The sequence below is a fragment of the Tyto alba genome, unplaced genomic scaffold (assembly GCF_018691265.1).
Source record: "Tyto alba isolate M040663 unplaced genomic scaffold, T.alba_DEE_v4.0 Super-Scaffold_2, whole genome shotgun sequence".
NCBI lineage: Eukaryota > Metazoa > Chordata > Aves > Strigiformes > Tytonidae > Tyto > Tyto alba.
The window spans coordinates 53,121,277-53,390,038 of NW_024881282.1; the positions used below are offsets into that span (position 1 = coordinate 53,121,277).

At 41.3% G+C, this 268,762-nt stretch overlaps 4 protein-coding genes across 16 annotated transcripts; 1 reads left to right on the forward strand and 3 right to left on the reverse strand.

Annotated features, from left to right (window-relative positions):
- Positions 1–23,902: 23,902 nt before the first annotated feature.
- On the reverse strand, positions 23,903–81,451 carry TBC1D30 (TBC1 domain family member 30). Of its 10 annotated transcripts, XM_042792011.1 has the most exons (15): positions 80,185–80,293; positions 79,971–80,042; positions 77,875–78,039; positions 49,421–49,482; positions 48,957–49,022; positions 45,692–45,817; positions 44,344–44,529; positions 40,701–40,869; positions 39,106–39,274; positions 36,026–36,131; positions 30,287–30,399; positions 29,974–30,113; positions 28,134–28,340; positions 27,882–27,938; positions 23,903–26,584 (listed from the first exon to the last, which is right to left on the reverse strand). In XM_042792011.1, exons 2-15 carry the CDS (start codon positions 80,023–80,025, stop codon positions 25,803–25,805), a joined length of 2,403 nt encoding a protein of 800 aa, XP_042647945.1. In that variant the 5' UTR covers positions 80,026–80,042; positions 80,185–80,293; the 3' UTR covers positions 23,903–25,802. The 10 variants fall into 10 exon arrangements, with proteins under 10 accessions (XP_042647945.1, XP_032855716.2, XP_032855712.2 ...); XM_032999825.2 differs by lacking the exons at positions 79,971–80,042; positions 80,185–80,293 and adding an exon at positions 80,333–81,451; XM_032999821.2 differs by having other exon boundaries at positions 79,971–80,293.
- Positions 81,452–81,489: 38 nt separating this feature from the next.
- On the forward strand, positions 81,490–102,836 carry GNS (glucosamine (N-acetyl)-6-sulfatase). The gene is made up of 14 exons (XM_032999839.2): positions 81,490–81,778; positions 82,290–82,349; positions 83,006–83,212; positions 84,805–84,870; positions 85,276–85,374; positions 87,799–87,966; positions 91,534–91,616; positions 93,046–93,164; positions 93,705–93,808; positions 94,198–94,299; positions 95,523–95,630; positions 96,321–96,431; positions 98,160–98,320; positions 99,173–102,836. The coding sequence occupies exons 1-14, from the start codon at positions 81,518–81,520 to the stop codon at positions 99,246–99,248; spliced, it is 1,725 nt and encodes a 574-aa protein (XP_032855730.2). The 5' UTR covers positions 81,490–81,517; the 3' UTR covers positions 99,249–102,836.
- A 13,020-nt stretch (positions 102,837–115,856) lies between these two features.
- Positions 115,857–204,457, reverse strand: RASSF3 (Ras association domain family member 3). 3 transcript variants are annotated; one of them, XM_032999911.2, is made up of 6 exons: positions 204,412–204,457; positions 195,997–196,121; positions 122,497–122,604; positions 120,885–121,152; positions 119,128–119,243; positions 115,857–118,759 (listed from the first exon to the last, which is right to left on the reverse strand). In XM_032999911.2, exons 1-6 carry the CDS (start codon positions 204,440–204,442, stop codon positions 118,610–118,612), a joined length of 798 nt encoding a protein of 265 aa, XP_032855802.1. In that variant the 5' UTR covers positions 204,443–204,457; the 3' UTR covers positions 115,857–118,609. The 3 variants fall into 3 exon arrangements, with proteins under 3 accessions (XP_032855802.1, XP_032855803.1, XP_032855804.2); XM_032999912.2 differs by lacking the exon at positions 204,412–204,457 and adding an exon at positions 196,896–196,913; XM_032999913.2 differs by lacking the exons at positions 195,997–196,121; positions 204,412–204,457 and adding an exon at positions 170,469–170,782.
- A 27,332-nt stretch (positions 204,458–231,789) lies between these two features.
- TBK1 (TANK binding kinase 1) lies at positions 231,790–262,905 on the reverse strand. 2 transcript variants are annotated; one of them, XM_032999866.2, is made up of 21 exons: positions 261,824–262,905; positions 257,445–257,565; positions 255,529–255,669; positions 254,614–254,743; positions 253,823–254,004; positions 252,848–253,008; positions 251,084–251,194; positions 248,522–248,701; positions 246,815–247,011; positions 245,575–245,633; positions 244,299–244,390; positions 243,763–243,864; positions 240,978–241,056; positions 239,987–240,108; positions 239,782–239,858; positions 239,381–239,420; positions 236,979–237,080; positions 236,792–236,888; positions 235,615–235,721; positions 235,112–235,183; positions 231,790–234,317 (listed from the first exon to the last, which is right to left on the reverse strand). In XM_032999866.2, exons 2-21 carry the CDS (start codon positions 257,529–257,531, stop codon positions 234,266–234,268), a joined length of 2,190 nt encoding a protein of 729 aa, XP_032855757.2. In that variant the 5' UTR covers positions 257,532–257,565; positions 261,824–262,905; the 3' UTR covers positions 231,790–234,265. The 2 variants fall into 2 exon arrangements, with proteins under 2 accessions (XP_032855757.2, XP_032855758.2); XM_032999867.2 differs by lacking the exon at positions 261,824–262,905 and adding an exon at positions 258,427–258,553.
- Between the last annotated feature and the right edge of the window lie 5,857 nt (positions 262,906–268,762).

Genomic DNA, 268,762 nt, shown 5'->3' on the forward strand with positions numbered 1-268,762 from the left:
CATGGGGGCGTTTTTTGTTTTGGGGAAGGAATAGGGCAGTTCACAGAAGTCTTAAGTAGAAGGGGAGTTGGCTGTTTCTGACAGACTGCCAAAGGATGGCAAGGAGATTTTCAAGCATGTTTGTCTTTTTATCTAGCTGCTGAGACACCCAAACCTAAGATAGATCTTCTTGGGTACTTCTATGCTGAATTTCAACTATATCTGAATTGACCTGTGTTTGCCCTAAAGTTTACCCCTCTTTTATGCTTCCTGGAAGAGAGATACACCCCCTGACCCTCCATGTGCATCTCATAGAGACAGCCCAAGCTGGTATATCCCTGGACTATGGCTGGGAGAGGCACAACTGGGTCTGTATCTGTTCAGCCAGTGCCTACAGGACCTACCACGGTGCTCGGTGATGGCGGTACATGGCTAAAACAGAATCCAACACTGTGCTCCAAAAAGCAATACAGAACACACAGGCATCATAATGGTGTGGGCATGAAGAACATGGTCCCAAAATACAGGCCTCCAGCCTGCTCCTGAGGAGAGTGTAGATGTAGCCTTTTGTCTGTATTTATTTTGGACTCATTATATAAAGGCTGATATTTGCATGGGATATTAGAAAATATTTCATTATAACAGTGCTTCTGAAGTGGAGACCACATTTTGGAAGAGCTCATAAAGCAAAGCAAAATAAAAAAATCCTTTCATGTCTCCAGGAGAGACTTAAGTACAAACATTTCTATCATAACTGAAGCCCACAATAACCTGTATGTGCTGAGTAGTGTTTCATAACCTAGGAAGTAATAATTTAAGTTTTAGAAACCCAGGAAGACTGTATCAACCACACACATTCCTAGAAAACAGATACCTTCCTCTTCAGAATGCATGTTATAAATCCAGATAGACTTTCACTGGAGGACACAAACATATCCTTCAGTAGCAGACTGAATTTTTAAAACAACCTTGCTGGTTTAAAATGCCTCCTATTCTGCAGGGCTCTTTTTTGGTTTTAAATAGAAAAGCTGTATGCACTAGTAGTGTTCAGCTGGCAGCTAGAAATTGTCTTGCTGAAAATGAAGAACTTGCTAGAAAAACAAGTCCTTCAGCAAGTTCTCTAGTTCCTACTACTAAAAACATGGATATGTAAAAGTAATTGTAGAAAGAATGGACTACATCCTCTGATGTTCTGTAAAAGATAAAATAGTAAAAAATCAGAATTAAAGGAGGAATAAACAATGTTTGGGTTAATAAGCAAGGAGCATGTGAATTAGGGGAGTGCTTGTGGCAGGAGCAATCAGCCATAGCTGAGTAGAAAGTGTAACAGGTAAAATGCATTTGGGCAAGGCCAAGGCTAAGTGCTGTAAGTGGAACCCAAACACTGGTATCAGTTGTGCATCAATTCTTTAGTGCTCTCTTGCTCACTGAGACACAGCAGTCCTTTCTTTTCCAGGACTTTAGTATCTTTAATTTCAGTGTTTAATGTTAAGAAGGCTATTCATTTTTTGTTCTATACTTTTTGCCATGAGAGGAGGAGGTGGTCCGTTGGTTGCAGTTCAGATTTCACTGCCACATGAGAGACTTGTCCTTCATCCAGTTTGAGGTGGGCAGGACGGGAACAAAAGAATGAGGTCAGGGAAGTAGAGGAGATACAAGCCTGAGAAGCACTAGATAGTCTTAAGATCCCATCTGAGTGAAAGGTGCTCTTAAGATCTTTAGGGGGTGTGGACTCTATGGAAAACACCTAACAGAAAAGCCAGAGAGCCAGATGCTAGCTCAAGGGAGACAACAAATTATTTTGTGATTGTTTGGACACCTTGGACAGGGCAGGTTTCACGCTGGATGTACGACTACTCCCCACCCTTTTCTGAAGTGGATATATAGAAAACTTGGTTTCTGAAAACCCAAGAAAGAAAATTAACTCAGACACACTGCCAAAGATCACTTAGACTGGCTTTCTCCACCCCACAGGCCCACAGCCAAACAGCTCAGTGTTTCAGAAAAAGAAGCAGCTCTTCCCCACTTTTCCCCCGCTCTTCTGTCCCCAGACAGATGCTGTACTTCCCAATTCTCACTAGATTTGGCGCTTGTTGCAGTGATCTGTGATCTTAGTTAACTTACTAATGCAGCTAAAACCCAGTGTGTTATCTGGGTAAGTGAGTTGTTGCAATTCACAGATGTGTGTATCAGATTTCAGGGGGGGTGTTAGAGAGGGGTAAACAGATGGGTATGGAAAGAATGAGACAGACTTACAGAATTACAGAAGGCCTGAGGTTGGAAGGGACCTCTGGATGTCATCTGGTCCAATGTCCCTGCTCAAGCAGGGCTATCTACAGCTGATTGCCCAGAACCATGTCCAGATAGCTTCTGATTATCAATAAGGATGGAGACTCCACAACCTCCCTGGGCAACCTGTACCGGTGCTGTCACCCTTGCAGTAAATAAGTGTTTCCTGATGTTCAGATGGAGCCTCCAGTGTTTTAGTTTGCACCCATTACCTTTTGTCCTGTCACTGGGCACCACTGAAAAGAGACTGGCTCTGTCCCCTATGCACCCTCCCTTAGGCTTATTATATACACTGACATGATCCCCCGTGAGCCTTCTCTTCTCTAGGCTAAAGTGTTGGGTTGACTCTAACCAGCAGCCAGGCACCCACACAGCCACTTGCTCACTCCCCTTTCCCAAGGGATGGGGAGAAAGTAGAAGGAAGACAAAAAGACTCATGGATCAAGATAAAGACAGTTTCCGACGTGAAGCACAAGCTGCATGCCCAAGGAAAGCAAAACGAGTTTATTTGCTACATCCTGTCAGCCTCCCCCTGGTAAGCAGGGCCTTAGCATGCACGATGGTTACTTGAGAAGACAAACACCATAACCATGAAGGGCCCTGCTTCCTCCTCCTTTCCTTGACCTCTTATTTCTGAGCATGACATTGCATGGTAGGGAATATCCCTGTGGCCAGTTTGGGGACCCGACCCTGCTGTCCCGTCCCATGTGTGTTCTCTCCCAGTGTCTTGCCCACCCCCAGCCTACTGGTTGGGGGGCAGAGTGGGAAAAAAAAAGAAAGCCTTGACACTGCCCAAGCACTGCTCAGCAGTAGCCAAAACACTGCTGTGTTATCAACACTGATATAGTCACAAATTTAAAACACCATAGCAGCACCATACAGGCTGCTATGAAGAAAATTAACTCTATCCCAGACAGACCCAGTACAGCTAAACAGTCTCAGCTCCTTCAGCCTTTCCTCATAGGAGAGATGCTCCAAACACTTTTGTGGCCTTTCCCTGCACTCACTCCAGTAAGTCCATGTCTCTCTTGCACTGGGGAGCCCGGGACTGGCCCCAGCACTCCAGGTGTGTCTCACCAGGGCTGAGCAGAGGGGAAGGATCACCTCCCTCGACCTGCTGGCAACGCTCTGCCTGATGCAGCCCAGGAGGCTGCTGGCTGCTTTTGGCACAAGGGCACATTGCTGCCTTGTGGGCATCTTGGTGTCCATCAGGACCCCCAGGCACTTTTCTATCAAGTTGCTTGGTCCCCAGAATATAATGGTACATGGGGTTTGTAAAGCTGCCACCCAAGGTGGCCCAACGAGGGACACGGTACTGCAGTTATTTCTCTAGTAGGAGTGGGACGGTTCATAATTTTCAAACAAAATTTGAAAAGTAACTGTCCCAGATACCTTGCTGGATATTTTGCATCTGAGGAGATGGTGACTGTGTGTAAAAATGGAAACTTATTCACAGTTTTTGTTAAGGATGTAGAGAGCAAACTTACAGCTCCTGGCTAGACACAATCCACAGAGGATTCAACTTACCAGTAGCACTAAGGTTCTCTCTCTTTCACTAACTTCAAAGGATTTCTGCCAATTAGAGATCCTGAAAGTCAATCTCTTTGTATCTAGTATGTTTTGTTTTGTACAAACTAATCAAGAGACCTACAAAAGTATATCAGGCTTTGTTGGCTATTGAAAAAATTCATGACTGATTTTCATGAGGTGTGGCTGGTTAGAAAATGGTTTATATTGTGCCTCATTGATACTATGTCCATGGCAAAAGAACTCGAGTTTTGCTGAGGTCAGAGGTTTGAATGATGATTGACTCCTACAGGACATATCTACAACTTTCAGGAAGGAGAAAATAAAGGTTTCAAGGATCTCATGCTGCAAATATGAGGTTTTCCTTCATTTCTGAGAATCAGGGGCAACATCTGAGTGCAAGTATTACATCCAACATGGGAAGGATTTATATTTAACCCTCCTGTTAACACAGAGGCCACTCACAGAAGTAGGAGGTAGTGGTAGTTTAGGAGACAGCGATCATGATTTCATTACCTTTGTTCTGTGTAACTAGAACAGAATCCAGACCAGTAAACTATATACATCCTTGGGGCTTGAAAAGAGCCAACTTTCTACCAAGCTGAAAACAATTGACTGAAGTCAGTTGGGAGATGACTCTAAAAAGAAAAATGTTAATTAGGAGATATTTAAGAATATTTCACTAGATGCTAAGAAAGCCACAATACCACTATTGGGAAAGAAGGCTGTGGTTGTTACAGAATAATCTGACTTAGAAGGAGAGTAAAATAAGCTAAAAACATTTTTTTTCAAAAAAAGAAGAAATTAATGAAAGGACAAATTGATAACAAAGAATACAGATTAGGAGCTATGAACTGTAAAAATCTAATAAGAGAAACAAAGATACACAGGTAGAATTTTATGGCTGGCATATCTAAGAACAAAAAATGACTTTGCTTAATAGATCAAAACAAAGAAGAAGCTTAACCATGGTGCTGGTTTATTACTGAAGAGAAGTGGTGGCATTGCTTCTGTAGAGGATGGTGATTTATTCTGTATTTGGGAAGAGAGCCCATGAAGAGCAACTGTTTCCCAATCCCTTCACAAACACATTTGACCTTGAAGATTTAAATCCTCCCATATCTAGACTTTAGTACTACTTTATCTTTTCTTGTCTCTGTTTTCCTTTTTTACACTTAACCAGTTATGCTCAGTTCTTTTCCACTTTCTACCTCAGTCTCATGTCATAGTCTGCTAACCAGAAAGCAAAACACAAGACTAACTCCGTGCCTTATGCATTCAGCCTTCATATAACTTTAATGTCTTCAGAAGACTCATCTGTTTAGCCAGCACCCTTTTGAAAGAAAGCTAAGCACCCGGCATGTGTCTGTTGACACCATTTCTTGCCCAGCTTCAAGTGATGCCAGGAGAATCACTAGAGCTCCCCAGATCCATTTGTCCTTTCCCTGACTGTGTGAGATGTTTATACACCTTTGGAGAAGTTCCTGTAATTAATAGCGATCCAGATAGGCTAGCAGAAAACAGATCCTGCTACAATTTTTTAGATCTTGAGACTGCTTTTATATTACTAATGACTAACTGGTTAACAATTGACCAAGGGAATATGGCAGTGCATAAGTGAATTAGAAACAGAATAAATTAGGTATAAATGAAGGTGGAAGGATCGCTCTCTAATGACTCTCCAGAACTGCAAGGTCCTCTACTCAACCCCTCTCTAGTTAATGTTTTTTCATCAATGACTAAAAGAAAGAAAATGGGAGACAGAGTGTCTCAGAAACCACACAGACATCAAGAGGCATTATCTGAGTCCTGTAGGCAGTAGCTAGATTTTATCTCCTCTGCCAGTAGGCGTTGTAGGTACCATTCCTTCCCACAAAATCCTGTAGGAATCTGGGTTTCCAAATCTCCTGAACACTGAGTTCCTAATTTCTGTGACACAGCACAATTCACAAGACAGATGAAGGAAGAAAAGCCTGTTCGGCTGATGGGACAGGACCTCCCCAGGACGCATCTGCAGGGCTGGACCTCACACAGAGCCCAGACACAGGGCTTCTCATGCTCCCTTGGCAGAGAGTATGGGTTTGAACCCAGTTTTTTGCACCTTATAAGATTGCACACTACAGATGGGGCACAGGTTGCTCTGAAGTGAGCTTTTCTCAGACTCTCCTGTTGAAACAGTTTCTATTTGCTTAGATTAATTGTGCATTTGTTTGGACAGGACTATAAGCATGGACATTCAGGGGTGACCTGTGAGAATATCTAAAGGCTATCTGCAGTTAGATTAAGGCAGGGAAAGCTGAAACTGTATGTACATATCTACATAGGTACATCTGCTATTGGAAGGTGCTTCTCCTCTGAGACAATGTTAGGGATCTCCATTTAAATAAATTCAGAAAATAAGGCCTAGTATCCTATTAGCATGACTACCACCATCTAAAGATACTGTCCACCTGTGGAAATCAGGCTTTGCAGAAGAACAAGGCTGGTTGGATTTCCCCCTGTGGTTTGCTGTAGTTCAAAGCAGGAGGCCTTATGTCTGTCTTAGAGAGGGAATCAGACAAGATTATCACAGTGGTCTATTCTAGTCTTACCTCATATGGTGGAAGATAACAAACAATTCACCTAGTGTTACCTCTCACTGAAGTAACTCCCCACATCTTTTTTTTTTTTTTAACATTTTGTAGACTTGTAGATTTGCAGGCTCCTACATAGTTTACACTCAGAAATATTCCCAGCTATTCTCAGCTTCCCCAAGCAACCTCCCTTCCCTTCTCTCTCTGGCTTCCCCACTTGTTCTTCCAGGGAAAGTGTACTTCATCCATTTCTTTGTTAAATCTTTGAAATTTGGAAAGAGCAGATAAAAGAAAAATATCCTTGAGTTTGGAATAAACTGACCAGAAGACTAGGCAGATCTTTGCCAGGAATAGTGGACAGTTTAAATACCTGACATAGCTGGGGGCTCAGGATACCAGGAAAGGTAAATAACATGTCTGTCTTTCTCCTTTTCAGATCTCTAAGTTGGATTTGTAATTCACCAAATGATAAATAAAAACATTTCTGATATTTTGGAGGGAAGAAGGGAAGGAGAACTATCAAGACAAACTAATTATTTACACTTTCACAATAGCGAAGGGGTTCAAAGGAGTTAACGTGGACTAAACACACAAAATCATCATTGCTTTAAACTCACGAAACAACAGCCCACAGACAAAAGCCAAATCAGCCGTGCTATGAACAGGATGTCAAAATCTCAGAGAATGGTAAGCACCATTCCAGAAGTACACGGACTGTACAAACTCTGCTGACACATAGCAGGGACCCAGCAAAGACTCTTCTTTGAAATGGGTCTTCTTGGGCTGACAGTCACTACTCTTTTTTTTTTTTTTGGTGGGGGAGAAAGAATTTTAATGGCATCCTACACTTCTGGCACCTTTACAACTCTTGTTGGCTACAGCAGAAGTTCTCTCTCGAGAATGAAAAATTTGGCTGTTTTTTAAAACCTTAGGGATAGAGTGTAACAGTTGGTCAATAAGCCACATGACTAAGCCTGACTTCTCCCTTTTTAGTTACAGATGGACTTACTGATGTGGAAATGCCATGACTACATAACAGCCACGTTGCTCATTAACGTTTAACAAAGAGTAAAGAATATTTCGTTTATGCTATTGGCATCATTTCCGTAGTCTCAAGGACATTGAAAGCATGAAGCAAAATTCTCTTATTAATTTCATATGATGATCCCTTACTCAAGTACTCTCCTTTTCTACCGTTCCTGAAATTCCCCATGAAAGCAGCCTCATAAGAGACATAATCAACTTCTCAAGCCAAAATGTGCATCCTCTGGTGGATAATTCACCAGAGACAATTTTGCCCAGAAGTCCTCAAATATCCTGATCTTCCTATGACTACAACAGTTTTATGACAAAGAAGGATCTTCATTTGTTCCAGTGAAGATCTTTCAGCTGAATTTTAAAGAAAAAGCAGACACATTACCAAAATAAAGCACTGTGGGGATGAGAAACTGTCTAAACTGAGGAAAATGAGTTAAAGCTAGAAAAGAAATGAACCTGAAATGTTCAATTTTTAGAAAATCACATACAATGTACATGTCAAAGGGCAAGGATTAGAACAACAGGTTTGTGCTGACACATGCTCAGAAGTAATTTTAGTCACATAAGATACAGGACTATCCAGATACTGTGAAATGGCAAAAGATTATAACTAACATGCCAGAAGCATGACTGAATGCAGAACTCTCAGAGATAGGGCACATCTTACCATAAACTAAATTATGTGTTTTTCAAAAGTAAATAAACATATATAAAATTGATGGTTCCAGCTTTAGTACCCAAACAACAAAATGTATAATTAATCAGACACTAGAAGGAACAAAATCCCACAGTCATTACAAAACTGTAAAAGTCTCTAAAAGACAGTGCCACTTATGGACACTAGAGGTTACCAGCTTGTACCCAAGAGGAATCTTTTTTGTTCTGAATTGGTTGTTTTTGAATAAAATAAACAACTTTTATGGTTGTATGTGAGCCTGGAGATGACGGTGGCTGGTTTAGCTTCTTGTTGGCTTTGGCTTACTGTGCCGTGCTGAGAAAGTCAGTTCACCATGCCTGTGTGTCTCAAATAATAAAACATCAGTAACTTCTAGCTGTGCAACCTTCAGACTGTACTGCAAATTTTTTAATTGTCATTTCCTATCAGTATCAGGCTTGCCATAGTGAAATGCCAATTTTGTTGATCCCTCTTGATGCCATAGTATGCAACAGCTAGAGCAGTAACAGTAAGGATAGCAATCATGCTATACAGAGATCTATACACTCTTCAGCTGTACAATTCATTCCTTAACAAAACAAACCAAAAAATGACTGTTCAATGTTATTAGTATTTTTTTACCTTTAGAGTAGCTGAGGTGATACTAATAGCTATGAGTAACCCACTCGGTGATGACTGCTGGTGATTAAAAAGACCCTAAAACAACCCTTCTAGCAGATAGCCCTCCAGGAATATCTGTCTCTACAAGATCCATGGACTAAAATACAACAGCCCATGAAACATTCTGGTAAAGAATAGTTATAGCAGCTGATTAATGAGATGACTGAATAAGCAATAGTGTTAACAGGGTGGGTCACCTTCCTCCATCTGTCAGAAGCTATTTCTTTCAGTGTTCTTATACTATCTGTTGTTCTGTTACATACTTGTTATGCAATATTTAATTAAATATTTAATTGTAGGTTTCTACCCACAGATACCATTAATGATAATGTCAATGAATGACACGAGATGGTGGAGGATCTGAGAGAGACACAGAAGAGCTAGAAACAGAGAACTGAGAGACAAGCTCATGAATAGAAAACATGAAAGGGCTCCAGAGAAAGTGGAGTTTGCTGCAAACACAGCAGACACCCTTAGGTGTTCAACCAAGAACAAGAGCTCCACCCGTGCCAGGGGGCAACAGGAGAAGCAGGAAGAGAAAGATGTGGAAAAATAGCTATTTTTTTAATGACTCGGGGTCAAAGGGAAGAGATTTAATGACAGAACATAAATTCATTAGAACACCCCTATTGGGTTAACCCAGGGGTTCCCCTGGCCCCAGTCTATGACACTGGACAGAGATGCTGAGGAAAGAGTTTAAGAACAGGATAAACAAAGTGATATTTTCCCAGTGTATTCTCCAAGTGACCAGTATCAAGAGACAAGAGACCTATGTCTCCAAGAGACAAAGGCGACATCTTCCAGCTAAGTTAGCTGGAGAAACTGACCCTACCTACAGGCTCTGCTATAATGATTTTAATAGCACCCCTAGAAAGAATAAAACTTTCAGGAAATACCTGTTTTGTAAGGGATAGAAACATTAAGTTTTTATCTGAGTCTGAGCTTTTGAATCAAATATGCATGATGGGAAAAATATATCCCATACATGTGAATCAAAGATCAACACTCTACCGCCCCAGAAAAAGGATTTTCTCAGAGTCTGACTTGCCCTTTGGAAAATGCATTTGCAATTGCTGTGCTTGGAGGTTAAGACCAGCTTGAAAGTTTTGGAGAGGAAACTAGAGACTGTTGCAGTGCACTGAACCAGCAAACCACAGATTCATAGAAACACAAAGAAGAAAAATAAAATTAAAAAAAAAATGTGAGGATTAGTTTGCAAGAAACAAATTGCACAGGGAGGGGAGTAAACATGCTCCTAAGCAATATCTAGCCTTTGGATATTGCCATTTTTCCAAGAAACAAAGCCTGTTTTCATATATACATAGACCTTAAAAGTGCAATACCATTCTCTGCACAGAGCATTACCTGTAGAAATGGTTCAGGAGATGATTGTTTCCATTAACTAGCCAGCCTTCTGGAATCACAGTGAGGCCTGATCTGGGGGAAAACAGCACTTTAGCCTTAGAAGCAGGAGGAGGGCAGTCAGTCACCCCATGCCCCCTGTCACCACAACATGTCTCGATTACTTTTGGGGGTGGACAGGCAATCCCATGAACCTAGAAGTAGGACAGCCGCTCTCTGGCTCTGCACATTCAAGGCAGGTTGGAGGAAGAGTAAAGCTCCTTTATGTCTGAAGTAAGGATCTAGATGTCCACAGATGGTAGCAGTAAGCTAGCAAGAGTATCTGAACTATGAAACGAAGTAAGCCCAGTCTTCTTCAACAGAGAAAACCTACAGGGGTGCTCAAATCTATCAGCAGGCAGGTGTGAGTACCTATCAGTTAGGTACATCATACAGATTGGAAAGTGCCTTTGTATTTAATCCAAGCGGTAATCAGATGTGCATGGCTTTCTCTTAATTTTCCCCTGTCTGTGCTGTTTGTATTTGGTACTTCTGTTTCTTCTCCACTTCTCTTATCCTGGCTGGGGCCCGTGTGACTTTGGAGTATGGTAAACACCAAGACTACTCTATCCATAGACGTGGGGTGGTGAGGCACTTCCACAGTCCCCAGCACAATCACTTGTTGTTTACAGAAACACATGCTTCTCCACTTCTTCACATCAGTATTTGTGCTTTAGTAACTCTGAGGAAGAGAACGGTAGAGGTGTCTTTCAGGGACAAATATTGTAGAGGTAAGCATCCCGGAAAAGTGATAGCAAAGAGAGAACGTGAATTCAGGAGCTGCTATGAGAACATGCAGCACTGAAATTCTGTAGGAAATTTTCCAGTCAGAATGGTATTTTCCCACTCTTGTAACTGGATCAAATTTATGTAAAGCTGATCCTCAAAGGATGTTCCTTGAGCTTACAAGTCTGTTACATCTGTCCAGCCAGTGTGGCTCCCATGTGCAGCAACAGCAGCACGTGAATGATGCAGAACACATCAGGAACTCCTTTTCTGAGCACTGAGAAAAATCAACTACTCAATCCATTGCTCTGTATCAGTTTCTTCACTATATGAAACATGATCCCCTTGGATGTAAAGTTAAGGGAGCCTTTGGTGTATTTTAAAAGATTAATCTAACAGAAAGCATATGAATATTATGCTTGTTGGTTAGAGTGTTGATCCTTCTCTCCTAAAAGATGAAGAAATCTTTCCTGATACTCAATAGACACAAGTGCAAATCTCACACTTATAAGAAAGGACCCAACGAAATGTAGTTAATAAAAAAAACACCTCCTTGATGCATTGTCCTACAGTCTTTTTGCTCATAGTTACGGCAGTTTTCTATGAAGTTCAAAAATCATAATGCCTTTCTAGGAGATAGGACACCATCTATAAATACCTCCAAAAAAAAAAAAAAAAAAAGCCTTCACTTTCACTCCTGTGTGACCAGGTCACTGTAACTGCACAGTAGAAGATACTTAAAGAAAATCCAAGATCTTTCAAACTTATGTGGACTAGTGCTCAAAAAGAGGAGGGCGGAAAGGAGAGCTGTGCAGGTGTCTCTTCCAGCTGTGGCTTGACACCTGGAGATGTACATGATGTGATGCAATGCAAAGGCTCTTTTGGAGGCAGCTCAAAGCAGCCTAAGACAAGCCGTGCTGTCATTGTGTGATCTGCCAGCTTTTCATGGACCACAGGATGGGAACTTCTGGTCTAGTGTCTTACAGAGGCTCCTTGCAGTTCATTTCCCAGAGCATATTATCTGAAACAAGTGGGGATCTGAGTCTGCTTTCTGGAGTCGGTCTCATCATTTGTTCTTTTGGGGTGCTTAGGAGCAAGGCACCCATTCTAGAGAGGGGAGAAAGACAGAAGCTTTGCAGAGGTTCCAAGTTCGCATGTAGCAGGGAGCTACAAGTGCCCTGAAAAAGTCAACAGGGGATATTTGTCCTCAGAGCATCCTCAGATACGTGCCCCTGCCAAAGAACCCCAAGCAAAAAAAAGGAAGACACATTTAGATAATAAAGACAGTCTGGTTTAGCCAGCTATGAGTCAAGGTGTCTGACAGGGTTCAACAGTCAAACAAAACAAAGGAATGTAAAGAAAAATGAAACAATTTGGGTTTGGCTTTGCTTTATTCTTTATTCTTTAGATTTATCTTCTTTCCTTTTCATTTATTCTACTGCCATGTTGCAGGACAACTCCTCCCATGGCATAATCTTTCCTCACCTCCCCTACTCAAATTCCAGCCATGCCCTGAGATGGCCTTTCTCCTCTCCTGTCCCAGGGGTGTTCCTGGCAGCTTGCTAATTAAGTAGAATCCCTGTGCTGATAAATATCTTGTCAGTTCCATTGTGAAATACTGAATAACATCAGAAACTTCCACTAAACTGAGCAAATAGTTGGATCCAAGTCAGAAAGCTTTCTGTTGAACCCAAGATGCCTTTGAGCAACAAAAAGAAGGAAAAATGGGAGAGATTGTTTTCTGCTGAAGTCAAGGCCAACAGTTGACTGACTTTCAGTTTATTGCAGAAAGGAAGGGTAAAATTTGATGCAAAAGGAGAGCTTATATACCTAGTCTTCCTCAAACTAAAAGCCACTCCATCCCTTCAGGGATTCTCTATCCCTTCATGACTTCCTTATTTACTTAATATGTGTATTGTAGTCTCATCTTGCACATCTCTGAGCATCCTAACTTGGCAGATCAGTTAAATTCTGTCTTTGTTAGAAACAACAACAAACACCAGAAAAACACTAGTATTTTCTAAGAAGAACCAAAATCTCCCTTAGATTTCAGGTGAATCCCAGTAGCTATCCTGTGGGCAACTCAAGTTTTTGTTGTGCTGAGCCCCCAGGCTCCAGTTAGCAAAAGCCAGGAGCCCGCCCGCTCTGTGGGTAGCTTAATGCTCAGATGAACCTGCTCTTTACAGAAAGACACTTGTATATTGTGTGCCAAACAGGAGGAAGGACAAACTCCTCCTCCTCCCTTCTCTAACAGTCAAGTTTAGGCAGGAAAAAAACCCATGCTTCTCCCAAAAGTAAAATGCCAGAGGATGGGTGTGTTCCAAGTCAATTGAGAATGTTTGTTATTTTATGATATAGGATGTATTATTTGAGTTAGATCACATAACATAAACACTGTAAAAGTAGAAACTGAAAATCACAATATTTCATTAAAAATGTGAGTTGTCAATACTGCTAGATATTTTTTTTCTTTATTTCATTTTCACTAATTCTAGCAAAATCCACCCAGATTCTTTCAGCCTCCTTCCTTACAAAATATTAGTCCAGTTTTCCTGTCAGTTCTATACTCCAGTCTTTGGGACCAAATCAGCCTCATTCCATTCAGTGCTATACTGTTATACATGTATAATCTGCTAGTGATTAATGTACCAGTAGGTGGTGCTCAGAATCAAGCTGCTAGCTCCCTTTTTTTTTATTCATTTTAACAAGTATTAGAGCTCTGTGCAGCCCTGCAGTGACCTTCCCCCGTGTGGCTCTTCAGTTTTCCTACACTGAGCATTGTGACTGCCAGATAAAGAGATTTTGCTCATCAGCTTGGTTATGTTTTTCCAGTCAGCTCTCAACAGCAGCAAATGATGGTCTAATTTCTTCTAAACTTTCTGCTGTTTAGCACTCTGGTCACAGGCAAAAGCCTGATGTGGTAAATCAGGGTGGCCCAGCGGCAGCTGCCACCGGGGCTGGATGCCAGTTTTGGGACACCCGCTCCCCACAGGCTATGTTATTGACGGTGGCGGTTCCTGGCTGGCTGGCTGGCTGCCGATGGGATGCCTCTTCCCCACAAATCTTTTTCCTTTCCTTGTTGTCCTGTTCAGCCTCCCGCAGCCACTGGTGTGCTCTTCTGGGTCACAAGCCTAAACCACTACAGGATGTTGTGAGGATAAAGCCAGGGAGGCTGATTTCCTGTACTTCAGCCTTAAAATGATGCCCTTTGGTGAGAACATACGGAAAATGCAGAGAAAGGAAGCGTTTGCCTGCTAGGGCAGCGTTCCCAGCCTCAAGAGCAGCTCTCCATCTCCTCCAAATTAAACAGCAACAGCACAGATGGAGGCATCTGACAGACCAGTTGTCATAGCTGAAGGGCTGGGCAGAACCCACAGCCCAGGCTGGAAATGGCCTGTTGTAGAGGTACGGTGTGCCCAGGGAGGATGGGCAAGGGGGGCACCTTGCTTTCACCTCTCAGCTCCCTTCCATAGGCCCAAGGATCTCCCAAATACTACGGGAAGAAGGAGTCCATCCTTCCTCAGCTGAGACCATTGTTTGAAGGCAGCTAAGGACCTAAGCTGACATCCTCATCTCATCCTGAGGTGGCCTTAACTTAAAAAAAGAAACCTGTGGTGCAAACAAACTAAAAATCTGCATCGTGGCAACATAGGATTTCAAAAGCCAAAATGAGAGCCTGGCAATACGTCCCAGACAACATATTCATATTGCAACGCTTACTCTGAGAGGGTTAGAGCATACAAGGCATTCTCCATCCCAGTCCATTCTTTGCATGGGAGTAGAGAGAAAAACAACATGAAGAATACATTTCATCTGTAATGATCTGCATATGTGAATGGTAGAGCTTGAAAAATCATGTGGGCACATGTTCTGTCTGACAGAAAAACAAGCAGGACTTACTCTCTGTTCTGTGATCCTGGATGGAGTTTAAAAGCTGGTGAATAATCAAGATGCAATTTAGCAATCCTACTTCCAATTAGTCAGTCCACTGTGTGAGAAAAGGAGAAGATAAAAGAAGGAATTCTTTTTTAATTCTATACATATGTGATGGCTCTTTTCATCACTATCAAAGTACCTTCATCAAAGCTTTCCATACTCTCCAACAGGACCTCAGAGCAGAATACGCCTCTGGAAGAAAAATAACTGTATTTCATTTGCTCACTAATCACATAGACAGTTTTGACTGCACCAAAGTCTACAGCAGCGTTAGCTGTGTAGTAATTCCCTTCTACAACTTGTATTTTACTGGAGTGATTCCAGCAAGCGCCAAAATATTGTCTCAGATATGTACTTCATCTGTTTTCTAAGAAAGGGAGAAAGAGCACAAGTAGCTGTACAGGAAAGGAAGAGAAGAGCCATGCCCACTTTGAGCCTCCCCAGGCTGGAGCCTTGCTCCCACCTTCCTTCTACCTTCTGCAGTATCTGGCTCATCTTACTCTGAGAAAAGTTGCTTTCATGAGGCAGGTCATTTATTTGCTGCTGTGAATTTGAATAACCACTTGTCACTCTATTCTGAAGGACAGCACAATTTTTTACGTCAAAAGAAATCACACATTGAGTCTCCAAAAGCAACCAGATTCAAAATAGGGATAACAACTTTGGTAGAACATTTTCCTTTCTGATGTCCAAAGTTTTGACAAAAACCTTCTCAAACCTAGGAGAGCTGGAAATAAAATGTTTTCCATTTAGTTTTGTAAAGAAAACCAAGGGAGAGGTTTGGGGATTTTTTCAGTATAGCCTGATATTAGCAGCTAAGTCCCACAAAAAAAAAAAAAAAAATCAGAGAAATCCCCCACTGACTCAATATCTAACTGGGAGAATGACCCCCAAAAAATTTGGTCAGGAGAAAAATAGTCATGAAGAAAAAAAAAAAGTTGTGGCTGGTTCATAACAGGAGTGTAGGTGTCAAAAATGGCCTTGTTCATCACCAGATGATGCACTCGGGTCCCTGAAGCATATTCGAACAGAGATAAATCATCCAGCTCTTTCCATAATTTCCCCTGGAAGCCTGGAGACACATCACAGATCTTGTGCAAGAGTACGAAATGGAAAGCTGGACAGATGAAACATCACATCCAGGTCAGGTACCGCTGTGCAGGTTTAGGGTTTTTTACCAGCTCTAGAACATGCTCTTGATCTATTTGGGGATGAAAGAAGGAGCGAAAACAGCAGGCAGGTAGGTAGGGAGACAAGATGAGGCAAGCAGGTAGACAAGAGGGAAGGACAGAAGGAAGGAAAGAAGGAATAGAAAATTTTTGGTCTGCCAGCTTTAACAGTGGTGGCACCAACCTATTTGCCATGGAGACATTGTGGGAGGGTATAAGCCAACCCCAGAACATTTGGTTATGAGGTAACTCCTTTCCTGGAGACCAACAACAGCTTATGGAATCAATCGTCAGTATTAGCACCAGCAACACTGCATGGTATTCTGCTAGCAGGTGAACATAGTAAAAAAAAAAAAAAAAAAAAATCACCTGCCCATACAAACTATGTAGTTACAGCTTTATCATGGTAAAGATGCTTCCAATTCACTTTTTTACTAATACTGAACTTCAGCAAATACTAATTTTGCAGGTGTTTGTTGTGTTCTGGCCCCTCTAACATATCATCGAGGGCTGCACATGGCTTCATAGACCAGAGGCCATCACCTTCTCTGCAGGCTGCTGCTTGAGGAGTCATCACTTCATACACAGCGAGGGGAATGGTTAGAGCAAGCTTATTGTTACTTTAATTCAAATAGCAGTCAATGCTCACCATACATATTGGTAATACCTGTAAGATAACAAATAGGTACACCTGATGCACTGTGTGTCCTTGAAGGAAAAAGGTACACAGCAATCCGTATATTCAAAATATAGACTAGAAAAGAATAATCTCTTTTTGTACTCCCTCTCTTATCTATCGGTGCTATCCTTCCCCAGCCCCACCTTGTACTTAAGCTCAAAGTACAGTCAGTGTTTCCCTCAGCCGAAGGTGCCCAGGTCTCATTTCTGTACTCACTGGCAAATAGAAACAGAGAAGCAAGTTGGGAAATGACACAGGAGATTTATTAAGGGTTATTCTTAATATAGAATGCATATTTAAATTATGTCATTGGTATCTTTCAACCTTTTTTTCATTAATCTAAAGAAATAAGCCCCAGGTTGAGATTATTCCCTGTACAGGACTCCATCCTCTTTTTACATAATTACTGCATAATGTAAAATCTAACCAAACACGGGTGATGGGGTCCATGTCTGCCTCGTCCATATGAGTGGCCAGATCTCTAGGACAGAGTTTTTACACTCTTCATGACTTGCAGCCTTTCCAGTGGATGCACAAAACCATCTATAGCTATTTTTTAAAGAAGACTATCACCTGTAGCTCTAGAAAAGGTCGGTGCCTTCCTCCTCTTTCACCCTCATGAAGCCACAGCCCACAGGATGAAACCCATCCATCCTATACAGAAGGCACAGAGCCATGTCCCTGCATCCTGGAACTTGACTTTGCACCTGCAGTGTTGCCACCTCAACAGGAGGCACAGAAAACACCCCCATGAACCCTGAAATAAACAACATTCAACAGTGAAGTGTTCATCAGAAGGAGAACTGTTGTTTGAAACTGTTCAGGCTCAAGGACTCTGGTCATGGACATCACTGGCCATACAAGGAAAAATGAAATTCTGAGGATAAAAGTAATGCCTTTTTTTGAAGCATATCTTGAAATGGAGATTAGAAGCAACCAACTGCTGAATTTCCCCAGGCATTGTTGGACTACTCACACTTGGTCAGAGCTAGAAATGACCACACTCTCTTTAGGCACATCATGATTTAATGACCAAAACCAGTCAATTTCTGGCTCTGCCCAGACACATCAAGATTTGTCCTGTGCTGAAATTCATTATCGAATGGCAAGTAGCAGCTCTAGATGTGCCAGCCAAATCTCAGCGTTAATTAGAGTCAGCTTTCCAGCTTGATTTGACTACATTTTTGCTCACATGTGGATTAGCCAAGGTACATACAGATGACATAAGCAAAGGCAGAGTTCTAGGTGCTCTGGGAGTGCTGAAACTAAACAGGGAATTTTGACAGAGCACCGAGGGCCTCTGTTGCTGTGCAGTAGCTGAGCTGTTTCTTTTTAAGCATCATAATAACATCTTGGTCCTGTTTTAAGAGCCTAAGTCCCTAAATGGATCTAAGATCTTTGTTTTTGAAGTGACCTGCATTAAACTGGTGCTTTTTTCCTGGCAGTAAACTGGTGTGCATTCAGACAGGCTGGGTCAAGCCTGTGCATTGCTGCATGTGTCTGGTCACGAAGATTTGCAGGGCACAGTCCTGAAAAATTGAAGTGTAAATCGAAGGGTCATCTCATTTTGCTAAGATGCTGGCAATGGCTGTGTCTGGGGCACGTGTGGACCTGACAATTCAGTACTGCTTGCTGAGGACAGGCAGGTGGACTGCAAATTCCAGCTCTCGATGGAGGCAAGTAGTTCTTTAAGGCACAGGATCCCCATGTGAGAGACCTGAATATGGTTTTTCTTCAAACTCCAGAAGCTTGAAATACTCATGAGTTCAATAGTAAGGTCTCCAGGGGAGAGCAGCAAGCTGGAAAGTACCTGAGAGGAGGTACTGATTAGTTTAGCTATGTTTCGTTTTTACAGAAGTTTGACATTTTTTTTTTCTTTCAACCTTCAGCATGGAACAGCTTAGCTCCAGTATTTATGATAAAAATAACTCAGCTGATTCATGACTGATAGTATCTGGTTGTCATTGCTGAGCCACTCTTAAGATAAAATAAGTCTCTACAAGGCACCCGGTGAATCTAGCAAGCTTCCTTCCTCTGCCTGCCACCTGAATTGTGTTTGCTAGCTCGTCCTCCAGAGAGATCTATTATGCCACTAAGAAACAGCTTTTAGAGTGTTTTAGTGTACTGCTGTGGGCACTGTTTCCAAACATACACCACTAGGCTGGCTCTGCACTTTGGGATCACTGCTCAAGGTTAGCAAGCTTCCTAAGAGGAGTCAGATAGATCAGAGAGACTGCAATGTGAAATCAAAGGTGATTGGCCTGGAAACTGCTCCACATCAGATCGAAAATGGAAAAAAAACCTGTTGGAAACACTGAGCTACGCCTCTATTTCCTTTCACAGGAATTGCAGCATAGTTGTGTTTGCATGGAGCACCAGTGGCATCTAGTGACCACACCTCGAAGATCACCAGGAATTGAGATGAAGGCAGAAAGACACTGGTGCAGACTGAGGCCAGGGGCTACATCACTGACTTGCTGGTGGTGATGGCCGCAGACCTGGTCTCACCTCCAGCAGTTAGCAATATTGCATCTCCGTGGTCAGATATTTTAGCACTTTTACAGCAGACGCTATCATGTCTTGCAAACTGCAGTAGTGAAATCCACTCCCCAACCCTCTGTCTGTCACACCAGCCTGGAGGTTCAGCAGCGGTGTGGGACAGCTTGCCGCTCACACCATGGCAGAAGAAGTGTCTCTTCAGCATGAGTGGAAGAAACACTTTCCAGTCTGGATGGAAACCAGTGGCTCAGTGCTGGCTAGCAAGGATGGATAACGTGTCGGGCCACACAAAGTCATCTGTCCCTCTGCCAAGCGGACAATAGTCCTTCTGTTCCCTCTGGAGAAAGGCCTCTTCTCTAAGAGCGCTGTGGGCCAGACAGTGAGCAGTATTGTTGCATCTGGGTGAAAAGTTTACTAGTGCAGGGACAACAATATAAAAAAATTATCATACGCAGTAATCTGGAGTTCAAAAAGGCATGGTGTCTAATGCAACTGACTGGTAGTGTGAGAACAAGCAGAAGATGATCAGTATCTTGGTGCAGATAAAACAGAGTAATATACCTACATTTATTAGGAAAACAAAAAAAACCAACCAAGTTTCATGAAAAGATGTCATTAGGAGAGTAAGGAAAGCTGCAGTTTTAAGTCATACTTGTGAAAATAGTTGTGAAAATAGGAAGATTTCTGACACCACTTTTGGTGTCTGGAACTACAAGTTCGCACCTCGTAAGGCTTTGCTCAGCTCTCCTCCCCCTGAGCGCATGTGATTGACTGCAGGTAAGCTGTAAATCATTGGCCTTTCAAAGTTTTAACACTGGACTCCTATATCAATGATGGATGGTCTCTAGAGACCTCACCTACTTTTCCTAAGAATAAACTTGTTTCCTTCTTGCTGGCCAAACCCCCTCCCTCCAGAGGTGTCCTTGTGGTGTATCTGCAGTGAGTGGCTCCTGCCCTGGACTCTGGGCTGATGTTGGTTCCCGGGTGTCATTTGGAGGAGCCACTGGAGCTGTTAGGAAGGGAAAGCAAGGTACGTGCACGCATGCAGCGGAGGAGCCATTATGGCCAGCGAGCAGCAGGAGCGGAGCAGCACCACGGAGTGCGTCCAAATAGGCCTGAAAAACTGGTGGGGAACTGCTGCCTGAGCACCTTTCATCACTGCATGTGCTGTGTGAGGCACTGGGCCCGGGTTTTCAGCCGTGTCTGACTCTCTGAGGGCCTGTGAGGTTTTCCAGCCTGTCCCCACCTCCTTCCCCTTCGGAGGATCCCTCCAGGCCAGTCCTGCGGCATCTTCCCAAGGGGAGGCCGGTCAGCCGGAGGGGGGGAACCACCATGCAGCTCGAAGTGCAAGCGGAGCCCGCGGAGGCAAACCAGCACGCAGCAGGAATCGCGGCGATGGCTACTGTTTCAGGCTCACATTTTCTGGTGTTTATTATTCTTTGCATTCCTGATCATGTCTCCGTTATTGTTATTCTTTTCATGTGAAGGAGAAAATTTTGCTACTGAACCGCTGTTTGTGGTCCCTGCTGTGCATGCAGCTGCCCAGATCAGCACACTGCTGGTTTGCTGTGGATGAGCCGCTGGCCTGGCCATCCCCCTCACCTCTGTGTGATGTGCATAACCCAGACAAAATGGGATGACTGCCCCAAGGGAAGGCTGTCTCTGGATGCATCGTGTTCCTACAGGTCTCCTTTCTCAGGTGTTTCCAACCATTAGTGGTCAGAGAAAAGATGCTGGGCTAATCCGAGCAGCATGGCTATCCTTATCTTCCTGAAAACTCTCATCAAACATGCAGTCAATGAACACAAGCAAGGGTTGGGAGTTCACAAAAGGGAAAGCACAAGCCAAATGTAGAAACAGTTGCAAAAACTATTGAGTGCTGCTGTGCAGAGAGCACCCCTGTCCCTCCTGCTCCAGTATTCAAAGAATTAGGTGCTCCTCAAAAAACTTCCCCATGTCACCAGCAATTAAAAAATATCAGAAAATCAGCATGTGATAATGGAAAACCGTACACACTCTCGAGAGAAGGACAGGGCAAACGTTTCATGTAGCAGTCCTTCCTATCAGACCAACCGGGCTGCTGCTGACAAACCAGATGTGGAGGACTAAAGCCCAAGCACTGCTGTGGTTTGAGTGGTGTGTACATCCACCAGATCCCCTACTAACTGGTGCAAGCCATGAGCTGAGCACATACAGGCTTGCAAAGCCTTTGGGCTGAGCCAACAAGCGGCTCCACACTGTGGAGCTGCAGATAATGCGCCGAGCTTCGGCCGGGGTTGCACAGCTGCATCCATCCTGCCCGTTAGCATCACTTACTAGCCTAATTTTGGGGCCGTGTCATCACAACTACACCCTCCCCGTGGAGCTGGCTCAGAGTACAGGCCCAGAGAAGTCAGGTCTGCCAGCAATGACAGCACATGTTTTACCCCGGCTGGGATTTGAGCGTTCGCCCCCTTTTTGACAGCTCACTGTGCCAGCCGAGCCGCGGTGAAGCACACTGGAGGGCTCTTTGCTGGCGTCTCCCTCCTGCCGAGCCAGGCGGGGAGCAACCCCCGGGCTACCAAGTGAGTGGACAACATCACCACGGGTTGTGGCTTCCCGCTGGCACCAGGCAAGTCCATGAGCACTTTGAACACACAAAGGATGGGCAGAGAGCGGCACATCACGAAGCCTTTGATTTGCTGTTTAAAAACAACCTAAAAAGCAGCACAGACACCAAGGAGTTTGCTTTCCCTCAAAACTTTTTGCACCTTTTGCTTGCATAGGTTGCTCCTTCCCTCCTCCCATCCTCTCCATCCACATGCATCAGCTCCCACGCCACCACCACAGCTGCCTGCTTGTTTGTGGTAAGCCAGCATGGTTTGATACGGTTTTATCAGACAAAGACTTGGAAACACTTATGGTTCTTTTTAAACCTGTGGTGAGCCAGTAAGTGCTGTAAGCTGCTTGCAGGGTGAAGCACAGCTGAAATGGCATCCTGGAGGCTGGGGAAGTCTGGGCCTGAACATCAGCTAGCCTGACATGATCGCACACCACAAACCACTTCAGTGTCTTAAATCTCGTTAAATACCTCGTGTCGGACAAAGTCAGCCTGAACAAGCCACCGAGGCTTGGCTCTTCAGTGGGGAAGGGTGTGCAGAAGACAGAAGTACCCTTCACACGTGGACTTCCCACACGTGACCCTCCCCGAGGAGTACACCTTCCCAAGGATGCTGTCACCCGCGCACGGCAGTTTCTGGCTGCTTGAGAAACCAGTCGGCCAGCCGGTCCCTGCCGGCTGATGAGACACGGGCTGAGGGTGCTCACCTGGGACAACTGCACATCTCAAATCACTCGCAGGGCTCCATGACACCCCCCTGCCTCGAATGAATCTCCCGCCAACAAAAAGCGAATAGAACCGGAGCAAAGAAGTGACAAGGATAGGGATCCATTAGGATGAATTTTTGTCTCTTCGTACCTCAGTGGAGCTGGTGTCCGATGAAGGCACTGGCTCCCGGCCACTCAGCCAGGTGTGACTGCTGCCGGTGGACAGGCGCCAGGTGCCTCATTGCAAGAAGGTCAAGGAAAGCTACAGAACAGTGACACCACTCACCTTATTTCTGTATGAGCAATTTCACTTGGTTTAAAATATACGTTGTGGAGGTTTGAAGCATTTTAAGTCTCTCTTGGATTTTGAACATGAACTTTTACCTGAAGTGGAAGCATAAAGGGCTGCATTTTATTTTTGCTTGAAATAACGTTTTGTTGCCTTTCTAGCAACCACCTATGTTCTCTTGAATGGATTCTGGTAGGATTTTTGTTAAGTATACAAAATCATATTATCCCTAGCTGTAGCTGTGGATGAAACCAACTGTTTGCTGCCTGCCAACTCTGAAAAATTGATTTCTACCATCTACGATTTCCACCCCCAAAGTGTAGGCAATTTTGAATAATTTCAGAATAGCTTTGGATCCGTTTCCACTTGCAGGACTGTGAGTGTCCTCAAATCAGAATCAAATGCCCATCCCTTAGGAGCTCCCACTTGAAGATGGTGAAACACATTGTCAGAAATAAAAGTCAATCTGACCATAATAAAATACTTTCTCAAAAAAAAACCCTCTACGAATTTGAAAAAAACAAACAAACAAACAAAAAAAACAACAGAAAGGCCATTTAGCTGCACAGACGGGAGCATTAGTACAAGGAAGCCTCAAGGAGAACAACATGCAGGTTTATGAAGCAGAGACTCCCATCAACATGCTTCCCAACGTCCTCAGTGCTGCAGTGCCACTCTTGGAAGCACAGATGCATCACCGGACCTCATCCGCTGAGGAAATTCTTCAGGGAAGAAGAATTGGAAACTTCTCTGGAGTTTCCTGGTTCCCTGGCCCTCACCTTGATGTTCCACCTCAGTACCAAGTGATGAAGCTGCCACTGCGGTACGCTCAACGGGCAGAACATCCTTTGAGGCACTGAACAGCTAAAATGACGTTCCATTTTCTCACCTAGCGGTACTTAAAGAAAATTTCCTGCAGCAAACATCTAACTAACACACCGAGTTGCCGTGGTTCCTTCACCTCAATCCTAAGTGTCCAAGTAGAGTACAAGACCTTCAGAGCATGCTCATCAGTTATTGATTAGGTCTGAATTGCTAGAATTAGTATTCTATTGGCATTTCTTTTCCCAGATCAATATCCGTGCAGAGCTTGCTAATTTTACATTACTTAATCACATCTTAATGTGTTGAAAATTCATGCACATACTTGCAACATTTTAGCAGTTTTTGCAGAATGACAGTCCTTTTATTTTTACTGGTTCAGTATACAGCTTCAGTGTAACACATGGCTAAGAAAAAACGGGGAGAATGATTCACAGTAATATTTTGATAAGTCCATTTCTTCTAAATCAAGGCAGAAACAATTCTCATACAGTCTGTGATCAGTGACTAAATTCTACATTATTTTAAATTTACTTAGCACTATAATCAATCATTAGTGACAATACTACTATAACCTGAAAATAAGTCAGGGGCGAGATCTGCTCTACATCTGGTTTATATTTGTAGTGTTCATACTTTCATATTATTTTTATACACATACATTGGTATAAAGCAACAAAATAAAACTGTCCCCACAACAATAAACAGGGTATATTGTACAGCTTATAAATTATGGTATACCGTAAAATTGATATCACATAAGATATCACAGGTTATGGGATACATTAATAAACAGACAATGATATATTAATTTGAAAATTTAACAAAGAATTTTAAAAGAGGAAGTAAAATATTACATACCATGGGGCTGATTCGCTTTACTGCTGTTACTCCAGTTTAAAATAATGACACTCATGTTGTGGGAAACTTGGAAGCAATAAGGTCACGAATCACAGTTAATACATACAGTTAGGCAGAGATGTAACATTTTAAGAGCAAATCAAGTTTCTTGGAGTGCTTGATTTTGCAACCCTGAAGTTGAAATATCCAACATTTAGTTTCTCTGTCTGCCTGTTTAATATATAGAGAAAAAAATGTACTTGTCTTATGGTTCTCACCAGCTTTTGTTTTTGATTGAGAAGTAAATACTCAGCTTGTTGCTTTGCCCTTGCTCTTCCACACCAAACCAGAAGGAAGCCCTGGAAGCCCAGGATAGTTCCATGGGTCCATCCCACTTACAAGTGGCTGATGCGTTGGCTTCTAATGGTAAGTGGCACCCTAAGTAGCTAATCACTCTATTTATAGAATTTAAAACCCTAAACTATTTTGGAACGTTCATATATTTTACCTACTGCTAAACTGGCAAATATGATTTAATTACAAGTCTATAATCTAGATAATAGGTTTTAAAACCACTGATGCCAAGATGTGCCATATATTCATACAACTACACCTATAGTTGTACCCAATTCCTGATTTTGCAGTGCTGCAACTTTCCAGCAGTAACAGAAATATGTGTTATGTACATAAGTAACAGGAAAGGAGCAAACCAGTGTTGCGGATGGACTTTTGTCTGCTATTCTCACACTCACTGATTACATTTATATTAAAAACAGTAGCAGCAGAGAACTGCTGTGGAAAGAGAAGCACAAAATGCTGCTCAGGAACGTCTGAAGCCGGGTGGCCTCAGGAGGTAAGTGGTAATGTCAGACACAAAGTGGTATTTTTGATTGCTGGGGCTGCTTGTGCTTCTGTTAGTCATGGCTTCTCCAGCTCCTCATAGAGCATGACGAGGTCTAATGGGGAAGCTACCTAATAGTCAGAAAAACTGTTACACGTATCTGCTGCAGCAGATAATTTGTCCTTCAAGTTTTGGAGACAAGAGGCAGCCGTGGGGGGGGCTGAGGGGTTAAAGGCAGCCAGTGACTTTATGTCTGAGTTACATTTAAAGAAACAATATGCTTCACAGTGAAAATCAATGTTTATTTTACCACAGAACCATCAGAATCGAAAACAGGGTGCCAGAGTGCATCTTCACTAATCTATCCCATAAGAACACGGGAGCACAATTTTCAAAACCACGTATTTATACATCCGGTAACCACTTTTGTCCCTGTTACTTAATTAAAGATCATAAATGCTTTGGGACACACACACACATTAAAAAAAAAAAAAAAAAGGTAATACAACTTTTTTGTTACTGTCAGAAATAGAAAGTGCCAGGCAGTGCACATCATCGTTTCCTGGTCCCAGTGTTGCCACTGGCAGATTTATTGAAACTTCTACTCATTTGTGGGAAGTGTACAGTTGGCGTTCTTTCGGTGGGGCCATACAGCCCTAAATTCCTGGCTGTAGCTGACTTTCGAAGGGGCTTGACACTGGGAAAAGGATTGAAGACTTGCAGCTTTGGGTTCGCAGGCTGGGGAGATTTCGCCCCGTTTCCACTGTCACTGGAGGAACTGGAGGACTCTGATAAACGTGGCTGGCTGGACTGATGGGATGTTGACTCAGCATCGGTTTTGTTGTCTGAAGTGAGTTCCAGTGCTTCCAGTTTTAGCTGAACCACTGCCATGTTTGTACTGCTGTCTGTGGAGACTGGCTCAGACGACTGCTGGTCAGCTTTCCGAGCAGTCCTGTCATCCAAACCACCTCCTCCTCCTTCTCCAAATGCAGAATGTTTGGAACTCTCCTCCTTAGCACCAGGACTATTTGTTTTACAGCTCTCGCTCTGCTCATCTATTAGTCCTATGGTGTCCCCATAGCCCAGCTGGCCTTTGGCCCTAGCAATATTCTTTCGATGAACTCGTATGTGAGTGCGCCACGGAGAGTTCAGTTTTGTTTTAAGATCTTCTTGGGGAATGGGAGACATCTTCCCTGTAGCATGACTTGGGATGTGAATAACAGCATTTTTGAGAGACCTGTTATTCAATTTCATCTTCTTTCCTAAAAGGAGGTGGTTTATCACTGGGGAATGGTTTACCTGAGAAGGGAGGAGGCTGGTAACTGGCCCTTTGTCTGAAAGAAAGTGTTTAAAAAGAAACACAGTATTGTTAGAGAACAAAACAAATTAATGTTTTAAGGATTCACCACCAAATTTGACGCCTTTCTTGAGGTAAAGCAAAGGTTTGTAGAACTGACTGCTATTAAAAAAAAAAAAACAAAAACAACAAACAACCACCCCCACTGACTTTCTCTTACATCTTGGGAGTCAAACACAAAGCTGTAAACTTTTCAGTAAAGATTTCATGTTTCTTACTTATGGGTAATTCCTGAGCCAGGAGTACAATGAAAATAAATCATAACAAAAATAGCTTCTCAGTTTTTAGAATTGCACTCTAACTGATAGTTTAACATTAATATTGGCTTCTGATCTTTCCCCTCTTCTTCATTTCTCTTCCAACCATGAGAGGCAATTCAGCTCCTGTATGAGGTCAGTCAAATAAGCCTCTCCATGAGGCTTGTGTGACTAGAGAATGAACCAATGTATTTTTAATGGATGAACTACACCAACTCTTTTCTACTAGGTCCTCTTATTAAACCAGAGCAGTAGACTCAGAATTAGGTAATTAGATGACAGTTTGATTAAACCATAAACCCAGTCCCGCATCACGATTAGTAAGGTTAGATAGGTTTGTATTTGGGGTTAGAGGTTGGCAGTCCTTGGGAATCAACATTTTACTGTTTGCACTGTTTCTGCTGGCTATAGCCTTTGTTCAAAGAAAATATCTTGCCAATATTAAAAATACTAATCATAATCATAATAATACATTTCCTTATGAATGATGTTAATGACAAATTGCAGCTCTACGTATTAAAATGCTCCTGCTAGGACAAGTTTAGACAATCTAGAAGAGGAATAAAAGTTCACCCCAGTGACCCATCTGCATCCTTCAGTTCTGACTCAGAAAGACGACACCTAAGTGGGGAGGAACGAGTGGGTGGGCTGCGTTCAGCTGGGCTGTACATGCTAACCCCCACACTGTTTAGTTTGCCCACTGGGGAAACAGACTCTGTAACGTGGATTCCTAAGTAACAGACTGATGTGCAGCTCAATCCTCACAGCAGTATCATGGCTAGGTAAACTGTCAGACACAATGGAACGTCTAAGCCTGTTCATCTGTGTAATTTGCCATGCCCAGATAATGTGGAGCAGCTATGAATCTACCTGCCACTTGGTCTGAAGCGTACTCAACTCCTCGTTTCACTTTTTCCAGTGCATCAGCATGTCAAGTCCAAGAATGCCAAAGATTTAAAGGTTTTAATCAGAGAGATCAACACAATCCACCCAGAGAACAAAGACACTTTTAAATACCATTGTTCAGCTGGTCCCTGGGACCTAAAAAAATCCCAGGGTCATCATCTTCAGATCCTGACAAAAGAAGAAAAAACATCACCTTCTCATTTACAATCAGGTACCCACTTTACTACTAACGTGTGATATATTCCATCAGTCTCTCTTGTTTCGTTTATTTCATTAAATGTTAAAGAATATTATTTGCCTTGTCCCCGGTGATGAAGTTAGCTTGTACTGTACCGGTAAAAGAAGTGTGTTTTGATATGTTACCTGCTCTTATATACACATGGTGAACCTGCTGTTGCTGCTTCTTCTTTATCCTGGAGTATTGCTTTTTCAGTGCATTAATATCAGTGGTCATACGCTCCATCATCATGCTGTTAAAAGCGGCATGATACTCGCTTCGGCAAGAGTCTATTGCTCCTGGACTTAATTCTGCAATGTTACTGGAACCCAGACTTTGCTCTTCGTTCTGATCTGCATGGAGTGGGAATAAAGTGGAGATGAGGAGTAAATTGGCATGCTCAAGAGTTCTGTAAATTATCTACAGGGGAAATCTACGTCTGATTTCTATTGCCTTATTTAACTGTAGTCTTCAATTGAAAATTTATTACAATATGCATATTTAACAAGGCTGCACTATTTATAATAAGTAGTATTACATTTCTAGAACTCCTGATTAAGAATAGCAAGGGTTGAGGGGAGTTTAAAGAGTACGAAAGCCAATTAACATCACAATGCAAAGTTATAAGCACAGTTTTTCAATTATGCAAAAGTACACCAAACCATAACTAAAGTAATTCAGAAACTGATTATTAAAGACACTCAGTTGGACAAAGAGGAGGCTAACAATGCAAGTTATAAAACACATTACAGTCAAGCAGGCATGAGATTAAACAACCCACCTAGTGAGAGCAGCGAGAAGCATCAAGAAACAATTACAGCACCACAGGGAGGAAACTGCTAGTAGCAACAAAAGGTTTAGGCACAGAGCAGCTGAGGATCAGGCAGCTTGAGAGGGTCTCTGATCAACTGCCATGCAATTTATTTTCACAGCTGCTCCTGATGCACCACCAAACTGGCACTCCAGGGTCAAGGGGCTAATTCTTTTTCAAGTGATGTCTGTTTGTCTTTGGCTTAGTTTGCAACAGCAGTTTGATGTTCTGACTATGTGCTAGCTTGAAGCAACTGTTAGAGACTTACAGTCCCTCGGGAAGGGAAAAGCAAAACACCATGGTGATCAAGAGGAAAACTGCAGCTTACAGGTCTCAGCAAAACCAAGCCACAAGAATGCTGATGTGTAATCAGCTAACAGCAACTGCGACATCAATCCGGGTTTTTTTTTGTGGGGAAGGTGGGGATGGGTTGGGGATAAATAACTACAGCCTCTCCCGGGATATGACAAAATCCCTGTTGATCCAATACCATTTCGTAAAGGCGGCTGCAAGTTAACAAATAATCTGCTTTTCCTGTATGAATCAGGATTTTGTTCTGCTTGTAGAGGTTGCACAGGTAAACATGCAACTCTATCAGAAATTTTATTTCAACATGAAGGGATTGGAAAAATAGTGACATTTTTTCAGAATACCCTAACACATACCCAGTTTTTTTAAAAAATGTGAATATACCCAAAACATACAACAGTCTGAAAGCTTGGCCAAAAGGGCCTGCAGAATTCACTCACTGCTGATGGCATATGCATGGCTAATACTGGAAGCTAATAAAGGTCAAGATTATTTATTACACGTGCACTCTTCAGAAAATGCTGACTACCTAACAACTGTCTTGGAAATAAGCATGGATTTAGGGGGGGCTTTTTTCCACACACGTGCTTCTTTTTTTGGGGGTGGGCAACACCATAGGGTTGTTTTTTTAACTGTAGTCAAATCCTTAACTCACACAGTCATTTACTGCATACATACAGCTTTCAAACTTGATTTTGAAGACATCTTCATGGACCGTAGAGCAAGTCATTTAGCACCTGCTGTAATCTCTACGTGAATACAAAATACAATTTTCATAGCAGCTTTCACAGAGGAAGCTGCAGATGACTTCTGCAAGGTCGTGCAGATTTAACTATGTTTTCCAGAATGAACAGAAGCACTATTACCTTTCATCTGTTTTTGGTATTTTTGTAGCTCTGGTGCCAAAAACCCACTTAGCGGTCCAAGACAGCCAATTGCATTGGCAATTGAGTCTTCATCATCTAGGTCATTCTCCTCGTCACTGTCTCTGGTTCTGCCCAACCTTCTGTCAAATGAGAACATAAGAGAAAGAAGAGACAGACGTTCTTAAGTATGACCGTTACCAAACATCTTTATTTTCTTTAGGAGCATACAAGGGAGGATGTCACCTGTCTTTTCACTATCTGCGTAGGGTAACCAATAACTCTATATGCCATAAGCAGTGCATTTCAAACTTACCCTGAAAGTGAAGTTGATTTTACTGCTGCAGGGAAAGGAGTAATGTTGTATGTGTATTTCTCTCTTAATTCTGCCAGTTGTGGGAAGGGAAACTGAGCCATGGTATAAACAGTCTAGGGGGAAAGAAAAAAAAAATATACAGCTTTTAAAAAGTTTTACTTTAACTAACAGTCCCACGGAAGATTTCTCCATGAACAGACTTTCACAGTCTTGCAGGATTAAATGCTGCACATTCTCATGTGCTGTAAGAAAAATGGAAATGGTTTAGTTTTATGATTCAGTTGGTATTTCCTGTAAGAAAAATAAAGACTGACTCACTAGACAAACATATGGTTCAGAGTAAAAAAAAAGAAAAAAAAAATGGAACTGATAACGTGAGATGTAGGGTCTTTTTCAACTCCTATAATTATTTAATAATCACTGTCAATCCTCTCTTTGTCAGTACACTGGAAATCCTCCTCTTTCTCCAAATATGATTTCACTTAGATGAATGCATTACTGAGGTTTTGGGGATCTTCCAGAAGACCTACATTTAGGCTCAAGTATTCAACAAGGTATTGACACTAGCATAAACAGGAAGGAGCAGATCTTCACTGGATGTGGACTGTTAACAGATCCTTTACTTCACCTGAGCAGCCTCAAGAGCTTGTGTGAAGGAAATCAATCAAAAGTTATGGTGACAGGGGAAGGACCCAACATCCAGCTAACTCTTCTCCTCTGGGTTTCTAGTTTTGACTGTTGTTTTGTGGTGGGGATTTTTGTTTCTTTTTTTGTTTGTTTGTGTTTTTTGTTTTTTTTTTTTTTGTTTGTTATTTTGGAGGGGGGGTGGCGGGAGGAGGGAGGGTAGTGGTGGTTGGATTTTTTTAAAAGAAATTTGTTCTATGGTGAACAAAGAAACCTCTCTGCAACTCTACATGTAGTCCCTAGAATTTAAAACAAGGTCAGTTAAAGAAGATAAATAGTTGCAGATGCATTTGCTTTCAGCATTATTTTTATTCTGTAATAACGGAACATGTGTCACCAGTCAACCTGGCACAAAGACACATCATATGCCTTGCAATATCACTGCTGACTTGTTCCTACCTATTTTAGCTGCCTTTTTTTTTTTTCCCCTGCTTTTATACACTTACAGGCATTCAGAACTTCAAATAACTGACACACAATTCATTGAGAGTCTCAATGTCAAAAGTAAAATGAAGCAAATAGCCAAAATATAATTTCCCATAGTTTCTCTGAAATATTATAGCTTTTCCCTACCTTGAAAATTAAATATTTTCCTGAAAGATAGCAACGTAAAAATGTTTCATTACCTATGACAGGAAATCTTTACTTTTTCTTTTTCTTCCTGTGCTATTAAGTCAGTGACATTATCATCTGAAGGCAAGTGGCCTCAATTAAATTAAAGGAAATTTTGAACAATTTCTACATAATGCATTCTTGAACTGTGCCCTGTCTGTGCTAAATACACTAAGGAGAATTGCAAACATTAATTCAGTACTAGACCTTTCCTGACAGAAGAAGGAACAAAAAAAAAAAAAGTTTCACTAAGAGCAATGATGTGAGCAGTGAGGAGCAGGAAGGACACTCCTGGCTAGATCAGGCACAGGGCAACAGTGCAGCTCAATAGGCTTCTGTGTGAAAATGCTTTTACAGCTCGAGCCATGCACAGACTCTAAGGCAAAGAGAATGCCTACAAAAACCCAGAGCATGAACTGAAGCTTTGCCACTCCATGAAACTACAATGCTACTGTGAAAGACAAATATCCTCTAGGGCCTGAACTGCCATATTCCGGCAGTTTACCAGACGAAGGAATTTTATGATCTGGAGAAACACCTACCTCCGGCCCAATGTGTCTGCTGGTTTGTTTGATCTCCACCACACTTTCCTGGGTTTTTTTCCCCATGTGTCTCAACCCTCTCCCTTCATAGGGAAGGAGGTGTGTCTGGAATTTATTTCTACTCTTTATGTCAACAGCCTTTTCAGGTAACCTGTTCCATATGCTAGTTACCCTTTAAGTGAAACAGTTGACTGAGTCCTCCATTTACTCCTTGCACCTACTGGTTTAGATTACTCTTTTAGCTTTTGCCTGTCTCCAATCTGTGCCTCTTCCAGATCCTGTGCAATTTCTTTCATTTAGCATACACGGTTTTAGCTTAATTACTTGTTATCAGATTATAACTGGAGATCTCTCTTGCCACCTGGGTAAGAGATCCACAAACAAATTTTATGCTGATTCAAGGTCCATTGGAAATTTAAAAAATATTGTCAGTCAGCATCTGTGATCTCCTCGCAACAAAGCTTCAGAGTCAAAGCATCCTGTTCCTAGTTTGTACACAGCCTTGGATGCCATTTGGTTAATTCTGGTGAAACTGTGCCAGGGGGAAACAGCCTACACATACAAAGCACAATGCAGCCAAACTTGTTACCTTATTTATGGCCATAAGGGGCAGATTCTGGGAACAAGAAAAGAGACAAGGAAAAAACCCTCTCTTCTCACCTTAAATCAGTAGCATTTGTCAATCCTTTGCCTTACCCTAAAAATGCAAAGCCATCTACACCCTCAGCAGAACACCATACAAAAGATGATGGGCTGTGACTTCCAAAACAGGGTAAGCAGTTTTGCCTTTGCAGACAGCTCAAATACACTTATTTCAAGAGCCACCTCACACTGGGATAAGGTTCTTCTCTCTTTTCATTTTCACTAAGAAAACAAAACAAAAAGCAAAAGCAGAAACAAACCCAACAGAAAAGACAAAATAATACTCAAGTAGGAAGTTAACAGTGAACACCATCAAATCAGGGTAACTGTCTATGGGAGATAGTCTAAAATGCTAGGGTACTAGAGAGGGATTAATCCCTGTTGCCATCCACCACAGTAAACATACAGGGATGCCTCTCCTTTTCCTGTTTGCTTCTTATCTACTCTACGCTGCAAGGTTTCTAGGCATACAAACTGAATTAGTTTAGCTGCTTATGAAAATGCTCGCTTTCTAAGAAGGCATGAAAGCATGTACTCAATCTAGCACGTGCTGTTTAGAATATCTGCAGACACCTGGCATACAGCCTTCTGTCTCCATGTTAGAACCAAAGTTTATTAATAGGCCAATAAAATCACATTACTGAATTGTGTTATTTATTTAACTTCTAGTCCTGAATACACATGTGGTATAGTATCTGATGTGTACAGCACTTACCCTTTAATTACCTAAACTGTTCAATCTGAAAAAGGAGGAAGGTGTAGGTTTGCTTGCTCCTCCAATCCCTCTATGTCCTCCTCAGCACAACACTGTAAGAACTCCTACCATGAAAGGGCCAAATCTGCAAAAGCTTTAAACCCTCAATTCTTAGGTATAGGCACTGCCTGCATGGGAGGGAGGGAGGCATTTTTAATGATAAATTTGCATCAACTATACCTGCTAGTGGAGAGAACGAGTCCTCTGATCTACTTTAGACATCTGCTATATCAACACTTGCCCCTGAAGGATCAGCTGTACCTCCCTCCTCCAACTGTCAAAGGAAACAGGCCTTTTAGAGCACAATTTGTTTCCTAGTGTCAGAGAAGTGCCTGTTACTCTTCACCAGCTTAAGTGAGCCTGGACAGGTAGTGCAGATGCAAATGTAAGTGTCACACAAGTCTAAAGAACAGCGAGACGACTGCCACCAACAACGTGTATTGAAATGTGCAGGGAAGGCAGAGTAGGCTATTAATACTTTTCCATAGTAGGATACTAATCCTTGAGCCACCTTGTAAAAAGTATCAGATGTAAATTCACTGTTCTGATTTTGATTAGAGGAAAAAAGAAAAAAAAAGAAAAAAAGATTTGGAAAAAAAAGCAGTCTAAATATTCATCTCTGACTGACTCCTCTGAAAAAGCCTAAAGCAATTTAAAAAGCAGCATCTTCAAGCAGCCTGGATCCTTTCATTAATGCAAGGGTTCATATTTCTTTCTTCTCCAACAGAGAAAACTGTTCAAATGCAGCAGCCAGACACATGGTGGCATTCATATCACCTAATGCTAAACTCCTGCAGCGCCTAATTCTCTCCACTTACAGTAAAGAGAGCCTAGAGTGAACACCTCAGATGGAGACAGCCACATTGCCAGTGCCTGCCTTTGACTTGAAGAATGCTATCTATAGTGTGGTTTCTTCCGCTGAGAGGACACACATAAACCAGACACACTGCTCCTCTATGTAGAAAACTTAAACCTACCACATTCTCCGTATCAATGGCAATGCTATCCTACCTTAATGCCCCTGTCAGTGTCACAAAATACACATGTACACTACGAATACACATATGTGTATTCATGCACTTTGCACCAAGTGCTTTTTTGCTGAAACACAAAGACTGCTAATTTAGTATACTTGTAATTGCAACAGTCAAACCAAAAAGATCCTTCCATCCCTCCAACCAGTGGGTTACCTATGCCTTATCTTCTATTACACACAACAGTGAAGAAATCCACACTAAGTCACTAAAGCTCACTTCAGCTTTCTCAACATTATTCTTTGTCACAAATGCCACATCTTGATTTTGTACTACACTTGAGACCAGGAACTGGAACGCAACGAATATGAGAAGGCGTCAGCTTGTGCCACTCTCCTCATGCATCCTCGATATCTGAACTGTCTTGTGAGAAACCTTAACACTTATTTAAAAAGCATGCGAGTACCTCCAACCAGCAGCATTTCCATTTTTGAAGCATAACAAAGCCACAGTGCTCACTTTTCCCACTCCTAGAGCTCCCTCATCAGACAAAACAACAACAATAACAAAAAAATCAAAATCTGAAGGTAATCCTTTACTTCAGGGCAGTACTTTACCACATTAAGTGTATTATCCCAGACAGTGAGTTTTGCTTCCAATAATGGGTGACAGAAGGCACCTGCTAACTACTGTTAATAAACTCATGCAGCTTTGTAGATGGACACTTTTCTGCCTTCCCTTAGGTAAAAAATTTCAGGTGAATTACATGCTCCGTATTTGCACCCATTTAATCACCATGCTGTAACTCATCAAAAGCAAAGCTCCAGAACTGTACCATGTAGTCTTTATAACACATCTAAGTAGACAACACCTCAAGGATGTGACAAAAAGACATGGAAGTGCATATCAGTAAAATGGTATCTGCAGTACTAAAGGTCCTTTCCCAGAACAGTGTGGACCTTTTTTCTCATACAATGACATGCTTTAAGAATTCAGGGACTACATTTATCTACAACTGTCTTTGTTTACAGTTCACTGATGACTGCTCATGGCTTTTTTTTTTTTTTTTTAAATCATGAAGGATATTTTTTTCCCCTTTATCACATAATAAACTCGTCTCCCACAGTGTCTGCAGAACGAAAAGGACACAGTGCAATAAATGACCAAAACATAACAATAAAACAAAAGAACACACTAAAAATTATGACTACGAAAAGATTCTACATCTTACTTGTGTAAATCCAATTAGGTATTATATCACAACAAACTTTCAGCTGGCAATACACAACCTACTTTTCTGAAATGGAGCCTAGTGGTTTTCTATACTTCATGTATAGGATAAAATTTCAGTTTGAACTGCAGGTTATCTATTTGTTTCACTGACGTGCTAGCTCAGCTCAGTTATCTTAAACTTTTATTCTTGGGAGAGTTTATGTTTCTGCAGTATCTGAGCAAAAATGTAATTTGTTAGAAATCAGCACCTGAAGGATGCACCGAAAACACAAACAATAATTATATCACAATTACTCACCTGCATGAGTTCATTGCTGTCAATCAGACTGTCTTCCAGCATCTCCTGGGTCAACTTGCCCATGGTACTGTAAAACTCATCTGCAGTTTCACAACGTTCTATTTGCCTACATCAAAATACATGTTTTTTTATTTTACTTTTACATATGATTACACACCTCCAAACCGAACCCGAACTTTCTGTCATCATAAAATATGTGCTTCCATTAGCCACCTTAATTCTTAAGTTTATTGCAATCCTCCCTACACTTCCAAATAATAAAACTGTGCACATCACCTTGGAAATGCTGGTGCAGGAAAAGGATGTACTGAGCACAGCTTACTGTCCTGACTCCTCATGATAAAGGATCCATGCATGTCCAGACAGGTTACTCCCTCCGCCCCTTTCACTTCTACAACATGAGAATCAATAAATCCTGCCTTCTACTAGCACAAGGAAGCTCTCCCATCAGCTCAAAAAGGAAGCATAAAGATTTCTTGACTGCCTCACCACCGATTCTTCACTATGCACTGAAAGGATGAATGCACTGGTCAAACTGTCTTTTTGTCAGATGGGAACATATTTGCTGGCCAGAAAACATTCCAGTGGAGTGCATTAGCTATAGGTGTATTTATATATGTCATTGTATTCAAAAGACCTGAGCTCACATAATGCTGAATGAGGGAAAATTCACTCTATCCCGAATATCTGTGAACACTACTTCTAAATTAGAGATGCCGATTTTTTGGTTGGTTTGGGGGTTTTATTTTGGTGGTGTGAGTTTTTTTTGCTTGGGGTTTTGGGATGGAGGTGGGGAAGGAAGAAATCGGTTGGGTTTTTTGGTGTTTTTTTTCACACTTTGTATTTCTAAAAGCACAGAATCACCTACAGTGTCAGCTAGAGGAAGAGAAATATGAGCAATATTCCTTTTGTGAGTTGCTATTCTACACGCATTAGGGCCAGCAACTAAACCACCTCTCCTCTCTCAGGTGAAAAACCTGGTTTACTTCTATCTCAAGTGCATTGCTGGCTACATATTGTAGCCTCCCCTGTAAAATACAGCTTCTGGAGTGATGAGAAAAGTACACTGCCTTTTTTCTTAAGGAGTAGAAGAGGAAGCTTCCTTTAATCTTCAGCCTCTATAGGAAACACCCACTGAACTATGAGACTCCTACTGAAATTTTAACATAGTTTAGCTAAAAGAATGATGAAGTAGGGGAAAAAAAAAGTAGAAACAATGGGTATGTAGCCAATTATCACAAACCTACTGCTTACCTTCCCTGATACCCTCAGTCTCTCAACACCTCCACATACTGCTTTCTCTAATGCACCTAGTTTTAAATGCCCCTTCCTTCTGTCTCCCTCAAAACAGAAGTATGATTGAACCACCCACATTTTAAGATAAGCACTTCTCACCCCATTTTCATGTCTAGAAAGATAAGTCCTGAGAAGTATGAAGATCACGAGACTATGATCAGTGTTTCAGGCCCCACTTCCTTAAATCCCCCCGTTACGTATCTAGTGGAGAAGAAAGAGGAACAAAATTGCAACCTTCTCCCAGAAAAAAAACATAGTGCCCAATCTTTTACTTCGTCATCTCATTTGATAGGATTAATCACAAACTTACTGTATATTAATTCTTGCTCAGTTTTAGTGATTCATCATCTTCTGGATCTCTGGTCACCCCATCAGTGTCCCTTTCTGTTAATTGCCCCCAAATCTGCCAGACTTCTCCCATTCCCCACAAACAACAGTTACAAGGTGTGCAGTGTGATCAGCTTATTCTTTTAGACATACTCTTACAGATTTCTTCATTCTTTTCCTTTCAATTTTTATAAAACACATTTCATTTTTGCTTTAAGTTTTATGGTAAAATCTTCAAAGCAATGACCTACTTTTTAATCATGAGTTGGAACATTCACAATTACAGCTTTTAAGTGCACAGAGACCCACTGCAACAGGACCTTTTATCTGAAGGTATGGTTCAAAGTAATAAAGCACAATGGGACTACATATAGCTTAATCCTAATGCAAATGGTTCATGCAAGTTTCAGTCATGAACTGAACAAATAAAGTTCTTAGGAAATTATTATTCTAATTATTATTCTTCAGATTAAAAATTAAATATACTAAACAAAGTCTCTTACAATGCTACTGGCCTGCAGTGCTGATTTATTCAGAAAGAAAAAAAAAATTAAACCTCCAAGGACAGAGCTGAACATAAATCCCAGTGGTTTGGTCTCAGGGAAAAAAGGAAGGTAAGTGTTGATGGGCACCACAAGAAAAAATTGATGCAGCTGCTGACGCCAGCTGAAAAAAGTTTCCAGCTGAACTAACATCTGCTTGACCTGTCAGAGCTCACACCTCCCACTGAAGTCAGTGACAAAACTGGTTTCTCCAGGAGCACTGCATGCTCTTTAGAATGTAAATATTTGCTGTGACAAGGGATGACTTTAGACGAACTAACCATCTCTTGTGTTTTGTCCTATGTGATGAGTTTCCAAGGCCATAAAGGACTAGAATATAAACTTGGCTAGAATGTGCTTAAAAACACAGAATTTCAGGAAAATTTGTTTTCAAGTCTTAACAGAAAAGAACCATGTAACACTAAATCATTCTCTTAGTAACACTGAACTCCTTCCTCAGCTATAGCCAATGGGCTCAAATTCTTGAGTGTCCTTCAGTGAAAATAAGGGAATTAACATCCCCCCAGCTTCAGATACCCAACTAAATCAGCTAGTCACCCTCAAGTCTCTCTGTATGTCTTTCCACAGAGTATTTATCAGCTCCCTCACAGGTCTACATTCTGGAGTTCAACCAACCTTTTAGCATAGCATGAAGACATTATACACAGACAACGGAAACAACTGAAGACATTTCCTGCAGAAAGGATCAATTAATTATCATGCCCATTCTGACATGATGTCAGAAGCACGTGTTTTTCAGGAAGCCATAGAGGCACTCTGTGCAGCTTTTTCAAAGCAGAATCATTCTCCTGAAAGATTGCATATTGTTTAGAATTGAGAACACGCTCTTCAGAACAACATAAATTACATATTGCTCACACTGAAAAGAAAGATCATATAAAAATAATCACTTACTCTCCTAACTTTGCCCAGATAGCCAAAGCTACTCTCAGTATAATTTCAGAGCCTTCAAAGAATACTGAATCCCAGATCTTCAAAACTGTATGGTTAGGCAGACAAGTGGCAAAGAGGGTCAGAAACCACTGCATTGTGAAGACATTTGTAAGTGGTGGTTCGTAGCCTCCTGAAATTAAAATAAATAAATATATAAATAATGTTTAAAGTAATTGTAATTTACTATTATTTTACAGTGACTATTAACAGCATACTGAAATTCACCAGACATTCTAGTACCTCTGTTACTGCTCAGAACTTACTTAGACTGCAGCTGTCCAAATATAAGCTGAGAAAAAGAGTGATGGAAAAATGACACGCTTAGTCACCTCTCATTCTGCTGCACTGTAAAAAACTCTAAGCAGCAGCATTGGCTTGGGACTGTAAACCCTGGAAAATACCATCATACTTTTTTTTTTCTTTATATCAGAAAGATTGCTTTTCCTTCCCCAAAGCCATATGAGCTAAAAGCTTTTATTAAAAAACCCTAAACCCACCGGATTTCTTCAGAAACTAATGGCATAGGTCTTTATCTACATGAAGGTGAAGGTGACTGTGACTGTAAAGTCCTATCTATTGTTTTAGTACCCTGATGCACTGCCAGCTTAGCAAAAGCAATTGTAACACATTCAGTTTTCCTTTTGGCTTGTTAAGTTTCAAACAAGATTTAGTATTTTAGCCCAACACTCTTAAGTTTTACTTTCTTGTTATGCTCAGAGAACACTTTGTGCATCCTTGTATCAACTGATGCACTGAAGGTCATTACCAAATAGGCTGTTGACTGCGAAAACACTTTCAAACAACAAATACTTCCTTGATATCCTTTCTTTGTTTTTGTACAGCTTGGGCACAGTCACAGTTTATTGACATGGAACATGATAGTAGGTCTTTTCTAAAATGGAACTTGGGGTGCACTTAGCTTCCAGTCTGAAAAAAATCCCAACCAACCAACAACAACAAACCCACCCTACCCAAAACACTCTCAAATAAAAGACCTGTATCTTGCTTAAAAAAAAAAGAAGTCTGGAGGGAATGCTATACCAGAAAAAGATCACAGTATAAAGCCAGTTTTTAGGTAGCAACCCAAGAAGTACTTCTGAGTTTTGTACCTGTGTATTACCAAGCATCCAGGTGAAGAAATATTAACCAGCCACCACTGGCTGTCACACTGTAACTCTTCCCAGAACAGCTATGTAAGCTAGCAACTACAAGGAGAAACGCTAGGACAGGTATCTTCCGCTAAGGCAAGAAACAACATTTTCAAGGTAGCCCTTGTACTAAACTGTGTGTAACAGTGGTTGTCACTCCATGTGTTTTATATCCTTGTCAACAAGAATCACAACCAAATTATTTCCCCTTTATTTTTTTCCTGAGAGCACCACCGGTTCATGTCAAGGTTATCAATACAGGGAAGTGTCATTTTTCACCTTAACAATTTAAAATATATATTCTAAGCAATAAAATCATGTAAACGCTTCAAAGACTGTATTTTTAGATCAGTGCTCAGATGAAACAGTAACAAAAAGGAATTTAGTAGCATTTTCTGTTGAACCTACCTCCACTTTCTCTGTTAGCAGCTCTTTGCAGAGTGTCTAAGTGCTGGGACAGTTCAGGAAGTTTCATTCGTAAAAGATCTCGGAAAACAGCCATATCCACAGAGAGAGCACGGAGATTATTGACAAAATAGCTATCAGGAAGCACCTTATCAATTAGGTAAATCATGATCTGTGGGTAAATGAAATACCATGTAGAACTTACAGCACCAGTTATTTTCTAAGAATAACAGAAAAAAAAAATCTTAGAAGTTCTCTGTTCACTAAAGAGTGTCTTGGAGAGAGTGGCAACACATGCCTCTGGTATCTCCATTTACACAGGGAGAAAACATTTTCATTTTACGCATCCACAGGTATGCTAAGTATTCACAAGCAATCAAGGTGCAAAGGCCTCTTGAAGCTGTCCAGAATTTAGGAACCATTAATGACCAAAAATCAATGTCCCAGTAAGCTGTGCCCGAATTGGAAGCATTACTCAAACCGAAGGCAATTTTTGGCAATTCTGATGCTGTACATGTTCATAAGATTCTCCACTGCTGGAAAGTTCCACTGTCCCTTCTGTGGTTGTTAACCGCCACAACTAGAAGACTGATCTTCCAAATCATCTTTTTCCCCTCTCCAAAATGCAAGATAGTGCTCCTTAAAGAAGGAACATGCTTTACTGGGATGTGTTACCGTGTGCTGCACTTCATCTTGTCACTGTAAAAGGTGCTAAATTAAGCAGCATGAGACATTTTTAACAGACATCTGTTTCAAGTGAGACAGCTGAACTACATGGGTGGCAATGTATTAACTGGATACTGTCCGGTGACATCCTGAACAAATGCAACAAAGAAATATGCAGAAGTTAGTGCATATCATCAGCCCAAAGATGCTGACCTTCACTCCAGGATCTTTTACAATCTCTATGGCCACCCTACAAACTGTATCCAGAGAGCCTGCACGCAGTCATCCCGTCTGCTTCAACTCTCCATTGCTCCTTTGTTAAGATTTCAAACGAGCACCCTTATCATCTGTTTTCTACAGCCTCTAATGCTTGAGGAGCGCGGCACCTTTACACACAGGAGACAATCCTCCTTCCAATTCCCTTCTTTTCGTAAGATGTCCACAAAATAGCTTGGCAGACAACTGACTTCCAAGAGCACCACCTTACATAGTCTTACTGTTTCATTTTCTCTCCCAGCAGCTTCTGACCGCATACTACCATTTGTCCTTGCAAGATTTTTTCGGTCAGTAACAGCCTTCTGTTCCATGTTTTAAAGCATGTAGATTAGTAGTCAATACAGGCAAATAAGTAGCTTTTACACGTTTTTGATGGTGGTTTTTGGTTTTGTTAAATTTTAAGGATTGAAAGAAAATAGGAGATCAGTAAATAAGCTGGAATTTCGTATTTTGACAATGCATTCCCTAACCTTTGCTGAATACTGAGACAACTCATTGCCTTTTAAAATATGCTTTATTTTCTTCAGATATATTTCAACCAATGGAAGAGTAATTTAATACAGCAACATTAACTTACAACTACACTACCTGTGTTTTTATTAATTTCTTATGACATAAGCCATACATCCCTATGTCAAAGAAACCATTTTATAATTGCTTTTGCTCGCTTCCTACTATTACTTCAAAAATGTCAGATGTATGAGAGCACAGGAAAGAACAGAAATCTTTTTGCAACACTGAAGTCCATTCTATTTCACTGACATGTGGATAGTTTTGAGAATTTTTTTTAAAAAGCAGCTTCACATATTTACCAGATTGCAATAGACACTTTCTTCATGACACATCTCTACGTATTTATTTTTATTGTTTGACTTTGTAGTGTTTCTCCACAATAATGTGCAGGAAAAAAATGTTTTTTAAGTTTCAGTATCTATGAGACTTTTATGTGTACTTTGATAGCTTCTACACATGCAAGCTCTGATCTTCTTATCATAATTTCAGTGGGCTAACTTTGAGGTGTCTTCAGGGAATTAAACATGCTTACCTTAACTAGTGAAGACTCAAGCATCCCTGGCTTGGCATTCACTGAAGCTACCACATTGGATCCTGTGCCATTAAAGCCCCATGGTGTCAGTAGTACCAGCTGTTTCCCAGCCTCTGGGAGACACTTCCCAGCCACAGAGCCTTTGTCCTTCTCAGAAAGGGGACCTGACTGGCAAGCCATGAGAATCCCCTTGCTCCCTTAACTCCTAGACTTACAATAATCCAAACATAGTTTCCCCGCAGCTCCAATCCTGAGAGCAGTTTTACAGGCAACAGCCTCTGCAGCTGTTCCAAAGTCGCTCCTCACTTGCTTTAGACGGCACAGTGACTACAAGAAGGAAACAGCCACATGCTAACCCCCAATTCCTTTCTTTCTTTTCCCCCATTCCTTTTTTTTTTCCCCTTCCCTTTTCCCTCTCTCTTCTGGGGAAATTCCAACCCTGCAGAGCCTATGCACTAAGCTTAGAAAATAAATTACTTTATTTTCCATTCTTACTTTTGCCAGGTAAGGCCCATTTTGATGCTAACAGCTGTCAGTGCTTTACCTCCCCAGGCAGTCGGGCACCATTGCATTGTCTCCTTAGCACAAGGAGCCTGACGCTGCTCACAGTACAAGACAATCCAATAACATAAGAAGGCACACAGTTCTTATAATCAATTTGGACTTCACAAATCTTGGACAATTGTATTTCCTATATTATCATAATGTGTTTTAGGAGCTTCTGGACAGTATAAGATCACAATAAAATGTGACAAATTATAGTTAAAACACCGAGGAAATTTTTAGCAAGAATTATGGAAAGGAAATTTTACTCTCTGATACAAAGTAGGTATATTATGGTATTTTCTTCCTATTACAGGCAGCTCTCTATAATGAAGTATTAAGTACCAGCTAGCTGGACTCTGCTACCACAAGCTTTATATTTTAGGAGCTCTGAGTGAATCTAAATATTTACCATATTTAAAACATTATTTAAGGCAAACCAAACAGTATCTCAAGAGTCACAGTCATTTTTACTAATTTGACCCCAACTCATACATATGAGCAAGTTTACTTAAGGGAATTTGCACATGATCTTGGCAAACTTTAAACCACATCCTGTAGTAAACTGTACTTCCATTTTCTGATGTACTATAAATTTCATGAAGCTTTAATTAGAAAAGGTCTAAAAAACCAGAACACTGCATGACTAACGTAGCCCAGAAAGTAGCTTCAAAGTGATTTACTTTAATTTTAAATATTTATTTTGTGTTTTGCTAGAATTCGCTTTGAAACGCAACAAATTTATTAACTGCCTTGCATGCTACTGACACATAAGAGGTTGATTATGGAATCTGAAGGTTTCAGCTACCTATGGTGTTTGGAAGTGGATTTGGGATCATGGGATAAGATATTCTAAAATCAGCAGCAGTGTTCCCATTTATTTTCTTTTTATGGACAAGCCCTCATTTGTTGTTTGAAAAAAAAAAAAAAAAACAACAGTGATAACATTCGAACAGTTCATTTTAGCTCAGAGAGGACAACAAACGATTCACAGATATAAACTGCTTAACTCTTTTGAGTTCTGCTCTTCTAGGCTGCCTACAAAATTCACACACCAGTTTACTATAAAGTTCACTAACTAAAAGCAATCTGAAAAAAAAAAAAAATTTTACTCACTTTCAGGGCATCCCCTTCATTGCCCTCCATTACTTCCAGAATAAGTGCAGCCAGTATGTTAAATCCTTGACAATAGCCAACAGATTTATTCCATCTGGCATATGCCAGCAAAACACGTTTTAATACCACTCGGTCTTGCTCTGCCTCCTGGCCACAGTAAGAACTGCAACCAGTTCGGTGAAGGTCCTTTAAAGGGAGGAGGGGGAACAGAAAAAGAGGGGGGGAGGGAAAAAAAAAAAAAAGAAAAAAAGAAGAGACAAGGACAGAAAAGATGTACATTTTCCCATTTTCCTTCCTCCTTTAGCTCTCCCGTCTGTCCCAGTTTTCCTTCCACCTCCACCCTCCCAATACATACTCCCAAAGTTGATGACAATGTTTATTTTTTAATCTGTAAACCTTTAGCTGAGTGAAGAGAAATAGGTTTAGCAAGCTCTTAAGTAAACAAGTTACCTAAAAGATGTTCACATGAAGTTGTCACAGAAGATATTAACAAATAGTTATGTTTCAGAGGCAAGACATAACAGCTGCTTAACTGAACAAAAAAGAGCAACGGTTTTTATTGAAGTATAAAAGTACTACTAAGCAATTAAGTTTTCAAAACATAAAAAACCAGAAACAGCATCCTTGAGATTTAACCAATTTATAAGTGAAAGTCAAAACATGTACTACAATGTTTAATATTTCATATCTATAAACTTAAATTACCAAATACAGGTGACAACTGTAATAATCACAAGCACAAGGTATTTTGCTCCTCATAATCTAATAAAGGTTACTGTAGAACACAATCTCTCCTAAATAGAGCAATACTTCCTAAATAGGTAAACAGAAAAATATTTAAGTCACCACAGCAATACAGATCTATCAAGCTCTTCCCTAAAACTGCCCACTGTTTAAATACTAAATGTTAATTAGTTGAGAAATATACATAGACAAAGGCATTTCATACCTGTAAAATAACCGAAAATGCTCAGTTGGTATATTATAAAACACATTTTTTAATCCCAGCAAACTTTTGTGTTTATTTATAGGTAAGAGGAAAAAAACCTCACTTATGTTCCTTTGTCTCTATTAAACTCCAGTATTTCTTTTAAAATAAAAAAGTAGAAATTGAACAACAACAAAAAAAAAAGAGTGATAGCAATTTCTTTCCCAGCTAATACTAACCAGACTGGTGCAGAAGGACCAAAGATGCTGAAGAAATAATTTTTGGTGAGCCAAAGAGAATTAAGACGTGATTTTTGCCAAAACAGTTGGAGAGAACAAAATAAATCCAAATTCCATCTACTAAAGAAAAATTAAACTTTTCATTCAAAAATTAAAATAAAATAACAAATTAGCTGGCTACCTTCACTATCTGGATGCCCATAGAGTCATCATCAGGATTACTTCTTTCATTGAATGTGAAACGCATGGTTTTATCCCAGTCAATGGCTATACTGTGTAAGTACTGATCAGCTAGGGTCAGCCAAACCTAGAAATACACAAAGCAAATAAATAAAATTAATTATTTCTCAGACAAAATATGAACAGTTTTGATATACACTGTTAGATGAACCTCATCAGCTTCACCCACATGTGATCTGCTACTAGACTTGAAATATGCAAAAGAGGACTATATCTAATACAGTTTTTGCACAATTAAAGTAATACTTTGCTCCCTAAAAAGGAAGGAAACAGCGTAAGTGTCCAGATTTGTGAACTGTTTACGAAGATGCAAATCCACTGTTAGAAACTGAATCCACAGGGGTCCTCCAAGATGGAAGCACGTTCTCCTGCAAGGGCCTTCCTTGTCAGATCAGCTCCTCTAACTTCATAACCAGCAAGGAGTTCTATAAACAGGTAACACTGCTGCAGGCTTTCCTCAAATTCAACCATGGATCCATCCCTTGGAAACCCCCATAAAAGAAATCTAGTGGTGCTTCTCTTTACCAGAGGTCTCTTCTGATCAACTCTGCAGAAGAAATAGCATCTAGGATGAAGTATTTGGGATTGATCTGAAAGTATCATCTGGATCAGAGTAACTTACTCTTTACAAGAGGGCTTCCTAAACTGTTCGTGCTACAGGGAGTTCTGAAAACAAACATTTTGACTATTTTTAAAGCCTAATATTTACCAGAACAGATTTATGCATGTGTAGCTAAGAAAAAGGCTGGACTTTTATTAAACATTTGAAAGGTTCCTGAACCATGAAAAACACATGACAGATCATACAAAGACAGCAAGTAACAACAAACGATCTTTCTCTTCAGGAAACTGAAAGAAATCATGAAAGCAAACTGGTCGAGTTTTATGTCAGTCGTTAACTCACTCAAGTGAGAAAAGCAATTCAGACACTTCCCACAGATTTAAACACTTAGATAGTTGCATGATGAAGGAATTTATAGACAGCTCCCAGAATCTCATGTTTTCTGTATTTAAATGTCCCTTCCCACACTTCTGCGAAACCACCCATGCGGAGGAATGCCGCAGTTCTGCCTCCCAGCTGCCTTTGGCACTGCTGACATCCTACTGATGTTGCTTGACTGGATTCTTTATCTCTGTCAGCCCCAGAAAACCAATGTCACATGCCATGGCAATAATGCAGATGTCACCCTGCTCCTTCTGCTGCCAGCAAAGGAGGCAATCAGCATGCTGCCAACACAAAATGCTTCCTTTATTTTGGTATCCATCTTAAAATCATTGGGACGCCAGTGAATGGCAATGAAAAAAAAACCACATCCCTTTTCTTAATGCTACTTCTTTGGTTAGCATCATGCAGTCACGTGTGAGCAAACACAGAGACGGGCAGAATGAAAAGACTGAGATCTGAGTTGGATGATGTGGCAGAGCATACCCTCAGCAAGTCTGCTGATGACAAAACTGGGAGGAGAGGCTGATAAGCCCAAGGGCACCTTGACAGGCTGGAGAAGTGGGCTGACAAGAACTTCACGAAGTTCAGCAAGGAGAAGTGCAAAGTCCTGCACCTGGAGAGGAAAAACCCCAGCAACCAGTATATGCTGAGGACCATCGAGTCCAAAAGCAGCTCTGCAGAGAAGGAACTGGGGGCCCTCAAAGTTGACTATGAGGCAACAGAGGTTGAAGGAGGTGATCCTTCACCTCTGCTCAGCCCTGGTGAGACACACCTGGAGTGCTGGGGCCAGTCCCGGGCTCCCCAGTGCAAGAGATACAGAGAGCTACTGAAGAGAGTCCAGCAAGAGGACACTAAGAGGATTAAGGGACTGGATCATCTCTCCTATGAGGAAAGGCTGGGACAGCCAGCCCTGTTCAGCCTGGAAAAGAGAAGGATCAGGGAGTATCTTGTCAATTTATACAAATACCTGAAGGGAGGGTACAAAGAGGATGGAGCCAGGCTCTTCTCAGTGCCCAGTGAGAGGACCAGAGACAATAGGCACAACCTGAAACACAGGAGGTTCTGTCCAAACATCAGGAAACAGTTTGGTTTGGGTTTGTTTGAGGCTGACAAAGCACTGACACTGATTGCCCAGAGAGGTTGAGGAGTCTCCTTCCTTGGAGGTATTAAAAAGCCATCTGGACACAGTCCTGGGCAACCTGTAGGTGACTCTGCTTGGGCAGGCGGGGTGGACCAGATGTCCCTTACAACCTCAACCATTCTGTGGTTCTGTGATCTCTGCCACTCATGTACCACAGAAACATGTCTGAGAGACTTATTGGAGTGTGGGAAAAGAACATTTCACAAAAGAAAAAAGACTGCTAGGTGGATATAATGATTCACTGGAATTACAGATGAAAAATAAAATCATAGCAGTGTGAAGAAAACAATGGCGCTATAAGTCTTCCATTTCCTTCCCCCCAATTTGTAAAGAGGAACAGTTTGGTTTAGAAAGACAGCAAAAAGAAAACAGGAAAAGGACATGAATCTGATGTACCAAAAATATATGGAACTACATATACTTTATAAAGCTTTAAAAATAGTCTTTCTATTAAAATTGTATTTTTAAAGCTGAGATTGTGTGACTCAGAGTTTTATAGAAAAGATGAATACACATGCCTTTTTTTAGTCTGGGGAACTTCAAGTGTTGAAGAAAGCAACAAAGTAAGTTTAGCAAAATCCCACTGGACCCTTTCCTACAACACTAACTCAGTGCAATTTCCCATTAATGGTGCACCCTATCATTCCACATTACTCCCGACTCTGAACTTCCCTAATTTAGGCAATTTGTTCCTTCCCCCATCAAATGTTGCTATGAGCATTCTTGTCAGCACTATCAACTTCATCTTCATAAGTATGACAGCCTACACTGGAGATTTGCTCTCCTTTCAGCTGATCTTCAGCTGTGGAGGCAGCTTCACCAATGCAATTCCTTGCAGCTGACAGAATGAAGCAATAACATCTGCACCACAATAAGTTACCTAAGCCTCAGGCACAAAGAGCACAACTATTGAAAACATCATCTTTACCCACCTTCTCAGTCTCTCCAGCTCACCTATGAGGCTATCACTGACGAACGTAAACTATGAAAAATCCCCAGCACAACTGAAACTTAAAACTTCCAAATATTTGCTAAAACCCACTGATAATATTGATGTCATTCATCTCTCCTGAGAAACCCACAGGCAATATGTCCCACAAAGTGTACAGGTCTACCTACCTTTCTCCGCCATTCTTTCGGTATGCCTGTCGGCAATCTGGCCACTGCTTTGAGTGCATCATGCCACTAAAAGCAAAAGCATCCAAAAATGTGTAAAATCCACCATCAGTTTAATGAAACAGTATAGCAACATTTACAACACTTGCAGCCACACATATTCATTTCATTTTACTGCACACATCTCAGAGTTTAACTGCTTAATCCACTCACAGGGAAAATATAGATTAATTACTTAATGAGATAACAAAATTTTAATATTCTAAAGAGTTATGAGATATCTGAGCAAACAATGAAAGCCTATTGCGTTTTCCAAATACTAACGGAACAGCTCTTGATGCAATATTGCAAATTGAAAATAACATGCTGACACGATGACGATAGATGCACTTGTGAACAAGGGCAAGTACCTTGATTGAAGAGAACCCAGTCCTTCATAAACTCAAGAGAAAAATTAATAAAATTACCTGCTGAAAACCATTTTGACCTAAAGATGGTTCAAGAGTGAATTTCAATTTTGTATCAACCCCTAGAAACAAAAAGGAAAAAAATAATCACAGTCATTATTTTAATTTAGCTCAGAAGGAAAACAAAAACAAAACACGATTGAAATAAGAACACAAGATTTCAGCTACATGTTTCAACAACTACATTTCAACCTGTTTCTGCGAATTCCTGTTTTCACAGTGTATTCAAGGCACATGGCAAGTAGTACATGGACAAAATGTTTTTAAAATGCAGTAATACCCTCTTTATTCTAATGATGTAGTTTGACACAACTCATTTCACTAAAAAATCATGTAGTTCACTATTCTACAAACTGTATTTATACACTGCAAACTATGATATGTATCCACACACACACACAAATATACAAACTGCTTCTTTCCACCTATTTCAACTTCTTGACATTTAATCACTCAAAACTCATTTCTAAGTTTGGGGTGCTAAAATTATTTTGTTGCTCCGAATATCAAGTTTTTTATAATTCCTCAGAACATAAAGTACATTTGGTCAGTATTCTCATTTAAGCTTAGATTTTATCTTGGCCGTATGAGCAAATCATTTTAATTGTTATAAAACATGCCTGCTAATAGTCTATAAAATACATTATTACATAAAATACTAGGATCTCAAGTTTAGCCTACACTAGACTAGATCCTGATTGTAACACTGGAGCATGCCACAACACGAAGAACGGTAACACCTTTACTTTGCTTTCGACCCCACGTTTTGAATGTACACGAGTCTTTGGTCCTTCAAATGCCGCTGTCCAGAGCTCAGGTGCTGAACACGGTGCCGCATCGCATCCCCCCGTCCCCCCTCAAGTCTTCTGGCATAAAGGATAAATCCTTTATTTTTCCTCAGTAATTTAATACGATGTATTGCTCCATATTTAAAATCATGTCAGGCATAGTTTCTTGTCTTTCTAGAATATCAAGCCAAACATTTTTACTATATATTTTAAAAGCCATATATATTAAAAAAAAAAAAAAAAAAAAAAAAAAAGAAAAAAAACACAAACCCAAACCACCAGATCTTAATCCTGCAGGGTTTTAAGTACATAAAATCCATGCTAATCAACTCACCAGTAATACTCTGTGCTTTGGAAGACTAAGACTGTGAGTATGACAGAAACCCAAAATGTAGCAGCATTTGCTAGTTATGAAATGTAAAATGCCTTTCAGCATTTGCATACTGAAGTGGTAATAAGTAATTTAAAAGCCTTACTGCATGATAAATATATATTTAGAGACAAAGCCTCCTCCTTCAAGGCTTTTTTTTTTTTTGGTGGAGGAAAAGGAAGAGAAAGAAAACTCACACAAAACCCAGTATTGTTTAGAGTTTTAGCATTTTAGACTTGTATCACTGAGACCTGGGGATGCTTGTCAGATGTAGAAAAATAAAAGCCTCAAACCATAACAGAAATGTCTTGAAAAACATTATAGGATTAACAGTTATTCATGGAAGCAACTGTTTATTAGTATTCTTCCCCATAACTCCATTGCACTCAGCAGGGACTCCTAACAGATAAATCTCTTCATAATAATTCAAAGCAATGTAACAATGCCAGTAACCTACTAAGATAATTGTATCACGCTTGCTGTAAATTTGAAAACGTGAGTCTCATTCTCAGGCAATCTAGTGGTAAGTACTGAAAACCCCTAATACATACAAGAAGATAGCATGACCAAGAACTTCTTTTGATAGAGTGACAGATGTTGACATGTTATCTAACACTGCCTTGTAGCAAAGAAGCAATATCCTTCCAAAATATTTGTGTATTCATTTCTAGCTCAGCAGTCAAATATTAATCACTTCACAGTTTTCTAAGACTTAAAGATCCCTGTAATAACATCTCTCTTTGTCTTATGAGCTTCCTAAGAAAGATGCAAGCAAAGACAGCCAAGTCTGCAAAAGATCAACTACAATAAGATACAACCTCAGAGTAAGGCAAAATTTACATGAACATCATGACCAAAGAGGTCACACAGGGGCCCAGAGACCCGTCTCTCTTGATTAAATGAGGACGAAACAAAACCTTTGAACCTCCATCTACAGAAGTTTATTAGATCATGGCAGACAATTAAGACAGGTGTGAAAATTACTAGAAATGAGAATAACGTGGTAACACCAGACTACACAACATGCTCTCTTCAGTATGGAAAGGAACATCTCAGTCAGGCCATACACTGTAACCTCTTATAGAAGCCACGGAGTTTGTGTCCCCTTATTTATTTCCAGTTAGAAATATTACCAAGATCAAATTATGTGATGGTTTTGTGACAGGGGAGAGGAAGAACCATGGTGAGTGAGCTACAGATCATATGGTTCCTCATTCCTATCCATTTTAAAGGATTTACATTTTCTGAAAACAAAAAAAATTATAATCTTGTTCAATATAAAAATAAAGCAAGCAAGCAAGTAAAAAAAAGCTGCAATACAAACAATACAGGCAGAACAAGGAAGGCTATACCCACCCAGGAACTTCCCAGGGCATCTACAGGATGGCAATCAGCAAGATGGGAGTAGCATCTCATTGCCTGTTACTTATTTCTTGCACAAGAACCACCTTATTATGTGCATTTCTGCACTCTTCACTGAATTTGCCTTTGGATTTTAGAGCTTCAAGGAAATGAATGCCTATCCTGATTCCAACCTCTCCTGGTTTCCCAAACCCTCCTAACTCCACTGTTCCCCTAACAAATCTCCCACCCCTGTGCATGGTACTTTTTTTTTCCTGCACTCAGTCCTGTTGTTTTAATCCTGTCCACTTTGCCTGGATCATCAACAGCCTTTTCCCAGAGCCTTCTTCCACACACAGTCTCTTCTCCCTTACAGTTCCATTGTCTGCTACATCTTACTAGCAAATTCCTTAAATTGTGCATTCAGTTGCCTTTTCCCCACAAACTTAGATTCCCCGTCAGCTTCTTCCCCACTCAGTACCCCACACCCATCCAACCCTACCAAACCTTCTGCATCCATTTTCACTGGATTTTCTCCTTTTTGTCAATCCTCCATCTCTGGGTCACATTTTTCTCCATTATGTAAACACATGCTCTTTGCAGAGATGACCCCTTGGGGCCTTACAGGAACTTTTCCTCCCAGCTTCTCTGCATGGACAGCCTGGCAGAAATGTACCGTATGCACAGCAACAGTTCCTACTCTCAGGGCTGTAGGCGTTGTCAACACAACTCCGTCCTTTTACATCAAGACAGGCTACAGTGTCATTTAAGTATCACCTCCAGTTTATACACTTTCACCTGATGCTTCATACCTAAAAAGCATATTAACTCATGTAACTAGGAATGTGTCCGGAACACATATGAATGACGAGCTTCACAAATAGAAGCACACAAGAAGGTATGCATGTTTGGCACCAGACAAACTTCTGAAGGGTAGGGGAATGCCAAAATAGGGCATTGTTCAATGTCCTTGCAATCAGATCACCAGAAACCACTGCAGAGAAGCCATTTAAAAAAAAAAAAAAAGAAAGAAAGAAAACCCCACAAAACCCAGTCCTGTTAGCTTTTCCATGTAAAATACACAATGACACCTGACAACAAAAGGCAGCAAGAGGTAAGATTATACCCCTAGGATTCCCAAACCCTAGCAGTCTTCCACTGCGTGACCAAAATGTATCACAGAACCACATAAAGAGCCAGGAGAGGGGAGTAAAATATTGTGGCCAGACAAGTACCTGGGTGAAGGAATCAAATCCCTATTCCTCAGCAACATTAAACCAAAGTATGGGGCAAAGTCTGGGATTTTTTCAGAAATACTAAACCAGAAAAAGCACAGGAAGATGATCTGTTCTGATGCACATATGTAAGCTATAAAGCCATAGCTTCAAGCTTACAAAGCACATCACTGTAGGTTCTTGGCTGTACTTAAAAGCAGCTGTTGAAACTTCTGCCATAGAAGGCCAATAAATATTTTATTGAAAATAAATGAGGAAGAAGGCCTAAAGCAGCTTTATGTGCAATAGGAGTCCAAGCTTGGGGAGAAAGTGGCAACATAAACTACCGCCTTATTGTTGCTTGTTGTTTCAGGAAGGTTCTTAGCCTTGCCTTGTAATTTATCTCTAACTGTAGGTTTTCATCTGCAAAATGAGAAATAAAAGTAATACTCTGAGTAACTCTGCATGAAATCACTTTTGTCAGGAGTCAGAGTCCACTACGATAAATCAAAGCACATCTAAAACCTGAAGTCTACATAAACTTCTCACTACAGACATCTGACACACAGTAAGAAAATTTCAGTCAGCTCACTTTTTAAGAGCTCGTTTGGTGCCCTGTCTCCATCACTCTTTGAAAGCATGCATCCTGAATGACGCTATTGTATTTACTTACATATGAACAATATGGGAACCCAAATCCAGTGGGATTTCCTAGTTTTAGGACTATGGCATTCATAGTTACAGTTCCGATCATCTCCCCATGTCTTTGTGGGAGTGCAAGTAAAAGAACGTCGTTATCTGGGATAGTAGAAGACTACTGTAGGAGCACGTGTCTGTGGGAATTACGAGTCAGGAAATCTCCTTGATAACAGCTGCCCCATAAACCTCTACCAGAATATATCTGAGACTTTATGAATAATAGCATCTGAAACTCAACTGAAACACAGAAGCAGCCACCATTGTGTGCTTGACACACACACAGCTCATAGATTGGGAAACCAAATCTTACATATTTCTGTGCATTGCTCTACATTTCAGTAGACCTCAGGCTTGCATGTTTTGTAAATGGCTACGATTAGGCTACAGATCAACAACATTTTAGCTACAAGTGTCAGTTCTAACATTGTAAATTGACTTTAAATTTGTAATACTTCATAAGGAAGCAACGGATCCAAAATTTTGATGGCAGGCAATTAGAATCTAGCGTTCAGTAATGATCACCCATCAGTGCTTCTGCTGAGAGCCCACCTCCCCAAAGCAAACACACTTTGTTGGCTGACCACCTGCTCCTTGAAAGATCTTGGTGCTGAAGCAGGATCCAGGAAAAAAAAAAAAAAAAAACAAAAAAAAAAAAACCCAAAACAGCCGCAGAGTCGATGCCTTCCTCCTCAGGAAAGGCCTGGTTGCGAATTTAGACAACACCCTACCGCAGACAAAGGCTGGGCGGGAGGAGGGGTCTCCGGCAAGCCGCGAGTTGGCAGGTTTAGCGGGAACGGTGCGGTGATGCCGAGGAGAGACCGCAGGGCCGCGGCGGCTCGGCCATGCCGGGGGCGGGGAGCGGGGGACGGGGAGCGGCTGGCGGAAAGCAGCGACGCCGCGGCCCGGGGCGGGGGGGTGAGGAGAGGGGAAGGGGGACAGCAGGAACCGGGCACAGCCACACGCTACAAAAGCGCTGCGAGGCGGCGACGCCGGACGGGAGGAGCGGGGAACGGAGATGGGAGCGGGGAGAGCAGGAGCCGCGCCCCGGGGAAGGCGGTAGCGCGCTGCCTCCCCTCAGGGCCCGCGGCCGCCTCCCGCCTCGGGCCGGGCCCGGCTCCCTCGCCCCCGCCCGCTCCCCGGCCCGTGGCTCTCGCAGGCCCCGCTCCCCGCCCCCGAAGCCGGCGCGGCCCGGGCAAAGACCCCCGCCGCGCCTCAGCCAGGCCGGCCCCCTCGCCGAGGCGCGGCCATTTGCCTCAGAGGCCGCCGCTCCCGGGGCGCAGACCCCGCCGCGCCTACCCGCGGCCCTCATCGCCCTCCGGCCGCGTCCTCCTCACCGAGGCGGCGGCCCCGGCCGCTCCCCGTCCCCGTTAAGCCGCTTAAGGGGATTGCAGCCGCCGCCTCGCCGCCCAGCCTGGGGCGAGGCGGGGGGGGGGGGGGGGAAGCGGGTTACCTGGCTCCAAGGTGCAGAGCAAGCGCGGCGCCGTCCGGGAGATGCAGCTGCGCTTCTTGAGGACGTTGCTGAGGATGGTGCCCACGCCGCCGCCCGAGCTCTGCCGCTTCAGGCATCGCCCCCCGCGCCGCAGAGAGCCCGTCAGCCTGTCCTGCCGCATGGCGGCCCCCTCCCGCCGGGCGCCGGCTGCCAGCGCGACCCCGAAAGCTTCGCCCTAAGGCGGCGGGGCGGGGGGCATGGCGGGGCGGGGGGGCGCCCGGCCCGGCTGCGCGGCTCTCCCGGCTAGCGGGGATCTGCAGTGCAGAGACAGCAAAGTGGAAGTGCGGGAGAGAAGGGAGAGGACAAGGAGAGGGGAAAGAATATAAAAAAAAAAAAAAAAAAAAAGGGGAGGAAATTAAAAAAAAAAAAAAAAAGGTGGGGGGGGGGGGAGTGGGAGAAAAGGGAAAAAAAAAAAAGGGAGTTGCTCCCGCCCACAATCCTAGCATCACTGCCTGAATAAACCAGCAGCCTCTCCTCCTCCAGCACCACCTGGGATGCTGCAGGCGAAGGGAAGCAGCAGCTCCGGTTAGAAATAAAGGGAGCCCAGGCGGCAGTGGTGGGGCTGAGGGGTGGCCAAGGGCTCCAGGACCGCTGCACAGCCCCCCCCGGCTGCACACACAGATCACCCAACACGTGCAATACTGGCACGGCTCACTTGATCCCTGTTAACGGGGCAATACTGGAATTTCTGCTGAGAATAAAATGAGCTAAACATCTGAAGAGGGAAAATTCTCGGCTTTGCGTCCAGCAAAGAGACTTCTCACAAGAGATTCTGGCCCACATGTGTACATAGTCCTGCTGCCCCTTTCAAAAAGGTGTCCTGGGAAGGAGTCCAACAAGCGCTACCAGACCATGGAGCAAGGAGAGGCTGGCAGTTGGAACAGCATCTCGATGCCAGGGCAGGCTGGGGTCAGGTCCTGCAGCCAGAGGTGCTCAGGGACAGCCCCAGCAGCAGCAAGAGCAAGCAGGCTGCAGGGTTTCCCTGTTTCTGACTCCCCAGCACAGGGACTTTGAACATTCTCAACTAGAATAACAGCCTTTTCTATGAATCTAAACTGCAGCTTCACTTATTACTAATGACATGCCATGCACTAAACAATTAAACTATTCAACAGCATTTCATCAGATGCATTTTTCCAGTGGTATTTGACCTAACAGCATCTTGAAAGGGTTTGATAAAGAATTTCAAACTAGTGGTTTGATTGACAAGAAGGAAGAGTATCTGAAATAATTATAGCTTTTACAATCTAAACCACTCAGCATTTCTTTGGAAGGAGAGCAGATTTATCACACCACGTTAGTTGGGCTCAAAGACCAAAAGTCTGAGTCTACCTGCCAACATCTGTAGTTTTGAAACAACAATTTGCTCCTTTATGGAAAAGATGTTTTTCACAGCCACATTACAAAGATAGGAGAAAACTGCCAATAGATAAGCAGCAAAGCCAATTATATAAAATATTCAAAATATAAAACTCAGAAACAAGCCTTTTTTTTAAAGATCAGTTATAGCTATCTTTAGAAGTTACTGTTAAGTTTTCAGAGAAGCGTGATTTTTGATCATGCCTCTCTAAATATCGTTCAGTTTTGGAGAAAAGTCACTACATTTGAGCTGCTAGCTTGCAGCCTGAATAGATCATTAAGTCTGTGTGTCGGTGGTTCTTTTTTTAACAAAGGTGACACTTCCCTGCTGATATAGATGATGCAAATCACTTTAGTGCCAACTGAAGATGATGATTTAGTGGTTAAAGCATCAAATTTGGAATGAGTATCTCCCTAGGTGTACAGATTGTACCAACGGGACTGTAACAGAAACATTTAAATACCGAAATAACCATGTAATCTACTATTATTCTCTTCTTCCTTGAGCACCATACGCAAATAGCACCATATTGTTCTTGGATCATTTCAAGACTGGCTAACCCAACACTACATGCCAATGCCCAAAGTGTCAGGAGCCATAGCCAAAATGTCAGGAACCACTCATTATCCATACAGTGAGAATCAGTCATCCCACTAAACTGAACATAATCACATTACCTTCAATTTTTAAACAATTACAAATTGGCTCTAAGACAGACATCAGTATTTAACTGATGAGGATAATCAGCTCTCAAAGTGAGAATCCAGCGTCCTCATTACTGCTATTTCTCCTACTTGTCACCTTGTCGCTCTGTAAGAAAACTAGAAACAATCAAGACAATCATTCTGTGACTTCTTGGGACATGGCTACGTCCAAGGACCAGCATACCACTAAGAAGCTTTCCCGCATGCCAGCCAATTAATACAACATTACTCGTAAGGAAAAAATCCAAAAATGAACTTCAGGAGATAAAATTAAGAAGCCAAGCCATACTAATGGGTTTGATGACTCACTGGATCATTAGCACAAATGGATTTTAGAGGCACAGGTAAGCCTCCCATTAAGCATACATACATATACATATCTTAAGGGCAGGAGCCTAGCTTCTAGAAAAGTGGATGGCATTGGGTTTTAACCACTGATCAGGCAAAACCTCTAATTTGCCTGTGGCAAGATGTGTTCTGCACCACACCCTGGACTTGCAGACATCTAAGCATGATGCTGCATGTCAGCAGCTTGTATATATTTGCCATATTCACCACTGTTAAGCTGTACATAGTCTTCAAGGGAAATTTCAGATAAATCACCATAGTTCCCAGTTGGTGAAAACGTAACAAATTTGAACTCAAAGATGTCACCAGTCATCATGAATCTAGTTTGATTCATCAATGCAGAGAGGTCTGGCCATGTCCACAAGCCCTCACCTGCAATTACTGACAAGACAGATGATGTTCAGATACATTTGGGGGGGGAAAGGAGGGGAATATCAAAGCATTTTGGCTAGCCCAGATATTTCAGCTCAAATCTGAGACTCCTTTTTCCCCCCCTGTAGTTTATTTATTTCCTCCCATATAACAGAGTCACTTTCTGCAAAACATTACCTCCTCACATTTGGTATCTCTGCAGCCACCACCACCTGCTAACCATGACTTTTTAAGGCCAGAATATTCTTCATAAGAAATACTAGTTCACATATATCACTTGCTCAATTGTTATCATCAGCCTTACGGTGATCAGTCCTATCACTGTCAGGTTTGGACAAAAAGAAACCAACTCCATTTACCTTAAACCTCCCCATTTATTAGCCCACTTCTCTGTTGTCTGCACTGGGACAATAAGGCAAAAGACAGGCAGCTGGAAGGCAAGAACGAGCACTAGCAGATAGGGCTGTGACAGGAACAGCAGCAGAAACGGGGTCACAGACCAACTGCACTTTTAAAGAAAAGGACAAGTTTGTTTGCATGGAGCTTTAACTACCTAAACCCAGGATTACTGGAAGGCACGGTTCACTGGTTGTCTTCTGATGTGTGCAAGGAAGACTGAACATAATCAAAAGACTAAAAATGGCACAACATCTTGAGCTGGGTCACTGTATTTCATGAACTCCACATCCTTCCCTTTATTTCAGAAAAGTGTAGTGACCTCCTGTAATTCAGATTCATATCACAACATCCCAGCAAAACAGTGAAAGTTTGAGAAGAAAGCTTGTTTGCCACTCTTCTGGACACCTGAGCTAGCAAAAATACTTAAAGCAACATGTACTCATGAAAAAAAATACATTGTAATAAATATATTGTGTGATAATACTGTAATATGTTCCATCCCAAAGCATTTTAGAAATTACGTTTAGGCAGCATCATTATACCAGCTGCTGATACAGCAAATATCAGAAAGAAATAGGTATCAATAGGATGAGGGGAAATGTATTCTAACCACAAGGGAAAACCTGTTGTACTGACCACATCGTAGGGCCATTGTCTGCTAAGCCCCAGAATTACATATACTATCTTTAAGAGCCCACAAAAACCAGAAAATGTAACCCCATTACTACTTGGCTTCAATAGCTCTACAGAGGTTAGCAGATCAAGAAATTTTAAGTCTGTACCAACACATGTTTGATGTGCATTCTAGTTCATCATGAGCTTCAAATGGAAGTATTTGACTTTCAAATTGCAGTGTATAAGAGAAAACGCATGGAATGAAATATGTCCACTTTGGAAGGAAGAAAGGATAAGGCAGTTTGAGATTCTCCCAGGAGACAAAACTATTTAAAATACATTTAGCCCATTAAACCATCTTTACCACTGGAGCACAAAATTCCTATCCTACCCAGTTCTGTATGTGTTCTTTATTAAACACCCCGCTCTGCCAAAACCAGCCCCACCTTCTTCTGCTTGATCCTAAAATCCTAAAAACAAGCATGACCCACCTGGAGTTTCACACTCCTCCAACGCACCAAATGAAGTCACCTCCCTCTGGCAGCTTGAAGACAGTCTTCTGGCTTGTTGGGTCTTTGACACTGAAGGGGCACGAATGCTACAACAACGCTACAGTGCGTGTCCTTGAACACGAAAACCTGCAAGGTGGCACAGCCCAGCACTCCTCCCACCTCGGCCTGGGGTAGAGCATCCCCCTCCCTGCGCTGCCAGGATTGCTCTCCAGCCTCTGTTACTGGCTCGCTACTGCAGAGGGGCAGATGCTCTGATCTACCAGTTAGCTGTAACTATGGTGTGGACCGCCAAGCAGAGAGCCTGCAGCACTGTTTTGCATATCCACAGCTGTATGAGCACGAGGAGGGAGTCTATGGGTAAGAGTGGATAGATCTTTGTTATACAGAAGGAGAAAGGCGATTTTGGAATAACAGATTCAGTCCTGCCACCAAGCTGGTCTCTATACTCAGAGAGGTAATCCAGGGTTGCCTTTACTGGACAAGGGATGGTTCCAGAACCAATATAAAAATGAAGTTTTGCTAATCTGTTTGTGCCTAGAGAAGCTTATTTTACACACTTCCAACAAGCAGGGCTCAGGAAAACGGTGCAGTGTGTTGACACACCACAGTCTCATCAACACAGCATTAATATTTTAAACTTTTCCATTGCACTAGTCATCATTTGTATTACATTGTACATAAATGTCAGAAAAGAGCTCAGGACCTCACTGTATCCTATAATAGATATCACAAACAAAAAGAACAGAGACAATTCTTGCCTATAAAGGTATTCAGCACAAATATAAACTACACAATGGACAGGAAATAACATCTATTATTTTCAGAAACAGAACCAAGATTTAAATGATTAGTCTCAGGAAGCATGCAGCAGAGCTGAGAAACAAATCCAAACAAGCTCAAATCTAGTCCAATGCTTCCTCTTCCTTTAGACTTCAGGCACATAGCCTTCTTACTTACTTCTCCCTTCAAAAACTGACAACACAGTAAGTACTCTTTAATAGAACCTTCTCTTGAAGGAAGTCCCATAACAGTTCCCTTGTTCTTGGAGGGTTTAAGACAAACAGAGGATCTGGGAAATTCGCTTACTAGAGAGCACTCTCTGGCCAAGGGGCTTTGTTTACAGCTAAGATGTCTCAAAGAGAATATTGCCTGCACTTTGTTTAGCCATATATATTGAGGACTGACCTAGAGAACATCGTTAAAATAGCACTCCTTACTGTAGTGTATATCTTTCAACGGGAGAGTAATCTACAAGATTATTACTCCTGCAAGAAGCTCACGACTGTACATGCACTACATGATCCTTCAGCTTATCACAATCAGGATTCGGCCAAGAGAGAACTTCATACTCAAGACTCTTTGTTATGATCTTCAGGTGTGGTTGGCTGGTGGTTGTTCTTTTTTTTTCATTCTCCCCCTTCCCTCCCATACGCACTATCCACTGCTGCCTTCTGTACTACACATGTGCATACACTAGGACATGACTGATAAGAGAAAAGGGAAGGTCCCTTCAATAGTCAGGTCTCCTAGACCCCAACATCACCTGCCCACAAATGTGTGTTGTAACTTCTCTTTTGGGAGCAACGGACAGCTACGCCTAGTAAGTGTATTTACAAGTTGAATAATATCCATAATCATATTGCTTCTTGAAATTATTGGCAGATACGATACACCCTGAGAAGTATGCCAAATGTTTCCAGCATCAGTGAAAATACTTGACATGCCATATATCTGTAATGAAGGCATCTGTAAATCACTTGTGAAAGCAGTTTCTAGCAGTTTACAGCACAATGGGGTGGAGTTTTGATGACCAGTTTCCCAGCTAGGGAGGCACCACATTTGTAGGCAGTGAATCAGTCCCTCAACTCATAGGTTCTTAGAGTGGCACAAGATGCTTATGCAATTGGATCACGTAGGCGAGAATATGAAAGCCCTCAAAAGCATCACAGGTTGCTAAAACAGAAGTACAGACGTGCCCATAACCCTCTTGAACCTGCCTACGACCTCCCTCCTTCTGTAAATACGGAGCTATTTCCATGAATGAGGGAGGTGCAGAAAGACTTGACATCTGTACAGTACCAGGGATAAGGCAACAGCAGAACAGCACGTACCTCTCTCCCACACCTACGTTCAATCCAGTAGAGTGTGAAGCCCCTATTTTCCCGGGTTCTTTAGGAAACCACTCAGTAGCAAGCTACAAGCTGTTCTTAAACCTGTCTCTACAACACAATCACATTGCAAGCTAGGAATATGTTAATATTCAAATGCCTTACATCACAGATTAACTCTCCTATGTCACCAACTCTCACCATCATACCATTAAAAAGCTAGCATCCTGCAGCATCTAGAGTTTCTAGGTCAAACTGTTTAGAGGATAGAAGAACTAAATTTGCTGATAATTCAGCAACCCTGAGCACACAAGTGACAGCAACCGGTGACAATGGACTGGGTACAAAGGGTGGCTTATTTCACCCCAGGCCCATTACTGGGAATTGACTGTTCCCAGAGGTTAACAGGAGAGAATTGAAAGAATTCCTGAAAAGTAGAAACCAACTCATGATTTTTAAACGTTATGCACCACAGAGGAGAGGCACTTCAAATATTTCAGAAGGAGAAAAAAAAAAAAAAAATACTGGAACATTACAAAATAGATGCACTGTGGAAACCTTTATCTTAACATAAGGTTCGATGGCTACACTGAAATAACAAAGCAGTGGTTTAACTCAGAACTACCAATGGGGGAAACAAAAAGGGGCTTAAATATAATACTGCTTGATCACAAGACAGAATTTAGTTCTCCTTATTACACCAGTTATAAAGGACAACAAACTTGCACAACTGAATATGCCTGATATTCTATTAAAGCTATTTGTATTCAGTGCAGTACTCATAAATCCTAGCTCTGGGCTGCAGCATTATTGCAGTAGGTGCTGTACAAGCACAGCAAAAAACAGACTGCCTGCTTTAAATAAGAGAAAACTCATTAGCATATGGAGAAGCATAGGGAGACAGATGATATTGGAAAGCATGGTGGACAGTAGTTTTAATATAAGAGCTGTTATTGTGTTTCTGTAGACTTTGTGGCAAAGATGAGTACCAAGGGACACATACAAAGGCATAAACTCAGTAAGAGAGCTGAGGGATTAGGTTTTAATCATCAACACAAGTTCAACATAGCTAAACATCTACAAGGAAATACCAACATGGGGGGAAATTGAGAAGGTGCTTGTTTTAAAGTAAGTGTGGGATGGAGGTAGGAGGCATGAGCTAACCTTGAATACTGAGTAAGAAATGACAAGGATGTAACAACAGAAAAGAGTAGGTTGTGGAGAGCTTTGGATATTAAAGAAATGAGAGCAAGACATTGACTAGATCTACAATGACCATAAGGGAAGCATAGGCACCTAGCACTCATATGAACACCTATGTACGGACATGAAATGCAGGTGTGTTAATAGCAAGCTGAAGTCCACTGCTATATTTAATTCGTTGTACGTATGTATGTTGTCGTCCAAAAGGACAAAAGTATACCCAGCAAAAAAAGAATTTGCAGAAGCTTTCTATGTTCCAAATGTTTCCAACAAACTTAATCAGAGAAGAATGATAGGTAAGTAAGTGGATGGATCTTATCATGTTGTGAAATTGCAGGGGGTGTGGGGGGGACAACAGGATACGGATGGGATGGGAACGAACAGATGGAATTCAACAACAACATCCAGGTTTCTTTTTTTTTTTTTTTTTTTTTTTTTCTAATTTGGTTCGACTGTATAAATAAACTCCAAAGTTATAATTGCCATTTGAAGAGCACGATGATCTATGTTGTCCTGATGAAGGAAATAAAAGAAATGGGGGAGAGAGGGTGGAGGGCAGGGTATAAATTTATTTTACTCATTGCTTTCATGTGCCAGCAATAACAGTAAAGCAGATCATATTCAGGTACATTAAGCAGATATTAGCATCTCACGAGCAAGGTAAAAGACATGTCATGCAAGGACTGCTGAAGTAACAATATATTTTAACTGCTGTAGTAACCAGTAGCAAAGTCTAGAGTTAACAACTGGAATAAAAGTCATAGCAATGCTTACATGCTCAATAAAATATATAGAGAACCTTTTAAATGAAATACAAAGTAATGAATTGAAGTGAGGTCTCAGAGAGCAAATGCCCATTTTTTTTGGTCAGAAATATTAACTGTCTCTACTGAGGCACAGAATTAAAAATATTATTTTGGTAAGGAACATACTAAGAAGAAAAATCTTTGAAGAGGCCTACATAAAAATATTGTTGAAAAGAATGATTATAAAAATCAAGAATGTTCTCTGACCATGCTAAACAACATGAAGTAAATGCGTATCTTGGCCAGTATTCAAACCCCAGAATCCAGCTTAAATGTTACACGGTCATTTTAAAAAACAAATCACCAGATCAGCAGAAACACTAATGCAATATATGAAAAAATAATTCTGACAGGTATGATTTGTAGGCATGCTTAAGATATTTGCAGAAGAATGGAGGTCATAGCAGACTGCAGCCTCCCAGCTCTAAAACTGAGCTGCTCTTCCTTTATTAGAATCTGATTATTTGCTTAGCACCTAGCACAGAAATTGAATTTTATAGTGTGGATCAGCAGCTCTGAACTGCTATTTCAGAAACAGCAAGACTTTAATCCCCCCAACATAATCAAAGAAAGCAAAACCACCCTATGTTCCTCAAGGCGAGATTTATCCACAGACAGAAGACTTTAAAAGATCTTAGATTAAAAAGTAATTGCCAAAGTTTGAAAATGACTAACCACAAAACACCTTTGCTTTGGGCCAGGAAGCACTACAGGAATGGGACCATGTTTATACACAGAAGTTTTTGTACGTTGTTTAGTTCTTATATGAGTAAAGCTAAGGACATCCATCAAAGACTAAACTCAGGCTGTGCAAGGTTTTCATTAGGCACGTAGCAAAGAGACAGGTTGTTCCTGCACTGCCCAGGGATAAGAGACTCCTGCTTCCAGCACAGATCCTCCCTCTCCCAGCACTCATGGCCTCTGCAGACAGAGCTCTGTTACACAGGAACAGAAACAAAACCCTTTCTGGGGTTGGGGAGGGGAATGGGCTTCACTCCAAGAGAATCTCATATAAGCCCCATAGAGCTCCCTGAACCACAAATCTTGATCAGTCTGTACGGACGTCCTCCACCATCACTCCAGTTCTTTGAGCACATGTACATTGGTTCCTATTTGCAGATGCCACTAATTCTGTAAAGAAATGGAAACCCCCTGAAGTTTTGCATGTACGTCAAGCTATTGCAGCCCAAAGTCCTCCAGACCACACAATTACTTTCATCTCCCATGTGGGCCATAGCTTCACAGAGTGCGTTCTGCAAGTGTTGGAAAAGGAAGCAGCTAACAAAGCAAACAGACCTCAAACTACCACCTCCCCTTCCTGAAAAAAAAGTACGTACAGTAGTCACCTAAGCAAGTTTGATACAGACAGTTCTTTTGCTGAAGCTTGTAAGATGAAGAGGAAAAAATAGTTATCAGTTACAACAACATTACTACTCCAAGCTTTTTTAATCAACAGTTAAGTAACAAAATTTCAGTTCATAAACCCACTCTTACAGGACAAGTTTATTGAACTGAATGTGTTTAGGATTAATCAAAGGCTCATTTAGTACTCAAGCCTTGAGCCATTAAAATTGATTTTGAATATGTACAACCATGCAAGCAGGAGTTTTGGTAACACCAAAGCTCTGACTGTTTATTTACTACTGCGTACTTTAGGAGAACTCACTTCACTCCTCTGAACATGTCCTGCTTCTACCAGCCTTCAAGTAGTCTCGTCTCATTAAAAGCTTGTTTTTCAGAGAGCCTAGTACCATGTATTTGCCCAGTGGCCAGCTCATTAGGTTCCTGACTTCACTGGGCCTCTCTAGGCTTTACTATAAATATTAGTAATATTTAATTCCTCAGATTAGTATTCTTTTTTTAAAAAAAAAAAGATCAGCTATGTACATTGATTACCTCCCCATTCTGACTTCCTTTAGTCTCACTGGATAATTATTTTTCCTTCAGGATCTAAGTCACAGTAGCTATTGCTGCCAGTAACCATTGGATGACATAAGAAATTAGCAGTAACATATTGAAAAAAACAACACCACAAAACCCCACATTAAACTGTCAGCTATCAATTATGCATAATCCAACCAAAGAACCAAAACCTGTTCATGGTCTGTATTTTGGCCCTATGTATTATATGGATGGCAGGGAAAACATTGATCAGTACAGGTTGCTGTGACTACAGGGAGGTAACTATAATTTATAAGGAAATAAATGTAGAAACTGTTTCACTGCTGGACAAACATAGCAAGAGGTTTCCAATTTTTATTAAGAAAAAGATATAAACGATAGGTTTGTGTCACTTTCTTTTTAGAAAGTTCTAGTAAAATGATTGAACATAGAGATGGAACATGGACTTGACTTCCTTGGCAAATTTCAAGGGTATGTGAGAAGCACTCATTTACTGCTCGGTAAGTCAAATTCAGGTTATTAACAAACTCAAAGAGAAAAGCATTTTAAAATCTGAGGTTCTCATTTAACTCTTCCTCCAGAGCTGCTCAAGCACAGAGTGATAAGGAGGACTATTATTCCAAACAGACTAAGTTCACAGCCCACTTTTCTGGCATCTTGTTTTTAAATGTCAAGCTTATCTCACAAAGCTGCAGAAACATAGCTGCTAGCTCTGCCTGATGCTCCATAAATCAGTCTATTCCTAGCACTAATTATCCCAAGCAGCTGTTACCCTCCATTTGATCTTCAGTATCCAGAAAATCTTTTCTTCAAAGACTAACTCAACCAAAGAATGTTTAGTGTCTGTAATATTCAGAGATAAAAATGCATCTGTGTTACTTAAAGGCCACATACCCTGTCAGGCATTTTCAGTGAAGCCCCATTAACCCGCCTCCAAGTTCACAATGGTAAAAATAAAAAAAAAATAAAATTAAGGCATTTAATTACAAAAAAGAACAGCACAATTACTCGTACCGAAGTGTAATCCCCAGAAGAATAAAAGAGGAGGTAATGCTAAACTAGGCAAGTATGAAAGACTATGCATACAATCTAATTGCACAACTTTTTCTCTCAGGCTGTTTCCACATCCAAAAGCTTGTCAGAGAAAGATTAAAGACTGCGTTGACACAGTATTATAGTTATGCAGCTCACACCACCACCCCTGCTGTGAGCTTGTACACACAAATAAACCCTTACATCCTGATTGTCCAACCCTTGCCATAGATGCTATGGCTTTTCCCTACCTGCAGGAATCAGAGCAGGATCTGCCACCAGTTCAGAAGCATCTAAAGGATTTGTGAAATATGAATGCACTCGGGTGCACTTCTCGCACACCGCTCCTTCACACGTGGCCTTTGGCAGCACCAGCTGTAGAGCCAGCTTCCTCACAAATTCCCAGTTAATGCAATGAACTCCTAGGTTATACCCGGGGCGCTGACAACGCCTCGCAACAAAGCGCATGACTACTTTTGCACAAAGACCTGCGGGCTGAGCCATTTGCTCAGCTGGGCCAGGCACCCCCCACTCCTCCCACCCTGGCCAACCCTCGCCCTGCCCCAGGCAGACACGCTGGGCTGCAGTGGGATGAGCTCAGTGCCACACTCCTGCTGAACCCATCTGGAAATCGGCACCTTGCCTCATTTAACCACAACAATCCCAGCGTGACTAAATTAAAGCCTCCCTTTTCCAGTTTTTCAGGGAACTATTAGACTAAACAGACTTTACCACTGATCAGGTATCCACCTGACTAGCTGCAAATGAGCAGAGGGAACAGTGGTGTCTGACAGTTATTTCTGAGGACATGACTGACTGACAGGGACTGTAGATGGAGAACAGGCTGTTCCGACTAGTGTCAGCAAACAGCAGCATCCTTCCTTCAGGTGACTGCATGCCTCCTCAGTTTGAGCTCATCAAATCCCACCTTCCAAAGTTACTGCAGTACTAGAGAACTAAGATATCACTGGTTTGAGAACCACTCTGTTCAGGCAAATTAGTATGTAAGTACTACAAGTATTACTTGGTAAGTAATCCAGAAAACTCTATCTCAGCTGAAACCAGGATACCCACGCACAATAATCTGTCACATTAATCCCAATTCCTAATACTCGGGAAGTATTTTACATAACGAGTACTATCCAATACCTCAACCTTTCATGGCACATCTGTTGTGAAAAGTGTAATTCAGTGGACTCAAAACTTTACATGAATCACAAATCTAATCCTGCGAGGTCAGCTACCACTTTGCAACAGTAACAGGATTAAAGTTACACTCTGAGTTGTATGCATAATCAAAATAAACACAATCTCAGGTGTAGCACTAACTCAATCATTTCACTATTACCACAGCTGCTAGCATGCTGACAAAGAATATTTACAACATCCTATACCAAATGTTGCAGGACAAGAATTTGGTGGCGATTCTGCAATCTATACATTCCTATACTAAACAATCTGCATTTTCTGTTGCAAACTGGGCCTAGATTCAACAGCCAGAATATTGCTTACAGAAGGATTTACTGAATTTACTGTTCAGTTCCATAATAAGCAATGAAGTATTTATTCTGCAAGAATAATTGTTTATATTGGAACTACATTCAACTGTTAATATCCCATCAAGTTTCTACAAAATAAAAAAAAAAAAACAACTGTAGAACTATTTCTTTGGGAGAGAGGGGAAGAAAGAGAACTAACTGTGGTTAGATAAGCAGTGGCCAATGCTCTCACCACCTCAGGTGATCCTTACAGGGTGCCCCTTTTCCGTCAGCAGCCAAGGCCAAGTACAGAACACGACTAAGTGACATACTTTATAGACAGGTCAATTTAGCCACACTTCGTCCTCACGCCAGATGTCTGCCATTTCCCAGGACAAGTATTCGAAGTGGAGGGAGAAGGATGCAGGGGTACGACTCTGAATTTCGCAGGGCCCACAGCTTATACAGACATGGGACACAACAGCTGGGTGTCCAGGGTCTCCCAGGTCTCACCACACTGGGGGTGAAGGTCTGGTATCTCCCAAGCAGCAAGTTGCTGTCCTCAGCAGCCACTTGCTGCGGTCTGAGGTACATTTGGGGTTAAGTTTGAGGCTCAACAGGCAGAAGAGCACAGGCAGCTGAAGTCTCTCTTCCCTCAGAGGCAAGTGCCTGAGGTCAGCTGCTCATTTTGCTCACCTTCCACCTAGCTCTGATCCCCTGGCACATCCCCTTCCAAGGAAAATCCCACCCCTCCAGAGACAGCAGCTTACTGAACTGGAAAATGAGCAGCAGCGGGGAGCTGGGAGGTAGCAACGCCATCAAGGAGGTAAGTGTCTCTTAGTCAGCAGGCTCAGCACTGTCCCCAGGAATTTACCAGCAGCAGTGACCCCAACTGTGAATGCAGCCAATTTCCTATTAAAAGCAGCAGTGGAATGATACTTAGAAGAAAAAATTGTCAGGTATATTCTTATACCCGCTGTTGATGTGGAGCACTGCCCAGTGTCACTTGAAACTGGAAGTACCTAGATCCTGAACAGACTCCCAGGGTCTGTAACAAAAGCAATCCTACCTCTGGATCCTGCCACCAGTCGAAGCAGCCGCCAAGAGAGTTTGCTTAGTTAAATCCTGAAGAATGCAGCTGAAGGAGCCCATGATAAAAGCCATCTTTGAGAACTGTGCAAGTGTTAGCCAATGATGGAATATGAGATGGCATTTGTTCAGAAGGGGCAGGGAGGTATTTTTGGTGGAGATAAGACAATTCAGCAGTGAGAAAGCAGCGTAGTGTGAAATATGTGACACGGAAAAGTAAGGATTCATATAATCCCTAAAGACGCAGAAGGAAAATACATACCTTAGGAATTTATGTTGGCTCCTGAGCTCCCTAAACCAGCCTGGCAATCCCAGCACTGAGCAGCCAGGGAGTGAGCTGCAGAGATGGCTGGCTGCAGGTTCCCAGGAAGATCTCAGTAACAAAGCTGGTTGGAACCACTTTAATGGAAAGCTCTGCCATAAAATACCAACTTATGGAGAGTAAAGTCCTTCACAGCAGAATGTTATCTTTGATGGAAACATATTTCTGAACACTAAAAGCATAAGTTTGACTCTTTTTAGGATTAAACATTTTAACATCTTGCTTGAAAAATCACTTCATTACATAACATGAAATTAAAAAGGGTAAAGTGTCAAAATCTGAACAACATATTTTAGTTCAAAATGTAAGCTTTCAGAATTTTGCTTCATAAGCAAGTGACTTTTGTGAGTGGGTGTTTTATTTCATGCTGGAACAAGATTATTTTAGTTGCTGTATTCTTAAAGCAGAATTTCCCTCAAAGTGAGGATTCCAGGTTCTGTACTGCTTTAATCACTAGTTCTTTCCATTTTTCGAATCTGATATTCTGCAGTGGCACAGACCACAAGAACTTCTCAGTCGAGATATGACCAAATCAGAGAGCAAATCCAGACTCTTTCTTTCTAGGAAAAAAAAAAAAAAAAATCTCCTTTTTAACACCAGAAAATAAATTTTGTTTCGTCTTGGGAGCTAAGAAACAAATTAGCCCCAAAGTGGTCTCGGGATACCAAATCTGCATAATTACACCATCTGCCACGTTTGTAAGGAAACTGATTGGATGGTTTGCCAATTTAGAATTTATATTACAGCTTTGTTTTTACAGTGGAGAATATAGGAGTCAGTTTAAGTATTTTGAATTAGCTAGCCAAGGGCTTCTACTGACTCACACACCAGTCAGCTTGCTGGGGCTAGCACAGATCATCCTGAAGAGCTGGCTGGAGACAATGAAGTGGGGTGGTCTCTCCCCGTAAGGCTCACCAATGCTACTGCTCATCAAGTGATCGAAGTTGTCAGAATTCATTACCTACTAGATCCATGCTCTATGCTCATATCCCATCAACAGCACAATTACACTTCAAGTCTGGGAACTTAGTTGATAGTTCCCATGAGAGGCAATGGAGCAGCACAGTGCTGTACCAGAATTTTACTGACTTGCTGCTCCGTTAAACTACTTCCCCTCACACTGCCTTCCCAGCTCTCAGCATCCTGCTGTACCGCTCTGAGACCACTTCCAAGAATGTATTCTCACCAAAAGAAAGTAACCATGGAATTCACTACTACCTAAAATCTCTCCAGAATTACTCAGTTAGTAATTAGTTGTCAGCCTTTAACACAGAGATGGCACTTCTCATGTGGATAACTTCCAAAACTGTATAAAATACTATAACAGTAAACTCATAATGGCATTTAAAAACAAAAATTGTTGCCCTTGCAAAGCACCAACATCTTGTTCAGTGTTCCACACTGCTGGTATTCTGTTTGATAACACTCACTTTTTCTTTTCGTTCTCACAGACTCACTAGTAGACAGCCAGAATACACAATCTAATTTACATTTGCAAATATTAAACATAACACACACCTACTCATTGAAACATTTCTTCATGACCTGGCGCACAGTAATGAATGATGCTGTTTGGAGTCCTTCTCCTCCAAGTCTAGTGATTACTTTCCTTTTAACCTTCTCAGTCCAGCTCCCATTGCAATGCAATAAGCTTTCAGATTTCCCAGAATCTTGGCTGGCTGAAGCTGAATGAAATATAATCAAAAGGCATTTAATTTTATATTCACCACTATAGGTGGCTCTTTTGAAGGATTCTCCAGTAGTCATTTTAAGCATCACACAATTTATTAATAATGTGAGGTAACAATGAACAAGTTAGTTAAGATCACACTTACATCTACAGTCATTTTCCCCCCATGCACAGCCCATACCCAAGGGATTGGCAGGTGAACTTCACCATCCAGATCAAAAGGACTGCTGCCCAGTGGCCCAACACAGCTTACGGACCGAGCACACAGCTACCGTCCCCACTGAGTCAAGCTCCACCGTCCCTAAATACAGGTGCTCTCCTTTTCTAACTGTCCCATTACTTTACCCCTTGTAAACCAGCACAGGACACAGAATGGATTACAAAATCCTTGCTAAACAATTCTCAGCCCACCTCCACATCTTGAGTCATAAATTACAGAGAAAGCCTTCACTCTATGAAGCTTAACTAGCAATTTGATGAAAATAGAAATAATTAAAAATCAATAGCAATATTCTATTTATTTACACATACATTGCTACAAATAGGCAACTGACTGTAAAAAAACCTCAGCCTACCTTTGACAACAGTTTAAACAAACAACTTAAGATGACTATGACAGTTTCAAGCTCATGATTCTGTTTTGTTCCATTACCCTTTAAGCACCAAAAGGCTTCAAAGGACAAAAAAAACCCAGGTAGAACTAAATTAAGAACTATTCAGTAAGAAAGACAAGAAGTAGCCACAAGCAACGTCTCTTAAGTATGCATTTCAAAAAGCAACAGCATCAATTTAAAGGATCAAATTCATTAGCACCCACAAAGGGTAGAGACTAGCAATGTAACCAGGCATACAAATACAGATGAGGTAATGGGAAAGCTACTGAACTGAAACATGCAGCCAGTTGAGTCATTTGAGGATGAGTCACATGAAATCAGACTCCATAAGAAGTAAACCTCCTATTTTAACCGCATCAAAGGACAAATGCACTTTTGATAGATCAATTAAATAGTTATTGCTATAAGAAGTTACTGAAGAAGATTCATCTGGCTTCAAACATCAGAGCTACTGAGTTAAATTTAAAACATACTAGATCAGCACCTTAAAAATGAGACATTGTTTTCTAAATGAATGACCTGTTTCACATCCATTTGGAAATCAGAACAGGAGATGAACACAGAAAATATACAATAATCTCTCTTCTAATTGCAAATGAAAAAATTGAATTTGAAGACATATTTTTAATTTTTAATACAGACCATCTTCCTCTTTAACATATATTTCAGATGTTGAAGTGAGAAACATGAAAAGAAAATACAAGATTAAAATTTGGCCCCTAATTTGTAACAATGGAGATGGGGGGCGGGGGGAAACGAGGGATGGGGGAGGGCAAAATTGCCACAGTAGCAGCCTTCACTGAGTAACTTAATTCTTCATAAAGAAATAAAAAAAATATTAAAACAGAGCAATTGAGGTGTTACAGGGTATCATGGTTTGAGCCCAGAGGGCAACTGAGCACCACGCAGTCACTCACTCACCCCTTCCCACTCAGGAATGGGAAGGAGAAAATAAAGTAAAAGGCTCCTGAATCGAGATAAGGACAGGGAGGGCTGGCTTGCCCATTATGGTCATGGTCCTGGACAAAAGAGGGCAAAAGACAATCTTGTTAGGGGAAAAAAAACAACCAACCAAACATCACTAATTCAAACAGTAACAAAACCAACACTTAACAGGCAAGATGGGGCAGTGAGAAGCACCATCACATCAAAAACCACCTCCCCCCACCCCTCCCTTCTTCCCGGGCTCAGCTCTGCTCTTCATCTCTCTCCCTCCTCCCCCAGCAGCACAGGGGGCAGGGGATGGGGGTTGCAGTCAGCTCTCTGCTTCTTCCTTCTCAGGAGATGGAGTGAACACCGCACATTCCTCCCCTGCTTCACATGGTTCCCCTCTTACTGGAGACAGTCCTCCATGAACCTTCTCCATATCATCGCCTTCTGCATGTCTAAGTTGCACTTATCCAGAGACACCTGCTGATGGTGATCTTGCTCAGTCCTCTCCTAACAAACTCATACAACTACAACATCAGGCAATGCTTTCCCAGTTTTCTCTGAGTGAGTTCTATACCCTGTGAGGAGAGTTGATGCTACAGAGACAGTAACATTTTCTGAAAAGTTGAAGAGACTTCATAGCTCAGTCTTCTACCAGGAAACTCTGTCCATCTCATGGGAACATACAGAATAGCAATCTGTGCCCAGATGATGCCAATTTGTGCTGGTTTTCTATCCAGTGAAGATGTACTCAAAGAGATCACAAGTATTACTAATTACTGTATACATAAACCTCTGAATTTCTGTAGTTGGACTCCAAAACATTCAGCTCGCTCAATCGGGAGCTTCTAAATAACCTCCACAACCATGTGAGAATTAATGATCTCAGTTATAATTAAGAAGCCATTTGTCACCACTTTTTAACTATTTCACATATGGAACTTAATACTTCCTTTGTGAACAACATTTATTTGACAGCCTGACTTTAAGCCTTTTCATCCAATTATTGCCTGACCACATTTAAGGCACTTCCCTTCACGTGTAATGAAAGGATATGAAAACCACCAACCTACGAGAACCAGAGATACACCTCTATTTCCGCATGAAATAACATATTCTGTCTCCCTCTGCCGGTTCTGCATTAAATCAAACCAGGAGGAGAAAAAGAAAAAGTAGAAAGCTAATGTTTATTGTTATCTTAGAGAATTCTATACAAGAGCCAATGCTGAAATAGCAGAAGAATAATACTTCAATTGTAGTTTCTTAAACAAGAAATACAACAGAGAATACTAAGAGTCTTTCTGAACACATCATGAGATCCAGTTATTATAGACACATAGCACCATATCTACATAGGACCAAATTAATGATCGCTTCGTGAAATTTTCTACTAAAATTATTTCTCCATTAAAAGCACAAGAGAATATTAATTAACTTTCTGCTAATATAACTTAATCTTATTTTATACTGAAACAGATTTAAGCATTCCTGCTTGCTTCCAGCCAGACTGAGTTACAACTGAGCTGGATAATTTTACTTATAAATCATTTACAGGTAATATATGCATTTGATTTTTTTTTTATTAAAATTACAGGCAATCAAAATTTGTGACTCAAAGAACTTCTGGTTTGCAATTTAAGCAGTCAAAATATATTTAGTAATACCAGCAAGCTGTCACTGTATAAAATACAGGAAGAGATAAAAGAATGAGATATATTTTGCATATTCTTTAGATGATAGCCACAAAACCTCGATTTATTTTTTACTGAATTCTGCTTTTCTCAAATTATATCATTAAGCGCATAAAGCAGTCTGCTTTCTAAAATGGATTTGAAATAGTTCACAATGCTACAGAACAAACTTGTATCTTGTTACTCCAAATCAAAATCACAAGAGTAAGAGAAATGTGTGCCTAGAGCCATGTTTGCCATCAGGCCATCCCTGATTTCTTTCTTTCTGCTTTTCTTTACTGGAGTATTTTATTTAAATTTGGGTTAAAAAGTGTTATTAAAATGAAACCGGTCAGTCATATATCTTACAAACTAGAAGTACAGCACCATGTACTGCTTTTAGCACGTATCCAACAGAACAATTCATCCTCCCTCAACAGTGCCACAGTCATTCATACTTCTGACCAAAATGCATTTCACTCTGCAGTGAATTTTGTTTTCTACAGTAACATCCCTTACCTACCAGTGAGAAGGGTCAACAGCATAATGAGAAACACAGTAAGCTATGAGGTCATCCCTGGTGACTGTTTTGTTTTATTCCTCCACGTTTACCCTCTCCACCCCGGAGTTCAAACGCAGCAGGCGCTGTGCTGGGCACTGGTGGTCCTGAAGCACAGGCAAGCCAGGCACAGGCTTCCAAAACTGCCAGAGGGTCCAGCCTCTTTGCTCTGAGCAGAGACCAGGGGCCAGCACAGGCCAAAAATCAGAGGATGGCTCCCTCTGTGGTCTGCAAAACTGGCACACACTGAGCTTTCAGATACTGAACATACATGGTTTCAAGCATACAGTTTCTTAAAGAGAACCTGTTTTTTCCTCCACAGAAGCATACTAAAGCACAATAGACATTTAATCAGAAAACAAAGGATCAAATTTATTGGCCCTGTAATTTGCTAACGAACTCCAAGAAATTTTAATTTACCACTAAAAAACATACTTGAAAAGTACTTGAACATTTTTTCCATACTTACTTTCTAAAGATTTTATTACTACAGGGCATCATAATGTTCATGCTGTACATGAAAGAACAGTATAAAGCTTTATGGCACATAACATTATATTACAAGTATATACTTTAATCAGAAAAAAAGTGGAACAAGAAAAACACAAATTAATAATAATTTTTTGAATATTTTAAAATGAGAGGGTAGTCTACAGAAAATCTAGTTATCAAGGGCTTTAGTGAGCAGAAAAATTCTCTTACATTTTGGGGTTGAAGGGAATGTGTCCATTTTTTAATGTTCCATCACATTAACTGTGCGGTTTTTTAAAGTTAAGAGGAGAAAACAGATCTTTCCAGTGTTAGCATAACAGTTTTGTTGAGACTTTTAGAACTAAATACTCTGCAGCTGCACTTCTCATGCTACTCTAAGCAATCACCTTCTCCTGTGCACCCACTTCTACCACCCTCTGCAGAAACTGGAAATAGGGAACTGTTATAGAAAGGAAAAAAATAATTATCTTACCAGATGACCTCTCCAATTTGATTCGTTATATCCCACACAGGGGTTCCTACTACTACAAAGGAAACAGTAGAAAGGCAAGAATAAATGGTTGGAGGGAAGAAGACCCATTGCGCTTGCCTTCGGACAGCTGGTGATCAAATAGTGCTTCAAAGGCACGATTACCAGGAAATTGAAAGTTGCACATTCTACAACAAAAGTTTATTCCTGCATTCTCTCTGTAGTGCTAGTACATTTATACCGAGCAATAAAAACACTGTCTCAATTTATTCCAAAGCAATCGAAATTATCAGGAGCCACTCAACAAATCCCAGTGGCCTTGGATTAGATCTTAAAGAAAGAACTAACTAAGTTTTTGGCACTCGAATACATAACTCTGGATTTTCAGAATATAAGCTGAAAATTAACACTAGGTATACATGCTATATTAATAATAAAAAAATCTCACTTAAAGGGATGTAATATACAAACCTACACATAATCTTCAAAAACCTGCATGCACATGCATGGATATTAGCTTAAGTTTCAAAGTAATGCAGTTTATTGCCTATCTCAGTTGTTACTAGCACTTTCTAAACATAATGCCCCATTAATTTAATTGTAAAATGGCACCTGAAATTTGTAAAAACATATGCACATTTAGGATGAAATCCCATATCCCTTTCAGTCAATAGGTTTTTACCTAACAGATTGAAGTCAGGACACTCAGACCTTCAGAATTTATAGTCAAATCCTTTAAATACCTGAACACATGCAAGATTCAAGTAGTCTCATTTAAAAGGAGACTACAGTATATGCTTAAGTGTTAATGGCACTGAGGACTCAGTTATCAAGCGGGTGTTGAGAAAGAGTAGGTGAGAAGAAATATGCCTATGCAGCCAAGAACTTTCCTGCTAGTTTTAAGTAAAACAAAGGAACACTTTTAAATACTTAAAGTTTCACAGTCGTAGACAAACCCTTAACTAGGCTACATTAGCATACATGCCACTACAGTAAGATTCTTTTAATAAAATTTTTACATGCACCTCAAAGCTCCTACAGGCATTTTTGTGAAAAGACCATGCTTTATTTACTGTACCTGAACATTTCTGTACCTGTCACGCTGCATGTTAATGAAAAAATAAGACAGGGAACATTAGGTTATTTTCACATGTCCTTCCTAAAGGTATAATTTCTATTAATTTTTACATATGACATTACATAAAGTTTCACTTTAGCAGAACTAACAAAACACTTAAGCCTATCTTTAAATGACAACTTTGCCAAGTTAAATAAAAAGGTTTCACTGTGCTGGAAGAAGAGGCTAAACAATTCAAGAGCAACATTTCTCCTCTTTCCCACACACCCTCTCTGAAACACCAAAAACACAGGTGCTGATAAAGAGGTTTGAGGGGAGTAGGTTTGTTTTTACTAATACTCCTCATCTTGAATCAACTCCATACAAAGGAGTTATGCACTGCTAATGATGCTCTGGGAAGACAACTGCATATGCTGTCTACAGCTTCCAGTGAGAAGAATTTCCACTTCTAGCATCTCCCTTACAACCATATGAAAGCACAGAGTTAAACACAGCAGGCACACCAAAAAATTCAACTTGGGCTTTCTGTGAATTAAAGCTGAAAAAGCCTGGCAGACAACCTACCATAAGGGTGCCACACCAGCACACAAAGCTGAGGCTACGGCAGCATACCTCCCTGAGCTAGCTGAACTTTCCCTGTTCCCAGGTGCCACTAACATCACTGGAAGATGGTCATATCTAAGGAATAGCATAGCCTGGCCACTTGACTTTAAATCAGGTGCGAGGGCTTAACTGAAATACTGCCCACATTAATGAAATAAACTACTTGCAGTAGTACACACGTACACAGAAAGTACTTACGTCGTTTCTGGGAAACTGCCTGTAAACAAGCGGTGACAATATCGCAGTTCTTCTGGACTTTATGTACAAGTCTGTCTTTCTGCTTCAAGAGTCGAAGCAACTTTGCTGACTGAACAGAAATTCTGTAATTCAGTTCTCGTTTTATAGCTGTTAATTCATCGACATCTGCCAATAAGCGGACAAAAATAACTTCAGTACAGGCCAAAAGATTCACAAACAGCTTACTGTAGTTGACATCCAAAGGAACTTGCCCCGTGGACATTTCCATACACAAATGTTCTATAAATTACAAGTTCTACTGACTGGGATAATTCGCAATTATAAACATTTTCAGGATCTGAACGAAAGTCTTTAATTTTCTTTTAAACTAAAGTACTTCAACTTACTGCACAGTGTATAATTTTACTGTTATAAATTGGAAACATTGTGACAGATGTAGCCAGAATATACCTATAGGAGTACAACCAGGGGGTAGATTTTAAATACAGTACCATCCAGAAGCTGCCTGTGGAAAACGTGCATGGGGAATAAGCAAATGGTAACAGGCAAAAGAACATGTTCAAGAAGCTGCCTGCTAAGTTAGAAATGCAACTCCAGAATGAGCTTTAAGTGGGAAACTCTTTCCACTAAGATGCAAACTAGGTGGCTTCAGTCAATGGCCTCAGCTATTTCCACTGGCCAGTCACAGTGCCACCAGACCCCCTTAGTTCACCAAAATGTCTCAGCTTATTTCTAATATTTCTGTTGTCCCCTATGTGGTGAGCTTCAGGACCAGGAGAAAAGGGAGTTGTTGGAGAGATGACTTAAGTCAATTAAATGTTTTAAGTCCTCTGCTCTGTTGTTAGAGGCACACCCCACCAGCGAAAGCTTGAGTCTTGCCTATCACATGCTGCCCTCATCAGCTCTTCCCTGCAATAGCCGGGTATGGCTGGCCACCAGCATCTAAACAGCTGTCTGTTCCCTGTGGCTGTTTTCAAATCCTATCACTTTCTATCCAACCACCCCTCCCACCCCCTCCCGATGCTGGAAAACAAGTCAATTCAAAAAAACCCCATACTTTGGTAAGCTGATCCAATGAGAAAAACATTTCTCTATCCAGGAAAAGCTACTATTAGTGGGATGGTAAACAGCTCAGCTCAGACAGCAAAAATTTTTCAGTAATTCTGGAGAGGTTAAAGAAAAGGACAAATCAGGCTGAAATGACAATCAATCATGGGAGAGTAAAGAACAAGGTATAACTGCATGGGAGGGGAGCCACTGGTAAAACAGTCCTGTATTTTATAGGCACTACCCTGTTTCAGCACCTGCTGCTCAGCTGGAACTCCCAATCACTTGTACCAGGTAAGGTGATTTAAAACCACATCTATGGATTCTGAGAGGAAAAAAAAAAAAAAAAAAGTTCTATTCTTTCTGACTTGTACAGTCACTACAAAAGTAGTGAATGGAATTTTATTTTTTCCCACTCGTGCCAGTTATCTGCTCCTGTAAAAACAATTAGCTTTGTATTGAAATCAATGACTTTAAATTCTACAAAACATATTCCCAAACAAGCAAATTTCTTGTTGAGTCCCAGATCGCCACAGGATACACAGAAGTTGAGCTACAGCCTGTAACATCAGATGGCATATAGTCTCATTAAGAAGCCAAACACGGAAGCAGAAGGCTGTTTGCACAGGTCTGAAAAACAGGCACGTTTATTCACCTCTTGTTTTTCCCTTGTCAAAAACAAGAATGATTTAATATCGGGAGACAAGAGGCCTTTGTACAGCCCTCCTCAGCAGGTCAACTTCAAATGGCAAGTCTCAATCTATCACAGACACGCAGCAACAGGGCTGCTTGGCCTCCATTAGAATTCTTCGATAGTTTCATTTGGATTTTAATTATTTGACTATTGCATTTACATTTTTTTATTACACCATTTTTTTTTTCCTGGAAGACAAGTTCACCTGCAAATAAACTTTACAACTACCTCTTATGACACAGTGTGTGTAGCATGTCTTCTAGCTTAAGAAAGGACTTAGCTTAAAAACAAGGAAAGAAAATAGAAAACTAGTCATTGATTCATTACTGTAAGTGAACAAAAGCACTGAACTTACAGCAGTGCAGAAGCTTGTGCAATTTCACTGAAACACTAGTAGCAGGTGACCCCATTTTTGTTCCTATGGCACCTAAAACGAGGGAAGGAGGGAGGGAACAGCACATGATGCCTTGGTTTGGAGGAGATACCAGCTAACTGCGCACGGGAAGCTTCTGGGAGAGATGGCCGTACATAACGGCTACTGTAACAAAGGAAGGAGGACATATACGCACATATAGATGTGGGTGCAGGCGTGCACAGGCAGGGAGGCAGGAGAGAGGGGACTATAACTTTCAAGCAGGACTCTCTGGGAGGCACAGAGGAGGAAAGCGAGGCGACAGCGGCAGCTCGCAGGAGGCGCAGGGCCGGGCCGGGCCATACCTTTCAGCCGCAGGTACTTGACCTGGCTCGGCCGCTGCCGCAGCTCCCGGAGGACGGGGGAGCGGGCGCTGCCCGAGGGGGCGGCCGCCTCGGCAGCGGCGCTGTAGAGCTCGGTGAGCAGCCCGCTCACCAGCGACGAGGTGCGGCTGGACCGGCCGCCGCCAGGCCCTTCCTCGTCGTCGTCCTCCTCCTCGGCCAGGCTGTCGGCGCTGCTGCCCGCCCGGCCGCCCGCCCCGAGCTCCGCCACCTCCATCTTCCCCGGCCGCCTGGCAGCGCCGCCGAGTTCCGGGCTCGGCCCGTTCCACAGCGATACATCGCGGGGGGGGGGGGGTGTGGAGGCGGTCAGGGGAAGAGGGCGGGAGAGCCCAAGCCGGCAGGACGCTCCCCGCCAAGCAGGAGCAGCGCGCCCGGCTCGGCTCCCTCCCCACGCACCGCGCTGCGTGGTAGAGGCCGGCGGCGGCGGCGGGCGGGGCTGCACCTGCTGAGGGGCGGCCGCGCCTCAGGGCGGTAACCGCGGGGCCGGCCCCCGGGCCTGTGGGGGTCCCCGAAGACCGAGGCAAGGGCGTGAGGGTGTACAGGGCGTAGCTTCCGTGATGTGACGGCCGAGGCTGCGGTTGGGCTGCTGGAAGTCACCGCGGAAAACAACGTGAAAATCGGAGCCGCTGATTGGGGCTTGCGCGGCCACCGGAGCCGGGCGCGCCTGGGGTCTGGCTGGCGGCCCCGCGCACCCGCGCTGCGGTCGTCGCGGGTGCCTGAAGAGCCCCGCCGCGCCCGCGCTGCGCTCCTCATCTCTTTCCGTCTTTCCCCGAGATCGGTGAAATGTTTTCCTTCCAGCCGAGAGTGAATTGGCTGGGGCGCGCGACGGCGATGGCGCTGCAAAGCGGGCCAGACGTGGCAGCCCCGGCTGACCAACGTCAGGAATCCGACAGCGAAACGCAGCATTTTGCCACCGAAAAAAAAAAAAAAAACAAAACAAAACCAAACCAAACCACCCATCTCCCGAACAAAACCGCTGCGCCGCCCGCCCTCACAGGCACCGGCGAGAGGCGGCCCCCACGGCAACGGCTCGGGGAAGTGGGCGGGGACACGCCGGGGGGGGGGGCGGGGCTTCCCGCCGCGGCGGCCGCCCGGGCCACGTGACGCCGCCCCCCCCCCCCCCCCCCCCCCGCCGCTTTCCCGGGTCATATGCCGGGGGCGGGGCGGGCCCGCGCGCTGCTCCCCGCAGCTCCGCTGTCGGCCGCGCCGTCTCTCGGGGCCGAGCGGCACCGGCAATCCTCCGTGCCCCCCGTCCGTCCCCGCTGCCGCGCCATGGCCGCCGCCGGGGTCTGGGGGCTGGCGCTGGCCGCTCTGCTGGTGCTGAGCCCGGCGGGGGCAGTCCGGCAGGCGCGGAGGCCCAACGTGGTGCTCATCCTCACCGACGACCAGGACGTCTGCCTGGGCGGCATGGTAACCCCGCGGGGCCCCCGGCCCGGGGGGACGGGCGGGCCGGGTGGGTCAGGGGAGCGCTGCGAGAGGCTGGGGTCAGGCTGCGGGGTGGTGGGCCCGGGAGAGGGCACGGCGGGAGGCGCGGGTCGGTCCGCCTCTGTCTGGGGCGGCAAGCGGCGCGGCCGGGGCCCGGGTCTCGCTCCGCGGCCTCGGGGAGCGTCACCGTGGGCTTCCTCGGGTGGGCGAAGCTTCTCTGGGGAGCCGCCGAGGCTGGAGGGGGTCGAGGCTGGGGCTTCTCCAGTGCAGCCTCTGGTAGCCCCGGGGAGCTCCCTGGACTTCGGCTGTCGTGGGCTGGCCTGTGCAAGCGCCGCGGCGGCCGGAGGCCCTGGCAAAAAGGCACTCTGAGTGGCTTGCGTGGGCAAGCCGTGGTGGTGGCCCTTCTTTCAGGTAGTCATACGCCTGCTTCAACTCCCTTACTTTACCTAGCATCCTTGTGTTTTTAGCTGTTTTCTTTTTTGTACCTTTCTTACAGACCCCCCTAAAGAAGACTAATGCTCTTATTGCTCAAAAGGGAATAACCTTCCTAAACTCAGTAAGTGCTTACACTAACTCTTTGAACTTTTCAGGTGTGTGCGTCTGTGTGGTTTGTGTCTTGGGTCATCTGAGCTCTCAAAACTGGTAATAGTTTTATGAAATCTGTGCAAATGCATGTGGGTCTTTTCAGTTCACTCTCTAACTACTTTTAGGTCTCAAAACGAGTATAGCTCAAGGTTCAGAATCTGGGAGGGAAAATTTCACTTCCTAAAAGTACTTGTGCTAACTTCCTTAAACAGTAAAGTAAATCTGAATGTTTTTATTAAACTGAGAAGCATTAGAAGAAGCTACTTAAAACTTTCAGCTTCCTGCATGCTGAAAACCCACCTCACTCTTTTTCGTATTATAATGTATTGCCACAACTGAAATTATGGAGTGAATCAACTGGCAAACAGTATTTTAATGGATATTTGCCTCTGTAAGAACTGTGTCTGATCTGGGGCAGATTGAAGGGCATATGCTGCAGGAACCTACAACGGGCTTCATGTGCACCTTCTAACTAGTGAAAATACTTGGGATATAATTCTGTGTGTCCAGAAAGAAGCGTGCTTTAATGTTGAACATTTTAGTCAACCTATTAGCTGATATTTCAAAACAATTAATTCTGGGGAAAAATTGTTTTACAATGTCAGTCTCTTCATCCTGTCTTTCCAGTACGTTCCCAGTGCACTTTGCTGTCCCAGTCGAGCTAGCATTCTAACAGGAAAATATCCACATAATCATCATGTTGTCAATAACACTCTGGAAGGAAACTGTAGCAGCAAGTTATGGCAGAAGATTCAAGAACCATACACTTTCCCAGCGCTGCTCAAAACTATGTGTGGTTATCAAACATTCTTTGCTGGAAAGTATTTGAATGAGGTATTTTGTTCTTTTTTTTTTTTTTTTTTACTGTGATGCAGTTCATTTGCATTTCTCCAACTTTCTAAAACATTCAGTGATTTTTAGACTTGTAGCTGATGGTGGGACCCCAGAATGTTTAAAATGGTGTTACATGGATGAACAGTTCTCTTTGAGATGGGATAAATATGATGCAAAATTCAAATCTTTAACTTGATTAAAATCAGTTTTTTTAGGTGCCTGAATGTTTTTAAAAGTTAACTTTGAATGGATGATTGAATCCAAAGGCTTTTTTAGTGTGTTTAGATGTGTTAATTTTTAGACATGATGATTTTAATGACTGGGGAAAATAGGTAGTTGATTGGCACGTGGTATCAAAGAACACTGTAACGCCAGTGCTGACCGGGTGTGATGTTAGAATAGCGTTAAAGAAAAAACTATTTGTCTCAATATTCCTGACTGATACATCCCCTTGAATCAGAGGACTGTTTTCTTTTAGCAGTTAATATGGTATTTTAACTATTAAATGTCCACTGAGGCAAATTCATTGGGAGAATGGATATTATTGGAGCTCTTTAGAGGTTACCCAACATTTTTTTTATTGAATCACTTGTATTTGTGTGCTTTTTGTTATTTTTTTTTTTTGTTTTTAACTAAGCTGTGGTTTATAGTAGTTTATGGTGAGATGTAAAATTCGGTGCTGCAAGCTCTAAGATCAGGTGTTCCTCTTGATGGAATTGTATTTGGAGCTAGGTGAGTTTCAGGGTCCTTAACAGCATTATTTTCTTCGTATCTCTTGGTGGAAAGTGGTAGTGATATAATAAAATAATGGAACGTGAATTTTAATAGCCAGGCACAGATTTGTTTCTGTGTCTGATGTTACTGGGGCAGCTGGGTGAAGGAAGGGAAACTTACCTGGCTTCCTCTGAGCATCCCTTCACTCGGCAGCCTCCTGTCCCTGCAGATAGGCAAGCTGTGTAAATGGGGGAAGGCAGCCCTGAGAAAACCCAGCCCTGAGAAAACCCGTTGTGTTGCTCTGAGGACACCCTCTGTTTTGAGTTTGGCACTGATTCAGCAGCTACTTTCCTTTTTTTGCTGGGTTAAAGGCTAGTTGTTGTAGATTATTTGGCACTGAGGTGACAAGAAGCTAGCTTTGCTTAAAGTTCATACCCCCTTTTGGGGGAGGAGGATGGAAGCTGTTGGTCTGTGAAATTTGGTATCTTTAGTGTCTTGTGAACTGTTATCACAAAGCCTAAGAGTGTCTTGTCGCATCTTTTTTGATGTTTTTTGATCACCTCTCATTGCCTGATGATGTTCTCCGGGTTTTCTGCGTGTTTTCATGTTCAGAGTAGAATAGGGAATAAAATTTAAGTTTTACTGGTGAATGTCATGTTTTCAGTTACTGTCTTTCTAGTTATTTAACCCCGGTTTCTTTAACAGTCTATAAATGTGTTTTTATATGCATATGTATTTGGGTTTTTCCGTTCTGAAACTGAATTTGGCTTGATGCAGTTTCTGACTGGTGTTGGATAAAGCACGCAAATACGAAAGATAATTTCTAGCTTTTATTCATCATAATTGAAACTGAGTCATGGTCTGTCTTTTTTTTTCAGTACGGAGCAGAGGATGCAGGGGGAGTAGGTCATGTCCCTCCTGGATGGAGTTTTTGGTATGCTTTGGTATGTGACTATTCTTTTTTTTTAAATAGTTGATTTCAGTTGCTTTATAATCCAACTCATGTTTTAAATTTGCTGGTCATGAAGGAGCAGGCAAAGAGCATCTAACAACTTAATAATTTTCTTCCTTTTTTTCTCTGTTGTATGTCAGATCCTTGGCTTTCCCAGTGGCTACTCCTGCTAAGGTGCCTGGGGAAAAACCCCGACTTGTAAAGCCAAGGCAGTGTGCGATAGGACAGTGTGTGATAGTTTTCATGTTGGAGACGAGTTCTGAGAAGTCTTGCGGTGTCTTTATGATAAATCCTTATAACCTATTTGACAAATGCTTGTTGGTAGCTCATTCTGGTTATTTCAAGTAATCAGTGTACATGTTACTTTGTATAAATACACGTGACTTCTTTTTCACAGGAGAAGAATTCAAAGTACTACAACTACACCCTTTCAGTAAATGGCAAAGCACGAAGGCATGGTGAGAACTACAGTGTAGATTATCTGACAGATGTACTGGTAAGAAATTTTGTAACACCTGTGTCACAGAAATTGCTTCTGACCAGATAATGCCCCACGCTGGGGGCTTGGAGAGGAGTGGGGATGGTAGTTTGTTAGGCTGTATTAGTACATAAATACATGATTGTGCTGTTGTGGTGGTGGGTGGGCATTAATCAGCAGAGCAAGGTTCTGGGTATATTTAGAACAGCCAAGCTTGTGTGTACAAGCTGTGGAAAAAGGAGAGGGATTCCAGCTGCCCATTTGCTAGCCAGTAGCCTCGCTGAGAGATTAATACTGACTGCTGTGGTGCATGAGGAACATGATGCATGTAGGCAATGACTCACATTACTTCAGAGAAGGATGTGTTTCATTACAATACACAACTCCTGTAACAGATTAACTGGACCAAGATTTCACTGGGAAGTTAAGCATGTGAAAATAACTTTCCACCATGTTTTGTTTGTTAAATATTATGATGTGTTAGTATCTTGTAATCTCCAGTTTTGATACTTGGAAGTATCAAAGTGTGATTAATCTTCCATAGTGTGAAAGAGCAAATAAGGACTGTGCAAAATGTGTAGCTGGCCAGGGGAGCTTTTAGCCTCTTTACCCTCTTAAAGTAAAGAAAGGTAACAGATATCAGATTCTTAAAGGAAAGCTGGAAGAGTTACTTCAGCTCTCTTGAGTCCCTGCTTAGCAACTAGTATTAGCATGGAGGTTGGGGAGTGGGGGGAGTGTTCCTCCTGCCCACCAAGCTGGAGTCTTAATTTCACATAGTGTTACAGCATTTGGGGTGGTAGTGCTGGGAGCTCCCATGCAGCACTTGAGAAAAATCTTTGCTGAGAAGTCTTCGCATGCAGTCAATTTGCAGTCTTGCATTGAGACCCTAATAGTTCCATTCCAGTGGGTTCTTGAGCACAGACAGCTGCTTACTAGGAACAGAACTGACTGATGTTTCTTTGGGTACTGAAGATCTGTCCAATTAAATTTAGATTTACACTCTGTAAAGCTAGATTGGAATTAATAAGACAGAAGTGAGACTAGCCTGTTACTGGCATTGTACTGGTGTTTCTTGATCCTTCAGCAGCTTGTAAGCATTTTGACCAATAGGTCATTGCCACATAAACCTTCTACTTGTGGAGTGTTACCTACTGATACAGCAGTGTATTATGATTTTCAGTGTGTTGCATTCTACCTCCTTCCCATGGTTACCAAATATGTATTTCAGAGCTACTGCTTGAGTTTAATTCACTCGATGGACAGTGCACAGGAGTAAACTGCTTATGCAAAGTTCCTGTGTTGCTTGATGTGATGCACAAGCTTTCTTGTCCTGACTAAGGACATCTATGTGCTTAAGTCTGGTATTAAGAATCTGAATACCTGGATCTGTTTACTGCAGTCCTGACATGTTGCAGTTTAAGCTTCTAACAAAACCCAAGCTGACTACCCCTATGAGTTCACCTCCATCAAATTTTTTTCTGGACCAGGTTTTTGAACTTCCCACAGTTCTTATCCTCCTTTAACTCTGTAGCCATATAACTGAAGTCCAGCCCTAACTGCTTAGATGTACAAGTTATGAGGATGGACAAGTTAAGAGGATGGAATTTCTAGTGTGTTGTTTTTTGTAGAGAAAGAAAGGATATCCAAGATGGAATATACTAATAAGACAGGAAAGAAAAATATTGCAAGATTTGGATAGCAAAGAATTCATCTTCAACTAATACCTTTGAAGCTTTAATTTCACAGGCTGACGGAGGGAAGGCCAAAGTGGAACTCAGTCTCTTCTGACTTTCTACTTGAAACTGCATGTAGGCTGAAACAAAAATGAAAGTGCAGTGGTGTGGTTGAATGGAGTGTGGCACTGTCCTTCTCTAGTGCTTCTGGCTTCACCAGCAGAAATGTGGTGCCCCTTATAAACTAGGAGCTTGCTACCGAACGAGCATATGCTGTAAACAGTGGGGCTGAAAAACTTTTTCAGAACTCTTACTATTTCTGAAGACAATTGAAACTGCTAAACTGGGATCTGTCAGGCAGGAGATGGCATCTGAGAGCCTCAGAAAGACTCAGGCTATGTAAAAAAAGCTCCAATTTTACTTGATGAAAATTGAGTTTAGGTGGATTTTATTGATACTTGGAATAGGCACAAACTTTTGATGAGCTTTCCAGGTCTAAATAACACAAAGGCCTGAAGTAGAAAGCTGTTCAGAGATATGTGGGACAAATGACTTGTGTAATATGGACACTTGGGATTATTTTTTTTTTATCATGAGCTGCTGTTCTGGACATTTGTAGATCAGCAAGCAATAAGTTTCTGAAATACTTTAAATGTTCTCGGTACTACCGAGCTCTAAATAAGTTATGAATGTCTAGTCTGGATTTCTCAGATACTTGCTGTTTTCCTTTGGAGTTATGACTTTTCTTCTCCAACCAAACTGTTCACAGGCCAACATGTCATTGGACTTCTTGGAGTACAAATCTAACTTTGAACCTTTCTTTATGATGATCTCAACCCCGGCACCGCACTCCCCCTGGACAGCTGCTCCACAGTATACAAAAAGCTTTCAGAATGTCAGTGCTCCAAGAAACAGCAATTTTAATATTCATGGAAAGGTAAGCTAACTAGCAGTAATCTGCATAGGTTATCCTGCTAGCTTGGGAGAGCAGTGGGGAATGACCCTGATTTGCACGGTAAGTTTAAACAGTGAGAGGAATAGGCTAATACCATGGCTCCTGGTTGTTCAGTTATGTTAATCAGCTTTTCAGGGTAAGATATGTTTATTGTGACTTTGAGATATTTGCATACCAATATCTTGTAAATAAAAAAAGTGTAGTGTCAAGAATAAGGCAGTACAGTGGAATTATGATTGCTAAATGGGAAAAAGTTAATTCCTTGTCCAGTTTCCAGACTTTCTGAAGCTCTTGATGGTCTTTCACTGCTCTCAGTATGTTCAGGAGAACACACAGGCAGTAGTGTGCTACTCAAAGGCTCAGATAAATAATGGAGAGCCCTCTCTTCCTACGTACATCTGCTCATGTGGATGGGTGGTCTATTACTTGAGCTTGTGGCAAAGCTGCCCCTGGGTGACAAGCATGATCAGGCTAACCAGAGGACTTAGTGAAGTCATGAACCACAGGGCCCAGGATCACTAAGGACTTCAAGAACTTGCCTTTCATTTGTTGAAATAACCTGTAACCACAATTGCTGAGCCTAATGTTACAAACTCAGACATCCTTGTGACGGGGCAGTACCTTCCACTGCCAGTAAACCTGACCAAATATGGTCTAGCTCAGGCTAATCTGCTGCGACTTAGTTGGCTAATAAGTGAAAGTGAAAGTCACAATTAGTGACTGAGATATTTAACTTACAGAAGTTTCGTATTTTTGATTCAATTATCTTAAAACATAGAACTCGCTACTGTTCATTGTTCAACCTATTCACTTACAGGATTTTTCTGATCTTAAGACTAATGCCTAAATGCCTATCTGGAGCCCAGTGATAGCTCTTCTAAGGTCACTGTGACTCATGTAGTACAGGGTGAAACTTGTTTTTAGCTGAGGATTGCAGCTTCCAAAATGACCGTGTGCTTATCAGCACAATATAAAAACATGAATGAAAGGGGAGAAAAGGGCTGTGGGCAGTAACAAATACTTTAGCCCAACCTGTTCAAGTTTTGAACTAGGGAGTGGACATCAGACTGTTTTTTATTCCTCCATAAAAGAATCCCTAACTTTGTCTTAGACTTCATTACTGTAATAACTGAATGCTTTTAACATAGTGAGCCAGAAATAACTTGACCAGAGAAGTCAGCAGCTAGCCGAAAAATATGGTGTGGGAGTTCCCTTGTGTGGAGCAAAAGGTCTGCATGTGCCTGTATAACTCAAAGCAAAACGACAGACTGACTTAATGTTTGGTAGTTAATATCTGTGGATACAGCAGTTTTACTGGGTTTCACAATAGGAACAGACTAGCATTACCCTTCTTCCTAGACACAATAGTTACGGTCATTAGCAGTGTGCATTTCTGTAATTGGCGGTGTTGTGGTCTTGAAACCTAACTCTTTGAGCTTTGCTGTTTTCTAGGGCAAACACAGTTCCTGCAACAGCAATAAACATGTACGTAGACTCAGACCCTCAAGTCATTGATGTTGTAATGCTTGCTAGACAGTCTTGCATTGTACAGTCTTGATTCCTAAAGGAATGTTGCCTAGCTTCCTTATACGGTATGAGGGCAAGGTGGACTAAAAGGAGCCATCTAGGCAGAACCTCTGCATGAAAGATAGGAGTTCAGCTGTTGTCAGACCCTGGCTGGTGATGTGCACTTTAATTTCTGCTTAAGTTCCTCAGCTGTGAACTATATCAAATGATGGGGAGCTGCCTGGTTTCCCGTGCAGGACTGTTGATAGCCCAGACGGGTGGTTTATCTAAGCTGTTCTGAGGGAGAAGCTGATTAAGACACGTGTTGGGTATTTCTTGCATGCATTGTTTTTCCTGCAAAATCGGAGCACAGCTGTGTTCAGATTCTGCTGGTAAAACATGGTATGCTGTCTCAAGGTCTCTTAAAATTTCTTTGGGACTGGGACATAGGGAGGCAGCAGGAGTGGTGGACACCTTTGTATGTAACTGATGAGAGAGTCCTGACAGGGAAGCAGACTTGAGGACTCAAGTCAGTATGAAGCTTATTTGAAATCCACAAAGGTGTTTAGGTGCTGTGTGACATTTCAAAAAACTTCAGAGAAAGGTAGGAAGAATAAAGTGCTTGAGAAAAGAGAAGAGTTGTACTGCACTAGATGACTGATCCGCCTGAGTTACCCAGCAAGGTTGTGCCTTGTGCAGGCCCTCTCATAAGCCACCTCTTATAAGAGGTGGCTGGTGCACAGGTAACACTGCCAGTTCCTTTGTTCTTTGAAGAACTTCTGCAGAGCTGGGAATGGGATTTGTGATGTCTTTCCTTACTTTTTCCTCTCTCAGCCAGCACACAAGCCCTAGATGTTTGGTCTTGGCTATGCAGCATCTTCTTGCTGAGATAGACTTGGTGTCTCTCCAGAGACTTGTTTTACAACTACTGCAAAAGAGGGATCTGAATACAGCTTAATTAAAATAAACTGGACATGGTATTGTGTCTCCATGCAAAAAAATCTCCTTCAGTCGGCAAGAACAGAAAAAGGGGAACTGGATAATTGCAGGAGTTATGAGTCACTTCATTGTGAGTCCCTAAAGCCTGAGCTTGTTTGGAGTCACTCGCTTGTGACGGGAGGGAAGTTGCTTAGGGAGAAGAGTGACCAACTAAATACAGGCTCAAGCTGAGGGTGATGAGTGGGTCATCTCTGACCTACTAAACAAAAAAGTCTAAAGCTGCATTGACATGACTTTCTCCTTTATTCTGCTCCCCACTAATGCTAACCTTCCTGTGTACTTGTACAGCAGCTGACCCACCTCTGTTACTTTGGGGGGACGGGTGAGGGGAGAAAAGGAAGGACTGTTTCTGAAAGTTGGGGATGCAGCTAGAAGAATCAATAACTCTTCAGCTAAAGAAATGCTTTTGTACTGGAGTAAAAAAAAATCCAAATAAAATGGCAGTGTTTCCTCTCCCCTCAGTAGTCTCCAGCCCTGAGTTCATAGGCTACCAAGAATCTGGTAGTGGCACCATTACAGATCTTTGTCCTCACCTGTCCATAAATTAGGTAATCCTAATTGCTTTTGATGCAGGAATTTCTCCCCACCTTTCTACCTGTGTTAGGAAGCTCACCAATCTTAGTCCCAAAAGAACCTCACTTGGACAACCAAGTCCAATCTTACAATGCTGCTCAGTCCTTCTGATTTTTTTTTTTTTTTTTAATCAGTCCTGTCTCAGGCTACCGCACTTTTATCTCTGGGAAAGCCTTCCCCAGCTCCTTTCACAGATTTCTTCCCTGAACTGCTTTGAAAAGATCCACAGCTATTTTCTTCTCATCAAGGGCTGAGCATAATGGAGCTGTAATATATTCTACTCTTGCAATTTAGCTTTTATATGAACCAGGAGGGAAAATAGGAGTCAGGTCAGTTTGATAGCACTGCCTGGCTATTTCACAGGAGTCAGATGTTTTATCCTAAACAACATTTTTGTTGTACTTGGTCTAGGAAAGGTTTAAAAGCTGGTACTTCTTTCCTACGCTTATCTTTTTGTCTTTTTTTCTTTAGAACAAGCACTGGTTAATTCGGCAAGCAAAGACCCCAATGACTAATTCTTCAATACAGTTTCTTGATGATGCTTATAGAAAGCGGTAAGAATTTTTTTGTTGCTTAAGATTTCTGCTCAGAACTTGTATTGTTTATTAAAAAAAAAAAGATTATTGTGGGTTTTTTTTAAAGGGTTATAAGAAGTCTGACAGTAGATGTCAGATGACCTGTAATAGTTCTCTGGCATCTGTTTCAATACCTGACCCTGTTTACTTTTTGCCAAGAAATTTGTCATTAACTTCAGAAATATTTTGCTGCCAAATGCTGACATCATTTACCATAAAAAAACCCCAATCACACTCGGTGCCTCTACTGCTTCTCTTTCAGTGCACAACAGGTTGTCATAAAAAATGGCCTTACCTTCTACTTCACTTGAATTCCAGATTCTTACATTATGCACATCAAATGTGAATGATTTATCTGGCAGCTAATCTGATTTATTAACTTTGGCTTTCAGTCTGTGGTCTTTTTACACAGGAATACCTGGCTGGCCAAGGCAGGTACCTGATTCCTTTTTATAAAAGGGGATGTGGGAGGTAATGTGAAGAGACAGCTTGCTCCCCCTTTTTAAAAGAAAAGAAGGGTATTTGTTTACATGGTATGTGTATTTTCTTTAGGCTAAAGTTTGTTTCAGAGCTTTTAACTTGAAGTGTTAAACTCAGATTTGAGCTGTTATCAGGAATTACCTTGTCACTTTGGAGATGCGAAACCAAGGTTTTTTTCAGGCTCTTGCTCTATAAGGCATGAAGAGAAAATTCTGCAACAAAATCTTAAATTAAGCCTGGAGACAGCAGGATCCAAGAGTTGACTAACTCTAGTTAATTCAGCATAATACTAGTCTGTGGAGGCTTGATATTGGCTTAGCAGAAGCAGTCGCTTATCTCGGAATCACAGAATGTTTTGGGTTGGAAGGGACCTTAAAGATCAACTTGTCTCAACGGCAAACCCCACGACAAAGGAGAGAATAACTTGTAGCTGTTCAAGGCTATAGATAGACTGCAATAATGGACCCTGATATATGAGTAATACAAAATAGCTGATGTAGTTTTCAAGAGAAAGAATCCCATATAGATAATTAAATTCGTGGCAGTCTTGTATATTAATATAAAAACTACATATAAACAACTACTAAGTGACCTTGCAGGAGCTAACTCGGACTCTTTGCCACCGTGTTGCTTCAAAGTTGGTCTTGACTGTCTCCAGATAAGAAATAATTGTCATTTCGAAGTCCTTCTCAGACACTACAGGCTGAAATCAACAAGAAATGAAGACAAACAGTCTATTTCTATCTTAAACTGCATTCTCAAAAAGTACACTGTAGTCATCTGTGAAGTTTGTTTTCAGAATTTGAAAACAAAACAATCCACTTACAGTGCATACACTGATTTGAAGCAGAACATGAAGGTCCTACCTGCAGTAAGAATTATTCTAAATTTTTCATACTCTAATACGACTTAATTTGTTTCTATATAGGTGGCAAACACTCCTTTCAGTAGATGACCTGATAGAAAAACTAGTGAAGAAGCTGGAACTGAATGGAGAATTGGACAACACATACATCTTTTACACATCGGACAATGGCTTCCACACTGGTAAAATTTTCACTGCTTACTGAACATTTGTAGAAGATCCAGGAATTGCATAACATTTCACCGTCATGACCACTCCAGAAAATGGGAGCAGCAGCTGTGGAAAACTGTAGACATAAGTACTGATTTGAGTTGCAGAACAAGCTGGAGTTGCAGTGTGTGGGGTGTTTGGGGATTTTATTGTTTGGTTGCAGTTTCTAGCATTAATCTCTACCACTGTATCTTGGTATGCATGAAATCGGGACAGAAATGGAGGAAGGGTCTCTGTGTTCTGTAGGAAGTTGCCATGAAAGAGTTAACCAGTAAAAATCTGTCAGAGGCCTGTCTGTATCATGTTACTGCATTTTTAGTTGTACATCTAAAGTTTGTAAGGTACAGCTTACACTTTGAAGTTGTCTGTTCCCGGTCCTTCACTATGTTCATGTAGTTCAGGTTGAGAACCTCTTCTGACTTCTTAAAAAATCGGCTGCTGGAAATTATGTAACACAAGGCTCTTAAAATGTCAAAGAAGCCGTTTAACTTTTTCCATTTTCTGTTGTATAGGCCAGTTTTCTTTGCCAATAGACAAACGACAGCTGTATGAGTTTGATATCAAAGTTCCATTGCTAGTTCGAGGACCAGGGATAAAACCAAATCAGACGAACAAGGTAAGGAAGAAGTGAAATCTGAGAATGGAGGTACTTTTGATATTGCTTCACAGTTACCCACTTTACGTAATAATTTATCCTCCTGCATATACATGTATCAATGAAATGAAGTATATGGAGTGGTAGGAAGTGCAAAGACATTCTAAAAAGCTGTGTGCTGTTGCTTGGATCAGTAAGTTTAATTAATGGCAGGCTACAAAAGCAAACCAAGTGTGAAGCTCACTCTCCAAAGAGATTCCTTTTAAATGTTACAGGGTCCATTAGCCTATAAGGATGAGATTAAATAGAATTTAGGCGTACCTAAAGTTACAAGTACTTAAAATACAGAAGTCTCATCATTACATCTGTGAGGTTCTGTTCTTCTGAAGTAAGTTTTCCTCACCTTGCAGATGCTTGTTGCAAATATTGATTTGGGTCCCACTATTCTGGATATCGCAGGGTATGACTTGAATAAGACCCAGATGGATGGGATGTCGCTATTGCCGCTGTTGGTGAGTAGACAGACGGGGGTAGTAACCAGTAATTCTTGCAGGGGTTATTCTTCAAAGTGAATACTACTTCCTTCGATAGACTGGGTCAACTCATATCCCAGATTCTTCCCTTGATGTCACTTTCATGTGGGATGTTCACAGCTTAGTAAAAACAGTAGGTATCTTTAAATGCAGATGTATTTTCATCAGCCCTCCAACTTTCGTTGTTTTTTAATAGAAAGTTGTATCATCCTTTGGCTAATCCTCCCATTTGTAATAATTCCTGTCTTGAAGGCTGTATGTTGGTTACACCTTGCATCCTTCTTCCTCCTTTCCTTAGGATTTCTTAACATTGAGATAGGAGAAGACTGTTCTTACTGTTCTTACTTAAATCTTTGGTGTGCCTCAATTTTCAGTAGAATTAGTGTTTCCCCCTAAACTCTGGAAAAATGCATGTGGTTTTATAAAGTAAACCTGACCTTTCCAGTAAGTGAGCAGAAGCCTATTTAAATGAAGCTGCTTGCAGTTGATCCATTTAGCTTTAATTAAGTTTAGTCTACAAATAGAAGGCAGCTTACTTGGAAACAAAGGAGATCATCCAGATTTAAACAGTGCTTTGCTTTTAAAAGCTTGTATCCAAACCTTAAGCTGTACTTGAGATGGAAACAGGTAAAAGGCATCTGGTTTAAACTCTGATGGAATCAAACTGTGAAACTCATTGTTTTGCTGTATATGCGCCTGTGATGGTTCTGTGTATTAACTTCAAAATTCCCTCTCCCTCTGTCATTTAAAATGCAGCTACAAATAGAGCAACTTAAAACTTAGTTGTTTCTTAAAGCTGTTTATCTTTTCATATGCCAAGGGTATCTTTTTTCCCATCTGTTGTGGTAGTCTGATATAAATCCAAGAGAAACAGTTTTGTTATGGGGATCTTGTCTGTAACGTAGCAATATCTGGTGATGTGGCTCCTATTTGGTATGACTACATGATTATTTATAAATTGAAGGTAGTACTTTAAAGCTTCGCAAGAAGGTGTACTAATATTTTTGGAGTTGGATTCTTGTCTTCCAGTTACACAAGACATTCTAACCTAAGGCTCAGTATTATTTTAAGACTGACTCAAACTAGAGATGATGACTCAAACTGCCTCGTAAGCAGCAGGCAGTGTTAGTGTTACACCAGACATGGAGTAGTTCTGTTTCATAGTGCAGTGGATAGTAAGTGATGTTAACCTCTTGTCCTAGAGAGGAGACAAAAATGTGACGTGGAGATCAGACTTCTTGGTGGAGTACCAAGGAGAAGGATACAACGGCAGTGATCCGACCTGTCCCGGCCTTGGACCTGGAGTCACAGTAAGCAAGACAAGATCTGTTTAATATTAGAAAATAGCCGCTGAATTCAGCCTGTTTGCCATGTGGACTAACTTGGTTCTATAAGTAAGCTCCCAGTGTCTTGGTAAGTAGGAGCTAGCTCTGTAGGTCCTGTGCAGCATTTAAGAATCAGAGGGAGACATCCAGCCGTGCGGAACCAATGTGGCCTTATGACCACACAGAGCAGTCACCCTTTCAGTGGGAATCTATAGAGCCTCAGGGCTGGAGGAATATGCAGGAAGGTGTGGGCTTGGCACAGTGGGTGACAGCGACATCATGTTCTTTCTAAACTTCCAGCGTCCTCGTCGCACAATTCTGATCTGTGACTGCTAGGTCACTAGCTACATCCTGAATCAAAGTAGGTTTGCTTAAAGTAAAGCATCCCACTGGTGTTGTCTCCAGTAGCATGTGTTGTGCTGTCCTTCAGTGCATGTACATCAGCTTCCCAGAAAAAAATGTGCTTAATCACGGTGAATTTCATAACAACATCTTCTCAAATTTAGAAGAGCTGAGTTTTTACTTAAAATCCCCAGTGGAGACTTGCACATGTTAGACTAAGGTCCTGGCGTTCATCAGTTCAGTACAGTTGGCTTGAGCTGGTATAGGCTTTAGGAGAAGGATTGCTAGTTCATCTTTTTTTCCTGAAGTTTTTGTTTGCTGCTCACTTCACAGCACTGCTTCCCAGACTGTGTCTGTGAAGATTCCTACAACAACACATACGCTTGTGTAAGGACACTGTCAACTTCCTGGGATCTGCAGTACTGTGAATTTGATGACCGGGAGGTAAGTCTCTGTCTGACTAGCAGATACCAACTGTGTGAGCCGCTGTCTGCGCTCTTATCTGCTCTCAAGGTTTTCCTAAAATACTCTGAGAAGTAGACTAGCATTGCTTGCAGGATAAACAGTGAAGTATTTATCTACTGGTGAGAATGTTTGACCAGAACTCTGGTGGGGTTCTGGGAAGAAGAAAACAAACCAAAAAAGGGATGTGAGGCGAGTGAGAAAGGGACACTAGCCTAAACTATGCTTATCGCCTTCTGGTATCACCCAAAAGCCCCATGGGGAGCCGTGCCAGGGCCATCGCTCACTGGTTTGTCTGGCAAAACAAGTAAAGTTATAACTGTGGGAAAGGTCTCTAACCTTATTGTAAGTTGTTTGGGCATAAGGCACGTGATGTCCCCCCCTCAGAAACTGTTCAAATCTCACTAGTGGAGCACCCACAATACGCGTGAAACTTGGTGTGTTGCAGGGCTGATCTTTACTTGTGCCTGTTTGCACACAGTTGCTCCAGGGAGCATGTTGGGTTTGAGGCACCCAGGCCACAAATCTTATAAACTGCATTGTCAGCAGATGTGCAGTGAAAGCATAAACAGCATAGACAGCAGGTACCCCCAGTTTTCATGCCACCACGGAACATTTTCTGGTAGTCTACAATGAACAACTTAAACCAGGGGAGTAAATACCACAAGATGGTTTTTGCAGTAAGATAGCAAGAAAGACTATAGGAGACCAAGATGCTCATTAGCAAACCCTGTCCTTCGTTTGTGCACCCAGACAATTTATGATGAAGTTAAATGAATGTTACAGCTTCCCCCATAAAAGCAGACTCTGAAGTTGATCTGACACTTCATGTCACTTTTATTTCCAGTAAGAAGCTATGGCTGTGACATTTTTGGATCACTCAGCTTACCTGGGTCAACTAAATTAAGACTAACAGTACTGGGGAGATGCAGCAATGTGGCTTTGAAAACCTGACAGTGAACCTTACAAGAAAGCTTGCAACCAAAGACTGTCAGGATGCATCTTTAAGTTAGACACAACCCAGCCAGTTTTAATCAACATCCAGCTACAATCAGGCCTTCTGCTCTAGTGCAGACAAAACTCGGCTGAATTCCTGAGATATGCTTGACTGGTGTTTGTCCCACAGAAGGGTTTAGAGATTTAATGTACCAAATCCAAACCTGCCCTAAAATCCTCCAGACAAACCTTGTCAAAGTGGCATGCACAAAAAAAAGCTTTCTCATATTGGAGTTATAGCATACTTGAGTTCAGTGCATTTTGTACATGTGGTCAAGACACCTGTCTGGGTCTGACATCTGGCAGTACCTGATGAGTGTATTGTGGTGATGTGATGGTCATGAAATTGCGTGTTTTGAGATCTGTTAATGAAAAGACAGCCAGCTTAGCCATGGCCTCTTGCTGTGGTCTTAGTCATAAGACAGGTTCCCTTTATGTGTTAGGAAAAAAATCTGCAGTGTAGCAAGTGAGTACTTCAGGTGGAAGTGAAAACTCTTCCGACAATACTGTACTATCACAAAACTTTAGCTTTACGCTGTCCTGCCTTTGGCCCCTTAGCTGCCTGGCTATACAGCTTATGTGTGGGGATGCTGCACTGGAGTTGGAAATAACATTTGAGACCATATGCTCCCATAAAGTGTTCTTCCCAAATAATATGGTTAAATGTTGATCAGCATTTAGGACTTAATACAGTGCAGGAACTTTCTTCTGCAGGTGTTTGTGGAAGTGTACAACTTGACTGCAGATCCACACCAGATCAATAACATTGCTAAAACAATTGATCAAGAAATTCTAGAAAAGATGAACTATCGATTAATGATGCTGCAGTCCTGTTCAGGAGCAACTTGCCGTACACCAGGTGTCTTCGATCCAGGGTAAACACTGATTCAATTAATCATTATAGTACTTTTAAATATAACTATATTCTTTAAACTATGCTTTTATAGAGGTTATTTATGATGGAATAGAATATTACTGACATAGCATGTCTATTGAAAACCAGCATCTTTCTTGATGCTTCTGTTTCTTAATGTTGAATCTCTATTTTAATCTAACCTACCAAATATAACTTGATAGTATTAATACTACTACTCCAATCTTGTCGGCCACTGCTGACTTGGAATAGCTGAAGCTTACAGCTGTGCTGACTACTCAGAGACAAGTGACTTCAGGTTTGTCTGCAAACAAGGGGAAGCTTTGCAGGGCTCTGTAGGCTGGCATTTTCCAAACACTTGCTCTGATTGCTCCTGTAGATGCTGTTAGCAAAGAATGTTTTCTGTGGGACCTAAGCTGTACGTATTTGTCAGCTGTTGCAAGGAAATAGCACTTACTGCAGTAACTTCTTACTGCAAAATTCAGTCTGTAATCATTGGGACCAAACCTTTTTGAAGCACTGTTTAAAACGTCCTTGCAGTTGTGCTGCGTAAGTTTTTGTAATTTGAGGCAGCAAAGCTTTCTGTTAGAATGCATCTCCTGCACGCTTCATGTTACACGTGCCAATCTGCTGTTGGTATGTGGTAGCTAGTATTTAGTTGGAGACTGGCAACTCCTCAGTTGCACATCATTAGTCTTGTAATACGTAGAGAGGTTGTGCTGGCTGCTTCCTGGTAAGAAAGCAACTACTCACATAGCCTTGTGCCAGAGCTACTCTAGAAGTAAGCTGTTTTTAGGAGTGTCAGTCACTGTGAGCTAACTGTAGCTCACGCAGACTCTGTTCCTTTCCACAGGTACAGGTTTGACCCGCGGCTCATGTTCAGCAATCACGGGGTTCGGGCTCGGAGGTTTTCTGCACAGTCCCTATAAGGCACGTAAGAGCCTCTTGCAATCCGCTCCCGCTGACCAGATTCTCCAGTGGCTGCAGCAGGTCTGTCTCTGTAACTGCCCTTGATCGCAGCTGGAAGACTTTCAATGGGCTATTCAAACCCTGTTTGGAAGAAACTCCTTGTCTTTAGCTGGTTGCCTTGTGCAATATGTATATTACAGCTGAACTGTAACTCTAAAGCATTAGACACAGCTAATCTGTCTTGCTCAGATAGTTGATTACCACCTTTGTCTTTCAAGTACCTTTTCATATCACAGGCACAGAGGTGAACCTATGCCTATGGATCTCAACAGTTTATTTTGTTCTAAAAAAATCAATAAATGCACATGTGAGTTGGGTTAGATAGGCAGGTGCTATTGCACAGTAATGCTCACCCATATTCAGTGTCATAGACTTTCTTAAAAGCTATGTTTAATTATAGGTTTCCTGTGTGCTGCTAACAACAATAGCAAACTGGCCCCAAATAGCGTAGGAGGGCGATAGTCAAAACCGTAGGATCTGTCTAGCAAGTGTCTTGTGCAGAATTAAAATCCGTGTGCTAAATACTCTCTTTCAAAGAGACCACTTCAAATGAGACCAATGAATTTTGTAGGACAGCTTTGGTAGCTTGCAAACAGGAATGTAATTTCAACCTCCTTCTAGTTTGAAATGCTGGAATGGGTTACTATGTACTACTGAAAAAACTCTGAGGGTTTAATATAGGCTTCCTAGTGAGTTAAACAAAAGAGTATTGAGACTAACAAGTGTTCAAATAAGCGTGCCTGTGATTTGAGCTAACTCTTAAGTCTATTTTAATACACGAACAGAAGTTCTACTAAAAAAAAAAATCCATTAAAAAAAAAAAAAACCAGGGCACCACAGTAGAATTGATCTGTCTAACCTCCAAACATCTTGAATTGTGTCTAACATCTTATGTTGATTAGATTCTTGGAAGTAAATTATTTGGAAAGCAGACTAGCTAATAAGTAAATCATTGCTCACTAGAAGATAGGCTAAGGGGGCTATTCCAGGCAGTTTAAGTGCTTCATGGCGTGTTGCTTTTTGGTTGAGACCTAACTACTCGGAACCTGCAGGGAGTGGCCTTCACACCCGGGGACGGCGTGGCAGATGTCTGGCTGCAGTACGTTGTCACTCGGTGTCCCCGTGGAAGGGCGATGTTGTCTTTTCAACCCGCTGATTAGGCTTCTCTGAAATGCAGCCACCGCTTGCACCCAGACTTGAGTATCTTTCTAAATCTCGAAAACCACCCGAATTTGCGTCAGCATGTAACTTTTGTATAGATTCTTGGCAAAACAGCTTCCAGAAACACCGAATTGTGTGTCTTTTGCAAGACAAGCTCGTGTTGCTTGTGGGCAAATCAGCTGCGTTATCAGGCAAGATAACCGTTCCCTTGTCAAACTGTGGCACAATTGTTTAGTTTTCAGTTATTTCAGATCTTTTACTCAAATAGAGAGCATGATGATTTCAACTTTTGTCACATAAAACTTTCTACTAAGCAATCATTCAGTAGGCAACAAAGTACAACTCTCAAAACTGTGAAGGTGCATACTGCAGTGCATAGAGCCACAGACTGGATAAAAGCAATGCTACAAAAGATAAGTTGAATTTTCTTTGCTTTTAACTCTGAAGCACAGAAGTTGTCCTTCATGTAGCTTAGAGTTGCTAACTTCTGTGGTGGTCTGCAGGTTAGATTTCATAGAGCTTTTGCCTCACATCTAATTCATTGTTTCAAATCTCAAGTGACCAAATATTTTCAGGAAAAAAACAAAACTCCTCTTGAAAACTAACTTCTCAGTTGGAGCATCTGTATAAGCGCAGAGGTGTTTGGGTATTCAAACTACTTACACACTTCCAAATACTCAGGATTTTTTTCCTCCACTGCAGCTGTAGCTTTATCCTGGTTTTTGTTTCTCAAGCCTTAGTATTGCCCATCAATAACCTTCAGACTCCATTTTGTCTTTAAAAACAAAACCAAAGTTGTTTTCATGCTCTCAAGCATTTTCTTGCACACTGAGCTAAATGTAAAGTTCATTTACGTAGTGTTTTGCTCAGATAATCCTAGCCACTTAGACTTGTTCTTTGTTTAAAGTTTATTTTGGTAGCTGTGTGAAGGGTAGTGTGAAATACATTGATTGCTGCACATTAAACTCTCAACAGTTCTACCAAATCTAGGTCATATGTCAAGTTTCTACTTGAGCTAAGTTTCAGTGCAAGAAATGTGCATTATGTTGCTGCTTAATAGAAAAACAAAACAAAACTTTGCTATGGGTACACATATGTAACTCACACTGTCTTTTCTTAAAGTGATCTTAAGTCATAACAAGGAAATAATCTTTTGATGATTTCCTTTTTGCCTAATAACTAATATGAAAGTTGACAGAAGGGATACAGATTATTCCGTGTGTGTGACCAGACGTTTTACCCAAATTAACACTCTTGCTGTCTGCAACACCTGTAAAGCATTTTGTAACTAGGCTCCATAACTTACAAACTCTCTGTTGGAGAACCACCCTGTATCTGAAGTCTGTCACAGGTAGTAAATGTTGTATTAGATTGGAATTCAGAATGAAATTAGTCAGTCCTTACTTAACCAGAACGGTGGGTCAGGAAGGTGCCTGCTTCACACCTGCTTTTGCTAAAGACTGAGGAACGGTGGAGCAGGAGCCTGTAGTTGAAGGGAGAACAGGAACCAACAGCTGCCTGCCTTCCACTGCTGTTAGAGGAGCTGGTCGCTCGTCTGGTGCCTGTTAACATGAAGCAGTTAATTCTGAGTGCTCTTACAGCCTTGAATGATCAGTGTTAATTCTTATCCTCGATGATTAAAAAAATACTATGAAGGAACTTTGACTCTTACCCAGATCTAATTCCCAACTAAGTAATTTTAGAACTAAATGGTCTTCCTGGATATTCCATTTGATACACTATCTGGCCATGACTGTACCTGTACCTTGTTACTGGAGGCATTTGTGTTAAATGAAAGGGCCTTACTGGTACAGAGTTGGGTTTAGGTAAAAATGTGATCTTTTTTAAGTTTATTTTTAAAAAAATCATTATCGAAAGCAGAGCTGTGAATTTTAATGATCTGATCTGGTAAAATAAATACTCTACAGGTAGAAGTACAGTTAATAACTTTATTACAATATTCTAAACCAAAACCCATTCATTGTCATCACCTGAGCTCAAGTGAATACAGCTAGTAGATGCTTACATGGCACAGGCCCAGTAAATTGGGCTTCTTCATTTTGAGGAATAAAGCTGTTACAGGGACACGTACATGCAAACACACACCCAAAGCAGGTATACTACCTTTTCATTCAAGTTAAATTTAAGACTGATTCTACAAGCTAAATACAATATTTCATCATAATGAAACTGCTGTCATTTACTGTGATTCAATTAATTTTATTTGTATTACTCTCTCTGTACGTGAGCATACTTTGCTGTAGCATGTTGTGAGCATCCTTAACTTCTGCTGTTTTGAACATTTGTTTGGAAAGTGCCCTTCCAGAGGACCCTGTTCACTGCTGCACTTTTGGGGAAAGAAAAAATAAACTGCCTATCAAACTTTCTACCTTTTGTTACTGAACTTCAGTTAAAACTTTCCACAGGATCAAGGTCTGTCATGCTTCTAAAGCCTGAATTCCTAATTTGTAAGCCTGTTCTCTGCTTACTGCCCTGCTACCTAACAGTGGCCACTACTGAACTTTTATATGGTGCAGGGAACCTTATGCACAGCATCTAGCAAGACAAGATGTGACCACTTTGCACCAGGAAGAAACACTGAGGTGAGAGAACAAACTTAAATGCCATCTGTGCTTGCTCATATTTCCTTGGAAACTGATGTAGTTGAGTATATGGAAAGCTTTTATCAAAAGCGACAACGGAGAAATTGCTGTTTATAATTAAAAGCAGTATGTTCTGCCTCTGGGAAGGAAGAAGAGTAAAATCCTACGTAAAGCTTTTTCCAACTTACCTCAATCCCTGGTAGAGTTGAATTCCTTGGGTGATTCTGTGCAACTGTTTAAAAATACATACATCATGATTTTCTGAACTATAGAGCAAGGTGATTTGGTACCTTTAACCTATTTAAGTCTGAGGCTTTCACAAGCTCCTAAAACAAGTATTTCTGCATTGTATTTTCATTTCTGCTTAACCATGTGGTATCAGTTTCATTTCTCCTTCAGTGATGCAGCAGTCTTCCATTAGAGAAAAATATTTAATGGCTGCTTGAAACAATGCTGCTGTCTTCTGATGCTTCAGCTTATGAAAACTATGAAGTTTACTGTAGCACCCTAAGAAAAAGCAGCTCTGTATTACCTAGATACACCTTCCTGTTGTGCTCAAAGACATCACTGACAGTGTGACACTACCCTCAGGGTTGTAGAAGCTTGCCACGATGTCTCCTTTGTTGTTAATTTCTAAGAATAAGCCATATAGGTGAAGAATGATGCTGTAGAATGATAAAGGAGTCACCTGTTTTACAAAAAGAAATACAGTGTTAACGCTTCATTCAAGGGGTGGGTGGGGGAAACACCAGGCCTAGAAAGAAATGGCAGTGCTAATATATTGCTTTCCAGATGTTGTTCTAGTCAGATCCAGCTGTCACTAAACCTTTTGATAATAGCCCCTGGACTGTCTCTAAAGCTGGCAATCCAGTAATTGCTCAATAATCTTAAAGTACAGCCAGTGCCTGCTTGCTCAAGGAGGTGTTGAAGTTGTTTGAACTTATTCCAGCTGGCAAAAGGCACCAGTTTTCTAAAAACAGGAATAAGAGGGACTTGATGGAACACAACTGAATCACCTACTTCCGTGTTTTTCCTGTGCAAGTTCTAGGGAAAAAGTAGCATGGTTATTCATAACCAGCTCTGTGATTCTTGCTTGGCAAGAATGACTTTGCAGACTTTGATTCCTATAGCAAAATTCTCATATTTTCTATAAGGGGTCCTTCACCTGCCTTGACAATATCATGTTGCTATAAACAAGGGGCTGAGAGCTTGCAACTATAGACCACTTTTGTCAATACTGATTTTTCTACTTTATAAATAGGTTCTCAGTATTACTACAACAGTAAAACTGCTGTCGTTTTAATAAATATGTAAAAAAGAAAGCAATCCTCAAATCGACAGTCTGAGAAAGTTGTGGTTGTTCAGCCTGGAGAAGAGAAACTTCTGGAGAGACCTTCTAGTGGCCTTCCACTACTTAAAGGGGGCTACAGGAAAGGGGGGGAGGGACTCTCTATCAGGGAGTGTAGGGATAGGACAAAGGGTAATGGTTTTAAAATGTAAGAGGGCAGATTTAGATTAGATATAAGGCAGAAATTCTTTCCTGTGAGGGTGGTGAGGCCCTGGCACAGGTTGCCCAGAGCAGCTGTGGCTGCCCCCTCCCTGGGAGGGTTCCAGGCCAGGCTGGACGGGGCTGGGAGCACCCTGGGCTGGGGGAAGGGGTCCCTGCCCAGGGCAGGGGGGCTGGACTAGTTAGTCTTTAAGGTGCCTTCCAACCCAAACCATTCTGTGATGATGTTAAATGTTCTGGAAAAATCAGTAATGTGGATCAGTGTGCTGGCTGGTAAAAATGAAGCAGTCTCTTTAATTTCCTAATGAAGAATAACAAGTTCTCTCATACTTCAAAAATTAACATTTTTGCAACACTGATAGTTAATACTACACAGTCTCAAAGTTACCTTTGCAGTAAATCTCTGCAGGAATGGATACGATCCTAAAGCATCCAGAAAAGGAGAAAATAAATTAGGAAAGCAAGTAAGTAGATATTCCAACTCTGTATAAGCCTGTGTGTGATAATCTGACGTCATCTGGATACTCAGGCAGGTTGTCCACAAAAACTTCTTCTTTTCCTGCATTAGCTCCACTTACCCAATAGCTGCAGAAATGGAATTCTGTGTATGAGTTTTAGTAGCTGCTGCAAAATACAGCAAGCTTAACAGCATGGAAGATCCATCATTTTGATATGCATAAGGAATTTTTTTCAAAACACAGAAAAGGATTCCACAAGAAGTAGTAAATGCAAAGAGGGACTAAACATGAGTAACTAGGATTAGTCAAAAACCTCATCCTTCTACAAGTAACATAAAGAGCACCCCACCCCGGTTCTATTCAAAAAATCTATTCATAGACAATGTGCTGGTTAAATGAAAACTAAAATTAAATTTGGCTTTAAAACTTCCATGACATAGAAAACTGTTAAAACACTGATTCCCTCTAAAATGGGAAAAATGGGGTGTTAATGCTAAGCCTTATAATCATGCAGTGCCACTTGTCCTCTAAGGTCTGTGGTAACTGTAATAATAGAGTCATCAGGATAATTGTAATTGAGTCTGAGGGAATTAGGGCCCCTATATCAATAAATCGGTACAGAAAACATTTGACAGTGGGAACAGCAACTGTTAAACTCTACCTAGAATTAACTAAAACCTGTGACTCTTGCAATAGAAAAAGTAATTTGGACCAAGTTTCTAATAGCAACCCTGTTAACTGCACATCTTCAGTTTACATCTTTAGAAAACAGAACATGAAAATCATGTCTACAGATTGATTAAAAGTATATATTATAAACTAATGTAGTATTTTATATCTAGAAGGAGAATTATGTTCAACATACTATATGATTCCACATATGCTAATTTCTGCTACTAATATGTATTCTTCATAGGGAGACAGAGCAATCCCCTTTGCCATGTACAAGCCCCTGAGCACCGTTCTTCCTGTTCCTGTTACAGGGTCACAGGCCAAGAGGTGACCCAGGTGGTTTGTCTCAGTTACCTTAATCAATATATCTAATGAAAAACGAGGCTATCAGAATACCTGGCTCCAATTAGAATAGAAAATACTCAGAAGCTGTATTAACGTAAATTAGAGAAAAGCAGATTTTGCCATCAGCCATTCTGTATCTTTTTTAAAACGGTAAGCTCACACCACTAAAGGAGCAGAGGATGCTGCTCATGTCGTTTCCCGGGCTGATCACAACATTCTTGCAAAGCCAGAGGAACGTGGGGGTTGCAAAGCCCAGCATTCAAAACGTTATTCTGCAGTTCCTGCTTTAGCAAAGTATGGAGGCCTATCAGGCTTCTGTGAACAATTACAACTTCTACAAATCAAAGCAGAAAGCATTTGCGAGTGTTTTGCTAAAGCAAATAAACAGCCAACATTTTACTTCTGGTATGAAATAAGAAGTTTCTTCTGCTAAAAATCTATAGGGCAGCTTTGAATTATATACTCATAAGCCCTGTGAAGAGGAAACTCTCTTCATGTTTGACATATGTCCTGGCAACCCCTTGGCAAGTCTGGAATACTAAATGGCAAAGATGATGTACTACCTAACAAAAATTCCGATAGTTTTAACAAACAGCAAGTGACACATACGAGATTTCAACTATTCTGGGGTTTTTTGGTTTGTTTTTTTTTTTTACCTTTATTAACTTGGATCTCAATTCTCACCCCTTAAATTAAATGTCTTTTCTTCACATGGTTTTTCTCCTTGCTTAATTTTAGCCAGAATTCTGGTAGTAAAGATGACGCTCGGTGTGAACTTTGTGTCTGTGCCCTTGCTGAATTTCAGCTTTACAGTTTGTTCTAGTTAAAGTTTTACTCAAAGGCTATGACCACACAGAAAAGATACCTTCAAGTACAGAAGCAATTTGCTACTTTGCATTTACTGCAGTGTAAGAGCCTGCTTGTAGGCAGATACCAGAGAGGAACTAACATACAGTAAAAATCCAGACTGCTGTATCACATGACAGTTTCTTTGGGCAGTCATACCCAGAGGTTTGTTTTTTTCAGAAAAGCAGCTACAGAATAGCACAGCCCATCCTCTGCCTGAGGGCTCAGCAGGCTGCATTCACAGCGTGCTTGGCTAAAACTGCACAAGGGCAATTGAAAAGCTTGTCTCTCCTGCAGCCTAGTACGTGTTGCTGCCAGCACAAACTGAACAAATGGCTACAGCAGTTGCCTCATCTCATCTTATATTTGTGATGTTGTCTTTCCCACTTGCTACTTGAATCTGTAAAATAAATCAAATTTTTCTTTGATATTTCTAATCCATTTACGAATGTGAAAGGCAGCCCATCCACACCTGGCTAATAAAAATTAGTATGGATTAAGATAAGTACAAAACCACCACGTGTTCAAAATTATTCAGATCCACACTTGCTTATGATTTCAGACAGTACAATTTCAAATCTCAGAGTTAATGCTATCCTTAATTTGTCCGCAGCTATAGTCCGAGCTCCAAAATACTTTCATTTACATGGAAATATGTTCAGGTTGCAGCTCAACATACCACATACCAATCCAAAAGCCTATGACAAATACAAATGCTTTTGTTTTCTTCTATTTTTTAAAACAAATCTTAAAAACATGAAGCCAACAGGCTTTCAATCAGTCCCAGTCCCCACACTCACTAGTACTGGTCTCAACTGATTAAAGTGCCTTGATCTTCCAATTTATATGTAAGCATGAGGACCAAACTCAAGATCAGTCTTCTTCCCCACTAACTGTAGCATCACCTTTTTCACTCATTAGCAGTGTTGGAAAATGGGTGAAGAAAAAAAAAACTGTTTAGGGTAACATAAGCAATCAGCTGAACACCTGCAACGTGTTGTCCATTGCACAGAGGTCCTTGAGCTGGGCAAGTGTGATAAACCCCCGGGGAATGCATAACTGGAGAGGGTCTGTGCGTAGATTGGGAGACTCCTAATCAGAAGCCCTTGTCTTTGAAGATTAAGGCCCTCTGAAAAATAATGAACTAGCTGATTCTAGGCAGGAGATAAAGTGCAGACATAAACCACAGAGAGTCCAGTTCCAAAGTAGAGACCAAGTTCAAGAAGGGCTCCTCTCCAGAGACCACCAGAGACTCCCATGGAAGCCCCTCAGAGACTTAAACCGCATGTGTAGTAACTATGTAAATATGATAATGAGGGTTTGGAAATTTGATGAATATGTATGTAACAGAGACATATAAGCTTTGGCTATTATGTCCAGTGGACATGTTAGGTGGAATGACTCCCTCCTGTCCCCGACCGAACAAAGTATTGCCAGCTCGTTAACGCTAAACCCAGCGCTAGGGAGTTTTCATTCCTGATTTCAGTGACAGCAGGAGGGTTTTCTCTCCTGTCCTTGGATTGACTTTGTACAGGCCTCAATAAGAACCCACCACAATCCCATTACCATCTCCATCCATTCAGACTCCACGGGGCCAGCCACGTGCTGGTCCATAGTCTGGAGTTCCTGAGGTACAAACAGGAGGATGTATAAGACCAGGAGGTTGACAAAATGAAGATCCTGAAATGCAAAGGCTGAAAAGCACTAAACTGTCATCCTTGAGTAAAACAGATCCTTAAAAGCTTCCTCAAACTGTCTCTAAAAGTAACTCACAAAGGAAGCAACAGTATAATGTCAGATCTAGTAATCTCTGTTCCTTACTACTTAAGAAAAAATTTGCTCCCAACCTTCAAAGCAATTCAGCTCTACTCTGTTTTCACGGACAACTGTAAAGATTAGTGAAGGACTGGTCACACTACTAAATCAGTAAACCAGGATGGATTGTCTGTTTATTTAATATCCTCAAGAAAAAGATGGGAGAAAACTGCTTTGAGGAAAGATTTAATGAACTACTTCCCTTCAGCTAAAGAGCCCAAGCTCCACAGGTCACACAAGAGTCCTATAAGTAATCCTCAGGTAAAACTGCAAAAACCACATCTATCATGTTTATTATTTTTATAGGGAGTAATTTTCCTGAGAGCAGAGAAATCAGTAAAGCTTGACACCTTACAGCTTTGTGACCTAATGCCCTCTACTCTGAAATATGTATTTTCCCCCAGTACCCCAGGAAGCAAGGGACAACACCCACTGTTGCTCACTAGAGTTGTAACACATTAGTAACACAAGCTGACTGACTGACAGCTGCCAAAAAGTTAACAGCTGAGATCTGATCTCACTCTGAATGGATTGATCATTTTGGTCTCATTTTGGGTTTCTTAATGCCCACATAGTCAATTATTTACATTACACTAAAAAAAAGTTCAGCAATTTTCAAAAATTCTTTCAAATTCCGTCAAGACTAGCCCAAAGCACAGGAACATTGGGGGCAGGGAAAGCGCCTACATGACTGACCTGTGTTTAGGAGACCAGGCTAAAGCAAATCAGCTATTTTAACAGCCTGTCAGGCCTCCTTGATTCACCAAAAAAGAACAGGATAAAAATGTAAACATTTCAGAGTTTGTCTTCCTCATTTACAAGGAAAGAAAATGCAACCTTGCAGTCCAGTGCCTGGTGATGGTACCAGAACACACTATTCTGAGTCTCTGATTCCTTTGTAAGATCTGAACTGTCTTTAAAACACATTTTGATCTTAAGGCAGGAAAATAATTGGATAAGTCACATCTTTAGACCACCCTCAAAACACTTTGTATAGAAGGACTTCTACAAAACATTATTCTTTAGTTAAATGGCAATCCATGGCAGGTCAGTCTCAAGGGCTAGAGAAGCGTGCCATCACGCCTCAGTCCTGCCTGCATCAGGAAAAATTACATGACAGCACTAGGCCTCTCTTACAGATTTGCATAAAAGAATCAGAAAACATTAACAGTAGCTAAAACAGTGCTTCAGTTTATCATTCAGTGACATTTATGTGAACAAGTTTGTTGTCATTTCCACATCAAAACTGTCGCTCACCACATTCAGGCATATCCTGCCCCATTTGGGTAATGAAATCCAGCTGGTCACCACTGATCATCCGGTTTCCCATGCGCAGTACCACTGCAGGTATTACCTTAAATCGAGTATATTACAAGACTGTTTTAAAAGGGAACAAGGCAAATAAAACTTACTATGAAAGGACATTCCACATTATTGTGAGCCCTTCCTTCTTGCTCCTAATTTATATGTTCTATGCACACACAAAGCAACAAGATAGGCAGGAAATCATACAGCTAACTTTAGATGTATTTTTAGAAGCCAGAAAGAGCAATAAGAAATTGCAGATTAGAAAAAATATGAATTGTTGATATATTTATTTTAAATAAATGTAATACATTAAAAGCTATCTTAAGACCCCCCTGGATTAGCAGCAAAGGCATCAAGGATGGGACTAAAGATTCATAGGGATATTCTCATACTGTCAATGAAAACCAGTGAAAGCATTAGCAGAGCTCACACGATCTATATTTTTGTCCTGAGGGTTCTGCCATGTTAGCAGCTAGCTAAAATGTTCAGTTACAGAAAACATTACAATGACTGATCCAAACCAAAAAGGTATCCCTTCTCCTAGGACATTAAAATCCTAAGCAAAAAAAAAAAAAAAAAAAAAACCAAACAAAAAACCCTGTGGGTTGTTTTTGTGTTTTTGTTTTGTTTTGGTTTTTTTTTTTGTTTTTAAAGCTGTGATGTTTTCCTTTGGTTTTAAACCACCAGAATAATACCAAAAATGTGTATGTTTGCATTAAAGGACTAAGCACTTTACTCGCTTAGCAGTTGCTTTCTCAACTGCTTTTCAAGTATTTAAATTAACAAGGCAAAAACTTCATAAGAATTCTTCAAATCTTTTGACATTGTATTGTAACTCCAAAAACTTCCCTGTAGAGTATCAAAGGGAAAACACAAGCAGTGATTAAGCCCCACCTTTGAAAAATAGCATCCTCTGACCTTTTGACTGACGCAGGCTCTGAAATAGTACAATGTACATGACCAAACCTAGATCTACTGTTCAACAAAATACAGCTTTAGTGTAAACTCTGCTAGCTGTCTGCAAACATTCCTCCGATTCGTCTTTTATTTACACAGATCGAACTAAAGTAGACATTACCTTCTTTACATGACCTGCATTTTCACCCTAGCCTTGTTTACATTTAAAAATGTGAACTGTCACTTGCAACAGATGTTAAAAGACACTCTATAAAAGTTATGCTACCTTTCTGTGCCAGTAGTACTAAAAAAACACAGATTCTGACTTTGTCTAATGAGCACTTACACCAGAGCAGATAAACATATAAAAATGTCTAGCATCCGCTCACTCACATCTATGGAAAAATGTTATGAGCAAATAGGACAGATTCTCGAGGTATCATCTGCCAGAACTAGATTAAAAGAATTGTCTAGGATTACTGGCATACAGAAAGCACCTGTTTATCTGAAGGGACAACTTCAGAGCTGCTGTTCGCTACAACAACCTCGCCTGGGAAAAAAACAGAGGCTGAACTTTGCTGTCATAAAACATACTGGCATTCTAATGCCTCCTGAAGCATGTTGGAAACAGCTGAAATGTCTGATCACATACCAGATTCTGTATTTAAAGAGAGAAATCTTAGACTTCTAATGCTATTTTCTATCATGCTATGCACAAGGCTATGATGTTATATTTAGATTTATATAGCTGGTACAAGTGGGCTTTGCACTAGACTTCTCTTGTAGGCATTTGTAGTAAAGCAAAGGCAAAACAGAACTGCTTCAATTACTCATAATATCCTGTCTTACTCATGTGGAAAATAGCATTTACCTAAATCAGGCAACATCATCACAACACTTACTACAATCTTGGTCATACTGTATGATTTCAGCTGACTGAACCCAGTCTCCTGAAATATCCTTAAATTCAGGGAAGAACTCAAGAAAAATAGAACCAAACCAGTACTTTATACAGCATCATGGAAGAGGTTAGATTTGCCAACACAAAGCATTTGCAGGCTTAGTTCTCATATTTAAAATATACTCTTCAAAACTCCAGTTGTGAACGCTACCCTTTCTGAAAGTTGTAGAGGAAGAGGTGGGGAACAAAAAGTGCAATAAAAAGACAATATAAAATAGGAGTCTGAGGAAAGCAGGGAGGAAACAGCTTTGAGAAGACATTTGCTAGGAATGGGTGCAAGGTGTTGAGCTAGGTCCCTCCCAGGCCTATGCTGCTACGACCGAAAACACTTCTAACTTCAGCTTGCGCAACGGTGAACAAGAATGTTCCACACGATTCCCTCTCACCTCTGTAGCACACAAGACAAGACAGTATCTTTCAGGCAAACAAGTCCTGGGCTGATCAATATTTCCTTGAAAAATACCATAAAACTAGCAGCAGCAGTAAAGGAGGGTGTCTGAACTGCCTGGCTCAGACTGCTCTGGACTGGGAGTTGCCTACTTCTTGGTACTGGCTACTGCAGGAACCTCTTTTACCCACTTACACATCAAGAGGAAAGTAATTCCCCCAACACAGGTAAGTTCCAAGGTCACAGCCCTGAAGCTGTGTTCTAAACAGAAGACCACGGCGTCTCTCTCCTACTTGGCTTGAACTCGCATCGCAGACCCTACTTTGGTCACACTCTGGGTAAGAGAGTTGTTGGAAAGATACAACATGTGCTACTCTACACCACTGCAGCCCTCTGCTTCCCACCCCCTGCAAGGGTCCTGTACCTACCATTTTGCCATCTCACAGCTGCCAGACAACCGAGATGAACTATGTGGATAGGCAAGGGGAGGTTTTATATTACAGTCAAAGTTCTTTTATATTCCAAGGTGCTCTAAAAATGCATTTTTGAGAACTATGCAGATTTTAAAACAACTCCATTTGCCTTCCCTCTTTGGCTCTGTGTTCAATAACAGCTTTTGAAATAAGAGTGTGCTGAACTCAGTGACTGAACTCAAGCAGCAAATCAACGTGGCTTTTGGAGATCTGAAACAGGAAAAAAAAAAAAAAAAAAACAAAAACAAAACCAACAAGCCAAGCTTATCAATAATAGTTCTATGTTGAAAGCCCAAGCTTAGGCTCACATTTGGAAGGACTCCCACAGAAACCTTTAGCTGTTTTTGGATGTTACTTTTAAAGAATAACCCATTTTATACCTTTTTAAAATTATAGTTTAATAAGACTTCTATACGTCACCAATTTGTGGGTCTATGGGTTTTTTAACATAGCAGTAGCAGATAACAAAATGTTCTGGAATCTTTACAAATGTGAAGATATGGAAGAACATACAATTATCTTACTATTTTTTGAGCAATCATTTAGCAAACATTCTTATTTTTCTCTTTCAATTTAACTCTTAAGTCTTGGATTTAACTTAAGTCTTCCAATAACTTGACCAAGCAGATGTATCAGGTGCGTAACATGTAGCAGATTTATAACTTTACCCATTTGGAAGTTAGCTACTTGCCTTCATCATCAACAGTAGGACTCAGGACCTTTCAGTTGTCCTGTGAAGAGTCTTTGTCCATTCTGAAGCTTTTTATTCACTTGCAATGATCGAACTAATGCAGGAGGTGGCTTTTCGAAACCGTACCAAATTACTTACAAGTAAGATGTAAGAAACAATACAACATTGGACTATAAAATTATTTGAAGGGAAAGTAATAGGACTTTATTCCAGAGATACTAGTAACAAGGTATTTTCTTTTTTTTTTTTTAAAGAATTTGTTAAAACTATTAGTATTTGTTAAAACTATTACTTTAAACTAAATTAACAATTCTGTGGAGCTTGCAGACCCAGGCTAAAAAAAAATACAGACTTTTTAGGAGCTTTTTTTTTTTTCTGAAATCAATACAAACACAAAATTGCCATCATCCTACAGTTTTATTCCCTATCATTAGTCTGAAATCTACTAACAATCTCTCTGCACGTATGTATGAATACTGCACTGGTCAGCATTGTTTTGCTTGAAATTTACCTGTTTAGAAAAGAAGTGTTTCTATTTTCCAGTTTCACATAAGATACATGATTTCTCCTGCATATGAATTTAAGTAGCATGCTTTATATGCTCTTGCAGGATTAAAAATATAGGAGAAGTTTTGAAAGCACAGGTATTTTCTGACAAACACAAGCATGCTGTTGAACTTTACAATTAAGCAGGGTAACGTATATGAACGGCTCTGGATCAATGGGTGATGGTAAAAAGTAAATGCTAGCAAAAGTCACAAGGACTGCAGCTGGAAACCCCCATGCTGGGAACCTGGGAAGTAAAGAAAACAATTGTATACTCATGCGCATACAGGAGGAAGGCAGGAGGGGAGTAAGAAGAGTCAGTTTTTTTCAAAAGTTAAGAAATTTCAGTGCTAAAAATTAAGACTGAAGGAAAAGCAGACTGCAACACCTGGCGCTGATCCCCGCCACGGAGAGGAGCGGCCCAGCGGCTCCACGGGCAGCACCGCTGACCTGCACTGTCTCCACGCTGCAGCCCCTCTGTTCCCTGTTCAGGTGATCCAGCCCCTAAACCAGGCACAACGCACAAGGTTTCTTTTGCCGAGTTGTATTTCTAGTAGCGCGTAAGTGCTGTAGACAGAGACACAAAGCCCCGTTACTTGTGTGGTGAGCACCTTTGAGGGCTCTAGTATCTTCAAGGCCCTTTACCAACCTTACGCTGGCTGAGTATTGGACAGGTTCTACCAAGTGCATACATCGTCGTAATGTGGTTGTTGCACATACGAAGCTGTGGGATCTCACATAAATTAACCTTCAGGTCAAACCGTTATCATCTCTGCTGCAGGACTGCAGTGCCCAGGGAAGGGCAACAGAGACCAAATCAAACAGCAAAGTAGCTCCGTTCTACCAATTCAATTAGGGAGGATTAAAGTGTTTTTAAGAAACAGAAAGTAAGTAACCAGAAAATTAAACATACGTGTTTCCACAGAAAAACGCTAAGAAGTCCTTAAAGATTAAAAGGGGCAAAAGTAGTTTCCTGAAGAGGGAGGACATGGGCATGGCCTCCAGCCCAGGACACTTGCTTGCTGGTTTTGCCTCGTGTTTCTACAAGAGTTTTTTTTTATTGGAAGAAACTGCTCGCCCGTGGGTTTTCCCACCCAGCTACGGTAGGGCAGCACCCACTGCGAGCCGACGGCTGCGCTCCCTCTACGGCGGAACCGGCTCCGCGAGGAGAAAGGAAAGCCCTGCTCCCCGCCTTCCTGAGGGCAAAACACGGCGGGGCCGCTGCCCTCGGCTCTCTCCGCACCCCCCACGGCCGCCCGCCCGCGGGAGACCTCCACACGCACGGCCGCCGGCCCTCGGGGGGGCCGAGGAGGCACCACCCGCCCTCCTACCGGCCCCAGCGCTCCCACCGCGCCGCGGCGGGCAGCCCCAGCCGCGGAGAACGGCTCGGCGGCGGGCGTCCGTCCGTCCGTCCGTCCATCGCCCTGCCGTCCTCGGGGAAGGAGGCGGCCCCGGCGGCGGGAATCGCTCCCCTCAGCGCCGCCCGGGCGGGAAACGTGAGGCGGGGGCGGCTCCTCCTCCGCCCCCCCGGCGGGGCCGAGCGTGAGGGAAAGGTGGGAAAGAAAAGGTAAATTTCAACGTATGTGTGTGCAAATTTCAAAGTTGAGGCGGGGTGTGTGTGTGTGTGTGTTTTGGTTTTGGGTTTTGTTGTGTCCGTGTTGTATTTGAGAAAAGCGACTGGTTTGGTTTTTCTGTATTATTCTTTACCAAAATCAGGAGACAAAATTAAAACATGCATACAACTACAACAAGGAGACACTGAAATGTATCTGTTGTTCCAGGCAAATCTTAATTTATACTCAAGCTGCATCTTCCCCCCAAGATTTATTGCTACGAGGAAGGTGTCAACACAAGCTTCAGGTAACGGGAAAAAATAACCACACATCACATAACTAAGTATTGCCAACTTCAACTTTAATAATGGAACCATCACTTTTTTGCCATTTCAGTAATAACATTAAGGGGAATAAAAACTTCCCTACAAAAATAAAACTGAGCTGGTCAAAATCATAAATAGTTTAAATGTTTGTTTTTAAAGACATTTTAATGTTTCCCTGCATTCCCCTTCTCTCCTCCCCCCTCCCTCCCCATATCATTTAATCATTCTGGTACCATCATAAAATGAAATGAAAACAGTTTTGCAACAAAAGCTTGGACAGTTCAATTTGATGCTAAAATTAAAAAAATAAACACTGACTAGGCATGGCCATTTCTTTTATATTAAAGCTGTTGTAATTGCCAGTGTGTTAAGAAAAAAAAAATACCACCCCCCCCCCCCATGACATCTTACAATAATTAACTGTGGACTAAGACAGAATTAAAATATAAGTTTATTTTGGTCCCCCACCCCCACCCTCTTCACCCCAAATCAAGACTTATAGTGCATACAACACTGATTGAGGTTTTTGGCTAAAGTAAATGCAGATGCCCCTACTTAAAAGACTGATAGTTTAGTTCAAGTAAAAACAAAATTCACATATTTTTATACTCCACTTTTCAACTCAAACAGTGTTTAAATCTGAGCAACAAATGGTTCAATATTGACAGCGATTATGTAATGATTACATAGTTATGGGCAGTTACATAAATTAAGTAGATGTTAACAGAATACCCACTGACATGCTGATGCATTCACAGAAAAACAAATTGTAACAAAACATAAAAGCATTCCCTGAACCATTATAAAGTGTCTCACTTGAGGATAATGTTACTAACTCACACATGCACTACAATGTTACATGTGAAATTAAAAAAACAAACAAACAAGATATGCCTTATATATACTTTATAGTTAGTCCTACTCTTAAGTTCTCTTAATACTTTAAATCATTATGATTGTCTCATTAAGCCTGTAAATTCTTTTTACCAAAAAAACCTGTGAAGAGTTTAAGAAAAAGTCTTAATAAGGAAAGGAAACAAAGGCACAACTACATCAAATTAAAGGGGAGAACAGAAGCATCTTGGAGTTTCACACAGTATCCATTAGATGTCACCAAAGTTTTAACAATTCCTTGGGAATTTAAAACGAACAGGCTAAGAGTGGAGGGAAAAAAAGCCCCACCAATTTCTGCTGCTCTTAAATTGTTAGCACTCCTCCACCTCCCCCCTCCCCCAATAGATAGCTCATTTCCTCTCTGGCATGATAATGACTGAAGTATCAGTTACTCAAATCTGCCTCATGCTTCTATTGCACACCCACTTCTTTGGTTTCTTTTGAACATGCTTTTTTAGATAAATAACTCTGAAAGAACAACAATTATATTTACAGTAAAAAGTTTTCTTGCTACATTTTTCCTTAAAGGAAATTTACTCGATTCCTTAAATCAAGTAAATCAGCAGTCTGCAGAATTTGGTAATCAGTTTTTCAATTAAGAATTTTAAAACCATAAGGAAAAAACCTTTCTGAATTACTAAAACCAAGAGTTACTAAGCTCAGTCACCAGCACAGCCAATAAATGTTAATTTTCTGCTAAGTTGGAAACATGAATAAGAAATTCTACTTTCTTTGCCTGACTGAGCCTTTAACAAACAAAGAAGCTGAGGAAGATATTTTTGCTTTAGAGATATGATAATTCAAAATTATCCAGCATAAAAATGGATCGCTGAGCCAGAGGAAAGATCTGACTTATAACAAAGACCAAATGTATCTGTAGTTATAGCTTATGTCTAAACACTCGCTAGCTGGGTATTTCTCACAGAATTATCTGAGACATTGACCACTTTTCAGAATTCAAGTAAGCAGCTTTTTAGCTTTGCTGCACTTCTCAAACCCTCACTGTGCATTTATGGAACCAACTTCTCCAATAATGACTTGCATGTGCAGCTCCATTTCCATTCTTACTTAGCTTTTGCCTCTCATTCCTTCCCCATTATTTCTATTATCTTTATTTCTTTTCCAGTGTGGATTTATGCAGTTAAAAAAACATAAAACTTATTCACAATATTATAACATCCTAAAACTTTAATCTTGTAGAAATTGTATTTTAACTTTCCTCTGTATAAATACTATTTCCATATAAAACCAATCCTCCTCTGTCAGCTGTTGAGTTCTCCTCCCTCAACTCTTACCTTCTTCTCAACTTTCTCTTTACCTTCTCCAGAAAGGCCACTTTAAAGCCTTCCACGAATTTCACAGAACAAACCACAAGATCTCATATGCTTTCCATCTATAACAGTTCTCCCACAAATTATACAGTAACTATTTGAAAACAGAAAGGTAGTGCAAATCAATTTAATCTCAAAGATAGTGCTCCAACTAACTCTTGTCCAGACAGTTTAATTCATTTTTTTAACTCATCAATTTGCACATCCTTACTTGTAAAGCTACCATTAAAGCAAAGAAGATAAAAATAAAATCTTATTTCATAGCATCCTAGAAAATTGATTATAGTTTCACAGCTTGCACCAAGATAACTTGGAAAACTCTCTAGGCACACAGAGGGCTGCAAACTGATGTACGAACATGCAGAATCCCTTACTTGTGGGTGCAAGATGCTAAGTGACCTGGCTTATGGAACTAAGTCTATAGCATCACAAAACAGTCTTCTGAATAAAGAAAACTACTCTCTGCTGCTCTTTGTACGTTGGGTTTGGCATGCTATATAGACATTTGGTAGCGTGCATTTTTCCTGAGTGTCCTTTGGCCCCCTTTTAACCAGGTTTCCACACCCCACCAAGGGCTTCTTCAAGTTTGTCTCTGTAAGCTGCGTAACGCTTCTTTAAGATTTGCAGTTGCTCATTTTCCTCTTTGTCCAGTATACGCAAGAAGTTTTGCAGTTCAGGAATACTAAAAGCTTCCCACTGGAAAGAGGAGAAAAGGATGGACAAGATGAACAGAAAATACACAAATAATTTCTATATACTGTATTTTTAAACAAAACCTCAGACACTCAAAACAATTTCAAACTGAAACAGTACCGGACATCCTCCTTGCAGATCTTAGGGATCTGAGAACATCATACTCTTTTTAAACTGTTTTTTTGTTCTGCAAGTAACAGCGGGTCAGTCTAACCGCAAATGAAATGTTTATAAAAGGCACAAAGTAAATGTAACATGAAAAAAAAAATCTGCTTCCATAAAATGAATCGTCTTGTCAGCACAGATCAAACAGAAGCCCACTCATCCATGAAGTTAAACAAACACACAAAAACAGCACGAGTGTAACATACCATGACTTCTCCAGTTTCATGTTCACGTAGAACAAAACTGAGCATTTCTGTTCTGGGGCCTGCCACCAAACGCAGGTAGAGGGGATGTTCTCGGTCTGACAGCTTGCATGTATAAACTGCAAAAGAAAATCACAGTAATTACTGTCTTTACTAATGATGTTTCAAATGCTTTGAACTATTAACGCTAGCTAATGTTAGAAAATTTCAGAGATATGCATATATAGCCACAAAATTCATGTATTCTACACACTGTCTACGTACAGGTCTTGAGCAAATGAGTTTTAGGGAGAAGCTGAGCAGATGACTGATGTTAACAGTGCAACACGACATTCACATAGGGATGACATGGCTTCTAGTCAGCACAGTACACCATCTGAATACATGCGGGGGAAATGCACAAGAAAAAATACAACACATGTCTGTTGCTATATGTAAGACATATTTAAGACATCAGAGCTGGGGTATCACCATTCTGATACCTTTTTCCAGTTAAAAATCTCACACACAAAGTCTAAAAGACAACTCCGCCTGCCTGACATGGTTGGTGTGACTGACAGCCAGAAACATCTGAACTCCTGAAACTGCTCTCAGTGTCCACAGAAGAAGGCAGATTCTACGTGTAAGAACACAACATCAGCAAAATGCACTTTTCACTAAAAATACCTTTTGGATCTTCTGGTATTTCCAGACACAATATACAACAAACTTCTTGCAGCAGTCAGTGCACTGGGAGGGCGGTGTGCACTAATTAACACACGTGAACACAGCGCACAAGTCCAGGATGCTCATCACCTCAAGAGCTGTCTGCCAATGCAAGGACCAGCTATCACAGACAGAAAGGCTTCTCTTTTAAAAAATCTGTCCTGTAATTTAATCTCTGCAGTGTATCAGGCTACCCAAAATTTAGAGCCTGATGAGGTAGCATATTAAATAAAATGGAACAGTGTTTCTGGTTTCTGCTGGGATAGAGTTAATTTTCTTCCTAGTAGCTACTACAGCGCTGTGTTTTGGATTTAGTGGAGAATAATGTTGATAACACTGATGTTTTAGTTGTTGCTAAGTAGTGCTTATCCTGTGTCAAGGACTTTTCAGTTTCCCATGCTCTGCCAGCAGGGAGGTGCACAAGACCCTGGGAGGGAGCATGGCCAGGACAGCTGACCTGAACTAGCCGAAGGCATACCATAGAATGTCATGCTCAGTATATAAATTGGGGGGAGTTGGCCAGGGGGGGCAGGTAGCTGCTCAGGCATCAGTCAGCAGGTGGTGAGCAATTGCCTTGCACATCCCTTGTCTTTTCTGGGGTTTTATTTCTCTCTCTTTTATGATATTTTATTATTATGATAAAATTCTATATTATTTAGTTATTAAACTGTTCTTTTCTCAACCCATGAGTTTTAACCTTTTTTCCAACTCTCCTCCCCATCCCACTGGGAGAGTGGGGGAGTGAGTGAGTGAGTGGCTGCGTGGTGCTTAGCTACTGGCTGGACTTCAACCACAACAGATGGACTGCAAGGCACAGGACACCTGCGTAGATTGTTTAGTAGGTTACTTGTCTTTTGTGAATTATCCCGAAACATCCCCAAGTCATTTAGTCTCTTATACACGCTACTTCTCATAAGGAAAAAAGACAAGAGAGAGCAAGACTGTCACCTCCATTTATCTGAGTTCTTCCACCCTGCTTATTTCAAGTACTCCTACAGCACAACTCCCTCCCCTAAACCCCTTCACTACCAGAGTGCTGAAAGCCTAACTTATACCTTGGTCTTCCTTGTGACAGCGTTTATAAAGTGCAAACTTTGCAGGGTTGTCAGCCACAAGAAACTTTTTGAGCAAGGCCTCAATAACTTCACGAACAGTATTGGTGCTGCTGATGTGAAGGGTGTTCACGCAGCCATCCGGCAAGTAAAAAGCAGTTTCATTATTGCTGTGAGCACACCTCCCCTGGCTCTGGGAAGACTGCACAGTGATCGGTCTGCATAGTTCCATCTGAACTTTGATGAAGCCAGTGTAAATCCCATTCGCGTTCTGCAACAGGAGCAAAGCATCGAACTGTTAAAATTAGTAATGACCAGTTGTGACGTATTGGTGGAGTAGGCAGATGAAAATGGTCACAGCGAACACAATTTAAACGCAACTGTAATAAGTGATATTTTGTAGGAAAAATGCTGTTTCAATAATTCAGGGATTTAGTCTTTCTGGTATATCTGCTGATACTACTTTTTTTCTTAATAACAACTACTGAATTCCAAGAGTACTCGAATCTCATCAAGCAAAAAGTACTATAAACTAGTGGTAAGTTTTCACATTAGGAGAGAACTATGAAGTGAAGGAGACCACTAACACACATCTTTAAGAACATATTTTATGCAGAAACACAGTAATTATCTCCCACACTTTAGCTGTGCTTGTCAAATTAGTCTAAAGCATTTAGATGCTCAATTCCTGTTGCAATTTAAAAAGTACCAGAATAAATGCCAATCTAATCAACAAATTATTTATGCCAGTTGCTTCTGAAAGACAAACCAGCAGAATTCATCAGACCATACTAAGCTAGAAAATTTCAGGCAATCTGATTTTAGGCACAGTAAGTCCTGACTCACATGCAGCCATGTAACCAAAAATCTTTTTAGTACACAGTCGTACTTATATGGTTTAGGATACAATGGAATTTCAAAATTTCCACATACTATACACCCACAGGAATACGTTAATGTATTGGAAAATCTGGCCAGTGCAATGACTGAGTAACAGCTTGCTAGGCAGATAGATGTGAATTTTATTAGTACGGTCTGCAATAGGCTGGACTGAGTCTTAGACCTGGTCCACAGTCCTTGGAAATAAAAAGTCTGTGTGCATTCCATTGTTGTCTCTCTTATGTGGGTGGGGGGAAGAAAGTCTCCTCATGCTGAAAACCTGAATGATTACTCTGAAAATTAAGTCTCCTATAATAAATATGGCATGTTTTAACTTTTCTCATTGGTTAAGCATCTTCATCTGAGAGATACCTGACAAAAACTTATCTACACAAACAAGATAAATATATCTTCATGTTTACCAGCTGAGGGTTTTCATCTGTCAAATTTACATCTTAGTGTCAACTGAGAGTTTCTCTTAAACATGTTTCAAATGACACATACGTTTTTTTTTCTACGGCAGTTTATTTCAACCAATATAAAAGAGCTATGTGGATAAAAACATTTTGGACATGAGATTTTACTTCCAGATGTAAGAAAGAGCCTCTTACAAAGCCATTAAAACAGAGACAGTTTCTTATGTAAGATGCTGAGAATAAAATGATTCACAATGCACTGCAAAGTTACAGTTCACTTGCTCCTAATAAAAATTACAAGAATCTTATGCAAAACTTACCAAGGTCATCTTTAATTTATCAGTGACAGATGAATTATAGCTTTGTATCTTCTCTTTAACTTCTTCTTTACTGAGATAAACATGAGGTTCTCTCTCCTTCTGAACATCCTTCAACAACAACAGAGACAGCAGTTTTAGAAAACAAAATACAAACCAATTCTTTTAGGACTTTGGATATGAGCACTCTCAGTACAAGTGGTAATTATTCTACCGAGGCTCAATGTACAGTAATTAGCTATAGAGCAACAGAAGGGATTAACATGTTAGGCAGATCAAACAGAACACTTGGACTGAACACAGACAGTTAAGTCAACACACCCAAAGACACTTGTGTCCTTTTTTTGCCAACTGTTTTCATTCAAATATTTACCAGCAATATGTAAAACAGCTCAGCTCATTTTATGGCTTGATTTGCTCAAGTCAATGCTACGCAATATTGTTAAGAATACAGTTGCAATTTTCATGAACTATTACTTGGGGCACAAATGGGTATTTCTAAACAAATGAAGAATATATATGAGAATAGCAGCACATACTAACAAGCATCACCAACAATCCCTGTGTGTGCCAACAACACAAGAGCATCCCTGCATTCCAGTGTGACAGACAGCATGTTACGCTCGGGGTCACCGACTACGGCATGAACCACCACAAGTAACTCCTTACCTATATAATTTTACACCCAATTCATGTTTTTTTCCATGGGGAAGGCCCTATTAGATTTTTCAACTGCTGCTTTTATGAACTTGCTACGGATTTTACATGCAGCAGTAAAACCAATCCTTGGAGATGGATTTTATCCAAACAAACATTTGTTACCAATCCGTACTCCTGCAGCAAACTAGCATTATAAATACACTCCAGTTTCCACCACCAGCACAAATGCCATATATAGTATGAAAGAGTTTTAGCTCTCAGCTTTAGTGATTTAAGACTTCACTTAGAAAGGGAGAAGCTTTGAAGAAGCTTGAAGCTTTCAGGGTACATCTGAACACAGGAATATACATTCACCGTATGGACAAACCGTCAAGTCACAGTGTTCCAATCTGTCCTCGCAAGCACATCCCAGCAGAGCTTATCCTAAGAAAGGATTTCCCTGACTTCAGTGGCCGGTCCCATATCACAGTCTCTTGGACACCACTCAGCACACAGACACCACCTTTGCTGGCATTTCAGTTTGCCAGAAACTACCCCAAAGATGAGCACATCTGGTGCGAAACTTTTAAGTTTTCATTTGCCAGACATTATCTTCAGAACTTTTCTGTCTCCTAATTTTAAACCAGCTAGTTTTAGCTCTTTGGGGCTTAGTTTTGCTTTCCTATATGGTATTTTACTAAATAACATGCCAGAGAGAACTTTTTTCCCATGGCTATAAAAAGAAAGGTGTGGTCTGAATGGAGACCTGGAAGCCAGAAACTGTGAATTCTGATCTGGGCTCAGATACTGATTTCCTTCATAACACAGAGAACATACACAGATCAGGAAACTGAGGCAAAAAGGAACCCAGTAAAATACAACTCTCCTATTAGTTCCCTAAGCACAACTCTATGATTATGTAGCATCTTTCACATTTGCCAGGCTCCACCTAGTCTATTACAAAATAATAAATTACTAAATGTTTTCAGAATTCAAGTCCCTATTCTCACTAGAGAAATTAAGCTTTCTCGCCCTTCTATATTTTTTATCTTTCTCCTCCCCCAAAGTGCCCTAATAATGACAGATACAGCTTCATCTCCCCAGAGGCTCTTACAGCTTTGTCGTGTTCTGTTTGGGGGCAAATGAATAGTTATAAAACAAACCAGGAACAGGGGAAAAAGAAAAAAATCCATGTAGTAATTTTTTTCTCTGAAATCAAAGTAGAAGTTATGCTGCTGTTTTCATGCTTAAAATAAATATCAAAAGCAATGACCCACAGGCAGAGCCTGGAAATATGGGCACTCTAAATGTTGACTTCAAATAATGTTGTGGGAGTGGGCTGAGACCACCTTAGCAGTGGATACTGAAGGGAGAGGGAACGGTCTGTGGGCCTCTGGCTGTAAAGGTCTGACAGAGTATTTGCCACCTGTATGACCGATTTCAAGAACCCAAACTTTAACTTGGCACATTCCCACTCTATAGCTGCAGACAAGCCCCTTCACATGGATACGAGCCAAGATTCATCTCAGAGATAAGCATGTTCATACATCTCCAGTCTGTTAACACTATTGATCCTGAATTTTCAATAATGGACACCTCAGTTTTAATATTTATCACTATTCCACTGCTAATTGTTCAAACAGGTACCTCTTATCTACCTCGCTGGAGCCAACTGTCACCACAATTACTGAAGTCATCCACAACATCATAATCAAGAGAAAACACTAACCAGAAAAGAGGAAAACACTCACTGCCCTTCCTATGTTCAAACCTCAACTTACATTAAAAACCGAAACAAAAAAAATACTTCACATCAACTTCTGTGCAACTCAAGAGGTTTAATTTCACAAAAAGGACTTTTAATAACTATAGATGGCAAAAAGAACCTATTGCCTTTAATGGCATAGGGTAAGTTCACAAAACTGACAGATATAAAACAATCTATATGCATTAATAAAAAAAGAGAGAGAAAAAAATGGCAAACAAATTAGTAAGTATGAACATACGGTAAGTAACTTTCTCCTGTTTCCATATGGGAGACTTTTCATACACATTTCTATTCTCCAAAGAAGACACAATTTTCTATCAAAGTGCTAGAAATTTGGCCAGGTTAGAAAAGACACAGCCCCATGAGATTGTTGCAGTTACCCTAATAAAATAGCTTGAATTCTAGATTATTATTTTAATTTTAGTTTAGAATATGATTTTGATTTTAAAATGGAGTTATAGCAGCTATGAGAATATAAGGTATGTTAAGGCCCTTAGGAATAGGTAACTAGTATGGTGTGTGCCTTGATCACTATAAGAATTGTTATGCACTCTGAATTAAAACAATGGGTACTGGTTATGGATCTTGAGTCAAAACAATAGGTACCAGAAGATACTCGTTTGGAAGATCAGCCACAGAAGAAATGAGCATGCACAAGAATGGAGTTCAATCAGTGGACAGAATGATGAAGGCTATCGATTACCACCAGAGGACCCCCGTCCAACATAACCACGCATACGTTAGAGACATCTGCATATGATAATGATTTCCAGGAAATAACATGAATATGCTGATCATTACCCTCCCCTCTTTCTATTCAAATCAATCAGTAAAGATGACCAATGATATCTGTAGAATAGGAATATAGGTAAGGTGAGGTAACTGAAAGCCAATCGTTATTAAGGTCAAATTAAACTTTATGAATTTTGTTGATCTTACGTAACCACGACTCTGCTGAGAAACTGTATAAATATGTTGTGCTTTGTACCTGTTGGTGAACACGTCTTTGGTGGAGCTATCCCCTGTGTTCCCCAGTGCTGGAATAAAGGAGTGCCTGCTTATCTGCTTTGTGTAGATAAATTCTATTCACGATTGTAACCGCTAACAAGATCACTCTAGTCCTGAGGACTGCCACGGACCCAGGCGTGACGAGTGAAACCCAAGCAAGCTGATTTCTGACGGACTCGCTCTGTGATGCCTTGGAGTCAGGGCTGTACCATATGTTGGACAATACAGTACCGAACGCTAAAAAGGTCCCTGAGAGAGCCAAATGCATTTGCAAGAATGGGCTTGAGGGTGCTGGAACTGATGGGAACAGTGAGAGAAAAAGGGGTGGTTGCACGTGTTGGTGACGAGCTAGAGGTAGCTGCTCCACCAAGTTGGTGGTGAGGGGGTGAGGGGACTGGGGAACAACTGAAGTTCAGAGTAATGCCAGTCTCCTCAGGTGTGGCTCTGCTACAGAGCTGTGGGTCACTGGGGGAGCTGTCATTTCCTCAGTTATGTTAGACATGGTTCTTTACTTGAACATACCACTGGAATTTTCACCTTCTTGCACTGGCATTAAAGGCCAGGCAATTCTGGCAAAATTTAATTAAGCACACAGAAAATAGAGCCCTGTTTACGCAAAAGCTGAGATAACCGCCTTCTGTAGCATACTGCCAACAAATGTAACTAACTCATTTTCTAAACAACCAAAGCCTGCACCTCAACTGATTTTAACAGCATGCAGACCATGCAAAACTATGAACCGAATACAAAAAAGGTCTACTGGGATTAAGACATTAAAGAATAGACTCAAATCCGTTCAAGAAATGCTATACACAAGAGACAGAAACACTATTTACTTCAATCACCATTTTCACTCCAGTCTACCATCCTTGACCCTCAAGACCACAGAGAGTGAACCAGTAAAAGTTATCAGTCACAGGAAAGGAAACATAACTACCCCATTGGAAACCTAAGCCCAAAATCTTAATGAATTAATCTGGAGATACCCTCCTGCTCCCAAACAAAAGCTCGAAACACTCCAACTGCACACACAGCAGGACACAATACTTCAACCAAGCAACAAAAGCTCCTCACTAGCTAGACACCAGCACCTATAAAAAAAGCATATTGCTGCCACAAAGATTGCAAAAAGTAAACCCCATGACTGCTGTCAGGAGAAAGCCAACAAAGGAATACCTCACTGTGTTATTATGAACAAGGAAGCCTGAGCCCACTATGATTCACTAGGTCAGTTGCTCTCAGTGAGTATCAGTAAGTTGCACACACAGATTTGAGGCACTTGTGTATTTTAATTTTCCTAATTAGACTTAACCAACGTGTAAAGAGAAGCTGATAACATGGTATACAGTTTTTTCCCTCCAACTTCCCTGGAGCTGAATTGCTCTCAGTATACAGTGGCACTTAACTTTTGCCACACAGCTTTGTTTAGCCATCCTTTAAGTTAATCATCTTTGACCGGAGTACTTAGGCGGGTGGAGGAAGACTTGGCAAGCTCTTTTCCCACAGTTCTCTTATTTAGTTCTGTACTTGTCACCTCGTAACAGGACCCACTAAATGAAACTCCTCTGCTAACTCTGCTTAGGTCCAGCAGATCAAATTCCACTTTGTTACCGCAGCAGGTAAATTTATTACCTGTAGAAGATCTTGAGTCATCCAATACAACAGCAGAGTAACGGCAGTAATTAACTCATCTCTACCATGCTTTACAATACGCTTGTATCACTTTGCTCTGAAATGGCCACCAAGTGGCCGAAGCCACACCTGCTCAGGGTGGGACTTCTGGCAAAGCAATTACTCCAACCTCAGCTCTTGTAAAAAAAGGAGCAAGGGCATTTCAGAGGTGAGATTTAGATAGACAAGGATGTCTGTCATTGATTCTGGTATCAATTCTGCCTGGTCTGGTGAAAGAAGAGGCCACTCTCTGTCACCTGGTGGCTCACTCAGCCCAGGACAAAAGCTGCTTTTTCCACTGTGGCCCTTCTGTGCCTCCCAGTTGTGCTCTGCCACCCCTGGCACAGCTCCCTGGAGCCAGCGCACTGCTGAGGCGCGAGGGGCGGCACACCCCAGCCAGCCAATTCATCTCTAGGCCGATTCAGATGCGGCTGATTCATCTCCAGCTCCCTAGAAAACGCCCAGCACGCACCCCTCGCAAAACGTGTATGCTGGGAATTGTGAAACTGCCTTTCTTCAAAAGTCAGGCCAGGTGATGAGTTTCCTAACCACAGATCCTTGCATATGTCGCAGCAGCAGAGTGAAGTATAAGCACAGTCAGCAGAGCAGTTCACACTGTGTCTTCTTCTGTCAGCCAAGACCTAGATGTTGCTGGGCTTAACAGTGGCACTTCCAGGCACTAGCATCCAAAAAATAATTTTCTCTATAAAACAGCGCACAAACATGTCAATGTTATTTTCATTAAGGAAAGAAAAAAAAAAAAATCAAACCTGAGCTAGGTGTGATTCCTGCATCACTTAGCTAAATTACATTCTCAGTAAAGGATGCCATGTCAACACCCCTTCCTCCTCCCAGCCCAATTAAGTGTTTTTTCCTCATCAGAGCTCTTGTTCTCCTTCCATTCCCTGCTTCTCATGTTATCTGCTACTTCCTCAGACCAGATGTGAAAGATAAAAATTAATCTCAAGGAGATAGTTGAATACGTCTCAATCCACGTAGATGATACATCTGGGTCCAAACCACCACTTCTAGTCTGAGCTATTAACTTCTACGAAAATCATGCTGTCCTTCCCAATGCTGACAGCCCACACCATTGGCAGCCATTTGTATTAAAGCCATTCCTCAGGTCAACCAAAGCAGCATTTTGTTCTCAGATGAAATTCCTAAGCAACAGCTGCCAGTGAGAGGGAAATGAGGCAAGTGGTTTCATTTTCCCACAGGGAATAGCTGGTCTTTCATTAGAGCTCATGATGCAATGCCTCTTCACAGTTGAGCTTCCTCTCAACAAAAAGGGCAGAAAATGTTTTTTCTTTATCACCTCCACCCCCCATGTACATCTCATTTATTGTATCGCAGATGTTTAGAGAAGCAGCACTCTCTTTTTAACATTTATGCTTAGTATAAAGCCCCCCAGAGACTAACTGCATCGATCCTCAAGGAACACAACTAAAACTGCACTGGTTACAATTAAAATGAACTGCAAATCAAGTTGTGGTCCCCAAAAAGAAGAATCACATCACATCTGGGACTTACATAAAGTCCAAGTCTCACAGTTACTGCCAAACCCTAGCCACACATGCAGTAAGAGCGCACTAAACTCAACAGCTAGCAAGCTGCTATGGGATGAGGCTGAGAAAAAAATTCCACAAATAAATCCCCAAAACTGTGAAGAAGCCCATTTCCTCAGGATCCTTGTCTTGAGACAGATGCATGGCTTCCCCAAACTGCTACTAGAGCCTTCTATTTATGGAGGGATACAAGAAACTCACTCTCTTCTATCTAATCTCCTATTTTCACAGAACTTCTAGAAATTAGCATCTCATGAGGAATGGGGAAACAAGCTCCTCTTAATATTTCAGCTTGACAGACCAAGGAAAATAAAATGGACGAAAACTTAACCTATCCCAGGACCATATCAAAGTGTTTTCTTAAGAAATCTAAGGAACCAAAGACCTGTGGGGAGCTACAGCCAACTTTTAAACCATGTCAGTCCCTATCCCCTGCCCCCACATTTCTTATTAATCCCATACATACAGTGAACCTTGGTTCAGTCAAATGAATGAAGATGCCCTGATCTTGCTGTAAATTGTGGCCAGAAATCATTTCGAAGTAAAGCACTGAGACTTTGACAAATGAGAAATGCAGCCTAATCTACATCAAAAAAAAAAAAAAAGAAAAAAACATGCAAGTCTTTTTTAGTCATAAAAATTGCAGCTAATGCACCCTACTTGCATCATGTTTGCATCAAAGAAAGGATTTAACTAACAGTGCTACTACACAGCAAAAAAGCTCAGCAGAGAATACAGGAAGGAAAACAGAGAAAGGGACTTCTGATTTCAGTTGCTGCTACTTCTATAAGCAATAACACTCTTTCCTACAGCCTGCCAGCACTCCCACAGGAAAGAAAAAAACCGAAACCTTGCAATTAAATTATTTTGAAACAAACATCTTGCTTCTTCCTCATCTTAACTCTCTTGAGAGCAGAGCAGCTTTGCCTGCAACAGCAATTGCTCCTTCCATCCTGAGGCAAGCCCTCACTCAGAAGATGTGCTCTTCCTTCATCTGAAAGCCTGAGAATCACCAGGTAGAGCTGCTACTGGTCACGTCCATCCACAAGTGGCCAGAAACACCAGTAGCCAGAAAGGTACCAGAGAAAACCAAGTTGGGGCAGGGTGGCCAGGGAGAAGTATCAGCATCCAAGTAGCTCCAAGTGTGGCACCTTCTCACATAGCTGTGTCTTGAAAAGTTTGTGTCCTCCTGGATGGGGTGAGGTTGCTCTCTGGGTCAGGGAAAGGGGGATTTTTCTGACAGGAGGGATGTGGGCAGAATAACATCTGTATCCTCTTTAGTACCTTTTGCTTTCTGCACTCAATGTGATTCAGTTCCCACCCCTGTCAGTGGCACACGGGACAAAGAAGCAGTCTCTTTTTTAGAACAAGATTTTGTTGCTCTAAGCAGATTTGGCTGACCCGAGTCAAATAATTATCCTGACAGCCAGAGTGAGTTCAAGAACAGCCTGCACCATGTCCTCCCGAGGTAGTAAGAGAAGCAACAGCCTCCCAGGTCAGGTGTACTGTGCATCCAGCCTGGCAGTCTGCCTCTGACAGGAGCAAAAATAAAGGCTATTTCGAGCAAGCACGTGAGCCTTTTCCGCAGCCTCTCTGCTGGCATCCACAAGTGTTGTAGCAGGAATTCAGAGGGCACCTCCCTTCCGAGTCTGTTTAGTGTCCATTTATGGACCTGGTGTCTATGCATGCACATAAACCCTTTTTGAACCTGCCGATACTGCCTGTCTCTCTACACCTCCTGTGGAAGCAAGTTCCAGAAATTCATGACTGCAAGTGTCAAGAAGTACTGCCGTCTGCTTTAAGCTGAGCTTCCATTAGGCCAGTAGATAACTGCTGTTAAATACTGAGTGCCCCTTATTCCTAATATGGCAGGACCTGTTGAACCCAAGTTTCACATTCAGCTTATACACCACCTTTGTGATTCTGTAAACCATGATCACATGCCTCCTTTTTTCTTCTCCAAAGTCAGGAGCCCTGGACTCCTCAGTCTCTCCTAATGTAGCTGCTCAATCCTCACAATCATTTTAGAGAAGGGTGACTAACTTCAGTAAGTCCTTCCTGAGATGTGGCAACCAGAGCTGCATGCAGAACTCATGACACAGGTGCACCAAAACTCAGGTGCTCTTTGTTTATTAATTTGTACACTACAGGTTTCTGAAAAATCTTTACCTAAGACAGCTGTGATGCAATGTGGTCTCTCTTCCAGGGCAATTCCATAGTGGTTAAAGAAATCCCCGTGCAGCCATCACAGCTTGTAATCTTAGCATAATTTTACAAGGTACAGGCATTCCAGTTAGTAACTGCTACTTTCAGACTATTTTCAGTTTTTCCCAAGTACCACCACACATGTGGCTTAGCATGCTAAGGAAAGCACTGAATGACAAAGGGTAAAGTGAAGCATTATGGCTCCTGTCTGACTTATCTGATGTAAACACTGATGTTTACATGGTAAATATTTTTAAGCAGCAGAGAAACAAAACAAGAACTCCAATATCCCTTTATTCCTTTTAACAATTTATTTTCCTTCAAACAGAGGCAATATAAACACAGTTAACGTTCAGGCATTGTGAAAGAAAGACTGGAAAAAAGGAATCTATTTGTTAGTGACATTAACATTGCTGCTTAAGTTTAGTTTAAGTTTATCATGACCTCACCTCTGAAAACCCCTAGTTACAAACCCTGTCATACCCTATATGGCTGTACTTTAACTACTGGCATGCAACCCGGTTTTAAAAAGTCATCTGTTTAAAGTGAAAACCAACTGTATAAAGAATAGTATCTGAAGCTTGGCATTAGCTTCTGTCCCCAAAGACACAGCAGGTTTTATGCAGATTTGTAATTCTTTTTCCCCATGTTATGACATATTTTTAAAGCAACACATTACATGATTTAAGTAACGTTTCACAGCTGTTTCAATTTTGCAAATTTCCATAAAACTAAATGTAAGAAACTTCACAAACAGTAAATAACCTTCAGGCCTCCTCTTCAGGTGTGTGAGTTTTGACTGCTCACTACTTAAGCAGCTCAGAGGCTTAATGAAATAAAATGATTACCAACCTCTTTATGGCCTGTACAACAAAATCTAGCTTTTAGCAGACAGCTAGGAAACAAGCTTATACAAGATATCATATAGAATACTAATTAGTATATCCTGAAAAAACAGTTAAGTATGGTCTGGAACCTGAGCTATTAATATAGTTAGCAATCAGACAGTTAAGTAATATTAGGATCCCAGGTCATCACACCACAGTATTTGCATGTGACCCTGCAATTCAAGAATCCAACACGCCCCATCAAACAGAAGGCATACGAGGTTGTGACAACACCCGGGGTCTTCAAATGCAGCTATCTACATTTTACATTAGAATTGTTATTGGAAACCAACCAGCCATTCCTGGGGAAGCACAGTGTGGGAAGAGCAAGCCCCATGCCAGGCCAAGGTGTTGCAGTCTTCTCCCTGTCGTTACTGCCGGCACTTCTCAAGTCTGAGGCAAGCTCCACCATGGGCCTTGTCTCAGCAGATGCTGGGTGATGTTCTGGCTTTCGCCATGCGTGTCAAACACTGTTTCATCTTCAGAGCAACATTGCCTTCCTGAGTTTGGCTGGGTAGTTCAAGGATTGTAGCATCAAATTATTTTTTAAGCATTCTGACGAGACCTGTCTATATTCAGAAAAGGCGACGACTTCCTAACCAGGCCCAGCTTCAGGGCTGGTGTTAGAAATAGTGAGACTGCACAGGGTTATGGTCCCAGCAAATCATTTCTGTTTGGATTTGTTCTACTTGAAAGAAAAAGAAAATTGTACAGTAACAATTCTCATCTAGGAAAAAATATGTAACACATTGGCTCTCTGGATATAGCACAACCCATATCACAGACACTGCAATGAAAACAATGTCGTTCAAAAAGATGCACAGTCTTCTCAAGCAAATACTCATCCGGGGGGGGGAGGGAAGTTCCTTGTTTGAGGAACATCTAGTTCCCTAAAAAATTCAAGAAGTTACTGTTCCTCTCTCTCTCGGTTAACGTGGTGCTGATCTCATATTTGAAATTTTTCTGAAGGGAAAAAGCCCCCTACCACACATGCATCTCAAACCCCCACAAAATTTAGGAAGTACAACTATTTTTCACATAAAATCTGCATTTTAAAGGCCTCAAAAGCCCATAACAATACCCTCGAGGGGAGATAGGAGGGATGTTAAAAGTTTTAAGCAATGACTGGTATCTTTCCTAAAGTATACATCCTTTAAGCCAAAGAAGCCAAAGTATCATCTTAATAAGTTGAATATGATCACAATAAAACCATCAGTGGCATTTACAGTCAACTTACATAATTGTTGTTTTATATACATACACATCAAGTGTTATGGGCTAAAAAACTAACTCCATCTAAAACCTAATAAAGTTCTCAGTGACTCCAGCTCTCCTTCAACAGTGCAAGCTAGTTTTTAATGAAATAAGCCCATAGGAAACATTTTTACACTAACACTACCTCTCTCACTGCACTTGGTGTAAGTAGCACTCTACACCACTTCCACAGAAATATTTAAAAAGGAACCAGTCTCTTCAAAGAAGCATCCAAATTATATATTTCTCTTAGTGTGGACAAAAGCAGGCACCCCTGCAGTCTAGCCTGCGTGAAGGATTTCTTCTTTTACACTCCAGAAAATTTATATCACCTAGCACATTTCATTAACAGCTAATAACGTAATGACCACACCCTCCCGTACAGCCTTTGTATTAGCATGTTTTATAAAAATAGGGTAGTAGTCAAAAGGCGTTTCTGAAGCACCACACTACAATCACTAGCTTTACCTACTACTGCCAGATCTGATCTGGCAAAAATTCAGTTCAGTATTCCAGGAAAGAAAAAAAGGAGGGGGGGCGAACTAGGCGACCCTCTCCGCACCACCACCATGTACTACTGTAGCATAAGCTTACACTGACCTTAATGATAGGATTTTACCTTTCTCTTCTATTCCCAGCCTTAAGAGGTCAGATGATAAAAAATAAATCCCAGAACCCTTTAGTCAATTATCTGTTTCAAGGCTGCAGCGAACAGGAATTCTTTATTTCTTTCCCCATTCTTGTTCAATTTTACCAGCGTTCCAGTTTGATTTAATAAAGCTTCAGAGCTCAGACTTGACTGCTGGTCCAGTAAGAAGGAAAATAAAGAGAGAAAAGGCTTGAACCAGTCTTGGATCCAACTCTGCTGCAACTCCCTGGTTTAAGTTATTCTTCTCATCTTGCAGGTGACGAATGCAGCTGAGCAGCTTAGATGAGAAGAAACCAGCAAAGGCAGTGGGCCACTAAACCTTAGCCATCCAGCCCCATGCCACCACCCACAAAAGTCCATGTCCTAGTGACATCAGGCTCACACTGGTAATGGTGGTAACTCCATCCTCAGATCTCTGCATTGTCAGGAAATCAATCGACCACTCGATTCAGCAAGATTATGCCCTAAATAAACTCATCAGCATGGTAATGATAACCCGCTTTCTGAGGCGTTTTAATCCCTTGTTTTTCAACACCCTGTTTTTAATTACTCACATATACAGTTAAAGAGTCTACCAAGCACTTCATCTGCGAGCAGAGCGGGACTGACAAACAGGTAAGTTTTGAAGAAACTCTAAAAAAGTTCTCTAAAAAAACAGACAAAACACACTACTACCATTATGAAAACTGAAAACTGCCACCAACTTACTTGACTCAACTCTTTTTGCAAAAATACATTTGCTGCCTAGTTTCAATATGAATTTGTTTTCCAGAATACACACACATGCATTTACTTCTCACAAATGAATCCAGATGCCTCAAGCTGTAGACATCCATGCTGGGACAATTTAAAAGATTACTGCTTTTAGCTGTATGCCTGCTTCTCTGCTAGATGCTACTGCTGCCTCAGAAACCAGTGTCAGCTCACAGTCCTTGTCCAGTAACAGATCCACCACCAGGTTGCAGATGACAAATCCAGGAGGCTCATTTCTTAATTAGGATTAACATAGTATTTTTTCCTTTTACAGGTGAAAAGGAACAGGATAAACAAAATGAAAACAAAAGAACTAGGAAAGGAAACTGTGGGTTTTGTTTTATTTTTGTACAAGTAAAAAGGGCCACAGATTATATAAACATCCATTAAACAAGTGTGCAGCATAAGAGAACTACAGTGCAATAAACAGTTTACCACACAGGTCCCAGCTTACCCAAACACTGTGCTAGGCTGGTGCCATATATCAGCAGACAGTTTACACCACTAACATCTCCAGTGGTGACATGAACGTGTCGCTCCCTCTTGACCAACTCACAATTTCTGTCTCAGGGCAGACAATTCTGTAGTAGTGAGTCACTTCATAATTGCAGGGCAATTGTTACAATCAGACATATTCATTTTTTTTATTGACATCAATAAAGAAGTGGGATGATACCAGTGCTATTTAGATTAACACTGGCAAGACCCACTGAAGAGAAAATGGAGTAGGAGGTCACAACAGGTAGGCTTTCAAGGGAGGTGTGAGGAGAAGGCCTCAAAACAGGTTAATGAATATCCCACTGGAAAAGCCGGATAAACAAACTTTTCTTCTAAGGAAAGGTCAGGAGAACAGCAATTAGGCTGCACTGGAGAACAGGGCTTGCTTGCTTACAACCTGATGCTATGGCGCAACTCCAAACACAAGTTATTTTGCCATGCTGGAGAACAGCCACCAGGAAACCAGAGAAGGGGGAAAAAGATTACATGCTTTGTTCTTAAGCAGCAAATGAGAGAATGTGTTGATTTTACAACAAAAAGTCCAGAAGTTGTACTTTTTTTCTTTCCAAACAGCTATTTCCCTGCTTTTATGGGCAGGATGTTACAGGCACAAGGAAATGCTGCTGCTACTCCACCTTTCCTTACACCCAACTTCTGCTTCAGGAAATGTAATTATGAAGCTCATGAAGGCATGAGATCTGTTAGAGCTGATATGCATTTCAGGTGGAGGAAGAGAGTCTACGAGAATTTTTCATAAAAAGCCCAACTCTTGTTAATATTAAAGAGAATAGGAAGAACTGGTACCCACCACGCCCTCTGAAGAAACACCCTCAGAAGACAGGACACATTAAAAAGGATGGGTCACCTTATGGACAAGCATGGGATAAGCTGAGAACAGTAGAATCAAAGTCTCCTCAAATAAACAACAAATTCTGCAAAGCAAAACCACAAATTAATTGCCTTTTACTAAAAGTCCCTGAAATACTCTAATTAATATGTTTCCTGTACTTTAACAGAAAACACTAAGAACCTTGATGTTTAATTCATGTTTTTAGGGGGCAGAATAAAAGCAAGAAACCCAGTATCAATTCTATTTTGACAGAGGATTAAAATGAAAGGCAAAAAACCAAACCAAAACAAAACTAACCATCACCTGGAAACACAGCATTTACCTATGCCTATAAACTTAAACTTGTTAAGTTACTACATTATACCACTAACTTATCTTATTATAAGTTTATCAATATCAGGAACCATTCTTAGCTTACAAATACACCCATGCATACCTAAAACTATATAATCAAAGGGAATCTCTTCCAGAGCTGGAAAAAATAAGAACATACCTGGAACTTCAGACAAAGACAAAAGTATTAGTCCTAGAAATAGACCAGTCAGTTCACCTCCACTCTTCCATTGAGCATATACAGATCCAATAACAAGACATCTCTAACTGCAGACTTGCCATTTGTGAAGGACCTCAACTTTACACACCTCAACCAAATATGTAATGAATTAATGGGTTTTTTTTCTTCTGTTCCAAACCTGTACAGGCAATTTAGCCAGAACAGTGAAATTCAGCTGCATTTCTATCAGTAACTCCTCCGTGTAACCTGACTACAAAAACTCTTCAAATTAACAAACATCATAGAGTTGTGTAAAAAACTGTTCTGTAACGCCTAGTTGCATGAGGTGGGGAAGGGGTAGAGGAACATATTGTTGTTTCCAATGCAGTGTCCTGGCCAAGCAATTCCGTATTCTAAAGCAAGACACAAGGAGCAGACCTGCGAACAGCAGACAGTAGAATACTGCAGACAAGGTAGTCAGTTTTCTATTTTTTAAAAGGCATTCACTTTGCATCCAAACAACCATTTCCGTCTCACCAACTTGTATTATTAATGCCAAAAGGTCCACTGGCATAGTAAAAAGTGTCACCTTTGCACATAAACTACAAGGCAACCCTGAGCCTAAGAAAGTTCTCTCAAGATGGCAGAGCCTGGTCCTTGATTATTAGGACCATTCATCAGTAAGTCCTAATGAGATCAGAAGAATTATTAATGCAGTCACTTTTTGGAGTAATTAGCAAATCTTAATGAAAATCAGTGTAGATACTTATGTGGTAGTAGTGTAGTTACTTACGTACTTATGTCTCTATAAACTTATCAAGGTGACACACTGATGCCCATGTGTGCACAGGTGCAGGAAAGACATTTCCAAAAAAAAAAATAACATGGCAACATCAAAGTGTAGAAACACAGGGACTTCAAGGGAGCTTACTACATGCTTTTTATCAAATAGCTTTTATGATGCAAAGACGGAAGAAGCCAGTCACAGCTGGCTGTAGTATTATAAAATCAGCATTTCAGAAAAAGAGCAGAGGCAATCTAAACAAGCAAACTACAAAGGATGCAAGTGATCCTAAGAAAAGATAATGATGTGGGGTGTACAACTTGAGATGCCACCACACCTCCCAGTGCGGGAGCTTCAGTAAGCTGCATTTTGTTTGTAATTTCTCAATCTAGTACATCTGATTTACATTATTAGAAAATTAACATGAGCCTCAAACATCTTAGGGGCTTAACCAGACTAGGAAATACCACATTTCTAATAAGTCATAAGAAGCCTGGTCCTATCCTAAGGAAAGACACTGATCAAAACCAGAAATATCTTGATGTTACTGGTAACATCAGGAGCGTGTGCTCTCTTCTGTTTGTACTCCTAAACAGTTCTACACAGCCACATAATTATACTAGAAATGAAGCACACCTGTTTCCAGCCACCCTCCCACACAGACATGCAATGCTTTGGGCTGTACAGCCCATGTGCAGGACAGCCAAAGAGACGTGGTTTCCCAAAACACCCTCTGCACCCAACGGGGGGCAGTCCTCTCCTACCACCGGAGTGCCAGCTCCGCGCCCCAAGCCGCGAAGGATGAAGTGCTGTAAGAAATACTTACATTTTCCAACAGAATTAACCCAACTGAGTGCCATTTATGGAGCTGCACTCCTTTCTGGCTCAGCACACCTCACGAGTCCATCAGCCACCACTATTTGTTCTCCTGCCTACACAGGACACCTGCACCCAACCCAAGTTCAGAACGCTTTGAAGGGAATTTGTACACGTGTAAAGAGGCAGGTGCAATGCCATCAAAGATCCACACTCTTGTTTTAGTTCAGACGTTGCCAAGAAAATGGGTAACAATAATTTTCACCAGAGAAATAGATTCTTTTATATATTAGTAATACATGATAGGTAGATGACTGGCTGCCTGCTGGAACTGGTGATACCTTGGAGTCGGTGGGTGGAGGAAAGCTCCCCGACGACAGGCACTGCACTACCAGCCCTTTGCAGAGTCTTACCCATGAGCTGGGGGCAAACACACTCCTGTGCATTAGGACTGCTCATAACCTGCGCTCCTACTCCCTCTGGGATCTCTTTACAAACTACTACTGGGTAAGAGAGTAATTTGCCAGCACAACTAGAGATTCCTGGGAATATTTTGCAAATCAGCTGTGAACAGTAGGCTTAGCAAACCCTTTCTAACCATTACATGTAACAAGGAAACATTATCTCTGCACCCATAACCTCAGCATTCTTGTGCTTCAGTTTACAGTAAGTCCTATATATCTGTTTAACAGGACATTTTGAAATACCAAGTTATCAGGAATGCTGGCAATAGGGTATTAGATTTTCACATTAACTTTTCTAACGTTACAAGATCTTCCAGATCTGACTGCTTCGGTGCAGAAAGAGCACTCCCACTGAAAGGGCTACCGCTGCCCTCCACCACAACAGCTGTTTGCAAAACGTGATCTCTCTCTGCGTCCAAAACCTCACTGATAGTTGCTGTCTTGATCCAAGATGTTTAAATGACTGCGTGTTGCTGGTAGCTCTGGAGTAGAGAAAGCACTGAACAAACCCAGTATAGTAAGATTAAAAACTAAGAATTGACGTAAGAAAAAGGAGCCAAAAGAGCACAGCAATCCTCATGTAGATTTATAAATAACAGACCACAACTCTCCCCACACCCAGACAGACTTAGAAACTCCCAACATCCCAGCTTGCTTATTAGAAACAAGAGCCATCAAAATGCTGCCAAGGGACACCTGGCCCCTTAAGAGGCCTCTCATTTACTTTCTCTGCAGCTGGATAATGGGGAAAGTCAGTATTTTTTACTCCTGCACTCAAACCAAGAACGAAGAGCCAGTTCAGATTTTGCCATGAATAGACATGTAGTTTTAAGGAGATGATGTTTAATCTAGGAGCCTTTAATTACGTGCCTTGGAAGTGAAGTGCTGAGCAAGCATAGGTTATAAGCTTTACTATGAACTTGAACACGAGTAATGGTTTAAGTACACTTCATTGAAAATAAGGCTATGGAAAGGTATCAAAAATGCTTTTAGGAGGCAAATATAGCACACATCCAAGTGTCAAATTTGCAACAATCATTTGCAAACAGATTATTTAAAGAGAACAAAACCCATTATGTCTATGACACACAAGTACATATTGACTGAAATTGTGGCAGACAGCAACAGCTATTTTTCAGTTGATCACTATTGACAAACGTTAAAACAGCCTGAGCCAAGATTCACAATATTACATATCAGGAAGACATTTTTCCCCTCTCAGAACTCCAGCCAAAACTGCTCCATTGCAGCAGAGGGAGAAGCTGCAGGGAAACAGTGGGTTTGTCCATGATATAAATTCATCCGAGTGTCTCTAGAACAGCTGCGACTGCAAAGGGAGAGCTGTGGAGTCCAGGAGGATGACAAGGAACCAGCGGGGAAAGGTAGCACACGCACAGCATGTCAGGACCACGTGCTGAAGGAGATGCATTTAGCTGTGTTTCAGAACTGCTGCTCAATTAGAGGACCACCTACTGTTTAAATAAATGCATCTATCTTTTTGAGCAGCATGGTTACACTTGTTCTCATCAGCAACCAAATAAAACCTTAGAACAAACTGATTCATTCAAGGTTTATCATCAGTATATTTTTCTCCACACAGCATTATTTTCCTCACACACTTGCAACCATGAGCACTTTCAGGTGTTCTGTGGCAGTATTTTCATCAAGCAGCTGAAACTGCGAGGCTGGGTCTCCAAGATCCCTTGCTGCAAAAACTAGGAGCCCAGCAAAGGAGGCAGGAACAGCAGGAGAAACCTCTTGAGGCAATTTGGCTTGTCAGAAACAGGTTCTACCCCTGCCCTGAAAAGGAGTTTTAAGTACAAAAATATACACAGATGATCGCTAAGGGCACGTTCTCTCCTTTTAGGGGAGCTGACTTAAGACCTGATAGTAATTAGGATTTGCTGGGGCACGAGCGTTCACATCTGCAAGCGAAGCAACCATATGCAGGATCTGTGCCTTCTCTGGAGTGTGAGGTATGCACAGAAATCTGTCACAGCTGTAGATCTAACCAGATCAGAAATATAAGACATTTCTTACTATCCAGAGGACGAAGCAAAAAGGAGGGCAGGATGGGACACAGAACACTAATCTGGATCAAAACACCTCAGTGGTTTCATTCCCATGCCAGGTGATGCAGCAAGACAGGAGGAGACAATTCCACCAGGTAAACCCAAGTGTCACATTTGAGAAATCCTAGTGCATCCAAGATGCCTGTGCAGGGCTGGCAGATATGTCAGAGGTTTAGCAGATGCCTGCAGCCCATCAAGTAGCAATGGGAGACCACGCAGGATACACATCCCACAGTACTCAGAATAACACCAGATACTACTGGTTTAAGCAACTGAGTCCCAACCTATATGTTCACTCGGTGGTGAGCTGAATTGCTCTCAGCTCCACTGCTAGCATTGACAGTGGGGCACTTGCATTCATGCACCTGCATATAGGTGTTTTAGTTTGCCACTGAATCCTACCTCAATGACACCAGCAAGAGGCAGATTCAAAAAACACAGAAAGACAGGGTAGGTTCTGCAAAAAACAGTTCATCTGTGGAATTCCATGTCAAAGAACCCTGGGAATGTTACAGGTTTACATGGATGTTAAGAGCAACTAGATAACTCACAGAAGAAAATAACCTAACCTGCAAAACAAAGAGGCTAGAAAAATGTTCTGGCAAAACAACACTGTGTATTTGGCCTGTTTCTCTACTCTTCCCTTGAGCATGTACCATTAGCAACTGCCAGATGGGATACCGGCCTGGACAAATCATGCTTTTGACTTTGTATGGGTATACACACATCCCTTATGTTTCAGCATCCACTGTGGAATGAGAATATTGCCACTGTGCAAGAGAGAAACAGCGGGTCCCAAACTGAGGCCCAGCTAACCAAGGTGAGTGCCAGATGAGACCTGCACGCAACCCGAGGTGAACAGCCAGGGATCACACAATTCAACCCTAACACAAAATGGACTTCTTAAAGCCAGAAACATGAGTAGTGGTGCACTTGCAGATGGGAAGAAGCTGTTGTTAATATGTTGTTATTGGAAGGCGTGTTCACAAACATTTGTGAAATATCATAGGGGGAAAAAAAAAAATCCATGTTGAAATGATTAAATCTTTTAAATCAAGCTTTGAGTACTGTGCAGGAAGTTTATGGCCTTAAGCCACATATCCCACAATAAGGAGAAGGGGGAAGACTCATCAAGATTAGCACCATATATTCTATGTGCTGGATGAGGCAAAGAGTCTGTGGGAGGGATACTGGCAAGCAATAATATAATTAAAAATTGTAACCTAATCCAGAGAGACAAGGAGGCGAAATAATGCTGGCTTTTCCAAACTAGAGACAACTTGACTTAGTTATCCAGTGTTTTTAAAAATAAACACACACTTTAATGTGGTCATTTATAAAAGAATTATTTTATTACCTAGAAAGCACAATTCAGAATTAGAGTACCATGGAGCTAGGATTCATCAAAAAACTATGAAGACTGTGATGAGACTTTACAGTTAAGGACAATGAGATGTTTTCAACTGAGAACAGTTACGCTTAAGATGACCAAGTCCTGGCATGCATATGAATATATATATAGATATATATTCTCATACCTCAACAAGAATTATGCTGAACAACTATTTATTTTAAAAATACTTATGATAAAAGATGTGGGGGTTGGGCTTGAACGAAAAAATAACCACATGAACAAATGAAACACTGCAAAAAGTGATCATTTTATCGCTTCCCTCCTTATTAAAATAGACTGCAACATACGTAACTCTTCTAAACAGACTTTTTTTCAAGAGCTCCTCTCTTGGGAGAAGAGTTTATTTAGCTTTTTGCACAAATTGTCTTTAAAGCATTTTCTTGCTTTACTACAGATGTTCTTAGTTATTTATTACATTGTGGCTTCTGATTAAACACTATTACAGTAATTGCTTTCTTCTTGTTACTAATGCTCTCCTCTGTTCCTTCTCAGCACTGCATTAGTGCATTGTCCAGCCACCAGACAAGATGGGAGCTACCTCAGGTTTACCAAGACTGTAACTTTCTTTCCAAACAATTTTCAAGCACGTCTTGAATCTCAAGTCAGCATGTTACTGTTAAGAAGACTCTCAGCTTATTTCAGAGCTCTATTTGAAGTCCACAGAGAAAGCAGTAGTACAAATCTTCTGTTGCCTTGTCTAGAGAAAGTGTGGTCGACCCACCACACGTACAGAAGACACTTTAGAGAGTAGCTGTTCAGAGGTCTCTGCTGAAGAAAGAAAAATCTGCCAGAGACCTCCACTCTCCCAAAGAAAGCCTGGCACTCCAAACAAGTGCCATATGAACTTGTTACAGCTGGCTTTCATTTTGACAGATCAAGTGAGATCTGCCAATCCTATACACTAATGGCACATGAGAATTAATCTATCAGGCCAGAGCAAAATGAAAAGCAAGAATTACCCCACCTGTTTACAACCTTCAAGGATGATACTCATATTTCCTAAAATCTGTCTTTCAGTTGCAGTAAGCATTAACAGCCTTCTATAAAGGACAAAAAAAAAAAAAAAAAAAAAAGAGAAAGAAATAAAAAAGGCACCACTTCTGTATGAATACAGGCAGAGAAAGAAATAAGGAGAAATGTGGGAAGTTAAGCCCGTAACGTATATGACCTTATCTGAGTGGGGATATGGAATAGTGACGTAAAAGAAAAATAAGTTGAACTACCACCCATCTTGCTGCAGAGGATATTAAAAAAGCCAACCAAACAAACAACAAAAGCCAACACTTAAAACGATAATAAAGAAAAGTATGAGCAGACAGGGTATCTGGTCAAGAGTTCAAGACCACATTCAAGTTTCATGGGGTAACTGGATACTCCCGTGGAAGACGCCATAACAGGATGTCCTTCCTGAGCAAATGAAAAATTATCAGCTCGAAACTAACAGGACAGTTTCTGTGTTCCTGGCTATTGGGAGGACCAAAAGCCAGTTTGCAAGGTAACCCTCAGCCAATTCCTCAAACACAGCCTGCAGCAAATGAGCAGAGTTAATCCGCTTCTTGCAAGACAGACCTTTTCCTAATTGAAAGGAACACTAATGAGAGAAGTAAATGCAAATCCTACAACTTACATTGTACTCATTAAAAATATACAGACTCTGTAAAAATCCACTTGCACACTTGTTTACATTTCCCTAATCTGTGTAATACAGCAGAGTGGTACAGGTAGAGGCAAGCAAGAGAGCTATGTCCAGTACCACAGAAAAAGGAACCCGAAGGTCATACGGCCTTTGCCGTGAAGCTGCACAACAAAACAAAATCAACATTCCTTTGTTCATTTTCACACTTTTTCCAGAAACTTGCATTGATGAGGAAGCTGGCAGGAGTACTGTTTGAATAAAAATCCACCTCAAAGAATCCCACCACCATCTGTTGTGATTTATAGCAGAGATGTATTTTAAACCGTACAATCCCCTGAGGCATGCTGCTCCTCTCACTGGCCCCTCTTGTACGATTCAGAGAATTCTGCCTTCAGTAGCACCAACACATGGCTGCAATCCCATGGAATTAGAAGATATAAGATGACAAATAACTTCCATTTTATCTAAAGTCAGTGAGCGTGTCTCAGTGTTTTGTAAATTCTGCTACTGCCCTGATTTTGCAACTTTCCCATGGAAAAACCTTGGGCTGAGTCATACGTGGAGAGATGATAGAACGTTAACTTTTCCTGAAGTAAATAGCAGGCTATGCATCAGGATAACGCTGCTCCAAGCAGCTTCTAGCAGGTCAGAAGGGCAATGTATATTACCTGGAGACAGGGTAAACTGAAAAATCACCCCAGTGATGACAGCTACAGAAAAACATGGTAGGGGAATGCCTAACACCTCTCCTCTCCCACAGCAGGAAGGGAAGTAGAAGTCTCTTTGACAGCCTCCCCACAGGAAGGCTTCTCCTGCCACATCTTGTTTTTACCAGGACATCTAAGCCACCCACAGAGCAATTGGCTCTGTGCCACTTCCTTGGAGCAGATCTGGGGAAGCCAGGAAGCCCAAGTGCAGGTTTTTTGACCTGTGATGTGGCTGCAATGACACACTAAGGGCGCAAAGGCCCCTGCAAATTCATCTCGTTGAAAAAACACAGTGATCTCCTATGTAGAGCTTCTGAAAGACAGACTTCACAAATGTAAATTAGCTGGTTTTCCCAAAAGAGAGTGGGTTAGAAAGTGCAGATCATCATCTGACCTATTCCCCCAGGATTAAGAAAGAAACATTGGCATCTGGGGAAAGGAAGCAGCTACAGAGAGTAAATAGTGAGGGTAGCAAGTACCTGCACAGAGAGGAGGTAAGTAGGTGTTATCTGACAAGGGAAAGGAGTGGCTGTAGGAGGTAACAGAGATCAAAGATACAGTAAGTAGAGCAGGGAGGAGATTAAAGGGCTGAGGTGCAGACACCCACCCAATCCAGGCTGAGTCAGTACAACAGCACGGAAAAGAGCAGGGAGAGCTCAAGCCCTGGTGGAAAGAGAGTCCTACTGCACTCAAGAGACATGCAAGCAGAAATCATGACAGGGAGCAAAAAAACAGCCATGGTGGGAGTGGGGAAGAGGAATCAAAGATAGAAGCCCCTGGTGTGAGTAGAAGGCCCACAAAGTCCCTGTTCCTGTATCACAAGCACTTCCCAGCGCTGCAAATGCCTCAGCATCAGGGTGCTCTTTGGGCATGGCAATGGTCCACCCATGTCAAACAAAATCGTCTTCTAGCAAAGTCACACCACCACAGCCTCCATGCCCAGGGGAGGAAACACTTTAAAGCAGCAGTTGGGAAGCCATTTAAACTGTAGCCCAGTACAAATGCTCAGTGGTCCAGGACATACAGTTACTTCTCCTCAACCCACGTTAAGGATTTGCTATAGAAGGCCAGGAAACCGAGTGCTACACTTCTGACTTCCAGCTCTCGAGAAGCCAACCCCATCCCAGGGAGGGCTCTCCCTTGGCTTGCAGCTTACCCTGCTCTCAGGTTTAGCATAACAGATGTGGTTTGATCTCCTTGCAGCAGCTGCTGTCTTCCTGCCCTTCCTGGGCCTCTCAGGGCAAAGAAGGAGGTAAGCTATAGCAGCCTGGTCTGCATAAACATCCCTTCAATCCTCTTTTCTTTAAAGATAAATGTTCACTCTGCATAACAAGCAAAAAAAGGAAATGGAGATGAAGAGCTGACTGCAACTGGTCAACAGACTGGTAAATCAAGTAGTATAGTGTGCTCAGTCATACAATAGAGTAAATAAAAATAAAACTGGAGGCAATAGGTTACCAAAAAGGACAGCAAAGTTGGTTGCCACTAACTAATGATGACGGAGATGAGTCTGTCTCTCCTCACTGTGTAAGTCAAAGAAAAAAAGCAGCACTTCAACTGCTAAAAAGCTAAGGAGATCTAAAGTACATGTTAAAAAGGAAATGGAAAACTGACTGTTTCCCTACAGCCGTGCGCTTTAATTCACCTGATGCTCTCAAATACCTGGAGGCAGCCACCACTTCTAGCATGCACATATTGCGCCTACTAAGTGTCTTGGAGAAGCTGCAGAGTGTCACTGACTTCAAATTAAAGCACGACAAGTCAAAAAGCAAGGTTGTTCCTATGGCTATATGTAAAGCAAGCTTCTAAGAAAGCACTGTTGTTATTTTTTTTAAAAAAGTGCCTGTCATAGCAGCTATGCCATTTTAGGAAGCGATTAAAAAAGAATAAGGTAAACAGAGTACTAAATTTGAGGCTTACAGACCTCAAGCGCTTTTTCCAAATTACCTTTCATTTCAATACCACATTAACAGGTTAGAATATGGAAAGGCTTTTCTGAACTTCAAGAGTTTGAAGCCTGATATTCACAGGTGTCAAGTGCTTGCAGTTAGCATCAACCTTTCTGAAGGCATAGGACAAAGAGCTGTCAGTTGCACTAAAGAAAAAAAATCCTTTAATCTTTTCCATAGAACACAAACCAGTAACAACAAAACTTATTTGCACAGTAAAGTCCAAAAGGACTATGAATTTATGAATTTAAGAATTAATGCTTAGTCCTGTCTTTACATTTAATACCATGTTCTGCCTGCAATAATGCTGAATACAAAACACACCTCATCACTTGCTGCAAGCTTGATGTTAGTGCTTATTTCATATTTCTCAAAACATATTTAAGCTAGCTTTGGCAGACTGACTCAGTATGTTTACAAATGACTTCTGCATAATCTATGTTACCTGCTGATAGGTATTTTCTAAGTACTAAGCAATGAATGGTTAGACTTCAACAATGAAATACACTTTCCTTCTGATTAGCTGCCATTTGCAGTGGCAAAAGTGAAATACATGGAAAGAGACCACATGGTAGTTTTGCCTCTATTTTTTGTTTTAAAATAAGAAGATAGGTTTCGTGCTACTTTTAACACATTATCAATTGCTAGTTTCATTTTGCTAAAAGAAGATTCCTGTTCAGTCTGTCACTTTGACTAGCCAAGAGAGATGGAGAGCACTTACAAGAGTTGTTTATGAGATGACAAATGCTTTCAAGGACCTATTAGATATGTATTAGAATATCAATTCAGACTAGCAGTGGAAGTTAATTCTGGATAAGAGACAGTCTCCATTAGATCTCTCCAGAAGACAGGTAACACCTTCAGACTTGAAGCTGTGCATCCAATTTAAGATTTCCCAACAGCAAGTAATTCAAAATTGAAGCTATCATTTATTTTCTTAATGCTCAAGACTTAGAAGCAGTAGGTAGCACTACATGGTGTAGTGCATCACTTTAAACTACCATTAAAAAAGAAATTAGATTTTATTTTTTTTTAATTGTATAGTCAATCCCCTACTGTGGGGAGCTGGAAGGAAAATGCAGGGAGGGGCAAAGCACAAGCAGTGAACAGCATGATTCAAAAAAACCCCTGGTAACTGGTCTCCATGTTCTGACATGGCTGGTACGGAGCTCCTGTCAGTAAGCTCTGCTGAACCCAAGTCAGCTCCTCCAGAAACATTATGGCATCACTGCAAAGAGCTACAGTGTAGGATCTAGTCCACACATTGCAAAACTCTCCACACCCCAACCAGCCCTCTCATCCCAGGCATCCTGACTGGCAAGGCTAAAGCTCCAAATAGAGATATACTCACATACTCAAACAGATCCACTCCCTCCTTTTTCCTAGATGAGTCACCTTACTGGAGTTCCCTGATCTTACATACTACAGCCCCACCAGAAGTTGTATTGGCATAAGCAAGGAATAGAAGGAACCAGTGTTACACTGGGCAACACAGCCACCAAGTCATGTCACACCATACTCTTAACAGCTTTTGTTTGCTCTGTGGAGCAAACACTAAAGCATTATCATCCAGACTTGGTCAAACACGAGTGTTAAGTTTTCCTAGGTATGCCACAACCCAACAACTTGCTGCTCTCAAGGACAAATGGGGTATTTCACTCCCTTTCCCTACAGCTGTGAGGTCTCACCTCCTCCCTGGCTCTCAGCATTTATTCAAACCCTTGGTGGGGGAAACTCAGCTCACTAACCTGTCAGGAAATTAACTCTGGAAGAAAAACTAAGCTAGCAAAACAAGGTCCAAGCAGTACAGGAGGCAGTGAATTGACAGAGCATGTAAGGTTTTTCTTCAGCAGCTTCAAGCTACTTCACCCAGCCAACGATCTGACCCACTCACACTGTGCAAGCCAAATGTCCCATAACAATGTTTCTAGGGTTTCGGTTGGCCACTTCTTAAAAGCAGGAAATTAAAGGCATTTCCATGCAAAAATGAAGATAACATGCCCTAGTCTTCACTGGAATCCTTTATGTTACTTTTTGAAGTGTCTCTTACCCCCTAGAGAAGAGTTTAAAATGCTATCTAAGCAAATCAGTAAGTCAAAAACTCTGTACGCACAAGTTAAATCTAAGGATCTGGACCCATCAGATCCAGACAGGAATTCAGACTTCAGGCATACTAACGTGGGTTTTGAAAGAGGATCTGTTCATCACCAGTGAAGCCATTTGGGAAAGTGCATCATATTGACCATATACACAGAATTTTTTCCTTCCTAGTTTTATTTTATTCTTTTCAACCTCAGAGAGATTGGAGGCCTCAAAGAGCAGCTCTAGTAGGAAAATACAACAGACACCAGTACTGGAGCTGCTTGTCTCATCAACAGGAGATAGCCTAAGAGCCCCAACAATAACAGAAGACAACATCAACTGCAACAGCCCCTGTGCATGGTAAATCCTCATCCAGATCTGCAAGCCCAACTTGTAACTACTGAGGCCAGAGCTATTAGGCACACCTAAACAGACAACTGACAGCCTTAGAAATTCAACATGTGGCTTTCAACTTGGCAACCCCTCCAGTTGAGTTTCTATCACCAGGAGCTAACGGACAACCTCACAGGTTACCTCTGCACCAGAGCAGACTCAAGCCTGTGCGGTTCTACCCACTCTAGTCCATAATACTTCTTCAGCCAGATGATACATTTCCTCTGCAACCAGAATGAACTGTCCGCTCTCCAGCAAGGTACAGCTGTGGTATCCATTAGATAAGCACCATTCAGATTTTGACTTGGGGCCTGCAGTGAAGAGAATTAGTATCGGAAAACACTACTTGAAATGGTGCAAATCACTACACGCCCTTTATGATATTACAGGGTTGCTGACATAAGCTTCATACATTCCAAAACTTTCACACACTCACTGTGAAAGATATATGCTTACAACTCTCATGTCCATTAGTTGACTATTAATATTAAAAACTGCTACTGGAAACAGGTAATGGGAAATGCCTATCCATAAAGTATTCTAAAAAATTACAGAACTGCAAATGTCAAACTGTCCTTCCACATTCAGAAGTAGTATTTCCTTTATTCATCTTTCTAATCAGACTTAACATTTAAAAAGTTTCCTACTGTGTTTCATGATTTGGCTATAAATCATTTGTTTATAATCTACCTTCAGAATGAAACACCTTTCTTTGAAGCATCAAAGTCATCATGCAGTTGATCAGATGTGACAATGAAGCAACACATCCTCAGTGGGAAAGGAAGTATGGCTATAAAAGGCAAGCATACAGAAGATACTGAACTTTAGCTAGATGACAAACTTTAATATTCTGTTATTTTATTTAAAGCTACCTTCCTGCTTTAAGGTATTTTTACTGAAACTACAAATACTCCAACTTTCCTCAACAGCCTCTCAGTCTACTGATACTCCAGAGTACAATTAAAAATAAGATAAAAATATAACATGCTTCCCATCAACTGCTAAAGGACAAACATAGCAATTTGCATGATCCAACTAAGACATGTAATCAGCTGCTTACAATAACAAAGAACTCGAAAGTAATTCAGTTTTCCAAAGATGGAAGTGGTAAAAGCAGCAAAGGAGAAAAAAAGAGCATCCTTTGCTCTGACATGTAGTGTCTATCACATATGACTAAACACTAGGTCATACATAAAACTTAAAAATGAAAACTTTTTTCCCTTCTGAAATACAGAAGATTGCATCAAATGGAAGGACATTTTGTATATTTGTGTATAAACCACGAAGTTCTCAACCTTGTCCCTCTTACATAAACTACTGGGTTTAAAAAACAAAAAAAAAAAACAAAAAAAAACAACAAAAAAAAAAAACAAAACAAAACAAAACAAAACAAAAAAAAAACTTATTCAGGACAAATAATTGCAAAGACCAAGGCATGCTGTTCCCTTTTCTTAATTCTAGAGAAGACTGACGTGATTAGGACGAAGACAGATTATTTGATCTGTTCTTCCCAGCAAAGAATTTTCCATGGTTTGCCTCACCTGGAGGTAACTAATCCAGTGAAGAACCCTTCAGCCTCTGCCATACACTGTGAAATGGACCTCCACATAGATTTGCCATGAAAGTGTCATGGGTTGTTTAGAATACTTAGGACTAACAGATTAAGCTGTTCCAGAAAATTAGTTCTGTAGAAACGAACCGCCTTGTTTCTAAAAATCATTCCTAAATCCCACTCCTCATTGGAAATCAGCTCCAGTACCATGCAAAAGGTTTGTGCTATGAGAGTCGGGGGAAGGGGGGACAGTGATTCTGAAGTAACCAAGGGAAGCCAAAGAATGGGATGTAAAGCCAGATGCCTGATTTAAAAGAAAGCCGAATCCTTTGAGGTTTATAAATTCATTAAATATGTATCTGTCCATTTTTATCTGCGTCTTGTGAAGGGAATGGTTAGTGGAAAGCAGGCATTCATAATCCTGCCAGAATCCAGAACAGGCTTGATGCTGAGGACAGCTAGCCCAGGAGCTTCCCTGCCAAAAAAGCCCTTTGAAGGAAATCCTGCAGCACTTCATCTCAGAAGAGCAAGCGTTGAGAGGCATAACTGGGGGATGGGAAGGAAGCTCAAGTATCTGCCACTCCAAAGAGGGTAAAGGGATAACTTCTGTACTGCAATAAATACAGAAATCCAGGGAAAATGTAATGCCAAGCCTCCTTCACTGCAAGCATTCACAGCTCTTCACTGGTTTGAGTTAAAAGCAGATTGCCTTCTCTAACTAGGCAGAGCCTGGACTGTCTAGAGCAAGAACTGAACTATGCCCAACAACTGTGTAAGAGAGTAAACACGCACAAGATGCTTACTCTTCTCTAAACAAACACACAGAACTGACAACAGCACAGCCTCAGCCCGCAGCCATGGACACAACCCGCCTCCCTTCCCCACGCGGGGCACTCGCAGGGTGCCACCAACGCCAGAGGGAAAGGGGAGAAAGCGGGCTGGAGGGGCAAGCCAGAACAGAAATGTCAAACAATGCTCCTGCTATAGTCCCTGCCATAAAGAGTCCAAGCTGCTGCAGGCCATACAAACACAGTCTTATTTACACAACTTCTCAAAACTTCCAGGTCTTCCTTTGTTCTAAAAACCCAAGGCTGTTCTAAAAACATTTTCTGACTCAAACGACCCAAGGTCAGGGACAGCATCAGCTCCATTTAACACTGGAAATTCTTCCAGTAGCCTCTGAAAGGGCAACAAAAAACCTTGAGTGGCTTGCATGCAAAGGAACTAATGAAGCCTGGCTTGCTACAATCTTGCATACAATCTACTTATAAACTGAACTGCACAAGACTTTCACATGGACGGCTACAAAGGGGCAAGTTATGATTGAAGTTGTTTTCCCTTGTATGGATTACACAGCTTCTCTTTTAAGTGGATGCCCAGATGCCTTGAATGGCATCCACTCCCACCGCTGTCCTTCTTTTGGCTGGAGCACCAGCAAGGTCTGTCTGCAAAACCTGCTTACAGCTTGCCTAAAGATCTGTAGAAGCTTCAGTACCTGTATATTTCCACCCCTTTCTGATATCTAGTCAATGTGTTATCTAAGCATAGGAGAGAGAATGGAAGGATTGCAAGAAGTCTCACTTCTGCAGGAAACGGAGCTAAAAACAGGCACCCAGGATAGTTTTGAGATACCACCATCACCAGCAAGTCAGGACAAGTTTTGTGTTCAGTTATACCTCCACCAGAGGAACAACTGATTTTGAAACAGCTACACACTACTCTGAGAGACAGCACAAATCCACTCGTATTTCTGCCACCCGTGCTTCTACTTTTGCCATGTACAAACAGCTTTCAGCCCTCCCAGGCACCAGCCAAGGGCTCTGCACAAACACTACAGATCTGTTATGCCTCCCTTACAGGAATGAAAAGGGAGCTTAAGAGTTTCAGAAACACCATCCTTGTAGCAGCTTCTTGCAAGAGGCTACTGTTATCTCAGTAACGTGGACACAAAAGCACAAAGCAAAAATTCCTCATGCACTTTTGTAAACTGTGCAGGTATTCAAATAAAAACAGAAGACAGTTTATTTTGCTCAGAAAATTAATTTTTCCTCCAGAGACTAATGTAAAATGACTGGTCACCTTGAAAATAAGTCATCTCATTAACACAAAACATTTTCAGATTAAGAAAAAAAAAAAAAAGACACCATCAAGGCTCAAGGCAAAAGAACAGAGTGGAACTGAAGAACAAGACCTCCTTGGAAGGAGAGCTTTAATTGCACAGCCTTTGAGCAGGGAGAGAGGGGAGAACTTGAAATGGGACACAGCGCTGTAATTGCACGGGCGTTTACTAAGTAGGTCTGCGTTTGCTAAGTAGGTCTGTGTATTCTGTTGTGCAAAATAATAAAAAAAAAACCCTCAGAGATAAGCACTTCAGCCTGCATAGGGCTTGGATACCTTCCCAGAATTCAGGTCATAAGCAAAGACTCTCATAAGCAATGAAGGGTGCCAGAGCAAACACTTCCATGCAACTGGTCTGCGTTTGCCTGTCTAGCCAAAAATTAAATGATGCAGTTTTTACTTTTTATTGACAAACACACAGCACAAAAGTGCATTTAGTGGATAGCAGCTTTACAAATTTCAGTCTCTCACCCACTTTCACACAGTATCATTGTATGTCAACACCTAAATTTTAAATACTGTTACACTTAGCATATAATTCATGTATCTGTTGTGTTAACTCAGGGGAAAAAAAAAATCCTGCTTTCTACATTAACTTTCAAACAAGTTCTCTGGAAAACAGCCAAAGCATCCTGAAGCCTGCTGAAGAAAGTCAGTTGGATTTCCAGCACAGTCACACTGATAAAAGAAGATTCAAATTCAGTCTCTAAGTACATCTAAATTCTAAAAGTATATCCGCTTCATCCTGCAAATGAAGTCAAGAGACTAGCATTAGAATTACGCTGTAGTTGCTAGACTTTGGCTTGGACAAATATTTTAACTACCTGTCCATTATCAGCAACCATCTTCAAATCTCCAAGAGAACAACAGTCAAAAAAGAGGGATTTAAAGTTAGTAATTATCCAACATACCAATGTTTACAAATTGGCTTGCTTAACAGATGTCTGGTAAATGGTATTGATAAACATCATCTGAAAAACATTTGCATGCAGCCATGTATTGGTTTGTGACCTCTTCAGGCATCACAACCATGAAGGAAGAGGTTTAAAAGAACACACAAAAAACTGAAGGTTGAGTTGATCGTATCAGCTCAAAGCCAGTCCAGCCAGTCCTGACAGACAAAGAAAACAAAACAGACAGTGGAAGAAAAGATGACAAAAAACCACACACACCTTTCCCTATACATAAGCTTCTCTCATAAGTATTACTGTTTGTATAGCACAGACTCACAGTTCCTTCCAGATCAGGTCACTGTTCATCTTCAGAGCTTGCACTAACCCGTCACCTGCACCACTGCGACATAAACCACCACCACCACCCAGCCACCAGCCTCATCACGGTTAACTACCCACAGCACACAGTTTCCATGCAAATCTCTACTCCAGTTCCCAGTAGGAGCTCCCTCTCCTTGCTGCTCAGCTCCCTGGACTCCTCTCACCCAGAAGATGGGGGCTGGCATGCTGCCTGCCCAGCTTCCCGCACCACTAACAGGAGTACACTGAACACCCAAACTACAGGGCTTGTGACCTCCTCCCAGCTCCAGCATCCCTTGCCCATCCAGAAGCCAGCTCGGCCCTTTCCAGGACACCTGATCACACAGATGCCTCATCCCCACCCAGATCACGGTGGAGCTCTTTGGAGAACAGGGAGAGAGTGACTTTCTCCCTAAGGCCCCCCTGTCCCAGCCTCTCCCCCCGTTAATGCTGGCACACTGCACCCGCACGAGGGAAGAGCCTGTTGGGAACAGAGGCTCAGCCACAGCCACACAAGTGGGCTGGAGCACAAAAGAGGGTTCTTACCTCTGCTCACTTCATCCCCCTTGCTCAGGGTTGATGTTTTAACTCCTCACATAGGTGCTGCACAGAGAAAAGCTTTGAGCCGGGGAAGAAGGAAGGAACAGAGGCCACACAATCTCCCCTGGTCTCCTCGCCCTGACCAGGACACGCCACGTCCCCGGAGGGCCAGATGCACACATGCTCTTCCACTCTGATGGCCGCTGATGGTCATTGCTTCCTTTTTCAGCTCTCAGTAAAACACAAGGGACTTTGCAATTAATTCCTAAGGGATATCACTAATTGGCAGAACCAAAATTCATGGTACATAAATCTAAATATTTATACCCATTTCTCAGCATCCCACTGCATTTATTCATCTAAGAGCTGAGTTTAGAGACTATTACAAAAAGAGATTGCCTTCAAACTGCCAAGACCTGAAAGCGTTGGGCAATGTCAGTCAGGCTTTGGTCCTTCTGCTCCTGCTGGTGTTACCCAGTCCACTGGTAGCCGTTCATACTTGTTCCTTGTTTGTTTTAACAATGTACCCAAAGCAGATTCACACATTTGTAAGAGAAAGATCTAAGAGAACAAGGAAGGGAGGGAACGTCTCACGTCTCACACAATAAAAACAACCAAGGTAAAAGACTAGATCTAATCTGCCAAATAATGAGGTATCATTTTATGGCTTTTTTAAGCTTGGTGCTTTTCTTACATCATTAGCATACGCAGTTCCGCTCTTTACCATGCTCCTGACTATACTAGTGCCTTACTCATCTGAGTCCTGTCCTATTTTTCATCATCAGTCTTGTGAGGAAGAAGAAAAAAAGAAGGAAAAAAGGAGGAAAAAAAAGAGAGGTGATGTTGCCTTCCAGTTTGTCCAGAAGTTTATCAGGTGATGCTCTCCTCCTCTGAAGCAAGCAAAATAAATTACTAAACAGTCAGGAGTCAAAGACGCTCAAATGTTCTCACTTTGAGATTAGGGAAAAAGCAAATGTGCGCAGCCCAGCCTTCTTCCAGAGGTCCAACAGCAGGTCCAACCTCCTGCCAAGAGCAGCTACCTCTTCACTTGCTGTAGCTTCTTTTTCACCTGCATTTCTCTGTCTTCCATCCAGTAAAAGATACTTTCTTCCTCTCAAGCAGTCATGGTATCCAAAAAGCTGCCCATATTTACACTTGTGAAAACAGCGGTAACTGTCATGCCATAACCAATAAAGCCCAAAATAACAAAGTAAAATCATGGCACAGGGTTGATTACTGCAATAATTACCACAGGCAGATAGTTTCAGCTAAAAAACTTTTTATGAAGTGGCATGAAAACCGATACTGACGATACCTTTGTCAAACAGATTAATAAATCCCTTCCAACCTTCTCTGAGAACTGGCAAGCAAGGGAACTTACCTGCAGTTGTAAAAAGTAAGCAAGGGGCTAAGACTAGATTTCCATTAACAAGCTCACACTTGCAGTGGAAAATTCTTACAACTGCTTGAGACTGAAGTTAGTCAAGGCACAGGAAAGTGCAGGTACCTTTTGGTGTGGTGTAACATTTAAAATAAATTTCGATATGTTTAAAGTAGTGTCCTCAACTTTACCCTCTAAATGGATGAGCTGGCCTGTTAAACCTGTTACAGGGATCAATTAAGGGAGGATTCTAAAACCACGGAAATTACGAAGAAGTAGAAATACACAGATGCATGTATTTTTAAATCAGGAATCTGCAAGCAAATCCAAAGTTTACATTGCAATCTTATTTGCTGCACTACTTTGTCAGGTACTAAAGCACAAACCATTTTTTTCCATGCAGCATGTTCTACTGCTTTCTCCTTGCTTACCTCTTTTCAGAAGCACTATTCATTAAATAATAAAAAAAAAAAAAAAAAAAAGACAAACCAAAACTGCACAAAGCCAAAAATCCCAGACTTTCCCACCTTTCGCTTACCTGTAGCATCTCTATCCAGTTAAGAAATCTGTCCAAACACTCTAAAGCATGTCTTCACTGCATCATCCACTGAGGCTCTTCTTCCCAAAACACAGCTCCACACGGTAAGCCAAGCCCAGACAGGGCTTCCTGAGGTTCTGCCCTCCCTGTCAGCCTCCCCACCTGCACATTCCTCCATCCACTCTGGCACCAGGACTGTTCCTCTTACAACCACACAGAAATCTGGTTCAAGCAAGGCATCTGGCAAAAAACTTAATTAAACTGAAGCTGAAGTGGAACCACACCCTCTGCTCAGGCAATGGCAGCCACACTCTGAAACAGCCTTAGACCTGCAGCATCCACCTTGTAGGTGTCTGGCTGAGTTACAGGGCACGACCAATGGAAGTAGGATGAACTGCTCCACGGTAATCCCTTTGTGTTCTACCTTGCGAGACAGCTTGTTCCTCTTGGTTCACAGGATAAATGTAGGAGACTGGAAACCTGGCTGTGCTCAGCACCCTCTACAAAACGTCCAAACAAAAAGTACTACAGGTTGCACGAAGCTTGCGCTTTGACAAAAGTTACATCCTGTGAACCAACTTGTGTTTAATATTTTTTACCATGTTTTCACCAAAATATTTTGTATACTCATGCTTCAACAAAAGTGGAGTATGGTGAAATTATGAACCTGAAAGAAAACACTGCCTACCAATTTAGAGATAACCTATGTGGATCAGAAATCCAATAACTAATGTGGGTAACAACTTAAACTGAAGTTAGAAGACTTCTTTGTGAGCATGCAGTCACAAAACTGCACAGCCTGTGAGAAGAACAAAGAGGGAACAGAGCAAGTGCTGCCCAGGGAAATACATCCTGGTACATGTCTGAAAAAGAACGGGATGCAATTCCAGCTCAGAGTTTCAGTAGGGTGTCCCCGCCATATTTCAAACTTTTTTGCTTGCTTTTGTTGGGAATAGTCAGATCAAAGTTTTGATTTCTCTGGGAGGGCAGTACTGAGGTTCATTTGGAAGCATATAGTGAGGGGAAAGGGAAGAAAAAGAAAGGATCCCTGAAGTACCTGAAAAAAGCAGTTCCTTCCCACATCCAGGGAATGGCATCACATTTCTAATAGTTGTGCTTAGCACTTTGTGATGCTCGTACCTACAAGATAATGAAATACCAATGCTAGTACTAACAATATTGCTTCTATAATCCTTATAATAATAAATACTCCTCTGCTGCCTTTTGTTTCTGACAAATGCTACCCAATGTAAAATGCTTTCTGAAAGACATTTTTTTCCCCTGTATCTTCCAGATCTCTTGCTAAAGATGAAAACGTACAGGTTTACAACTTGTAGAAGAGGTTAAATCCTGATACACAGCATGGAGTTCCCATCTCAAATTCTCCACATTATGTTTTCACAACTAGATAGTGCAGTAAAAGCCATATTACACATTACAAGATTTTTCCAGCATTGGCCATAAAGGCCTAGTTAAAAACAAATTCATTTTAATATAGGACCTTTGATTAAAATAGGGGGCAGTGGGAGAAAGAATTAAAAAAGCAAGGATGGCATATAAGTATCCTTACCATGTGCTTCACCAAGCTGCTTCAAGAGCCATTATGAGCTGTAAATCACTAGAAAAAGAAGTCTGCCACCAACTTTAGACAATATGGGGGGGGAGGGGGGGGAAATCAATAGATTTATGACTTGTTCAGGTTTTTTTTTTGCCATACCAGGCTATTTTCACAGAATATGTCATTTTATCATTTTATGAGGCAAACACCTATTTCACTAATGGTCTATCATCATCACAACTCAAAGCTGTATCTTCCTATTCCAGTGCTAACCTAAATGCCTCAGGGAAGAAATCACCAAATCATTAAAATCAAATATGCTTTGAAGAATATTTGGGGTCTGTATTTAGGGGTGGAGAAATATGTGCCTTTTAATTATTTTTTAATTAAATCAGCTGTGAGTTTTAAAGTTCAGAGCATTAGAAACTGCTTTGATGTTCCACTTCACATGATAACAACCTTTTAGCACAGTATAAACAATCATGTTCCCCCATCTTGAGATAAGCTTCACATCATGTGAACATGTAACAATCAAAAGCATCTGTCAACTTAGACAAGCCTATCAACTCTATCCATAAAACAAAATAACCTGTGATATAAGTCTATTATTCTTTGCCCATGACTGAGCAAGTGCATGCGGTAAGCAGAAGACATTTAGACAGATACTAAAGATATTCTGTAACTTCTGTTCTATTGGAATAATCTAACTTATTTAAATCCTTTGGCACTCGTATTAAGGCACATCTTATCACCTCTCAGTTGTAGGAGAAGCAAGGGAATAACATTTTGGATATCCAAAATGCCAAGTCTTCTTACAACCATCATAGCAAAGATCTTTGCTAAAAAAGTCCCTGAAGTCCCCACAAGTAGAACAACCCTTTCCAGGGCAGCATATTGAGAGGAAAATTAATCCTTTCCTAAGATTCAGCTCAGCAGATGCAACACTCCTCCCAAAAGCTTCTATGCTCTCTACTGCCATTGGGGGACACAGTAACAGCAACTGGAGAACCAAGGACACCCAACAGGAGTGAGCCAAAACAAGAGGATGCTGCCAGTAACTTCACTGACTGAAAACACATTTCACAAGTTCATGTCAGGCACAGGTGAGCACAAAACAGGTTTTTTTTATGAGAAAATGCAGGATTAACCTTCCAGGAACATCACTGAAATTTGCTGATCAAAGAGAAGCCAAACCCATGTGCATTATACCACCTGATGTGTTTCAAGACAACTTGATTTTCTGACAGCTGGGCACTTCTGTAGGGTTATTGTTTTCCTGACAGTTCCATTCTTATTCAGAACTTGGGAAAGGTGTATACCAGGAAATATTTCTCCTGTATTTTATAACAAACCTGCTACCACATATCAAGGCAACCACAAATGCCCTGATTTAAGAAGCCAAAGAAGAAATCCTGATGGAATGTGCTCCACTAGCAACGGAAATACTTTGATTTGACATCCACTGATTTAAGAAGCATCACTGGTTCTCCTCCTCTCTTAAATACTTGGCATTTATTTGGGATAATGATATACATGCTGTGGTCAGGTCTATGATGTAGGAACTGTCTACACTATGTGCTGCCTAACTGGCATCCAGCCTAATCCAGAACATAAAAATCTCACTGTACTAAGCACATGAGCTGTCTGCTTCATTTTACAGAAGATCAAGAATTCTGACCAGGGTAACAAAAAGCCAGAAATCCCACAGCCAAATCCACCTCATTAAGTCCCCTTACACACAGGTTTGAGCTAGCAATAAGGGCATTCTCCTGATTCTTCTACTCTTTGATATCAGTCTACTGAGTATTTTCTCAAGAATAAAGTTGCGATTTACAACACAGAATTAAAAATCTTGTGGAAGGTATTTTCTTTAGTATACTTTAATCAAATCATGGTGGGTGTAGGTAAGTTGAATTTTATTTTGCCAACATTATGCTTTTTAAAGAGCAGTAAAAATACCTCCTAGGCAAGCAAGGGACCAACAAAAGTGGATCATACGGTCAGCTCAACACTAATACCGTTTTTCAAATTCTATGAAAACAAATTTGTTCCCATGAAGGCCAAATCAGACCCCAAAGCAATACTTTGCAGCTGATATAGAGAACATTGAGGGAAGGTATTTAGATTTGTCAGCGATTCTGTTATAAACCACAGCAGCGCAAGTCAGAGAGAGGAAAGGAGAAGAGAAAGTAATTTGTACCCAAAGAATAAAACAGGTTCTCACTTGGCCAGGACCTTGAAGAAAAAAAGGAGGGGATGTGGGAAAATAATTCTGTTCAGGAATAATTATTTACATACTGTCAGTCATGGAGCCCAAAAGAAACAAACTGAAGAAAAGCAACTCTTTATGTGAATTAATTCAACATTAGATTCAATGAGAATAGAAAAATGCAGTTGAAAATAATGTGATGATCCAATTCAGATGTTTACATTACTGATGCACAGAAGACCTTGCTGTGTACATGCAGTTGTCTCTTACCACTACAATGAACTGAAAGGTAACAAAAGCAATTCAGTGATTTTTTAAGAGTCACTTCTCCAGGAAAATAACTAAATGATATTAGCATATAGAAAAAGATAGTCCAGTCTTTGAACTCTACAATGGTCCCACTCCATGAGAATATCTTATCTAGCTACTGTGAATCTACCCACTTAGATCCTGAGATCCATTTACTGGGCTCTCTAAGAGCAGCTAAATGGTTTTCATTACAGAAAGAGTTGATTAATGTTCCTGTCATTAGTCATCACCCCACACTGCATGTTCTTTGAAGGGGAAAAAGGTGTTCCTTTAATTCAACAACTAAAGGGCCCCTGAATATCAACTTAAATACTCCCAGGATTTGATTTATTTTAACTTGACCTGATAACTCATGCAAAAACTGCAAACTGTCCTTAACATTAGATTTTTACATCAAAACCAGCTCAAAGATTTAGAAACACTTCTAAATCCAGAAAACAAGATTTTAGAGTTACAAGACTACAGTTTATGTAGACACTGCATAAGAACAGTAATGTTGTGCTAAGTTAGGCTCTATTAAAGCTAGGAGTATCACAAACAGGGGAAGATTTGTTTAATGAGAGAGCGAGTTATCCTTAAGAAAGTGGACTTCTCTTGTGCAGATTATATGGGAGTCTGGTTACTGCTCGTGTTAAGTTGCCTGCACAAGTGATGTTACCTTGACTCCGCATCTGGTGTTCTTCCACTGCCAGCTTTTGTATATGGGCACCCAACACAGCAACTGCTCCAAGTATAAACTGTTGATTAATCTGTCCATTTTTGTACAGGACACATGACATCACTCCCTGGTACAGAAATATGAACAAGCCCTTTTTCAGCCTAACACTTACAACAGAGCAGCTATAACACTTTTTCTTGCTTCTTTCAGTCGGAGCTCCTGAAAGACAACCAAGTCACAAATGAACTCCCCATTTCAGATGACACTCTCTCTGTGCCTCATGCAACCTGGATAATTTGCTCTAATTTGTTCTCAGCAGCAGGTAAGTGTTCCTATTTATCATTCTGTAACTGATGGAGCAAGCCTTCTATTCAAAGATTCTTTCATTCTCTTCTTCTTCTACTCCTTAACTATCAAATATGAAAGCAACACCTACTTCAAGCCTTCAGCTGCCAGGTCCATGTCTCAGAGAGAGTTAATGATTTCAGCAGTTTTCAGGAGCACCACCTATTGAGGTGTTTACCCCTGTACTATATCAGGAACAAGAGCCAACACGTTGGTCTAATTTTTGGATCACCGGTATTCCTGCTGCTGGAAATGGGGACCTGCATATTTGGCAAGATTAAAATTAACTTTTCTCCTGTTCATATTTCTGTTCCTTGGTCTTCAACACTTAGGTTAAACATTGTAGCCTGACAGATCCAGAAATGCTTCTGCAGAAACCCTCTCCCTCCACTGCTTTTCCAAGTTAAACACACATTCACAAAAAAAGGGGCTGACCAGTCTAAGTCACCAGTCTGGACAGTTGGGGGATCAGCTACTGCATCTAGCTACAGCACGCACCTGCTGTGCACTTTAGGCACAGCCTAGGTCACTTGCCACATGTCACCTTTTCTACTACTAGCAAGCTGACAACAGATGCAAACCCAATTTTTTTTTACCCTTTACTTCATAAAGGTACTTCGTAAAGGGTAATACAAGATGCCTGTCTATGCCTATACTACGTAATCTTTGCACACAACAATAACATAATAAAAAAAATCACAATACAGTAGTTCAAATTACATCAATTGGGGAAAAAATTGCACTGATTATTATGCTGATCTCACAACAGCATTGAACCTTGAACTTACTCATTTCAGACATTAGGACAAACAATGCAGGTCAATTCTCCCGTTATGCAACACACAACCACCATATTCTTCATCTTTTAAGCAGTGCCAAAGAATATGCCAGTTTCTGTACACATAAGCATTACGGGTCATGCTGAAATCCCTAGTGCAGTTGCTAGAGTTTATACAGCTTTACCAGATGCTTCTCAGATGAACCATGAAGATATTTTGCAATGAAATGAGTAGCCTTGAACAAAGAGATTTCCATAATCTTAGCTTATGTACCTATAAGTGAACACACCAAATCAAGCTGCTTCTGAACCAAACAAAACAAGCAGTTTTGTTCCTGAGAAGCAGAATTCTTCAGAAGAGAGCAACCCAGTAAAAGAAAAGTAATGTTGTAAATAAAATATCTGAACTAAACACTCCCAAGTTTACAGGCTAGCATGATTCTAAGCAGAACTATGTATAAGAAGTCACTGAGAGGAAGTCCTCTACAATAGAGGTTATAAGCCATCAGTTAAGACATTAAGCTACCATTGCAGTATTAACAAATCTGATCTATCCCAAACTTTTCTTCATGGGATCCCTGCTTCAGTGGAAATAAGATTAAGTCCTTAATTACTTAGCAAACTTTCATCTTCAATCAGAGCAGAACTTGATCTTCAGTTTTTATTTTTACTAATCAGGCTTTAGAAACACCATATTGATTGGGTACTGCAAACACAAGATACGAGGACTGTGCACTATGAGGAAGAGTACAGCATGGTTAGACTGTGCACTCATGCACTTGATCACATCTCAGATCAATTAGGAGACAGAACACAAGACAAGCAGTCCTAATTACGGACAAGAAGGATAACCATAGAAGATTACTGATAACTGCCTTTGTAATTTGCTCCTAATGTATCACTGTTTATAATTTCTAAAAGAATCACACTTGCAAACAGCATTTTTCACAATTACTTAGTGGGTAAAGAGCAAGATGGAGAAGCTGACAATCAGCACACCAAGTACTCCTGCACACCCAACACTAACACTTGGTGTTTCCTCTGAGGCAGATGAACCACTGCTGCTTTTACTATTATTTTCAGCACAGATTCCTCCATATACCGGAACACAAATTCCTATCCAGCACACACACAGATGAGTAACTAGAAAGTAATCTTAACTGCTACATAAATCACATGTGGCTACTTAGCATAACCAAATACATGTCTGCATAGGAAGCACTCTCCTCAAAGCTGTCTGTAGTATTTCATCAACCCTGCAAAAGAGCAAGTGCGCCAAAAAAACAGAAGCAGCAATTACTCCTCCCAAGTCAATTCATACCTGCCTACACAAACATGCAGGTTTTGTTACAGACACCTAAACACATAAAAAAGAGCTTGACAATGTTGTAGTCAGGCAAGCACTGCATGACCCTAAAGCCTGTGACACTGTGGTGGGTTGACCCTGGCTGGACGTCATGGGCACACCAAAGCTGCTCTATCACTCCCTCTACTAAGGGGGATGGGGGAGAGAAAATAAAACAAAAAGCTTGTGGGTCAAGATAAGGACAGGAACATCCACGGTGGAACAAATATTCACCTACAGTCCATGGAGGACCGCACACTGAAGCTGGTTTTAAGACCTTTCTTGAACGTTGGTCTCAAAAGGTACAAATCTCTGTGTGTTATTTTATCTATACATATAAAAAAATGTATACTTTTTTAAATGTGAGTGTATATATGCATACATACATAAAACCCCTACTATTCCTACCTGGAGGGAAAGTGCAGTACGTATTGAACAGCCCGGCCTGTCGTGCTGCCTGCAGAAGTCGCCAGGGCCATAGCTGCCTGTCCGTGAGGAGAGCTGAACAATACAGACCTGTCACTCCAACTTATCTCTTCCCAACGCTTACATTGCTTGGCTCACAAGTATACTGTCACGGGCAAAAGTTGCATTACAGATCTACTGCTTCATCTAAAAATCCTCTGTTTATTTGCAACTGTTAATCCAACACTGGTGCCACTGGCCGGTTACAGAAGGGACAAGCTTCAGTATCAATTTTTACTTCAGTTTTTCTTAATAACTTCACTCTTGCAGTGGCTAAATGTTAGCAAGCAAGGTCTACAGTTGAAATAAGAGATCATGAAAACAGGGTATCAGATTCTGTCCTTCCTTAAGTAACTGTTTATGTTTTTTTTTTTAAATCTCTTTAGTGTATGCAGATGATCCTGAGCTCACCAGACTCTTCAGTTAAAACAAAACTCTTTGTGTCTGAATGTCTATTCACATGTGTCTAAAAAAGCCTGTCTAAACATTTTGACCATAAGGCTGTAGGTGCCCCGGTACTTTCTGACTTGAGTGAAAGTCCAAAGTTCCAGCAGTTCTGCCCTTCTGCCCCTGCACACAGATAAAGCCACAGGATTATCCCAACTCAATAATATCACTTAAATTACAAAACACCCATACACACTAGGTACTCCTGATCTTACCAGTGAGAAGCCATCTACTGTACTCCAACACTCAAACAGGTAAAACTAAGTCTTTTCTCCGAATAAAAGGAAAAATTAAAAAAATCCAGTGTTTATCTGGTGATATTCAAACACATGTCAACAACATAGCTAGTAACACATTGCTGGTGCTCCAAAAGTTTATGCTAACGGAGAAGCAACTGCCTGAGATGCACCTAATATAGTATTACTACAACAGACTACAGAAAAAAGTGGAACGGTAAGAGTTAGTCACCTAGTCTGAATACTACCTGCCACCGCTGCTGCACTCATGACACTTCAAATTGCTGAATGTAACAGCATTCGTTAGATGTTTTACTGACTCAAACTCTTCTTGGGACAGTAGGTTAATTCATCTCTCCTAACTCTGTTTCTTAAATTTTTGTGTGATAGTAGTTACCAATTCATATAGTTAAGTCCTCAAAATTTAAACGGATGATTCTAAAAACCAACTGCAATGACAAACCACTGCACAGCAATCAGCATCCTCTGAACAAAGCATAAATCTCAACTCCAGAAGCTGTCAGACACCAGAAGGGGACTCAGAGTTCACACCAAAACAGCCACCACGCTCCTCCAAGCCACTGATGTACACACACCACCACATCAACTGCTCTGAGAAATGAGCAAGGCGGAAACAGAAAATAAGAACTGCTAGTTTACTCTGACAGTGCCCTGGGCTTAAAATAGATACAATCTCTACCCTGCTCATTCCTTCAACTCTTAACTTTCAAGTATTTTAGTTGTGACAATGTTTATTCCATAATATTCACTGACTGCCAAATGGATTTAAAAAAAAAAAAAAAAAAAAAAAAAAAAGAATGAAGCATTACTGGATATTTTTAGTTGTTTTTTTAAAAATAAGTTTCATGACTACACGTCAAACACAAACCTAAACTTTTTGGCTCCAAAGCAAGCCTATAATTAGAAACCTCATTTGTTCTGGTAGTCAGGAGAGCCATTTTCCCTAGGGAATGTTACTGAAAGGAAACCCAGGAAGAGTTGTAATGGCCAAACAACATGAAACTTATTAATAACGGACACTGGTAACACAAAGCCATCCTAACTAGACTTGAGCAGTTACAAATTGTATTTTACTTTGAGAAACGGTTTTCTTCCCAAATAAAATGCTTTTTCTGTCTCTCTTCCTCTCAATTAAATGCCTTGACCCACTGTGCAAATTTGTGTGGAACAGACCTAAAAAAGGGCTTCTGCACCCCGAGTTTGTCTACTTTTTCACACTTGCACCAGCTGACCTATTTTAATAAAATAGTTGCTACACCTTCCCCTGCAAACCTCCTCTTCCGACAGCGGAATGAGAGATGGCTGGTTACCTTGCCAGGACTAGTTTGGGATGAGACTTTCACCCTCTGCCTTTTGCCTCTTCCCTTCATACCTCCTCTGCTCTTTTATATCCGTTTTCCATTTCCAGCTTTTTTATTAATTTCCTTTCCCACCCCTATTACCACACCTGCAAATTCCACTGACACAGAGAAAAGACAGCCACAAAAACAATGTCATGGCAGGGGGCACCGGGTGCAGGAGAAGGAACCAAGACGGCGGGTCTGGAAGCCACGAAGACCAAGACCAGTAAGGGGAAGAGAGAGAGAGAAATCAGACTTCAGAGAGGGAAGGACTGGTGCTGACAGTGAGGCAACAAGCACGTTCTCAGGTTCAGGAGGAAAGCATACATTTCTGGAAAGTGCCAGCAGGAACAATTGCATTTTTCTTGCAAGCACTTTTACAAAGCCCTATATGAAATGGTGAACAACAACATAAATACATGGTTGCTTTTTTCTTTAAAGAAAAGAGCAGCATCCAAGTGACAAACTTCCTATCTCCAAGCAATTTTGCATTAGACACCAAGCAGAGCTCTCTCACATTTTGCATGCAAACTACTCACAATTCAGATGCTGAACACAAGCTGCAGGATTTGCCCTCTTCTAACAGCTGGCATCCAGGATCTTCACAGCACTGCCAGCTTCTGAAACAGTGTTTCCCAAAGCACAGAGGTGTCCTCTCTCTCAGATCCCTCACATGTAAGGGCTGAAAGAGATATCTTGCCCATAGCCTCCTCTCATGTTTCTAACCCTTACAGTTACAGTGGAAGGGGATGGCAAAACACAGAGCAGGCAAAACCAAGTGCAGGGATGTCCCCAGGTGTTTGCAGTGACCCTCACGGAAGACGTGAGCCTAGCAAGGCTTGGAACTAACACAAACACCAACCACAACACTTGAAAATCCACTGTCCATCAAGCCACCTGAGAAAGAAGAAGTATTGTCAGGATTTACATCAACCCTGTTCAAAGTGGGAGAATACAGGGAACAAACATGTGAAAGAGAAGCACAGAAAACATACGTGGGAAGATGCGCATCCCTCCAACATATGGTAGGGGTTGCAGGAGCAGGCATGACTGTTTTCACTTTTCCTGAAAGGATGGGGGTGGGCGGGAGGAAAGAGGGAAAGAAAGGGGTCAGCTTTCAAAAGTTTGCAAGACAACTTATTTTGGTATTTTCTCTACAGGGAATGAACAATTTCCAAAGGCTTGATCATACAGAAGCACGAGTCTGATCTTGCAAAAGCCTATGCACATGGATAACTTCACCTCACATGAGTAGTCATACTGGCAGGACAAAAATATTTACAGTTCCTCCTTTTTCATTTATTAAATGAGTCATTGCAAACATGAAACAGGGCCATGCTGAGCTTAATCTAGTCTCCAATACTTACATTCTACCACAGCCACAGAAGATAAGAAACATTAAATAAAGCTAAACTTTCATGAACAAACAGCCTGCATTTTATGCAGGTTGCCCTCAGCTTAAAGTATTTCTTGCTTAAGGAATTGCTTTGGGGCCACTGCTTGGTTCCAAAACACCATTCTGCCTGTCACATGCTGTAACAGTTTTTATGCATCAATTTTTTAGAAGTGGTAGAAGAAGAGGAAGAGACAAACATTTAACCACCCTTCAGAAGATGAGCTGTCTTAGGCAAAGCCCAAAGGTACCTTCACGAGATTTTTACACCACAACTGATACCAATCCATTAATCCCATCTAGCTGCTGAAACTGAGGTACGTAAACCCATCCCCATCCCATTAAGTGGAAGACAAAAATTCACTCAGCTACTTAATTTCCTTTTCTCCTTCTTTTCTTTGGAAGTCTATACCAAACAAATTCAAACTCCACTATGGAGTTTTTCTGTAGGCACAGCTGCAAGCTAAATGCTCTAACCCATTTCTTCTCCACAAGAAAGGGGGCAGAGGGAGCTAAGACACAGGGATAAAAATAATTGCCAGCATTTAAGTCTTCTACAAGAAAAACCCACACTGCAAAACTTAATATCTCTATAGTTGAGAAAGACACAGAAACAATAACTAACAGCTCGTCTCTTCGCTCAAGGGGACATAGTATGCATTTTTTGACTAAACCTCAAATACAAACTAAAAGTAACATCCTCATCCGTACAAAGAGGCTTATTATGATTGTTATTGCTGGAAGGGGAAACTCACTCTTGCTGGCCACATGACCGTTGAAATCTACATTCAGCATTGTTTGGGGATTTGATTTTTTTTTTTTTTCTTTCCTCTATAACTCAGCAGCGCAGAGCAACTGGTAATAACTTTGACTAGAAACATTTAGCTGGGCATTTCTGATGTTGCAGAGTCAGCAGTACAGATGAATTTGTTACAGGCTACTCAATACATACTTAAACATGCACCCTGCAGCACCTCACTGCAGTATTCTTTTGGGAAACATTATTACAGCACAATATAAAATTTTAGGCTTTTTTCCATCCCCCCCTTGCTTGGAAATGTTAACATCACATACAGTGATTTACATGTTTGCACAATTTACTACTTACACAACTATTAATTAGTAGGACAACTCATATAACAGCCTTGTACAGACACACGTATGATTTTTGGGATCTGAATCAAGACCTGGGCCTTCTCACATCTCACAGCACAGCAGCAACACACAGCCCGACAGCAGCCAGGTATCTGTTTGCACGGTACTATCGTGGCATGGTCCTCCTCCTTAACAGCCAGGTGGCAGCCAACGCTGGCCAAATAGGTTAGCAGATGAAGTTCAAGGACACTCAGCAGGACTTGCCAACTTCCACAAAGTCTCTCAGGTTTGTGAGAGGCTGAAACTCAAGACGGATGAGAAAAAGACGACCCCTGAGGAAGGGTGCAGCGAGAAGAACCCCGGGGAAACAGCCATGACCTGATAAAAAGCTGGCCCCAACCTATTTGCACAAAGTGCTTGAGCTCAGGTGCAGAGAGAGGGTGTGCCCAGACTCCCTGCCAAACTTTGCAAAGGAAGTTAAAGCTCAAGAAAGCTTTGTGCACTTCCCTGAACGGGAGCAGGAATTTCCTGAGGGGCAGTTAGAGGGCTTAAGTTTTAAGCAAATCACAAATGGGGCACAACAGATGGAGAGAGAACCTTGGAGAAACAGAAACCGAGGTTGGCTTTCTGCAGCACAACATAGCCTAGAAGAACGGCTGTGGGCAACGAGCTATGGGTCTTGACAAGCCCCACAGGTGAACCAGAGGGCACCCAAGGTATCCAGGCTTTGACAAGCACATTTATAACTAGGTCTCCATAGCAGCAGTAGTATCAACACCAAAGTCCAGTGGGGGAAAAACACCAGAAGTTTGTAAAAAGAAACAGGTGCTGAACAGAGAATCCACAGACATCAGTGGGAGCAGGGGAAAAAGTTACAGCACAAACAAAGCAGGCTCGCTACCTTAGAGCTTCCGAAGATACAAACCACCTCTAGAATGAGGTCCTGCACTTTGGGAAGAAGGAGAAAAAAAAAAAAAAAAAAAAAAAAGAGAAGGGCTGGGCTGCTTAGCTAAAGAAATGTGACATTTACCCTATATGGTTTAATGACTGCTCTGGATCTGACAGGGACTGTCCCATTTTGCATCCCTGATGCAAGTTTTGCTCCTAGAGGAGAGGGGCTGCTTTTGTGATGGCGAGGTTTCCTCAACACACCAACACTTCTCACCCTGCCTGCTGCCCTGTCAGCCCTCCCCTGAAATTTCAATGCTGACCGCAAAAGGGGTTGGTCTGGGGTTTTTGCTTTGTTTTAAATCAGTTCTTCACTTCAAAGCCCACTCGCAGTTGGTATCCTGAGCTCGAATGCTTAAACCGAGGCACATAAACACTTCTGAGGGCCTTTCTCTGCCAACAAAACAGCTGAAGAGGCTGTCATTCATCTCGAAATGAGCTCCGAGAGGAGTGAAGAGGCAGACCCTGCCGTACCCCGGCGGAAAGCTGCCAGCAGAGCCGACAGCAGGGCTGATAGCGCGGTTACTCACCACAGAAACATGTGATTTTTGATCACATCCCCCCGGCCCGCCCCACTCCGGGGGGTCAGGCTCGCCGCCTGGCTCCCTCAGGCCGGCTCCCGAGCGGGCGGGGGCCCCTCCACAGGCACCCTCGGCCCGCCCGGGAGCCCCGCTCGAAGCGCGGCGAGGGGAAGCCCTTCCTCACCGCCTCCTCCCCGGCCTGTCCCGGGGCCCAAGCGGCCCCCGCGGGTCCTGAGGGGCCGGCGGGACACGTGGAGGCCGAGGCCGGAGGGGGGAGGCGGCCCGGCCCGGCCCGGCCCGGCCCGGCCCGGCGGCGGCTGCTCGGCGGGGCGAGGCCGCCCCTCAGCCCGGCGCACGGCACTTACTTGCGGGGCGGCCCGGGTCTTGCCCGGCGGCCTCCTGAAGAAGGAGGTGCGGGCGGTGAAGAAGAACTCCTCGGACTCCTCCTCCTCCAGGCTGCTGTAGCCGCTGCTCATGCTGCTGGTCCAGGTCATCGGCGGCGGCGGGTGGTGCTGCTGGGGCCGGGCGGCGGAGAGCGCCGTCCCGGCCGCCACATGGGGCCCCGCCGCTGCCGCTCCTCGCCCAGCGCCGCCGGGCCCGGGGCGCAGGAGGAGGAGGAGGAGGAGGAGGAGGGAGGAGGAGGAGGAGCCGCTGCTCTGCCGGCCCCGCTCCCTTCCTGCCGCACAAGTTTCCGCGGGCAGCACCGCGCCGAGTTCCGCCCGCCCCGGGCAGCAGGTGAGGGGGCGGGGGGACCCACCGCTTCCCGCCCCCCCAAACACCGGCCCGGGGCGGGGGGCCCCGCCGGCGCGGCGATCCCGGCAGCCGGGTGCGACGAAAGATCAAAGGGCGGGCGTGGGCTGGGGCTACTGACCCTCCTCCCGGCCTTGCGCTGATGCCTCAGCACCCCCCGGCCCCCCATCAGTTACAAGCAACGAGGCAGTTGACGGGGGGGTCTTGCTAAAGAAGGAACTTTCCAAACTTCTGCCTAATCACTACGCCTGTAAGAGCGAAGTTATTAAAAAAATAACCAATGGCAAAACAATCGCCTTTCCTGTACCGTTCTTCTAGCAATCTTTGAATTTAAGCTTTGCGACGGGTAGCAGACCCAATCGCGCTGAGCAACAACCTTGAATTCCGCTGCTGTGGGTGGCTGGCCCTTGCAGGATCAGGCCCACGGACTATTAAGTCAATGGAATTCATCGCCCCAGGATGTGGCAAGGAGCAAGGCTTGTGAAGACTCAGCAGAGATTAGATATGTGTACAGATAGCAAGAATATCCAAAGCTGCAACTGAGAAACATATTTAAAAGCACAAAAGTTCTGATAAGACGCAGGGCGTACATCAAACTCGTCATTAATGGGGGAAATGACAGACAACGCCTGAAGGCCAAGTCACTCCGTAATTACCTGCTTCAGGGTTTCGCATGTCTTCCCTTAATTTATCTAGGGCTGGTCACTGTCACAGACAGGATACGGGGTTTAAGGTACGGCTTCCTAAGGCTACGTGGCTGCCCGAAAAAGCAAACTTGCCTTTCCTGCACACCCTCAGCCCGGCATTCCTGCCGTGCCCCCGTGCCACAGCAGTGGTCCCACGGGGGGAAGTGAGTCACATCAGCCACTCACCGCCAAGCAAACCCCCGGAGATGGGGCTGTGGAGATCAGGAAGGAGGGCAGGCTACACCTTTCAGCAACAGCACAGTCTTAGATGAAACAGATTTGAAGCTGCATGTTTACCAAGCCGTAGTCTAAGCCATACATCAGTTCCTGTGGTCTCAGTACTTAGTCACAGAGACATGGGACACCATTAGCTGCCATCTCCTTTCCCTCTTCCCTATCCCCATCTCACTGGCCCCTCACAAACTCCTCATCTGCTACATGCGGCCGTTCTTACCCAAGTGGGTCTATTTCTGCCAGTTAGGTGCTCTTCCCGTGCCAGTATGCCATACATATTGATAAAGTCACCTCAACAGCAGCAAAACAACTCACACTGAGAACTAAAACCAGTGTTGAACAGTTTGGGAGGTGTCAAATCCTTACTTTTCCATCAACTCTGATTCTCCCAGATTTCTGTCTGGAGTTTGGCACCTGGCAGATTAAAAGGTTGCATAGCTTTTAAAACCAAATAATTGAGTCTAACAGTGTAGATGCGAATGTGTCAGATCTTGAGCCTACTTGTTGGCACTGTAAAGCCCCGCGGTATTCAGGAGAGCTTTAAGCCGAATGCCAAGTTACTTGAATGCAACTAAAACATATTAAAATCCTTGCTTTAGACAAATGAGCTCTGTGTTACCTGGCTCACCAAGACCAGTGCCATGCCAAAAGGAAGTCCCACCAGAGATCTGCTGGGCTTGCCTCTGAACCTGTCCAACACCCAGTAACCTCAGTTTACAAAGCTTTTGAATAAAACGCCCCTGACCACGATCACGATTAAGGTGAAGGATTTTAAGTGACTCCGGTGTGCTACAAAATGGGATTTGTGTTTTCAAACTACAAAGGTGTTTTTAAACGTTATCTGCTGGCACACTTGATGGACTCCCCAGCAACAAAAGGCACTGTGTGTACAGCTTGTTTGCTTGGCCGCAGCCTCAAACTTGATAGTGCGTGGGGGGACCGTCGAGCTGGCAAAGAGGATCACTGAGACAATAAGCTGCTGCAAGGGAGCTCGAGTCCATCTGTGGAAGATCAGTTGCAAGTCCTGGGCTCGAGTTCATATGTTCTCTGGCAGGAAGGCATGGCATTCATCTTGTCTGTGAAGCATCACTTATATTGATAACACAGAAAGATTTACAGTATTGTTTTCTCCTGCTGCAACAAAGAACAATGGAGAAAGTAATTCTAAGTTCTTTGTGATGTATCTTCCAATATGAGTTTTAAGCCTACTAATTTCGACAGTCTTTTTTTCTTTGATTTTTAATTTTTAATTTGACAGTGATTTTTTAAATTTATTTTTTTCAGACATGACACTGAATCAAACAATTCACATAAAGGTACAAACAGATGTGTGATGCCTTTCAATTTTGATTTGCTCGGTGCTTGCAAATAATGTATCCAAATCCTATAAAGTATTTTGCAAGACTGATACTTAAAGATTAATTGGTACCCCTGTGGATTGCACTGTTCCCAGGCTACTCTCTGTTCATATTTTTAAGGTCTCTGTCCCCTGACAAGTGGTCTCCCACCTTCTCAAATTCACTTCTTGATCTTATCTAGGTAAGATTCATCCAAGACTCTCTTAGGTGCTGCACTGAAACATCTAAACTACCAACCTTGCATTATTTTTGGTTCACTCTGACAGACCTCTTAAATTGTTAACCAAAAAGAAGAATAACACTGCATAATGAAAACAAAGAGAGCCATGTCTCAAGATACAGTTAGTAATAAGCTTTCTGAAAGCATACTTGTTCTTAAGGAGAATTATTGAAGCATTAGGTAAAAATAATAAAGTTAAAAGCCAAGGAATGTGACCTAGGAGAGAGATTTAAAACATAGACAAGCACTACGCACATCTCAATCAGTCCTTCCAATAAATAATTCAATCCAGTGAGAAATTAGGACAACAATCAGTTATCATAGGATCACACAGGCAACTGGCAAGAAGGGGGAGATGCTTTTTTTTTTTTTTTAAATTAACAATTAATTTTGAGTAACAAGTAGTGCTACAGAAGCACCTGTGAAGAAAAGGAAAATAAACTTTTTTGGTTTTTATTAAAGCTCTATGACACAGAATTTCAGAATATTTTTAAACTAAGGCCCATTCAAGCCAGTTAAAAGTGGTGACTCGGATACAACAACCAAAAATATTAGTGGGCACTCTGTGTTCCAGAGCAAGAGTCTCATGAATGAAATATTAATAAAAAGCAATCACAAGCAAAGATAACCTGTGTGATATACTGTTATTTGTTGCGTAGGGGGAAAAACAATATTTAAAATCACTGTTACATTCAAGGATAAAATTCAGATTTAAATCACTTTGTGGTCTTGGAGAGTCAGTTCAGAGAAATGAAGCATCAAGCATAGCTGAACTTCCTAAAGGTGTAAATAATTTCATGAATCTGGCAAGGATTAGGACTTTCAACTAACTCCCATAAGTAAAATAAAATAACCCTTAGAACTGGACATCAAATTACATAAAGCTGGACTGCTTCACAGGGTCCCGCAGCTTCATTTGTTTATTTGTATTAAAATATCACTTCATTGAAGTGATCACAATACCACAGCAAAGTATTACAAAATACTTAATAAAAGGATTGCAAGGGGTAGTTCAGTAAATTCATCCCCCACTCTGAAGAAGAACCAAGGACTTTACGCTATCCCTAACAGACCTTTAACTAACTCATTCTTGAAACACAGTACGGTAGTGTGGCATCTCCCTTGTAGGTCATCCCTTCCAGTGTTTAAGCTATTTATTGAGTTTGAAAGTTTTTCTTAACATCTCATTTTAAATCCTTAACCTTGCCCATCTGCTTCTAAGCAAAAGAAAGAGGGAGAACAGTCCATTGCTGCTTTTTATAGCAACCTTCTGGGTATTTAAGAACTCTTTTTGTTCCCCCCATGCTTCTGCTTCCCAGACTAAATGAAAGGACAACTGATAAAACATCCTATAGAGTTTACATTAACTCCATCAGCAACTGCATGATGTTTACATGTTTCTAAAACATTCCCTCAGCCCTCTGACATAGAAACCGGGAGGACTCATTAAGACGGGAAAGCTACTAAACATTCACTCAGCCAGTAATGCTGCTTTGAGCCCCAGGACGGAGATGCTCAGTTCTGCATACAAGCCTTGATCTTTTCTCCAGATTTTTGCCAGACTACATCAAAAGGCACTGGGTTAAAGGAGCAGAAAATCTAAAAGCAAGATAGACCATTGGCCTGGAGAGTCCTGTAGCATCTAAGACTACATTTCTATTAAAATAAAACTTGTAAAGTGGAGATCTCAAGAGAAGGGCCTACAGATTCCTCCTTTCCTGCCTCCCCTGACTTCAGTCCCCCTGAGTGAAACCCTGCAAGGGTGCTTACATGCCCCAGCAAGCAGGACCGGTGGTGGCCCCACAGCAGCCGTGGGCAGCGGCCTCCAGTGGGGTGGGAGCAGTGATGGGAAGCAGGATATGGACTGTGGGAGGGAAAGGGTCAGTGCAGGGGCTAAACTTCCTTACCCCTCTCTAAACCTGCATTAGTATTCCCTCGTTTTCACCAGTGTTTTGCAGAAGTTTCATTAACGACTGTACCAGTGTTTATAATTACAATTGTTACGAATTTCTAAGATGCCTCCAGCCCCTGGCTACTTCAGGAACCCTTTTGGTCACTTCTGGAGTCTTGCGTGTTTCCCTCTCCCTCCCATTTTCTGCCTTCACATGTCTTCCCAAGCTCTGGCCCTGATCCTGTAAAGTCTTGACCATGAACATAGCTTTAGCGATGATTAGTCCCTTTGGGACATGCTAAATTTTAAGATATGCTTAGGACTGAAATCCAAAAGGGTTCCTACCTAATAGCACATTGGATTTGGCTTCTTTGTAATGTTTTACAGGGAAACAGAATTATTCCATGATATTCATTATGTAAATTATGGCTATACAGCAAAGACTACCCAAAAACAAGCTGCAGAGGAAGAAAGACAGTTTGTAACATTGTCCCTTTAAAATCAGAATAAATACTTCAGAAATCATGTGGACTTACTTTATTCTACATTCCAACTGAAAAGAGAGGTAATTTCAAATGATCAAAGCAGAGCAATAAAGTTGAAATACAACCAACTCAGAACATCCACTCAGGTCTGTAGTTTCCTTACACCAGTAAACTTTCTGTTTACTCATTTCTCCCATTTGTCTTGAATTAATAGCTCAGGTCTGTTTAGTACCACTGGCAGCAATGACAATTACCCTTTGATTCATACTCAGCAACTTGTTAATTCAAACAAGGTCATACCAGCCACACAGGCACATGAGTGCAGACTGAAAACAAACAGCCTCTCTCCTGGTGAAGAAATGCCATGGGGACATGTACTTGCTGTGGTAGATACACCTTTAGACAGCATTGTCAGGAATCCTTCTCTGATTCGTAAAACTATCAATTCTGCCCAACCCTTTAGCCCCCTCAGTGCAACTTCTTTGTCCCAAATCCTCAAACCAAAAGGGATACCTGGAAACTAAAAATAACCCATGTAATTGCTTTCTTTGGTGACATGGACAGTGGGATTGATGCACCCTCAGCACATTTGCAGACAACACCAAGTTGTGTGGTGCGGTCAACAGACTTGAGGGAAGGGATGCCATCCAGAGGGACGGGGACAGGCTGGAGAGGTGGGCCCAGGCAAATCTCATGAAGTTCAACAAGGCCAAGTGCAAGGTCCTGCACATGCGTCAGGGCAATCCCAAACACAAACACAGGCTGGGAGATGAGTGGATTGAGAGCAGCCCTGGGGAGAACTTGGGGGTATTAGTGGATGGAAAACTGACTCTGAGCCAGCAACATGCGCTCGCAGCCCAGAAAGCCAACCGTGTCCTGGGCTGCATCAAGAGAAGTGTGGCCAGCGGGTCGAGGGACGGGATTCTACCCCTCTGCTCACGTGAGACCCCACCTGCAGCGCTGTGTCCAGCTCTGGGGCCCCCCCAGAGCATAAGAAGGACATGGACCTGCTCGAGCAGGTCCAGAGGAGGCCATGAAGATGATCAGGGGGCTGGAGCACCTCCCTTCTGAGGACAGGCTGAGAGAGTTGGGGTTGTTCAACCTGGAGAAGAGAAGGCTCTGGGAAGACCTTATAGCGGCCTTCCAGTACTTAAAGGGGGATTGCAGGAGAGATAGGAAGGGACTCCTTATCTGGGAACGTGGTGGTAGGACAAGGGGTAATGATTCTGAACCGAAAGAGGGCAGATTAGGATTAACTATAAGGAAGAAATTCTTTCCTGTGAGGGTGGTGAGGCACTGGCACAGGGTGCCCAGAGCAGCTGTGGCTGCCCCCTCCCTGGGAGGGTTCAAGGCCAGGCTGGATGGAGCTTTGAGCAACCTGGGCTGGTGGAAGGTGTCCCTGCCCATGGCAGGGCGGTTGGAACTAGGTGATCTTTCAGGTCCCTTCCAACTCAAACCATTCTGTGATTCTATGATTCTTACTCACATGTTCACACACTTGCGGTCATGCACCATGGTCTTCAGCTACCATACTTGGACTGGTCAGAAGATAACAGAACTCAGAGCAAGTTCACCTCCCCTATCCCATCTAGGGATTGTGCTCGGAGCAGTAAGACCTATGTTATTTTGAACAGCGATAGAAACAGGATGGAACGAGGAGATTGCACTTGTCTCCTTTGTTATGCTGCTGCATACATGTGGCCACCTACTCGCATGCACAGTCTTACTGAAATCAGCAGAGTTACTCATAATTTTAAACATGCACATCATTTGGAGGACTGGGGATTTTATCTTGGTTGCTACCTAAAGCTATAAAGATAAAACTGTACCTTCCTGACAGTTTTGGAATTACCATCATCCTCTGGTTAGAGTTTGACAGTTTCACGGAATATTCAAGAAATATCCCTTTTTACTTCAAAAAGATGTGTTGCCGATCCAGCTTAGCAAGATGATACAAGATTGGCCAGTGTAAGACTACAAGTACAGCCTTCACCAAGGGAGTATTTCTGCAGTTTGAAGACACTGCCATGGAGTCCGGCCTTGTCATGTGGGGAAAGTACCAACCTTCCCACACCCTATCCTGCCCCAAAACCCACTAAGACCAATGGAAAGACTCCCATTGCCTTTGAAAGAATTTTGATAAAGCTCATAAAACAATCCTCTGCTGTACTTGTGTGAATTTTTCTTTCAAGTTATTTGGATCCCAGTTAGGCAGAAGTGCTCTCCAAAGCAGACACATTTGCTAGTAATTTCCCTTTCTTCTTCTCCTGCTGACTATAAACTGCATTATTAAGCAGGTACTTTCTTGTCACAGATACGAAAAGGTAGACTTTATAATACATATGATGAAGAAATACTTCGTATGTCTGTCCTAGGTTTAATCAGAGGGTTTCAGAGAGCTGTGCAAATGTACTGAAGTGAGTGAGTCTTGCCCTGCCCCCCATTCATTTCAAAGGCTGTATTTCCATGGCACAGACAGATCAGTGGATGTGCCAGTAGTGGTAAGAGTTCAAAGCTGAGCGGCATGTTACACCTAGCAATCCATTCCCTGCAGCAATGGCCTTTTTAGCTTATGCTGTAGCCAGTCCTAACAATGTCAGATATGTCAGCACCCAGACATATAACCCAGAAGCCCCGCCTCAATGAACAGGTGAAGAATTCATCCTTACTCGCGCAGTCCCACTGATGTGAATAGTCAGACATAAGTATAAGCTAAGGTTGGCATAAGGGAAGCTCAGAGGCCTGGGAGTGCTGTCATCTAATTTTCTGTAAGCACCCACACCTTGCCAGATTAAGCAGTAGAGCTACTATATGAGAAAATATAATCTTGAGGAAATATTCTATAATAAAGTGTACAGAAAACAGGCATTCTCCTACTTTTAATTCTGTTCCTAATTGATAACAGTATGTAAAAATACTTGGGGCAGTAAAATTAACTAGGACCTTCTGTTTTAAGTATGGAAACCACAACTGTGGAAGCTCAGCATGCTTTGTGGATACCACGAAAATGTGAGCCCTAATGCACTGTAGATGCAATCTGATTCCCAGCATCTGTCCTCAAACTGGTGAATGGGTGGGGGAAGGGGCCTTCTGGTCAAGGAATAACATCCACATTGTCATTTCCTAGACAAAGAATAAGAAATTGCCCTGCCATACTGTGTATGAGATGACATTTTTCTCTGTTTAATAAGTCTGATTGTCATAGTTAGTAGAAACTCCCTACAAACTGTCCACACAAGTTTAGGACTTTCTAGTAAATCATCTTGACAACAGTCTGTGAAGACAAACATCCCAGACAGACAGTGCTGTTTGACAGGACAACAGATCTGACAACTTGTTGCTGAAATGCTTGTCTAATCTATTCAGTCCACCTTTTGCTGGAAAAATCTGAAAAAAATAGCCTGGAAGTACAGTGCCCCACACCTGCTGAGCCAGCCTTGCCAGCTGAAATGCTGGGAGTTGCAGCAGGGCAGCCCCGCTTGCGTGTTCGTGCCTGCTCACTTGCTCCCCAGCTTGCAAGCCCAGCAGGCAACAGAGGAGCTGCCAGCTGCTAATGCAAGGTAATTAATTCTTTTCCCCCCCTTTACTTCTGCAGTGCTGCACAAGATGAACATCTTTCACACTATCAGTAGGATGTGACCACCTTTGAAAATTCTGCCCTGAATCAAGCTTTCTTTTAGCTAAATCTCACTAACTCCTTTCACATTTGGTCCGTGTCCCATTCACTGGCCCAAGAGCTTTCTGATTCCCATGTTTGTTGTCATGTTCTTCCATCCCCACTGCAAGATCACTGGTGCAGGGGGGAAAAGAAGTAGGACAGTTTAAAGAAGAGACAGGAATGCAGAGGGTGGAAAAAACCAGAAGTGAGAAATAGGCAAATCAGCAAAGTAAAAACCAAAGAAAAAATGTCATATTTTGAAATAAGAATTAGATTTTTCTCTCCAGAATTCCTGAAAATCCCAAAACAAATGACCAGGAAGATTTCTGGGTGGAAAAAGAGCACATATCTAGGAAAGCTGAGATGTATGTTTCTAATTGTGAAGGAAGATTTAGAGAAAACATATACTGAAAAATTAGAAAGGAAAATTATGGGAGAAGTACTCTATGTGAAAGGGCAGCTCAAAAAAGCATATGTACCAGGGCTGAGAGGATACTGGAGAACTAGAAATCAAAACAAAAAAAAAGGAAAATACGATGCTTCTCTTTTTCTTTCAAAATTGTGGACTGATGTACACACAGCGTCTCAAATACTCAATTTAGGAAATTTAAAGTCAGCCTTCTGGCTTCACATATGGAGGGAAGAGGAAGGGAGGGAGCAGATGCCTTACATCAATGAGAAGTCCAGCAGAGCTGCAGACTGCATGGGGCTGTAGCCATGTCAGAGGTGTCCTGCTTCCGTATGGCTCTTGCTCTCCTCTGCCTACATTTTATCAACCAGATGTAGCGACAGCACTTTGGGGGGAAAAAAGAGACGACCAGAGGGAAAAAACCCAACATTTGCACTTAGATGCAGAAGGAGCACCATCCCATCCTGAGGGAAAGAAGCTATTTATGCATCTGCCTGCTGGCACGTCTGGTGCTGTGATGGGTGAGGAGGTCAGAGCCTGAGCCCTGGGCTGGTGCAGGGAAGTCGACGTTACTTATTTTATCTGCTTCATTAATGAAAAAACTCTGATGCTATAAGAAATAAAAGACAAAGGGGATACATTTAGGTCTCAAAGGCATGTACTTGTAAACTAGGAAATACCTCTTTCATGACTGACTGCCTCAAGGTTAACATGTCCCCCCAACCCTGCACGCAGGGCATGACCAAGACCCTCGTTACTTCTCTAGCCTGCAGCATAGGTCAGACAAGGGTCAGAATTTAGATCACAAAGGAAACTGTAAATCTGGAATTTGATATATTTTTGTCTATTTGTTAGAGATAGCCTTTTATACATAACATGTATATGACCTAGAATTTACAGGACTTGGACCTACACTGCCAAATAATACAGCTTCCCAGCTGAGTTCCAAGGTCTGGTGCTGTGATAGTCTTATTTTATATGTTAGTTCATTTGTGGGCCCTCTTTTACAGCAAATCAGTGCATTTCCTTCAAAACAAACCCCAGAGGTGCTTCCAGGGGTAGTTAACACCAGAAACCATGCCCTTTTGGCAGTGTGGACCCTCCAGCCTTCCCCTGCTCTTCACCATCCTCTTAGACTATCCCAGACAGTGTCTGCCCCTCAGCCTCCCCTCACGTTTTCCAGGCAATTTGAACTGATAAAACACGCATGCCATATCTTGAGTCCACAGGTATGGGGGTGTAGGACACAGCCTGCTCTGAGAAAGGTGGACCTGAACTGCTTTGCACTACCTGGCCTGAGGACAGCGGTCACTCCTTGGGATGGAGGCCTTTGGCCACAGAGACAAATAGTCACATCTGGCTCAGAAGCAGTGCTGCATCTACTCATTATTTTTCGGTCTTAACTTTAAAAGTAAAATATTTAATTAATTTAATTTTACAGACACTGCTTATGTTTACATTGTTTATAATGTTAAGCTTGTTTTCTAAAAACAAGTTTCTAAAACTTGTTTCTAAACTTGTTTTCTAAAATCAGGAAAAAAAAATATTACAAAATTAAATTCTTCTCTTATTTTACTAAGCTTGCATGATTACTCTTCCCTGTGATTTAAAAAGGGAGGATCTGAGATTTTAATGCTGTTATCATCTGGATGGACAGAAATGGTGGAAGAATATGTAAAAAGAGGTTTTACACTGCAGAGCTTTTAATATGAAATTTTGGCAATTGTGGGACATAGCAAATTATACAGAGATCCTACAGAAGCAACGTCCCTGGTATTTTCCCACCACAGCAATGTCCAAACTCTGATACCATGGCTGTAGATTGATTTTTTAAGGCTTTAAGGAGGTGTAAACTCTGCGCTTCTGGAAACCGAATTAGTTGTAAAGTAAGCAAGATTTTCATACAACTGCTTGTAATTGCTATCCAATCCTTTTTCTTCAGACGTGGCCACAGATTCACTGCACAGAAGCACTATTTACATACCTCTGTTTGAGAAGGCAGGCGGGTTTTAGTTAAGCACTTGCACAAGGGCATTATACAAGAACGGTCTGTATTTGAGCACTGCCTCCCCAGCGTGACCCGTGCTTTACAGAAACTTGGTCAAAAATCACAGAAAATGGTACATCCAAACGAGAAGCTGGGGGAAGGGAAGCAGAGAAGGCAAAGCAGATGTGTCTAACTCAGGCTGTTTTACAAGCTATGACTCCAGCATTTGGTACCAAGCATATGCTGTATTTTCTACTTGAAAGCCAACTGCCACTTCAAATGAAAATGGTTTTGTATGCGCTGCACCATAAAATTACACAGACACAGAGGTCCACGCTAACTAGCTGTTTACCTCTATGCTTCTACCACAGCACGTAAGTTATAATCAGAGGAAGGAAACTCCTAGGAGATCAGAAGGCTTTAATTGTTTCAGTGTGCAGATGGTTTGCATTACAGCAAATCGACACAGCTCAAGGTCAATTCGTAGTTCAGTAATTGCTGCTTCAACAAGTGAATTTAGTTTGTTTATGCCTCTTCTGGGGAAGGTTTAACTGCTTTGTAACTTATTTTATAGATATTTCTAGGCTTAAAAAACACCGCAACAGGTGAAACTGGAAGAGTGTAGGTTGCCACAGCCATTTCCTTCATGTCTGGTACTAGGCAATTTTTAGAGCAGCTAAATATAGCTGTATTCCTACAACATTTGAACACTTTGTTTCAACATGTTCTCTTTTCTGTCACCCACATAAAACCACTCTCTTACAAACTCAGGAAGATATCTCCCACAACTCTGATTTTCTTTCCTATGTTGAGATGTGCCACGCAACCTCTGCATCTAGAGACTCAGGTCTGACACACGTAGTTACTCTTGCCCTTAGCTATCAATCTGAGCTGCCCCTCTCCCAGAGGTTCCCAGTGCGTCTGCACAGGCGGCTCAGCTGTCCGTGAAGCAGCTGCTGAACTGCCTCAATTTTAGGGCTTAGATGGCTAGGATAAACTGGAACCAATTTTGATTTTTTTTTTTTTTTTTTTTTTTTTTTTAATAGCACCAGGCTGAAATCTGCCACAGTCCAGCAGCTGCTTCATCAGCTGAGCCATCCCTCCAGGCAAAATGGAGCTCCCCAAGAGGAGGAAATTAGGCTCGGCACCAGGGCAGGGGGGAACTAATGATACCAAGGTAAAATGTCACTGGTCAGTGGTTGGAAAGCTCCATGTAGGAGAGGAACACAAAGTACTCTGGGGCACAAAGCACCAGACTGCATGGGCCACGAGCACTTTCTCTTGTGCCATACACCAACTGGATCCCAGATCTGCCTGAATAGCTGCCATTACAAAGGCAATCCCACCAACGCCAACTGCTAAAAAACTGTACCTGGCAAAGACAGTGCATGATTTTTGTTTTAAAAGGGGTGGTCTTTGTTCCTCACACCTTGTCTTCAAGTTCTGCTGATCAGTGCTTATTCCTGCCAGATGTACACTGTCTCCATCATTTATCCTCTGCCTCTTGTCCCGCAGGGGCAGCACCATACCCCCCCATAATCGTGGGGCAGCACCATGTCTTCCCTCCTGCACTTGGTGTGTGGAGTGCCAGACCTGCAGAGAAACCACAGCCATGCATTGCCAAAGAGAGGTTATGTTCGTGGGACTCAACAGATGTACAGATGTATCCATATGTGCAGGTAATTTAACAGTGTGGGTGCTCCTCCCCTCCTCTGACATGCAACCAAATTAGCAAAGTCACAGGATGACTGAAAGATGCATTGTACCTCAAGGTCAGAAAGTAATCAGTGAACTCGTAATCTACTTGCAGACCTCAAAATGTGTTAGGAACATCGCTGAATGTAACATCGCAGCAGGACAATGCTAAAAAGCTGTATGTATCAGGACAACTACCTTTGTTTTGTTTGGGTCTGAAAGGCTTTTTAAAAACCATTTCAAAGACCTGTTTTTAAATTAATTTAGGAAAACTCTGCAAAACTTTTTAAAAGAGGCTTGTGGTAGGGCTGTGAGGATTTGAAACAGAGAGGGACACCAACGCTGTGAGCTATACCTAAGAATTTCACATCCACATTCTGGAAGCCATCTCCCACCACAACCCCCCCATGCTGCGCTCAGCGGCCCTCGATGTGGCCTTAACATCTGCTTCGGCATCTGCTCTTTCAGGAGGATCTGCCTCTACGTGCCCTGCTGCTTTCAAAGGCCTGCCTGCTATTGCTGGGGCTGGCTGGCAGCGCTCACCACCACTCTGCAGTCGGGCAGATACCCTTACAAGGAAACGCAACGATTCGCCCCCCTCCTCGGTTAGAGTCCAGCAGGCACATCCACCACTGTAAATCCATAATCCAGCTTTACTGGGTCCATTTAAAATAACTTCAGGAGGCAAAAGGCAGCCTGAGCTTTAGGTCTCGTTCTCTGCATAGATAATAAGCTGAGGTGCATTTACAGACAGCATGTAAAATTCGTCTAGCTCCTAACTTGGACAAGAGGCTGCAGGCATCTGGGCCAGAAGGCACGCGGCTGCCAAAATGAAGCAGGCGGCTGGAAGCTGAGCAAACTGCCTCCATCAGCCCTGCCAAGAGATTCTGCAGGTCAGCTATTGAAATGACTCGCCTATCAGCATATTTCAAATTTCACATGCAGACTTCTGCAAAAGACCACAGCAAGAGTGTTTGCAAAGAAGGGGCTGTTCCTGGAGGAAAGCTGTTTCCTAAAGAATCCATTTCCTTACTCAAACACCAGAAAGGTGGAAGGTTTTCCTAAAACTGGTGCTGAGGGCATATCTGTGACATGGAGATAATTACTGGAAGTAACCAGTGAAACTGCCAAATCCGACTACAGCAGAACTGCCAGAAATTTTTTCCTTCTTAATTGCAGCCAGAACCCACAGGTGACTTAAAAGAAACGAAAGTGTGGGGAAGAATGTGGAATGACCAGGAAAGACTGCTCTTACGCACAGTGCTTTAGCACAGTCTAGAGGACTTGTCTATGAAATGCTGCCAGCTGTTGGACCATGGCCAACTCATCTTAAAATTCGAGTAGCCTGAGGGTGAGTGGGATGGAGGCATGCACACGTTCCTCGCATCAGAGGCCCCGTGTCTCCTAACCTGTCTTTCTGGCTCAGGATGCAGGGCAGTTCCTGTCCCCAGCTCTGGGACATGCTGTGCTGACGCCCCAGTAGGCAATCTCAGTCCAAAGAAGGCTCAAAACTGCAAGTTGAGGATGCTTTAGAGAAAAAAGAAGATGGTTAGTAGATGTTTATAAATGTTAGTGAAACTAGATCTATTGCAGAAGAACTCTGCTCTCACTGACTCTGACAGACCCTACATCTCCTTTTTCAATGTCTAACCTAATGCAATGATTCTCAAGCCCAAGAGTGGGGCTACCCTGGGAGGTCCCGACTGTGTCATGGGAGACAGAGGGAGACAAAAATAAAAAATCCAGATGGTTTGTGTCGGCCCCTCTTGTTCCTTTCCTGCTTCTATCCTTCTCGACCAGTGAAGGTCTCTCCTTTCTCCAGCCCCACCATGGGGAATGTGCACATGGGACGAGCTACTCCTGTGTGGGGCGAAAGGACCTGGCAAAGGGGGTGAAGCCCAGCAGCTTGGGGGGTGCGGGTTGATGTGGGGAAAGCTGTGGGAGCTGTGCAGCCTGGAACAGCTCGGGAGGTTCCTGCTGGGAGACGGAGTGCAGGATCTCAGAAAGTTCCACCAAAGGAGAGGAACCCTGCCCGACCCTCAGAGTAATGTTAAGGACACTTCTCAGACAGACAGCAGCTGCCTAATTACAACTGGAAATATGGATCCTAGGTATTTCCAAAACACTTATCTCTTGTATTCATTCACTCCAATATATAGTTCCTCTCTCTAGCTCTATCTGTTAATTGTGGGGAAAAGAACATATAGAACTCAGTAAAATCACAGTTCACGAATGCAGAGATTTTACTCCTTCTACTTTCTCATACTGAGTTACCCCTGAACTTACCTTATCTGTAATTCTCAATTTTATTCATTCACCCTTGCTTTCCCTCCCCAGATTGCAGATTCTTTAAAAAATTCAGGAATATTCATAGAAGTTATGGGTATGTCATAAAGAAGAAACAATCGAGTTCTCAGAACTTAACTCTGTGCCACACAGTGCATTTACTGGCCCATAATACTTTGCAAGAAAGAGCTCAGCCTCAGTGAGACTATGAGCAGCAGATAAGGAAGGAACATTATTCACAATGTCACCATTTCCAAAAACTTATTCTACTCCTGACTCCCCAGACTGGGACATATTTGAGGTAAAATGAAATAGCAGGTTTGCATACCATGGGCACCTCCCTCACCCTAGAAGAAGGAAGAAAAGGAACCTGGAAGTGAATGACTGAAAATTAAATCAGCACATCTGAAAACCAAGGCCAAATTGACTTGCTGAAGGCCATATCTAATCAGTCATTAGTAGAGCAAAGACTGCAAATCTGGCTTTCTCAGTCCCAGTTTCACGCTCTAATTCCTACCTCCAACAAATTGCTTTGCAATAATCATAGGACCTTGCTGATTAGTCATATATGCAGATAAGGAAATCTCTCCTCAAGGTTACTGTAAAGGAAAATATTAGTCAGGATGGCAAAAGGAAGGTCGAGGGAAGAGGACAGTGCAAATGGAAAACTCAGAGTGGTGCATGGACTGAGCAGTGTTCCTCTAAACACAAGTTTAGGAGTACTGGGAAATGTAAAAGTAGTGTTCAGCCTTGATATACACTGAAGTTCCTTCCCCAGAGAATAATGTTGCAGAATTGTCTGGTAAGGTCATTGTGATAGAAAAGCTTAGTGAAATCAGGACAACATAATTTTATTCTGAAGTCAGCTAGGTGAGGTCAGCCCCAGGCAGGATGCATGGTGCTGACCTCATCCTGCTGCCCCATGGTAACTATCACCACGGCTTTGTTCTCATTTAGGACTGTAAAGCAAAATAATCAATTATGATATTTATCTTGCTATAAACAAACACTCTGTCAGAAAAGACAAAGCCTTAAAAGGGGACTGACCATGGCTACATACACACTTGCAAATACTGGCAGAGAAAGAAATAGAGAAGCACAGGATATGATTTAGGCAAAGCAAATAATTTTATCCAGTTATCCAGTTGACTGCAGCACATCAGTAGGCAAAATACCTGAAATGGGCATCTGCAGCTCTCCACTGATCCACAGGACTAGTTGTAATGTATGTGCTTGAAGACCTCTTGGGGTTCCATGACAAAAGTTTTCTTCTCAAAAGTAAAGGGGAGATGATTTTTTCCATTTTCTCTAGGGATTATCCACAAAGGGCAGGCATGCAAAGACCTACTGGATTTATCTTCTTGGGGCACCATCCAGCATCCAAGCAGCGTGGCTCCATGATCATCTGGGTCAGAAGCTGGCCCCAAATTCATCCTTAGGAGAGGCCTCTTGATTAGGAAACAGGTCACAGAAAAGAGAAGTAGCTGAAGGATTCAGGATGATGTATATATGTTATAGGAAAACCAACACACCGCTCCACCTTGCAGCCTCCTCACTTTAGGACCAGGATCCTGACTTTGCAGGTGGTCCAAATCTGAACCAAGATATGAAGTGAAGTGGAAGTGGCTGCATCCCTCCAGTCTGTACGCACAGAGAGGAAACAGTCACGTAGGCTTCTCTGTGTCAGCCCAACTGAAACATGCCTGCAGATTACACGCAAAACATTTGCTGAGAAAATATACAGAAGATATGATTAATAAAAGAGGATTCAGTGAACAACTACTTTACTTGCTAAGTATGTCAAACCTCTCAAATGTATTTTCTTCCTTTTTATTTCCATGTAATATGTGATTTTATTTTCTTGGCAAGCCAAACCACATGTAGATACATAATTAACAAGAGTCATAAGAAATCTAAAGGTCACAGGTGAAAGGGGATCAAGATGCAAAACTACCTCTGGAAAAAATCTCATCAGGAGTATCACAACCATAACATAAGGTGCCTTTCTTGAATGAGGTAACGAAGGGACCTACCTCATTTTTGAAAGGGTGGTTATATCACTTGTGAAATAAACATTCACAGAAATGAAAAACTGGTAACTGATCACCAGTATGTTCTTTGTAGAACAAACCAGATCTAAAAAGCTTGTAGGAGTCTACATTTTGTAGCTCTGCCTCTGTGTTCAGAAGAAACAACACAACAGCTTTTTGTATGTGAGCAGCTTCTTTTGTTTTCCAGTTAAGGATCACAAGGTCACAGGAACCAGAGGTGCAAGGTCCCCACTGGGACCTATACTGCAGAAATGGAGACTTACAATCGCTTAAACAAAAAGGGAGAAGGAGATACGACAAAGTGACTATTGCTCAAGATCTCCCACAAGTGCAACGAGAACCCAATATGCTTTGATCCTAGAAAGCCAGCTACTTCTTTATGCTTTGGGTAGGAACAAGAGGACTACTCCCCAGAAGTATAACTAGCATGACTTCACTGCCATTCCTTTTAAATGACATATGACTGGTGACAGTTTCCTCCTTCCCAGTAAGTATATTGAAGCATTAAGACTTACTACATCGCTAAATATTTACACACTTATACACACTATTTGCAGAGTAAATGGGGAACATGTAAGTTCTTATCCACACTTCCTGTGGAGCAAACTGACATGACACAACACCTACAAGAATGGAGCTTCACTGTAGAACGTGATCCCTGGGAGAAGGGGAACCACCACGCAGAGCACACACGGAACTGGGGAGAAACTGAGCTCATGCAAACGGGCAGGCTCCTCTGCACCGAGGAAGAGTCAGGAGGGCAGCTTTTAGGCAGCATCCCCAGTTAGAGGAAGCCATGAATCAGTAAGGAAAAACACCACCTCCTGTTGTTTGATTCCTACTCTCTGGGAAACAAGGTTTTACATTTCTGTAAGATAAACAGGACCGCATCAGAACAACATAGGGCTCTGTTCTCTACCTGCTTTCCTAGCAGCTGGCTGTGGGGCTGCTGGTTGGCAAACTACTTGGATCAAAGACTGGGAACAAATATTTTCCTATCTTCACCCAGCAATGTTATCATTAAAAATAATCAAAAACCGCTCCCCACCTTCCTTCCCCACCAGGGAAGGTTTTGCATCATACCCTTCCTGCACTGAGTCAAAAGCCAGCAGCAATCTCTTCTCTGTGTATTTCCAACAGCTGCTAATGCCATGAGTCAACAAAAGAAGCCTGATACTGTATACACACACACACACACAAAAAAAAAAAAAAAAAAAAAAAGGAGAAAGAGAGAAATAGTGTGAAGCTCCAAGAATATTTGAGTATTTTAGGCAATCTGGATGAGAAAATGGGATGCAAGTTTCACAACAGTTCTGACTTTTTCTTCTAATCAGCTCTTGCTGCCATCTTGTTATTTGCTTAGGGCAGGCCTACGTGGGGTGAATTAAGTAGTCTGCAGTCATGTCACCAGCCCAGCTACCTTCTGGAACATTCAAATGCAAAATAAAATCAGCCTCATGGCCTCATGAATAAGTACACTAGAAAGTACCTGATATTAAATATTTCTTTGGACCCTTGATGTGCTTGGAAACCAGTCACCCCTGTGGTTTAATAGATTAGGACAGACCTGACACAGCTGCTGGTAATTCCATTTAGGTCGAGGTGTTTTATGGCTATAAAGTAAATAATCAGGCAGCCTGTGGAGGGGGAATGAAAGCCACTGTCACCATGTTTACCAGCCTATCTCTAACAGAAAGGTGAAGTTTAGCTGTCCATCTGTCATCTATGGCACATGGACTTTTGAGAAAACTCCATGTTAGGATTGCACCAGGACAGACTTGCAGGGGCCAGCGTTCAAAACCCACTTACCAGTTTCCCAGCTAGTGCTCATTTTCTTTGCATATTTTGAGGGTTGAGTAAGGCACTCAATACACTATCATAGTTAGTGATTTATCACCCAGCAACTGGGCAACTTCCATGTACAATCATAATCTACAACATATAACAGCAAAATAACCCTCTTCAAGCATGCATGTTTTGATGCAGGCAGCCAACAGCCATTTGCCTACACATGCTGCATCAAAACCAATCGTCCTAGTGATTGTTGTCCTGATCTGCATGTTGAAAATCTACCCTAAAGATAAGAAAGAAACCCTGCTCTGATCTCTTCGCTGCAAATTATCACAAGCTCAACCCTCAGAATCCTGGCTTGTTGCCAGTCCCCCTCCACTTGCTCAGGCAGAGCAACTCCTCACATCAGTGTGCAGCTATATCACGCCATATAACCTACACAACACATTAAACTTAACATTTTAGAGGATCAGTTCTCCTTGAACTTTTTCTCCAACATGATTAGGCAATGCTATTTGAGTATTGGAAAACCACCTGGAATGCACGGGACATGCAAGTCTATATTACTTGTATTAAATTTGTAATGTGATCATCTATGTACTTCTGAGCCTGCTGAGATACTGAGAAGATATTAATAACTCCGAATTAGGAAGAAAACTGCCACAATAAAAAAAATGCAGTTGGTATTTTATGTCCTACACCCAGCACAACACTGACAGCAGGAACTGGAAAGGATTGTGGAAAAATGTGTGTGGTAAAAATACTCTGTATTAGAAATAAATGGTGGAAGAAGAACATTGATCTTATAATGACAGCTGACAAAATGGCAGGTTGAAGCTGCCTACATTACTAGGGAAACATATCGTTTCCTAGGGAGACTATACAAACCTCTTGAATATGAAAACATCTCACTGTGCAAAAATCAAAAGTGTATTTTAAATTCTCCCCTCATCTAATACCAGTATTTTCCTGTAATTTGAAGCCTCATCTGCTTCTTCTACATAACTAGAAAATCAGAGCTGTTTGACTGGAGTTGATCTGGTTGCTAAACAACCGATAATTGATCTTCTCTGTGTTTCAGCAACGTGTTAAGCATTGAGCTTGCTACCTTTCTGTTTGAAAGGTCAGGCCTGTATATTATCCAAGTATTTGAAATGGAAAAAACCCCAAACAATCACAACTTAAGAAAAAAAAGTTTAAAGATAGCTTCACTTATCAAAATGTGTGATTTTGGAATAACATTTAAAAAACATAGTAGTGTAACAACATGATTCTAATTGCTTCTGTGGGCTGAAAATTCCTGCCAGGTGCCAGCAAACTGAAGTCCACTCTGTTAAAAATAGTAATTCTAGTATTATGTTATTTGGTGGTATGATGATACAGATCCCCTCACCATGTGCCTCATCCAGTCTTTATTTATTGAGCTCCAAGATCCACTTATAATTTTGAAAAGCCCGCCCTGTTTAAATGTGTCTTTTGGATTCATCCTACCTGCAATATTCAACTACTGCCTTAGTCACCATCAGCCCAAGTGTTTATTTAGTCTACTCTAGCAAACCCGACAGACTATTGCATGATGCCTATGCCAGAGAATACTAAAGAAGTCCAAATATCTGTTGCAGTAAATTAGACTTCTTAAAAATGTTGCAATTAATTTATAATTTAGAGCTCTTACGTCAGTATTAGGCAAAGCCCATTTTAATAATACTTTTGTGAAGGAAGGCTGCAGATGGTGATGCCCAAAGAATTGTTGTGGATACTGTCAAATTATTTTTTGAAAGCTTGGGACTAATTTCTAATTTATATAATCTACCAAGGCTTTTATTTTTGCCAAATGGATTTCCCTAAAAGTAGTTGAGCCATGTACACAATTAGAACTGAAAGCAGCTTCAGGTTTGCTTTAAAAGTTTTCCCAGTTACTGGCAAAAATGAAATCATGCTCTGCTTGCCAAAACAAACATAATTCATTTTGCCTCTTTTCCTTTCAACTACTACCAAGCATAACCGACTTTAACAGAGATTTGAAATACACAAGCCATAAAAACCATGCCCATTATCCAGGGTACACGCCACTACCAAGAATTAGTAGAGGAGAGCAATCAATAGCTCAACAGTAGCTTTCATTATTAATCAAGAGCTGTACACATGTCCATAATGATATTTTGCTCTGTGTTGTCTATTTTTTCCCAAAGGGGTTATTTTTGAAAAGAGATGTCAAATTACCTCACCTCTGAATGAATCTTGAAGGAGAAAAGAAATTGTATCTGTGGCCCAGACATAAGAAATATTAATATTTTGATTCATCTTGGATTAAAAAAAAAAAAAAAACAGGAAAAAATTAAAGTCCACATAATGGCTGAGAAGCCCTTGGCAGTGTCAGTCAGAAGGTGTTGCTCCTGCAATGGGCAATGTGTCAGCACAGGAAAGGGGCTGGAAAGGGGCAATATTCATCCCCCCCTCCGCTCATTCCTGGATGAAACTGGCAGCTCTTTCAGCAGATCTTTCTGAGTGTTCAGTTGCAAGATCACAGAGAACCTATATCCATCATTTCCTCTTTAACCTCTACAGGAAGCCTTTTCAGGACGGAAACATTTAAGGCCACACAATCAGTAAAACGCCATCCCCTTTTCACCTAAGCCATATATTTCTGCCATCAGGTACTTGCAGTATGTTTGAAATTGTGACTTTCATTTAGAAGTATCTAACCCCACAGCTATAGTGATCTCTCAAAATAGATACATGATGGAATTTCCTAGACCTTTTTATAATGAAATATATATGTGTGTATGTGTATATATATATATACACACACACAGAGAAAGGAGCTCAATGTTCAGGTCTTTTGAGCATAAAAAAATAACAAATTGAGCTAACTCATTCAAGCAATGTGTCCATATTCCAGATTCTGAGACTATCTGACCGCTCATGGGTGCATCAAAGTGCTCCAGTCGCTGGCATAATTGTACAGGATGAAAATCCCTCAGAAATCTGTTGACTCCTTTTGCAAAATTAGCAGTTAAGAGACTGTAAGCAATTCCTTTTCCCCATAAGGGAAATCCTAAGCCCAGATTCTCAAACTGTGGTTCAATGAGACATTTGTTCAGGGTTATTTGGAGTTTAAGGTGTTCCTGCCACACCACGACACCAGCCCCTGTTGTGCTGACAGCACTGTTCACAAGCTGTGTTGCAAACTAAACAGCTGATCAGGTTTTGCATAAGCAAACATTAGAAGCCACAGCATTTCCCTGACCCGTATTAAACCAGCACTGTCCTGTCCAAAAGCAGCAGTACTGGCAGCACCGGGAGAGGAAGGGCAGGGGAGAATATGCAGCAGTGTACGGGCACAAATGAGCATCCAGGATTGGGAACTACAGCTGAGCCACAAGCTGTGCTGTGCTCAGGATGCCACAAGGTCATTGCAGCAGGACAAAGTGTAGTTTGTATCACCCGGATCAAGTAGGAGATATATTCACACTGCCTGACCAGTCTAAAATGGATTTAGGCCATACAGAGTTAGGTCTCAAAGCATTTGTCTACCATCATACTCATGTCCCCGCAATCATGTCCCTGTGTGGAGGAAATTACGTAAGTATAAAGGTGCCGTGTCCCTTTACAAGGAAAAAATCTAAACTGTACCAGCATAAGAATGCCAGTATAACAACTTCAAACTAGTGCTTTGCCCACATAAAATTATTTTGGTTTAAAAAAAAAAAATTACACTTATAAGTGATTGCTCACTGTATGGTTGAGAACTCCAAATACATGTGTGGTCTTTGCAGCTATGCATAGTTCATTCAAAATTAACCAGTTTTGCATACCATGTGATTTTCAATGTCACGATGTATATAAAGCAAAAGCAGGCATCAGGCATCACTGAAACACTTACTGGTTTACTTCTCGCTGGGGACTGTTGTGTGCCAAGTATCTGATGCCTATGTTAGCAAACACTGTGGTGCAACACTAGCAGCTCTGTAAAGCAAAGTAAGTGGTGCTGAGAACCCCAAATCCTCAATATAAACACTTCACAGGTTTTACTTAAGGCAATTTCTGTTTTGATCCTGCAGACTGAATGCCCATTAGTGGTCGAAGGGCACTAGGTGGGCTCCTGGAGTGCCTCTTAGAGGTTTCAGGAAAGAGCTTAATTTTCATCTGAAGGGGAATTAAGTTTATGTGCTCTAAAACTGCTCACTGATATCAACCAAAACAAGGGAAGTGAGGACAATTGGAAGATTTGCTTCAAAAGTACACTCCTGCATCTAACTAAAAGCCTGCAGGCTAGATGCAATCCATGGAATAAGAATGCAAGAATAATTTTGTAAAGGAAATACATTCAGCTTTTTCGCCATCCTCTGACTCCTTCACTCTATTATACTAAACACCTACTCAGCTGTATTGGTGAGATGGAGGTTCAAACTTTAAACAGAAAGGAAAAATCACCTTAAGGCTGAGACCAAGTCCAGAAAATTTTAACATGGAAGGTAAAAGTAATTTTGAAAAGGCAGCTGAGCTGGGAGTTGAATTTCATTAAATAGTAACCTGAAAATGCCAGCTCTTGTAACAATGTTTCCATTCCAGGATCTTAAAGTTATTTTTAAAAATTCTAATTTATTTTTTTTTCTACAGGAAAAGTAGGTAAGTTCCAGAAAGACAAAGTGGTATGAGCAGGTAAGTAGCAGAGGAAGGAGTGAACTCAAACCTTGCAGCCTCCAGCGGTAGCTGTGTGTGCGCCGCACATGCAGGACAGCCATGCACAAAGAAAATGACCTCACACAGCAGGAAACATTCCAGGTTTTGTGCACGTAAACGATCGTTGCTTTAAAATTGATGGATGATGGATGCTGAAAATAGGATTTGAATCCTCATCTTATGTGTATCAGTTGTCAGACACAAGCTGACCCAGACAGCTAGTGAGGAAAATGGAGATTTGCAACAACTGCCGTCCACAGCAACCAGCCAAATTGTGACTTCTTCTAAGAGGAAGGAATCAGTAGGAAAAAGAAACAGCATTTCTTTGATGCAGTCTTGCTGCACTTAAATGCACACAAAATTTGGCTTCCCTGAGTACTATAAGGCTCAAGCAGCAAGAGTTTCCTTGCTCAGTATTCATAGCCACTTTATCCAAGACAGCACTAGTTCTTTATGAGATATCTCACAGCCAAGCTGTACATGCCTTTTTGAGTATAAATGGCTTTTAATGGCCTTCTCTTTCAGCTCCTGTGATATTTTCTTGCTGACAGACAACCACACTTCCAAAACCTGTGTTGCCATGTCCTTCCTCCTCCCCACCCCTGCTATTTCTCCTTTCAGTATCTGAGTTATTCCCCTTTGCTCTTCCCAACAGCAAGTCATGAGGGACTCAAGAGAGACACTGTGCCCTCAGTCAGTTTTGGTGGCTGGAGCAAGCATGTCCCCTACCAAATAAATGTTACACTTGCAGAGAAAATTCAAAGTTGACGTGGAGCACACTCATCAAGCTCAGCAAGGGCACCGAGAAATTTTGGTGCCCTCTCAGAAGTTTCTACTGGTTAGAGTGTAAATGTTCAAGGGCAGCTAAACATCCAATTAACTTTGGGTGGACTTTTGTGGAGGACAAAAGGTAAATGTATTTGAAAATGGAAAGAGGCAAGAGCTAATTAGCACAATACAACCTTTATCATGGCACTAAAGGTCTGGGAGGCTCATTATCACTGTATGAACCTCCTTCTCAGAAGACCCCCTGTTCTGTCTGCAGAAATGTGCTGCTTTGATGTGTTCCCTGAACAAAAAGAAAGGCCCTGACATAGAGGGTGAAATGCAAGGAGTGACTCTCTGTCATGGTTTAAGGAAGGAAACGAGGAGGGACACTGTGACCCATTGAAGCTGCTGGGGAATCCAGGCAAAGAAATTTGAAGTTACCCTAAGAGGGATTCGATGAGAACTGGAGCGTTAACACCAAACCCAGAAAAAAGTAGATCCAGTAGGATCTTTAATGGTCACAAATAGCCAAGCCCTTAGTTTTACTTGCCATCTTGTGGCACTACATTCAGCAGCACAGGGAAGTTGGATCACTAAGCTCACTTTTTGAGCTGCTTCATGGTATGGCTGAGCCTACCTGAAGGGGAGCTCCTTCCTCACGTTCTCATCCCTTGCCGTACATGCCTGCTCTAACCCCACAGTGACCCAAAGCAACAGGAAAAATACCTTTTTGTGGTATCTCTCAGAAGTGACCCAGCTGGCAGCAGCCAGGTGTAGCTCGACCCAGCCGTACTGTGAAATCACAGCACCGGGTGGGAAATTTAGCTTTGCTGGCCATGACTAAGTGAAACATTCTTCCCGGGTGAGGCAGGCAGACCACACTTCATTACAGAACTGACAAGAGAAAGCAGTAATTACATGAACACAAGATCTATTACCTGACAGTTATTGTAAGATGGATCTAAGGTGTCATGTGGAGCGAGGCAGTCCATTAATCTTCCATTCCGCCGGCATCCCAGGTGCACCAGATCTCTGCAGTGAGCATGGCAGGTGTACTTGCAGTCTGAAACATGCATATATACACACACAAAAAAAACAAACAAACACAAACAAACAAACAAAAAAAAAAGAGAAAAAAATATAAATAGAAGTGTTTAGAAATTAATGAAGTTGCTGCAGGCAGAAACTGAGCGAGACACATTCTCATTTGCTACGTGACCTCAGACAAACTACCACCTCTGGACTGAATCTCCCCATCTGTATGTAAAGATGATAATAGTTACATATTATCGGAGATGTAAATTCAGTGGAGCCAAGGTGACAGTGCAGCACAACTCAGTGTCATGCTGACATGGCTGCAGTGATGCAGTCTGCTAGTCAGATTGGGGCTGCCTCAGAGTGACGTTTTTCCAAAAAGTCTGTGCCACATACTATGTATTAGCTGCTGTTACATAAGCTCAAAAGGGGACATTCTCAGAAAAGACACAACATTTATGATTTTCAGATAAAAATTTCTACGCAAGTACAATCACTATTACATGGTTTTACATGTTTTAAGCTTAGGTTCTCATAAGAATAAGTATATGAATATTGAAAACAGAATGAGAAGCTTATCTAAAGCTGTATTAGCCTGCTAAATCACAGTTACCTTCAGGAACAATTCAGAAATTTCACTTGCTGGCTAGCAAAATCAACTAAGATGGCTATTAGAAAGGTAAATTCATGGTAACAGAGGCAGATGGCTCTATCTCTAGTAAGAAATCAGATGATTCATATGGCCTCTAATCTCAAAGAGAGAATCACTTCAACAGTATTTGTAAAAACAACCTGTACTTACTCTGAAGCCTTGTTGCATTTGCTGTTTTTCTATGTAAGTTGGGCAGAGTTCATGATACCACTGCTGTCTAGCACTGATTGTCACTTTTTATTTTTAGATTTTAAATTGTTTATAATTTTGCCAAAGAGCAACCAATTGTACTTCACATTTCCATGCTGGGTAACATCATGCTGGTTTTTTTAGAACATTTTGGTGAAAACAATTCAGCCATTTCCAAGAATGACTCTTAGAGGAAATGCTTTCATTTTCCATAACTAAACTACTCTTAAAAAAAAACCCACTTTTTTGTTTGTTTTGGTTTTTTTTTTTTTTTTTTGTTGTTTTGTTTTTTTTTTTTTTTGTTACAAAGCTTTACGCTTCCCTGGTTTATAGCAAAAGCTGAATTCTGGACAGGGTTTTTTTGTTCCCTTATTAGTCTCCAAAAAATCTCAGTTTCCCTTATGTTTGATTAGATTCTCATTACAGTTCCTGAGGAATATATTCTTCAAGGTCCCCATTTCCAATCCACACTCATCAGCAGTGTTATGGAGCAAGGCAGCAGAGTGTTCCCTGAAATACTGCTCCTCTCGGATAGGGACTGGATCTTTAATGTAAGATCCCTGCACCAGAAGATTATCCAAAAGTAAAAATTTTAATGTGGATCAGGTGTTAACATACAATCACATTTTTGTGTCTGATATAGAATTTATGCTATACTTGCATTAAGGCAAGATTAAATATATTTTATTTGGCACAAAGTCTGCCAGTACAAAGTCAGCCAGTCAAATCTTTTCCAACACCAGTGACCCAGCAGAGTGAGTCCATACTGGACCAGCACACTGGATCAGATAACTGGGATGTTTCTGATCGTAAATCAGACTGCCTGTATCACTATAATATGTCACACTCCTCTTGGGACATCAGCAAATGGCCTCCAGCTAGTTATGCAGCAAGAAGGACTCTGTCCATGTTTGTGGAACCCTAGAGAAAATAATAATTTTGTATTTGGAAAGGGACCCTGTAAAATGCAGTTGAAAAGCCTCATCCACACCTGACAGGATTAAATGAAATTCAGAGCCATTGTTCACTGGGCGAGGGAGCAGGGCAGCTCCATGGGAAAATCAGGATGGGAGCACTTAATTAAAAATTACATTGTAATGCATACACAAAAGAAGGCCAAAGGAAAGTAATACTTAAATTTCTTATTTTTCTTAATTTCTGAGTTCTCTACTTTGCAAGTTGAGCTATCTTCTTCTTAGGAAAACAGTGCTTATGAGATCTCACTGTATGTCTACCTTTCTATCCTCCCCCTGTAATTCCGAGAAAGCTGAACAACTTCAACCACAAACAGTCTGAAAGCTAATTAAATTCATATGAGTTTTATGAAAATTATCTCCTGGCTAAAGGAGGAAGACCCAAACTAATACCCACGTCCAGGGCAAGACAGGCAGACTCAGCTGTCTGGCAATGTCTGGACAACAAGTTAGTAAACACATCACCTCCTTGGTGAGGAGATCATGGGGAATGGGGCACAAATCTGTAGGAAACCAGGCTTCACCAATTCCCCAACTTTCTGTGATTATACAAACAGATACACCAAGCATGCACCAATTTTAAAGATGCATTTTCACAAATAATATTAGGAAAAAATATGTTAGCTGAACAGTGTTCAAAACCAGGATTACTAATTAAGTTAGGAAACATTATCTCTCAATGCTATTTTGTTTGTCATTTGTATTCATTTTAATTTGCAAGTCCATAATGTAATTTGTAAGACAAGACCATAATTTCTGCCTGGCTATTATAGGTATAATTGCAAAAAATGTAAAAGCTTCATCTCTGAAACTCTTTCAATCACAAACTAGATTATAATATACTAATTATAAGTTTAATGAGCAAGACAAGAAAAGAGGATGATTTTTTTCTAGAACAGTAATAATTAAACATTTTTTTCTATGTATTTTAGCTTTAAACACATTATTTTATTCCATTCATGGCATACAATGTTTCACAAGAGTTCAGGTAGCATCAAATTTAAAATAATATCCTTTTCTAGTGATTCTTTACTGAAGGACCTCCAAAATTGCCATGAGTTCAAAAATTAGTTATTATTCTGGAAAGACTGTTTTGGTCATCAGATTGTGGATTGTCATATTATTTTTGCTTGGAAAGCAATTAGATCCAGGTGCTCTTCCCTAATGTGGTCTGAAATTAATGTTGTCCTTTGAATTCAAAGATCTGCAGGATTTAACTGGGCACAGTTGATAAAAGCATACACTGACATCTGGAAAAGCTAACAGGTTTATTTTACTACTGCTTAGACTGTGATCTGAAGTTATCTATGAAAGTGATATATCAATGGACATTGAATATGCATAATCGTCCTGCATCATTAGGAAATGCAGAGTATGTATTTATTAAACATGCTAATATTATCCTTTAAAAGTTTCATTGTCAACTACTGAGACATAATGTAACACCTTATTATTCATTATTCTATTGCAACAATGGCTTGACTACAGTCACAGAGAAAAATAACTCCACAAATTTTACAATTAAATGAAATCTAGACTACTATCCTGCTTTCAAAAGGGTGAACTGTAAGACTTCATTGCATTCATTTTATGTGAATAGTCTCTACCTGACATTGGGGCTTTTTTCACCAGAAACTTGAGTTTGCATGATAGCTTGTACATAGCTGTTCCCAGAATTGATTTGCTCCAGAGCGGCGCAGCAGAAAGCAAGCAAGTGAACAGGCAGGCAACCCAACAGATGCTCCAGCATCAGACTCTGGTAATTGAGCAATAGGGCAGAGGCAGGCAGAGGCTCAGCACCAAAGTCTCCCTCCCCTGCTGTGGCCTTCCCTGCCTAGGAAATGTGTGTCTTCATTTCTGTGGTGGCCCAGACAAATTTAACTTCCAAATGGATATGCAAAATTTATGTTGTGCCTGAGTAACTGAAGCACACAGAAAGTTCAAAGCCAAATTTGTATTATGTTTGCATCATCAACCACAGTAAGATTGGCGAAGTCTTTATTAGAAAGCACGAGGAGAGTATACAACTTGGTCCTGCCACTTTGTGTATTAGGAAGTTAGCAAGTAAAATCATCTTGACTTGAGTGCTTGTGGCTTAGTTCCCAGCAATCAGAAGAAAGATTACTGCTATGCTTGCTCTATGGAAAGTATGCCTGTAAAGCTTCTTGGAAAAATATTCAACTTACATAAGGTGCTTAGTGCTTTAATTCTTAATCCATTTCCAGCCAGCAGGTCATGCAAGATAGGAGAATGAAGTTCAGCAATATTTCTCCTGCAAGGCAGAATTGCATTGTATTTCTACAATGCATTGATATCAACATCTCACATGCTGGTTTGTACTTAATATATGCTGTGTTGTTCTCCTTTTTGCTGATGCTCAAATGTCTACAGCCTAGTTTGATGTTAAAGCTGCTACCAAGATCTTTTTGAGCAGTTTCACTAGTAGCTGTAATGGAACAAGGAACCTATTTGGATAAACTGCCTTTGGAAAGCATTAAGGACAACTGCTATGGGGGTAGAGATCTGCTGTAACACCAATTTTATCTCTATGCAGTTCTCTTTATTTCTGATTATTTGTTTATTTATTAGTCTCACTTAACATCAATCTGAGATTAAAATAAAGTTCATTGAAACCCTATTTCCCAATTAGTGAGTCATGAGTGATTTTTAAGAGATCACAGTCATTACGGATGAGACAGACTTTCCGAGCTTCTCATGGCCATCCTTTTACCCAAGGGAACTCTCTGCACATTTTCTGATCTTTCCCTCTTGTGGAGCTAGGCAAGGCTTTGATTGGATTGTAGCAAAGCCCACATCTTCCAAACCCTTGTAAAGCTGTGCCTATCCACAAGTATCATCTTGCCACTTAAGGTCTTCTGATCTGCTGTTTCTCTGCAGACTCTGCTTTCAACAGGTACACTGGCTGTTGCCACAGCCACTGGCCATGAGGCCCTATCTGGGATACACACTTCTTATACAGAGGATCTTCTATCATTTTCCCAAGCACAGAAAGACCATAGAACTGGCTTAACTTGCTTCATAGGGAAATGCCTTAAGAAGCCTGCTACAAGTATCTCGAAAAAGACAGTGAAACCATCTTTTTTCTGGAGTAGCACTGGAAGGGCTGAATTAGACCAGAAGATGTAACCAGATGTGCCTTCTCCTTCAAGCAGATTAGTACTGCCTGCTGCAAAGCAGGTGGTCTCTCTCACTCAATTTCTGCTTCCTCCAGCTGTCATTACCCACTTGAAAATATTAGCAGGCAAGCATGGATAGAAATAGCAAAGGATGAAGACTTTCAAAGTGCTGGTGCTAAAATGAGGCTTCAAGATTTATACTTTAACTGGAGTCATCATCAGAGACAGTGATACTGCTTACAGAGCACTCAAAAGAAATTTTGGGTGCTCAGTATCTTGGAAAAATGAAGGCGTTGTTATGCAAGTGCCATGGTTGGAAAGTTGCAGCCATTTTGTCAAATTTTCTGTCGCCTGTTCCCCTCCTGCTTTGTAGAGCATGGGAAGCTACAAAATCAACCTCAGTTTCCTTCCTTACACAAATACATGAACTGACATGGATAAGCCACAATAGGTGAAGTATCCCTATTCATCCTTTCCTTGCAGAATAATAACAAAGAACAGAATATCTGATATACTGCTTTTCAGAAAGGTAAGTGATGTTCACTCTTAGAGAAGTACTACACCAAACTTCAAAGACTATTAACATTTGTAGCATCTTAGCATTGAAAGGATGGTAGACTTGTAAAGCAGAAGAAAGAGCACAGAAATCCATGATGCTTTGAACAGGAATGCAAAAGAAGCAAATGAAAGTGGAAGGAGGTTAGCTGACAGAATAGCCTTCATTGTATAAATTCTTCAGTTTCGCTAAAATCCTCATTTTCCATTTACCCAGAACTAGCAAATATAATTTGAAACATAATCTTCAATTAGTAAAAACCAAACAAACGCCTCTCATGCTCATCTACGACTACATTTAATATATTCACACATTTACTAGTTAAATAATAGTCTATAAAAATGATATGTGTGACAAAACCCTAAAAATCAAAGGAATATAGTTACAGAGAGGCGGTTTATCAAGAAGAGTTAAATCATGATCTACTGGTGACTTTAAAGAATTCCAGCTTTGTTAATACTAGTTCATGAAAAGTCATCAAATTACACACTACTGTTTATGTTTAATACTGATTTAATGAGCAAGATAATTTTGAACAGATAAAGTCATACTGAAAAACTAAAATGAGACCAGTTATTGACTGTACCAATATTGTCCTTTATGAAGGATGATGTACTGGGTACAGGAGCAGGTTTTATATTACAATATAAATCAAATGCAGACAAACGTTCTCAATTCAATTGGTTTCTATGAGAAGAAAAGGTTACATGTCTACATATAACACAAACGTAACTTCCCAGTTTAAATGACTACTTGGAAATGATGGTATTTCTGCAAATTCATATCTGAGACTGTTGTTTGACTTACATCTTTCTGACTTCTGGTCAACAAAAATAGGAATTGCTCTGGATCCTGGCTAGAGAAACCAAAATTTCAAGGGTCCTTTTCAGAAGAGCACTCAAAGTTTTGTTCATATCCTGCAGTCCCACCAAGCCAAAAAGGGCACCTCTGGAAGTTTTTGTGCTTTTGAATCACAAGAAATGATTTATATACATTTACACTGATTTTTCAAAGATCTCTATACTAGCAGCTGTCGTTTCTTTATGGCTGCTAATTTTTTCAACTCTGCATCCTAGCATTGTGCAACCCCAAACATTTACATACACACCAGATAAAACTTAATCTCTGCCAGGCTTGCAACCCTATCTGTAACTGCCACAGCGCCCACTCAGGGTCAGGAACCCTGACCTGGGAACAGGATAAACTCCTGTAACAGGCTCTCTTAGGAGCTACTCATGGTGACTGAGATAAAATTAGCCAGAGTGTTTATGGCACAGACCTGCAAAATGTATTTGCATATATTTGGATCTCAGCAGAAGGCAGGTGCTTTAATAGAACAATCCAGGACTGAACCTAAAAACTCACTGGATTTTTGTCTCCAAAGCATCTTACCAAGCTACAGTTTGGGTACTGCACAAACCAAAATATGTTGTATTACTCACCAGTTTAAGATTCGGAGGTTTTAGATAACAGTTCATCTATCATCTAAGCAGACAACCAGCAGACTTTGCCACATCCAGAGATTACCTTTGCAAAGCAGGAGGGTGCGATCAGCCTTTTGGTGAGAAGATGAGACCTCGAGTGAATCCCTGACTGAGAACTCCAGGGAAGCCCAAAAGAGATGAGGTATAAAAATCAGCAACCTCTATGATCCTGGGAATGTCTAATGTCCCTGCTGCCTGGGAACATAGGGACCACATCTCTGATCACATGCACCAGATAGTAAATAATTGGTTAATAAATTTAGCTTCCCAACTGCAAAACAGGATGGAACAACAGGTATATTAGACTAAACAGCCTAAATCAGATTTTTTTTCAGTTTCTGCAGCAGGTACCTTTATAAACCTCTACAACCCTGTCATCTATTTTGGAGCTTTTAAATACTTATTTTTTGTATGAGCTTATCTCAACCTGGTTTGTGACAGGGGGGTTGCTAGATAACTGGCAAATACCAAGACACATGAGTTCGGTGGACATGGTCATCCTTAGCCAGAGGGGTAGTGAGACTGGCTCCCCAGGACTGACCCGCCAGGGCAGCACACCAGCCCACCCGAAGAGTGGAAGGAGACATTGCCATCTAGCTGCACGTTGAAGAACTGGGATGTAGGAGTTGGCATGGATGGAGCATCTCGGAGAGACCACTGCTAGCTAGGTAAGCTTGCTGGCAGCTGCCGCAGAGAAGACCCCTGACTGCTGAGGGAGGATTGTCCACTCTTCTTGCCAGCAACTGTAAAAACTAAGTGTGAGGAAGGGTTAATGCCTGTCTTCAGCTACTAAAATCTATCCTGGTTCTCAGATGTTTAAATGTCTCTGAGCACTTAGCCCTAAGTGGCATAGGAACATAAATCTCATTGATTTACTCTGGAGCTATCAAAGAATTAAAGTCAATTAAATCTGTTTGTAAAGCTCGTTTGTATTTTTATCAACATGACAACAGTCTCAGGTCTTCTCCCTCCCTCCAGTGCTTGCCAACAGGCTCCAGCTAAGACTTGTCACAGGAGACTTGCACAAGCCTGGGATCCTATACAACCAGCATATAAACAGGCCAATGCTCCTGAAAACTATTACACCTCCTTCAGGCAGATAACGCTCTGCATGCAGTCCTGTTTACAGTCATCACTCCTACAGAAACAGAACACCCAGTGTTTGCCAGACCACCCTGAAATAATCACAAAATCTGTTTGCAAACAAGGCTGAAAACGTTTACTTAATTCAATTGAGGTAAGGGTTAAAACACAAATTTGCAAGAGTGGAAACACTTTAAAAAGAAAAGCACAAGACAAGAAAATACAAGTTTGGATGATATTTACTTCTCACAATCTCTTTTATCTGTTTCAGCATCACAGCTAGCTGGAAAGCTGGGCCACATCCCCTACTGAGGTTACCCCAGGGCTATCGTGCTTTGGGGAGCAATGAGATCTGCCTGTTTCTGGGAGGCAGACTGAGGGGTTCAGGGCTGAGCACCCCTTCCCCAGACTGAAATGCCTTCTCCCTGTAAGGGCTCCCTTGGAGTTAACTGGGCACAGGAACACCACACAGTAATGCCAGTGTGTGGAGGAGGTACCTCATTTCTCCTTCCTCCTTAGGTCCTCGTGATATACACACATTTATGGCATTCTTTAGTGGATTTAACTTCCAGGCGACAGCTTTAAGCTGGCTCTGCTTGTACAGCCTTGCAAAAAAATGGCCTGAATTGCAATGCACACCTTGAGAAACAAGCTCCTTGGGCTGATAACATTCCTTCTGCCCTGAGCTTTGAGACCAAACACGAAATGATGAAGCAGAGAAGGGGGCGGCGGGGGGGGTGTTCAAGTAAGCAAGCTCCTCCTCCCCATGTACCTGGCTAGTTTTCTGATGTTCTCTTCTAGGGACACCGTCACACTGCCAAAAAACTTAAGATAACCTTAAGATTTAGTAGATTTTTAAACACCCTGTAGCACTGCAATTCCTTATGTCTTCCAAAGCTCCACACCTGAAAACAGTGAGACCCAGTAAGACTCAACCAGTTAATAAATGCAAAGACTAGCAAATCATACCCACACTTCACAGCAAATGCGAAGGGAATGACTAAATGCTCAGGTCCCACCAGCACCTTTCCAGAGATGAGACCTCAGAGGGACAACTGCTCATTCCAGCCAGCAGACAGAGCCTACAGCTCCTACTTCTCCATGCCAGATAGGGGTGAGAAGGCCAAATTCTTGAGCAGTACCTTCAAACACAGGGATTTGAGACAAAACTCAGCAGGTATCTTGATATATCACCTTGTCTGTCCTTTCATGGCAGACTTCAGAGAGTGCTTTTGTGGTGCTGACACAGCAAACAACACACCCATCACATCCAGGCTCACAGGAGAAAACACTAGCGAAAATCTGACAGGCCTGGAGGGTGACAGGCTTTGCTGACCACGTGTGGCAGTGATAAAACTAAGGTACCACAAAGCAGCTGTATTTCCTCTTCTGTTCAAGAGCAAAAGGATTGCCTTTCGGGAACAGAAAATAAATCTTATTTCCTGTTTCTGACATTAACAAACTGCAGTGAAGTTGTACCACAAAAAAAAAAAAAAAAAAAAAAAGTGCCCTGTAGATAAAATCCTAGATTTTACCTGCGTTGGAAAGCAACTTACAATAATTCATTTAGATTTAATTTCCTATTGAAGTAGCAATTCTTCCTTTTATGCTTATTTGTGTAGGACTGCAGTAGTCATTAGGTATGTCTACAAATCGCTGGGTGGCATGGGGGAAGAGCACAGGGCTCGGCCCCTGGCCGGCTCGCAGACCCTGCGCTGGGCTGGAAGCGGGCGGAGGGACGGACGCCAGCGGCTGCCCAGCCAGTGCCGGTCACCTCTCCACCTTTTCCCAGCTGCTCCATGAGGCCAAGCAGCCGAGAGGAGCCGTGGCAAGCACCGAGCTACGCTTGCAGCAGCGATGGGGCAGCAGAGCGGCTACAATGGTAACATAGGAGCTATGGCCCCTCTGATCTGACAAATCTGCCAACTGGCGTTTGGACCCCGACTCCTACCCTAGCCCACCTGATCCAGTACATTCTACCAGTCACTTAAAAGCAGCCCAGGTTGTCTTTAAGTTAAATTAAGTTTTCATATGGAAACCACAAAACACAACAGCCAGAAGCATGTACTGAATTCCCGACCTCTGAGGGAGCAGAGCCTGAATGAGGATGGGACGTGGGTGCACCAGCTCCTCACACCTGGCTTTCCTTTTGTGACAGCTTCAGAAAATGCATTTGAAATCCACCTTTGACAGAATTATAGGCATCAGATTTTACATTCAGTAAACACCTGGCTCAGGAACACATGGTGGCATACACTTCTGCACTGCAAATGTGATGGAAAGCAGCAGAAGAATTTCTGTTGAAAAAAGTCAAAAATTGGCCCAAAGTATTTACGCAGTTCTACTATGTGTCACGCTAGTACTTTGGAACTTCCATTTGCTCTGACTGTTAGCTTCTTTCTAATGTTACAAACCTAAACAAATGGGGAAAAAAAACTTTCCACGTAAAAAAACAAAACCAAAACCAAAACCAACCAACAAAAAAAAAAAACAAAAAAAAAAACCCAAAACCAAAAACCTGAGCTCTCGTATGCAAAACCAATAGAAATATTACTTTTTGAAAGCATTTACTCGAGTGCCCTCTACTGCTGAAGCTCCGAAACAGCCAGCATAAAGTTAACACAAATCAATCAGCACTTCCTTTTGGTTTTCTTTTAGAAGAAACCTGACCAAAAAGTAAGAACTGGAAAGAAAAGTATGGTTTAGGTCTAGCTGCCTGCGCTGCCGAGGAGCTGTGAGTTCCTGACCAGATCTGAATTAATAAACTCCCTCTATTTGCTGGAAGTAATAGAGGAGAAGAGAAGAGGTACCACATTCAGTTCATGGAGGGGATGGAAAAGGGGTCCTGAGAGCTCAGAAGAAACCTGTTTTACCTGATTTATCTGGCACCAAATTGGGCGTTCACTTTGAACTGCTGCTAAATTATCACTCTATTAGGGGAGGTAAAACCAGCAATTATATCCTAGCAGGACAGAAGCCAGACCTTTAACTGACAAATCACATGAAATCTAAAAACATGAACTTTCTGCCAAACAAAACCTTCAGTCTGTTATGTTTAAATGTGAGATGAGAGAGAAGTTTAAGCAAACCCATCAAACTAAATGAAGCTTAATACAAAAACAGTTGTGCTTGTATGGAGTATTCTGTATTGATCACCTCTAACGCTGAGTATAGCTCAATTCTGAGCATGCTTTTGCATGCTCTATCCAAGCTTTGGTCTATGATTACATATCAGGCTCTAATGTATCCAAGCTGTGGTCTATGTTTACATATCAGGCTCTAATGTTACATTATCTCTTTAAAACAGGTAATTCCACACTACTAATTTATTAATGTTCCTCTCCATAAATGACCAATCCACAGCTTTTATTTCAGATGTTATAGGTCATTGTTGCCACCCCGAGAGTGAACCTTGAAAAAGATATACTGGGGAGGTGGTCAGCTTAATGCACACAGTTGGTCATCTTCATTTTCTTCCTACAAGCTCACAGGGCAGCAAAGAGATGCAGTAGAGAGACACAGCATCTTCCAACAGCTATTGTTTGACACGGACAAATGAAAGAAAAAATGTGGTAACAGAAAAATGGAAAGTAAAATTAAATCTTCCAAAGTGCTTCAGAAGACAAGCCCACAACAGGCATAGTACTACTAGCAATTCCTGGTGCCACTGACATCTCTCATGTGTTGTGGACATTCACTTCGGTGATCCTGATCCAAGCAGCAATTACACCTGTGAGATGAAATTCAGTCTCTGAACACTTTTTTTTTTTTTTTCTTACATTTGTTACAGGCTTATGAAGATCTTAGTAACTCTCTGGGTACAAATAAGGATTATCCTTTGGAAGGGAGGCAGAGCAGGCAAAGAGATTCATCTTGTCTCATTTAAAACTGGTAGAGCCAAGGAAAAAGGAATTTAGTGGGATGCCACATTTGTCTCATCTAATTATCTGAGAAATAGAATAAAACAACACATGATGTAATTTGAAAAAGCCACATGACTGGTAAGAGCTGTGAATGATAACCACTATAGAGAAAAACACCATGGATTATCCAAACACTAACAGAATGCATCTCCCTTGGAAAAATACAGACTCATGAATAACAGAAAAACTAAACAGTTATTTAATGGGTGGAGAATTAGACAGAAATCAACAGTAGTGAGAGAGGCTTTCATATTCCCTAGCCTTTATCAGTACTGCACTTGAAAAACGCAAGAACAAATGGACTGGCTTAGACCAAAGATCCATCTGGGGCAGTAGCCTGCCAGCAGATGCTTAGTGAACACCTATGAGGGAAAAAAAAGTGAATTTTGAGTGATATTTCCCCCTTACGCCTTTCTGCTCTCTGGCAATATGCAACTTAAAACAGATGAGCCAGAGGCTGTATCTGCGTCTTTTTATTTAATATCCCTTGATGGCTTTTTCCTCCATTAATTTATCTAATCCCTCTTGAATACATTTATACTTCTAGTCTCCTAAACATCCTGTGTCAGTCAGTTCCACAGCTGAATTACATGCATGCATATGTATATGAAAGAGTGTTTTGTTTTAAGCCCCTTGTTTGGCCATTTCATGGTGTGGTCCTGACTTTTACACTATGAGATATGGTAAATAACTATGCTGTTTTCAATTCTCCACACAGCTCTTGTTAGTATAAAAGCATACTCTCTTGCAGCTGCCTCTTACCAAACAGAAAAACCCTGGTCTGTAGGCATTTACTAATCTCTTTGATAATCCAAAGTTTTCTCTTGTATCTTCAAACACTACTATACCCTTTTTAAAAGGGCAGGGTGACCAAACTGCTTCATATAAACATGTGGGCATGGCATGGTTTACTGGGTTTTCACTTTATTTCTTCTTCATACTTCCATATATTCAGTTCCCTTTTAGCTTGAACATTGAGAAGAGTTTCTTCACAGAACTGTCCATGTGATTAATTCTGTTTCCCAAGTGATAAAAACTAAATTAGGAGCCACAGCTCTACATGTGCAGTCAGCATTTTCCCCAAACGGCTTATTTCATATTTATCAACACTGAATTATGTTTTACTGTCCAGTCACTCAGTATGATGTGTTTCTTCTGACAGCCTTCTACAATTAACTTTAAACTACCTGATCCTGTTAACATGGACATCCCACACCCATCTTATTTTTCATTTTGTTAATAAATGCTTTTTTATTACAGATGCCAGCACAGCTTCCCCTAGAACTAGGTAAGTGCACTTTTAAGCAAATCATATCATATTGAATACATATATATACTCACAAATAAAAAAGATAGGAAAAGCATATATAGAGATGTTTTTGAAAAGGACACTAGAAACTAAAATCATGCTTTCACAACACAAAGGATCTTTGAATGGCATACTTCCATTAATAATCTATGTATTCTTAAATGAACATTGGACACAGGCTTTTAAATCATGATTAAGAACACTCAAACATATGGGCCAAAACATACAAAGTAGATGAACAAATATGAACTGAAAGGACTGCACTCAGTCCTGATATAGGCAGAAAACCTGTAGGTATGGTCTGATGGTGAGAGGCCATCATCTCTTACCTGCTTCAAATCTGCTGCAGTATCCTACCCATCTGCAGCACTATATAAATCATAGCCATGAACTAGACGTTCAGGAAATAAACAGATATAACAGTCTGAAAAAGTTGGACCTGAAGTCTTGGTTACCCAGCACAGCAGGTCCCAGGGAGATGCAACCTTGGGTTGCTGGATCCACACTCCAGAACAGCCACCTGCAGTCATAAACTCACCTTGTCTGCTACCACGTTAGGTTTAAATATAACCAATTTACATCCAAGCTGGCTTCCACTGAGACAGTGTCCTTCTGCTCCCTCTCCCAAACACAGCTAATTAATCCTTCAGATGATACTCGTTCGGAGGCAACCATCTTGTCCACCCACGTGAGCTTGAATGCTCCAGAGCCACAGTTCCCAAACGTCCCTACATGCCATTTATCATCTGTGTTGGGCCAAAACTCTCTCCATCATTCCCAGAGATGGATGCTCTCCTTCTGACTACCCCTCCACAAGCTCTGCAAGCCCTCGCTTGGCCTAATGTATCTATCACACCACAGAGCACTGCCTCTGTGCACAGCGCAGCTGATCCTCAGAGGAGAACTGGGGCCTCAGTGAACTGTGGGGATGGTCAGGTGAATTTTTTTTTTTTACTAAAAACACTGGAGATGTATACGTGCTCACTGGACAGTTGCAGGTATCCACACAGGAGACAGGGACCTGACTATTGGGACTGCAGAGGTGTGACAGGCAACTGGCCTGAGGGAGCAGGGGAGGCAGTGGCTTTCCCCAACTAGGTTTTGACAAGAACACAGAAATACAGTGACATTATCTCTTCATTAATTAGCCAGCTATGTAGTCTCACAAATGCTAGGTCTGCTACCTCTGCATACCCAAACTACTTCCAGAATAAGCTAATTGAAGAGGTCATATAAGGACACAGGCACTTGCAGTGTAAGCCGTCATATGTTAGCTGGCCAAATATGAAAATAAGAAATGAATTCACAAATATTTTAAATTAAGACACTCTAAATTGACATATGACACTAAAAATTATGTTTTCCCTTCCCGTATCTATTATAGATCTATTTTGTAAGCTGGATATATTTTGGAGAGAGAGTTCAAAGGCTGACTTTTCTCTTTGTCTGGTCAGTTAAACCTTTACATGTGAACTCTTTCAGGAGGTAGCAAGTTTAAGGGATACCACCATACCTCTGTACAGGTTTCCATTTATTTTGCATAACACATGTTCTTACATAAACATGATTTTATAGTGGACACTTGGCCATTCTGACCAAAAATCCTTCAATCAATAAAAATACTCCACTAATTTTAGTGCTAGAGAAGCACTAAAGGGGTAAGACACTAGAGGAGAAAAGTTGCAAAAAACCCTCAACCAACAGCAAAAGGTAAAAATTAACCTCAGGCTGTGTGAAATACATTTAGTTTAAGATTTTGTCAATAAGTTCTCACTTTCTGCCCTCTGAAAGAAGCTTCCTATGTACCTAGTAGGGCAGCTTAAACCAATGAGAACCGTCCCCAGCTGAGAGTTGAGAATAAAGCTCTTTAAGAGCCAGTAGGATTTGGCAAGAAACACAACTACACAAAATTGCCCACCTTAATTTGTTGTATTTTTTTTATTTATTATAATGGCTTCAGAGCAAGCAGGGTTTGCCACTGGGACAGTTCTGTCAAAGCAAAAAATTGACAGCAGGCATTGTGCTTTTCATGTTTTCCAAAGAATATTATGGGATGCTTTTCTGAACAGGTCTGAAATCTGTTTTTCTCCTGTGTAAGCCTGAAAAATGTCATAAACATTTAAATCAATGCAGATCATAAGATCACCTCTGCCAGGGGTGAGCATTAGTTACTCTGGAAGAAACTGCAAGAAACAATAACAGTTGTGGGATCTGAGCCACAAAATTATCTCAAACTAATCTGTAATTGTTAAAAAATAGCTTAAGCCCTGAAGCAAGAAGATTTATGTCTCTTTCAAAGCTTTTCTTGTAACTTCAATTGTCATAATATTGAATATTCTTATTCTTCCAGACGTTCTTTAAATCTTGTTACATTCCTGACCTCAGCAGCATCCTCTGGTAATGACTTCTACAATTTAATTACATGCTGAATAAAAAATTAAAAAAAAAAAAATCCTTTTATCTGCTTCACATTTGTCATCCCTCACCTTGGTCCTCTGCTATAAGCCAGAGAAAACAGGAGCTACTTGTCTATTTTGATTTTTTTGATCACTGCCTTCTATAGTCTTATCATGTTCCTCTATGATATTTTCTTTCCAATTCCTTTTCGTTTCAATACCCTTCTCTGTATGTATGTACTTTATCATGATAAAACTTCTAGTCACATGATGTGTCAACACAAGTAGCATGAAGATGTAGGAAAAATTCCAAATGTATTTCAAAGCAATAAAGGCTCTAGAACCTCAAATACTACATCCATCAGTTCAAGCCTCTTACAAAATGTTATGTATCTTTGATTAAATAAATGCACTTAAAACATTATCATTTAGTATATTCTGAACCATCTCTAAGATATTTTTTTAGTCCTTCAGTAAGTAATTTAATCAAAATGAGCTCCTGAAGATCAGCCTCGAATTTTCTTCCTTCTTTTAGAGCTTAGAAAGGAGCATGTTAGCTGTAGGCAACAGTCCACAGCCAACAATCCAAAGTATCCATTCAAGGACAGGCTGGAAAACTAAGGAATTTTAAGAGTAGCGACCTAATTATTCTTTGATAGCTCTTTCTAAAATTGCATCAAATGTAACTTTCTGACCACACAGACCTACAACTGTACTAAATTCATTGTTATACTTAAAAACTAATTTTATGCTTTGGCAGATTTTGCTTCTGGGTCTGGCAGAGAGGACAAAGCATCCCGAGACATGGATTGACAGAAGCACAACAAAAGCAACAAGTCTGAGGGTACTATGCAGAGGCACAGTTCCCATCTCTCGGTTCAAATGATGTATGGTATCACACAAAATCTATGACAAAGCATATTAGAGAATGCAATCTCTGCCCTTCCTGATACATCCAAATCATGGAAGTTTATCTTTTGTTGTTGTTAAAACATTAATTTATTTGTTAAAGCATAAGTGGCTAAAAACTATCAGTATTATTGAAAGCTTTAATTATCTGCTGGGTTATTCATCTGTGAAACAAGCCCAGTGATGCAGAATCGTTCTGCCGGCTCATCCTGGCTGACCCAGCCAAAAAATTCTGTTAGTGCCAACAATAAAACGAAACCTGGCAGAAAGACAGAGGCAGAGATAAAGTTGAAAACTCTAGTACGCTAGAGCTGAGGCTAAATCTCTTTGTGTACCAAGGTATCTAGATGGTCAGTGCTGCTCAAGCTAGGCTTATGGGTTAGAGAACTCTGTCAGAAGGATAGAAGGGCGACTTGGTTAAGAGTTACCAAAACGTGGTGTTTCAGAGTTAAGGAAGCATGTGAGTAATTTGGTAATTTCTCAAGAACCTAAGGAAAATTCTGGCCACTCAAGAAAAAAGCAGAAATGTTCACAGACTTCACTGTAGCTAAGGTTTCATGCCGCTTGCTGTCTTTGTAGAGACTAAACACCAACCATCAGTGCTAACATGAGCTGTATCCCCACCCCTGTGAGAGGAGCACAAGGGCTTCATTCCAGTTTATTACAGACATATTCACTGAGATTGGCTTCAAGTTTGAGTTGAATTTTCACACTGAGATTTTTTTTTTCTGTCTGGTTGAAACCTTCTGCTAAAATGTCACATTTCCACCAAAACCATCATTTTGTGATAAATCATCTCATTGCACAGGAAGAAAAGGACATCTAGGTCACTTCTGATACTATTCACAAATTTAGTTCAAAAGAGATGATAATAAGTACATTAAAATGATAGTAGAAAGGCAAATCTTATTCAAACCACTAGATGTAGAGGGAGATGGGAGAAAAAGCATAAAATGTATTATTTTTATATCTTGTTACAAGTCATGGATGCACTTATTCTTTTGCAAAACTGAGGGAAAAGATAACTGGCATGTAAACTTTTTCACCTGCATGTAACTCAGCGCGCAAAGCTCTCAATAACATTTATCGATACTTTTTAGCCACTTATACTTTTACAGAAACAAAAGAGATGGAGGAATGATCTGATGTGTTATGAGGACTCATGATGTTTTGATTTATTAGGAGGACTTGAGATTACCAACATTCAAACAGAGGTTAATCAAAGCTCTAGTTTTAGTCAAGGAACATTTTGCCATGGACTTCAGTGAGCTGGGATTTCCCTTGGGATATTTGAAATCTGTGGACTCCTTCACATGGAAAGAAGTCACATGTCATTTAGACATGTGGCCCGCCAACATTTCTGTGACAGATTTCAGGTGGTAGAAGTTGTCCTTCCCCTCTCAGAATCACAAATCTGTTACTTGAAGTACAACACTAAATTGCTCAACTGTAGAACTGACCCAAACCCCATCCCATACAAATAGAAATTTGGTATTAATGTTGTAATACTTGCAGAATTGACAAGTTCACCATTTTGGTCAAAAGAGTCTTCATCAAAAGAAAACTGATTCTTGTTCCTTTAAGAGGAACAGAAAGAACTCAGCTTCCTAGGCTATGGCAGTGTACGTTCCTCCAAACCCCTGAGAATATGCCTCAGTCCCAGCTTTTACAGAGCTAAAGGGACAAAACAGTCTAGGGGCTTTAAGGGTGTTTATGAGGATGTTAATTTGAGAGATGCAAACGCTTCTCTGCCAGGACTGGACAAGGATCAGAGCACTGAGCTGTCATTAGGAGCAATGCTTTTCACTAACTGGTGAGCTGAGCGGAACTGCGTTTCAGCTGATAAAATGGAAGTGAAGGACAGTGCATCACTGCTGAACACGAGCCCTCTCTATGCTGCTCATTGCTTTGTGTGAATGCTGGTACAGTGAGTTAAGGTCTTTAGCCAGTTTGATCTTCACACAGCCTTCTAGATCAATGAACAGGTTCAGGCAATTCCAAACAGTTTTCTGGCAGGTATCTGAGTCATCTTAGAGCTTCTATTTTCATACCGAAGGGAGAAACAAGGTCTACAAAAACAAGACACCAAATATCACTGACATGAATATTAATAAGAATAAATTATAAGACTGCAAAAGAATTCTTCATCTGAGCAAAACTAATGAACCTTCTATTGCATTTCCAGAATATTTTTACAGTTTTGCCAAATGAGCCTCAGAGAATGGAAAAATGCAAATAATGCTGGCCTGGAAAAGTTAACCAGCTGAATGGAAAAAAAAATATTTTTCCCTTTGGATTTCTTTTTAGGAGGGGAAAATTTCTTAAGAAACATAGCATCAGACTTACCAGCAGACTTCCAGAGAAGTTTTACTGTCCTCCTCCTTGAACTGCTCAATGATTTAGGAAACCAGTAAAAAAACTGTGCTATCCTCCTGATGGTTTTCCTCAAGTCATTTCTTATTGCCATAGCTGAAAGGGCTCCACAGCTACACCAGGAACAACAGGCACATGTATCCAGACCGAGAGAGGAAAGCCCACGAATACCCGCAGAGCTCGCGCTCGCTCTGAGCTCAGCGTCAGCCAGCACGTCTCAGGACCACCTGTTAGTCCTAAATCCCCTCCCTCTCCACCACTCCACTCCGAGCCCTCCGGACCTCCCTCTTCATTACAAGACGCAACTATATTAATAGATGCTTCAGCTAAAGAAAGACCAATGCTTCAGAGTCTTAACCTGGTACTGTGTTTCCAGTGATGTTAAAACAAGACATGTTTTCCACAGAAAGGTTTTGAAGGGCTCGTTTGTTCATCTCCAGCTACCTTTTCTCGGCTGTAAACAAATAAACTCCAAAACTGATAGGGGCAAGTCCCCTCTCAAAAGCCCTTGATTTAAACCAACAGGATTTTCTCTAGAGAAATTGCTTTTCAAAGATCTGCTTATGAAGTTTCTTAGCAGCAAATTTAACAGAGATTTCTGTAAGATACACAGGGAGTTAGAAACGCGACTTTTACTCTAAATGTAGTCAGATCATTCACTGCCACAGTTTACTTAAGAATTGAACATCTATCAACATATCGCTATCCAGAGAAATCAAGAGCATCTCAGTACTTAGACTGCACACGCTTCAAGCATGATACATATTAAATGGAAAATCCAGAGATGCTACGAACAAATATATGCCTACCCCCAACATTTATCAAGAATTTTAGCATGCACTTTTAACAGCAAGACTATTTAACCATTTCCCAAGCTTAGTATGATTTCCTCAACTATGTTACAAGTTTCTCTCCAGCTTCTCACATTTTGCTTTTTTTTTTCGTCTGCTAGATCTGGATGGTAGAGAACACTGAAAACCAAGACTAATGTCATTAGGAAACAAAGATCCTTTTATATCAACCTTTAAACTACAGAAAGTAAGGGCTTTGTTACACTAGCTATGTTCACAGCATGCAGTTAATAACTCTTCTAGGATTCACAATGTATTTTTCTACACTAAAATATGTGAAGCATTTAACCCCATTTTATACATCCGACATTTTTAACATACTGCTATTTCTCAGGACCAAGCTAGATAGATTGCATTTCCTCTGGTCAATATGCCTCTGAAAGCAAATAAACATTTCCATGTATACTGTATCTGCCACAATTCTTTAGCCAGTGTCAATGAAAGAGCAGAAGGCAGGACTCAGGCTGCCAGACTCATCTGTTGTTCAAGCTCCACCCCGTCATACCAGTAGGAATTTAGTAGCAAAGTGACGGTTTTAGCACAAGTAGGAGGTCTGCCACCCAGTTCAGCACATGCAAGAAGCAGAGTTAAAGGCCCAACAGCTAACTTGCTTCTTTCAGGAAATAACACCGCTTTGAATGTTTAAGAGCATCTGCCAAATTCCAAATCAAGCAATGACATTTTCTGAAATGTATATATCTAAAAATTTAATGAAAACCAAGGTGGCATAAAAAACCTCCCATACTACTTCAGACCATAAGTGAATATATGTTAAGATGACAGGTTTTATAATTTGATAAAGAACCCATACATATATGTATAATCTTCAGCAGGACATGAAGGGCACAGGAAATTTTTTTTTTTCACTTAACAGAAAACACCAATACAGTATTTTTGTTATACTGTTATCTTATGAGGCTTAAACCTGATATTCGGTAAAACACATCAGAATATAACAATATAAAGGGGTAAACTGACTTTGTTGATGAAAATAACAAACCTGTGGAGGTTTACATCTTATGGTGTTTAGTGCTTTACTGGAACAAAAAATAGGCAAGTGCATAAAACATTGCTTATTACTTTAAGGCAAACAGAACTCATTCTGTACAAAAAAAAAGTCAGTTGGATGAATTTGGCAATTATGCTATGCAACAAACCAGCTAATACAAATGGACCTGGAATTCAAGCTGAACCGAACAGCAGTGGTAGTTAGACTTGCAATAATCTCATGACTTCTCCATCTCTTTACATTTCTAGGCTCTAGTTGGGCAAAAAATGTAGAGCTAATGGATGACTGCCTGTCCCCCCACAGCTAGTTAATGCGGGTTCATCTCAACCTGAGCTGTTACCTTTGGAATATGAACCACTGTGCTCTGCACAGCAAGGAACTGCTGTCAGCCTGCATCAGCTGCATCAGCTGGGCTAGGGAGAGTTCAAGCAGCCCCTCCTAAGACAACTCCGATTGCTTACATTACACTGAAACATTACTAAGGAACTCACTGTATTAAAAAGGTACCACACAGGGCTGCATGTGTACCTTTCAATCTACCCTAACAAAGAGACAGCACATGGAGATGATTTCCAAGGAGGACAGAAGGACCTGAAATGTGAGCAGTCGCGCTCCTGATCCCTGCCACCCTTTAAGGAAAAAAAAGCCATGCAAGGCTTTTTCCTGCAGCAGATTTCAACCCCCAGGTCATCCTCTGCTCATCTAAGCAGTGTGCTGGAGGAGGGAGGGAATGATTGCTGCCCGTGCTGGCGTCCCACCTGCCCAGGAAGGGAGGTGAGCAGCTGTCCCCTCTGCTATGTGGGCAGCCCCTGACCTCCTACCTCCCCGCAACAGTGCCAAGGTCGGATCTCAGCAGGCCTCTGAGAAGGGCAGAAACGGCGCGTGCAGACTCCACGTGTGTGGTGCCCACCCCACGTGCTCTCCAGCCACAGGCCGGGATGCCTGGCAAGTCACCGCCTCGGCAGGAGAGCTGGGCAAGCCACACTGCTCTCCGCATCTGCCCCACAACCTGCTTTCCTGGTGGAAACCGGGGCACACCCGTTGGAAAGCAAAGGGGTGCTCATGAAACATCCAGCGGTTGAGACACACCACTGTCTGCCCCGACCTACAGAGCTAGGCAGGCGAGCTCTGAACACAACTGTGCCATGACCCAGCGGCTGCTTTACTGAAGTCCTCCCAGTCCCACTGCCAGGGTTGAGAAAACTAAAAAAACCCACAAAAATCCTTGCTGTTACTTAAAACACTCTTAAATGATGAACTGTAACAACCAGCAGTGTCTAACTGAATATTCTCTTGGAGTGTGATGAGTTTATCTAGTTTTAAAGCACAGTTTTTGCTGATAAGTATTTGTTAGAACAACACAGCGGTGCTGAGAGACCATCAAAATGAAGTCAGACAAGGAGGAGGAGCACAGGCAGTGGTATCAGCTGTGGGGCAAATGCAGCATTTTCTCTGCTCAGGGGTAGAAGGGCATCTTTCCTCAGTGAGAAGTTACTGCCATTTCCACTCCTCCCAGCTCTTAGGTAGCAAATGATTGGGATGAGCAAAGGATTTAATTTGCTTTAACTTAACTGGAACTTTTCCATTTAGTCTGGTTTCAGGAACAAAGATACACACACACACCTACTCACAGTGGGAACTGTGTGTAGGAAAACCTAAATGTATTAAGGAATATTTGCTTGCCTGCATTAACAAATATTCCTATTAGCTGAACTCAGAATGAGTTTTTGGCTTCTTTGTAAACAATAATGTACTTGGAAAATTAGATGGTGTCTTTCCAACCTGTCAGTATGGGTATGTGACACCTTGCTATATGCCACACCAACAGCCAGAGCTCAGTGTGGAGAGGTGTTCACAAGCCAGTCTTCACAAGGCAATGGAGCTTGAACTTCCAGAGAAGGAGGAAGAGATTTCCAGACCTCCACGGACTGTCCCCTTTCACTGACCGAGATCTGAAATGGACTAGATTTTAGCAATCCAGAATCGGGTGATGCAGAGGAACACCGTATCTATGCACTGGACAAAACTGAATGTGTGAAACATATTTATTTAGAAATCATAAACAAAAGCTGTGACCTTCCTTAAATCCTGTTCAACTGTGTGTCAGAGTAAATTTTATCCAAGTAGCAAGAGGGGTCCTGCCTAACTAGTCCCTGGGCTTTAACGCTACCGCATTTGCATGACACTGTCAAGACACAGTATCACAGATTTCATACTAAAACATAGTTTATAACATCATCATGTGTGACAAAGCTATGCAGTTGTTAGGAAGCTTATAAGAACACAATACAACTACTAAAAGTAAAGAAACAAAAAACTGCTGCATTTGCGCTTAGTTCCGCAAAACTAGCATAATACTTCCGATTTCCAGCTCAGCTGTTCAACCCTCCCTAATCCAAATAAGTAGCTATATTTGTGAGCTTTCTAAAAAAGCTTTTGATTCTCAGCAGCTGCACATACACAAAAAGAAGGGATTAAAAATTTACCAGTGATTGGCAATCTGCAACTTCCAAAACCTTGCCTCCATTTGAAAGACAGAAATTGAAGACTGTAGTATTCAAACTGATGTAAAACACATTTGTTTTCAGATTTAATGATCTATTGCTTTGCAGATTAATAAATAAAGTTAAAATAGAATTGTATAGACATCTTTTTAGCTGTGGCATCAAAAGTCTTTCACATATTCAATCCTCTGTTGTCAAGGCTCCCAATTATTTATACACTGATAGACAATAAATGTGATATGAAAATAAAGGAAACTGACAAAAGAGAATGGGAAGAATGTTGAAAACCTTACACAATGCACTACGGCTGACAGTTACACTAAGAGACAAAAATACTGTGAAAAGATCATGCAACCCAAACCTTGCTGCACATCAAACTGAACCTCTACCAGATCTATAGCACTAGAAATTCCCATCCAACATTTTTTTCAGAAAACAGATGCTTCTCGTTCAGACACATTCCTAAGATTAGAATGACTTTTTAAGTAAAACAGCATGAAATTTGAACGAAACTCATGCAAAATGGAGAGGAAGCAAATGAGCATTAAATGAGCATGAGCAGATGCTTTTTCATGGGCCTATGGAAGTCTCTCTGTATGAGCAGGTAGCTGGGCTTCATCTAATTGAACACAGATGTCTGCAGCTGAGTGGGTTGTCATGGCTCCCTTTACAGTCAATAGAGAAAATCCACTGCCTCTTGGGCATATTTATTCCCATCCTGCAATAAGGCTGTAAAATCCATGAGATGAACTGTGCTCTGCACAATTTCTGGAGAAGCCAGGATGCCGCTGCGGAAAGCAGTTTGGAAGCCGGGAGAGTATTAGTTCTTCTTGGTGCTCGCTCTGAGCAGCAGCAGGAACAAGAAGTGGTGTCCTGACTCTTCTATGGCACACAGAGCACATCTTAAATGGAAATCCCTGAGGATTTCCAGGTATGCCATCTCTGTCAGGGATGCAGGGCAGAACCCAGAGTGACTGAACCCACAGCAGACACCCAACAACTGCAAGTCTTGTTTCACAGCTCTGACAAACATGCAGAAGCACTTTCCAAATACAGTGGGATTTTGGTTAATTTTCTTCAGGCCTTAAATGCTGTTTATTCAAAAAAACAAAAAGACATAACACAAATTCAGCCTATCAATCACGTTTCAAGGTTCTCTACGATAAATTGCTTACTTCTACAGGCTGTTAGGGAATAACTGGATTTGCCCTCTTAAGAAGTAAGGAGTAGGAAGGTTTCTTCTGAACAATAGCTCCAATGAAACACATCCTGGACTTTGAGGAAAAAAATCACAATGCCAAAGCACATTCGTTCACATCTAGCTAGTTCTTCTTTCACTCTACAATATATCACACTATTATTAGATATTTTCATATATTGTTACATAAAAAGAGTATCTCTTTGTGTATTTCAGCAATATTTCTGCCTGATTCTTTTCAGTATCATCTGTCATACTGCACAGTTGTTCCCTGTTTCATTTTGAATACTTCAACCTGTAATACTTGTAATTTGCTTTACGTTCTTCTCCAGATGCTGGAAATGTGCAGAGGCAGACAGGATGGGCAGCGGTACACTGTGATGGAAGTAAGTGTGGGAGGGAGGGCATTGCTGTGCTGGTCCAGCTGAGCATCGGGAAGATAATGCACAACTTCCCGGAGACTGCCAGTACACTGCGATGCACATCGTCATTTTTAATGTAGTTGGGTTACAGGCTTACTGTAAGTAGGTAGGTTTGTGCATCAAAATTGAATATAAATTTAAAAAAGCTAAATGAAATGCTAGTAGTGCAATGTGAAAGTAACAGATTAGTATTAATTTTAGCTGTACATACACAGATACACTTTAGAGTACAGGGAAGATAAAACTCAAGGCTAAAACAGGAGAGAAGATACTGAGTTGCCTCGTAACATGGTTTGACACATAGGATTTGACTCAGCAGATGATAGACCAACCTGCCTGTGGGCTTTGGGCAACTTTGTGCCAATATTAGTGGACTTCTCAATAAGAGCTTGCATGGAGCTATCACTAAGGGAAATCAGATCTAGTCAGAAAAGTAAAAATATGTGTTAAATGTTGCTCAAATAGTAAGTTTATTCATCCTAATCTGGTCTGCTTAAAACAAAAGTAGCCTGATCATTTTTTAGGGTACAAGAAAGCTGTAAGCATCCTTCTTTAGATCTTTGCATGCAGTATGAGTGACTACATGCTATTTGCATTTGAGATTAACAAGGGTATACCTTGCACATTTATTCTCTCTTAGAAGAGTAGGATGTTTCTTACTTTAGCCATGGCAGCGACTAGATAATAGGTGAACATTTAGAACTGGAGTATAAGAGAAAAATACACAAAAGAGACACTGCAGAGCTCAACTTCCACTGTAGCCCTTCATACTTTCTTCCAGGATCCTCCACTCACTCTCAAGCTATCGTACCCAAGCTACTATACTGATGTGTTCTTCCTTTACTGAGAAAAATCAAAAAGGCATTTGTCAGTACTCAGCGTGGTGTGGAGAAAACAGAGATGTCTAGCAGCTCATAAAGACACCTGGCCAAAACCAGCATTGTTATTTTCTTTCTGCTGTGCACACTGCTGACCTGCATGTAACTGTCTGGATAAAGGGATCCATCCAAGCAGGCTGGAGGTTTCTGGCCAACACTACCAAGCAACAGAAGGAAGAGATGACTACAGTCCCTGGACAAGAGCTGAGCTCTAATGCTGGCTTGGACAGTGATCTCCCGGGTAACCTTGAAAAAGCCACTTCACCTCTCAGTGCTTTCATCAGTTTGTGTTTTGCTCACACCACTTCAGAGTTGAGGCTGATTCTTCATGTGCAAGCACACTGTCCATTAAGGACTTAGCATGGCCAATAGCACCTATTGCTAACAGCAAATGTAAAAAAAGAAAAAAAAAATGGCAAAAGAACCCTTAGCAATGAACTGTGTTAGCAATTTATCAAAAAATACATTATCCAGTAAAAACTTCAGTTTTACCTTTTTCCCCAGTGTGTTAAAAGGACACATGTAAACACTATGCAGGCACAATGTAATTTAAAAGGCACCTGTATCATTACTTCCCACAATGCCCCAAAGTCCTGGTCAAGCAGTGCTAGCCATCTGTTGAACTTTGAGCATGGTAGGACTATATAAAACAGGCATCAAGACACAGCAAGGTCCCCAAAGCTTTCACATGACAAGGTCAAGTTTCTTCTTGGTTCCCCGAGGCTTTCTCAGCACACAGACCCTCAGGAGGTATCATGCTGGTGAGTAATGGCAACATTTTTATTATTAATATATTCTTTGCTTTTGTAAACAGATCATTGCTTTGATGTTTTATTACACATCCTGAAGACATCCTAGGACACTGCCTGCAGAAACACCCGTTTTATCACTTTTTCATTAGCAGACTCCTTTCTACTCCTGTATCAGCTCTCAAATACTGGTTTGTTTGAAACCAAGCCTTATGGCATCTGGCCTCCTTCCACCCTGAATGTGAAATGAAACACAGGGGGCCTCCACGTCAGGGTGCCCTGGGCAGAGAGGGCTCCTGCCCACTCACAACAGCCTCTGCAGGAGCTCCTTGCAGAGTGGCAACAAAGCACGTGAGGAAGACAAGTAGAAAAACCACACAGCATTTTCAGAGCCTTTCAGTGTTGGTATCTGAATGTTATGGGGCGATTTTAAAAATTTTTCTCTTCACCGCTATGCAACCTGAATAACAACTGCTTGTATTCTCTGTAGTCTTTTAGGGTTGTACCTGAGACACCCAAACTCCGAAGGACACCATAATTAATAGTTAACCGTTCATGAGATGGTGAAAACTGGACCAAAGAAAGAAATGCTCAGAGAACAGGTGAAAGCCTCTGTGTATAACAGTGTATGGCTTAGGGGAGGAAAATGGGACTCACATAGGAAAAAAAAATGTCAGAGGCCAAGAAAACAGGACCCAGAGTAACCAAGGAACTCGGTGAGGAGTTACTGTTCTCTGCAAACAGGGGGGAAAACGGCTCAGCTTTGCAGCAGTGGGAGCCTTGCTGTGGCTGCAGAGACCACAGAAATGCCCCAGGAGGCAGAGAGAAACTGAGAAGGACAGCAACCATAACTCTCAAAGGGCAAGCTCCATCAAAAACTGCTTCTTGCTTTCCAGTTCCACACCTCTTCCTGCCTGCCCGCACCGAGCATAGCAGCCTGCAGCTCCAACAGCCCTGCAAGCTCCAGCAAACGCCCCGTTGCCTCCTGCTGCTCCAGCCCCTATAGGTAATAGGTAAATATGAGAAAATATGGTAATTTTGGATTTAAAAGAAAAGAAAGGAAAGTTTGGGATCTGCACATCGTTAAACAACTCTTTGCAGAAAGAACGGGAAAGGGAAGCAGGCTCCCACCGCTGCTATTTCCAACCCACCCCGTAGTTCTCACTCTTTAGATAAAACTTTCAGAGGCTCCTTAGACCCCGAACAGTTTTGATAATTCAAGTTGTAACTCCAGAAGTAGCTTTAGCAACCTAACCCCCTCATTACATGTGATTAAATATGAACGTACTCCTACTGCAGAGATAGTGGACAGCATCTATCCTCGTCTTTAAAAACATGAAAAAGTATGTTACACAAATTTGATGGTCAAAAATACATCCTTATGAAGGAAAAAAAAAAATTCACTAACCCCTGCATTTGCTCTTTCCCTCCATATTTTACCCTCATTTCTATAAGGGGGAATCTATTTCTTTACCATACCTGACAGTTAAGAGGTATTTAGATAATACACCCTAATTTGTTCTAAGGGGAAAAAGGCTTGGGTTTTTGTTTAGGGTGTTGTTTGTTTTTACAGATACTTAAAAAGTCTTGTAGTAAGAGAACTGTACAACATATTAAAATGTAACACCCTTCTCTTCAACTGCACTAAAGCAGGAGTCAGCTACTGAATATTCAGAGCCTATATAAAAAAACATGTTAGACATTGAACAAGGCCCCCAGCAAAATACCCATTTCAGCAGAGAGAAAAAAAAAAAGAGAAAGCCCTGATAGGCCCTGAAACAGTATTATATGCTTCACAAGGAAAGGTTGCTCAAAAAAAAGTCTGCAAAATGGGTAAAAAAGATGTAGAGAAGATTTCATGAACAAAGCTGAAATGACTGCCTGGTAGATTTGAGAGGACACTTGCGGTCTTATTTGCTCCCATGGGCTTCTGCACCTCTGCAGAAGAGATGCTTCTATGCCAGGACAGGGGTGTCTGCCTGTGCACAGATCACACTACATCCAGGTAACAATACAGGCGTAATGCTGCAGGTATAGAAAGTAACATTAGAGGCAAGGAGGAAAGAGGCTGAGGGACATCACTTCCAACTAGATTTAAAGGATACCCACTGACTCGATGCTCATCGATTGCACCTTTATGAAGGACTCCAACCACCAGAAATCTGACAGAAATATTCTATTTTTCCATTAGCAGGTGACTTTTTACAGGCAATTTAACAAATGCTTGAGGGTCTGTTTGCTTTGCAAGGTCCTTACAGTATTACAGTGTACTGGTCTTCTCACTCCTGCAGCCCCACCAACCTTGCCACGTAAACCCAATACATACACCAATATATATGCTGTTGCCTGAGCAACGTACAGTTGGTAAGAATAAAAAATAGCAGTTCATCAAGGTCATGTTTTTAACAAAAGCATCCATGAATTCCCAACCATGTCCCATCACTAAATACTGGAAAGGAACAACCTGTTTTTCATGGTACCTCTAAGTGCCACCTGCTTAAATATCTTCAGGAAGTTTGAACTGAGAGTCATGTAGGACCTACAATTTCTCTATATTTCTTAAATTAACATCTGAAAAGACCTAGCAACACTTCTGTTTGGTTCAATGAAAAAGTGCATCAGAAATGAAAGCATCAAAATGCAAAGTTACGTTACAGAAATGAACTAGGAAGTCCAGAGCAAGTAGTCCAAAAAATAATTCCTTTCACATCCCTGCCACCTATGTACACCCAGTTGACCAGATTATGGGGAAAGTAAAAAAAAAAAAGGAATTCCAAAGCCTGGAAGCAAAGACTTTAATCTAAAACCATGAGAAATGCCTCATTTTTCAAATGCCAGATGATACGGTGAAACAATGCAGCAGCTCCAGGACTCCTATACTACAACATGCTACACACCATGAAACCATCAATATGATATAAGAAACTGAGAATTTTTGCTCCAGAGCACTCTCAGATTGAATGAAAATTGAATGCCAGAAAAGAAAAAACGCTCTTTACTGCATAACATTTAATTGGTATAAACTGGAACAATCCCAACTGCTTCTGTTTCAAATGACTTCATGCAGAGCAGTCAGGCCAGGCAATGGCATTCTGCATCTGCACAGTATCACCAGGTTTTTACCCCAAATAATAGAGGTGAAAAGGTGAATAGTGGAGCAAGTCTGGACTGCTAAACCAATTAAACCTCTCTTGAAAAGGAATCCAAAACATCAGCAAGAGGTCAGATACTACAAAGCGTCCTTTACAGAGGTATTTCATTACACTTGGCTTTCTTCCTGGGCTGAGGTCCAGAAATATTAGTGCTGCCTTATTTTTTTTCCCAAGAAATAAGTTGCTTTAATAATGTGCACCTTGTGCACTGCATTGAAACAGATATCATTCATCTCCTTGATTTTTTTTTCCATTATGATCTTCCTTACCTGTGTTATATGCAAGTATTTTTTCAATTTTTAGCCAAAGCCTGAAGACAAACTTGTGAACTACAAACAAAAATCTCACAAAAGGCAGAAAGACCTTTTATTCACTACAGGGACCCTGCCTCACTATACAATATGTATCAAGGAGTGTACAAAAACCCAAAGTCGACCACAGCCCCACTGCAAAATGACTAAAGAAATGTCTAGCCCCTCCTGAAGCTCAGCTCGGATATCTTCCCTGTCCCTCCAGGGAAGGCAAGGCAGTGACACTCAAAGGAAACCCCCACTTGATGGGAAACCCCAAAATGATGTCACAAATCTTTTCTCTTAGAAAAACGTCTGCACCTAAATACTTTAAAATTACTCCTTTGATATGCCCTTTGACTACTTTCCTATCCCAAAGGGAATTTCTCATGCCTTTTAATTCTTACCACCAATTTCAGCACCTCTTACCCTGATCTTGCCCGAGGGCAACAATCTAGTGAGAACTGACCTCAACCAGTACTTGGGGTAATTTAAATAAATATAGTATCTATGACTTTCTGACTTAGAATCACGACAATTTGATACGTAGCTCCCTCCTTTATCACAAGTGGACCGACTGGAAGATGCTGTTGCACTTTGTTTTTTAGATGACATAAAATGTAAGTCCCTACCACTCGTGGCCTCGGGAGAACACAGAGTTACTTGGGAACCTTTCGGCACTGTCACACCTTGCCAGGCAGATTAAAATCTTTGAAAGGCCCTTGCAATTTTAACCTCAGTTGTAACCTCTGCTTCACAAGGGATACCAAAGGAGTCCATGGCATTTTCACGGAGGCTACCACAGTGGCCACAATAGTTCTGGATGTATCTGCTACAGCTTTCAAGACCAGTTTAGACACACTTCAGACACTGAGCGCAGCTCTGCCTGCTGGCTTTTCAAAGAGGGGGACATCCTTTTCTTCTGTATTCATTTACTGGCAGAAGAGCCAGTGACTACGGGTGCAGACTGATGCCTGGCCACAGAGCGGATTTAGCAGCTCTGAGCCACGAGGGCAGCCGGCCACACGTTCCTTCACACCTCCAAGCTGCCCTGACACGGCCACCGCTTTCGCTGCCCTCAGACAATTTTTTCAGCCAGATCTGTTCATCAGCCTGGCTCGCTGGTGTGCCTGCAAACTGGGAAAGAACAGAGGTTCTTGCAGCAATCATTGTGCACTTTAGCTATTGTTTCCTTTCATCTTCATAGCACTTTACAGCTTTTACATATTATATACATGCTAGGCCATAAACGTTAAATGTTTTCTCTGCTACTTAAACAGCAATTTAAGTGAGCAGCTTGAAGTACTATGCCTCATAAAAATGGAGCTTGTCATGGAGGAGAAGGAAAAACATTGTAAGCTGTAATCAGTCTGAGAAAACATTCCTGGAAGATATATAATCCAACATGACACTTGAAGTTCTTGCCACAGAGCATTTGATCATAAAAGAAAAAAATAGGATTTTTAAGGTCTATTTTCACATCAGTGCACTATACATCCTGTCAGAACAAACGGTGCACAAACTTAAATGATAAATGAAAAAATATTTTATTTTCACAGCCAAAGTATTTCCATTCCAAGAGTAACTGTAAAAATAGAGCTGCTGAAAGTGTGTGTAACTGTGAGAACATTGTATCATAACAAATTTTATATCTCAGTAGAAGACAGTATGAGGTAATCACATCTCCTTAAGCCAGAACAAAACAATAGGGAAAGTTTGACCTTTCTGTCCCACCTTGGGTTTCAAATATCTGTTAAACAGAGGCTCAGTGGCGTAAATCAAAGGCAAACCACACACCTTAACAGTCATTCCACGAGGGATAGAACCAGGTTGTCCTAAAAAGTGCATCAGCAGGAGCACGGCAGCCGTGGGTGAGGAACAGCCAGAGAAGCGAGCACGCCCGTGGGGTTCCACGCTGAAACCACTCGTGGGGTCACCGTGAAACCCAAACAATACAGCCAAATGCTTTGCAAAACAAGGGATGGCAAAAGAGGACTTTTCACCAGGACCAGGTGGTGTAAGGTCTCCTGCTGTAAAGAACGGGAGCTGGCAGGTGAACGGAATCGCTGTATTTTAGAGTACAGCAGCGGTAATGAATGGGCTGAAAAGCAGAAACGCGGTTTGCTAGGCGGAGAAAGGAAAATGCACCTTCACCTGCTCTGAATCACCCCAGAGAGCAAAAGGTCACACACGCAGTGTGCGCCTGGGACGTGCGATGCTCCAAGGCACAGCCTCCTCCTCCTACCTGGAGGACCAGGGAAAAGACCGCGTGGTTTTTTTGACAGGAGTGGGAGCCCACAGGAACCCTTCGGGGCAGCACTACCGACACCCCCCGGGAACAGGTATTACCCTCCCGCTGGGCGGCGACGGAGCGCTCGCTACCTGGATCCCACAGCGCCCACGCCGCGCCGCCCCCCCACACCACACCGTCCCCCCTCCCCACAGCACCCACACGCTTTCTGTGGGGAAACCCACGCTCCCGTCGGGGCCGCGCGAGGAACGCGTTTCCAGCGCCCGTGGGCGCGGGGCGGGAGACGCCCGGCCGAGCCCTTCCCCACGCCGCCGCACTCCCCTCAGTTTCGTGAAATCCGGGCTGGCCCAGCTCCCCCGACCCCGCCGCTCCCCCCCCCACACCCCCCGCCCCGGCCGCCCGCTTCCCGCCCGAGGCGGCGGGTGGGCCCGCCCGGGCGCTCACCGGCGCAGCGCAGGCCCCGCAGCAGGACGAAGCGGCAGCAGAGGTCGCACCACGCTCCCGCCGCCGGCCCGAAGCGGTGCGGCGGCTCCGGCCCCGGCTCCTCCGGCTCGAAGATGGCGCGGACATCTCGGGGCGGCGGGCGGCGGCGGCCGCCGTACGCGGGGCGCGGGGCGCCGGCGGAACCGTCCGGCTGAGGGAACATGGCCCGCGCCGGCTTCCCCCGGCGCCGCCGCCCGCCTCTCCCCGCGGAGCGGCCGGCGGTTGCCGCCTCACGCACATGACACCCGCGGGTGGTGGTGGGGGGGGTGCGCGCCCGGGGTGCCCCTCGGCGCCGCTTCCCCGGTCCTCTCCCCGCGAAAGGTCTCGGGAGGCGGAGGGGAACAACCGCAGCCCGGGGCTCTGAGGCGCTCCCGCTCTGCCGGCCGCCTTCCCCCGGCCCGCCGCCGCGGAGAGGAGCTGCTCTCGGCAGCCCCGTCACCTGCCGTCACACGGCATCCACTAATAACGTGTATTAAAAACCGGAGACGTGAGGCGTTCCCGGGAGGTACGCTTTGCTACCCTAGATAAAACACTTAAGACCTAATAATACACCGCTTGTGGCGACTTTGTTTGTTTGTTTCCCAAGCTGAAGTTTCCACGGGAGTCTCTTTCGCGGCGGGAGAGCTCCGTGAGCCCCGCCGGCAGCCACCCCGCACCGGGAAGGTCACCCCTCCGCGCCCATCCTCCCTTCTTGTCGCAAGCTGGCGAGTCACAGCACCGTGAGCACGGTAAAGCCCGAATCTGTCAAACCTACAGCTTCGGAAGGCATTGTCAGCCAGCCTGCTGGTATGTCTGACTGTCACGTATCCTAGGTGTTAGAAACATAGTCTATTTTAATGCAGCCTTGCACAGATTTTAAGTGGTAGAATGTGAGATGTGGCCCGGCTGTAACGGATTTACAGGATGTGGAGGCAAAGGATTTATGAACAATTCATCTGCACGTTTGGCTGAAGGGTTTTCTAAGGAACGAAAGTGCAAAAAAGAGTGATGTCTTTTCACCCGATTTCTTTGAAGAATGTAAACTGCCCCTGTCCGCTTACACCTGAAATGGCTGTAGGGCTCCCATGGCCGTCCCCACAGGAGCAGCAGGATGACTGTGCCAGCGTCATCTCCTTTCACCGTGAGTTAGCAAATACACTTGCCAAGCAACGCGTGCAGCGAGGTGCTGAGCCGGGCTCTCCCCACAACAGCCCAGGCCTACGCGGCCCCGGCGCCCTCGCTCACAAGCAGCTCTGCAGCTGCTAACGAACCCCGCGTCGTACGGCATCCACGAACTCGAGGGCGCTGAAGCAACCCTCACGCTGGCTCAGGGGGCGCTGGCAAGAGCTGGTGAGGCATTTCAGTGGGTTCTGGTTAAAACGGTCTGCCTAAGTAACTTAAAGCGGCCAGTCCGGGCAAGGTTTCCCACAGCCGGGTAGCAGGGGCACAGCCCACGTCTTGACGGGAAGGCACAGACTGCATTTGACGCTTGTGTAAATTTTCAGGAGCAGAGTACAACTGAATAACTGCTGTATGCCCGCGTTTGTAGCATGCCGGCAGCTCTGCCTGCTGCTGCTGGTCCCCCTTGACAAGAGGAAGCAAAGTTCCCCGAAAGATGCCCGTCTACAACTACAACTGCTGCTGGCCGGGCTTGTACCAGTGTCAAAATAGCAAACTCCACAGAGGGATACTACCCCCACCACATTTTCTTGTGATCAATGGAACAAATAACACACACAAAAAAAACCTCTTTAGAGCACGGAAAATTAAAAGGACATGCAGCCTTGCCAAGGGCAGAACTGGCCACAGAGCTCCCCACAGTTAACCTGTTCCTAAAACCCCTCTTCACCCAATGTTGCTCAGGTCCCAGAACAATCTGTTCTGGCACTTGACTATCTTTAATAGTGGAAGATTTTTCCAAACTCGTACTCTAGATTTTTTTGTTTCATGCACCAAAATTTACATTCATAGTCTCTAATCCTTCTACCACAGACACGGTGGCGAATGCTGACCTGTAACATCCTTGAGATGACTGAAGACTTTTGCTCCCCCCTTCTTCCAGTCCTCTCTTCTTTCAGACAACCAACTCCCATTTTTTCCCAGTCCCCCTCAGGTGAGTTTTCCAGACCCCAGACATTCTTCTTTTTCTCCCCTAATTTATCTTCAGGTAGCAAATATCTTTTTAAAATTATTATAAGCCAGTTTAAAGGTGCTCGTCATTGGGCTAGGCGCAGCTAAACCGTTTTCCTCTGCACAGCCTGGGGTGGGCATCCATCCCACTGACTCTCGGGTCCCTAGCTGGAAGCCATCACTGGCTTCGCTGACCAAACGTGGCTCGCCAAACCGATTACCATGCCCTCCCTGGAAGGGATTTCACAGTCACAGCAGGCTATGCAAGTACTTAGTAAGTTCTGTGTTTAATTTTACTCAAGTTTATACAGCTGCAGTTTATTCCACATCTCCCCTCTTCTAGACTTCAAACTTAAAAAACCTGAAAAGTAATCTTTTCCATTCAGCCTTTTTAATCCTTGCTGTAGCATTATGTCCAAAATTATTCTATGATGACCACTTCTACAGTTTAACTAAGTTAGTACTGATGGAGCTCTACCAGTAGACTGTTTCACACCGAGCAGAGACTCAGAATTTTGCCACCATTACAGAGAACTAATATTGTTCAGAACACACATCAGCAGAGTGGTTAAAAAGTAAATAAAAAGGAGTAGTGGCTCTACCATATAGCGTGTGCTAGTGATTCTGTTCTACAGGACATGTTTTCTGGACAGCTGGCTAATGCAAGCTAAGCTGCAATTTGCTACTTCAGATTTCATGCTTTGTATTTACAAGGGTGTATTTCAAGTATGATATTTACAAGGAAATAAAAATTATAAGGTAATACTGAACAGAAAGTGAACTTATGGAAAGACACAGAATTATACACCATAGAGTAAGTGGTTGATGATGTATTTATGCCATTACATCATTCACTCATGCATTTACACAATTTATATGAAGACAGGTTTGTTCAAGTAACAGATAACTAATATACTAAGCTAACCCCCCCAAAACAGTAAACCAGCTTCAGGAGGAAGAACCATGTATTACTTCCCATTACTTCTTTTGGCAAATCAGTAGTATGACTGCTAGTATCAGGACACTTCCTTTGAGCCAAAAATTGATGGTACTATACACTATGCTTCAACTTGAAAAATGTATTTTCTTCGTAAGAACGTAATCAGTAGATTACGAACTGATTACTTCAAGTTCCTTAGCTACTGCTTAGTTAAAACTGCTTTAAAAAAAGAACTAACAAGATTAAGATTACTGATGTATTTAGCAACACTAAAGCCAGCAATGTTTAAAATGAAAATAAAACATATTAAACCATGTAAAAGAATGCTGCACATATTTCAATATACAGACTATAGTTACTACAATTAACTTTCAGACTGCTTCAGTATAAAGAAGTTGAAAATTATATATTCCAACTAACACTCGATTCCTTTCAAAATTTAGGAACCTTTGAAACAGCAAAGGGTTACAGACATAATACTTGAGAAATATGCGGTTTGAGAGCACAATTCTTTTAACACTTGCGCGTGTGTTTTACTGACACTCGGTGAGACTGTGGACGTGAATGAACAAATGTACAAGCAGGCATTAAAACATTCCAGTTAGACATGATTCCAGTATTTTAAAGCAAACAGGTTAAGAATGGCATGGCTAACTAAGGAAGAACATGTAGGAAACTGTCGCACTCCTTTTGCATAGCTAGATTTTGGGGGGGGACAAAGCTTGCAAACAAAGAAGCTGCTCACATGGGTGTAAAAATATCTGAATTCCCTTTTAATATTTGATTCTCACCAAGAACACTGGAAAGCAGGTCACGGACATCAAGGCAGTGAATTTCCTATTCTTTTAACAACAAAAGGATCAATTATAAATTTCATAAGTTTCTATTCAAATATTTTTTAAAAAAATGCAATGGAAACGTTTTGTATTCTGACCTGGATGGATAAGCAGGGAATAAGCATCACAAAACTATCAGATGCTATCACAGGTTACTGCTGTTTAGTTTATACCTAAATGTTTCACCATCAATTATGGAAAAATCTGAATATAGTTGGTCCAGCTCTTCTTACAGATGTAATACAGCAATTAGAGGTGCTACTGGACACCACTGAACATCCATGGCCAGGTTTCCACGGGGAAAGAATGAGTCCTGCAATATTTGCATGCTCTTCATCTGAAACAAATAAGTACACCTGTAGTATCCAAACATAGTGAAGGATGTTTTCTGGGTTTTTGTTTGTTTGTTTTCCTCTTCTCTTTCTTGTCTCCTACATATTTTGGAGCAGATTGTTCCATTCTGCATCTCTGCAACCCAACCATGTAGTACTGGAAATAGTAACTACTGATACTGGAAAATAAATATATAGTCTTACTAAATCTTCCACCTTATTAAGTTTGATATCTCAGTTCTAAGTCAGCAGTGGGTGTGGTCCCTTTTCAAAATCTAGACCGGTAACTTATTTTTACAGTATTCAGTTACCACTGAGGCATGATGCTATCCAATCTACTGACTGCCCACAAATTCTCATAATACTGGTTTTTAACCTGCCAACAGGATTCTGAAAAAGCTATTTTATTTTAAGAACCTGCTTCTCTGGTGGTGAGCAACAAGATTTCAGGGAAATTGTGAAAATGCTGTACTCTAAAAAAGGAATTTTTACATTCAGTCTGACAACCTGGAGTGCAAAACTTCCATCTACAGAGCAGTCATATGATTGTAGACAACATGGCAACAAATATGCAGAGGGACTTAAAAAACATTGCGGATTTGTTTTCTCACGTAGAAGTGAACGAACAGTTTGGATGTGAAAGAAAGAGAAATGCATTTCCACTCTGTCCTGTCTGGGGCTTTAGTCCCTATTCACACTTATTTAAAAAGATCGCATTTAAAACAGTCATGTTCTGTGATGATCAGTCATTCAGCTAGACTCCCAGAATAGTAGCGGTGGTTAAAAGAAATCCAAAACACCCTTTAAAGACTATTCATGATGTCTGGAGTTCTGCAAGTCCTCCTGCAATAAAGACTAAATTGCATTCTGAAAAAAAAGGCAATATTCAAAGCAAATAAGTGTCAATTTCATCAATAACACTTTTTCCTTCAGGACTTCATCAGAGATCCTCCCAAGGGGCTAAATTCACTGCCAGGAGTAATTCTAGCCTAACATTGACCAAAAAAAGATATAGATTTCTTTTATATTTACATATTATACATATTTACATTTTTTTAAAACTACAATTGTAGAGGGGTAAAAACCCTGGATACAGATTTATTATCTGCCTTTACATGTCCCAACAGTTTTTTTTTTTTTCCCCTTGAAAAAATTTACAAGTCCTCCTCAGGTCCTTTGAAAGCTAGATGCAGTCCACGTTCCGCAGGCCACCATCCATAGTCAAAGCACCAAATCTAAAATGAAAAAACGGTATATTCTTAGGTGATTGACTAGACTATAGAATTAATCCATAATTAATTATAATTTATTTATGGGGGTTTCCTTTCCCTTACCATATGTCAACACATGTATTTGTAGCCAACGGTAGTATGTGAAAAGATGAAAGAGAAGATACTATGCTCCAAGTATGGGACTAGAGGTGGGGAACAAAACCAAACCAATTCAGCTTGCAACTAAACTCAGATCCACCAGCAACAGACCCTGAAGCTTTCAGGAGATCATTATTTTTATATATGCTATCATCATCACAGGAAAAAAAAACGAAGTCAGTCTGTATGTGATAACGACAATACCCTCTCAGGACTGTTAGAAATATGTTGGCCTCTTTCTCTTCACTTTAAGCAACCTGAAAACCGCAAAACCATTCATTCAGATTGGTATAATCCCATAGTTGTTAAAAATTACATCTAAAAGTTGGGCGTTAAAAGACACCACCGGATTGCTGCAACAGTACTGTGTTTAAATTTAGAATTAATCTATCTGTGCAACAGGTATTTTTATTAGCTTCACATAGCTAACATGAAACAAAAATGCCACAACTGTCATGTCAGAATGATTTTACAGTAATGTTTCAAGGTTTTAAATACTTTTTTTTTTTTTTTTGGTTATACCTCAGATCAACAGTTCAAGATATATTTACAGTTGAAGAGCTTATTGAATTGTCTCTTAGTTTAAGTTCTGGATCTACAAAATGTACCAATTAAGCACATTCCTAGTATCAGCCCAAAAAGGGGAAGCAATTGCTTGCCTTTCCAAAATGTGATTGTTCTCAGCCAGCTCTTTAACAACCCCTTCCATTTCCTCCTTTAGTTTCTTCATACTGTAGTAAGAAGAAGCAAAAGAAAGGTTACAATTTTTATAGTAGAAGATATAGTTATCTGCTACGATCACCCACCACCACACAGCTTTCAGCAACTTGTCATTACATACCAAATAAGGGACAGATAACAGCTTGGTTATGTACTAAAAGTGATGGATGATAAATTAGTGTTGTCCCCTACTCACTTCCAAATCTGTACCACCACTTTAGCAATATGAAGTTTTTTCTGCAATATAAAATTCTTGATCTTAATACAGCAATCACCAGGTCAACTGTTTGGGGATTTTGTTTGTTTGTTTGTTTTGTTGTTGTTTTTTGTTTTGTTTTGGGTTTGGTGGGTTTTTTTGTTGTTGTTTTGTTTTGTTTTGTTTTTCAATTAGTCTGTATGACAGGTGCAGAATCTTACATCAATCCAATTAAGAAATTCTCACCCAAGAGTCATTTCCACTAATGTGTTTGAACTTGGATAGACTGTATTCATTGTATGTTTCATTCCACTGGAAGCTGCAAACATTTTCTGTGGCAGAGTATCTTGTAACTGTAATAGATAAAAAGGAAACGTAAGTTACAATATAAATTGTCATATGTATCTTGATGTCTACCTTAAAAATCATTCTTTAAATTCTCCATTGCTGTGATGTTTCATAAAATTATTACAGTAGTAAGGTGGATGATACTCCCCTAGTTGAGGACATCATGGCAAGTTTTATACTGACACAACCTATAGCTCCCTGATTTCTTCCACCTTTTTAACTGTCTTACACTTTCATAATAAACTCTCAAAAGGAAGAATTATCTATTTGTTATGTTTGTAGATATCCTAAGGCAACGGGATCCTAATCAATAACTGACTTTGGTAGTGCTGCAAAAATACAAACAAATAACAAGTAAAATGCTGTTCTCCACCATTCCTTAATTGCTTTTACACCTATCAGGTACTTTTCTTTCATTTATCTTTCCTTTATGAGCAATAATAATTTTACTGCACAAAAATGCTCTCATTCTTTCAATTTTGAGGTAATTCTGATAAAACTGCATCCTGCAGAGTCACCGTCCAAATATTAACAAAACATTTTCTTTCATGTCACCAGCAGCATTAGTTTAGTATGTATCCTTAAGTATGCACCCCCTAATCCTGAATATGGGAATAGTGGTTTTATGCTTCATAAAAGTATTAAGATAATCCTCTAGGTGCTCAGATACCACTATGAGAACAGTTACACAGAACGCTTCTCAAGGAACCCATGTCCATTTGTACAGATTTTTTGGGGGGGAATGCTAACCCTAGAAAAAAAACCAAAAAACAACAAACCAAACAACCAAACCAAAAAAAAAACAAACCCCACCAAAAAAGCCAAAATCAAAAAAACCTCACCAAACTCCAAAATCAAGTCAGGATTAAAAAAAAAACAAAACAAAACAAAAAAAAATCACACCACTCTCTATGCTCCTCTGACATCAGCAATGAAGCCACTATGGGCTATGTGTAAATACTACATCCATGCAGCCCGGTATTTTAATAAAACCGCATTAATACAAAGCTCACTAAAAACAACACTATTGACATTAACCAATGCAAACACTTTACATAATTTTGAAGCATTCTACCTCATTTATATAATCCTGGTATTTGGATACCTCTTCTTCAATATCAAAACATTGGTTGGTGAGAGACAGTAGCTGCTTCCTTGTGTGAAGCATTTTCCTAAAAGAAAAAAAAGGGGGGTTTTAAGAGCTTCCTTTATGAAAGTGGTGCAGTGAGCACTACCAAATATTAAAGAAATCAATAGCTTGCCTTGTCCAGTCCACAGCCTTGTCCAAAAATTTATTATACTTGCTGACACATTCATCTTTGAATAGAGCTATGGCTTTTGTAGCATGCAAATACAGCTTCTGCCTGCAACACAGAAACAACCAGAACAGTGTTACTCTGCTTTCAAAACCTCGTTCCTCTAACTTACTTTCTGAAACTTGGAGAAGAGGTATGTGGACTTAAAATCCCTTCTGACACCTTGGTTCATGCTGTTGTAATGTATAAGAATTCAATACACTTCATGAACTGACAGTTTATGTTTCAAAAATATTCCCTAACAGGGAAAGAAAAAATTATTTGAAGCATTTAGTTGCAATTATTTGTATATGAACAAATGGTCAAATGTCTTATCCAAGTCAGTATTTATCTAAGCAGGTATATTTAAGGAAAAGGGATTCTAAATGGGAAGGACAGAAGTCCTTATTATTTCTTATTTGCCATCTGCAGACACTTGGAACTTCCAGCATATATGAATAATCCTTTGTGCTGAGTAATACACATGCAAGAAAACCCCAAGATTTTTGTGTCAGTTTAAATTTATTATGGGAGAAAAAAAAAGTAAGCAGATAAGGACAGGAAAGCGAAACAAAACCCAATTCTGCCTAGTGGTGCAGCCAGTAAGCCCAATGTAAGTGCCTTATCATGCTATGCATTGCACAAGTAAGCAAAACTAAGGGATACTGGCACACTACAGTCTAACACCTGCTTCTGGTATTTCACTAGGTCTTGCATGATAGCTACTGGTTCATCAAATTCTGGCTAGAGTGTAGCTGGATTGTCATCAGGCATGCACATCTAACATTCAATCAGAAAAAAAAATTCAAATTGGGTGCTATTCCATTGACTACCTAGTGGTAAATACTACAAAGGCCAGCCTCTGTTGCTAATGGCAAACAGTTCTTAACAAAAAGCACTGCCATTTCTCTCTGGGGTGAATCAAGTAAAGTAAGATGTAGTTAGGATCTCAAAGATACCTGAACAATCCCAAGGAGACAATCGTGGTAGAAAACACAACGGTATTCAAAACCATGAAAATGAAGGCTATTTATTTAAAGTTATTCACAGATTAATGCAAGGACACAGTTTGAGCAGTAGAAAAGCCCTAAAATTTCTTTACTCTGACCAAGGGAGTGCAGTTTTAAAATGAGCTATGGATTGTGTCCCAATGTTTGCCTGTTTTCCAACCATATCCTTAAGCACTTATGACAAAACTATCTCTCACATTAAGTTCAGCCCCTTGCTGTTGCAGGGCAATGATGTGTCCAAGTCTCTTTCAGCATATCAAGATCTGTCTTCTAGGTTTCCTGCCCTTCCTGCCCTTTATCTTAAGGCAACCTCTCCTCCACCTGGCAGTTACTCCACTTAGCTTTCACTATGGGAAAATCAAGTAGCATGGTTGTGAGAATACCAGTGCCTTCCACGTGGTAGCTTTCTATTTGTAATCATCAGTGAAGCTACGCTACTGGCAGCAACAGCAAGAATTCTTAGAAAACTACAGAAGCAGTGTCTAAATTCATATAGCACTCTGCAAAGTCTAGGGAACCACTCAAATGACCAGCCACTAGGAGAATAATTTAATTACTTAAACATAAGCATCTAGCATCATTTGAGATGCACAAGGATATCCTGCCCTGCTTCCAAATGACTATCTGGAAAGGTGCAGGTTTCCCATTTGTCTTGTGTCCTACCTCCCAGTCTCAGAACCTGTCTCAGGTACCTCAGGGCAACTTAAAAATATTATTAGGCATCTGTGTATGAGGACCTGAATTGATCCTGAGACAAGTAGATCAGCATGAGAAGAGCAGCTGTTGGCAGTTGCTCAGGAGTTAGTCAGGAGAGTCATCGGAGCCTAGTGGGAGTCTAGACACCCAGGTTATATACAGACACTTAGTGTGGCCACCTCTCATAAGTGACAATTTTAAACAGGCATGGAGAACTGCATTAAAATTTATTTTGCATGCTGTATTTCCTGGAATAATTTCATTCAGCTAGCCCATATTCTATTCATCTGTAGAAAATTATCTCCACCTCAGTTACAAAGTCACTCTTACTGAGGGCTTTTTCCTCCCTTAAAATAACAGGGGAAAAAAACAAAACAAAACAAAACAAAACTTCCTATAAGACAGTTATGCCCAGATACTAAACAGGTATTTCACATCTATGTTTAGAAGGTCTATCAGTGAAAGAACTCCACTGCCAGAATACACCTCATTATCATATGTTAATACCCCATGTATTTATGATATGTAAAGGTAATTTTTTACAAAGTAATCCTAAAGAGGTTATAATTTACAATAAAAATCAACAGAGGAGCTTATTGGCAAGAGCACCTTAAGGACCTGAAAGCAATCATGGTATTTCCCAAAGGTAACTTTAAAACTTACTTGTCAAACTTGTGAATTTGTTCTTCATTATAAGGAAGCCCTAGGATCAGAGCAGATAACAGACATTACTAGTTTAATTCTGTTACTTGTATTTATGTAAAACTCCACTAAGTTTACCCATTTCCTATGTGGTTTCCTTCTCCTATCCTGATAGGTAAAAGCTGTTGTTTACTTTTTTTTTTCCTCCTCTTGAGTCTTGCAATTAGAATTTATGAGATTAACAGTGGCGTTTCATTCATATGGGCTTTAAGACTGTATCTCACTAGGATACATCACCTACGGACATACTCACTGTTGCTGACTAACTCTCCATTCCTACTATAAATACCCTAGTGGAACAAGGACTGGCTTGGTCTTTACATTACAGTTTATGTTAAAAGTGAATCAAATAAATTACTTACTTCGCTCTGCTTTGTCTTTTTTGAACTGATAATAAATATCCGTGATGGAACATAGCAGAGCCTGCAGCCTTTCTGGACTAGAGTGACAAAAAGGAAGAATATGAGATATTTTATATATAACCTTAAGTACCTATTAATGAGTATTATGAACTACAACTTAATGTAGAATTCCATACATACTACAACAATTAATACAGTTACTCACTTTCTGTCTTTTGGATGCATGCCTTCCTGATTTGCCCAAGTGTCAGTCAGTAAACCACCAGGAGAAAGTTTGGTTTTGATATCTTGAAGACTAGTTTCTATTGTACCCTGAGAGCTGGAGAGCTACATAAGAGCAAGAAAGTTTAATCTTACCACTGGGTAAAGTGAAAAATTACTTGAGGCTGAAAACAGACTGAGCACATTAATACTGCAGACCCATTTGTTTCACTGACCTTCATTAAAGAAATATGCCCAATTATCTGCTTAGGCTTTGCTAAAAGCAGATAAAGCATGGTATTACAAAAGAAGCAATCATCTTTGATGCTGGCATTTCTGTTAGTTAATATAACAGTAAGTTTCTACCTTTCATATACTCCCTATTACTTTTACACTTGTTCTTTTAGTTTGTTAAGAATTCGTATAATGACTATCCAGATAATTCATACCTTTCTTTCTCTACAGTTCATACAACTGTGAAAATAAAAATGCACTTATCACCTTTTGCTTTTAGAATGAAGAACTTTATACTTGCTCCCAGGATACCAGTGTGTAAAGTTATTCTCAATGTTTCCTTACTTGTCTAGAAACGTGATGCAAATTTCAAAGCAGACCACTCTTAAGTGTGTTTGTGTATGTATCATTTCAGAAAGCCAATGAAGTAGCTTAAAAGTCTTTAAGGAAAGGGGAAAAAAAAACTGCAAAGTAAAATATATTTCATGGTTATAAATTTTTACTTGAGTATTTTAGAAAATGAGAATATATTTTCAGGAACTACTTATTATTTTCACTACACTGGGCTAATAAAAGGATTTACTCTGTTTTTGGAAAGGTATCCACATCTCAGTATGGGCATTTTAACAGCCCTTGGCGGTCTAGAAATTACTTTTAAAATTCAGAGTTGTTATTCACAGAAAAACCTGTGGTACTGTGTATTTGGCTTTTTCTTTAGAAACACCATTTTGAGAATGACACAAGCTTTGTAAGCTACTTACACGCAACAGTTTTGTGTGTATCTCTGAAATTTCATCCACTTCTGATGCTTCCATGTTGATCTGCATCAAATTCTCATACCTGGCCAGAGAAAAAAAGCATAGTTAACGAAAATAAATAAGCAGTGAATACACTCAAAATATTCCTTGAAACTAGAGTGTAACAATAACTACCTTTTCTTTTATATGAAATACAGTATCTGTTAAGCAGCAACCATGAAACACTGACAATCTTAAGTGGCCATTAATAATGGAAACATTTTAGCTATGAAAAAAATGTCCTCGAATTTTTTTCCTACATTTGAACTGTTAAGAAGTTTGAAACTTCCATTCCTGACTTTTGTTCTATTTTCATTACTTGTCCTCGACAGGCAGTGGAAAACTATTTCCTCTCATCAAATAATTTTTAAAAGGTTACCAAACTAAAGTTATTTAAAGTAGTCAATGACATACAACAAACTAATATTCCAGAGCACCACAATGCTCTTCTGTGGATACTTACTGGAAAGGCTGAGTTACCAAAACCTTAAAGGCCGGGTTAATAGCATCATCTGTTCATATTGATACTTTCTATATAACCATAGCTCAACTGCCAAATAAATACTTTGGGATGATACTTTCCCTGTTGAGTCTCATGCACATTTTATTTTTAAAAACACCATCCAAACCAGCTCAGCTGCTTTCAAAAAATATGTATTTTGCTCAAGTTCAATACTTTGTTTACTTTTTCAAATAAGAGCTTAGCATTGTCGTGCTTTGAAGGAAAGCCTTGAAAAGGGAGGACAAACAAGAGAACGTGTTCTTTGCTTATTCATAAAAGTCTTCTGAAATCAAATAAACTGAAAATCCTGCCCCTTTGTTAAGAGACTGAAAGACCATGTGCAAACACATAGCAAATTTCTGTCCGCATGATAACTACTCCAGTTCACAAGGGAACCTAATGTTTTTCAAGTTGCTGCTCTGAGATACTGCTGAATTCACTAGAATCACAAATCAGAACCTACAGCAGTTTCTTCTGAGTTCTAGGTGGCTTTCTTCCGTGGGGACCTGGCAGAATGCAGGAAGAAGCTCTCTGAACCAGAGACAGAGTGAACAAGAACCAGTCCCGTCAACTAGTGTAAACTGTCTTGAAGAACTTTGAGTTTAGATTACAGCCCTGATGATTTGTAATGAGGCTACACAAGTATACTGTTCTCTTGCTAGTTACCAACTTTGCTAGTTTCACTGTTGGTTTTGTGTTTGGGTTTTTTGTTGTTTTTGTTGTTTTGATTTGTTTGTTTGTTTTTCATTAAGCCAGCACCTTACAGCCCAGGTATGTTAGTTTATACATGTTTGGCATGCACACAGCAAATCTGACAAATCCTTGGGTCTCCATAATTACTACATAGAAGCTGTTCAATTCACACATGCATAGGAGCTGTGACATGGCTTAAGTCTATTGTCAAGTCTACTCTGCAAACCCAATGGCTCTACATGTGTGTGTTAATCATCTTGTGGGCATCTGCATTTTCAGAACAGCCTGGAAGCAAGTTTAGACAATCCTATGACCAAAAGGGCATTTAGGGGAGACTGGCAGTAGGTTGAACAGGAAAACAACTACCCACGGTAGAATCCTATAAAGAGCTGGGTTTTAAAATTTGCATAAGACGGCGTAAGAATAACACATTTTACAGATGGAGCTAATGCTAGTTTGTGGAAAGACTGAACAAAACACTGCAAGGACACTTTGGAAGTGGAAAAGAATGTGACTAAGAATTGGACATTGAGTGGGTCTCAGAAATGAAACAAAGACCGGGAGAGAGAAAAAACTAAACTTGGAGGAAGAATTCAATGGTGCAATCGCATCTCCCACAGACAGTGCTTCATTGAAAGAGGTCGGGCAGAAGAGTCTGACCACAAGGAAACATTTGCTTGCTTGGAATGGGAGACAAGAAATAAGTGTCTTCTGTGGTCTTTGAAAGTTGTTATTCTCCAACGCTAAAAGATACTAATTCTTTAGTTTCTTCTTAGTATAAATGTTGCCAGTTTTAAAGAAAGAGCTCTAAAAAACTTTCTATTATATAGATTGAAATGGATCCATAGCGGTAACAGTGTGATTCTGTGATACAGACCTCTGCCATTTGAATTAACCAAAATAGACAAAAATAACATAACAGTTAGGCACTTAAAAAAACGACAGAAGTAGAACTTTCTGTGCAGTTTACTTCTGGCACCCCTGTGTGCATGCATTGTGATCTAATGATATCCTAATGCAGCTTTGGGGGTTTTGGTACTTTTGTTTATTGTTCTTGTGTTTTTTTTTCTGCTGTATGTTACATTTCAACATTGAAATTCCTTCCATGCAGAAAATGCTACAGTCTTAAAGGCGTGAAAGGGGAAGTATTTTATGAAGGATGACTTTAATACACACACAAGCAAACTCAGTGACAAAAGCACTAAAGCACTAATGAAAGGAAAACTACTTGATTCTTTGTCCAGGCTTTACTACAGCTTCTAAAGTCAACACCACCAAATGACCTGAGTCAGAGAATAAAGGAGAAAAAAACCACATACAATTACTACTTAATAGGAATTATTTGCTCCAACTACGTTAAGCAGCAAAATTAATACCCTAATTTGAGTAAAATATATTACTAATTCTGCTTAAGTCATTGTCATCAGCAAATCCATGCTGATTCAAATTTAATTTTTATATGCAAAAACTCTGTAAATAAACATAGCTAAAATACTGCTCTCATTAAAGATGATAATGAAAAATCAGTGCATTTAGTGTAGTGCTTCTACTCACATTTTCTCAGCTTTCTCAATGTTTCTGCTGCAGAAATCCAGCCTGATGACAACCTCTGTCTTTTTATGAACCATTTCATTGTAATCATCCTTGATTATTTCACTAAAAAAAAAAAAAAAAAATGAAGCATTGGTCTGTAACAGAAGTATTCAACTGCCATCTTACCAGCAATCAGTAATACAACATACCTACAGTAATAACTGCTAGTAAGAATTGCTTTCAGTTAAGAGATGTATTAGTACAATCCCCATATAAAATTATCTTGTGCAAGCTGCATAATTGTACCTGCATGTTATCAGAGGTTAGACTTAATTTACCCACACAAGAAAGTGAATTTGCAAGTACCTAAACCTTATTGTCAGAGAAAAATATTTTTGATTCCTTAGTGACAGAAAGAAGGAAAAACTTCAGAAAGCCTAGTCATATTCAAGGAGTAAAGAAAACCTCCCAAGATCCTCAGAGATCACAGAATTATGTATTGATAATCAAGGCATATATCAATTAAAAAAAAAAAATAAATTCAGTCAATTGCTTACATTAGCCATCGTATTCCTTTTCGCATCAGCTCCTGGTAAAGTAGCAAAGAACAGGCAACTCTACAGGCATAACATACAATACCTGTTACTGCCTGGTGGAAAAAACCCAAACAACATTAGTAGCAATCTGGCATTCTCTTAACAATTGTTTCGAGTCAATTAATCACAACAAAGCAACACAGATTAATAAAAGAAAGAGCAATGTGAAGATGGTAGTTTAAAATGTGTAACTTCGCTCAAACTCTAGTCAGGAGATAACCAAACACTCATTATGGAGGCAGAGCTAAACATGGTAGTGAGTTTTTACGGTTATGCTGAAATATCTGTTAGGGGTGAAAATAAGTCTCTTATAAACAAAAATGACACCACTTACTCTCAGGATTTACTTTAATTTCTGGAAAGTCATAAGTACATTTCTTCAGTAGTTTAGGAATTAAACACATACATTAAAAGAAACTTGTAAAAAATGGCACAGTTTAAAATTTTAAGTATAGGGACTGTCTTCATTCACCTAATTCCACTTACAAGTTTGCTGCATTATTTAGAAGTGTGAACAAGGTGTCAGAAATTATAATTTACCATACTTTAAATAATTAATATCAGCTGATGACTTTCTGTTTATTAATTTTAAAGACTTATGATATTCAAAGAGACATACATTTTCAGGACTATCATGACTGAATACAAGGCTCTGCAGCAGCCAGGATTTTATAGGCATATTATAAATGGTGGTTAGAGTCAAAGCATGGCAATCCATACATTCAAGAGTTTTAGAAAAATGACCAAAAGAATGTAATATCCTCTATTTGTCTCCCATAGATTCTGAAAATTTGCAAGAGAGGCAACAGAAGTTCCACTCTTCTGCAGAGTCCTAGAGACTCCTCTCTATTGAGAGGAAGATGAAAGTTGTTTTTCTTATATTAAGTTTTGCACCATCACAGGGGATGTTATGAATCTTCTAGCTAACTTCAGGACTCCAAAGTGGCATGCTCCTTTCCCTAATCACTGAATTAAGCAGTAACAAAGCATCTGGACTTTAGAAGGCTTGGTTTTGGGTTCATTCTTTTTAAAAAAATACACAAATATATTTTGTGTACAAAGTATGGCTTTCATATACTTTTGGAGCCCTTGTTAACAAATACATTTCCATCAGTCAGAATCCTCACTAGCATATTAAAAATAGTTTAATTAACATTATTCATCTGAATATCAAGTAGCTTTCATTTCAGTATCATTATCTGAGACAGGTATATAAATTAAAATCATAATTACTCACTTTAGCCATACTGGCATCCCCATCCAAATCATAACGTTGATGTACTTTAGGAAGTAAAACTGAAACATAAAACAAACATCTGTATTTTCTTAATTTCGATAAGAGACTTCAAAAGTTCAAACTGTATCTCCTCCCCATCCTGTACACTGGTTTTATGTGTATCTACATGGATTTTCATCTAATCTGTTACTGCCAAGCCTTTTAATATTGCGTGGTTCTCATGCACACCTTCAAAACCAGCCTTTATCTTAAACTCTTTAAATAACTTAGTATCTTCAGCAAACTGTCCTTCACTTCCTTTTCCACTCATTTTTGAACGTGCTGCACAGCATAGACTTCATTCAGGTCTCCACTAGCAACCTCTCTCCACTGAAAAAGCCAACCATTTATTTCTGTTCTTCAGCCCTATGTTTGCCTGCATAGGAGACCATTCCCTCTTATCTCACTGCGGCTTAGTTTCCCTGGGACTTGTAAGGGCAGGACTTCACCAAATAGCTTTTTTAAACCTAGGGTAGCCTCTATCAGCTGAATGTCCTTTGTTTTCATGCTCACTGACTCCTTCAAAAAGCTATGACATAATATAAAGGCCCAGTTGATCCTTCCACAGTCAGCTCACCTACCCAGACTCTTCAGCACTTCTGTGTGAGTGTCAGCTGGCCCGGGCAGTCAGCATGTAGGACATACTGACAAAAGCAACACTGACCTCTCAGCTGGAAGCATATCCTCTATAAGCCTCTCAGTGATAAATAGGAATGCAAAAACTTCATTTCCTTTTTTTCTGTTATAGCATATGACCATCTAGGCAAAGGTAAGTTGTTAAAACCGCCTCTGTTAACTGAAAGACTAACCACATTTGTGACAAATTAAAAGAAAAAAAAAAAAAGCAAAACTTCAATTACCACTTGGTGAGTAATGGAACAAAGTAACCAGCTTTACATTACAATCTGTAATGTTCCTTTCTACTTGTTAAAAGTGTCATGCTTGAAAAACCACCACTACCTCTTAACGCACAAATGCTCAGGTTCACAGCACTATGAACATTACAAGCACCTACTGTTTCTGTAAAAATATGCTGGATACTCAGCATTTTTGAAGAAAATTGGACTGCATATTTAGAAATTCAGGTATCAACAGACAGAATTTTCAAACACTATTTCTAAGATACAACAGACATAAAATGATAATTAAATAACCCAAACTATTTACAAAACGTAAGAAAAGGGAAATGACTTTCATATACCTTCTTCATAGATTAATCCGACAATGTTCACAGCCTCCCTGCTTACTACAAAAATAGGATTCTCCTCAGTTGTTCTGGGGAAGTGCTGTGCCAACCTGCCAGGCTCTAGTATTAAACGCCGACCTTCATATATCAGTTCTTGATTCTGAGATGGTATTTTTGTCTGTTTGTAGACCAACTCATGAAATATAGCAGCTCTATAATACAAACAGTATATTCAGTAGTAGTCAGACTCACTACAATAGTTCAACAATTCAGCGTTTGTATTACTTAAATGAAAATCCCTTTTACTTCTGATTAATTAAGAACTGGTTTTAAACACATAGAATTTTACTTATAAGCAGAACAAAAAGCAGCACACTGCCTAAGGCTCCAGGTTGCTCTGTTACAAAAATAAATGCTATTTCCTGCAAATTATCAAACTCCCCTTTCTACCTCTGATTTTCCACCAAAGCATGCCTGTGTAAACAAACTTGCTTTGGCCTGAAGCCTGAAAGTCAATACAAACAGGCAACACCAGATGAGAGGAAGGAAGCATACTTTAGTTTTATCAGGCACACCCACTGCTCTAAAGGAGATGGGCTGTCTCTTCAAGAGAGAAGGCTGGTGCTTTACATGTCAAAAAGCATACAGTTAAATTCAGCTTGTAAACTAACAGCCATATTATCTCCAAAACAGCAGTGATAAGGAAGACCAAAGACACTTTGGTATTTTATTTCCAGCAATCAATGGATACAAGGCATAAGAACTTATAACAAACTTCCCCACCTCCAAAAAAGCCCCCACAACCCAATAAACAAACAAAGCCTCCCACAAAGGAGAAAAACCTTAAGGACACTAACAGGAAGGACCAGTCTGCCTCCTGTGCAGCACTAGTACATTGTCAGTTCTTAATACTACAGCTAGTATATAAACAATCATAAAGGTAAATAGTAATAAAATAGACTTTTAAAATAAAGTACAAAGAGCAGTTTGAGCCACAAGAAAGATTTATCTGCAAAAATAGTATTTGGGCTCTCTGAAAATATAAATGACAGAATAGAAAAATTGCAAAAGGCCAGAACTGTATTTATACATTTGGCAAAGTAACTGTATCTGTTTGCACATTAGAGAATAACGTATGCTCTGTATTATCTGTAATAAGGCAGAGAAAAGGCACTTATTTTTGTAGCAAGCTGTAAACCAGACTTTACAGCTTTTAACATCAGCACTTACTGACGATAAAGTGAAATCCATGTAACTCAGGATCCTAAGTTGTACCAATTACAACTTCAGAACCCCTGTGAGAGTTTTATGTCAGACACAGATGATGTACACATTTTGTATTCTTGAGAACAATAGAAGAAAAGAGAAAGTTGAACACAGTCTCTGGAAAACTACTTTGTAAATAAGCTTTACATACACAAATGTGGGATGAGTTGGTACCTGTTAAGAACACAAACACACTGTAACATATCAAGGACTAAGTCTGTGTTTTGTCACTGTTTAAAACCAAGTTTAAGATCAGTTGACTTTATCTTCAACGATTTTATTTTTTGTCAACAAGCTTCTACGCACTGAGACTACACAGGAGAATTACATGCTTTCACTTCCTCAGATACACCAGTACGGAAAGGCTACTGAATTTGTAACACTGGTGATCTGAGGTCATAGTACTGTTTGCCTGAATAAGAGCAAAATAATGAAAGAGAGAGAGAGAACACTCACGTATTATAGCTGTGAATATAAACTTTGTGCAAGGTCATCTGCTGTAGTGAAAAGATGTGGATTATGATTCGGTGCAGTATGTCACTTGTCTCTGCAAAGAACTGGTCAAATCCCCAGCACTTTTCCTGGTCCCCTTCAAGAATATTCGCAAGGACTGGTGTGAGCAGTACTTGCAGACCCCTAGAGGACACCAGGAAGAGATATAACAACTTGCATTTACTGGGATCTTTACACCTTGTAACTAATTTCAATTCTTCACTTGACTTGTCTCATGAATGCAAAGCTATTATCTCTTGAAGAACACTCCAGTGCTTGCTTATTTTCGTCTACTGAACAACAAAATGTTCAATAGCAATGTCCATTGTTTTTCATTAATACACATACTTTATCACCCTCCTTTTCAGGCTCAATATTATTAAATTTTTTTTCTTGGTATTTGATGATTTTTACATTGGAAAAATTACATTCAATTTAAAAAGTCTACATTGTAGAGTTAAGGTCACCTTCTACCACTGCTGGGAAGCAGTCTTTTACCCAGTTCACCCCACACACTTACCACAGCTTTTCACTTTGAAGCAAGCTACTGCCATTTATGATTTGCTGGCCTAGCTGCTCATGTGAGCACACTGGGTTGCTTTCAATCAAAATCAGCTGGGTTAGCAAAGACCCATTATTTAAATTGTCAACTCTAACAGAATTCATCCTGACTGAGATGGGGCTAAGTACTCCACATGTCCAGCTCAACTGCTGCAAAGAAAAATGTGCAACTATTGCCTTACAGCCATTACTTTTTTAGGAGAAAGGCCAGCTTAAATTTCTTGTATTTCCACTCTGAGAGTCTGAATTGCAAGAAACTTCATGGAACCTACTTGTGTGTTACAATGAAAAATTTCTTCAAAGTCTTAACATTACATACATGTCAAACCTCAATCTAGTGGTAAAACTGGTAACAGTTTGAAGCAAGCTCCAGTGGTTTACAAGCACACTGATAGCCCCATTAGAGACCAGTGGATGCTGTGCTCAGACTCACTTTAGTACGAAACTTGTAACAATAAATATTGTTTAAATGCTGTAAATGGTTGTTTAATGAAAAAAATCTACTGTGCTATTTCAAGAACTTCAATTATATGGAATAAGCAGAGGAAACAACCAAGCAGTATCACAAAAAATATATATAAATTGCAAGTTCTACACATTCTAAACTAATGAATTGATATAAACCAGACTTTTACTCTATACGCCTTATGGATCTACATATTTAGCTTTCAGAAGAGTTTGTTTCTAAAGTCTGTTCACATAACAATTTCTTTCTCCCTTTACCATGAAAGAGTAGTAGCTTTAAAGTACTGAAGAAGTGTCAGGAAGATAAATAGGTAAATGGGTTATGAGAGGTGCCTTCAAGATCATACTGAGAATAGATCTTCCATGGCTTTTCCTATTGAGTATTATGACACATGAAACAAAAATCTGATGTTAAAAAAAATTTAAAAGATACTATAAGAATATGTTAATATATGTTAGTATGCATATGATTTTCTTTCTGGAAAAAAATGCAAGTTCTGACCTGTCTTTTCTTACAATTTCCTTCTTACTACCTAATTGTTGTGGTTTGGACCTGATCAGCAACCAACCACCGCAGCTGGTCACCCTCCCTTCCCCCTCCCCACCTGGGAATGGGGGAGGGGATTAGAGGGGTGAAGGGAGACTCGCAGGCTGAGATAGGAACAGTTTAATAATGGCAATAAAACGAGAACAATAACGATGATAGGGGAAAACAAAAAGAAATATATAAACAGGCAATGCACAATGTAATTGCTCACCACCCGCTGACCAATCCCCAGCCCGTTCCCGGCCAGCGACCCCGAGATACCAAGGTCCCACAGCCGCAATCCCGGAAGAGAGAGAGAGAGAGAGAGAGAGAGAGCTCCTTCCCAACCACCCCTCCTCTATACAGTGAGCATGACGTTCCATGATATGGAATATTTCACTGGCCAGTTAGGGTCAGGTGCTCAGGCCGTGCTCCTTCCCTGCTCCCTGTGCCCTTGCGCACGGGCAGGACATGGGGAGTCAGAGAGTCCTTGAAGTCTCGGTAGCAGCTGAAAACACCAGTGTGCTACCAGCATTCTTCCCATACCAAACCCAAAGCTAAATCCAAAACACAGCACTCATCTAGTCCCTGAAAAGGAATATTAACTCTATTTCAGCCCAAACTAAGACACTAATCTTTGTCATATCTGAAGTCATGTTCTTGCAAGAAAGGAGGGCCATCAATTCAGCTTACTAAATCTTCATACTCTTTCCTGAGGGTGGAGAAAATATAGTAACAATCTTTCTTCTACTCATACCAGATTCTCAGGTGTTCATTTGTAAATTAGCAGACATTTGGACAGATGGGAAGTAAAAACACTTGACTAACTAACAGTAGACTGTACCGATCTACTGAAGAGTTCAAAGAAAACAACAGCAAGTCAGATCTCTGTTCCAAAGACACAATCCTGAGAGAATAACTGGAAAATCCCAGCCACGCAGCATTGAAACATTTTGTGAGAAGTTCAAACTTACTTTGAAAGACTACAAGAAACAGGCATCTCCCAACTCCACTCAATTGGTCCATTTTCTGACTTCTGTATTCCAGAAATAGCACCAGAAGGCTTTCCAGTGATTATTTTATACCTGTGATACATGATAAAAATAATAGAGACTTCAACTACTACGTCTTATGTATACATAGGTCTCATAACTAATCCTCAAAAAGGTATCAATAATATAAATCTAGACAACAGCTTGGCCTAAATTTGTAGGTGGTGCAATAATGAAGAAGCTTACTTATAAGCTGACAGAGAGAGGTGCTAAAATAGTAAACAATGAAAAGGAAACACTTTGGGCTATGTTGGAGAAGCAATTTTGTCTACTTCAGGTTAGGGAAAAATTTAGGAGGGATTTCAGGCATCACTGAAGGAAGCTGAGATTTTTTCACCAGTGTTAATTAATCAAAGTCAGATTTTTCAAGGCAGATCAATTTAGGCATTTACATGACTAACTTTTAGCATGTTCCATGCCAAGACATGACTTTTAGCCACCACAAAGTCACCTGGGGACAAAGAAGGAACAGGAAGTGGGCTTTGAGAAATTACTTTAACCTGGTGACATCTAGCAATTTGGATACAATCTGACATTGTCTAAATTTGTACTGAGCAGGCTAGTATTTCTCGAATTTCTCATAAAACGAATCAGGAATAATAGGCTTTTTGCAACAGAAAATTTGAGTTGCGCTTTCTCTTTTTGGACGATGAAGTATCTACAAAACATACATTCCTTGCTTATCTCTAAAGCACATACAACAAGAAGAATGCCTGTGAGATAAACACAAGATGGGCGGTTCCTTAAAATATGAAAGTTGGAGCCAGCTTTGCAAGGAGTGCCAGAACAGAGATGTTATTGGCCTATTAGAGTTCCCAAGTATCACCTTGCTTTATTTTTTGAACAGAACACACAGAAAAACAACAAAATAAAGCTAGACTAAGATGAAACAGGAACCAATTCCAACCAGCACATCATAGACTCAACTTCTTTTTCCCATTCAGGAGCTACCCCTGTTATCTGCAGCCACAGTCGACAACTATGCTACTCAAAAAATGTCAGTCTCGTGGGTAGTGCATGTACTTCAAGACTGACTGGGAAGACAATCATTTAGAGGACAACAAAAATTTGCAGCACTGAAAACGCATTTCAGAAAACCATAATTCTGCCTGAATATCCAAGTTATTGGATATTCACTGACTCGCCAGTGAGTAGGCAGGGGGCAGGCAAGAAGTTGGAAGGGGACACAGTCAGGACAGTTGATCCCAAGAGATATTCCATACCATATGCCATCATGCTCAGCAATAAAAGCTGGGGTGGGGAAATTTGCCAGGGTGGCAGCTGGTCAAATACTGACTGGGCATCAGTTGGATAGTGGTAAGCAATTTGGGATTTTTTGCATCACTTGTTTTTCTTGGTTTTGTTTTCCTTTGGGTTTAGAGGTAGGTTTTTTTGGTGGTGGTGGTTTTTGCTTTTTTACTTATTAAGGTATCTTTGTCTCAAATCATGAGTTTTTGCACTTTTACCCTTCCAATTCTCTTCCCCATCCCACTACGGGGCAGCAAGTGAACAGCTGTGTGGTACTCAGCTGACTACTGGGGTTAAATCACAACAAAGTTAAAGAACATTTTTCCTTAAATATTTTCACTATTTTAATGTTTAGTATATGTAAGATTTCTTGATAAAAGTATTTCATGAACTGACTTAATTTACAAACAGACAAAATTCTCCTTCTAAATTACCTACATCACTTCCTTGTTTCTACGAGGTCCTTCAAAGGGTCGGAAAGGCAAACTCCCTGTTGCAGCATGGTAAAAGGTCACCCCTATGCTCCACAGATCAACTGTTGCTCCATACTTTTTCTGATGCTCCTTCCTCAAAACTGCTCGCTCATACATATCAGGATGCTAAAGAGAAAAAAAAACAGGAAAAAAACAAAGTTAGCACTGCTTTATGAACAATATAAAGAACAAAACACCAATCTATCATTTAACAAGGTCATTTGTCATTCTAAACTTTCAGCTCTTTAATCAAAACGCAAAGTTAGCTTGTATCATAGAATTTGCTTAAGTTATTCTGACAGAATATCGCGGAAGTGTTCCTAGGTATGATAACCACTTTTAATAAAGGTTTGCAAAAAGTGTTTTAAAATTTAGCTAAAGATTGCCTACTAGAATTAAACACCACTAAAGAAGAGCAGAAAGCCAGTATACCTCCAGGTGATTTTGAAACAGAAACCAAATTGGAAAAAGTTCCATAGCAGAGGAGAATACCAGTTATGATACTACATGTGGAAAACATGGCAGGAAGAAAATTATGCCTAAGATGATGCTATTGATGCTTTTCTGCCTGACTCTCATTGGTTAACTAAGATGTCAAGTGAATCTTAACTACACCTAACATCATCCACACAGCTCAAATATTAACTGAAAAATATCGACAGAGATAAAGGCATGACATTCATAACTAAAATACTGATGTTCTTCCTTTCACAAAAGGCAACAGTGGAACTTGGAACCTATTTAAAGGCTACTGTGCTCAGATCAGCAGGAGAATTGGCATTACCCAAGGCAAAAAAGGTGGAAAGTTATAAAAACAATTAATACAAAGTTTTAAAATACTAATTCTCAACCGTCCAACCTTCACCTATTCAACTCTCATCACAAAGGGCCCCGGGTTTCAAGCACTTCTTCAACAGAAAGTAAAATCATATGGGCTTACTAAATACTCCTCTGTGCCATAGAGAGAAACAAATTGTTCATCATCTTCAAGTTCCCTTGCAGCACCAAAATCTGTAAGTTTGTAAACAGACTGACCATCTTCACCTATGACACGCATTATATTGCCTGGTTTGATGTCGCGATGCACTATTCCATTCTCCCGGAGATGATTCATCCCAGCCACTTCAACAAAACAAACAAACAAACAAACAAATACAACAGAATTTATGTATACATCTTGACACAGACTGCACAAGCACTGAATTGTAGCTGAGGCTAGGAAGACATATGTGTTTACTTTCTCTTTGGGAAATGGGAATGAGAAGGGACACTCAATTAACAAAAAGACCAGGACTAGAGACTATTCTAAGCATTTTTGCCTTTTTTTCTTTCAAACAGCTAAATTACAGTATTTCCTGCTCTCAGCAACATCTTTCACATAAAGTAATGGAGGAAAATTTTGTAACATGCAGACACAGGTAAACTTCATTATTTTCTAATTTATTCTTCTGTCATTAATGATCACCAGGAATTAGTTCAACATGTGTCAAAAAAATCTTGAAACAAACAAAAAAGAATTATAGCAATGCTTTAAACAGAAATGGCTTCTTAATGCAGCTATCTAGAGCAATATAGACATACATAAAAAATGTGACTCCATATGACCACGTTAATTTGTTCAGTTAGTTGACAGCCATTCAAATTCCTTGCCTCTTGCTGTTTTAAGATAAACAAAACAAGTATGAGTTTGTTTCAGTCAATGAATTAGACTATAAAGCAAAGTCTACATACCCACATCTCTCAAAACAATTAAGAACTCAGATTCTGGCAAACCAAAGGCATTAGATGGCTCCTCTAAAACTGTATACAAACTCCCACATGGACAAAATTCCATAACTAGTACTTTGTGTCTAGTTGTTGTCTGGAAAAAAATTAAAAAAGATGAGTCTGTGACTACTGTGAAAACAATGTCAGAAATTACATATAAGCACAATATCTTACTTTAAAAAAAAATCTGTAGCTAGATCATAAATCCCATTCTGGTGATCTTCTTCAAAAGAAGCGCATGTGAATTTTTATATTTTCATATATTCTAACTTGGAAAGGGGGAAAAAATTAAGAAAGCCTCAAGTTCTAGGCACTTAGAGGGTTGACAGTAGTATTGATAGGTGAACAAATGAGAAACCACAGCACACAAGAGCAGAGAGAAGCAACTGTCCTTCGCTCTTTACTGATCTCAGCATCTGGGTCATTTCAACTGATCAGTCTCAGTTTCAGCACAACTACTGCAATTCATACTAGCATATAGTTCTACATGTCCTATGTCATTATTTTAGTTGGTCGCAAAGCAAAAGCATAAAATTGTCAGGATTACTAAAACCCTTCCACCTATCAGTATGTATTAAATATTCATACATGTAGATAGCTTAAAAATCATAATTCTTGATAACGTTTAGGACAGTGGCTTCTTGAGACGGCTGTGAAGAATCATAACCTGTGCCTAAACACTGAAAGCAAGCATAGTCTTTCAACAACAACAGCAAAAGAAAGAAAAACAAAAAACAGTGGTGGTTGGGTCAGAGTATTTATATTGTCATATATGTTATCATTCTTTAGGAATGTAACTTTATAGTTAAGGATAAACAAAAAGACAGTTACTGCGGTTACTGCCATGCATCTCAGATCATAACTACAACAGCTCATTACCTCTTCTTCAATGGCAAACAATTTGACAATGTTCTTATGATTTAGTTTCTTCAATACTTCAAACTCTCGCATCTGAACATCCACAGGACGAAGGAAACTTATACTGTTAAATACTTTGACAGCGTATAAATCCCCAGTTTTCTGTTCAAAACAAACAAATGACTAATCAAACAGAAGCATAAGATTGTAAATGTACACATACTCATTATCCAAGCATTTCAAGACCTTCTGTTGTGCATACAAGCATAGCCAGATTAGAAATAGTTCAAAATAGTATTTTGTATTAAAATGGAAATTAAGATTCTACTAAAAAAATGATGTATATATTAGTTTAGTTTAATACAGACTCGAAGCAAACAGATTAGCAGAATGGAAACTCAATGTTAGCCTACAAAATCTAAGTGCTTTAAAAAAAAAAAATAGCATAAGAAAGGCTACATATTTAAGAATGGCCCATAAACTTAGCTGAAAAACTAAAGAGGTAAAAGAGGTAAGCCACTTGCACAAATCACTAAGAGACACACACGCACTACAGTTGAGAATCTTGGTTTGCTCAAGTTAAGAGACAGCTTTCAGAAGCTGAACACTGTTTTTCTTTTCTTTACTGTTCTGTTTATACTGATAAAGCAGTGTATTTTTTTCCAAAGACAGTGTTGAGCACTATGTACCACTCATACAAAATCCTGAAGCAATTTAAACACACGTAAGTGACAGGAACACAGTCATGTGCTTAATCAGAGATTTAAGTTCTCAAGTGAGACTAAGCTCTTAAGTTCTCAAGTGAGACTAAGCTCAGGCACCCGCACTGCCAGCTGAGAGTGCAACTCCTGTACCTCTCAGGGCGAAGCAGTCTTGTGTGTGACAGATTCTTTCTAAGGACAAAGCCTTGCTGTGCTTAAACTAGGTGTGTTGTACAGCACGCTTATAGGTACTACCAGTGCCCTAGCAAAAGCTTTCTTCTGTTGACAAGGAGCTGCAGGTCATGCGCTCAGACTAGTGAGGTGATGAGAGGTGCAACCACAAAACCAGAAGCTCTACAGGGGAATCATTCCATGCTGAAATTCACTCACCCAGAAAAGCACATTAACTGCTAAGTTATTGCTTAGCGTTGCTTCACGGTTAAATGTAGAGCATAGAAAACTCTGTATTGTATATATAACTTCTTATTGATTTCACACAGACTGTCGTTACTACAAGAGAACATTACTTTCACGACTAGGCTTATCTTAATTTTGTGCGACGTACCATGAAATTCATAGGAATAAAATGATCTACATAAGTAAGGTCATTTTAGCCCCTCCCTCAGGTTGCAACATACACATTAGTATATCATCTACACAGCAAAACTGCTCAAAGATATACTATTTTGTATTGATTACTCAAGGCATGTTACCAAAAAGATGGTGTCCTAGACATGTAGGAAGCATTGGCTTACGGACAAAGACTAACAGCAACTTCACCCAATATGACAGTGTTAAGAGTATTTCACTTAGAGTACAAAAATCATAACAATCACAAAAAATGGGCTTTAAAAGAAAAGGGAAAAACTATGAAAACAGAATTTAACAAAGACAAAAATAACATATCATGTAATAAAAACTGCTGATAAGACTTTTATTCCTATTTAAATTCCGAATGAGTAATTTTTCCATAAAACTGAAGAATGGAAGAATGAAGAATTAACTAGTATTTTACAAGGACAAACAGTACAATATTAAAATCAAATACTCTGAACTACATAGAACTCTAATTCAATGGATGAATATTCAAAATTACAAACTAAGCATGAATAGTTACAAAAATATATTTGCCTTTGGCCTAAATCTTGAACAGTTTTTGGCTGATTTCATGACACTACTCACATATGAAAAAAATTCAGTTTTACATGTTACTCAGATTAGTATTTTCTCACAAACCTTATGTCGTCCCCGGAAAACATTTGCAGTAGCTCCCTGTCCTAGAATGTCAGACAACAGCCAGAGGTAATTTGAAGTGCTCTGCATCTTTGCTCTTTGATTAGACAGTTTTACTTTTCACCTTAAAAACAAAAGGTTAAATATACTGAATTATAATTTAGTAAAATACATGAAAGGAACTTATTTTAAATCGAAGGAAAAAAAAAAAAAAACAGCAAAACAAAACATCACAACCACGACGCCAAAGACATACAGAAACAATTAAGAACCACCGAGTAGAGGAATAAGAGGTGAAACAAGGAAACAAAAACAAGCTCAACAATGAAAATCAATGCCATAGACACAACACCTCTCTGCATCTGAGGTCTTTACTTCTCAGACTTTGAAAAATCAACTGGAAAAGTGAAAGTTTTATAATCCCTTTTCTGTTGTACACAGGTGTTTAAATGAAACAGTAGCAAAAACTATAGGAAAGAGTCAAAACCACATGAAAATAAGCAAGAACTGTAATTGAATTCCATTATTTGATATATATGCCAAAGAACAAACATTAGAGGTAATGGCAGATACATATACAGGTCTTTTAGATCACTCTGGCTCTGGAAATTGCACTTCAGTATAACTGTAAAGGAACTGGACTAACTACTTACAAGAAGCTATTTCTACATGAGCTAGATGAAAGTCACAAGTAACACAAGTATTCTCAGCTACTTGCTAGAACCACCAATTACTACTGGAAGAAATTAAGTGACATTTCTCTCATTTCTAGAATTTCACATTTGGTATGTCACCTAGTTTCTAGAGAGACAGCCTGGCTTTCCCACCCTTCTTTGAATGTAAACTGTCAGATACTCGGGTCTTCACCATCTCAAAAGAAAAAAAAAAAAAGTTTGATTAAATTAAAACTATTAAAAAAAAACATTAGAACTGCCAGATTTTCCCCCTTGCCAAAACAACAGGAGCTGCAGATAAATAACCTTACCTTTTTGGTTTAATTAAAGCACTGATTTTGCCATTCTGTCTAGTGAAAGGCTCTAAGATCAAAGATGTAGCTTCCTGGATCTAAAGAATCTTAAGAGCAAAACAGCAACTGGACCAGGGGAAGGTCCTACAGCAGCCGCCTTTCCTCACAGCCTGCATCTGCCTGCATTAACAGACAAGAAACAGCGAACTGATACTCAAAAGAAACAAAAAAGCCTTTCCTGTAAGTACTGTAACAAGAGGTCTGACAGGATTTCCTCTGTGTGTTTATTACAGTGGAGTGGTTGCCGCTTTTTGGGAGCTCCCTGGAGCACAAGGTGACACCTTGTGAGGCCAGAAGCCTTGCACTGCAGGAGAGGGGAAGATGCCCCCCGCCAGCCACCGCAGCACCAGTGGCTCGTCCCGCGCCAGCAGCCCCCTGAAGCACCCGCCACCACACCGCTCCCGGCCGTACCCGTGCCACAAGGAGACAGAAGCTCTCTTGTGACTTTGAACACACTTCCCTACACTCGGCGACTGCAGGTTTCATACTTTCATTTAGCTGTCCGCTCATGTAAGATGTGGACTTTCCTGCAAAGCTGTCCCAAAACATCCAGGCCATGACACGTAGCATACAGACCTCAACGACACAATGCAAAGACCTGACATTACTCTAAACTAAATTTCGCTTCACGCAGCAACACCGTTTTTAAAATCTAGGTAAAGTTTTTAATGCCGAGAGAAGAGAAGGAAGGTTTTATATCAAATCGGAACCAAAATAACCCCACCACCACACTACAAGCCCTCACAGTTCTCAGTTAACTCTGGCAAGACAATTTGCAATAGTAGAATAAGATAACTTCTCCCAGCTGGCAATTACTGTAGATGTCAGAGAGCTATCTATGATGCAAACACATAAGGTAAGGAAGAAGTCCGTAAGGAAATAATGCATAGCCCACTCTGTAAACCATTCGTAAAATTTCTGAATTAAAAAATTCCTCCTAATTCAAACTCTGCTTGTAACACGCCAGCTGGCACATTACGGGTAAACATGTATTTTGTAATTTATTTCAAGGCAACATTCATTAGACTCATACCAAGACACAAAAACATAATGAATCCTAAGCAGACAGCAAGTACGCAGAAGGATCAAGAAAACACAGTTTCTTCACTGATGTCTATTCAAATACTAAAAAATTTAGCAGCCTATTAGAGACTATATATTATTATGTCGCCTGAAGTGATAAAAATGAGGTAGCTTATGTATGAGATCAGCTCTCTTCCTTTACCTTCTTACTTTCTAATTAAATTTGCATGAAGGTCAGTGGGTGAAAACAAAACAAAAGGAAAGTCTGTGACAGATGAGCTTGAATATCATTCAATGAATTTGAGGAAAAAAAAAAAAAAAACACCAAGAAGTCACTAATTGGTTCTCAAGGTCTGGGTTTTTTCATTTGTAACACTACAGATATAATTATGTCAGTATTAATCCCAGGGTACATATCCTGTGCCAAACCCAAGTCAGCGTTGCACTATTACACTTTTTTCGTAAAAATAGTATTTTTATAATAATAACGAAGTCTACATTCTTTTGGAAGTCTTCACTTTTAAGGCATAAAATCTCATTCAGTTTTAATTTTACTTTCAAACTATAATAACTTGATTCAATAAATTATATAATGCGTTCTATAGACTTCCTTTGATTCAATACCTTTTACTTCTTAGACTGATACAGAATCAATCTCTGCTAAACACTCAGCATGCTGAGTTTTCTTTTCATATCTTCCATTATCTTCCTAAATCAATTCACTGAGAGTTTCGTATTAAAAAAAAAAAAATAATACCTCTAACTGTACAATTGGTCCTGTCACTAGATTTAATGCTGAACTTTCTCTTTCTTCACATCTCATTTATGGTCATTACATCTGATACTAGATTAGTCAGCTTTAGATATATGTGAGGAACTTCTATCTCTTCTACCAGCAGTTTCATTTATTGTCCACCATGACTCATTAGCATTTCAAGGATTTAGGGCCTGCTTTTTGGTTGGTTTGGGGTTTTTAAAATATTTTTCTGCTTCTGGTGATGCTACTACTTCTTTATTTGTCAGGGGTGATTGTAACAGAAAAGACTGCATTGTTAATGTGATTTTTTTTTAAGAAACTCCCAATGCTTTGAAGCAGTAGTAGTGACTGCTTCTAATTAAAACTAAGTTTGCTGTTACCTCAGGCACATGGGATAAGCACATCCAGCAGGTACTTCCCCTGTCCCCTGTTAACAGCTGCAACGTACAAGTTTGCCAGGCAAGTCGGGACAGACGATGAAGTGAAGGCTTTTTCTATCTACAGGCAAGATCCTATATGCCACCAAAGCCAACAGGCAAGGTGCTGAGGTTTCAGATAAATGTTACGTTAGCATTATACAGTCTGGTAAATACAAAGGTTTTGTACTTTTATGTATATCCTCTCATTGCCTAGAAAAGATGTTTCTCCCCCCAGAATTCCTGCTTCCTATCTCTGCTTTCTTCACCCAACCTCCTTCCAGGAGTTTCCAGTCCAACAGCTAGTATCTGAATTATCAAAATACCCTGCCCTGGGCCACACAAGGTGCTGCTTGAACCCGTACAAAGCAGCACGCGTTCCCAAAGGCCCACAAAAGAAACAGCAAGCCTGGCTCCGGTGCTGCTCATCCCCACTGCTCTCGGCGTTTCCAGGCTGTAACGGGGAAAGAGGACTCGGCCTCTGACAGGGACGGCAGCTCCTGGGAAGCCACGGCCACGCCTGAGCGACCCAGGCAGCTCCACGCTCAGGAACGCGGGGTACAGAGGGGCGCCCTCCACAACAGGCCGTCCTTCCGGAGGTAAGAGTTTAACAACTTCTACAGCCACGAAGGCGATGCCACTACCTGAGGAAACCCTTATACATGCCCCTGGTAAACATAGGCTTCGCTTGGCTTTTTTTTTTTTTTTTGGGGTGGGGTGGGGTGTTCTTTTCCCTTCCAGTTACTGAAGGAACTTTGACAGGTCGCTTCAGCTGCGACCTGCCGACATTCACGAGGACCAAAGTCCCGGGCGCGGGGGCACGGGACGAGCCCCGGGCACACCGCCGAGGCCGCAGGCCGGCCACCCCCTCGACCCCCCACCCCCGCGCCGGCCGGGGCCTGGACAGCCGGGCCCGCCACCGCCTCGGAGGGGCTCCGCCGCCGCCCGCGACCCCGCCTCGGGAAGCGGCAGCTCCCGGGAAGGCCCCGCCGCCGCCCCGGGAAACCGAAACCACCTCAGCGCGGAGGCGAAGCGGCTCCCTCCGCGCCGCTGCCCACCACCTCGGCTCGGCTCCACACGGCCTCCCCCCCCCCCCCCCCAACTCATCTACCCCACCCCGCCCCGCCCCGGCCAGCCCACCGGCCCCGGCCCCACGCACCGAGCCGCCTCTCGCCCTGCCTGCCCAGCGCCCCGGCCGCTTCCGGCTTCCTGCAGCGGCCCCGGGGAGGCGGGGCGGCAGAAGCACCGCCTCGGCCGCCCCCAGCCCTTCCCCGCCCGGAGGGGACGGGGGGCGGGGGCGGTCGCAGCCGCCGCCCGCGCTGTGAGGGAGCGGCGGCGGTCCGTGAGGTGAGAGGGCCGGGAAGCAGGGAAACATCTGGGAAGGATGGAGAAGTGGAACTAGGACGTTCCTTAAAAGCGGTCACTCGGCGTGTTTGGGCTGGTGCGGCGTTCAAAACGAGCTCAGATCGGTTCCGGGGAGGATTTCCCTGGTGATTTTTTTGCTGCGTAACCGCTTCGGCGGCCGTTTCGGCTCTTCGCCCCCCTCCCGGGGCAGGGCTGCCGGTCTCCCCGCGGCCCGGTAACCATTCAGCCTTACACTGCGCTGTGTCAGCCTCGCCTCACGGGCTGCTTCTGCTTTTGCAGGGGATATCCAGGATAAATGCTTCCCCGCTCCGTGTCATTTCTCTCAGCTTCACCCTTCTTAAACATCACGAAGTCCTGGTATTTTTCATACATTTGTGCTCTCGCTTATTTTTTACTTAAATGTCTTAAACTTCCTGACTGATGTACATTTTTTTTTTGTCTGATAATGTTGCTATTCTAATAAATGGTCTGTATAGCTTGTATAAGGGAAAATACTGATAACTTTATGCATAAATTATAATGTAATTTAAACATAATTATACTGGTAAAATAGTCAAAATAATTTCTCCCCCTCCTCCAAGCCTCCTGTTTTTGACCATCTGCATTTCTTGTTTGAAATTACCATCTTCCTGAATCTTACCTTTCTTAAGCTTTATCACAAGTCCAAACTTCCATTGGTTCAACTTGTTACAGGGCACTAAGCTTGTACCAAAATTCTGCTTAGTGAAACTCATAAATTGATACATTTGTTGCTCTTAATAAAAATGTGTAATTTATATTCCCTGATTGTTGGCATATGAGCATTATTTTGTAATGCTTCTGCATTATAGAGGGAATAGTTCCCCACCACATTTGTCTTCTGTCCTTGCATCTTTCAAAATGCTGCAGCGCTCTTCAGAAGTTACGTGGTTTATTTCTGCTACCCTCTCCTCAGCATTGCAAGCCTTTTTTTTTTTTTTTTGTTCATCAGGGAGATACCAACGAGTCAGTTTTGTCTTCTTCAGAAATATTCATCATATCATTCATATGTACTTTAGCAAAAGCCCTCTCAAAATCAGGAAAACACCAGTGAATTTTACTTTGTATCTTGAACGTGTACTTGCTTCCACTTGTGAATAAAACCAAGCTATTGGCTCAGCATGGTGATGCTTTTTGGAACTGGCCATTTTAAATCATAGTCTCATTCAGACTGGATGGGACTTCGGGAGGTCTCTGGTCCAACCACCTGCTCAAAGCAAGGTCAGTGCTGACTTCAGACCAGGTTCCCCAGGACTTTGTTCGCTTAAGACCTAGAGTATCTCAGCTCCAATGTCACCCTGCCCCTTGGGCTGGCCACCGAGCACCCTCACTGCAGTGAGCAGCCCACGTGCTTTCCCAGGTCTTGAATCAATGAAGATGATTCATATGGTTCGCGTGATTCAAATTGTCCATTTTCTTATGGTATATTTGTAACATAATCAGTGATCCTTATGCAAGGAGGATCTTCTCTAGCCTTTAAATGTTTCACAGTATGAATCACAGGAAAACGGTATGTTGAATATAAGAATGGGAAAAACAGACACCAAAAAGGAAAATGTCGTTACAGTTTTACTTTAGAAATGTTTACTTCACTTCCTGTCACTTCTTTTCAATTAATTAGTAAAACTTTTGGTATTCCTCACCTCTCTTGTATTTGGATTCTCATTCATGTTCACAAGTTCATCAGTCTGTAGCTGTATACATTTCTTCATCCTGACAATACAGCTGTAGGAATTGCAGCTAAAGCTGGCATGTTGCATTCAGTCCTCTCACATGTGGCTGTGAATGCCAGAATACAAAAAAGAAAAGGATGCTGCAGAAAAAAGGTCAAACTGAGCCTACTCAGTCAGAGCCAAGAGCATTAAAACAGGCAAAATACAGTATCTACTTCTAATCTTTTACTTGGGACCCCCTGGGCAACCTAGCAACAATGAGATAAGAACAGGGGAGAGTGGAAATCAAACAGAGTAGATATTTGCCAAGAAAAACCATCTGATCGAATTACTTGACTTTTAAAAGTTTTGAGTGAGAAATTGTGTCTTACCAACCTTACCAAAAGGACAGCCACTAACTTTACTAGTAAGTCAGGTGAGAACAGTAATTCTATCAACTCCTAAGCAAGTTAAACATTGTTTTCCATTAACAAATTTTATAAAAAACACTTAGGCTCTTATAGTCAAATTCCTTTCTATATTTGATTAAATATTTAGAAGGCATCTGCACACTGTAGGAGATGATCAGGCTTGAGACCATCTAAGGAACCTGAAAATACACAAAATACACAAGTCCATGGGACCTGATGAGATGCATCTGTGGGTCCTGAAGGAACTGGCAGATGAAGTGGCTAAGCCACTATCCATCATATTTGAGAAGTCATGGCAGTCCAGTGAAGTTCCCACTGACTGGAAAAGGGGAAACATAACCCCCATTTTTAAAAAGGGAAAAAAGGAAGAGCTGGGGAACTACAGGCACACCTCTGTGCTTGGCAAGATCATGGAGTGGATCCTCCTGGAAACTATTCTAGGGCACATGGAAAATAAGGAGGTGATTGGTGACAGCCAACATGGCTTCACTAAGGGCAAATTGTGCCTGGCAAATTTGGTGGCCTTCTACAACAGGGTTATAGTGTTGGTGAATAAGGGAAGAGCAACTGATGTCATCTACCCGGACCTGGGCAAAGCTTTTGACACTGTCTCGCATAACATCCTTGTCTCTAAACTGTATCCTGGGCTGTGTGGCCAGCAAGCTGAGGGAGGGGATTCCTCTCTACTCTGCTGCTCTCATGAGACCCCACCTGCAGTGCTGTGTCCAGCTCTGGGGCCCCCAGAGCATAAAAAGGACATGGACCTGCTAGAGTATGTCCAGAGGAGGGCACAAAGATGTTCAGGGGGCTGGAGCACCTCCCTTCTGAGGACAGGCTGAGAGAGTTGGGGTTGTTCAGCCTGGAGAAGAGAAGGCTCTGGGAAGACCTTATAGCAGCCTTACAGCATCTAAATGGGGCCTACAAGCCACAGAGAGACTTTTTACAAGAGCACGTAGTGATAGGAGACAAGGAGTAAGTCTTAAACTGAAGGAGGGTAGATTTATATTAGATACAAGGAAGAAATTCTTTCCTGTGAGCGTGGTGAGGCACTGGCACAGGCTGCCCCCTCCGTGGTTGGACCCCTCGAGGCCAGGCTGGACGGGGCTTTGAGCAATCTGATCTAGGGGAAGGTGTCCCTGCCCACGGAAAGGGGATTGGAACTAGGTGATCTTTAAAGGTCCCTTTCAACCCAAACCATTCCATGATCACAGCTGAACCAGAATAAGCAAACCTATTTAGCAGCCAAATTCAATTCAGCTAGAACTATGTTTCATATTTTCATGTTAAGCCATTTTCTTCTGTAATTTGCAGAAGGGAGGGAAGCAATTCTGTAATGTAAGACAGCTCTTACTACCTTTGCTTCGTTTGCAGCTTGCCATCAGAGAATTCATTCCCAAGTTGTTCACAACACGTACATATTAATGGCCCTAAGCAAACCTTAGTCCAAAAGTAGTCCACAGATTATATGCTTCCTCTTGTCCCATAGTTACGAAGCCATCTAGGAGAGTTCAGTGGAATAGTGTTGATAGTAAAACAAACATTATTAGATTTAAAAAATCATGTTCTGGAGCCTGGTCTCTCCCGCTTTTCTGAAATGCCTGGGATAAATATGGTGAACAACTAATATATGAAGGAAGAACAGAGAAACAGAATGTGAGAGGGAAAAGCCCTCAAGCTAGAGCAACAAATGCAAAACCTACCTGCCAAACAATCTTCACAATCACCAGGGCAGTATCCTGCGATATGCCTGTGTACCATGCATAATTCACATAACCTACAGGTACCCACCTCACAGCAGATTGGAAACACCAAACGCAATACTCCAAAACAAACTGCAGATAAATACAACCAGTCATGCATCTGTCAGAATGAATGTGAGCAACCAGCGGAGAACAAAAAGACCCACTGGAGTAAGACAACATTTCTCACCAAACAAGTACTCTGCCTCTGACTTCCCACCTCTGCTGTCACCAGGATCTGTATCAATCTTGGCCTTGGCAGAAATACATTTTTCATCACATTACATATTTTCTTGGTGTGCCACCTCCTTCCACCACCAGGGTGTTTCACAGGGAGATACTCCCTATTTCTTGCTGCCCCATCCAACTTTTGTCACTTGTTCTCGCCACCACTACCACTAAGTCCCATTCTTTCACTCGTGCTGGTCCTTCACAGCAGTTTCAGTGTACTTAATCAGCTAAAACCTGTTGGCTGTTTTCCTTCACTTTCCTTTCTTCAGTAAGTTAAGCTAACAGGAAACCAAAATGTCACAATTAAAGTTCAGTAAATGCGTGGCTACAGAGTGATGCTACAACTAAATGGGCCCAATGACCAGCTGGTGCTGAAAGGGGTTTGCTCCCTCCTCCACTCCTACCCACACGTTACAGCTGCTTTCCTCACATCTGCAGTAACACTTCTCTCACATATGGTGAGATAGTTCCAGCTGGAAAACTGTATCTCCCCAAAAGGGTGAGTAGCTTTCTAAATAGCTTTGAGTTTATTGAGTTTATTTTATAGTAGCTTTGAAGTTCTTCAAAAATTTGAGAATAGTTACTTTGCAGGATTAGCTTTCCACCATAAATTGTCTTGTTATAGGATCAGACAAATGCCAATGCTGACAATAAAGAGGAAAAAGGCAGATTGACCCTCTGGACAACAACTAGCTGCTCAAACGTCTCACCCTGCACTGATAAGCTATTCTGTGTGAAAAACTGTCCCAGACCTCAGCTTGCATGAAATTCATTGCCTCTACTACAGATCTGGAAAAAAGCTTGAAGGCCTGAAAGCTTATCTGTCTTTAGTAATTACACCAACTTGTAAATAAAGGATACCATCTCTCTGCAAAGGGTGCCTTGTATCTTCAATTAAAGACTTGCAGCTGCGTGTCCTACCTAAACACATTTTACAGGAGGAAATTCTGTTGTGCACAAAAGGAGGAGTTACTAACATGATGATGATCACCTATGCATCTTCAATCTAGATGGGCATTTTGACCAATGCAGGTGCTTCTGTTTGGTGCAGTCTTTAAATCGGATCATCCAGTCTGAAGAAAAACATGTGAACAATAACCTAATCTCTCAGTGGAGCGTTCTCATCTATGTCTTTTTCCTCCTCCTCTACCCTCCAAGAAGAGGTTTTCATAATATGTCCAAAGCACCTAAACACTGCCTCGAGTCTAGGTCACACACAGAATACATGTTGCATCACCAGATTTCTCTTCAGAGGTAACTGAAGTGCACTTCTTTTCCAGTCCCGATTTAAAACAAAAAAAGGCACAAAGCAGGAATCCATTTTTTCAAAGTAAAGATGCAGAAACCCATCAATTGCCTTTCTAAACCTTGATTCTTTGCAAAGACGTGAGGCACTGCACACCCACCACATAACCCAACTGTGATAAAACAGCTGCAGAGCTGCGGTCTCTGCACTGCTGAAGGAAATCACAGGAAAAAATAACCTGCTAGTAGCCAGAATCAGTGTTTACATGTTTATCTAAAGATACAGAAACCAACCCACAGATCCTGTTTTACAGCTCACATCTTGCATAATCCCCGACAGTACACTATGCTGATTCAACAGGGTTAAAGCATAGGAAAGTAAACAATCCTTTTTTAGTTCTTCAGGCTGAACCAATTTAGTTTCTCCGAAGATCCAGACTACCTAACCCCTCATCCTACAGGACACACTTTCAGTCATGGATGGAAGGGCAGGGTACAAAGTTTATAATATAGCCAGGCTGATGGTTGCCACGCACAGCTTGCTCTTATGCTCTATGCACTCTGCTTTCTATCTGTTCCTACCTGACACCGCTATAGCAGGCAACATGCTTTGAGGGGGAAGTGTTTCTGCCACTTCCGCTTCCCAAATAGCTCCTCATGGGGTTAGATGAACACCAGATTTGGTACGGAAGCAGCTAAAGGGGGATGGGGGGGGGAGATGAAGGAGACCAGCCTCTTCTGGCAGTGGCCAGTTTAAAGACTTCTTGTGAGGGTATAATTTGATAATTGCTAAATCATACTCCGTTAGACAAATGAACCAGCCAATTATAATAACAGAATTAATGTGTAGGCTTCTTTCCCCGCTTCTATGCAGCACTAAAAACTACCGTTACTTCAAAAGGCAAAAGTCTAAATCATGTGTGAAAACTAAGAGTGACTCCATTACGACAACACTCTAATTTAAAAACAAAAAACTTTGCTAAAGCCAGAAGGTCCCTACCTTATTGTTCGCTTCATAATCTGCCTAGTGAAAGCTCTTCCCTCCATGTGGTAAAGCTGCTGTAACTGCAGGGGAAGGAGACCAAGCAAACACAGAGAAGTCTGGCAGCAAACGTTCAGCAATAGCTGCAGTGGCCAGGGTGCAGCCCCTGGAGCTGGGCTGGGGCAGGGCAGCATATGCAAAGCACCCAGGCAAAGACGGAAGGCTTCTAGGGCTAGGGGAGAAAGCAAAATGGATATTGGACCCAGGGGAACTCTAGCATTGGTGTGGCAGCAAAGGGAGGGAGATGGGACTGTGAGACAAGGAAGTATAAGAAGCATCACCAGCACTATCAGCAAGTATAAAAAGCACCAGCACTATCACATCTGTGATAAAATAAATCAAGTAACAAGGAATTTTTGATTAAGCGTACAAAAA

Excerpts from the sequence above, each read along its gene's own strand:
- GNS (XM_032999839.2), top strand. The coding sequence starts at position 81,518 with ATGCCGGGGGCGGGGCGGGCCCGCGCGCTGCTCCCCGCAGCTCCGCTG. Across the intron at positions 83,213-84,804 it reads CTGGAAAGTATTTGAATGAG|TACGGAGCAGAGGATGCAGG; the intron begins GTATTTTGTTCT and ends TTTTTTTTTCAG. Across the intron at positions 96,432-98,159 it reads GTGAATTTGATGACCGGGAG|GTGTTTGTGGAAGTGTACAA; the intron begins GTAAGTCTCTGT and ends TTTCTTCTGCAG.
- TBC1D30 (XM_032999825.2), bottom strand. The coding sequence starts at position 80,585 with ATGGAGGTGGCGGAGCTCGGGGCGGGCGGCCGGGCGGGCAGCAGCGCC. Across the intron at positions 39,275-40,700 it reads TGCTAACAGAGAAAGTGGAG|GAGGCTACGAACCACCACTT; the intron begins GTAGGTTCAACA and ends TTTTAATTTCAG. Across the intron at positions 36,132-39,105 it reads ATCTGGGCAAAGTTAGGAGA|GCAAATAGAACGTTGTGAAA; the intron begins GTAAGTGATTAT and ends ATTTTGATGTAG.
- TBK1 (XM_032999866.2), bottom strand. The coding sequence starts at position 257,531 with ATGCAGAGCACTTCAAATTACCTCTGGCTGTTGTCTGACATTCTAGGA. Across the intron at positions 254,005-254,613 it reads AATTGTTTTGAGAGATGTGG|TGGCTGGGATGAATCATCTC; the intron begins GTATGTAGACTT and ends GTTTTGTTGAAG. Across the intron at positions 234,318-235,111 it reads AACAATCACATTTTGGAAAG|ATTTGGTGCTTTGACTATGG; the intron begins GCAAGCAATTGC and ends TTTTCATTTTAG.
- RASSF3 (XM_032999911.2), bottom strand. The coding sequence starts at position 204,442 with ATGCTGAAACAGATAAAAGAGATTGTGAGAA. Across the intron at positions 122,605-195,996 it reads CATCTTACAATAACTGTCAG|GATGTTCAGAAGGAGAGAGA; the intron begins GTAATAGATCTT and ends TTGTTGTTGAAG. Across the intron at positions 119,244-120,884 it reads CTGTCACAAGGAAGACCAAG|TTTATACATGCAAGCTGTCA; the intron begins GTATAAGTTAGG and ends TTTCTTTTGCAG.